Source organism: Falco biarmicus, chromosome 12 (assembly GCF_023638135.1).
Source record: "Falco biarmicus isolate bFalBia1 chromosome 12, bFalBia1.pri, whole genome shotgun sequence".
NCBI lineage: Eukaryota > Metazoa > Chordata > Aves > Falconiformes > Falconidae > Falco > Falco biarmicus.
The window spans coordinates 27,687,131-27,954,231 of record NC_079299.1 but is presented as its reverse complement, the minus strand read 5'-3'; the positions used below and the strand labels follow the sequence as shown (position 1 = coordinate 27,954,231).

The 267,101-nt window shown below is 40.0% G+C and overlaps 2 protein-coding genes across 8 annotated transcripts; both read left to right on the top strand.

Annotated features, from left to right (window-relative positions):
- The first annotated feature begins 40,118 nt into the window (after nt 1–40,118).
- On the top strand, nt 40,119–249,071 carry PLCB4 (phospholipase C beta 4). Of its 7 annotated transcripts, XM_056357318.1 has the most exons (42): nt 40,120–40,536; nt 60,644–60,697; nt 115,752–115,819; nt 143,084–143,302; nt 147,973–148,087; nt 155,181–155,281; nt 159,421–159,501; nt 159,805–159,864; nt 161,075–161,218; nt 169,745–169,824; nt 170,366–170,419; nt 175,833–175,914; nt 177,013–177,113; nt 177,704–177,761; nt 182,337–182,445; nt 185,971–186,181; nt 186,816–186,909; nt 187,756–187,835; nt 188,294–188,378; nt 190,974–191,064; nt 191,957–192,052; nt 193,553–193,653; nt 195,344–195,379; nt 198,039–198,180; nt 198,821–198,905; nt 199,122–199,246; nt 201,233–201,284; nt 203,589–203,691; nt 205,479–205,643; nt 208,448–208,652; nt 213,037–213,125; nt 213,573–213,723; nt 216,480–216,529; nt 216,651–216,716; nt 224,360–224,475; nt 228,921–228,996; nt 235,170–235,345; nt 239,948–240,049; nt 241,794–241,851; nt 242,255–242,341; nt 244,448–244,484; nt 247,272–249,071. In XM_056357318.1, exons 6-42 carry the CDS (start codon nt 155,198–155,200, stop codon nt 247,358–247,360), a joined length of 3,621 nt encoding a protein of 1,206 aa, XP_056213293.1. In that variant the 5' UTR covers nt 40,120–40,536; nt 60,644–60,697; nt 115,752–115,819; nt 143,084–143,302; nt 147,973–148,087; nt 155,181–155,197; the 3' UTR covers nt 247,361–249,071. The 7 variants fall into 7 exon arrangements, with proteins under 7 accessions (XP_056213298.1, XP_056213293.1, XP_056213297.1 ...); XM_056357322.1 differs by lacking the exon at nt 115,752–115,819; XM_056357320.1 differs by lacking the exon at nt 147,973–148,087.
- A 2,199-nt stretch (nt 249,072–251,270) lies between these two features.
- LAMP5 (lysosomal associated membrane protein family member 5) lies at nt 251,271–265,089 on the top strand. Its single transcript, XM_056357620.1, has 7 exons — nt 251,271–251,390; nt 252,968–253,064; nt 253,305–253,477; nt 253,671–253,802; nt 253,887–253,992; nt 255,401–255,589; nt 262,126–265,089. Exons 2-7 carry the CDS (start codon nt 253,025–253,027, stop codon nt 262,302–262,304), a joined length of 819 nt encoding a protein of 272 aa, XP_056213595.1. The 5' UTR covers nt 251,271–251,390; nt 252,968–253,024; the 3' UTR covers nt 262,305–265,089.
- Nucleotides 265,090–267,101: the final 2,012 nt, after the last annotated feature.

Genomic DNA, 267,101 nt, shown 5'->3' with positions numbered 1-267,101 from the left:
TTTTAATTTACAATGTAAAAAATCATCTCTGGGAGAAGAGATAAGCTGGTATATTAATCCAGTGTACTAAGGGATATACCTATTAAAATAAATACTCTCCAAGGCAGCTAAAGTCAAATTATTCACTAGAAATGGTGTGGGGAAATGGGGTCTGATGAGGGGGATGGACACGGCACGGGGTAAAAGCAGGCAAGGAAGGGAGGAACAGAGTTTGAAGCCGAGCCCATGAATTTGACAGAGAGGAGTAAGGCTAGGAGAGAAACAGGCAGGGAGAAGCAAAGCAAAGAAAAATGGGTCCATTTCCTTCCCAGAGGAGGGGCAGCAGGGTGTGAAATCAGGAGCGAGGTTTGCCAAGGTCCCAGTGTGACCTGCCCATCATGTAGCGACGGAGGTGAGGGGAGGCAGGCGGGACCACAGGGCAGGGAGGCAGAGCAGTGGCAAGAATTTCAGGGGGACGAGGGGGAGACCGTGACAGCGAGCACTGAGGGAAAAGCCAGGAGGCCATGGGAAGGATTGGGAAACAACCCTCAACTCCCGCGGGGCTCAGCGAGGCCGGATTCTCACAGCCGACTGATCAGATGACCTCAGCACTTGTTGTACTTGGGCCACAGGAGACTGACTTGGCTGCTGAGGAGAGAGGGTGACAGGCTGGGATGTGCCGAAGAACTATTTGGAGGCCAGCAAAGGAGGAAGATGGTGTCGCAGAGGCCAGGCAGTGGGACCAGAGCTGCTGTGCAGAGGAAGCCCACTGGGTTGCTGAAGCTTCAAGTGGATTCTGCAAGTGCTCCTGGTGATGGCTGGAAGAAGGCCAGTCCCACCACAGCAGCAGAATTCTGCTACCACTAGCTGGGGAAGGTGACCAAAGACTTCATTTTGCCCTCAAAGTGAATGTATTTCAAAGTATTTCACTTCTGACGTCAGGCATCGAGGAGCCAGGTGGTTTCTGGCTGTGGTAGTGTTACTTAATGTGAAAGCAGCTAAGTCCTTTCCTGGATTTGGCCCTAATCATACACAGAAGACACCTGAATGCCAAGTGAGACCAGGGTGTGAATGCCGTTTCCCATGGAGTAGCAACGACGCTGACCTCCCTTCCCACCGCTGCTCATACATGGAGCTTCCCTAACTATGCACAGCAGGATTCACTTGTCCATCATCAGACCTAGTTACTCCTCAGAGTGATGGCCCTGCCCTTACTATTGTCCTCTTGAAAGGCTGGGTAGGAAAGGGGGGAGTCCCCGTGCGGTGGAGGAAGACCTACTTAGCAAAAGGGCCAGTGCAGGAAATTAAAGCCACACGCAAAAAGCAGCAGGTGATGGTCACTAGTGACGTTAAGGAAGCCAACTGCAGAAACACCTTGTGGCATTAAAAAGGGTTCTCTGAAGAGAGGCTACCCGTTAGCGTGCACTGGTAGGAAGAAAGGTTCGGGGTTGTGCTGCTTTCCACAGTGTATTTCCCTTTTTCTAAGTGGGTGGGTTTAGAGGCTCAGTTCATAGGTTCCTCAGGCTCAGTGTCATGGAGGTAACATGATAGGAAGGAGGATCTGAGGGGAAAAAACTGAAGAAATGAAAAATCCAAGTGTTCAGCTTTCAGACAGTAAAGGAGAAAATATTGGAGGTAACACATAGCTTCTGTATATCTGATATTATTTTAAAAAGCTGGGTTTTGTGGAATGATGGGCGGTAAAACATGGTGAGGGGACTGTGGTAAGGGGTGCCAGTCATTTTGGCTGGATCCAAACCCGAGCAGGTAGAAGGGCTTTAAGTAGCAAGGGAAGAGCCAAGCTCTAATTAAGAACAAATTTAAGCCAACTTGACAGTGAAGAGAAGAAATCTAAAACCTGCTGCTGTATCAATGGAGGAAGCCTGGCTAATGAGCAGGAGAGACTGGCAACTTCCATTGCTGAGAACTGTAATGTAGTTAGTGTTACCAAGCTGCAGTGGGGTAACTGGCCTGTTCAAATAAGTGATCACAGCCTATGTAATGGGGATCAAATAATTTAAAAAGAAAAAATGGGAAAGTAGTAAATTGAACTTTGTTCCGTTCTTGGGTAAGATGAAGTTTAGTTGGTAAATGTCATTGCATTTATCGAATCTACCAATAGCAGGGGCTGCGAGCAGGGCAGGTGACTTGCCTTCAGCTGGAAAGGAGGTTACAGGTGTGAAATAATCTGTCCAGGTTTTGTACTGGCATTTTCAGCAAGGTGCAGAGAAAAGCTGGCTCTGTAAACTGCCCAGGCTCTAGACTGATGGCTGAAAGTTGGGCTTCAAAGAGAAAAAAAACACTGGAGGCTGGTGGAAAGGCATAACGCCAGCTGGAAGCTGGAGGCAAGAGTTAGAGACAGAGCACAATCTTTATTTTCTTCCTTTCTGCAATAGCATACCAGAGGCGATTAATTGTAAGTACCAACAGAGAAAGCGGGTAATGCACTGCACAGGATAGTGCCACATCATGTTACTTGTGCCATGCGGTCAGTGTGGATACAGCAGAGAGGAGTGCAATGGACAAGCCAAACCAGGCGATCTCACAGCATCTCCTGGCCTTCAGGTCCATGAATCTTATCACAGTGTTCTTCTCTTGGAGTGTTTTCTTTCCCTGGGAGGGCACCTTCACATGTGATCACCCACAAAAAATGGTTATGATTCCCTTTCGAAAGGCACAATAATGTCCTCTCTTAATTGCCAGGGTCAGTAAAGTAACCCTGAGTATGGTCTCTGCAGGTCAGCCATATGGGATGTCTCCCAGAAAACAAGCTGCCTCTAACGGTGTAATTCAGTGAAAGTGTGGCATCCCAGGAGCCCTCAGCAATAAATAAACTCAATCCAAGTGCTCTCACAGCTTACCACCAGCTGAGTGGAGCAGATGAACTCCCTGGCTGGAAGCTAACCCAAGCTATAAAGTCTGCGGTAAGATGCATCTCTGACTCATCTAGTGCAGCCTGTCAGCCTCAGGAAAACAGCTGGAGACAGAGCCCAAGCAAGGAGGAGGAGGCGATGGCCATGGCATGCCACAATTTCCATCCGAGGGTGCAATGAGCTCAGTGAAGAGCTCCGTTTCTTGAGCTTCACTCTCCATCTAGGTGAAAAGCCTCTCCTGATGAGAAGGGACTTCTAGAAGTAGGAAACAGCTGGTATTCCCTTCAGTAAATAAATAACATGCCCTGCTTTTACTTGGCTGCTGCAAAACGCTCCCTCTGATTGTTAAGCCTGAGACAGCAGCCCAACCGTCAGCAGGGCTGTTAGCTGCCATGATTTATGGGCTGGAGGAGACCACAGAGGCCCTCTCACAACACTGCTGCCTTCTGTGCCTCACTCAGAAACCTGCAGGCAGCTGCCAGGCCCAGCTGGAGAGGGAGGGAAGGGGGAAAGATCCTTCCCTGCTCCCCAGGAGATATTTTCCTGCACCTGTGGAAGTGCTGGGTGAGCAACAGAACTGATACTCCGCAGGGCTGGGGATGGTGCAGAGCCGGCACAAATGGCATATGCTGTCCTGTGTCGCCTGGGTTTGTACCACACATGGACTGATGCCATGAAACGCCGCTGTGCCAGGGACACCGGGCAGCGCAGGATCTCTGCTCTCTGCATGCTGCCAAGAAACCCTACACTGCTCCTCTTCCACAGGATCCAACTTAGCCCAGAGCTCTGGAGCCTTCACCAGTGAGTACCTCCTACATCTTGCTGGTATTAGCTCCTTTTATTGTATAAGGTACTAGAAATAACAAGAAAACACACTGGTATTGCCTTGATAGCAACAAAAAAATTGCTCTGCTTTCCCCAAGGAAATCCAGCTTTGGGCGTGCGCTCTGCCTTTGCACTGCAGCTTTCCATGAAAAGCAACTATTTTCTATTGCCATAATTTAAACCCCATATCTGGCTTTACAAATTCCTGTTCCCTCAGCCTGCTGACAGATTGGGGAGCTGTGATAACTTTTCTTGTGTCAAAGTAACTAATGAGAAGGAAATTATCTGGCTCTCTATGGAAATGCTGAAGTTCTCAGCTCCTTGGGGGATGCTGCAGGTCTCTGCCTGCAAACCAATCATGTACCATGATGGCTGCAGACTGGAGGCACCAGCGGTGTCAGACGGGGGACAGGGCATGGGGCAGGCATTTGCCAATGTTACAACAGTGGTAAAAATCTTGGAGTTTAACTGGACCTGCTTCACTATGGGTTAAGGTGAATTTGACACCATTACCATTATCTTGCTTCACAGAGTTAATACAGCTAAATATATTTTTACTTATATTCCAATCACTTAGAAGCACCGAGACAGTTGCAACAAAGTACTATCTGACTATGTATCATGCTACCTTAAAAATAATTGTATGAAAACCAGCACAGGACCTGCGTGTAAAATGAGAAGGAGGTGGTTTTTACACAAACCAATTCCTCTGGCAGGTTCCTGCCCTCCTCCTGGGACACACTTTCATTTCCAAAACCTTTCCTATCTGTTGGTGTTAGCTGACGCTCTGCAGCGGCCTCAGCAGAAACCCAGTCTGGAGGGGCTGAGGGGCAGCCTTGCCATCCCTGGCAAAGGACAGCCTTCAGGCAGGACCAGGCAGATGTGGTAGCCTCTGATCCTGCTCTGCTGACAGGCAGGGAATCACACTTGTGCTCGCTGCCTGGCTTGCTGGTTTGCAGCCCCAGTCCTAAAATGCATGAAAACCGTATGATGTTTGATCTAATATACTTGCAATACCAATGTGCAGTGCACATCCTATTTCTTCCCCATCCACTTGGTTTCTGAGCACTCTGGAGCACTGCCGAAAATAAAGAACCAGCTCTACAGAATAATGATTATAACTTTTTGTTCCAGAAGGTGATTTCTTCAATATTTCTTAAAGAAATATAGAAGATATTTCTTGAGCAGCCTAATTCAATTTACAGTTTATGGGGGACTCAAACTACGTCCAGGTGCACAAAACACCCACCCTTATTCTCTCCTGGGTCTTGTCTCTGTGTCGTACCTGCTACTTCCCCCTCATCAGGACTTTGGCCACCCACAACCACCCCTCTGGTCAGGCACAGGTGTCCCTGTGGCTCTGCCTTGTTTATTCTGGGGTGCAGTGAGACGTCCATGCGGGAACGCAGGAGCCTTGGCCTCTCCACCAGTGCATGCTCACCCACCCATAGGTAGCAGCACCTGAAGAGCATCACTACAGCATCACCTCCACACTTCATGCTTTCACTCCCCTCCTTAGCTCCACAGCAATTAGTGCATAGTGTTGTGAGCTCTTCATGTTACAAATGTCTTTAAGTATCAGAATTTACTAGCCAGGTATTAATAGTGATTTTTAGCCTATCTGGAATATAAAGTGAGAAATCCAACACTGATTTTTAAGAAGAGCCATTTCGTACTTTCACAATAGACGTCAGAAAATTCCATCAATTACTGGGGTCTCTTCAGGGGAACTAATTATTGTGCTACGCATACCTAGTCTGAAAACTTAATAATATTTCCAGATGCTGCCAGAAGTCCTTTGGAGGTCTTACAGCCCACCAGGGAACTGTCTGCTCTGCTTTTTTCCTTTTTTTTTTTTTTTAAATGAACCATCAAATGTTCTGGGAGGGAGCCAAACTGGAAACCCTGCATGAATTCAGGATGGTATTGTTCCTTTCTGGAGGGGACAGAGAGTATTTATTTTATTTTTTAATCTCTGATCATCTTAGAATTGCCTTAGGTCAACTGATTCGTGGTGGCTGTCCATTGCCACACACTCAGGGAACTGCAGATAGATCCCTCTGTCTCCTGTGGGAATTGTCCCAGTTGTAGCAATTAACAGGCAGCTTCTGGGGTGCTTTCATTTTTGGGGGCGGGGAGGTTATCCTAGCATTAGGCAGAAGGCAAATGCCAACAGAGACAAAGCTGTCTTAGTGACTCCTGGCATGAATGCAACCAGATCCTGGGGGAGCACTGGGTACTTTTTGCATTGACTGCCTGGCAAATGCCCAACAGAGCAGCAGGCTCCACACCAGCACAAAAGCGTTTTGGGTGACTGCGATCATATTGGGTAAAGTGTTACCGGACCATTTCCCCTATTTCAGGGCTACAGGTGCCAAGGGCTGTTGCAGTCTATGGCAACGTGTATCAGAATGAAACGGGAGTGGTGCAAGCTCACAGCAGAAAAGGCATCCCGCGGCTCTCTGCAATAGCCAAAGGTGATGTATGGCCCATGAGAAGACAAACCAGAGACATGAAACATGCTCCCATCTTCCTCCATTTTCACGTCCAGATGGCTGCTATGAAACAAGGAGCCTCACATGAAGGATGTGCCTGAGTCTGTCTCAGATGACAAAACCATGCTGGTGGATCATGCTAATCCCTTCATGTCTAGACCCCAAGTCCTCTTGGGTGCATTACTCATCCCTGTGGCTCTCCAAAGAACTAGATTTTCCTTTAGATGTCTGATTTTGCTGAAAGATCTGAGAAGGGCTCAAAGGCATAAATTATTCTTTCCATAGCCTATGATAACATGTGATGCTTAAATTGCCACCAGATCTGCCTCCTTCAGATAGTGGGATAAAAATAAAATTGCGCTCGCCCTGAGCCAAGAGGAGGATCTGATCCAAGCCACATCGTCCTTCAGCAACCCAGCAGCATCGTGGATGCAGATGGTATGAATGCCTGGAGAAATGCAAGTGCTGGAGGACTTGGTATTAGCCACTCAAATTAATTTCTTATAACAGTTCTCAGAACTGGGGCCAGGTTTGTAAGGATGTAAGTCTGTCGGCATGGTGTAAATAGGTGTGTTCACTGTGGGATGATGGACCAGTGGTCTCAAGTAGGGCAGCAGCTGGTTTATTCCTCAGTACTACCACCCACTCAAAAACCAAACTGGGGCATTCATGAAGCCTTATTTAAATAAGGAATTAATTTATATTTGTAATTATAAGAATTATCCCCAGTAATATAACTGGTGCTTATAGCAGTTACTGGTTGCATGCTGCAGCAGAGGTGGGACTGTTACTGAGCTGTTAAATGGAAACTGTTTTCATATGACTCCAGCAGATGATACCTCCAAAAAGACCCAAGAAACTTTGTAACACTTGCAGTAAAATCAGAGTTAGCAACTCTGTATCAGTGAAGGCCACAAAACGACTACAGGGAGCTGTAGGAGACAGGTAATTGATTACAAGCATGCAGTATTTATATAAAAAAAAGGGGGGGGGGGGGGGGGGAAGCATGGAGGATGTTTCTGTACAACCATTTTGGGCTATCTGTCAGGCTAGCACTTCTCACCACATCAGAAATACAGGCAAAATTGTGATCTGCCACCGGTTGCAGCGGGAGTGGGACTCATCTTACAATAAATCACATCAATTTATGGGCAGCTTTCCATGGGAGCCACACTGTGGCTTTGATTGCAGATGAAGCCTATTCAGGCATGCTGACAGCCAGGCACTCATGACTGCAGCGGCTGGATTTGGGCTAAATCTGTACTTTCCCTACAGGAGACTTGTAAGGCAAGAAGCACAGGCATTGATACACCAGTTCAGCACAGGTCTGCCAAGAGGGTCTGCCCTCTTGCTGCCACAAAAGTATTTCTGCTACATGTTGGGGGGGGGGGGGGGGGGGGGGGGGAGAAAAGCAGCATGCTAATTTAGTAATGAAATTGTGTGATTACACCATCCTCTTTATTGTAACTGATGAAAAGGCTGTAATGTGCATTCTTGTGCAAAGTTGTCTGTTCTAGCCAATGTTTTGGCACATTACATTCCTATACAGGCAGCATTTAATTATTAGTCATTCAAAGTGTTTTAAGAGTTGGATTTCCGTGGATTTTAACTGATGGACTGTCACGGATATTAAATACTGAGCCCAGGTTTCAATGTGAAGGTATTGTCAGTGATCTCACACCATTATTTCTGACTGAGGGTGGCTACAGAGATTGACAGCTGGCACCGCACATGTGAGGAACTCTTTCCTTAAGTGTGTATCCATACGAGACAGGCCCTGTGAGTTCACAGTTTTGTATTACTATCCATTACAATAATTGATTCCTAGCCAACATCTTATATTAAAACAAAATGAAAGATTCTGCTTTTCCCATATTCGCTTCTAGAGGTTTGAGATGCACGCTATCATTCTCAAGAGTTTATTGTGGGTGGCCAAGCAGGGCTTCCCATGGACAAGAGATGATACAACTGGAAATGCAGAGAACTCCTCGTTCAACATTAAATGATACCAGTAACATGGGTTGATTTTAATAGGTCTTAGTGTTGGTGAGCCAACGACCAAGTGTCTGTGCCCTGAGACAGTGATTGACCTGAAAAATATATATCCATGTTATCCTGAGATCAGAAGTTTTTGCATTGACAATATTTTGAACTAGTTGTCAAAGCTGAACAACACCAGCTCTAGGAGCTATTGACAACATATGACCATTTCAAAAGAGAAAGATTTTGTACGGCTCATGTATGTGCATTAATATTAAATCCTCTGGAAAATTTCAAAATGTGAGTTTGCAATGGGTCCCCCATGACAGGACATCCCCCATGAGAAAGAACGAGAAGGGAGAACGTAGCTCAGCAAAGCTGACAGTTTAAACATCCCCAGAGAAAAATACAACCATGGAAATTATTTTTGTGTATGTGCCGGGTTTGGGGGAGGACGCTGGCTTTGTTTTGTTAAGCAAATCACCCATGGCACTTCTGCAGAGAAGAAGAAGATTTTAGATAGCAAAATGATGCATCTCACCTGGAATCAGTGGTCTATTGAAACAGCTAGAAGTTACCACTTTTAAAAGATCTCTTTGTGCTGTGTTCAGTCCAGCTGAATGACTTGGGCAGTCAACCCTGGGACTTTAATGTGCATGGATGTACGTTGTGAGGAAGAAAAGAGCCTGGGCTTATCTACAGAGACTTGGAACATTTGGGGCAAGTGTTCCAAATTAAGAATGAAAACATTCCATGATTTACGTCAAAACTATAAAAATAAGCACTTTGCACAGCTCATGCCCTGACTGAAGTCAGCACCCCTTATCCAAAACATGCAAAAATTACTTTTAATTACTCCAGCTCATGACAAATGAAACTCTCCTTGGTGTTCCACAGCTAAGATATCTGTCCTGTCTTGATTTTCCTCTAACTATTCCCAGATGCAAGAGGTGCTATATAAACATTCAAGGCAATGCCATGATAGCCATGGCAGAGGACACAGGAAAGGGGGAAGGGAGAAAGCAAAAGGCATTATTTGTAGCTTTTACTATATTAACATTGTACAATGAGCCTCCCACAAAGCTCCAACTAAGCCTGTGGCCCCAGCGGACTAAGTGCTGCCTTAAAAATATGTGGATAAAAAAGGCAAGTAAGAAAAAAGGGCTCAGTTTCTGTGGGACTGGGGGCCTGTCTCTCCACCCTCGGCAAACTGCACCAAGGTGGTGGAAACAGAGCAGAGAGTTAAAAATGTCATCGACCTGCTGTGATTCCCGACATGCCTCTGTGCTGAGCAGAGCAGCTGTGCTTCAGCAAAAGCATTTTCTCTTCCCAGACCACTATGCAAGGATAACTGCACCAAAATAACAATGCTAATAGCACCGTCCTCTACGAGCAAGATTATAGCACCCTCCTGACAGACAGAAAGTGTGTTGCAGTCCTCTGTGAGGCTTGGATGAAGTCCTCTCTTCCTGGCTCTAAAAACCAACCTAGGGGACAGGTCACCTCTCCCCATGAGGCAAAGTCAGACTTCCCCTGAAGATCCCTGCAGGGGTTAAGCCCTGAGCTGTCCTGTGAGTATGGGAGCTGAGCATGCTCCTTACCAAAACTGTAGCTTTCTGGAGGGCTCCAAAGAAAGCAAATTTGGGAGGCAAGGAGTTAGGGTTTACTAGCAGGTACACATGGGGTTTAAAGAATCAAACTTTGTGAATGCAACTGACACTTTTTGACACCCTAAAACACTGAAGGCACTAGTGACAATGCCATCAACTGAGGTTGGCATCAACACCTGGAAGTCTGGTGTTACAGGTGAAATGATAACATCATTGCAAATGGCTGCTTAAGCACAGCAGAAGCTCTCAGTACAACATCCCCAGTTGTACAATGTGGGCTCAAAAGTGGACACAGAGCTTCATTCCTTACAAGACCTGCTTTAAAAGCAAAATCACAATCTTCTTCCCGAGAGACTTACATACACCTCTTCAACATGATACAGTCGAGCATCTGATTGTCATGCAACAGCAACACTGCAGGACAACCTAAACAAGTGGCAGATCCACACCAAAGCACACCCCCAGCCCAGGATGCCGTTGCTGATGGTGCTGCGGACATGACGCACACCTGTAGAAGTAAAAGCACTGAGATCAGTGTGAACAGGAATACTTAGGTCTCCAAGAACCATAAGGAGCAAGCAGCAGGATGAGGGCAATGGGGAAGGCATGTAGTCTCAGCACATACATCAGTAGGCTGTGAAGAGCCAACACACACATACAGACAGCTTCTGAGACCACCTGGTGCAGGAGACTGGGAATAAGGAGTCAACCCTGATGACAGGGTGGAGGGCTTGACACGACTCAGCTGCAGATGGGTATAAGGCGGCAGCTCCAAGGGCAGAGTGTGGTTACCCTCTCAATAAGGTGTTGTGTTGTTGTGCAATGGTTGTCATTTATCTTCCATGGCACTATAAAAGCTCCTGGACACCAGTATCACACAGATGTGGGTTTTTGGCTGCTTGTAAGTAAGTAAATGAGAGTACAAACAAATGAAATTGTGTTTTGTTTCAAACTGGAATAATCTGCTGGCATGGGGATTTGCTGCAGTAGAATGCAATTTTACTTCCTACAGTTGAGTCTGTTGTGCAATCTGATCTCCTGTGGAAGTGTTTGATAGTGTCATTGTTTTGTAAGTGGAAGAAAGAGATTAAGTATGTCAGTCTGTGCAGTAGTTCAAGCTTCTCTATGCTGCCAGTGAGGATGCCTCCTGCCAGCTGCACTCAGGTTTGCTCCTTAGGTTGAAAACTTTCTCTTTTGCTGCAAAAGCCCCTTCATAAGAAGTGTCAGGTGCAGAGCAAAGTCCTCAAAGGCATTCCCTTGACAAAAGGGAGATGTTGATTGAGCCTGCCTTGAATGCTAGAGTGCAGCACCAATTTGTAGTGTATTGCCTAAGAGAAAAGGCACTTCAGCTGGGAGAATAACTTGCAACAATGAGGCAGGAAACCTCAGCTTTGCAGGATGCTCTTGTCTAACAAAAATGTACCAGTCACAGAGAGTTTCTGGAATACTTGACAGGCATTTCTTCTGGGTGAGGCTCCATAAGGCATGCTTCCCTCGCAAACCATTTGTTTTGCCTTATAAAGGGTTGCCGTTGAACAAATGCTACCAGAATCTGGCAGGGAGTGTGACTGGAGCTTCTCCATCAGCACTTCTGCTGCTTTCCTTCCCTAAGGTGGGAGCAGTGGTAAATAAAAGAAAACTGTGTATATGCCTCTGAAGAATGCTAATGAGGCAATATAAATGAGCAGGGTTGTTTGTGTTTGCCTATTAGATAGTGTTACTACAAAACACTATATACAGATTAGAAGAGAAAGAAAAATAAAAACACCTGAATTGTTGGTGTTAGAGTGGCTGGGTATGCTGGTTCCCAGTATGTTGCTGGATTGGGAAGATAGATTTCTATCACCCAAAGCTGTGCAGAGCAAAGAGCTCTTCTGGTGACCAACCACTCCAGGTGATGCTGCAGACTCCCAAAGGAGAAAAGTGGTGGGAAGGTGTGGTTTGGGTTCCAGCAGGGGGGCCTCCCTGCAGCTGTGTGCTGGGCTGAGCATGTGGCTCTGTTTGCTATTGCAGAGGTGGCTCCAGACTATCCTGCTCCTTCGAGGACTGCTGTGTTTTCATATAAGGTAAGTCTTGGCCTATACAGGGTGTGATACCATTGTTAAACCAAGAAATGCAGCTGCATGCACAAAACCTCTCCCTGAAGTCCTGGCACGGACGTGCACAGCATACATCAGCACACAAGAAACTGCTGCTGATGGCACTTGGGGTAGGAAATCACTGTGGTACCTCCCGCAGTCTGTACTGCTTCATGTGGATGCAGAGTTGAAACTTCAACTCCTGAGCATAGCTAGTGATTCCTGGGATGAGCTACTTTGACTTTTTCGTAAGAAAGGCAGCTCAGGAAAGGGCTATTCATCCCTTCCCCTCAGCTGGGGCTGAGGTCTTCATGCTCATATGAAAAATGAATTCATCTCCTGGGTGAGAGGGCTACCATGAAATAAACATCACATGGATTAGCCAGATAGAAGTAAGAGAAGAAATGATGGTTTTCAGGTGAACAATAACCAGCTATGGTTAAAGAAAAAGCTAGAGAAAGAACTTATTGTATATCTTCTCATTGGCATGTAGTCCTGTTCCTCAGTGAAAGCTGGCATATTGCAGGACAGATGATTTCCCTGACTTTTTTTACAGTGCTTTACACTTCCCCAGGCGTTGTTTCTATATGACTGTAATAGAGCTGTCAAAACAACAGCTTGTGGTAGAGGATGCAATCACACCTCTCAGCTCCATGCTATCCCCACCTCCTGCAGCACCTGCTTCTAATATAAGGCTTGAGGTTGGCCCCAAATCAAGGTGACACTGCCTGCAAGCACAGGACATGTCTCCGTGGTCATTTGTCTGACCTCAGTAGAGCCATGGCCTCGGGTTCCTCCACACTTCTCTTTGCCAAAAGTTTACAAGCCTGGTTCCAACTAAGGCCTCCTTTGCTCCATGACCTGTAGAAGGGCTTTTATACCCAGCGGTCTTGCCCTTCTGCATCCTGCCAGTCCTTCTCAGCATTTTGGCTCTCACCACGCTGTGTAAGCAATGCATGGGGCACAGTCCCAGCCGCAGCTGGCTGAGGGTGTGGGGATTTGACCAGTAAAGACTCTTCCACTGCAATGAGGGTGGAGATGGTCAAGGCCTGGTCCCCATCCACTGCAAAATGGCTGTTGAGTAGGTTATTGCATATACCTCTAGAAGGTATTTGTCTTGGGTTCATCTGGCAAAGCCTGCCTGGAGGGAGGCAGCATCCTGGCGCTGGAGCAGTGACAGCTCTCCCATGCCTTACCCACTCTGGGGCAAGAGTGGTTATTAGAAAGTGTCCAGCCCTGGTAAGTCTGGAAATAATTGTGTAAAGTTGAATGGGTGGCAACATCAGAGGAAAATATTAATGAAGGGACTGGAATCACCATCCATCAATGTCCATTAGTGTTTGCGTGGAGGCATCAGCCTTTTTCTCCCTTCTTTTATCAGATATCTTAAATAACCTACAGGTTCCTGCTTGCAAGGTCAGCATTTCCTTTGCATGTGAGCAGCACCTCTTGCAGACTGAAGCTGTAGACTGCATAGGTCCAATGTATCAGCTCAATCAGATGTTTAAGTATCTCTGCAGGAATGATCACTGTCATTTAATTTGCTGATTAGTGTTGTCATATCTATTTGTAGAATACAGTATAATTTATAGTGAGATCCCTAGAGGATTTTCAGCAAATGCTACAAGTAATTGAATCTGCTGATTTCTAAAGGTCAGGTGAAAACTGAGCATTATTATAACACAGATTGTGTGATGACAACACCAGGTAGCTTTACATTTCAAATGAAAAAAATCCATGTTTACTGATTATTGCTATATACAACCATTGTGGAAGACGAGTGAATAACAAAATCAAGAAGTCTAACTTCTGTTAAACCTGAAGAGAGTTTTCAATCCTGTCAGTAAAAGCAATGTAGTTTTTGAAGTGAAGAAAGGTTAAAGGGACTTGCACTATTATTTTTTAAGCCAAAGCAGGAGGAGAAGGATTTCAGAGACTGGCAATTGGAGAAGTGACAGGAAATTGTTTGGGTTCTTTTATTGAAGAAGTGGCTCACTGATGAACTCTGAGGGTGAGTGCTGCTATTTCCAGTCCTGGCTGCATGTGATATCCCAAGCTGGCATGGCTGCTTCCCGTCTCTATTCCAGCAAACAAGCGGATTTCCCTTATCAGCAAAACTAATTTTGTCTGACTGGCATGTTATAAAAATGAGGTCTTTTAGTTTTGTTTGTTACAGTCTTTGGAGTTCATGTCTGTGGAAATGGGGAGAAACAGAAGGCAAGTGGTTGGGCAAGAGGCAGGAATGATCAGCTTTTGAGGGTACCAGGCTACAACAGCTCACTGAGGAGATGGTTTGCCCAAAGAACAAAACTGATGGAGGATGCCAGTAACACAAAGTTCAAGCTAGGATGCTGGTTTGTCTGCACCAGAAAGTCTGCTTGCTGATAGTAAGTTGAGATTTTGTCACAATAAACCCAAACTTTTTCTTTTTTAAAAGAAAAGTATTTTTTTGTAAACTAGATTCTTGTTATCAAACTTGTCTGGCCTCTTCAGAAAACCTTCCAGCACTCTGGAATAACGGCGTAGAGGAATGAAGCTGGGTTAATTAACATTGATAATATACAACTGTGGGCTGGCTTCAGGGGTGTGGGTTGGCTGATGTAGATAACGTGCAGCTGTGGCTGGTTCTGTGAAGCGGTTGGGCAGCCAAGGAAAAGAGGAGGAAGAAGCAGAGAGAGCGTGCCCTGGGTGAGGGGAGACTAGGATAAGGCAGCAGAGGGACTGGCATGAAGAGTATGTTGGTATGAGATGGTAAAAGACCTTGTTGCAGCTGGCTAGTTTGGAGAGTGCTGCAACATAACACTAAGTTCCATCTGCTTCCCACAAAGTAACTTCTCAGGACAAGGTCAATGGAGATTTAAAAACACAAATAACAACAACAACAAAAAGAAACCAAAAAAAGAACACAGCCCCCCCCCCCCCCCCCCCGAAAAAAAAAAAAAAAGAGCTTGGCATGAACCAAATCACCAAGACAAGGAGTGGGTTGAAGCGATCACTAAATTTTGGAGAATGTGTCTATCCCTATAAGGCTGCTACTAACTCCAGCACCCTGTATGGTGTCTAACAGGCATTTATAAGGCATGCACCACTGACTTCTCCTGGAGCAACTTCTGCCTATTGGTGCTTTGCACAGGGGAAAATTGTTCTGAGTTCATAAAGTCTGTGACCAAAGTGCCTAATAAAAAAGGTAAATGCATATTTACTTGTAAAAGCCCTTCCCCAGAATGGATCAAGCAAGTTATTGTGCTTTTTCACTGCAGAAATATGTGCATGCTGCAAACTTTTTTTTTTTTTGCTGCTCTGTAAATGATCAACCTAGAGCACTGCAGGCTACGTAAGGACTGCATGAGCTGCCAGGACAATGAACTGAAGCTTTAAGTCCACAAAGGCTTAAATACCCACCTTGCTTTACATAGCCTGGTGACAGCAATATGGATGTGCCTAAGGCTGAGTGTGTGCTCCAGTGCTCTGCTGGATCAGGGCCTAAATACACACGCACACCTCAAACAGAGGCATCTGTCAGCAAAAACTTCCTCTCCTCAGGAGGAGGCTTTGCTCACAGCTCCCGCATGGGAGCTGGGGCACATAAATCCCCCAGACTTCGTTGTTCTGCCAGCAAGCAGGAAGCAAGCAGTAAAAACCTGCCAGGTCAGTTAGAAACCAGCTGAGTGACAATGCTGTAAAAAAGCCACCTGAAAATAAACAGTCAAACGATAAAAGACATGAATGGGCTCCCGGGGCAAAGTCAGAAGGCAGCCTGGCACACTTGTGCGCACTGCAATGGCTCTGGGGCTGTGGATGCTCCCTCTTGCTTCCTGCACCTCTCCATGCAAATCCCCGGGCACTGGCAGAGCAGGGTACCCCACCTGCTGTGTTGCACAGGACCTCTGCCACAAGTGGAGGGGGGGCTACTCAGAGCATGGACCCCATGGTACCAACAGCGTGAACCTCTTCTCTCTGTCCCTAGCATCACTCCCCTTAGGGTGATGGCATGTACCAGGTGGTGGCAGGTACCACCAGGCACAAGGATATGCGATGGCCCACGTGTATCAAATGGGGATCTGTTAGGTTATTTTAGTGCTCTCCAGGGAGAAAGCGAGGGCACACAAACACCAATAAATAATTGCTCCCGGTTCTGGGTCTCTTACATAAGGTGACGATTATAGAAACTGCAGTGTACGAGGGGGTGGGAAGGGATGCAAGGATCAGAGTTTTTAAAGGAAAGTAGGTCTGGGTATTTAGGGGGAAAATGGAAATTGCCAGCCTCCCCTAGGGTGTGATAAATTCGAAGAAGAGGGTGCTGTATTGTATTGATGTCTTGGCTGCAGGACAAGGTGTGAAAGTCCTGCAGCGGGAAAGTGCCACTCAAAAAATTTTATATAGATCTTATCTTCAGAGATGAGCTGATGTATGATACCATCAGCTAAGCACAGTACTGGGAATAAATGATTTAATAGCACAAATTGTTTCTGAAGGGAGCTAGATGAATATTGTCCCAAAGTAACCAACTATTCATGTTCCTTGCCAAGCACAAATGAGGCTTGAATTATCACAGACATGTAGAAAGCAATTTTGTAGCCATTGTGGCACTGATGTTGTCTAGTGAAGATTTTTTCGCTATTTACTTTGTTTTCCTTTCTTTTAAGAAAAATAATCACTGAAGGATGCAGGATTAATACTCAGGACACTTTTTAATCCTTATCAGAAAGATGCTGCTTATAAACTAGGTTTAGGCATCTTTAAATCACATATCAGAGAGGGGCTGGGTTTGGACTGCATTAAGACAGGCTGCTGTTTTATTTTATGCGTAATTGTTTAAAGAAAAATAGGGGAGGGTTTCATAGTGTTACGCACCCTCAGTTGAAAACACTAAATGTTATACGTGGTTACTTGCCATCTCCTCCTCCGGTAAATACAGACTGTAACTTGCCAGCTCCCTACACTGCAATTTATTTTCTTATAGCCAGGTTGTGAAAGCTGTGGGAATGAAAGTGATCTGTTGTTCTGTTACACAGGTACCGAACCCCCTGATGTCTCCAGCCTAATTGTAGTGTAACATGTGCATTCATAGAATCAGTGATGAATGTCTGGGGGTAGGTCTTCACTGCATGCTATTTATGATCCGATCAGAGTCATGCACTAAAAAGTAGACATGTTACAACACTGTAATCCTGAGTTACACTTCCTGAGTTGCATTTCTCTCCCTGTTGGGTTTCTAATCACTATATTATAAGCAGCATTGCAACTTCTTTCATAAAATAGGGTTTTGATGCATAGTTGGTAGAAAGTCTCCTTTGGAGAAATTGTTGCAGTAATTTAAGACACTGGATGAAAGAGGGCTGTAGCACAGAGGACTAGATATAGGAAAATAGACAGCTAGTGTGCTGGATGATATGTATGTTGACTGGATGCCATCAGTGCTTCTGTACCATTCATTCCTATTATGTATCTATATTTGGAGTGTACTCTACAGGTAAATTCACTCAAGGACACAATGCCTGCTTTAAGAATCCTGTTCAATCAATGCTTTTGGTACATCACTTTCTTTGGGCCAAGCCTGTTCCCATTGCAATTAGCTGGAACTTATGTTGCAGTTCTCATGCGTAAGCCTTGCTCAGCTAACAGTCTCCCTGACCCCAGTAGGGCTCCTCGCATCCCTAATTTAGGGCTGGAATTTGTCAGTGGGTCAGTACCCACTGGGATGCTGATAAGTAAGACCTGCTCAGTCTATAGACACCTTATTTTTGGTCACCCCAAGGACCACCCCTGATGTGTGTCACCAGTAGGAGCCTCTGACCAGATCCAGAAGATCTGCTGGATTGCCCCAGCTGTGTGACATGCCCCAAACCCTAAGTGTTCAACAAGTCTAAGGGGTGTTCGTGCTCCCAGTGGCACCATACGATGAATGGGAGAGATCAACATTTGTCTATGCAGCATTTTCATGAGGGAGGACTGATAAATGCGAAGCAGAAGCCTATTTGGGGAACAGGTAAAGCTGTACTGATGCAGGTTTCACAGGCTATGGGGTTGTGAGGACCCTGATTTTCTCCTTTCTGTCCTGCAAGGCTGCAAAGGGAAGAGTTAAGGCAGCAAATCCAGATCTTGTTTTGACTTCCTTCATGTGCCTGCTAACAGGTTGTTACGTGAAAATCCTGGTGGGGGTGGGAGGGGCAATGGTGTGTCTGTGGGAGTTTGTGTAAGTTTCTGTGTGTTTAGCAATTGCTTGTGTCTTTGTTTGCTCTTACTCACAAGGCATGTGAATAGAGACCATTGTACATAAGGACACGCAGTAGCACCCAGGTACTCCTTGGATGTAAAGGCACATTTGTGCAGTGGCAGCTGAACTATGGAGATTGTAAAGTAGGTGCCCTGTGAACATTTTAAAGGAAAAAGGAGTATTTTTTATTGAATAAATCAAGGGTTTGTTAGCTAGGCCACATTCTTCCTGCAGGGAATCTGTAGGAAAGTTTTATATTAAATGTTCTCTGATTTTAATGATACTTTTTTAATAGAATACAGAATACTGTGCCAACTAAATCTTGATAGCCCATTACTTTAGCTCAGAAATGCTAATGCAAAGTGTATCTTGTGCTCCATACTTTATGGCAGCTCTTATTTCTTTACTTTTTCCACTATATATTAATGTGGAGTTAGAGGCTTTATCTACACAACTACACAGTCCCTCTCATGCATTTCCAGACACACAATTTAGCAAGAAGAAAGAAAAAATCTTGCTTTGTTCATCAGTGTTATACAGTGTAATTAGGAGAATGAACAGAGATGCCAGAAAGATTTATGACTTGATTTTTTAGAGATGGGAAGGGCAATTAACATGTAGTACTGATTTAATGAGAAACCAGGAATCCTCACATCAGAATAGCATTTTTCTTAACATCCACTTCAGAAATATCACCCTAAATGGAGTGGGTTTTTGAGAAACCTAAGGATAAATAGGAAAAATTTTCAAAATTGCTTTTTTTTTTTCTTTTCCAAAACAGGAAGATTTGCTTAGATAATCTAGAATGCCATAGGATTTGGCACTTGTAGAAAGACCTACCCAATGTTTTAATCCATCCTTCAGAAAACGTACCATAACCTCACTACCCAGAAGCACCACTATTGCTGAAACTATTGCAAAAACTGCTAGATTTCAACAACATTTTTTTTTTAAATCACCTAAGAGCAAAATTTATAGGTACTTGGAAAAAAACCCAGAATACAGCATTTCAATTTCAAATCAACTTTGTAGCTGGTTAGAACTCTCTCTTTCAAAAGTACAATTAAATAGAGTTCTGGCTTTTTAACTATTCCAAATAGAAATGCAACCACTTAGTGACATCTTTTTTAGCTGGGTTTGCGACACTTCTTGAGATTAGTCTTTGGTTTCAGAGGGGTGGCGAGCTGCTCTGCTCCCATCCCTGAGATGCTAAGCCTGAAGTCTAATTATGCTGTTTTCATATTTCCCGGTTGTTCACTGCTTCACTGCTGACAAATTTAGCAAAAAACCTCCAGCTGTGCTGAGACTGTGGAAGCAGTTGAGACTTTGGGTTAGAGCTTGAAGAGCATGCAGTCTCTTATTTTCTACTCTGCCTGGTTCTGAATGGCAGCTACTCAAATTATACACATACTCATTTTTACTCTAGGTTGTTTTTGTGGGGGCTTTCACTTCTAGTAGATGAACTTGGAACAAATAATTTTAAGCTGGTAACTATTTACTCAATGGAATTTTTTTCTTTTTTTCTTGTAAAACTAGCTTCTTCAATGTCACTTCAAATTCAGCATTAGTTAAATTCTGCTGGTTTTCTAGCAAGAATCTACTATTACCTAAATCAGAAAGGCAAAAGACAAATACAATGCAATGTGTGGGACATGCAGATGAATGGCCTGTAATCAAGATTTAAATGCAACTTAGTCCCCACCCTTTCTTGAATTATTTGAAAGAAAGATCTGCACAAAGAATTGGGCTCTTAAAACTCGTTTGAAACCAGTTGCAATGAAAGTCAACTATCTTGTTACAGCTCTGGACCTCTGTGCCTTCAAAAATTAAAACCCCAGTTCCCACTGATTTTTTTAAATTATTTTTTTTTAATACCAATAGCACATTCCCTTGTCAGAAAAGGATTACTTCCTAACAAAACCTTTCTTTTGGTGCAGCTCAGAGGATTTGCCTCTCACTGTGAGATGCTACCTAAGGCCATGACCAGACTGTAGGATCACGTAGCATCTCTCAGCTTCTGATCCAAGTGAACCACTCACTCTCTTCCTTGCATGCATGCCCTACATACCCCTTGCGCAGCCTTGCATCCCAAATCCTGGGGTGCCAGTACCACGGGGAGGCCAACACACACCTCTGCCTCCCAGTTGAGGCACAAATGTAGTGATGTCTGTGTTTTATAGCTACTTTGAAAAGATATAAATAACCACTATCAGCTCCTGGATCAACAGGGCAGCACAGCAGAGTGCTAAGAGACTCATTCATGCTGCCTTGCTGCCAGTTCAGCTCTGTGGACAAATAGGTGTTAAACCGAATTTTAGTCTGCTGGCAACGAACATCTTATTATAATATAGCTCTGCCTGAGGGCTAGGCAAGTTCACGTACCACACGGTTAGTGTGGTTAGTGTGTTCAGGTGAAATTTGGGCTTGTGGATGAGGATTTATGAGAAAGCACACAATTCATGCTTTCTGCTGATTGCCAGCAATACATACATATATCTATGTAGACTGGAGCTCTTTTTCTCCACTATCTGCAAGTACATGTACTACTCTTGCTGGGATAAGCACTAGCCAGAGGATATTTCTGCTTGGAGGGAAAAGTTTGGGGAAGAAAAGAAATACCAGCCCCCCCAAATGTGCTTCATGAAAATGTGCGTACAGCAAATGTACCAGATGCTTGTACCATGAACTGGTGAACCTTCTGCCAGCTCTTGTTTGCCATCACAAGGCTATCAGTTTGAAAGGAAGATAAAAGCAACAAAAGGAAATATTTGTGTCCCTTGCATCAGGCTTATTTTCATCTGCTTGCGTAAATAAGCCAGAGGTGCCGTTACAACTAGCAGAGCCACGCTAATTTCTGTGAGCAGGGCTCTGAGGCTTTCTGTCCTTTATCTGAAAAAAGGCATATTAGCATAAGACACACTAAGTTTATTAGATATTGATACTTTGCGGTGCTCTCCTACTTCTGTCCATTCACCAGAGCTCCCCAGCTCTATTAGTCACCCAGTCACCAACTCCATTTCTCCCCTTGTTCTACAATGTCATACACCCCTACTATCGTGTCTGCTACCTCTCTGGTTTGTAAAGACTCTTGCTTCACCTTCAGATCACTTTTGCAGAATAACTCCTAGCATGGTGCTAGTAAGAAAATCTTTTTACCCATTTAATATGACTACGATCAGTGCAAATGTGGGGCAATCAATGTTCATGGGGAAAGGAAATTTTATATAACATAAAATGTTCCCATCAACACTTCTTTAAAAGTAATTGCTAAAGATGTTGTCGAAGTCGCTTTCTGCACGCATTTGTGGGTTTTTAAATTTTATGTTAAGCTTCTCAACAACACTTTCATCAAAGACTTCGTTAGTGATTACTTCCTTAGAAAGAACTGCCAATATTTTTTATTACTATTTTCTCCTTCAGAATTTTTACACGTGACATTTTATAAATATTTTGCTCTAAAGGGGTCATTCTGGGAGAAAGCAAAAGGGAAGTAACAATGTTAAAACAGTCATGCAAAGATGTGATGTGAGGCATAGCTTGCCTTAATAAATTTTGTTCACTAAGTGAGTAATTTCTGGTCATGGCAATTCTGGTGTATTGACTTCTAGCCCCGCACTTGCCTGGTAAACAAGATCTCATCACAGTTCCTGGCTTGTGTCAGTTAAGTCCATTCCTCCCAGGCAGATCAAATATTTTAATCTCCAGCTCTTGACAGCTTTCACACACAATTGCATGCGACTCAGTACATGAAGAAGCTCAGAGCTGCAGATCTGGGGGTGGGAAGGGGAGAAGCCTAAGGCGCTCTCATCCTCATTACCGCTCATTAGCTGATGGCTCTTTGTCCTAGGCTGTGCCAGCTGTTTGCAGCTGTACAGCTTCTCCCTTTCCACTAGGGCAGTGTCAGCCTGGACTTATGCCTGCATTGCAGTCGCATGAGTGACTGGGCTATGATACAGGGAGGAAGCAGTAAGGCTGGCTGCTGGGAGGTGCTTGGACACAGCAGCAGGGAGTTCAGTGCAGGCTAATGTGTGTTTCAGTACACAAGCTATTGTAAGGCTGGTGCTTGTACCTCCAGCTTACTTTGTGCTCATACATGGACTGTTGTGGTGACATAGTTTTAACCTTTTGCTTCTTCACAACACCCTCCCTGACAGAAGACTTTAAGAATAATTTTCAGATAACAGCAATCAAGCTACTGAGAAACTAAACCCAAAATTTTAAATATGAGTCTGTAGGGGAAGCAAAGTTCTGAAAACAAACTGACTGCCATTGCTCAGCTGCTTGTGGATTTAGATCGCCATCTTTAGGTATTTGCCTTTGCAGGTTACTCACATAGTAACACAAGCTATTAAAAAAACCTCCATGTAACTTCAAAAATAAGAAGCAGCTCATATTTCCCCCAGTTTAGCCCATTAGCCCACTGCTCTTTACCATTCTCGTGGTCAGATATCCTGATGACTATACTTGGCATACTGAAGAAGTGCAGACGTCTCAGCTATAAGAAACAACTATAAGTAACACCTCGTTAAGGGAGCATTGTATATAGTTAAAGTGTGTAAGGACCCAGCAGATGTTGTGCCAAGATTAGGATATAATATTTTTGTGCCTATCTGAGTTCTCCTCCTTGGAGGATTTGTTCTTGAGAGTTGTGTAATACCTTTCCTTTCGCATTGACCTCTGAGATAATGTGCATCAGGAACGTCATATTATCAAGAGAGCCAGGTGGTAGCTTGGGAGTTGGTACAAGGGCACATGAATAATGGCATTATTTCCAATCAGAAAATTGCTAAATTTAAGTCTATTACTGAATCCAACGGAACACTGCACAGTTTGACACCTTATGTAGGGTGTGCATCTACGTAAAATTGTGTTGGTAACAGGAAACAATAAGGTTCAGAGAGAAAGATGAAAAAAAAAAAAATCTCCATGAGTATATGGCTGATGTCTTGATTTCAAAGTGCTTTTTAATTTAAATATCCTTCCCCAACAAAATGGTAAGCCACAACCTGAAAAAAACAAGAAAACATACGGATGGAAAAAAATCTTACCAGGTTGGAGATGGCTTTGCCTTCAGTTGAAACATTTCATGCAGGGCAAGGTAAGCTTCTGACACCTGCTAGCTCCATACACCCATAATAAAAAGGGCTAGACGTTGTGCTTAATTTAAAACTATGCCCAGTGAAGCTATTAGTGTGAATACCAGAATACAGAGCAGTTGTATGCAGTTCAACATACAAGTCCTTAATATAATCCTTAATCACACATGTGTTTAACTGCCAACAGGAGTATTGTCAACAAAGCAAACATCTTTGCTGAGTGGGGCTGGTTTCCTGCTTTCACCATTTGTGTGACTAGATGTGGCATCACTGGATCTGTTGTAAGCAAGCTTGTACGGTTGCTGTCTATGCTTAAGAACACAGAAGTAATAATCTGTACAATTAAGATGGTGCAAACATAATTCTAACATTTCCCAGGAGTATCTGACTTTGCAACATCAGCAGTCCCAGTACAAAGCAGGACTTTATTATTTTCTCTTTTCTTTTATGGTATTACATTTGATTCAGCATTTACAATCAGGAGGTTCTAAAAGTAAAAATGTTAATTCACCACTAGAAAAAAAAAATGGGGCTTTCCTATCCAAAGAGCAGGAAGATGAGCCAAAACTAATAATGTCAGTGGTGATTCCTGTCTCGTGTTTATATGGTCAAAAATGGGAAGCTGTCTGACACTGATAAAAAGAGCTCTTGAAAAGTTGTCATCAAAGGTCTAAATTATTCATTTGAGTGCATGTTCACTAAAGGCATACTAAACAGGAACCAGGCTCTTAAAAGATCAGCTAACAAAACACTGGGTTTGCATGCTTTCTCCTCTTTGTTGATTTTTTTCCCCCAGTGGAGAAAGGAAGAGTGCCAGTTTTTATGCTGCGTTAACTAATTATAGACATTAAAGATGAAAAACACCTATTATTTCATTTAAATCTTCCCCTAGCTATTGTCATAGCTGACAAATCCAGTTCTATTTAAACACAGTTTTACAAACTGCTCTTTCTTTGTACAAGCACGCTTTACAGCAAAAAATACCATAAAATAATCAGCAATGTAACTCCCTTACCTGTCCAGGCCATGTGTCCTTCCAAATTCAAAGGTCATTGCTAGGAGTTGAGAGACGCTCCATGAGTGATGCTTTTATTTACAGTCTGTAGTTTTCTCTTGCTCTCGTCTGCAAGTCCATCTCTATAAGGCTTCTCTCGTAGCGTCTGCAAAACACAACGCATACAGCATGAGCACATGCTGTGTTGGAAAGGCGGAATCACCTGGATTTTGTTAAAAGAGGAGTCGGAGTAGACTCACAGTGATAGAGCATTGCATGTGTGAATGTTTTTATTTCCGTACTTTATACAGTGTGCCGTTATTGGGGAGTGTGTGTGAAAAAAAATAGTATATTTTTCACCACCATGACTGGGGTTTTAGCTCTAAAGGAAAATCATGCAAAAAGGCTAGCAGAAGTCATTCATTGCATGAAGGGTATGGAATAAGCTATTCCACATACTTAATTACACCATCAAGAAAAGGCGCTTCTATGCACTAAAATCAAAAGAGGTTTGACCTCAGTCTTAGATTAGTGATTGGACATAAGCACAAGTCTTTCTAAGTAACTGAGATCACCAATATGTACCCTGTTAAATGTTCTCAGGATACCTATGCCCTAACATGATAACTGCATGCATTTGCAGCTTTCCTGAGAGATCAGGATGAGCTTGCTGTGACAGGACTCAAGAAAGCAAGTAAGGTAATCTCTCAGATTATGGGTCCTTGGAGAACTGAGAATTTAAAACCCTACTGGGAACAGGATGACACTGAGTCTTCCCCAGTTTCCCCTCTTCCTTTTCCAGTCACAGAAGATGAGTTTCTTCGTGAGGGTTAACATCCTAAGACCAGTTCAGACAATAGACTTAAACTGGCAGCTCCCTTAGCCCAGGGAACCATTTTTGCCTTTTAAGAGCTCAATGTGATCTCTTGGATCCATCCACCTTCTCAGATAAGGAAGCATCTGAAGCATCTGACTGCTAGCAGCCTTCAGGACTACAAAGTAGGGAGCATGTGCAGAAGGCTTAAATAAATGCAAACAGGCTGGTCTGCTTTGACAGGGAAAAAAAATCTCTGAAGTAATACTCCTGCACCTGAAGTTCCTGAATATACTTCTTGAATCTATTTACTTGGGCAAGTGCATGGTTGCTTAAGTGATGATGACACATTAAAGCATAATTTTGTCAGTCCTTGACTTTTCAGTACCTAAGAATCCATGATGAATTAATACTGCAGTAGGGGAATATGGCTTCTGCAATTCCTCCTGTATTTCATTATGTTAGCATAACATTAAAAGGAATTATTTTCTGGGGTTGGTTTTGATTTTAGGTGTATTCTCCTGCTCTCATGTAAATGTGAGACAGAATTGAACCTTCAACGGTTAAGAAAGGCAACACCAGGAAAGCTGGTTTCTCACCTATGTCTTATTGCCTGGAGTTCTAAATTAATTATCCCTCTTAAGGGAAAATTGATGTTGAATGGGGAATAAGGCACAGCTGTTGAAACAGGGTATAAATAGGAAAAGGTTTTAGAAGCGAAAAGAAAAAGGCGCACTTTGAGCTAGAAGGGTGCGTAAGGCAGCATTGCTCTTGCATTTAGGCTATTAGGATGAATTCAACAATAATAGAATGGACATACCAAGGGTTGGAGTTTTGGGGCAGGGGATGGGTTCTGTTTGTGTTGCTTTGTATTGGTAATAAAGGTTAGGGGAAGAACCAAAGGTGCACTCTGAGCAAGGAAAGCAGTAAGCCAGGATGTTGGGGGATGCCACAGGACACCCTGGCTCTGCAGCCCGTGGGATGTCTGACACAGTGTATGGGATTTCTGAGAACAATCACAATAATTGCATCCTGTGCACAAGTTCTCTCAAGGTGCAATAAATACTGATGTGCCTACTCTTGTAACATCAGAGCCTGCCTACAGTACTCAGCCTATGTATACAGCAATATCATATGTATAGCAGGTGTGCATTCGCATGCACACTTGATTTCTGATTTCTTACAATGACATCCTTAAAGACAAGAATAAAAGCACACAGACTTTGCAGCAGTGACAGGGTTATTGCTCTACCATATCCAGTATCCCACAGTGTTTCAGAGGGTGTGTTTATGTGTAGGCAGGTAGGAGACAACCTGTCTTTAGGGACAACTTTACCTGCCTTGCAACTGCACAAGAGTTAAGCCCCATTATATTCCATCTAAACATATCTGTGTGTTTAGTCAGACCATTATTTTGATAGTATTCTTGGACAACACTTCTGGCACTGGATTGCTCTTGTTTAAGCTTAGTCAGCGCCAGCCACTTACAAGTCTGCATTGGTTTAACGGAACTGAACTACAGCTGTGTAGACAAACCCTGAGAATTTAGAGCAGTTCAAGCTGTGTTCATGTCTCTTGAGGCACAATGCAGTAGCACCTGGGATATTATTGCGCTTTTTTCATTCTGTGAAAATAATTTTTCTTCTTTCTCCATGTCTCACTAGTCATAGCATCTGAACTAATGCATGAAAAGAGAATCAAAATGTAGGCCAAGTGATTAGACAGACAAGCAATGCTGGATTCTTCAGTTTATGGTTCCCCAGACATTATAAATGGAGAGGGGAGGTCTCACAAACAGTGATTTTTATTTTTTAATTTTTTTTTTTATGTAAAGTGGGGGTGGAGGGAGGAATTTTCTTAAGGCTTAGCCTAGATCTATGAAAACTGCACCACTGAGTTTCATACTAACTTCTGAAGCAAATGGTCAAAGTTTTCAAAAGTGGAAAAGCTCACATTTTTTACATGAGTATCTCCCTTCCTCACCCTCTCCAATAGGTGCTAACGTATTACCCACCTTAAAGAAAGCTTCCTGTTGCTGTTTGGAATCTAAGCAGAACATCAATTAACTACAGTATTAATGAAGCCTGATTACAGGTTTTTCCCTGCCTGTTGTTGTTTTCACCTCCCTTTTCTGCCAATATTTAACTAGGGATTACACATACACACAAATATCTTATCTATTCCTTTTTTCATCAAACACTGATGATTGGAGTTCCCGCTTTTATTACTTTCCTGATAAATATCATTTTAGATTAGAGTGTTAGGAATGGGACAGCTTGACTAGGCTAGGACACAATTTCATACTAGCATTGTCAGTGTTCATTGATGGTGATGATTTAGGATTATTTGTGCTGCAGTTGAATTCTAGATTCAGGGGGTTGCTTCTTGCTTATTGACATAAGGAATAACCCAGAATATGTGAATGAGAAGGATGAGGTTTCCCACCTTACACAGGAGGAGTATCTTAAAACGCTGAATCTGGCACAACTCAGACAAAGCCTTCTTCTGGGGTCAGATACCCAAGTTGTTCCTTTACTCCATAATGTGGCAGTACCACTTTACCTTTCAGTGCCAGGTTGGGAGACTGGGTTTAAACCCCATCACTGCCTGGGGTTCACCACAGTAAATTATACTGAAGCGTGCAGAACCCATTCCTGACTTTGCTGGGACAGTGAATGAGAGCAGCTCTAGGAGCTGGTGCTTATGGCACATTCTTGGGAAGAAGATGCCCAGGGCTGCAGTCTGCACTCAGGCTAGCAGATTTGTACCTCAATACAATCTTGGAGTTGTTCCATCTACTTCAAGCTTTCATTGATCAGCTGCAGCTGAATTATGTTCCTGGCTCTGGAGGTGTAAATCTTGCTGCTTGGCCTCAGGTCTGGCATCTATACAGTAAATTGTCTCCCACATATAATATAATATTGGGATGATCCAGGTTATCTATCCCAATATATAAGTTCCAGCCTGACTAGTATGAATTATCCGTACCATATGTCTCTGGCAGTCTTTCTTCTGCTGAAGGCACAGCACGGTGCCAGCAGATGTATCCAGGTTGATCATTAAAGGCTTTTGGTATGTGAACAGGCTCTGAAGAAAGAAATGAGAGTATTTCTGTTCTAGGTAGGGCACTCCCAAACTTTGTGCATGCATCCAGATTTTTGACTGGAAAACTGCTAAAGCCTGGACAGATGATAGGAGATGTTCATACAGATTTGGACTCCCTGGAAGAGCTGAATGAAGCATGAAGAGGAGCTGAGATGGGGAGGGAAGGAGGCAGAGGAATGTATACCAGTACACAAGGATCTTTGGGTTGTTTCTTTGTCTAGGTCTAGGCCAGCTAAAGGAGGATTGTTGTGTGGGCTAATCCCCAAGCTGGTCTGGCTAAATACCTCTTCTGCTATTGCTCCTGATTTGTGAACTGAAAACCCGTAGTACATCCAAGGGCTTAATGCTGGAAAAGAATGGTTACAGGACTGGAAAAAAAATAGTGTGAGCAGTATTCTTCTGGTTTTGTTTGGGACAGGGGAATCATTCAAGGCTGTAACATCATCAGTGTACAAGAAGTGAAGCAGAGGGCAGAGAAATGGGAAGTGCCTTAGCCCAGGGATGCTGGAGGAGGCTGAAGTCTGATGCAGCGAGACTGCAACACAGGGCACTGAGCTAGGGAGAGCTCACCATGGGCAAGGATATCAACACATCCACTTGCTTCCAGAGAACAAATAAACATGATTGTGATCATCCATGAATACATGTACTTTTTTTTTTTTTTTTTTCCCATGGCATAAAGGCCCTTTGTGTAACTCTTTAATTTAAACCAGTGAAATTGGAGCAACACAAAATTAATTTCTCTGGGTCCTGTTCTGTAAGCATCAATTATAATGTCTAATCTACATGAAGTGCTGCTAAGTTTAGTAACCAGCTCTTTATTATGCAGCACCCAAAAGCATTCAAATATATTCACATTAAGATGTAAGATCATACAAATGTTAATTGTAGAATCATCCAAATGTTAACAGTTGTTTTTTTGCCTCCTAAGGCTATAAACAGCTATTTTGATTATGTTTTCAAAGAGAAATTTCTCAATTGGAGCTCTTCTTGACAATGAGCACAAAACAACGTACTATCAGGAAGTAGAGAAAGTGTGGAGGACTAGCCTTTGTTTATGACGATGACACTGGAAATCAAGATTTGATACTTGCTGAAAGAATTTCACTGGTGTCAGAGGAAGAAGGGATGCACTGCTGTAAACATTTAAATCATTTATGCTCTCAATTAAAATTTACTCAACACCTACAGTTTTTGCCTGAGATACGGCTGGGAAAACAACCCTGAAAACTGCTGTCAACTCCTCCAAGGTCATATATCTTGTCATTTAAAGGAATATTCAATTTAGTTCTATATTTGATATTTTTTGGCCTCTTAACTGTTTTTGGAATAAAATCATGTATTCTTTTGACTTCCTTTTCATTTTGCTCCTGTAGTCCAATGTTTTTCTTCTCTTTACAGCAGATCATTGTGTAGTTTTTGCTTTGGTGTCATACTTTTTTGCCATCTCTTATCTTTACTGTGTCTTCTCTTCGTTTCTTGACATTATTGTTTCTTCTGTGTCCTTCCACTCCTCTTTTTGTGCTGCTATCCTTTCCACGAAAGGTATCTTTTCTGTCATAGCTCACTTGTTAAGTCTCTTTCTTCCTCCACTTTAATTTGTGTTCAATTCTCCTGACTTAATTTTCACATTTAGGTGCCTCAAATGGATCACTCAAATAAACAAAAATAACAAACAAAACCTCCACTGGCCAGAAAAAGACAGCCAGAATTATGAAAAGAGACCATGCCAGTTATGGAAAGCAATAAGAGAAAGGTTGAGCCTGGTATTCAAACTTTCCTGAGGCTGAAAAGAAAGGCAGTTGGATTGGAAATCAGGAGCCATAGCCTGACTGTAGCTGGCTTTTGCCACCTCTGACTGTGAGGTGCTGGATGAATTTGTAGGTTATCTAGCTGCTGCAAGAAAGAGTTATTTTAATTATCTTTTTCTCCACCCTTCCTAATTTTCTGGATAACTTTCTGCTTTGGGCCGAAAGATGGAGAGTGTTTGTCTGTCCCCCTGAGTACTGAGTGCAAGGACTTGCAGTGGACAGAGCCTTCTCCTGCCTCCATGAGCAACAGTCACAAGGTACTAGGGACAGCTGTCCTGACTATAGAGCAGCTTAATTCACTCTGCTTTTTTGCTTTTTAATTAAAGCTAGGGAGGATCATATTTGAACCATCAGATATGAAAATTAATATCGGCATGAAAAATAACATCAGCTTGTCCTTCTGGTTAAGGTAGCATGAAGACATCCCATAAGGAACATCCAGGTTGTGGTTTACTTCTAAAAATGCTACTGCTGGTTCTCACATATCAATATGATATGGATATTCTTGTGATTTTATCTAACAAACAGCAGTGCTGAGAAGCAGTCCACGTTACAGTTTTCTCTAGGCTCTAACTTAGGGGTTAGCCCACCATTCCTGATGCTGGCAGAACTGACACTGATGTTTTCCCTGCACAGTGTGTACTGGAGTGTGTGAAGGGTGCAGGTCTATCTAAGAAAAAAAAAAAAAGGATTTTTTTTGAGATCCATGTATAATCTACAAACCCACTTTTCACTCTGATTTCCTTTTCTTGAAACAGAATTATGCAACATCCATAGACTCATATCAAGAAAGGAATAATACAGTCATGTCAGCAAGGATAAATAGTTAAAAAAAGAAAGGTGTGGACATGGAAGGAATAACCTAATCACTTATTTAAAGTAGTTTTGATTTTCTATGAAGGCAGAGCTCGCACATATTGTAATACATAATGTACAGTGCACCTGGGCTGGTTTCATGCCATATTCCAAAGGAAGTTTTAGGCATTTTATATTAGTGTCTCTTCTTTTTTTTGATGATTTGACCAATAATATATTTAATAGCTCATGGCTGGTGAGGTTGCTTCTGTCTCTTCCTTTGTACCCGAAGTCTGAGACCCTACACCTCGCTTACATCTTGGGAGGCAGGAGAAAAATGGTATTACAAGAAACCACTGTGCAAAGAGAATTCGGAAGAAGTAACGGGTTGTAACAGTATGAATTGTACCTTGGTATAACCACAAACCTCATTCATCATTTGGGAATCGTTTACCTTTCATAGTGGTGAATTATCCCTGCATGAGCTGTGTCTTCATCTATTAGTTAAGACTCATGTGGTAACCTAAAAACTTTAAAATTAAATAAATAACTAAATTACACTTACAGTACTGGAATAGCTGAATTGCAAACAAACAAATGAGCAAAAAAAGACTCCAAAGCTTTCCAGATGGCTGGTTCCCACTGATGTACATTTTTTCTCTGGAGCTTCAAAACATGTTTAAATTATGAAATTTGGTGTGATTACAAGAACTTGGCAAGAACTCATTAAGGTTTTAGTCTGAGGAGTGATACTACAGAGTTAGAGATCTGAAGATGAGCAATCATGGAGTTGTACAGCTGTCCTTATGTGTGCATAACATTGTCAGCATGCATGGGACTATGATTCCCAGGTCCTGACTTTTTCATGTGCCGCACCCCTGCTGCTTCCTTGCGCCAAATACATCCTTGGCAGAGTTGATGAAACTGGTGAAATTGCATCAGTAATTTATTTGACTTCCTTTGCTTAAAACTGCTTGCTTAGCATCCCCTGCATGCTGTCTCCAGCTTCTGCTGAGGCCAGGTGACTTGGTACGTGTCTCCTCTGCTTCTGGCAGTGCTTGGAGAAGTGAGACAGCCAGTGAGTACCTGGCTTTGCTGCTGCAAATCCCTGTGTTCTGCTGGGGCAGACTTACCGCTCCACAGGCTGATCCCTTTCCTTTGCTGGGACAGCAGAACAAGGCAGAAAAGCATGTGGTGGGCTGTCTGGAGTGGGAGACAGCAGTAGTAACAGATGGTGGGAAGGAAAGTGAGGAGGAGTGGAGGATGACAAAAAAGGAAACACAAACAGTATTTTTACTATCTGTTTTGCATATATTCTGAGGCTGGCAATGCAGAGTTTTCAGTTCAAGCGGTGTCTCACACTCCCCATTCAACCCGTGGTCAAGCTGACAAGCAGGAAAAGGTCTTGTACCCCAAGTGCAGGGGAAACACACCCCACTGGGGCAATGGTGGGAATGAAGACTGGAGATGGACCTCTTAGCAGAGTTGTACTTGAGAGAAGTGGGAGCCTTCCTTTGCATCTCTGCTTCTCCTGGCTGCAAATACAAGAGCCTCTCTCCAGCTCCTTCAAGCCCATCCACTCTCAGCTCTTTAGGGCCAGGGGATAATATCCTGTTACACAGCCTGAGGAGAAAGCCGGAGCCTTCTGGTTGCATGACTGATCAAGGCTGCTAGTAAGGCCACCACATTTTTTTCTGATGCAGTTTGTTGTCCATGTGACATTTGAAGGAAGTCCTTTCTTGTCCGGTCTGATGACAGACACTGCTCCCCACTCTGCAGCAAGGGCAGGTTGGTTACACATACCCCAAGATACAGGGTTAAGGGCAGTATGAACACAGAGAAGAGAGGGAGGAAAAAACCAAAAACACAGTGGTGGCCTTTCAGTAAAAAAAGTTACCCCTGGAGCTAGCAAGAACATTACACCATTGTGTGGTGCTGCAGAGAGCCAAACCCTGCTGAACACCAGACAATAGACAGATCACTCTGAATTATTCAGCTGTAGCTTAATTATTCAAGAAGAGGATGTGACAACTATTCATGTCAAAAGGAAGGAGGAGGCAGGAAACTGCAGTTCCCTTGTGCAAGCCTGGTGCATGCAGGATACCCACTGGCTGGCCATACTACAGAAACAACAAAGTCATCCCTCAAAAAGGACCTCCTGTAATCCCCACCTTACTGGTCTCTAGGGAAAGATCTTGCCATTAGCATTGCACTGGTATTGCATTCTTGCCGTCTGAGTAAGTAACCTAACCTGCAGTAAGCACATACATAAGCATTTCAGTGACCAACCTGCTCTCTACCTACCAAAGTATGGTTTGCTGTCTGCTCCTCAGATTTATTGCCAAAAGACAGTTCCTTTGGGGCTCAACCAGCTGCTACCTTATGCATCTGTGGACTCCTGCCATATGTCACTGCCAGTATATAAATTAAAAACAAATGCTGAAAGTAAGGTGAAGAGATAAGTAACAGCACAGCAGGAGGAGATGTGCTTAAGCCTACGCAGTGGACACCGTGTGACTCCTTTCTAATAACTCACTGTCCATCAAGTCACTATCATGTGTAATAACCTGCAGATGGCTCAGCAGTGGGTGGCATTAATATACTCGGGCCCCTCTGGCATACAGGTGCCCTGCACTGTCCTTCCCACTCTCTCTTTTCACCAGCAGACAGCCTTGTGCCTTGTTGCTGCCTGTCAGGTAAAGTGAGCAACACACACTTGCTGTCACACAAAACACATTTGGCTGGCTCCTGGTGGGCTTGCACACCTTCCCCAGGTGGGGAGGAATGACAGGTGGGTACACCTGATGTCACTGACTTTTTGCAATGGTACCAGATTAGAAAATTTGTAAGCAGCAGCAGAATTGAAATATCAAGGATGTTCAGACAGTTTGCTGATGTGATTTTTTGTTTATTTACTATTCTATCCAGAATCATTGCCTGGTTACACACACAGCCACTTTCAAGGGACATCCCTGATGTTGAGGCAGTATGGAAAGCCTCTGGGTACTCCACGTGTACTAGGACTTGCATTGTACAAATGCATGCACAGACTCAGATGACATCTAAATGCTTACTGTGCTTTTGTAAGATCAATGACAGCATACAGCAATTTCTCAGGGAAGTTTTGAGAAAGAGAAAAAAATCCAAGCCATGGAAAAGGAACAAGAGGAAGGTATGTCCACAGGAAGGGTACACAGGGTAATGTTATTAGTTAATTTACTTTTCCTAGAAGATCTGAAGGAAAAGATAAAGAAGCAGATTCAGAAAATGTTTACACAGGACTGGAAGGGATCTTCCACTGCAAGTGCTGTGTCATGTAATCCATGTTAAAAACATAAAAACCACAAGCTGAAGAGTCTCTAGACTTCACTGTTTACATTGAAAGGCCACTGCAAAAACTTGCTGCTAATGTTAGAGAGCATCTTCAGTTTTCCCACTTAAATTTATTGATGGTGAGTTACCCCCATTATTATAAACCAATCACAAGTATTGAGATACTAGGAAGATGGGTGTTGAATAACATCTGATGGTACTGAAAGCAAAGGACAGTCAACCATGAAACTAAGTATCACAGGAAGATGCATGGGTTGGACTGCTTTGTCTTCTTTTAGTGCTGAAGTCTTTCTTTAGGCTGAAAAATCCTAAACTGAAAAATCCTTGCATTTTGCATTAATAATTAAAGAGGAGTACTTCCGAGTGAGCACAGATTTGTTACAGTTGATTAATAAGTTTTTCTTTATGACTTCCAATGAGCAGATTTTATGTAATCTGCTTCTCTTTCTATATATCATTTACAATACTGAATATTGTTGTTTCAGCCATGGTTGTGTTGATGCTTTTAGGATTTACTTGCAGGTAATGCCAAACCCCTTCAGCTCAAAAGTCAATTTGATTTGCACCACTGCAGAGACATATTCAGTAAACTGAGGGGGGAGTACAGGCAGGTTCGAGAACTCAGCAGGCAATCTTAGCCTCATTAGCGCTGTGTAAACACACAGAGGGAGAAACTGGAGGTGAAATGCAATCTCTCATACATGTTAGGGTCAGTGGGGCTTTGCTCCTCTTAAGACAGTAAAATGATCTCTCAAAATTAAGAAAGGAGCCCTAGGGCTACCTTGCACTGCTGCCTCCAGCACATAGTAAAGTCTGCCAGCAACAAATCCTGCCTCTATTCAGGCCACAGTAGATGGAGACAGGGATGCTGATGGACAGAGATCCTTGTCTCACACACATAAAAACTGACTTACTCCTTGTCTGAAAGGCTTAATAGTACTGTGATATTTTTAATACTGACGCCATTATTTTGGAAGGTAAAGATACTGGTACCTTAAAAGACTCAAAAAGTATTATTCAACATTAATTTTAATTTCATGCCATTAAACCAGGTAAAGAAATTCAACCCCTTTCTTCTAATGTCCAAACAGAAAAACACAATCTTGTTAGCAGCACTATTCTGAAAGCTCTGTTTTCCTCCCTGCGTTATCGAGCTTCTGGAGGAACTTCAGCCCCATGCTTCTGTCCTGCTGCATTCACAAAACCTGGAGCAGAAGCCTGAAGATAAACAAATCCCAGTACAACGAGGAGACTATTTAGTATCCTGAATAGATCCACTGTTGCACTTTTTAGTAGTATTATTCACTCTTTTTAATAAAAAAACCCTCAAAAATAATAATTGCAATGTCTGTCATTAATATTATACTGTAGGCAGAGGAAAAACATTCCCTTTGTTCCCAGTCATTCCTATTACGTACATCTTTGTGTGCCTGTAGCTTCCTCAAAAGCCTAGGAAGAAGCTAACAGTCTTTCTGAAAAATTATCATACGTAATTTTATTGTATAATGAATCAAGGATCTGATACTGGAAGAAATTTTGCTTTTAAAGAGAGCTAGTGTTTAATAAGGTTACCTCAGCTTTTTTAAATCAAAGGGCTTGATGGCATATGGGCCCACAACACAGTATCACAGCTGACAGAAATGATTGGGACTATGAATGGTCTGGAACAGGATGGTATTTACAAGTGTGGAAAATAAACATCTTGTGAAAAAAACCTGCAAAAAAGGAAAACTTCAAGAAGAAAATCTCTTTCATTTTGCTGTGTTCTCTCTAACCAAGATACTTGTGTAGCCAAGTATTTTGCAAGCGAGAGCTGGTAGAGACATCTACAGTTAAAATTGCCAAGACTTTCAGTATTTTACCAAAATTTTAACTACCAGACTAAAATATTACAAGTTTTCTGTCTGCCTTAAGGTGTAACAAAATAATCCAGCAATGTTCATGAAAATGGTTATAAAAAAAAAAAGTATTTTTAATCAAAATTATTTGCCCCAGCTATTTTTTTGGAAGTCAATGAGAAATCAATGTACGTCTGCTTCAGTCTGCAATTTGCCTCTTGAGCGACCATTGGATTGCCTTTCACATTAAAGATGTGCAGATTTGGCTGCAATGTAAGACTTGGAAAATCACTGATATAAGTGGGTGCTTTGCTATTGACTTTACTGAGACCAGTATTTTACCCATCAATATCAACTGCAGTACCATTAGTGGCAGATGATAACACATTGAATACAGCCTTTTGGCAGAAGAAGCAACAAAGTCCTCCCTGGGGAGTGTGCAGATCAAAAGCCATGTAGCTACATAAAATGTAAATACAGCACCAAGGCCAGGTTAACAGGCCATATTGTGAGGAACATTAGCTTCAGCACCATCCTAACATAGTTTCCAGTAAGCTCTGAGCACAGGCAGAGCAGTCTGCCCCAAAAGCCTATGCAGATGTACTACTTGTGGCATAGGAAACCATTCTTACGCAATGTGCAGGACAACAGCAGATAAGGACTGAAAAAGACAAAAACTGTCCTCTTAAGCTTGCACATGTTAAGGACTGTGACTGGGAAAAAAATGTCTTTTGTTGCTAGCTCTGAAATGACCTGTGTCACAGCACTGTAATATCTATGTACAAGCAGACCAAAATAAAAGCTGCAAAGGGGGAATTTATTGAAGTATTTTATAACAGTGATTCATTACGCACATTAAGTTTTCCTTTGTATTCCATGCCAATATATTTAAAGAGGAACATCCAGGCTTAGAAATAAAGAAATTAATGGTCTGACCAAGAGGTGCTATAAATTGGTAAGAAGCATTACAGGTGCTAGATCAACACAGACTGTATCAGAGATTGTCTGTGAGCTAACAGTGTAGACCCACAGTTTCAACATTCTCATGAATTTTGCATGTTCAAACTTCAAATACCTACTGTGTTTCTACACCTACTGCATACTTTCAATCACTACACACGCTGATGTCCAAAAGAAATTTTGCCTTACACAACCTGGAAATAAAGCGCTGAGGATAAACTCCTTTGTGATAGTCTGAGACATATGAGTGGGGTTGTGATTGTAAAATGCCATGCACCCTTGTACGAGATAAGAAATAACAGCAAAAGATCATGTTACTTTAGCAAACTTGTAATGTCTTTGGAAAAATAATTTTTAATCTGAATATGCTGCAGATTGAATAGGTTTCTCTGAAGGCAGCTGTGGCTTTTTGCTGACATGATCAGGTGATGTGGCTCTATCTTATCAGAGGCAACCATTTTAAATGCACCAGGTTTCAGCTGGTCACTTCATAGGTAAGGATTTTTCTGTTGTGTTTCCTGGGGCATTTTGTTCTCTACTGACATGAGTTGTGGCACTGTTATTCTTTTCCTAAGCTGCAAGGGTGAAGTTGTGAGCATTTTGATATGTTTATAAAATGATAACTAGTAAGTGTCCTGTATTGACAAGCCACTCTTAATGAAGGAAACACTAATACTTTGCAAGGGAGAAAATGAAACAGTACAGCTGTATCTTGTCCACAGCAAGCCAACCTAAGAACTAGCTGTAAAACTGAAGTTTCTTAGATTCACTCCTAACTCACCCCTAACTGACCAAGTCACACTGACTGCTGAAGTCAAGATGAAATCAGTGGAGAAACAAAGATGAAACAGTCATCATCACTTGCGCTGTGTTTAGAAGTCCAGGTGCGTAAACAGAGCTGTACCACAATGAAACTTGGAATGTAGGAATTAATCTTGATGTGTGGGCCTGACCCTGCCACTTAGGCTGTGTGGGGAGTTTCAGACCCTACGTATGGCCCTATTTTCTATGACCTGAAATATCTTTTGATGTGAAGTCCACTTGCTGTTAAAACAGGCCTTGTCAATACCTCTAACTTTCTTGCAGAGCCATGGACCTGACAACTGTTCCTTTGATGACTGCCCTTCTTTCAATGAACAAGTCAGGTCAGAGAGCTGACATGGGAAAGGCTGTGAAAGAACAAAGAACAGCTCTCTCTAAAGAAACCATACTTCCATTAATTCTGAGGTGCCACCACTTCTCTGCATTTCATGCAGTTATTCAAACATTTCAAGTCCCTACGTTTTGCTAAAACTGTTTTAAAAACCACAATAATGAAAATAGGCCTGAATTTTACCCTGGAATAAAATCCCCTTGCACAGGCAGCCAACCATGACCTATTGTCACGTAGAAGCCATTTGCCGGGGGGAGGGGAAGGAGATAAGAAGTCATAGGAAAAGCCAGACAGTGTTATGGACCAGAGTAACAGTGTGCTTACAGCCACTGCAAGCTCTGGAGGCCTGAACACAAACCACACAGGGATTCCTAGGCAGAGTCCAATATTGTTTGCTAGTGAGTAAGCCATTATGCCTTGCTGGAATTAAAACACTTTTTATGAATACTTTTATAATAATTTTCTTAATTTACATGCAGCCCAATAGCAAAAAGAAAAAAAGAAAAGCAATGAAAAAGACATGGATCATGGAGCACTGCATTTGTGTACCCACAGATGTATCCATTTCATTCATTTAGAAACAAACACTTCTGGAACCACAAACAAAAAGCGCTTCGCTAGCCCCCCCCCGTCCATCTCACTTTAAAGCTGGTGCCCTCCATCTTTAATGGCTATAATTGCTGCTCCTATATCCTGTGTGTTAACTTGATCCCTCTAGCCCTGCCAGCGATACTGGCCTTCATCCAGCTCATGTGCCTCTCACACAGGTTCCTTTGTCATTTCCTTCCCACACCTCCTTGTGCATGATATGCACACCCTGAGCCTTAGCTGCAGCTTTGCTCTCCTTCATGTATTTCTAAAGACCTACCTCTACCACCATACCCATCAGGAATTTCTAATTGACTAGGCATAAGCAAATATGAACATCTGGTTAAAATAACACTTGCCTCAATTACAAAAACCCTTCAGTCTTTAGGTCTGCTGTGCTGACAGGCTGTCCCTGAAATCATGCGTCACCGTTGCTGTTGTTCTTGGTCACCCCTTTGCTTACTTCTCCATGGCAGCTCCGGGAGCACGGTGTTAGGCTCTTGAAGGCAGAATAATTTTTATCGCAACCTGGTATGGCACCTGGCACCAGAGGGTCTCATTCCAAGCTGTTTTTTTCCAGTTTATGGCATAGGATAACATGGTGTAAGCTCTGACCACTGCATTACCAAATCGTTTGTGGCAATGCAACACCCTTATTATGACTGTTTAAGCAAACCTATTATTTTCCTTCACTGCTTCTTCAGCTCACCCTAGATAAGACCTTCAGCTGTAGCTTGCTGCCTCTCCTCACTTCTGAGCACTGCCAGCAGCTCTCGGTGCCAGCGTCCCTTCAGGTGGTCAGGCTGCAGGCCCCAGGGGCCCAGACTCAGTAGCTCGCTAATGAAGTCCAAGACAGCTGCTTGTACCAGAAAAGGGATGGGGAACCTGCTTCTGCTGTGAAACTCAGCACTTTGTTTGTTTGGTTTTGTGGGTGTTTTATGTTTGTTTGCTTGACGGGAGGAGAACACCTCACAGAATCGCAAGGTGGGAAAACTGAGACAAGGCACACGACGCCAGCAGATAAAAGAGCGCAGGGGATGGCGCAGGGCGCCACAGGGGCCATCCCCAGCAGTGGGTTGTAGTCGGTCACAAGCTGTGAGGGGCCTGGCCAGGGAATATTCTGAGGGAATCCTGCGCTTCGGACCGCCTGCATACTTAGCTCAGCTTGCTTGCCCAGCACTGAGCCTCCTCTACAGCTCACAGCAAATAAACCTCGAGGTGTCCAACTGCAATTTTCAGTCACAAACTGCCAGAGCCGGGCAACCCTGCAGCAGCTTCTGGAACACCCCTTTTTCTCTTCAGCACGGTGTTTCCGCGTTGGAGCGAGCAGGCCTGGCGGGAGTCGGGCGCACGCGGGGGATCTCCTTCCCGCCCCTTCAGCCGCCCTTTCAGGAGGTGTAGCAAACACAAGGACGCCGGTGCGGGCATCCCCACAGGAGCGCCGCTCGCGCACCCCCGCGGTGCGCCTGAGTGTATGTGTGCATGCTGCGTGTTGCAGGGAGCGGGGTGCGGCGGGGCGGTGCAGGCGGAGCTCCGCGCCCGCGGCCCCGCCGCCCACTTGCCATGCGCTGCCCGCGGCCCTGCGCGCCGGCGGGAAGCGGGTGCCCGCGTCCGGCGGCGGGAAGCGGGTGCGGCGCGCGCGCCGCGGCCAGCCCGGCCCAGGCGGCGGCGGGGTTCCCCTTTCCCTGCCGCCTTTCGCCGCGCTGCGGGGGCTGAGGCGGGCGCGGCGGCGGCGCTGCCGGGGCGGGGGAGCAGGACGAGGAGGAGGAGGAGGGAAGGGAAGAGAAGAAGAGAAGGGAGGAGGGGAAGGAGGAGCCGTCGCCGCTGTGAGGCGGGCGGGTTGCACACATACACACGCACACACACAGAGGCATAGTGAGCGGAGGAGGAGGAGGAAGGAGGAGGTCGCCGCCTCGGCGGAGCCCCGGCACCCTGCGCAGCGCGGCGGGGCCGGCGGCGGCGCCCGCCCTGCCTCCCGCCCCGGCGGCTGAGGTAAGGCGGCGGTGAGGGGCTGCGCGCGTGGGGCGGCGGCGGCGCGCGCGGCGGCCGTTGGGGGCGACCGTTGGCCGGGGGCCGCCGAGCCTGTCAGCAGCATCGCGTCCTTCACGGCTAGCGGCTCTGCCCGTCTCTCCGCTCCGGGCCGTAACCTTGGGCTCCCCGCGCCGCCCGGGGCAGCCGCCCGGCGGCTCTGGCCTCGGCGCACCGGCCCGCAGCCTGAGGGGAGAGGGGGCGCCGGGCGGGCGCCTGTGGCTGTGGATACGTGTGTGGCATTTCGTGTATGTATATCGGTGTGCGTGTGAGTGTGTGAGTGACTGCCCGTGGAATTACTCCTCTCATTTTCACTGCCAGCTGCGCGGCTCGCTGTAGTTAGTGAGTGTATCCGGATTTTGTCAGTGCTGGGCGGTGTGACAAATGTTTCTGTGTAGTTAAGTATAACTTTTCTCTGGTGGGTTTTTTTTTCGGGTTTTTTTAACATTTTTTTTTCTTGGAGAAAGGAAATCTCATCTTTTGAAGATTTTTTTAATTATTATTTCTTGTTTGCTTTCAGATGTATTGAAAGGTCTTTCTGGCTAAAAGTGCTTGTGTTGTCTTTGTGTGTGGTTAACTTCTGCAAATGTTTTTAAATCACTTACTGGTAATTTTCAAAGCAAGGTGTGAAAAACCATTTTCCATGTTGCCAGAAAAGCTGTGCACAGTATTCGATGCGTGACTTTGAATTATTTGCAGTCAGACACCTGTTACTTAATCCTGTTTATCCTTTCCAGTTAGTTATCCAGCCTGGGTCGTTGTCTTATTTATTTTTTTTTTTAATATCTGAAAATAAACTACAAATATTGTTTCATGCTGATATCTAGTAGAAACCCAGGAATCTAATGCATCTTTGAGGTACATAATGTGTGTTTGTTAAGTAATGTTTTCTCAACTGGAGATGATTTTGGAAAGTTACAGAATAATCTTTATCTCTGGGGGAGTTTATATAATGTTAAAGTGTCCATGGGGGTGCATCTGTAAGAAAGGCAGGCAGTAGGGGCTATATGAAATCCAAGTTTTGCACAGTATAAACCTTCAGTAAAGCGTGCATCGTGTTCTCTTAATATGTAAATACTATTCAGGTTTTCCAAACTTCACTTGATGTTGCACCATGGAATTTTTAGTTTAATAATTGGAGTTAATGAGGTTCCTAGAGAAAAATGTCGCATTTCTGATTCCGCGAGAGGATGGAGCAGATTCTTTCATAACACGTTTGTCTTGATGGTTGTATTCTGTAGTTTACTTGAGCAGTTATAGCAAGCTAGTCATATTGCTTGCTTAAGATTATTTTCTCTAACTTGTGAAAGTGTAATGTCAACAGTATTTGCAAGGGTACGTAATATTGTTATGTAACACAAAATAATTATTGTTGTATAGAGCTGAGCAATTCTGTATTATACAGAGACAGTTTCTAAATGGGAGTTGAGAACAGATTTATTCCTTCTGCTACTGATAACTTTGTAGAGTAATTAAAAATAAATTACAGATTTCAGGGATGAGAATTATCTTCCACAATGTTAATACCGCTGTACCTTCAAATTTTGGTTTTGATTCATCTCTTGATGATATCACTAAAAAACAGGTAGTAATATGAAAGTCAAACCTCTGGTGAAAATGTAACTGCATGTAGCTGTCAAAATAAAATTTTAAGATCTGATTTGATTGCTGCATGTGGATACGTACTTGGTAGAGTAACAATGTCTTTTATTTTATAGGCATGCACCCACGCACTGGAGCTTTGTTCTAAAACAGTATTTTTCTGTCATGAATTTATGCATAACCTACACTCTCTGCTTTTCCTCAGCATGCAGGGAAGAAAGAACCTTAAGGGGAAAGAGAGAAAGACTGAAAAGGGGGAGGAGAGGGAATTCATATGAATTTCCCTTACTGGCAGAGGAAATAGCTCTTTGTTATATATCACCCCAAAATCACTGGTTGTGTTCTGCTTTCACAGTTTCTAAAATAATGGAGAGTTGTTTGGGCTTGATATATGTTGCTGACTTCTGTTGCAGACTTTGGCCATTTGTTGCAGTAATACCTGACTGTGATGATGAACTTGGGGCTATGCTGTGAGTCTTCAAGTGTTAGTTACAGCTTTGTAGAACTGATGGCTTTATTTTCACCAGGTTTACGTATACTGTATTGAAAACTTGCAGGGGTGTAATTTCCTTGCTTAATAAGATGACTGACTTTGTATTTCTTTTTCATTTTTTTTAGCTTGTCATTTTTTGTGTTCTGCTTGTGGTGTTCAGTCGTTTGCATTCCTTTGTGGTTTTAACAGCTCAATTGCTATTCCTTCCTGTTCATAACTTGCTGAAGACTGAAGCCTGAAACTGTTGTTTTAATATTTTCCTTAAAATTGAATTAATCCCTCTTCCAGGGGAAAGGGAGAAAGGGACAGAAGAATACTTACCAGAATTTTAAAAATGAGAGCAAAAACTTAAAGCAGGCATCTTACCTAAGAGAGGCGAGTTATGAAAATCGATACCTCATCGATTTTGGAGAAGGCTGGTTTCCTGTGTGGTTTCAACCATCTGTCCCATTAGATTTGGGGAATTGTTGTAAATTAGTTTAGAAGTGAAATTTTCCAAATCATAAAATCTCTGGTTGGCTGTTACTGGAAATCATTATTAAAGGTTGCATAAGCATTATTTGCAGGATGGCTAATCAGTAGCATGGGCTTAGTTCCATTCTCTAATAAATAGATGCATTGTGCTACTGCAGAAATTGCAAAACGGATGGCTTGAGTTCAGTTACCAATTTTGCAAGATATGTAATATATCCAGTTTTGGGAAGAGTCTTTGGTGTCTGCAGAACTTGCACATACTGGAGATGTTTATGACCCACACTGTTAATGCTTCAGAAGTTTTTGATTATACTGTTGAGGACATCTTAATCTTATCAAAGATGCATGCATAACACTTAAGACATCAAAATTATCTAAGTGCATGCACCAAAGGCGCAGATATTTTATTTGGTGGGATTCTGAGAGCAGGCTTTACGGTTCTCTTGCTCCTGCAGGAAAAGTGTGTGCTGGCTTGACTTTGTTGTGTGATTTTTGGACTTGTGTTTCCAAAGATCTGACCTGTAGAGTGTTTGAATATATGGGGTGGCAATGGTGTAAATACTAAAAATACTGTGCTTTGACATTAACCAGCCGCCTTGTCTTATTTTCTCGCCTTGTGACCACTAAGCTATGAAAATCTGTCTTGTTAGTCCTCACCCATTTTCTTATGGTGGTGGTTTCTGGAAGTTTTGTAAATACGCATAAAGAAGCTTGTGAAACTGCGGAAGACAGATTCCCAGCCATTCTGGAATTAATTAATTAATTATGCCTAGTAGTAACTTCTGTATTATAGGAAGACATGTTGATATATCCAAGTGCCTGAAATAGGGTGCCACAATATGGAAAAGAGTATCAGAACAGCCCTTTTGCAGCTGTCTTCATAGAGCTAATGCTGGGACTCTGTAGTTTTCAGGGCAGGATGCCCCCGAGCGGCTCATGTGAGGCACAGAAATAGATGGTACAGCACAATTGTGGCTCTAGAGGTTCCTCTCCAGCAGACTTCTGGATGATGAGTTGTTGATTTTTCCCTGGTTGTCACTGTTGGGGTCTTGGAAGAAAAACAATGCTTACATCCCCTCCTTTTGAAGACCTACATTGGCTTATATAAGGTAGTGAAGTGCTATGGTTTCTTTTGTCGGTTTGGCTGCACAAGTCATTCTAAGTATCATTCACTGAATGAAGAACTCATTAAAGCTGTAGCTGTGCAACAGCAAAAGAATCTGGATTTTTGGAGAAGAGTGAAACAAAACACACTCCTCCTTTCTACTGAAGAGCCCAGCCCTTGGGCAGACTGCTACAAAGTCATACTGTCCTGTTTGCCTTGGCATGGATAAATCGTATTTGGGAATGGTTGTAATGTTTTATTTTACCTTTGGAGTTCTAAGAAGCACCAGTTATTCTTTCTGTGGGAGGGAACCTGTTCCTGGGAAGCAGTGCAGGTGCCACTGAAAGGTTAGAGTGCCTTGATGTAGTGTATGCTTGTGAAAAGGGAGAACTACAAGGTCTCCAGCTTCTAAGGACACTTGCCTTTTTCATGGTTCAGATTTCTCTGGCAGATGGGACTATTACTTTGATCTCTGTGGCTTCCCATTCTTTTCTGTTGCCAGTTACTGGCGTTGAGCTCAGTCTTGATCCTTTCCCACCAATGGCTGTGGGACAGATGGCATAGATCGTGAAGACCATAGATAAAGCATGGAGAAATCCTGCTTGTCATCCCCTGTATAATGACCAACTTGTTTAATGAGTAGGTCAATCTGTAACCTGACTTTCTGCAATTGAAGCATGCTATTTAATGCTATGCCATAACTAGTAAGTGCTCCTAGTTCCTGATGTTGTGTGTCTCATCTTTCTTTTTACAATAGCAAGCGATCAAAACTGAAGTAGGTGATTGACAACTGTCATACATCTGAAGTTAGGGCCCTGCTTTCCATTTCATGTAGAAGCTATTATCATACCACCATGAAGCCCTACACTTGGGCAGTTAAGGGTCACTTGCTTGACCTTTTCTCAAAATCATAGCTTATTTCTTTAACTATTAGCAATAACTGGGAGCTTTAGGCAAATGAGGTGAGATAGTCTGTTTGGAATGTGGTCTGTTATAAGGTCTGTGGAGTTCTTGAAATTGGTATCACTGAAGTAACGTCACACCTCTGCTCTCTTCTTTCTGAAGAAGCTAGCTCTATTCAGTTGACTTTGAGGCTCTCAAATTGTAACTGTGAGCTAACCTTGCAGTTGGTAATTTCAGAAGACCGTGAGACTATGTGTAACTATAGATTAATCTGAATGCTAGTTTCAAGAGTGATTGTTCAGATTGATCGTTTACTTGAAAACTGTTCATCTAGGCTTGATGTTTGTATTCTGTTTTTATGTGGAATACCATCTGAAAATATGAAGAGAGAAAAAAATCTAGAGATGTCATCCATGTATCAGATAGTTACATGAAAGCATTTTGTATCTGCAGTTGGTCTAGCAGTATGCCACCTGAGAGAGACTAATATACTCAACTTCAGAAATGTTTGGGTGCACTTTGGTAAGGAGGAAATGGGTATGAAAAAGGTATTGAAGAGCAGGCTATTTATTCTTGAAGTTATGGATAGAATTCCTTTTATAACAATTTCTATATTCAACTTGAGCACACACGCTCCTGCAGACTGGAAGCAATCAGTCAGGAGGTTAGTGACTAATAAAGGGGGCAAAAAGAGTAAAGACTTGAAAGGTTAATAAGCGTCTCTTGGATTCCAGTGATGTAGAGTCTCCATGATCCTGTGAACGGTGTGATGCTGTGGAAAATAACAAGTAGTAAGGAAGTTCTATGAGATGTAAGCTGTGGTTTTGAACAAGATAGGTTGGATGAAAGAGCTTCTCATAACAAAATGGTAATCTTTCCTACTTGATCTTTTAGGGTGTTCCAAAACACTATGGGGTTTTCTGTTCCCATTTTCCTCCTTGAAAATATTTTTCTCATGCCTGAAATTGCTATGTCTCTCACGTTTTCTTTCTGGCTTTCCTTCCTAAGCTTGTGGAGGTTCGTTATTGATGTTGTATGTGCTATACTTGTTGCATATATGGATCTTCTCTCGGCTCTTCTTAGCTGAGGCTGTGTTCTGGATCTAGGATGCTTGCCTTTATCTCTAGACATCTGTACTTCTGCTGCAGCTGCTAAAAGGAAACATAGGGAGGAAAGGAACTGACAGCTGTAGTGAGGGCCTGTTTGTTTTGAGATACACAAATTAGGATAAAAGTTCTTTAAAAAAAACAAAACCACCCAAAAAACTGTGAATATTGATACTTTCTTGTAAGTTGCATTTTCTTATGTACACATGATAAGGATGCATTAATTATTACAGAATTCCTCTCAAGAGAGTGGGTGGAAATGGAGGATGAATGCCTCATTGGGAAGTAGGAAATAAGGACAGGGAGTGGTTACTCTGGCTAGGCTAACATAGTCTATTGAACCAAAGAGAATTGGTATAATTTTTTCTATGCAGGACCCTGATCAGGGAAGGAAAAGCATTTTTGAAGAAGGAAGGGGAGAGATGGGGTGAGAGGCTGATGAATTTCTGGTAGGTTAGTTTGCAAAGATGACAGTGAAGCATAACCATTAAAGGAGAGGCTGGTTGGCATGGTGTGGTGATGAGATGTACTCTATTGCTCCTAAACCTTGACTGCAAGGCAGCTGTTGGATGATTATTTTTTTTTTGCCTCCTCCTAGTTCTTGGGGATTAGTGCAGATTAAGTGGGTGCTCTGGTGGATTTGGAGAGCTGTACTGCATGTCTGACATCAGGAAAGAATAGACTGAGTAATTATTGCTTTCTGGTCTTTCAGTCTGTGTTATTTGTGTACCGGTTCCCTAGCAAAATATGCTTAGGAATAATTGTCATACATTAAATGACAAGGGAAGATGGAATGTGATTGCAGGTATATCAGAGCAGATTGCAAATTAGGTGCTGCAGTCTGACATAAGAGCTGTTAGTTGCAGGTTATGTGAATACTTTGGCATCACTGCTGAGCTTGTGATTTTCACATTGGAAATCTCCTGTATTCTTGTATGCTGCAGGTGCAGGGGAGCTCTTGGAAATTCCCCTCAGTGTGTCTGCCATCCCTCACATGATATGCTTATCTGCTTTGATTGGTGAATTCCCATGCTGAAGCAGAAGGTGGGGGTTTCTGGGGGCAGTGGGAAGAGGAGGGGAGAGATGTGACGTGGGAGAATAATTGAGGGCTCAAATAGGGCAGCCTGAGTGGGGAGAAGATTCAGCTGCTGCTTGTTGTCCTGGGGGGGGGGGGGGGGGGGGGGGGGGCGGGGCGGGGGGCGGATACCATATTCTACCAGGCATAGAAGCTGGGTCTGTGAGACCCTGGTAGGCTCTTCTGTAAGGCTAGGAGACGTAGCCCCTAAATAATACATTTATATTTACCCTGGGGAAGGACTGTTGGTCCTGTAATCTACCTGCTGCAGCTGAATGGATACAGTGATTATATTTTTTTTAACACACATGCCCAGCCACACCCCCCTACCCAAATCAAATCTGGTAATATCTAGCAGAGTCTGGCTGGGTTTTTTTGCTGAGACTTTGGTTTTTGGCTGTGACATACATAGTGGGTTTTGTTAACCTGTGACTGTAGCAGATGTCTAGGAAGAGAAATAACTTCTGGGAAGACCTTGGCCCAGGTCCGAACGAAACAGGCAGACCCTTGTCTACTTGGATGCATCCTAGAGCATTATGTAGGCTTGGCCCTGCATGCTTCCCCTCCCCGCCCCTTCCCAAACTGAGAAAGTACTGGAATTGGCATATATGCCTAGCCTGGCCAACAGGTATTGATAAAATAGTCTCCTTTGAGATATCCTAATGAGAGCATAAGGTTAACTAGGAAAAGTCATATAATAATAGTTTGTAGCTGTGTGCCGTTTCGTGTGTGTCTTGGTACAAGAAAATGTGTTATAGTTAAATTAGTCTTTGCATCAGGTAATGAGGTGCTTGCACTGCTTTTATAAGAGTGGTTGCCATGTCTGCCTGTGTTGAATTAGTGAAGACTGACACCTTGGAAGGAGCATATGGTACTTAACTGGACTTCCCCCAAGGAAAGTTAAAGTTGGTGTAGTACTGGTGAACTTGGTAACCTCTGTTGGTACTTTTGTGAATCAAGGTATGGTTCACATGCATGGGAGAGAGTACCCTAAATGTGTCTCTTTCAGCCTTAGCTGTTAATCACCTTTGCACTGCAAAAGACAGCTGATGGTCATTTAGTTTTCTGGATTGAACTGGTAGTAAGGATGTACACATGGTTAGGTGGACAGGAAAAGGAAACAGCAGTATTAGTCTTCTGCATTTTGCATTTATCTCTGGAGAGCTGTGTTATCATTACTGTGGAGAAATGTTGATGGTTTTTCCTATTGCATGTTTTTGGTTGATGGGTATCAAAGGTATAAATCTTAATTTTTGCTAGTCTGGTTGAGTTCATTTAGAAGAGTTCTTACTAATGAAGTTGGAACTGCAGAATTGTGGTCCGTGTGTGGACAGAGGATTCACAGCTCACTTAAACCTTTATCTGGTTGTCCAGATGGCATAAAAACTTAAATCACCATTTCTATGTTGCATCTTCATTTTCAGTGCTGATTCTGTCATGGAATTGCAGCCTCAAAAAAGAAAAAAAAAAAAAGTTGTTTTTTGGCTATGGTGAGAGTCTACCAGTTGTTTTATTCAGGCTTGGTTTCTTAGTTTGGGGATGGAGTTGTTTTTAAAGGTAAATAAATGGTACTCTCCAAGTTTTGTGCAGATCCCGGCATGTTAGTTTCTAAAAGCTTTCCCGTGGTAAACTAAAAAGCCTTGTGTAGCCTAAATGCATTTCCAGATGTGGGGAAATGAAAAGTATATGTTTGCAGTAATTCTTTTCTATAAAAACACATATATCTATTTTGTAAATGCTTCTTATATTTTAAAACATGAGGTGAAAGCAATACATGAGTTACTCTGAATTGGTATGAAGTAGGCTACTTCAAAATAAAAAGTGAGCTTTATTGCTGGAGATATTTTTTTTTAATATAATGATCTTTGTGATATTTCAGTTTTCAAAATTAAACCAACTGAATCAATCTGTCAAGAAATACATGCTCTGATTATATATCTTTGACTTAGTTATGCTCAGTTAAATAAACAGTTCCCTGTAATCTTCACTGATCTCATCCTGGTTTCATTTCTAATTTATCCTTGAAAAGACACTGCTCACCCTAATTTAGTATAACCACCTCCCCTCCCCACAGTAGAAGGGGACTGAAGATGAATATCGTGAAAACAAAGATATAATTGTAGCTCTTGGATGTTAGATATGTTAAAAACATTCGTTGAATTGATCTGAAATTATGTGGAAAGATATATAGGTAATTTCGAATCATCAAATGATTGATAACATGTTTTCCATGATTCAGGTGCTGAGCAATGTGGCAATTTAAGGCTTTTGAAAACTGGAGAACAGATTTTGAAATCAGAGGTAGAAATGGCAGAGGGAATTACATTGCTGGGTTAACCGTTACAGTTTTAAGAAGTTGGCGGCATCCAACCGTAATTTAGTGTCAGGATGTTTGATGTGTATTTTCTTGTAATTTTCATTCTCTCTTTTTTTTTTAATGGAATTGTTTTCTGTAAAGAAAACAATCTTAGTATAACAAAATATGAGAGATTTTTCAAGTCATGTAAAATTACATTAGACTTTTTGTGGGCTTAGTTTTTGATTAATTTTTTTCTGTTCCCTTAATAAAAGCTGATGATGTCTTACCGATTAACCCCTACTTTTAGCAGCATTTAAATACTCTTGAAGACCTTCATGAGTGATTTGAAATTTTAACCAAAACTTGGATCATGAAGGTGTTGCTTCGCCTGGTTCATCTAAAAGATCTATAGAAGTGTTTTTTCAAAGCATTGGAGGTAGTAATTATCAGAGTAAGGTGTCAGTTCTGTTAAGAGATATAAATCTGTATACCTAACAGTTGTGAAATTGTAGACCTATAGTATTTGTTAGGTGAGGTACATCTCTTCCTTAATAAGTAATTGCAAAAGTAATTTAAATGATAATTGTTTTTCTGGTAATACTGCTTAATTTCATAAACCATTACATGGAATCCCTGAGTTACTAAGAAGCCTACTCATCACTTCAATTTAAAAAGCAGGTGCTTCTGTATACATGAAGTACAAATAAATTTCTAGCTGTCCTTTTTTTTTCTCCCTCAGAAGTTGGAGATAAGATAAAACTTCTGTTTTAATTCATGTAAAGAAATTCTTACTTAAAGATGACTGAAAGTGGGTGATTTTTTTTTTCCTGGCACCTCTTCATGCTATCATCACATCAGTTTTAGAAACTGAATAATATTGTCTTAAAGGCCTTGGTAGGGCATAGTTTACTTAGCTGAGTGGTCTTCAGCTGGTAATTAGCACATCTCTTCATAAATGTAACAATTTCAACAAAAGTTGGCTCTTCATCTACAGGAATGTCTATTGACAAGGTATGGGTGTTACAAGCATGTAATAGTCAATTTGAGCTTTGTATTCAACTTGGAATTGCTTTGTGCCTCATCTATGGTGCCTTTTGGAAGGTAGTTGCAATTTATCTGTTCTCTCTTAATGTAATACTATTGTGACTGGGTTTATGCATCTGCAGTTTTTTCAAGGAAGATTCATAGGCCAAAATTGTTTGTGTCTGCTTACTGGTCTATTCCTTTCATTGTCAAAAGGGAAAATAATAATAGAAAAAATTAATGTGTGAGCAGTACATTACTGGAGATGTGACTTGTTCTGCTCTCAGTGCAGCTCATTCTGAGCAAAGCCTGTGAGATGGTGTTTTTTGAAGAACTGGTGAGAAGCAAGGTATAATAAACTTTACTGTTTACTTCCCTCTTGCATCATTCATTCTTGTTTGTGCTTGATATGATAAATAGCTTATGAGTAGCTCTGTGCTGCTAGTGTGGGTTTCCTATTTGGGCCATGTTTTGGCCTTGGAAAAGTTAGAGCAAGTCACTTACTATTTTCCTTCAGGAAGAGACAGGGATTGGAGGGGGCAGTTATTCTGATAGATAACTGAATAGCTTCTTTGTTATTGTTTGTTCTGGTTTTATTTTTTGTGGTTGTTTTTTATTTGTTGGGTTTTTTTTGTTTTTTTGTTTTTTTAAGTTTTGAAATTTGACCTGACAAAGGAAAGGTAATGAGAATCTAAATAGTGTCAGGAGTTACTTGGTGGAGGGTATGCCATCTATGAGAAATAAAACTGACGTGAGTACAGCACGCTGCCACTGTGCAAACCATGCCTTTCAGAGCTTGAGACATGATTAAATAGATCTGTAGGTTTTGCAGGTGAAATACAGTTTTGAAGCCATATGAAATATTTGGCAGTATCCTGTTGGCTATGCATTCAATGGGGCTCCGGTTATTCCTTCCAAAGTGAAGTATATATCCACAAGCTGTCTCAAGATGCAAATGCTTCTGACTGTAGCACTAGGCTGACATGTACTTGCTAAAAATGTTCTTTTTCAGAAAAAAAACAGCCCCCTGGTTTGTGAGATCAGATGTTAGACTGCACTTTTGTGGGATGGAGAGAAATTGCTGGAATTGTAGATGACTATTGAGGCTGATATAATTACTTCAAAATTAATTTTTATCTCAAGTTTCAGCAGTGCAGGGAGTGGCTGTTGGGACCCATTTGATCCTGTAGTTAGGTGTGGTAGTATTGGGTTAAGAGCATGTAACCTTTTACAATGCAGGAGGGATGGGTGCCCAGCCTGAAAGCTTTCTTTGCTTTTTGGTATCAATTTGGCAATTCCACCTTCTAGCCCCGTTCCCCCTCCGCGTATGTTTTGGGCATAGGCATATCTGGCTGTAGTAGACTTTTAAAATGAGATTTCTTTGTTCTAAACCCTGACGAGTTAAATACAGCAAGACACCGCCCCCCTACCTCCCTGTTCTGATTATGGGATTTTTTTTGATACTTACCTTGAATGTCAGATACCTGTCTTTCAATACCCATCTTAAATAATGCCTGACATGAAGGCTCGTTGTCTTGTGAACAGTGAGATACACAACAGCCTTCAGCAGTGCACATCAGAACAATGTGCATACTTCTAGCTTAGCCTTTAAAGTATGCGCTGAAGTACAGCACAATGTAAATGTCAATTCAGGAATGTTAGGTAGGTTTGGTATGATCCCTTAAGGATTCTTTCTTCATGTCCTAAATTGCAAGGTTTCTGGGGCAGGAACTATCCTTGCATTATTTATTTTATGGCATTTATTACAATGCAGCCTGTTTTGTTGTTTGTTTTTTTTTTATCTGATTGCTGCCCATTTGCTGGAACTTCAGATGAGAGAATACACTGCAACACAGCGGTTTTAATTAGAATATAGATATACAGTGCTTTTATGCAAGTTAAAAAGAAATGACATCTATGTTGTTCATTCAACATGCTGCAGTGTCTGAAGATATAAAGCAGCTTTCAGATTTTTTTTTTTTTTATATTGCAGTAGTTGAGACCTTTCTTAGTGTGGTAAGAAGACTTTACCGAAGCTTGCAGCGTATATCTTAGTAATGGAATTCTGGTAAATTACTTCTCGCCCTTGACTTGTGAATCAAAACGTAGCAAATCAGGGGCACGGACATACCATACTAGAACGAACTCCCAGGAGTGCAGCTTAATGTATGGAGCAAGGCATTGCTCATACTGCTTAGATTGACGTGTCATGCAGTATTAGAGGCTATTGTCTTTAATACCTTTGTTAAGGAACAGATCCAGTTTTGATTTATAGTCCAGCAGTAGCAAAGGTTCATTCTTTTCAGGTTTAAAAGTACAGTATGACACAGGATATTTACCAAACAGTGTTTTTGCATATAATCTTTTGACACCAGTCTTCCAGCAAAAATGTAAATGCGCTTCGTAGTGTTATTTCTAGGTATGAGGATTCCCTGTGTAAACCTTTAAGTCAGAGCATAACTCAGGAGTGTCTCCTCCATTTTTTTTGGTTTGTTTTTTTTTTGGCAACTGTATGGAGATAGTCTGAATCAGCAAAGCTTGCTTAAAGGGACGCTCTCAGTCAAAACCTGTACTGAACTGAAGTAGCTGCAGACATCAGGCCTACTGCTGAACATCCCTGTCAGTTTTAAAACAAATTTGTGTGTTGTGCTGTTTGTTTCCACCTTTCTTATATTTTTGTATATTTATATATATTGCCTTATATAAAGGGAACAAAGAAGAAACCCTGAATAAGCTCGACTGCACAGTTTGATGAGAAAGGAAATAGAAGAGACTGGGTAGAAACTGCAGTCTAATAAGCATAGATCTAGAAAGATGCTTCAGCTATGCTAAAAATTATTTGACACTTTGCAATCTTAGAACACTCAGTGATCTAATAGTTGTTCTGGAATCGTTTTTTTAGGTGTTGTACATACTTGTTAAAACTGCTCCTTCCCCCAAAGAATTTGTAACACCAGCAAAGGAGGAGCCTAGAGCTGAACACAATTTTTAGTCTATAGGCAACAGAATGTAAGTGTGAAACAGTTCTAATTAATGTGATAAAAGATCAGCCTAAAAATACAAGCTGCATCTTTGAATAGTTTTCAGTCAGGTGGGACTTCAAAGTTACTGACTTCCCTTGGAAGCGTGCATTTTCACAACCTAGCACAGACTAGTACTGGCTACCATCAGAAGAGATTTGCTCTAATAAAGCCTGCAGCATCAGGCCCAGGATGTTTGCACAGCATGGCTCTGTAAACCTCAGTGCAGATGTGTAATGCTTTGATCTGTTTACTGGACAAATAAAAAAACTAAACCAATGTCTCCCATTTTTTCTTGGGGAGAAACTAGTGGACAGGAAGTCTGGCTCGCCATATCAGATTTTGCCCTAAGAAATTGCATCAGTTCTAAAAAAGAGGCATTGTACTTGCAGCTTAATGTTTCAACTCAGTGTCAAAACGTTATGTCAGAATAATGCAAACCAGTAATGCAAATGATTTTCTTGGGTGGATTTCAACTCCTGTGCTAGTATCTGGTAAAATATATTTACTTTCTTGCATGGAAACATCGTGCTATTTCTGTCACAATAACGCCACTTTCAGCTAGCTGGTTGCAGCCAGATTCAGAGATAGTGATCATAATTGTTTTGAAACATATCTCTCTTTATCAGAGTGTAGATTATTCTTTTATACTCGTATTATTCAGTGACTACATGTTTATGTTGAACTGGGTATGTGTTCGAGGTGGGTAGAAACAAGATAAAGTGCGTTTAAGCCAATTGTAATTTAATTTCTCTGTATATTTTGTTGAGACAAGAAAAGCTGCTGGCGTTTAGGCCTTGCCATGCATTAAGAAGTGATTACCAGTCAAATTCTCCTATGAAATTAAAACAAATCGGAAAGCAAAGTGAGAAAGAGGAAGAGATTTGCATGAATTAAATGTCCGTGGCCTGTGGTGTGCCATCCTCTGTTGCTTTTTCATTGACAGTGTCTGGTTATGTAAACTTCTTTCCACTACTTTCATCTTGAACTTGCAGAAAAGCAGTTGTGTGGTGTAACATCTACTAGTGTAAAAATGGTTGTAAATATACTGCTGCATCTTCACTGTGGAGCCCAGTAGGAAGGAAAGAAGGGATGGAAAAGAGTGTTCTCTAGAAGCACAGATGGCTTGAGCAATTAATAACATTTTGTAAAATAGCTTACACCCCACTGCCCCATCCCCCACCCCCAGCTTAATATGATTGCCAGAAAAGGACTGTATGAAAAAGATGAGTGAATCTATTCGGTACATACCTAATATGATCAGCTGTGTACTCTCCCCTCCCATATGTTATGGGACAAAGAGGCTTGGATAAAATGGCATGCCCATTCTGTGTTGTTTTGCACTGTATCTTGTGTTATAACCAGTATGTAATTATCTCAGTAAATTTTCAAGGGGAAAAGTAATGCTGCTTAATCCCTTTCTCTTGCTATTAAGGAGGATTGGGATAATAAAAAGTGTAGATCAGGACATGCTATGTTGGGGTCTCTGGCCTACATTTCAAAACATGAATGACAGGAAGCAAGCCACCAGTTTCTGGAACATGGGGTATATCCCAAAAAGAATGACTGAGCTGCAGTAGGATTTCTGTGTTGATGCTGAGCTTTCCCTGGAGACCTTAGATGATTGCATCTTATCTTGGTGATTTAAAGTGCTGGTGGCTTGCTGGCCTCAAAGGAGTATGCATTCTCTTCCTGTCTCACCTGCTGCATGTTCCCCAGCGCCCACACTGGCTGCATGTTTGAGTCTAGGATTGTCCCTTCATTTCTGATTTCTTTGGATTAGGGTAGGACACCCCTAAACTTTACTCTTAGTTGGAGTGCAGGTTTTCATGAAAATAATTCATCTCATTGGCCCAAGCAAGAGTAAAAGCATTTAACCATAATGACCTGGATTCTTTGTAGTGCTGTAAATGAAGTCTTGGATTGTTAATGTTTTTCATCAGCAGTGAGTAATTTCATAGATTGAAAACCTCTTAAACTGCAGCATGATAATTTTGGTTCCAGAGAATTACTGTAGGTGACTGTAAAAATACTTTTTTTTTTCCTCCTTCTAAAAATCCCCAAACATACGACAGTCCTAAAACACAGGTGAAACTACCTGCAGAAACTTTAGGATAGTATATAGTTGCTACATTCAAGATACCCTGAAATTCTCTGATTCAAATTGCAGATTGTGTTTCTTAGACCTATTACAGTGATGAGCATTTGTGGTAACTGCTTTATATTGCACAAATGCTGCTATTTATTGCTTGGCTTAAATTATGTGGTTTTATCATAGAAATATAATTTGTTCACTGTAGAAAAAAGTCTGGAAGACTTTATTATTTACAGATTTTTGGACTGTGTACTTGTTGATCAATATGCTTTTCATAAAGTAGAATTTCTGGGCTCCAAATTATTTGGAGTCTCTGTGGATGTAGTCTGGTGGTTTCAGCAATTCAGTGTGCTGAATCTTGCACAGCAAACGCCAAAAAGTACTTTTACTTTTCAGTTTAGCTATACGCGCCCTGATCCTGAGTTGAGAACTCTCTTGACTCATGACTGCACGCCTGGAATGTAGGGCTAGTACTCAAGTGTATGTTGTGTGGCATTAGCATCAGCTTGTATACTTTTTGTTTAGTGAATTTCTGACTTAATTCAGTGAAGCTAAATGCAACAATCCTTAATAAAACCATATGTGGTTTATGAATGTGATTTCCACTGTGGTATTCTTTTGGCAGAAATGGATAAAATGTTATTTGGGTTTTTCTTCCTGTTTCTGAAATTACTGACTAATAGTTGTGTTTAACTGTGTATTTAGCTGCTTCCTTTGTCTGTGTCCATGAATCATACTGTCAAGTTTTTATTTACTTGGGATAGACAGCTATATACCCCCGTAAATCACTGCCATCCAGGTCAGTATCAGTGAAGAAAAGGTGCAGAGCTATCCTGGTAACTGAAGAGGTCACTGATCTTGTGGATTAGTATGTGCAATGTTCCAGAAAGATATGCCAGAGGTTCAAATTATGTAATGCTTTAAGCAGGAAGCTACCAAATTGTACATAGAGTGTGTCACCGGCAACAGACTGATGTCCCTGGCAAGGCTCCACTCCAGGAAGGAGCTGAGGTTTCTCAAGGGCTTCAGATGAGAATGAATGATCTGACGGCGTGCCCTTGCTAGAACAGCTTGCCCCACTGAAGGCAGGAGCTGGCAGTGCACAGCCTCGCTGCTTGCTGTTAGAAGGCAGGGTGCTGACATAACGTTTTGGTAAAAGTGGTTTCCTGTCTACAAGAGTGTACCAGCTGGCATCATCTTATCAAAGACTTAGTGTTAGAGTGAGAGTGGTTTCCCCCCCCCCCAGGATTTTTGGTTTTGTGTGTTGGTTGGTTGTTTTTTTTGCTTTGGGATTTTTTTCCCCCAGATACTGAAAAAAATTTGCAAACGAAGAATGATGTTTTTAGAAACTATATGTCCAGATTGCTGTATAGGAAATATAGGTCTGAAAAATGTTAACAACTTTGTATCTAAAAGTAACTAATAAACAAATAAGCTATGGTTGGTGTTCCTTTTTGGCACAAAGGGAGTGAAAGTTTGGTAGGTAATGACTGATTCAGGATATATTGACAGACTAAATTAACTGTCGTGTTTAAATTAAGATTCTAATGGTCTTTTTTAAGTTGGGTACTTGTACTTCATTTTTAACTAGAATCAGGCAAAAGGTCTTTGTTGGAATTCTAATGTTTCAGTCTCCCAGTGGGTAACTTGAGGAGGTACTCTTCATCCATAGCCAAGTGTCCATAGATGGGAAAGTTACAGACTTCTAGAAGTGTGTTCCTGTCAGGTCGTTCCCCCTGATCATTTCAGAGAATGACAGGTGAAAGAGAAACTTGTATGTTAGATCCCTGTTGATGCAGACTTGTTTTCTGCTTTAAAACATAAATAAATAAATAAATCTCTTGACAAGCCCGGAATCTTGATGAAGGCTGTCCATCCGTTTGAAGGATTATCATGACAGCCTGGGGGTTTTGAAAACTTCAGTCCTTTCCCAGTAGGTTAATAGGGGGTTAAGGCACATGGAGAGAGGGAGAGGCAACCCGTATGGTACATGTAATGTAATTGGAAAGTTCAGGTGACTAGTCAGGAATCAAGTCTTGGCTTACTGAACAGTAGCTAAGAAATCTGTGTTGTGGCCAGTGATGAACATTGGACACTTCAGAATTTGATGCGTCTGCACCTGGTTAAGTGTTGAGTTGCAATTGAGATCCTGTGGTATCCATCCGGTTAGGCGTTCAGGATGTGAGGAACATGAAAATAATGATCCTCTGAACCGCCCCCCAACAGGTATCAAGGTACATAAGACCAGCTTATTCACCTCTTCTTAAAAAAAAAATACTAATTTGTTTATTTTCTTTGGAACAAGAGAGAAATAAAAATTGTAGAGTTTTTCTGTTCTAGCCTTAACACCCAGATGTAGAACAAAAGATAAACCTGAGGCTGCAGCTGCTGTCCATTACCCCATCAGTAGTTACTTACTGTGTATTGCGGATTGCTCAGTGTTTCTGCCTGTGTAACTGAGCCTTGACTCTGGCTCCAGTTGTTTCCCTCAAAGAATTTATAGCCTTACTAAAAGGGCCATTGGAGATTTTGAATGCAAACAAGGTTCTGAAGAAATACTTCACTGGTGAAAAGAAAAACATTTTTGGTATTTGCATAACTAAAAAGAAACTGATTTTTTTTGTTAAATTTATGATATTGTACTTATCTATTTACATGGAACATGAGAAATTTCAGAGTCCAATGGCAGTTTTACCCAGAAAGCTGTAAATGATTAAAACCAGTTAAGAAACATTCTCTTTCTGTTATGTGCATTAGGTGTGGTATGATGCTACTGATTTCAGTGGAGCGGTGCTACATTTTATGCTGATGTAACCGTGTTGAAATTTGACCACAATCTGCAAGCGAACAAAAATATCTAAGGTGTATCTCTCATTTCAGACTAATAGAATAGTTTGTATGCTTGAAAATATTTTTGTAATGTATTTGTTTTTCCATCAGAAGCATGTTTTGAATTGTGAATTTATTTTAGCATTAAGATGGCTTTAGTTGACCCTAGAAATAAGTGTAAGGACACTTGTGTGTGCAGCTGTGAGGTGATGGAGACTCAGGGATACCTTGTAATGTAATTATGAGCTACTGAGGCCAGCCTGAAACTGCACTAGTGAAATGAGACAATATGAGGCATTAAAAAAAAAAAAAAATCAAAGGCACTGCGTAGTCTTTTCTTGGAAGACTGTGCTGTCAATACTTAATGAGAACAAAGTACCTAGCCACCATCCTCTTAGGGCTGCTATTTCTGTTTTGGAAAACTTCTGCTTTAATGGAAGTTCTTGGCAACTTTGGGAGAATTCAACAGAACAGGAAACTATTTTCTTTAAATGCTCTCATTGCTGTAATTGTGATTGCTGTGGTTCTCAGTCCCTGTAGCATACTACTTGAGGTGTTTTATGCACCATGCGTTTTCAAGGCAAACACTAGACCTACAACACACTCTGGCCTCTCTTGGCTGAGACACTTGTTTTCTAGAACCTCTCTATTTCTAATCTTAAGGTGTGTGTGTGGGTGGGGTTTTTTTTTTGTTTTTTTTTTTGTGTGTGTGTGTGTTTCTCTTCTTCTGTACCTCAAAACTCAAAACGGTATCAAGTCAGATTTAATCCTCAGTATGTGCCTAGTGGATGTTCTCAATTTTATGCTTCAATTTATTTTACTTTAAAAGTAAAGATGAAGCTTAATGAAAGAGAAAAACATAGCTTCTGTCCTAATGTGTAGGACCTCTTGATGGAGATTCATTTGAAAGTGCTGCAGTTAATTCCATATTATTTTCAATGCTGAACGCTTGTTTTTTCTTTTAAAACATTCTCTTATATTAATCAATTTCTAATCTAAATTTGGATTTGACTTCATTTTTGAACACTTTTGCCCTTTTATTTCCAGTTTCTTTAACTCTGCTGCTTTGCTTGTTGCGTGGTTGCTGTGCTCGTGTTCAAATTAAGCTCTTCTACAGATGACTTAGATGTAGAAATCAGTTGGTTTTGTGCATTTTTAAAAAGAGGGGGGGAAAAAAGTCAGAACAGCAAAGCAGTTGGTATTATTGATACAGATGTGAGAGCCACAGGATCTGTACCAAGTGCTTCCTCAGAGGAAGCTTGGGAAGAGGTCAGTTTTTTCCTGAAGCACTCAACTTGGCTGCACAGAGTATATCACAGAACATAAAATACCAGAATGTCACAAGGATGCTGCTGTGACTCTGCCCTGATGTCTGGACCTGAGGGAACGGTGTGAATCCCTTTACCCATCTGTGCTGCCCAGAAGCACAGAAGTGTCACATACCCCTGTGCTGCCAACCTCTTCCCCACCCAAGTAGAAGCGGGAAAGACAGAAGTAGACATCAGTGAATTAGTTGATGCTTTAATCCTTCTAAAAGGTTGACAGAAGCAATGGGGGAAGTATGTTTTAGCACTGGTAATGATGACATAATTTACTTCTTACCCAAAGGTGGAATGAGAGAGAGACCAGATTATATACTTCAGTATAAAATACTTTAGTGTTTGTGGTTGGTTTTTTGTTGGTGTGCGGTTTTTTTGTTCCCCCTCTACACCTGATACGTTGCTCTACTTTCGGTCTCTGTTCTATAGGGTTACTTTCTAGGTTTAAATGCTTGGGAGACCAGATACCACATGTTAGTTTCACCTGTAGCTATGATGATTTTACTTGATAATGAACACAGAAAGGAATTTCAAAATAAAGTGAACTTCAAGCAAAACCTCACTGATTCTGCAATATTTATGCTTGCAGTAATGTATATATTCTGATCCATAATGAGAAATAATTTCTGGGGGAAAAAGAGGGTCTTGAAGTAGTTCACCATGGTTTTATTAGGTAATTAAATATTAGTATGCACAATTAAGGCTTTTTTTTCTTCTTCTTCTCTTAGGAAGGCATTGTCTACAATGGAAATTTCTACAGAGTAATTTCTGATTTACAAAAGGTATGTGTTTGCTCTTTGAGCATTTTAATTTGGTTTTCATTTACTAGATTATTTACGCCGGGTTTAAAATATGGTGTAATGTTTCAATGCTGTGCTGTCAACATTAGAAGAATGAGAAATGTATTCTGAAAAAAGCAATGCTTTGGTTTCATGAAAGGAGAAAAGTTATTAGAAATCTAGGTTATAACTCTGCAAAATCAAAGTATGCTGTGCTCTCCTGAAAAACAGGTACCCTGGCTCTTAAGAAAGTGTCTGTGTAAGTATGATGAGTGACGCGCAGATGCATGTATTCTAGGTTTCCAGTGGCCTCATCTTTTTGTAGTAGCCTAACATTCTGGGAAGTATGGGTGAGAAATAAACTGATCTTTTTGCCTGTTTCCTGCCCCCACCCACCCCCCTTTCAGGCCTGACTAAAACTGCAGTGGTAATGTGGAGCCATTCTTAAAACAGCTGCAAAGGCAATTTAAGTGCTCTAGTCTTTATGTGATTCTGGCAGATTCTTCTCACCTCACATTTCTGGAAAACAATTTTATTATGGTGTTTTTTTTTTTAATACTCAGGCTTGGGTCACTTGCACACCAATTTACATTCCCTTCATACATACTCCTAGTGTGAGTGTAGTTTTGTGTATCCCACTGGTATCACAGATTCTTACCCTATTTGTTTCTGCTGTCTGAAAGCTACTTTTCCTCCAAAAGCACCAAAGTGGCACAAAATTCCATTTGCTTTAGCATCCAGGACTTGAGCAGGCTAAAAAGGGTTATAGAGGCAAATGCTTGTTTCTCACTAATCCTGAGACCTCAGTCTTGCCCTGTTGGTCAAACCATTCAGTTGAGCTGGAGTTATTTGCCCATCTTTACTGTGTAACAGCAGAGCACTGCGCGTGCAAGTGGAGTCTAGAATTTCATGCACTATTCTTTCTACTGATTTTTTTGTAAGTGACCATGACAAGATGGTATATTTACATTTGTATATGATCAGCAACAAAAGTGTTGAAGTTCACATCAGAATTCTCGTATAATCAGATTTCTCAGATGAGGATTCCAATTGCAGATAGATCTCCTCAAGGGATCTTCTGCAGGAAAATTTCAGTGCAGAAAGTCATTGCTACCAAAGGGTATGCTTGTGTTGGTCTTCTAGAATTTTAGAATTAGAAGTAATGGTACAGTGGTTGTAGCAGTACTTTTATGTATGTATAACCTTTGTGTTATTAGTCATTAAAGCGTACTTCTGTTTTCCTTGGTTTTCACTTCTTGATTGTTGGTTTATTCCTATGGCGTACACCACGAGGATTTGGGAATTTGTTGCACTGTGACCTGGTGTTCTCTCACAATTGGTTTGTTTATTTGTATCTGATAAAAATAATTCTTGTGTGGGCACAAGTACATGTTTCTAAAATAATTTAAAAAGAAAAAAATTAAACCTATGTTGGCCAGAAATAGTTTTCTTGGAAAGTAGACTTGTGTAAATATTTTCTTAGAGCAAAAGTATGAAAATACAGGTAGTGCTAACTCCTTACCCAGATGTAAGCAAGAGAACTCTTACTAGATTTAGAATGAAGTCACAGCAGGGACAGAACTGCTGGGGTAATTAATACTGTTTTTTAACATTGATAAAGTAAGGGATAGATCAGTTTACTTTGAGTAGCTATTGTATTTGAGCATCATGCACGCTTTCAAAATAAAACTCTGCATAACAGGGGAGAAAACACTATATATGGAGTTAGGTAAAGGAGGTTAGAGTTGTTACTTTTCATTTTCCCTTTCACTCAATTTTAACCATTTAAACATAGCATGCATAAGGATAGCCATAGGTTTTACACACAGTCTTGAAAGTCAGAGACTTCAAAATCTTCCGGAACAAAGGAGAAGAAAATTCCAGAACTTCTGAATTTACATCAGGTAAATATGAAGATAGTTTGTTCAACAACAAGACAAATCTAAAACAAAGAGAGCCCCAGGCAGTCACAATTTGTACAGTCAGTTTTAGGGTCTGTGAGCAGCATACTGTAGTTAATACATTAATACATATTAGTATGTAATAGTTATATTGAGAATGCCTGGGAGAGGTTTTTTGGGTAGCAAGCATACTAAACAATCATATTATTAAAGATAAGTGAGACCATCATGCATTATTGTCTGTTTAATTACAGTGTGATTCTAGACAGTATTTCTTCAGGAGATGAGGTCAGGTGGTGTGTCCTTACAGGTTTATTCTGTTCACCTAGTGGTGGGAGGACAGGGGTGTGCAACAGAGCTGTTGCCTTTATCATAACACATCATTACCTATAGTGATGCGCCTTTTAGGAAAGCATTGTTCATGTTATTGAATACTCAGGAGCTTCAGGAACTTTGACCCCTTTCCTGCTTCTAAAGAGACTGAGCTGAAGAGAGAACTAGCCAAAGAATATTTTTTTTTAATAAATTGTGTTTTCCAACACTTTTGGAAGGACGGATTGTTGAATCCCTGTCGAAGTTTATAATGTTAAGCTGGCTGGGCATAATGTTCACTGGGCATTCCTGACTGGAATAATAATTAAAACAACTTACTGACCATCACGGTTACCTCATTGATTTTATTCATCACCACTTTTTAGCTGTTTTTTATGGAGGTGAAATAAGATACCTGTAGTATTTTTACAGGTTAGAATTGCAAAACTTTTGTACAGTGTCAGATCACCTGGCATGTGTATTTTTGATGAAATTACCTGTGCTCCTGTGCCCCTCTCTCTCTTAGATGGGGAACTAAGAGCAGTATTCACGCCAGCCACATTATTAGCCCCAAGGGGATTCTTCATTATCGCTGTACCTTGCACTCAATAAGAACCAATTATGTGCTGCCTGTGTTAATTCTATTTATGTGATTGTGTACCTTATTGTTAAAAAGGAAGTATTTTTACATGGGCAATACGGGGAAAGGCCTCAGTCTCTAGTTTGGGTACAGCCCAGCCTTGTGGAAAAGTCTACTAATTCTGTCTAGTATTTAGCAGCACACTGGAGCATTCATTGATTGACTCTGTTTATCCTGTAGGCAGGCTATATTTGAATCAGACTGTGGTGAAGGAACACTGATATTTTTCTCAAACTGCTGTTTGACTCCCCCCACCCCCCTACTCTGAAAAAGCTGAAATACCTTCCTGACTGAACAAAGGTGAAGGAAGGGAGAAATGCAAATTAGAGCCATCACCAAAGATAAGCTGAACTGTGAAAGAGTGTACGGGTTCCCACTACTAAAACGCTATCCATTAATGTGGCTTGAAGGTGTTATTGAATAACGGGATCCTCAGCGTGGAGTTTATGAGCACCTAATGGACTACTGGCTAGAATCACTAAAGGAGGGCAGGAATATTAGTAGCTAATGTGTTAGGTATATTAATCTGTGTGTATGGCATACTTTTTTTTTTTCTTTCTTTCTTTTCCTATTTCTGTGTGTTCTGCAGCCTTCATAAAAACAAAACAAAACACTTATCTTCTATAGTTACGTTAAGGATAATATCAGAGTACTGGCAGATTGCTTCAGGGTAGCCGTTCTTATGGCATAGATAGTGAAACAGAGTTGGGAGAGATACTCTTAACTGCGTCATCCTTTCAAAGCATGTAAATTGTGTTTGTCCACCCTGCTGTATGTTCCAGATGGAAACCTGTTCATCAAGGGGTCTGTGTGCTCTGATGGACCCTGGCAGGGTGGGGGCAAAAGGCAGAGCACCTGTGCCTCAAGTCTGATACAGAGTGGGGGTGAAATGATGCAGCTTCGTCTTGTATTCAGGAAGGTCATTAACAGATCACTTAATCATACCATTGTGGAAGTTTTCCCTTCCTTTTTTAATCACAAAATAAAAGACTGGCTATTGACTCTTCTAAAACCTAGGTTCTTAAGAGTGTTGAAGCTTACAGATTGTGTCTGCTATGATAATTATATCTGAAGGGACTACTGGTTTTGCTTTAACAGTTGAGGAAGTGCTTCGTAGATTTGCATGACTATTTTTTTCACATTTCTGGGTCCTCCAAGATAGTGCCATAAAGCCACAGATGACATCTTGTGCTGTGAAAGTACTGCAGGTGCATACACAAGCACTGTTAATATGATGCTGCTCACACCAACATACTTGTAAGAATTATCTACTGTAATTTCTAATGTTACACTGCTTGCTTTACTTGAAAAGACCAAACCTTGATGAACTTGTCTCTATGTAATCTATGTGCTACAAGCACAAAAATTTTGTGCTTGTTTTCCTTATGCCAGTGTGGATCTGCACTAACTCCGTTGTCACAGCTGGTGGGCATATTCATATAAGCACTGACATAAGTGAGGATGGGTTTTAGTCCTCAAGTATTTGCTTCCTGGTTGTGATATGGGGCATGGTAGCTGCTCCCAAAATAGAAGTGACACTTCATATGGGAGAATAAAGAGAAGCTGCCTTCTTGTTAGACCAGTGCAGTTTATTTTGACAATAGCAAACTGACCAAAGAGGTTTTTAGTCCTAGCTTTAGACTGTGTCTCCACTGGATATCTGTTTACTGTCCATGATAAGTACAGCAACTAAGATTATTTTTTTTTTTGGGGGTGGTGGTGGTGGTGGGTATTTTCCACCTGATCTAAATTTTGCTCCATATCATCTATTTTGGCCATCAATCTTACTACTATGTTCTTAATCAGGTCCATTGAATACTACAGCCTGTCAGATTCTTTATACATGTTATCTCTGGTTTCTGGAAATTGAGTTATTTCTGAAAACTGAAAAAAATTCTAACTGAAAAGTTATCTGCTGTTTGTAAGCAACATGCATAGCTTACTTAGGTGGAGTATGCACTGAGTGTCCCTTCAGATGGACAATATTTTCCTTATAAAAGTTCTCTTATTCTTAGCACATTTCTAGGTCAGGAATGCTTAAAATATCTTCCATCATTAAAACTTAAGAGTCAACAGTATAAAACAAAAATAGAGAGGCAAAAGAAAAATAAACGAAGCTTATTGCATCCAGATGAAGCATTGTTTTCAAACATTCTCTGCTGTTTGTGATCCTGTAGTCTTTGTATTTTCCTTTGAAAGACTATTCTGTTAAATTACAGCAAAATCCAGTGATGGGTAGAGCTTGGTGAGAAGGGTGAGCATGGAAGGAGCAGAAAGTATATACTGGTGAAGGTCTCAGACTGAGACACGGTGGTGGTTCAGAGCAGAGGCAGAGCTCTGGAAGCTAAAAAGCTAGTGACAGCAAAAGCCTAGCTTATGGCAGTAGTTACTGTTTCAGTTGTCAGGTTCCCTATAGTTTCATGTACGTTAAAACTGACACTTCTGATAAAGTAGTCCCCAGTCTCACTCCAAACCTCTAATTTCTTGTCCCTGGATGCTTGTTCACACTGAAAGGCTGTGTAAGTAGTGAATGAGTAATCTGGCTGAAAAGTAGACCTGCTAAACAAATTATTATAAGGTTATTTTTAACCTGCAGAAGAGAATTCTCTGGGGGACCTTATTGTGGCCCTTCAATACTTGAAGTGGACTTAAAGATGGGGATACACTTTTTAGTAGGGTTTGTTGTGATAGGACAGGGTTAACTGAAAGAGGGTAGTTTTAGACTAGACATAAGGAAGAAATTTTTCATGATGGAGGTGGTGAAACACTGGTACAGGTTGCCCAAAGAGGTGGTAGATGCCCCATCCTTGGAAATATTCAAGGTCAGGCTGGGCAGGGCCCTGAGAAACCTGATATAGTTGAGATGTGCCTGTTCATTGCAGGGGAATCGGACTAGAGGACCTTTAAAGGTTCTTTCTAACCCAACTGTACTATGATTTTATGATTTTTCTTCAGCTGAATTGTTTTTCATTTGTGCTAGCAGAGCAGAGGTTAGTGAGGAAAGAATGTGTGACTAGTGGAGTTTTGGAGGTGACTCTTGAAGTTTTACCTAACTGCTGCCTCAGACTGTCCCATGGTAGGTCTGTCTTAAACCGTGCCTGAATCTTCAGAAATTCTAATGCAGAAAAAGAGAGGAAACAAATCTTGGCTCCTGTATGTTTTCGTTGTTCATGGTATGAGTTCTCTTGGGCTGAGAGAGATTGATTTGTTTTGCCTGGGTATCTCTTTAAGTGAGTGCCTTGTAAAATGTTCCCTTTAAGATTTATCTGCCACTCTTCAGGAAGGAAAGACTATTTGCTGTATTTTGGAAACGTATGGGAATGTTATATAAGGAACTAAGCTATGGTGTTATTACATGCAAAATTTATATTTCCTAAGTACACAAAGTTAGAATCTTGTTCTTTTAAAATGTGCAAAGACCTGGCCTTGTATGCAAAGGTGGACAATGTCAGAAGAACTGGTCAGAAAATGTGAGACATGGGATGGCAGTTTATATTGTTAGGTCTTGGGAAAATGTGAAGAAGGTGGGAGTTATTGCAAACCATTTAATTCTGTGTAGGCTCAAGTCACTAAAACGTATTGGGTTTTTTGTGGCTTCCCTTCTCCCTCCTCCTTTTTTTTCTTCTGGGTTGCTCTCTTCCTTAGTAGTTAATTAAATTGGCTTCAGGAGGAAACCAGACCACAAGAGTCTGCGCTGACTAACTAGCAGGAGTACGTGTCTCAAAATGGAGGGATTAGGGTAGCAAGGAGTGGAGGAAAATATTCCCTTACTGGTTTCTCAACGTAAACTCACGTGGCATGACTCGGTGTGAGAGCTGAAGGGCAATGGTGGCAGAGGCAGATACAGTGAGTGACATTCCCAGTGTTCCCAAAGCGATTCCTTTGCAGACAGGTCAGTGGGATTTTTGTTACTGACTTAACTGAGGCCAAGCATATGAAAAAGAGAGAAAGGGAGGTGAACAAGTAATCAGAACAATCTGGATGGTATCAGGAGAACTTCAAAATAAATGAAGCAAGATAGAAAAAGTGGGAAATCTAGTAATAAAACTATCAGGTATAGGAAATAGATATGTGGTGGGGAAGAAAGCAAGGTCATGTGCACAGCTGAGTTTGGACAAAATGTTTTTTTCATTTCTGACTCTCCTGTTGAAACTCTCTGCTGAGACCTAGTATTGGTACACCAAGATTATTTGCCTAATATGTCTTTGCTTTTAAACTGATGGTCATCTTAGGCCACATGAACAGTGCATTCATCTTTAGCTCCTACTGTTTTCTGGTGAAGCCAAAAAGAAAATTACTGAATTACTGCCAGAAAATGCATTGTATTTGGAAAGGATTTTTTTTCTTTTTGTGTTTTCAACTTCTCTAAACCCTCTGAAATTTTCCATAGTTTGGGGATGTTTTCTCTAATTATTTTGTGGTCTAGTTTAGAGAAGCAATGCTTGGTTGAGTATTTAAGTAAACAGATTCTAATCAAAGGCAAAACTCCATACCATCCTGTGGCTTTCCCAGAACCCGCTTTTGTTCTAGTGTTCATATCTTATCTGTTGTAATTTTGCTGCTTTTAATGAGTATTGCATTAGAGGACAGAGAGTGTGTGTGTGTATGCAACATAGTTATGGAGTCTGCTCTACTGGCAGCTGTTTACCTAAACAAATCCTTCTTGATCGCAGTACCTGCGAAAACTGGAATTTGGGAAGATGGCATGTGCTGTTCTGCATCAGAATGATCTCTTGCAGGCAATGGCAGTCTCTGTGGCAAATCAAATTTGCATTCAAAACTTCATTTATAATTAGTGTGGTTACGTTGATTTCCCCTTTCTCTGTGTACATCCTCTTAATCTACTAAGAGTAAATTTTCTAAACTCGACAGGTTGTATATGCCAGAAAAGTAAGAAATAGCTCCCAAAAGAGCTGCTGCCAGATCTTTGAATCACATATTATTTGATCTGGAACACAATGTGTAAAAGTTGCTTTGCCAAGTTTTGAAAGTTACAGTATGTGGAGTGATGAAACTGCTGTCTAGTTTGTTTTTTTTTTTCTGTAAAACAAAGGGGAAAGAGAAATATGGAATGTTGTTAATTGCTTAATGACATACATTCTACTCTTCAATTGTTTATATTTAACTGTTGTTTCTTTTCTAAATTGGTAAGACTTGTTAAACATTACAATGAAAAGTAGTGAGTAAATCTACTTAGATTTCATAGCTGCACTTTTTGCTGTTTGATCTGTACCAGACTGAAAATACAAATCGTAAACAAGAGCATTATGAGATCTTTTGCAGTCTGGGTTAGCAGTTGGGAGCGTATCTTTGGAGCTGCTGTAGATATTACTTGTAATTCTTATGGTGATATATAGACTGTTTTTTAAAGATCTGCAGAGTCCTTTTCTCAGACACTTGTGCATGTGGAAGACTTTGACTATACTTGTTTTGCAGTGGATGTTTTCATAAATGGTCTGATGATCAGACTCTTCTCATACAAAGGAAGCAGTCCTTCACTTCCCTCATTAAATCAGGTCTAGATGGTCAGGTGTATATATCCGGTTCCTGGTTGTGAGCAAGAGGGTTGCTCAGTCTGACAAAAAAATCGTTCAGTCATTTTCTTCATGCTGAGCTCTGTTTTAGCCTTGAGAAAGCAACCCCATCTTTGCTTCTTGTGAGAGCTTATGGGAGGAGAAAAGCCAGTTAACCTAGCTATTAAAATATTTGTGGCTTGTATTTGGTTTGAATTCACCTAAGCTGAGCATCTGGCTCTATGAATTCAGTAGGTCCTTTCCAGCAAGATGGTCAGGCATGCCTGGTTCACATTAGTATTTAGTAACTCTGTCCAAGTTATTTCTGAAACTTTCACTTTGAAAACTAAATAAAGGAGGTTTAAAATTTTGCCTAATAAGGTGTGCTTTTACACATGTTGAGTCTTACATGTAGTCCACTAAGGAATTTAATTCCCTCTCTGAAAGGCAGATCAAATATTCTTTAATACTGGACTTATAATGAGGGAAGTTTTTGGTTCAGATTAATTGGAACTTGAGTTTGCTGAATTTGAAGTTGGTACCCATTTTTCCTGTAAAAAAGCAGTTCTGTCTGCCTTAACTCTGAAGGGTCCATATCGGATATTGGCACAGTATTTGTCTGTGGCTGTGTTGGAACTGAGCAAAGTGAAGTCTTTAGACCCAATAAAGTAGTTTTTCCCCCAGCCCCAAGATATAGAAAAATGTTTGGATTTACAAGCCTGTCTACAAGTAATCTAGGTCTGCCTGAAAACCATTTGGCTTTTGTGTGTGCTGCTTTTGTGTAAATGCATTTAATTTTAAGGATGTAGGTAAGCGACTACCAAGATTTTTCTGAAAAACCTAAAAGATAAACTTCTCTAAGTGTGTTTTAAATTATTTGTTTTGGTTTAACTGGGCTTTTTCCTTTACGTGTCTTAATTGAGCAGTTTGTTGCCTGGACTCTAGAACTTTTTTTTTCTTTATAAATTGTATATATACACAATTTGTGAAGCGGGCATTTTACCCTTTTAAAATGCTAAACACTTGAGCCAGTTTCCAGGTGAATATTTTAAAGGAAATCAAAAGCTTTCCTTTCTTCATCATTGATAGATCAGCATGGAGTGTTTTCTATTGTCAAAAAACTTGGAATAAGATTTGTCATTATTAATACTCTTCCATGTTAATCTACAGGTGCTGTGACAATGTAGTAAAAGTATGTTCACTTTAACGTCCATCTCATCTGGAATCATAAATATTTGCGAAGGTTTGCAAATTGGCAAGAGCATAAATGGGAAATCATGCAAATGCCTTTTAAATATAAGGTAATATAGCCAAAGCAACACTGTACAGAATGGCTAATCTGTAAGAGCTGGAGCTTACTCTGTGGTGTGGGAGTACATGATTGTCCCCTGAGTATTCCTTAATAGGGATTCTTTTACTTTCTAGTACGATTCTGCAGCCTACCAACTCTTACCTATTCATCCAGTGGGATCCAGGGAGAGCTTTAAAAAGCCAGGGAGGGCTACCTGTGAAGGGATTGAATTTGCCATACCTCCTGCATTTTCTGGAAGGCTTCCCTGTTTCTGTGTGCTGTGGTTTCACTGCTGTTAACAGATGCTTTGCAAACTAGGTGCCTGAGGCTGGTATTGCTAAAACACGCTCCTACTCTGGCATGCCTCATGCCCACGTACAGACCTGGGCACGCCGGGTAGTTGAGGGTGTATTGGTGGGAAAGCGGTTGTCTTTAACTGTCAAGTTAGTGCAGTTGTGAATTTTGGCAGGCTACACTCACCCTCTCTGTCCCTTCTTTTCTTGGTGCGCATTAGCTCCCAACCTTTGGCAGCATGTTATACAAGACAGCAGGTGACAGAAGATCAGGAAATTATGCTATTGAATCAGCTAGCTGTTGTACTTGTGACCTTGCCAGAATGTACTGGAGTCAGTATTATAAAACCAAAACACATGCTGTTTGACAGTTTATTGCTTATCCTTATATGTGATCTTTTCTGCGCTTACTTTTTTATATACATCATTTTTAAGAATTGTGTCCAGATCACAAGGGGTTTGTTACTGTATTTGAGTATTTTTGCTGGCATTTGATGTGACTTGATATAAACAACATGAATGTGACTCAAGTGGTTAAACATTAAAACAGCTTCCCACATGTGTTGGTTTACTGCCAGGGAAAGGTGAATGTTCAGCATAAGTGCTGTATTTAAACACTAATCAGACATTTATTATTGTTGAATGAATGACCTGACAAGGATGCAGTTGAACTAAAATGTACAGGTTATATTTCATGGAAGTGAAAAGCTTTATTAATATTTGAAGAATGGCTTTAATTAGTCTGATGGTTGGTAGGTGTGTTCATTTTCTCAATGTACATCCGGTATAGCGTTTTTCACCAACTTATAATTGGTAGCTTCCCATAGGAAATAATCATTATTGGTATTATAAAAGCACTTTGTATCTATCACATTTGGGAAATGAAAGTTTTGCAAAGGTCAGAATAAAGTGTGCCCCCAATTATGCTAATAACTCATACCATAAATGATCCACTGAAAGGTTTAATAGCTTGGTAGTCCTCTTTAGATTTTCTTAGAACAGGAAGAATTAATATTACATCTTGACACTTTACAGAAAGGTGAAAAAAGAAATCTTCCTTCTCTTTAGTTACTGAAATTTGTACCTGAATTCTCTTGGTGACTGGAGGATCCTGAAATGTTGGGCAGTTTTTTTGTTTTGGTGGGTTTTTCTTGTGTGTGTGGTGGTGGTGGTTTTTTTTAATAATGCTTTTTAAAAGCATTTTAAAAAGCATGTTGTTCCATTTCACAGTGAAGCCAGTAAGTCAGTACCTTTTTTTTTTTTTTTTTTTTTAGGAGCCCAGGGTTGCAAAAGACACCATGTTTTGACACTTGGAAATGTATGTGTTTTATTTGGACTTTGATGGTATAGTCTAATAGACTTTGATCCTTTTGCTAAAAGACCTTAGTGATGGTCATTTAAAATAACAACCTGTTCAACAAAGTATTAAAAATTATTTTAAAAGCCCAGAAACTAGAATTCTGAAGCAGACTAAATTTTATTTGTGCTTTTTAATTGTCAAATAAAATTTCTCTTGTTTCCTTTGTGGGATTTTGCACATCTGCACCACGCTTCAAAGACTGGAGTAACTAAATCATCCAGAAGTTTCCCAAACATCAAAACAAATTTTCAGGATATAATTACTTCGAATTTATTTGTTACATAAGCGAGAAAATCCAGTATCATGTCCACCAGACAGATTTCCTTTGAACCAGAAGGTCTCTGTTGCTTGAAATAGATCTTTCTCTTAGTAATTTTTGGGTTTTAAACATTAGTAAAAGGTTAGATGGAATAATTTACTCCTGGGACTGATTATCCTAATATACCCACAGTTACTGTGCATCTACTGAGTTGTTAAAGAACCCATTAAGAGGACAGTCAGAAAGCTAACATTTGCTAATGTCTCCAAATTGAATTATAAATGTTTCTGGTAAGCAAAATGTTTGCTGTAGTGTGTCAGTTCCACTTAGATGTTTGTTTGTATCAGGTGTGTCTGTTTCGTAACATCCTTTGAAAAGATAGAAAAGGTAATGAAATAAATAGTTCAGATTTACTCACCTCCCTTTTTTTAAGAGTAGAAACAAACATTTTGTTCTACATGTTTTAGTCTAAAATATTCTCCTTTTTTCAGTGAAGTGATTTGTGTAAGTTTTACTTCAACAGAGGTACAGATGGTTTGTTAGTCTTTTTAGATGAACTGTAAATGAGGGATATTGACGTGTGGAAATTGAAATAGGTGGTGGTTAGAAATTTGCATACACTGATTTTATGAGCTGCATTAGGAAAGCTGCTGGCTTCTGCTTCACTGAAGGTATTGTTTAGCTTCATGCAGCCATTAGGCTTATAAGAAAGACTACTTTCATAAGTCTGTTACAAGAACATTCCTTTATAACAATTTTTCAAAAAGCAGTACTATCAAGGCCCTTCTTATGCAAACATTTCTGTTTTACTTGCATTCTGGTGCAGTTGAACCACTTCTAAATAAAGAGCAGGATGGGAGCAAGCTAGTGGGCTTAAACTTGAGTCTTGATTATGTCTTGCTGTAAATACATTTCTGTTTTAGTATTTCTTAATTTTCTCATTGTCATGCTTAATACTAAGTGCAGAGACCCTTATTCTCTGCTTGCTTTTTATGCGTAAGTTCTCTCCATAGGCAAATTACTCTTCAGCATAAACACCTTGGTTCTCTGAGGCGACATTATGAACTCCAGTCAAGCCAGTCCTGTTTTTACTTAGAAGATTTCTATGCAAATACACATAATACTGTACAGAAGGAATAAAGGCAAATTTCTCAAACTTAGCTGGTGAAATGCATACACATGTGATTCAGTAAAGGATTCTGTTTTCTGTAGCCTACCTACCAACTGGGTTGTACAGTTGAAAACAAATTTTCTAAAACAAATCCTAAGTTTTGAATATCAGGCACACAATGGAGGATAAAGTTAGGGTCCAAAAGTGGGTTTATTTAGCATATGTAATGAAATACGTGGCAGTATTTACAAAGGGAGAGATGTGGCACTCCTTACTCGGGTATTGTTTCATTGAAATTCCAAAATAGTGGGGATTTTATTTCTTAGCTATGTGAACAATTAAATTCTCTGAAATTTTCTGACTGTCCTAATTATTTTTTTTCATGTGAAGCTTGCTAATGCAGGTCTCATCGCTGCTCATTCTGCCAGTGAGTCAGGTATGTCTCTTGATGGTACTTGTGCTTTTAGACCAATGGGGACAAAGTGATCCAGTTTTTCCTTCCTTCCAGGTGCAATTATGGGTCTCAATATAATAAAAATAAAATAATTTAATATCTACAGAGGTTCATATGGCATATTTTCCATTTATTTTAAGTTTGGAAGCTAAAATATCTTAATTGATAATCCCATAAGGTTTATTTTTTCATGAGTTCTCTTTTCTCTCTGAGGTTCTGTATTTTCAGGCTATTGCCACTTCTGTAAATTTAGCTATCAGACTATTGTAATTTAAGGCTGAATCCTTCTCGGAGTTGAAAGGAAAAATCCAATGGTTTTACTGGAGTAGAATCAAATTTAAGGGAAAGAGCCTTGAATAGTCTTTATTTGTTCTAATCCCTGGACAGCTTTCCAGCCAGTACGCTTCATAGGAAATATAGCATTTTGTATCGGTTGAATCACCCCTGATGTGTAAATACAAAGAAGACTTGTTATTCATTGTTTTGCTATATAGCCTGCTAAAATCAGTGGGATCAGATATTCTAGTTGCATTAATGGGCTTTAAAAGAGAAATAGTATAGATTTTTGTTGTGGTGGTCTTGGTGGTATTTTTTAGGTTTTGTTTGGGTTTTTTTTGACCCTTCTCTCTCATCTTTCACTTCAGTTTATTTAATTTGGTTGGCAAAACTGTTGATATGATGGGGTATTTTCACAAAGTGTTGCAGCTCCTGTGGTAGATTGTGTAGCCTGCACAGTTTTTGACAGTGTCAGTGTTTTGGTGGTTGTTCTACAATACTTTGGTGCTAAAAGTATCTCATGGTGTACTGATGTGCTTTTACTCTCATCTTGTACTCCCCTATAAATCTGTCAGCTGATAGCTTCAGCGGAGACATCATGGATCTGAGGTGCAGGAATAGGTCCTTTGTGTTGACTAATTTTTGGATTCTTGTATCGCTTTTTTATGCCATTTTTCCACTGCTTAAGAAGTCTTCAAAAAATGTGCCCTTCTATCTGTCAGAGAGCAGTTAGCACAGTCACGTTAGGATCTCTGCTGATACCATGAAGTATTTTTGCATTTCTGGTATTTCTTGTTGCAGGAACCATCCTGTTTTAAGTATTCTTGCTTTCAGCTTTTCCATTTGCATCCCAGTTGCATTAAGGTATAAAGGAAGCTAGGAAAACAGCATCAGAAGAGTATTCTGATGCAATGATGTGTCAGTCACAGTGATGTTTCTTATTTTTTTTAGGCAGGCAAGAGCTGGTGTTCTCACTGTAATTGTACTGAGCAATTTAAAAAAGTGCAGCGTTTTTATTTTTTGATCAGCAACCTGTTATTAAAAGAAAAAATACAGTACAATAGAACACTGTTTCTGGCAAAAAAAAAAGGGTCAGCTGTTTGGGTGAATTTAAAATGCCAAATTTGTATTTCCATCTCTTAGAAGATATGAAGAAATATACTTTGGATCTTACTCTGAATTTAGTATGGCTGCAGCTGATCTTGCTGTTCTTTTCTCCACATGGTTTGTATGGCAAGAAATATTTGTAGTCAGCTTTTGTTTAACAGAACCCTGGATCTGCCCTGTAACAGGTTTGAAGCTTGTGGAGAATGAGATTTTGTTGCTTTCCATGCATGTGAAGGAAAAAGTTAAGTTCCTTTCCTCTGAGTTCTGTAATGAGCTTGAATACAAAAGCCAAGCAAGTTAGAAGTGTCTGCATGCTGTTGAACTAAGCAAATGATGTGGCCACTTACCCCCCCTCCGCCCCTATTTAGCTGTTTCTGAGATCATATCCAGTGCGAAGAAGTGAATACCATATTTATTTGCTACTGTAGCAACAGATGAAAATCCTGATCTTCTTAAGACGAACAGAAATATTGCTCTCCTAGTTTGGGGTGCCAGGATTTCACCAGCTGTGCCTTTCTTAGACATACTGGCTGCAGAAATTAAAACTAATTAAAAGCAAAATCTAGGTTATCATTCGGCTAGTGCTGCTGGAACTAGTTCTTGGGGAACTAGTTCTTGGCCTTGTCATGGATAATGTGTTTTTCATCACAAATGGATTCTTTTGTCTTTTTTTTTTTACTGACCATGTGGAATCTACTGGTGCTACACAAATGGTTCTTTCTCAGTACATTGCTTTCCTATAGCGTATTTGAAGTGTATGAATTTGCATTCTGTCTGCAGAATTACGGGAAATGTTAAGAACAGCTTCCAGGGCTTCAGTGAATTAAAGTATTGTAGCGGAACTGCGGAATGACGGAGTAGAGGAGCATGTAGCATTGGTTGGAGTTGATGGAGCAGATACGTTGGACCGCAGTAGTCACTGGTTGGAGCTAAATTAAAGGACAGCAAAACACAAAATTTCTTCTGAAGTACAAAGCATCATGTTTGATTCTGGTTTTGTTTCTGAAGAAATAAAAAACTGTCCCACACCCAGAAAAATAACAATGAAACAGGGTCTGTTTGCCTGTGCCAGCTAAATGGTGTGTAAGGGAAACCCGATACAAAGGTCTGCAACATCCAAACCCCCTCGCTTTCTAACCTCACTGAAGTGGGAAGCTAGGTGCAGCTGGGTAAGGAGTCCGATATAATAAAACTCATTAACAGCAGACTGTTATTAAGTAAGGTATTCTTTATTGCAGTGCTGTGGTAGCACTGGGGATAGCTCCACCATAAAAGCTCCCAGAATCTGGCAAATTTTTGGAAAGTATATACCATAAAGTTATACGTATTCACAAGACTTCCAAGAACTCATTTACATGTACATGAGATTTACTGGAACTCAACATATGCAATTGTCTGGTCCACATGCACAGTCATTTTTCCTGGTGGCCTTTGGGTGGTTGTCAGGTTCTTCAGATGAAGGGTTGTAGTCTTCCTCACTATGCCTACTGATTGACCTTTACTTTTGAGCAACCTCAGTTCTGAGATCAATAGACCATATCCGTGGAGGTTATTGTTGCCATTCTCTAGTAACTTTCTTATCCCTGTGGTCCTGTGTATCCCTTCTCAAGATTGTTTACCATGAATTTATGGGAGTGCCTCCATAGTTTACACTCATCCCTTATTTTACAAGTATCCAGAACCTCTTCTGTTCAACTAAGTATCTAAGGTACTTGCAACATCTTCCTTGTGTTCATGGTTTTCACTCTTTGAAACCCATGGATCTCATGACGCTTGTTTTATTTTTGTGCTAATATTAAACACACAAATGGTTTTAACATACAGTGTCAACAGTGGCATATACCATCTTGTATCACTGCTTTAATTATTTTTCTTTCTTTATTCTAGTGATTAATCTCTTAAGAACAACTCAAACCAGAACACATCAAACCTAAAATTGAGAACTTCGTAATTTCTGAGTAGTCTGAAGTCCAGTTTCAGTCCCCCAGGTGAAACCATATATATCTGATTATGACGAGTAAGGGCTAAAAATGAAACTCAAGCATCCTCATTGACAGGAGGAATAAATGCTTGTCTGCAAAGACAGTCTTTATTTATATCATATGAAGAAGGCTGTTAGATGAGGAAAACACTATATATGTATACACTGTATATTAGTTCTCTTTTGTGCACAGCTTCTGCAGGCTTTTGGAGGCAATAATTGAGAACTTTGGAAACAAGAAGGCATAGTCCTGAATACCTGAAAGCAAAAGTATGTGGGAATTGTAAATAAAGATATCTGAGAAGAGCAACAGTGGTGCCCTGTTGGACAAGAGGACTTTTTTCAGAAAAGCAGTGTTAAAGACTATTACGCAGGGAAAGTAAGACCAGTGGTGTTTGTAACTTGCTGAGTGAAAAGGTTAGGGCAAGTGTGAGACAGGTGGTGAAGGTAGAAAGGTAGAAGAGGGCTGTGTGTGATACATGAATCTTTTACTTCACTGGAAGTGAAGGCCAGGTGATTTAGCAGGAGCAGGAATTGTCTTAAAAATGTGAGTGTCTGTTCTTCATTCCCCAGGTGTGTTCTGTGCTGCACTCTGTGCTTGTGACCAGTGATCTCCTTTTCTCAAGTCTACAGGATCACAGATGTGCACCGTGTGCTTTTGTGTGTGCATAAGGGCCCTGGGGATTATTGTGATGCTCTTACTATCTCGTTTGCCCTTCCTTTCTCTTTGCTGACAGATGCAAATGCCAGGTGGAGAATGTCAGCTGTTTCTTCTTTCCTCAGTTTCATCTTCTTTTACAGCAGCAGCGAAGAATAAGATGTGCTTTTTTCACGGAGTCTCCTCAGATCCTGTGGGGCTGAAGGGTAGTTAGTAATCAGAGAAAAAGCTGAAAAGTTATTCCAAATAATCCTTGGCTAATATGCAAGAAAGAGTAGTGCGCGATTAGCTAACAGAAGGAGCTGTGGACAGTCAATTGTTAGCATAAAGGGAGCTTGAATAAGCAACTGTTACCTAGTGTTTCAGTAGTTTCAAGGTATGTATTCTAAAAAGCTTAATCTGGCATCAATTAAAAAAACCCCTCATAATGCAGGTGAAGACAAAAGCCTCTTGGACGCTGGCTGTAAGGCTGCTTGTACAAATCTAGTTTAGACAGAAAAGCAAATTTGTCTGACGTTATAAAAATCAACTTTGTGTCCTGTAAGCTATTTCCTACTTAGTGTATATGGAAAATTCTCGATCGCTGGAAGGTAAGGTCAACATAAACACAGCTCAGTCCCTAATAATTTAATATTGATATCGTGTTTAATTCTGTACTAAACAATAATCAGGGACAATCCTTTTTTGTTTACATAGAGATTTATAAATAATTATATTACCCTTCATTCTTCTAGGTTTTATTAGAAAAGACATTGAAGACAAATGGAACAGTGACAAAACTAATACTAGGTCTTTTGTGGAATGCAACTTCTCTTACTTTGCCAGACTAAAACGTTTTTACATCCTTGTGCTTTTAGGTTGACTCCTCTTGGAAAAGTTGAAAAAGGGTGATACAAAAATTTGATTGGATTTTTTCAGCTGTGCTGATTCAGAACTGCTTGTTATTTTCTGTGAGCTCCATGTATAGTTTTTATTCTATTTTTATTTTTTAATCTTTTCATTAAAAAATAATTTAACTGCTGCTTCTGCTTTCTTTCAGTCATGAAACATCTCTAGAGATGTTATGTCCAGCTTGTTTCTTGGTGGCTCTCTGAATGTGTGTATGTGCTTACCTGCAACTGCAGTTCTAATGTCAATCGAGAATACAGACTTTGGGACTCGTGTAAATTACTAGGCAAAATGCTGGAGCCTCAGGAGCTAAAAACGGGGCACTCTTGTGCAAGTTACTTTAACCTACAGTGTTTGGCGTATTTCCTAGTATGCATAATGCTCACATTGCTGCGTATGTTTCATACACAAGTGTTTGAAGTAATTTTTAAGACAAAGTATTTCTAAGTTCAGGATACCAACTCTATCTTCAAATCCCCTATGGTGCTTCTGGCACAATAGGGACATGTAGCTGTGTATGAATAATTGAATGTCAGCAATTAGAATCATTATTAAAATAGGAAACTACTGTATTTTCTGCTCGTTGTCTTTGTTCTGTCTGTTCCTCCTGTAAGTGATATGCTTGGCTGACAACGTAAAGCTAACTACTTCTTGCTTCCCTTTGGTCTTACCTTTTGTCTCACATGGTAGTTGCATTCCAGAAATGATAATTACCATAGGTAGAAGTATAGTCTGCAGCAAAACCACCACACCCTCTGGCCTTGCAGAATTAGGAATGGCAAAATACTGGTATTCATTGGGTGCAGTGGAGAGATGCTCCACAGGGTGATTGTTCTTCCCCAGCATGCACAGCTGTTGTAGTAGGTGCTGCTGTTGTGCAGCACTGGGAAGGGGCTGGGGTTGCTGCATGGGCTCTGGGTGGGAGATTCAGTCTTTGAGCTGAGAGTGGCAAGGAACTGGGCACCAGATTTGGTGCAGTGCCTTGGTGCTGTGGGAAGGCATAGAGGGACCGTTCTGCCAGGGAAGTTCTTGGGCAGTTCTGAGCAGTGACAGGGATTAAAGCAATACTGCTGTTCTGGATTTCTGCTGCTGTCTCTCCATGGGAGAGGGAGAAGACAGTGGAAGGGCACAAGCCTGCCTGTTTGAGACTGGGTGTTCAGTGGTCCTGCTGTATTCCCCCAACAGCTGCCCAACGGCTTCCCTAAATTTGGATGGATTTTGCCCATAGTGAAAAGGCATAAGCACTGATAACATCCATCCCCAATCCCTGCAGCTGTTTCGAAAACCTTGCAATGGGCAGCTCAGTCTCTAGTGCAGTACGGTTCTGGATTTCCTTCCCCTCCTCCTCTAATGAAGGAGGGATTCACCTTTTCAAATATAGAGCAGTAACCTTCTTCTCCCTCCTCACGCTTCTCTCAATTACCCGGTGTGCACTATATCTAGGAATCTAATTTTAAATTAACTTGTCACCCTACATCCCATCTGTAGGGGTTTACAATTTCAAACCAATTGCCTTTGAGGTGACTTTATATACTGTTCCATTAACATATACATATCAATTCTAGGGCACTTACAGACTACAGAATAAAATCCCCTCTTGAGCAAGACATCTGCAGGGAAAAGCAGTAGTTTGCATTTGATTTGCTGTAGATTGAGAGCTGTGATATGTCAGAACCTAACATTGAGTGGGGCTGTTGAATGACTTAAATAATTGTATTAATACGAGATATTTTAGGGCAGTTTTAGTCTGGATAGCCAAGTGTCAGATGGGCTTTTTCTCATCTTGGTGGTGTTCTGTTATCCAAGGATGTTTTAGTACATTGTAGGAGAGAGTGAAACTGTACTTGCCTGAATTTGTGAATATTTGCAGGACCACTCAAGGTATTGACTTCCCCACAAAAGCATTTTTTACAATAATTTTATTGAAGAAATATGTAAATAAAATGGTGGGAGCTTAGATTGTATTTGAGACTGATAAATTTATTTTATAATTATTTTATAAAAATAGATATTGCTGTTTGTCATACTTACTAGTGACATGCAGAGTGACAGTCTTCTGTGATGCTGCTGTGCTTACACTGTCATGCACGGGAAGGGCACTATTCACACTTTGGACCGCAAGCTGACTGCTGGTCTGAGGCTGCAGTCACTTGGGGCAAGAAGCAGCTTTCTATGGCTGGAAGAGCAATATTTAGTTTTATGGTGTAATGCATAGTTTGTACTTCATTCTTTATCCTGAGGTAAACAGCATTAGTATTGTGGTACAGAAAAGTCACTTTGCTCTGGAAAAGAGTTCTTTCCCTTTCATATCTCTACAGTTGTATTCCTGCCAGCAAAGATGAAATTACTTGGATTTCCATAGGTTGTGATATAGCTGATAGTTTCTTTTAATGCCAAAGAGAACCTCCCTTGCACTTCTGTGACAGAAGAACTGAGACGTGAATAACTTGAATGCTGAAAATCAGTAGATCTCTGATGCATTTAACTTCCAGGCTCCCTTTTGAAGAAAAGGCAAGTTAGTGCTAAACGGTCACTTGGAAACGGCAACCTGGGAGTCAGGAGCAGCAACAAAGGCAAAGAGAAGGTGCGTATGAGGGAAGGCAGGGAAGAAATGAAAGAGTTTGGTAGAGCTGTAGTGCAGAGACAAGGATGGCAACTGTGTGAAATACCTGGATTAGTGAGGGAGTAAATTTTTAAAACAATCATAAGTGCAAGGGCAAGATTTAATAGTTCCATTAATAAAACACACCCTTCCTCCCCAGAACTGACTATTATAAAAGCACTTGCACAGATGCTCATCAAATATTGCACTGAACGTCTGAAAATTCGGCAGACTGTATGTCTCTAATTAGTTTGTGTATCCTGGTTGTATGTTGTATATATAGTACATCTTGTGATGCATAAGAAAAATAAAATTATCTATTGAAATTTTAGATGGTCAGTTGACAGCAATTTAATTGACAGAACCAAAATGCAAGCTGTATATTTGGGTAGCAAGAAGACTGGGGATCATGTACCCTGAAATAGCAATAAGGAGCTGTGTGCCTTGGACTGCAGATAAGCCACTAATTTGAACATAATTTTCAGGAATTTATTATGCAGGCCTTATTGTCAAAGACAGATATGCACAAATGCTGTATCTCTGGTTCAAAGGGAGACAAAAGTACAGTGCAATGGTACATTATTGTCTCTAAAGAGAGTAAAATATTCTCTCCAAAGAGAGAATGTGCCTCTAATGGACGACTCATAGGTTGACAGGCATTCAACCCAACCATGCAATATACCCAGAGGCAAACTTGCAGAATGAAGTCAGGGAGGCTGTTTAGTTCAGTGACAGTGGAATACTTCTCACAGCTGTGCCTTAATAGCTCCCATGTAGACCTGGTGTTATTTTGTGAAGGGGTAAAAAGACAATCAGGTGGTAATGAAAAGGAACATAATACTGGCTGTGGAAATAAAACTGAATCATTTTATGACTCAATTTGAAAAAAGGGAAAGAGAAAAAAAATATTAAGAGGTAAATGCAAGTATTTTTTCAGTGAATTGCTAACTCTTCTTACAATGTGTCACAGCTCTGCATAGTCGCCTATACAAGGGCAGATGGGTGGAGATGCGTTAAAAGTTTGGACCACAGTTCAGCTCTCCTTGTCGCTTCCTACATGACTAGTGTTCTGCAGGCACTAAGGCTTTTTCTGAATATCCTTTTTTAGGCTATTTCTTTGCTTAGGCCTTAAGGAAAGTAAAATCTCTAACGATACAAATGTGCTTCAGATTAATACTGTGTGCATAGTAAAGGCTAGTTGGTGAGATAGAAGTCTTACATTGTTGATGTTTACTTATTTTTAAGTAAATGCATCTATTTGACTGACATTGACTTCTGTGCTATGTGTGTACAATCAAAAATGCCAACTCTTACATGACACAGGTGTCTGTAGTACTTGAACCAAAAAAGACTCCATATGTTGATGCAATTTTTTCAATCTTAATGTCACTCTCTCATAAAAACTCTTTAACATCAAAGCCCATGCTATACATAGGAAAAAAAGAAAGGGTCAAATAAATAAATAATCTTGGTTAGATAACCTGCCCCACCCCCCTACGTAAGACACATAGTGTGTTTTCCTGCTGTACTACAAATGCTTACTTCTACGAGGGAGAACTAAAAATACTTATCTGTAAGTAGTGTCTATCCATATGGATATATAAAATACATGTAACTATAAATAACACTTCATTCAAAATATTTCTAAAATAGAAATATAAACCACCTCTATACTATGTGCAAAGAGATATTTAAAATATATATTATTGATGGAGGGTGTGTTATATATAGTTACATTCATGCGTATGTAGAGGTACCCTTCTAGAATACAAGAAAACGCAATCCGGAGAGGGTGTGGTGTGTGTGTGTCTCACAACAACAAAAAAACCACACACACACACCCCCAAAAAAACCCAACAAAAACCAAAAACCCCACAACAAAAAAACCACACACCCAAAACTGAAAAAAAAACCAAACCAAAAAACAAGCAAACAAAGAAACCCCACCAAACAGAAAATAAGTGGTGGTTCTATTTTAGAACAAAACTAGTTTGAGGAAAATTTCATGAAAATAATTCCAACGTTTATTTTTGGTAGTTTCAAGATGAGGTTCTCCATAGATGCTCAAGGGCTGAGATGAGATCTCAGCTGTGGTTTCTTCTGAATCCTGCCCCTCTGGGACTTGAAAGATCTGCCTGTCCTAGCCTGAATGGGGGCTACTGGAAGCGCTCTGTGGGTGCTGGAGGACACTGAGAAGGTTTGCTTCCATGGAAAGTTGTAAGGCACATGAAAACTGTGCATAAAGGAAGACTTGCTGACATTGACTTATTTCTATGTAACACTTGGATTTTTCAGGAATTGTCACACGTCACTGGAAAAGTGGCATGGTCAGAACGTTGTGTGGTTTCCATTTGGAGTCTCACTGGCTCGTTGGGCTAAATGAGATGTGACCTGGTGAGGGTTTTCCTCAGGTCTGGAACACTGTAAAACCAAGCCAGTAATGTTTCAGACCAAACTGTTGAAACATTTTATTTATCCTCAGGAATATTAGTCCAGTTGTAAGTCACTTTCCAACTGGTAAATTTCAGCTTTCCCCTTGGCTTTTATCAGGTGACCAAAAAATAAATAGTGGTATTTTTTGAATTCTTTCCCCAGTTTGTTTACTTTGTGTGCTAGACAGTGCTGTGTTAATTACAGTTCCACTTTTTCTCTTGAATAGTCAGGTGTGTTCCCATTTCACTTGTGCTGGAGATCCATTGAAAGGTTACTCAATGCTAGGATAGTGATGTTTAAAAAAAATAGGAAAATAGTAAAATGAAGGAAATTGGAGGGAAACTAGGGAGAGCACAACAGAATGAAGTTTCTTGGGTTTGTTTTGTTAACATACCTGCTTTCAGATTGGTAATGTTCTTGTTTCTGATGTTTTGCCCATGTCACTCACAGCTTCATTAAAGCAGTAATGAAAACTTTTATGCTGTGTGTAAATGTAAGACAACTACTCCTTACTGGAATAGCAGTTTGATTGTAAGTTGAAGACTTAATGGGGGGTGTGTGTGTGTGTGAGGTTAATTAAATCGGCTACTAGAAACACAATGTACTGCAATCTTAGTGTGGTGCCTTTTTTGTGTCCTATTTTAAGAGCTTGCAGCTTTTATTTCTTCCTGTTCTTTTCCTCCCTATTCTGTTGGGGTATGAAAATGGGAAAGCAGTTGAAGTGAACTAGGTTTGTCTGTGGATACGTTTTTGGTAGCTAATTGAAACCAAAAGCCCAGAATGGAGGTGTGTTGGCTGGCGGAAATGCAAGAATGTTCACTTACAAGGGTGGGTTTCCCTGATGCTGGAAGATTGCTTGAGTAGGTGTCTGAAATGGCTTAGTGCAAGGAGTGGGTAATGCTGCATTTTCTGCGTGGCTCAAACATGTTCCACCTCTTGGTCTCAACCTAAAATTTCAGACTTCTGCCTGTGTTACAGGTAGGTGATATGATCTGTCTTAGCTTAAGACAAAGTCAGATACACTTACATGTGCCCTAAGTACTGATTTCATTTTTCTCTTTTGTAAGCATAGCTTAAGGCTGTGTACAGAAGAGAAAGCAGGTATGGAAGGGAGGGACGTATTCCAGCACAGGAAGATGTTTTGAGGTATTAGCAGCTACAAAATGGCTTGGTCCTGGTGCTACCATACTGACATCTGTAAGGAATAGCTTATTTTGATTTTTCACTGTTCAAGTGAGATATAGTTCAGGCTTTGGAGGATTATTGTATTTTTCTTTTTGGTGACCTGCAACATATTTTGCTATAAAACTAAAGATTAATCTTGTTTTATTATGTTTTTTATTTCCATATTAGTAGCTTAAGTTTTGGAAAGTGGGACGGCATGGAACTTTGCCAGTGTTAATGAGATAGTGTTCTGTTTTAGTTTGGAAACTTAGCAATCGATGGAAAAAAATTGTTTTGTAAGTATGAATAATGGCAGTTCTGCATTATTTAGATACTGTTTCATACTCTGCAGCTCAAGTGAGTTCTCAAATAATAAAAATATCAGTAGATTTGTGGAGGAAAAATGCTACTTGTAAAAGCATGAAATTGTATGAAAAATGAAAACATAAGTCTCTGAAACATGCTTAATATGTGTTAGACAACCAGATCAAATTTAGCATTATATTTATTTGTTTGCTTGAATTATAATTCTAGATTTGCGTAAGATTCCTTTGTACTAAGTTTTCTCTTAGATGTGTCAGCTCTTTTTACCCTTCTGGAGTAAAAAATACTACCTTTCTGATGGCATGCTAAGTGATTATCCTTTTGGTCTGTTAAATGTGTTTAACATGTACATTGCTATCTCTATCAATTTAGGGTTTGAAAGAGAACAGATATCAAAGTTTGACAGGTATATGTAGCTGTATAGTTTTGCTTCTAAACTCTGAATGTATTGCAGTGCAAATGCTTTATGAATATTCATTAGGGCATTGTTCAAGCTTGCCCAGCCATATTCCTACATGTTTATTTGTAGACTGTAGGGTAAGAATACAGAAAGATCTTTCTCAGTACATCTCTGTTATTAGTGGTGTTACCTCTACTCAAGTTGATGAAATTTTAGTGTTCAGCTTTTCTGAGAGCAGGGTTGTTCGTCCTAGATGTGTTCACAGTAGGTTGTGTTTTTTTAATGTAATAAATAATTAACCTCACTAACAGCAAAACCCAAGGTATTTTATTTTATACAGCAGTTTTAGAATAGGCCTTTAAATGCGTTTTATGCAATTGATGATTTTACAGGGAGAGAATTTGATTTGGTGACTGTTATAACATGTTATTTGTGGGACTGTTTTCATTAATGGCAGTGTGAATAACTCCTTTCCTGAATTTATTTCTGCTTGCTTTTGCTGAATCAGAATCTCAATGTGTGGAAAATTGTAGTCAGTCTCATTTTTGTGGCTTCCATAGGCTTTAAGGAGCCCGTGCTTATGAAAACAGACATAAGTCTTCTGTTAGTCAACGAAGAGCATTTGGGAGGAGGAGTAACGTGTAGCAATTCAACTCACAGTTAAAAGAACAGATGAGAAAGAAGTAGAATAGCTTTTAAAAGGTACGTGTTAAGAGCTTTAGGAAAGGACTACTGCAGAGGATGTGTTGCAGATACCTTTCATTTTCTTTTGCAGGTGTGATTCAGGTCCTATCCCACTTTGTCCTTTATTGTAGGCTTGACTTCCCTGCCCTTGTCCATAGGACAGGCTATTCGTTTGTCATCTTTGGAATGCCCTTGGTGATAGGAACATAACTCAGGGATAGCGTTTGCGCATCTGAGCTCCCTGGGACATGAGCATCTGAAGATTGTCAGCCTTCCCCTGCCTTTACTCCACTGGCTGAGTGTATTTTGCTGCTGTTCTTTAATGTAAAATGTGGTATGTGGTGGATTGTGTTTTTTACCTCTCCATCTTCCTGGAGTGAAGAGATGGTTTGGGGTTGTTTTTTTTGTTGTTTGTTGCTTTTTTTTTTAAACCTAGGTGATTTTTACAATTTAAATCCCACCTTTATATTTTAAAAATTAGCTTAGTTTAAGATGGAAATGTAATGATAATCTGATAACATAGTTTATATCCGTAAGAAATACAAAAGAAAAATGTTGCTGAAACTGAATGCAGTCAGCTTTCTCTGTAATGGCAGTAATGACTGAAGAACTGGCACAATCTTTGCTGAGAAGCTCATGCAACTTCTGACAATAGGCTTTTCCAGAGGCAGAGTGTGTTTTCTGTGGTTTGGGTCATTCAGCTATTTCATTCCAGTGATTAGTGCAGTTTGGTCACTGTTGAGGAAGTTGAGAACTGAGAAAAATATCTTGTTTCACCTTTGTTTTCCTGTGTACAAAAGTGAGGTATTAGGAGAGCAAGCTACACAACTGAATTTTTAGACAACATAGTAAACAAAGCAATCTTGTTCTGTACCTTCACTTAGAATAGTACTTTTAAAAAAAATAAATAAATCAGATAAATCTAAAGTATAGACTAGAATCTCTGCTGCAAATCAGAAGATGTGCTTAAATCATTACTTTCTGCTACCTTCCCCAAAATAGTGAGGAAAAAACAGATACTGTATTTGTCATCCTATTCTGAACTTAGAGTATTTTTTTTTTTTTTTTTTTTTAAGAAAGGTGCTCTTATGGCATGGCTGACTACCAACACAATTATGAAGTTCAGCCTTTGCCAGGTTTTGCTTATGTGCTCTTATATATGGGATGTATTTGTGTTTGCTTGTGAGGAGGAAGCTCTGTGCAATGCCCAGGCAAATTTGCTTTTAGTTAATCACACTGTCCTTGGTGTCAGGACAGCAGCTGTGAAGACAGTATCAGAAGGCATTTTTGAAATACTTTGAGAATCTCAGTACTGTGAAAAGGAAGGTTACTTCAGCTGTTTTGTGCATGTTTAATGGCAGGAATACTTGAGGAAATACTGTGTGACCAGGAAGTAGCATTATGAGAACAGTGTATTGTTCTCTTATTTATTTCTAATACAGTTGCAAGTCCATGGGTGCTCACACTGGTCTGATGTCATACTAAAGTAGCTCACTTCTTAAACCTAAACTGCTTAACAGCTTTTTTAGGGTCAAATCACATACCCATACCTTGATGTAATGCAAAATTACAGCCTTCTTGATTTAAATGAATAATAATAATAAATATGTGCATAGTAAACAATATGTTCTTTAATATCTGTACTCTTTCCCCCCCTTAAAAAAATGTTAGCGTACAGCTTCAGATGACAGTAACTTCAATAAAATTTCTAGTTTTCATCAGACTTGCATCTGTTCCTTCCCTTTTTAATGCTTAGCAGGGAAGTTATTTATTCTATCTGTGCTCTCATATAATTACTTTTTCCTTGTATTCACAGCCTAACAACAGCTGCCAATGTTCTGATCAGTTACAATCATAAAATGTTCCACATGAGTTAATATCTGTAGTTAACTTACGTGGTGATTTTGAAGTAGTTGTAAGGCCTTATACTGTTTGCTGGCTTTGTTTTCATTTGACTTCAGAAATTGTCTTTTCACCTCTACTTATGTTGAGTTTAAGAACAGTGCATCAAGCCAGTAGCGAATATGATTGTAAGCGCTTAAAAAAAGCCCTATTCCTGTACTCTCCTGAGCCTGCTGTGTTTCTCTGCCCACATCTTCATACTGAGTATTTAGAGAAGAGCTGTGACTGATAATGTTTTATATAACATTCTCAAGTATTTTTTGCTACACTGATGAAACTTCATAGTGGATTTGCCTACCAGTAGCATGCATATTTCTGATGATTTTGTGACTTATTACATTGGGGAAATGGAGTGAATTTTCGATAGAATAGGTTAGTTAACATGCATAAAGAAAAACTTCATAACAATTTTTTGGATGCAGAGGAAGTTCAGAAGTTATTTCGTTACATAAAGTAAACTTAGAATGCAGGGGATGTTTCCAGATGTTTAACTGCAAAAGAAATTTGAAGTAGTGCAGTCTAAACTGAGATTTCCGCAATTTTAAAACACAAAGCAACAGGAGCTATGGGAGAGAAATGGGAGGGAAAATGTTTGCAGGAGAAGGTATAAAATTAGATGGGGGATGAGTTAAATGGAAAGTAAGTGTTACATTGCTGTACAGAAGAAAAGCTGCATAAATGACAATTTTTACATGCACAGAGATGTGTAGATATAATATTAGGAGATAAGTTGTCTAGCTCTGAGTAGGATTTATCTTGCCAAGCTTCAGCTGCCTAAAGCTAGGCAACTAAGCTATTGTTTTGGCTCCTTCTAAAGTTGCCGGAGAGAATAAGGCACCTTTGGGGAAATGATTCATCTGTCTTGTTTTAGACAAATATCTGAGGATGATATGACTTGTCTGCTGGAGATGCGTAACATTTTGCATTGATTATAGAGAGAGGTAGACAGATAACTTGGCTTGGGCACACAGCTCTTAGGTTCCTGAGGTATTGGAGAGAGAGTCCAGCTATGTTAAAGTCCCATTCCAGCCTTTCATTTTCTGTGTAAAGTTAACTCTGCAGTTAAGGTGAATTGTAGTTCTTTATTTTTAGTTACCAGATGTACTATTTGTTGTCCAAGGCTTACCCAGAATAATTTTTTTCATTGTGTTATTGTTTTAGTTCAAGTAGTTGCTTTTGTGATTATCATGTGTGCTAAAAAAAATTACTCATTTTGAACTGATGCAGTGTATAATCTGTTACTGAATTTTGTTCAACGTTATATTATCATGTAAATTAACACATTGTGGTTTATATAATTAACAAAGGGAAATAGTAGGCATTTGTTTTAATTTTAGAATAGCTGAAAAAGGCTGTATTTTTTCTCCAAACAAGCAGATAAAACCTTAACTGAAAACTAAACTGAAGGTACGTAGTCAACACAGCTTTGTTCCCTAATGACAGTGTCTGCAGAAGTGTCCATTTCGTCTCTATCCTCACACATAAAAAATAATCTGAAACTATTCACTTGCCTGTGGCCTGCATAAATATTGTAACAATGAAGGGGGAAGAGATCTCTCAGTCATGTTCTTCATAATGGATTAAGAATTTGATGTTACTTCTTTGATGAGAAAGGTCGCGATTACTCACTGTTAAACAGAAAGTCATTCTAAAGGTTACAGAACAACAACCAACTTCCAGCAATGACACAAGAGTCTCTTTGGCCTTTATATAAATTTGTAATTGTGCATTGCTTATTGACCTTTGCAGATGAAATTTTTTTTAAACCTCAAACATTAATACCTTTTTATTATATAAAACTTATATAAATGGAAGGCAGCACATGTTATGGCTGTCAAACACTTTGCTTCCACTGAAGGAAGGTTTCTTTTCAGTCCATCCTGCTAGTCTCCAGGTTGCTGTCAGTTTATTGTGGTGAGTGTGCCAAAGCCTTTCTTTCAGCCTCAGGCTGCTGTAGGCGCTGGGCATGGAGGGCTCGGTTCTGCTCCACTGTGAGTGCTAGGCTGTGTTTAGACTACACAGCACCCTCATTTCCATCCCATCTTCCTCACTCTCCTGTGGCTTGCCCTGCTTTATCTGTCCCGTTTAGGGTGCCACAACAGAACTGGAAACAGAAAAGGGAAGACTCTTGTTTCAGGTCATACCTACTGTTTCTTTTCGTCCCACCCTGCGCCACTGTAAAGAGCCTGGCCCATCTCCTCGATAACACCGTTATAGGTACTAACGGAGCAGCTGTTGGGTGTCTCCTAAAACCGTTCTTTCTCCAGGGCAAAGAAGCTGTGGTCCTGTAGTCTCTTCCCACAGGGCGGTGCTGCAGTCCCTGGCAGTCTCATGGCCTCTACTGGACTTGCTGCAGTTTCTCAATATCTTTCCTAGATTAGGGATCTCAAAACTGGATGCTATTACAGATGTGGTCTAACAAGTGCTGAGTAGAAGGAGATAATCACCTTCCTTGACCTCTTCGCTGTGCCTGGGATGCTATTGATGCTGACTCCTGCTTTGCTTGCTGTTTGCTGACAGGACCCCCAGATCTTTTCTGCAGAGCTGCTGAGCCCACTCACCTCATTGTTTACCCACCTGGTTGTCCACTTCTTGGGACCATAACATCCCAGCTGGGATACAAGGAGTAGGCCAACCTGTTCGTTAGCTAATAAATTTTCCTTTGTTTTCTCATACTAGCATTAAATTAAGATAAGCAGTCTGCCTTGTCTTACAGTGCAACCTCATTCTTGGTTATCCGTTGCTATGTTATAAATGACTGATGTAAACCCAAGTTACAGGGGATTTGCTGATATTCATATAGCCTCCTGATTACTATGAGAATATGATACCTGTGTGTATGTCCTTTCCGTGCCTATATCCACAGCGTGCTGCAAAGCCAGGATCTGGATATTGCAGAGCCTCTCTGCCAAGAACAATTCAAAAGCCTTGCTTCTCAGCAAGCAGCTTAGTCTCAGTGTATGCAGATTGTCATACTTGTCTGCAAGAGCAAAGTGAAATCACTAAGAATCCTTATCAGTTTTGAAGATTCTCACAGGTTTCTGAAAAGCAATTTTAAAATTAGTCTTTCATTCTTTTGTACCTGAGAAGTGGAAAAGCAGTTTGCATATTGATAGTGAGGTATTTAACTATACATGCACATGGCGAGAAATGAATTGCTGATGGTCACAGCTAGCATTTTTAGTTGTATTTTTGTGTTGAAGGCACTGTGCTCATAACCAGAAGGTTGAACTGAAAGTAGTTCACTCTCTCCTGAAATATAATACTGAATCATAAGATCAGCTTATTTTTTTGTGTAACATTCTCATTTGTTTTTTATGAAACTTAAGAGACACTATCAGAAATGGGGTAGTTTCATAAACAGAGCATTCTGTACTGAGGTTTTTAGCTGCAGTGAGCTTGGGGTGAATATTAACTTTCTAATCCACACTATATATCATACTCATCATGTAAATAAGCAGAGTGGTACCTGAATCACATGAGGGATTCACTCTAACAGCTTTAGGCAGGATTCCTTCTGCTGGCCCCACATTTTTTGCTGTGGAGAAACAGTACTTTAAATGTTCAAGTTGCGAAGAGAGTTGAATGAAGAAGTGCAAGTGTGCAGTGCAGAGGTGTAGTGCAGCTGTGGGTGTCTGGATTGAATGATGATGATGTTCTGCTGCAGTCCTGCCTCAAAGGGGAGCAGGGCCTCTTCTGGTGGAGATTGCCTTGATACCTTGAACATCCATACTGGCATAAAGTAGAAGGAAATATCTAGATGAGATTGTCAGATGACATCGTAGCTCAGAACAAAGCCATTGTTTTGTGGAATCAGAGTAAGGAAGGCCTGTATCATTTTCATGTGAAAAATACAGTCCCTAACGTTGATGAGAGGGACTGTGGGAGCAGCCCCACCTCTTTCTCATCTGTTACCAGAAGCCCTTTTTTTTTGGAGGGGAAAGATAGCCCCAAAAGAAAAAAGCTTATTAGACAGCCATTTGTGCCTTCAGCACAGAATTGACTTTCCTGTTACGTTTAGAGCTGTTAGCCCCTTTTTGCTAGAGACTAAAGCATTTTGGGTTCTCTACTTGTATTTACAGATCTTTACGAACTCTTAATTTTTAGGCAAGGGCTTTCTCAGGATTATTAAAAGCTCTTAAAATTTTGTCCAGTGCTTAATACAAGAATATTCCTGTTGGATCTATGGCAGCATTTAGATAAGGAGACTTTACCTGTGTGGAAAAGTCAAATAGGTTCCTTTGTCACAGACAGAGCCTGAAGTTTAATTTAAATAATTCATACAATCGTTTGTATGCAATAGCACCGCTGGTTTTACATATGTAACATAGTCTGGTTTTATTTACTAGGATTGACTGCAAAGGGCCAATAAGTTACAAGTATCTGTTATGGATGATACTAATACTTAAAATAGTGCCTTACAGCTGAGGAAGTTGAAGTCCTTTGCGAGCAATAATTAATTAAACCTCCAAATAGTCCCACGAGATGGCATTATCCCTTCTTTTACAGGCGGGAGAACACAAAGGCTAAGTGTATTGTTCAAGGATAGGTAGCCAGGCATTGTCAGGTCAGAGATTAAAACCCAGACCTCCTTTTTAAAGGGTCATGTTCTGATCCACTTTGTGTTTCTAGGGCTTTGAAATTTGCTGATACTTACTCTGTAAGGCAACTTTTTAATTTCATTTGATCTTTGCTGTATGAGATGATCCTTGGGAAAAACAGGGCATTCCACCAATCTGCTTGTATTGTAAGTCTCCAAAAAGGAGTAAATAATAAATTCTGTCCCTTTACTACTGTCCAGGCTAACTCAAGATGTAAGCACATACTTTTCTTTCAGAAGACAATATTTTATGCTTTTGCATTGGCTGTGGATACTAAGAATAAAATTATAGTTCCATGGTTTTTTCTTGGCGTAACCAGTATGGGCGTGGGTGGGAGTGGGTGTTGCTGATATTAATATAAAGACAGCATTAATGTGGGAAGAAAGGAAGAGAAAGAGTTTGGGATAGTTCAAGAGCTGTTCACGTAAGTGGTGTTTTAAGAAATTTTGCTACTTAAAACTACTACCCATTGTTATATAAAGAGTTTCTCCTGTTTGAGGCTGAATGATGTCAAAGATTTTATCTCAGTTTTGGCATGTGTTATCACACAGCAGCTGAGGCCCTTTGGCTTGTGGATTTTTTCCAAGAGGGAGCACATGTTCCAGTAGGAATTTCAACATTGGCGTGTGTATCCTCTGAGGGTGATGGGGATGTCATGTTGTGTCCGGAAGGCAACCTGGAATGTTGCCTTCATTGAGTTTCTTTGCAAGTCACAGTGAATAAAATAATCTGCTTTCTGTCAAAAGATCTTAGGGGAAGGAAGAACGATTTTTGAGTAACAAAGTGCTGTGTAGTAAACTCATTGACAAAATCCTTTTTTGGTTTGGTGCTTGTTTTAGAAGCGTTTCTAAAAACCTTGTCTATGAATTAGGCTGTGATAGGTTAAAATACACTTCCAGTGTAAAACTCTTCTAACGTAACTGAGTTTGCTGACAGCTTTTAGTTCAGTGCATCTACAAAATCTAAATAATAGCACTTTTGAGAATTCCACTGGGTGTGATGTCAAAGAGGTCATCTGTGTTTTGATTTCATTTGGAAATAGATTTGACAAATTTCCTTAAGCATTTGGCTTTGCCTGTTAAGAAATAACCTGAGGACAAGAGAAGCTGATATTTTCTTTTTTAGTGTAATTTATTACATTTTATGTTACTTTCAGGCACATCAGTTTTTTGCAGAGTCTGTCAATGAGGTGGACTGGAAAACAGCTGTGGTGACAGACTTGACAAAAGCTTTCATATGGCTGTATGCAGTGCCTGAAATTCCACACCAGATGCAGAGTCTTCACCCAGAAATATGTGGAACTACAGCTGATCACAACTTGTTTTCTCTTCAGAAAAAAAAAGATTGGGTGATTAGTATCAGTATGATGATGAACACCCAAAACCCAAATCGCTGAGGGGAATCGGGGTCAGGCAAAATTTCATGTAACCAAATGCATGTTTTCCGTAAAAATCTCAGTTTTGAGTGGAAAACTTTAAAATAGCTCTATTAATAATCTGGGTCAAGTAAGACAAGATGAAGTGAGGAAGAAGCTGTTCGAAGAGGAAATGAATTTGGTTGAGGCTTAGTGCTGGCTGCTGGCTTTCATCAATTTATTACCATTTTGAGGTAGTACTGTCATATTGCTGTTTTGAGGAGTGAAGAAGTAAAAAAAAAAAAAGTGAGTGTCAGAGAAAGAAAGCATGTATGATAAGAAAGAGAGAAAATCAGTGTGTACAATAGTAAAATACTAATGGGACAACAGGGACAGATAATGAGGGAAGAAGGATTTTTCCTGAAAGGTATGACAGTTTGCCGGTAGAAACTGGGATGTAACTCAGATTGCCTGCTCTCCTGTGCAAAATTAAGGCAGGGAGAGTTTGGCAGAGCATTTTCCATGTGTCTGGAAGAGTAAGGTAAATGGCCTGTGTTCACCTTTGCCTTAGTAGGTTTAGTCCCTGCTCTCTATCTTTATTTGTAATACTCCTATCATCAGGTAAATCTCTCCTTATACTGACACAGGTTAAAAAGCTGGGAACAGTAGGAGTTCTTCCATCTGAACCCCTTCCTCTGGAATCACTCTCTTTGCTCAGCTGCAGACTTCCATGCTTCAGTGAATTACCTTCCTCAGGTTTTAGGTCACAGCTTGCTTTCCAGAGAAGGTGGGAGGCAGCATTTCCTTTTGCAGAGCAGAAGTTAATGGAGGTGGGGAGGGAGTGAGAACCTCTGTTGCTGGCTGCTTGGGGAACCTAATGGTCCTAACTGCTTGGCACCTATCCTTGCTCATCTTAGAAGCTAGATGTGGTATCCTTCCTTCTATTTCAAAGCTGGGTTCTCCCTCCTTACGTTCCATGAGCTGATCTATGTTTAGGGAGTCTTGGTAGTACAGAATGAGTACTTCTGCTGGAAACAGTGGAGCTCAGGGAGGAGCTAGCAAAATCTGTACTTGCTTATATATAACCTTGTTGGTAGGAGTTCCCGGAGTTCCCTGCTGTAACTTGCTCAGGAAGTACTGTTCATGTCAGCAGCAGCTTCAGCTTCACAGGTTACATGTACATACGTCATCTGACGTCTGAAATTAGTCAAGTCTCCCGTACGTTCTCTAATTTTCCCACTGTGTTTCCATATCTTCATATTCTTTATCTTCCCCATCCTACTCTGAGATCCTTCTGCTCCAGCTTGAGATATATCCTTCTTTTTGTGCTCTCTACCTCCTTCACCCTCATGCAACACTGTTCTGCGTGTAGCCTAGAATCTTACACCCTTAATCTCAATTTTTGCTGCTGTGGCTGCACATTCCCACAGCCTTGACCGGAGAGTATGGTTCCTGGTTCCAGGCTGGCACAGTGCCTGGAGCAGAGGTAAACCAACTGGTGTCACCGGGTTGCAGCTGCCAACTTCCGTATTTGCATGAGGTTATAGCAAGAGCAGCAGCGACTCTAGATTTTTGCTTATGTGCAGGAACTAGCAGGTGGCAAGAGGCGCTTTGCGACTCCCTATAAAATTTTGTGTATGGAATAGTCAGGAACAGCCTCCATTGCATGTTATCAACATATAACTACAGGGTTTACCTACAGCCTTTACCAAAGCATAGTTTGATAATCTTAAAAAATAACTTTTTCCCTAAACTTGTTTTAAGTGATTAGCAGAACTATCAGATTTCAACCTGATCTTAATCCTCCCTCTCTCCCCACTCCTCCTCATTTTTTTTTCAGTGGGTTTGGTTTTAATGAATGGGTAAAATTATTGAGATGTGTTTCAAATCATTGATGCAAGAACTATCATATTGACCTGACACAGGGCATAGGCAATAGTTCACCCTCCAAAGCTGCTAATGAATGCCCAAGGACACCCTAGGAGTCTTGTAGTGTTACACATGCAATTCATGCCCTGTAAAAGTTAACTGCTTGCAGTGATTCCCCACATAAGAAAAGTTACCCGAGACTCTGGCTTTTGATTGACTGCCTGTTGAATAGCTTTTAGAATTTTTTTCAAAAAATTAAAACTTTTTGAAATTATTTATTATTTTTTCTTCTGTGATACTATACAATAACTAAATCCAAGCATTATCGTTCTTGTATTCCTTCTAAGATGAAGTATCATCAGAATCATAAGCTAATTATTGTATGACTCAGCCTTTAGAAGAGTTAGATTTGTCAAAAGCTCTTAAAACTTCATTCTTCCCTCATAAATATTGGTGAGATTTTGAGAAATTGCCATTCCCATAATTCAGTATCCAACATCTCCTGGTTCAGACAACCAAACTATTGAATGGTGTTGCTGTCATTTCAACAATTGAGTCCTGTAGTTGCTAGAATTCCACAATAGGTATTTAGTTCTCAAGCTATTAACAAGCAATGCCAGGAAATGAAACCAGCCTTCCCTTTTTTGTGGCTTAGAATACTTATTGAAAATAATTTTTTTGCAAAACTTTATGCTTTTTATGTTAAAATTTAATTTTATGTTATGAAAGATATTATCTGTTACATTATAATTATCATAAAGTTATAATATTAAAATGTTATCATAATATATCATATAGAATTATCTCTTATTTTACCTTCTAAAGCCAATGGTTTCTTCATTTGTACACTATTGCTAAAATATATTTTTTGTTAAACAAAACAAGCAGTTTAATAAAAGTTTTTTATATATCTGAAGAAAACAGATTTTTTCCTTTAAGATATGTGTGCATTAGACAATATGCAGAAAGAGTAATGCCTTATTATATGTTCAAAATATGCAGTTTATAAAATCACACATTTTTTTTCAGGCTTATTAAACTACAGCTTAAGTGCTTTGTTTTTTGCCGTGTGATCAGTATAATAGAAATTGTGATAACTTGCATGCAAGATAAGTAACCTGAGTGCAGACAGTCCACTGGATTGTCTGCCTAATTCATATGACCCAGGGGTAGGCATAACTCTGTCTATTAAGATATGTCTGTAAAATGCAATGTACAATTTGAATTAGTTATGAAGACTTGAGGAAAAACCCTGTTAATGCAGTAATTATGACTAAAGAGAAACCACGAAGCTACCATGATGGTTGAAATCCCCTGTAACAACAACAACGAAAACCCCAAACCCCAAAACTATTCACCTATTTCAGGTCCTGTTTTACCAGTGAGTTCCTTCCGTTTCCCCCTGGACTCTTTCATGCTTAGAAAGCAGGAGGAGAGGTTCCTCTCAAGGTGTTGCTACTATAGCTGCTGCTGACACCCTGTTTGCAGAAACATGCATTTGTGCTTCTTGTAGGCACAGTGAGAAATTCTTCTTCTTTCCCTGTCAGTCTCCAAAACTACTTGTGATTTTAGCCTCTGCTAAAATCTGTAGCAAAATGCCAATCTAGTTTAAATAAAACCAGGAATTCAAAAGCCATTGTTTTCCAGCCTGATACTCCTTTTCTTTCTGTTTAATGAAGTGTTTCTTTAGCCGTGGAGAGTTGGACTGAAATGTCAGTGATATCCATTACTAGTGCCAGTATGTTGTTCAGAGGGACTGGTAGCAGCATGAGCTGTATTAATTTCTATGGATGTGTGTGTGTAAAGTTTGTGGAAGACTAGATGGGTTGTTAGTTAATGTGAAGTTTTCTGTTTTTTTCCATTAGTGAAGGGTAGTGTATTTAGATCTCTTTATATGGAAATGAATCCTTGCTCTATTTACAGACATCCAATAAAGATTTATGTTATGAAGAGAAAATTGGGTTCTGAGTAGTCAGCAAGATTTAATTAAAAAACATGATATAAAATTAACACAGCCTATCTTCAGCTTCCTTGCAATCTGAATAGCTATAAACAAGGGGGTCTGGCTGGTTGTGCAAGTGGATTCAGGGAATTAGTGTGTTCTGTGTGTTTCCCAAGTATCGACTGATTTGGTTTGGATTATGTGTCCATACGCTTCTCACAGGATCTTGTTCCCATGCCTGAGAACTATAAGATGGGATTACTTTATTTTTTTTCAACTTGCAGTGCTCTTTGGGGCCAAACACACACTCATATTTGTAGCATTGTGAGGTGTTTTTCTTCAAATTGGGCTTATCTCTTAAGTGCAGCATAAATTGAATCATCTCAACTATTTACAAGGGAAGTATACTGTCTTGAAATGAGTATCATTTGGGGGGGCTGACACTGGCCCTTCTTGATATCGGGGTGGGGTGGTGGTGTCCCAGCTCCAGTTTTCTTTCCATTGGTATGTGAAAACACTGGAGTGACCACAATTTTATTTTTTTTTAGTTTAGGACCAGGTCTTTGCTTTCCCTGTCAGGGTTTTCATTGATGGGACCTGTGTGAGAAATGTTTTAACTCAGTTTTATTATGTACTGAGGGGGCTACTTCCAGCCTTTTATTAGTAGAAACACTGCACATCACGCTTCTTGCAGGGCTAGCAATGCCCTCAAGTTTATTTTCATTCAGGGAGTGTTCTGTTCTTTTTTTTTTTTTTTTTTTTTTCCTGCTGTTGCTGGCTGTACCCACAGTTACAACTTCCAAATACTATTTGCAAGGCTGTTTGGTATTTCTCCCCCCCCCCCCCGAAGCGTTTATTGCTTTGTTCACATTTAAGAGCTATGTGTCATTCTGTTTGACAACTCTTCAGTCTCTGCACGTCACCAAGTGCTCTTTGAATGGTAAATGATGGTTCCAAGTGTAAGACTTTTCAAATTAATGAATAGTGTGAAGCAGCAGAATGATTTCTAATATGAATGAAAGTGTATCTTGTATTGTCAAGGAGTGATTAAATAAGTAGCCTAAAATGTGACCAAATGTGAAAGAAAGGGAAATAGTTTGTTAATGGTCTGTTCCCTGTTCAAAAATGAAACTTACCTGAGCCTAACAAATGACGAATATCTTGCATATTACTATCTAGCAATAGCTAGCTTTGCTAGCTTTACCTCGCTGATAAGCATGGATTACTCATGATTTGCTTTGGTTTAGGAATGTTTAAAGATGGTTGAATATATAATGACAGTGTGAAATTGGTTTTCACATCCACTCTCATCCCCCAAAGCTGAGCTGGCAGTCAATTTCTGTGGTGAGCATCATCTTTTCAGGAAAGTAGTAAACTTTCTTCTCAGATTTGCTGTCACCAGAACCTGCTCTTCTGAAAACCTGTTGGTGAGCACGAAGGTTAGGTGCTGTGTATGTTGATAGCCCCTGAAAGGTGAGCATTTTTGAGGTGTCTGAGTGGATCTGGTTCTAGTTATTGGTATATAGTATGTATTCATCAAATATCCTGTTAAACACTTTGATACAAGTCTGTGCAGGAAGCTAAATACATTTTAGGTAGCAATGAAAAGAATCTGTCATCTTTGGCCATATTTCTGGTTCTTTTTATGGAATAGAGCTTTTATTTTACAACTTTGTCATCTCATCGCCTCACCTCATCCTGTATTACAGCTATCGTAAATGCCTTCAAAATGAATTATTGTGATTTTAAACAAACGAAAGCATGTTTTAGTGTTTGAGTATGATTTGTTGAAGCAGACAGATTGGCAGCAAGAAGTGGAAGTTTTGGACATAAGTTAGAGGAAGCTGGCAGACGATAGGGCTCCATTGAAGAACCAAAAGCTGCAGTAGAGGTAAAAATCCATAGAAAAATGTAAATTGTTTGTTTGCTACTCTTCCATTACATCAGTAAAGATTAAATCAGCTTCAAATGAGGTTTTTATCCATTGTAGTTTTATAGTAGTGGTTTAAGTAATCAGGCAGGGCTGAAAATGAGATTTTAAACCTTTGATACTGTAAGATATTCCAGCCTTCCAGGCACAACATTTAATTATACCAGACAGAGTTTGCTTTCACGTTAATGAACAGTTGTCTGTGTAGACCACATTAAAGAAGAGAGATTCACACAGCTGCCTGAAACTGGAAGGGTACTTTCCATGGAAAAACTTTTCAGTCTCCGTGGGCTCCAGCTCAATCTGTGACTGAAAATCAAAGAAGGAATAAGGTATTTTTGTGAGGGACAGCAGTATGTGATGTGGTGTTTGAGGTGTGACTAGGGATGAGGCTGTGGGAGAGAACAGCTCTGCTGCTGTCTGCCGAGTGCCATTTAGGACCACAGCCTTTTTGTGACCTTTGGCAAATCACATAAGCTGTCTGCACCTTGTCTTCCGTGTAAAGAGAATATGCCTCCTTTGCAGTGTTTTGAGACCTAATTAAGATTTTTCCAAGCAATCCAGAACCTCAGATGAAAGGCACGCACAGAAAGCATTATAATTAACAGGAGCTTACCAGCTAAGCTTTACAGCATTAATAGATTCTTATAAATATAAAACCAAATGCTTTTTTAGAAGCTTTTCACTAAATCCCATCCCTAAAAAGCCTAGTTTGTAGATACAATATTTTAAGACTAGTAAAAAGAAGTGTTTATTTTCTTGTACTGGGATATTCTTCTCTGTGTGTATCAACTCACATGCCTTATTGTGTTAGGGATCTGGAGGTTTGGGAGGGTGTGCATCGCTCTAGGATATACCCACATAAGGGAAAAAATTGATTAGACTGCAGATAGTTTCCCATTTCTCCTATAAACATACGTGCGTGTTAATTATTTTCTGTTTTCCAAAGATTAAAAAAAAAACAACACCAACCCCAACCTATTTAAAAATTGACTTGGCTACCTTTTCTTGTACCTTTTTTCTACATTTGGCATATTTAAGTATTGTTACTACCGGAAGGAGTGATTGGACTGCTGATGACTTTTAGAGCCGTTCTGCTTATTCCATTCCTATGGCACACACAGGAGTGACTGGACCTACGGTAGGGTCAGAAGGGCTGTATGACCTGTACTGGAAGGAAGTTGTGGCTAGCTTGTGTTGTACAAAGAGGCTATTGCCAGTGCATGGTAGTTAAGTTAGAAGAAGAAGAAGAAAAAAAAAAAAAAAAGACAAGTAACACAAGTAGTGGGTGTGGTACACACTATATACACACCCCACAGCACACGCTAATGAATACCAAATGTTTGTGAAAGAGAAGGTGAGCACTTATATACATGCACTTATTTAGTAACAGCACAAGGCCCAGCTGCTGCTGTAGATGAGCATAGAGTTTTATAGATTGGGGCAAATACTTGACGACTGATTATTTTCTGGAATTTCAATTATAAAAATATTACTTACAAAATGGATCTGATCTGCAAATATATTCCGGAAACCTGTAATAGAATTGTGTTTAATGATCTGGGTGGCCTGCTGGGTGGGGCTGTTCTGTATTTGCCTGTAAAACTTGTCACCAGGCATTCTTTCACAGTAGTTTGCTGTCTGGTAGGAAATGTATGTCAAGCAGCATCAATATTATCATTCCTTTTGGCTTGTCTCTGCTTTTAATCACGACTGGAAAACAGTATATATGGTAAGGCACTGAAACCATTTGTTACGATGCTTTTACTGTCTTGTTCAGCTGCAGTACAGCATTCATTTAGTGCTCTCATAGCGTGTCATTTCCGTTTGGAATACAGCACAAGGGAATTCTTATTTCATTTCCTAGAAGAAGATTTTGGCAAAATCAAAAGGGAAGTGACTTATTTTTGCCATGTTTTGGTTGGGTTGGTTTTGATTTTTTTTTTTTTGGTTTGTTTTGTTTTGGTGTTGGTTGATCAGTGCAATGGGAAATAATTGCAGAGACAGCACTGGATAATTGGGTTTCTGGGTTAGGTGGTGTTATGAAGCAACAGGCAGTGATGATCTAGTGTTGTATGATGATGTGATGGTGCAGACACAGTTATTTATTTGCATTATGCTGTGATTTATCACAGTAATTATCACATGAAATACAGGATCTCAGTCCTGAATTTAGCACTTTTCTTGCAGACTTCAGATACTGCTTAGTTTGTCTTGTATGCAGAAGCTGTGCCTTGTTAAAGCACTATTGGCTTGCTTAAAAATCAATAGAGAGATGTGGAAGGAAGAGGACTAGTGTGATAAAATGGCATGTGCTAACAAATAATTTCACAGCTTTGCAGTAAGGGCTAGCTGTGTGCCAGGGTGGCAAATATGATGGATAATGAATACCCTCTGCTGCTGAGGGTCAGCCTCAGCCAAAGCACTGGATCAACTGGTAGAGTTTCTGAGTAAGAGAGGATAAAGGTACAAAAGCACATGGGTTGCAGTTGTGTGCACGGGTGGAAGTACCTGACTTTGGGGAGGCAAAGACTAATTTCCCCTCTTTTTCTACTTACCTTTGTGTTCCACTCAAGTCATTCTGGCATAGCGATTTTATTGTGCCCTGCAGTACAGGGTGAGACAATTCAGTCCTTAGGAGAAGGCATTGGTTTCTCACAGGGAGAAAGACTGATAAAATAGCACTGTCAAAGTTAAGTCCTTGCTGTGGTTATGCTGTGTCTGTCCTGCAGCTAGCTGCGTGAGCACAGCATCAGGAGTTAAATTTGAAGTAGCTTCTGTCTGCCTTGCTTGGGTGTGTGCTAGTAGAGATGCAGCAATGCTAAGAGAGATGCCAGTATCGCTGGCTAAGTGGCTGTATCTGGGTGCTCGTGCCGAGAGGCAGTCCACTGCAGCATCGTGCTGATGGGCCTCACTAATGTTGGCAGGCTGAACACTCGCCAAGCATGTCTGCATGTGCGGCAATCCCACCTCCAGCAGTAGTGCCAGCTGTACCCAGTGTTAGAGGTTGGCAGATTTAACACTGACGTGTTTTCAGGGTTGTTCTTGTGCTATTTGTTTTTCACAGAGAGGTGGTGTATAAAGGGATAGTTAGATTGAGAATATTGTTTGTAAACAAACAAAGCAGCCTTTAAGAATAAATTTGTATAATGGTTCTATAGAGCTTATTTGTGCAATTTAGACTTGTTTGAATAAGAAAAAAAATAAAAATTTAGTTTCTGGTGGGCTTTGATTACTGTAATCAACTGTCACCTGAATTTAAATTGTATTTATTATGATTTTGCCAGTTAATATTGTAATGCTTTTATTTATTTATTTTAGTGGCTAATATAATTGGATGAGTATAAGCCCAAAGGTGAAAGCAGTCATGTTAAGTAAAAACTGATTTATCCACCCTACAACAGGGTATGTACTTTGTATTTTAATGATGTAAAACTGATAGAACTAAGATAAATCAACCTTCCAGTGTAGGTTAGGTCTCACTGATTGGAAAGAGCTATAGTATTTGAGAAATAAAACCAGCAAAGGAATATTTATCTCTTCCCAATAAATATTTTAACTTCTGTGTAGACTCTTTCTTTCTAATGTTTTTCTTGTCAGGTGCTTTTTACATTCTTCAGTATATCTTGAGGTATCTTAAAGGTTACAAATCTCTTTTGAGCACTTCTGCACTAGTATTAACATGCTGTAATTGAAAGCAGAAGAGAGAACTACTAAAATACAGAAAATTTTTACCTTGACAGCAGTTAATGCAAATCCTGTAAAATGTAATGAAATAGCTTTTATGTATTTTAACTTAACCTACAGAACTAGGTGAGTAATGTAGTCTTCCTAAAATAATCAGAATTGTTCAAATACCTATTGAAAAGTTAAGAAACACTGCAAAAATCATTACATAAATGTTAAGAACAGAAACTTTACATGAAAACTATGAAGCAGTGTTGGGAACAGAATCTGGTAAAGCATCCCCACATCAAAATTCGCTGTTCGTCTGGCTGTGTGAATGGGAACAGATATCCTAGTTGTACATAATGTGGAGTTCTGTATGTGAAGAACTTGCATTGTACATTGCCATTTTTGACAGGTGTAGTGAAGGCCATCCCATGTAACCTGTGAATTCAGATAGGCTACATCTGTACGGCTGGCAATGGCTCTAGGCTGAGATCTGCAGCTGAACCTAAACATGTTAGTGATTTAAGCTACCTGTGTGAGGTCTTGTGCTGTAGTTGAAGCCTGCAGTGAGCTAGCTGACTTTCCAGGCAATGAAGCCCTGGATATCAGGTGGGCGATGCTCAGGTATTGCTGAGGTTCACACCTTGCCCTGTGTACAGCGTGGGTGCAGTATCTCTGCAGGCCAGTTGCTATTACTCTGGTGTTTTTGTAGTATGGCATTTGATCAGGGATGTTGCCAGCTGAAAAGCACAGTTGTCTTTTTTTTTTGATGCATAGTGTTTGTCATGCCCTGTTTCTTTTCAACAACAAACTTGTTGTATTGATTAAAAACACTAATCTAGTTCTGCAGGTAATTCCCTTTTCATCTATTTTAAAATACTTTAAATGCATATTTCATCTCACCAGCCATGTAGCTAGAAGAGTCATGCTGACTCCCTCTGTGAATGTTGGTCAATTTATTCATGAAGGCATGCTTTAAGCCAAGAAAATCTGTCTTTAGTGTGTCAAGAATTCCATTTTTTGTATAATTTCCTGTCAGTCCTATTTCCAGTCTTCATCAAGTCAGCTACAATACTGGTGAAAACTTATACTTGATATTCCTGTTTTTGCATGATGAAACAATTATTTAGCCTTTTGTGCCTTTTAATATTTTTTTAAATAAAAAAGTTCTTTAGTAATGACTGGAAAACTAAGGAGCTTGAGCTTATAGCAGATGAATTTTGGCAATATGATGAACCAGGGAGTTGCTAGACAGTGTTCTGCTTCTTTACACAGGCAGACAGTGTATTTCACATCGCAGTTTACATTACAGATTATGTTAAGTAGCATATGGTAACATTCTTTGGATGAAATTCTAGCTCTTCTTAAGTCAGTGACAGAATTCACATTGATTTCAAAATCATACTCACTGTCTGATTCATAATCAAAATTTTTCAAAAAATGGTATTTTTGGAAGAAATTGTAGCCTGCAAAAGCCAGGAATGCAATTTGTTACTGTTCTAAGAGTCTTGTTCACTCTCTGCTTTCCTCTAGATGCCACAAGTGCTGTAAACTGTGTTATACTGGGCAGTTTTAGCATGGCTTGGTAAAAGCTCCCAGAACAGCTCTGAAAAGATCATTGTAGTTCCACAGCTCAGCTGTGGTTTTACAGCTCTCATAATACAACTTTTTAAAACAGTAACAGATACGAATTCATTGGTTTCTTTCTGTATTCTTAATGTATAGCAAATCTAAGAGATAGGAGAGAGATTTGGTTGACTTAAAAAATAATGTGATGCAGTTTCATTTGTGATCCTCAAACCACAAAGTGACTGTATTGTAAATTATTTCATGCCTTTGCTCTAAGCTCATTCCATGCAGCTTTGTAATTAGGTCTGTAAGGGCCAAATGCAGTCCAGATGAAATCACTTGCATTCCACCTGCCTGCACTGAAGCAGACTTTGGACTATACATAATATGTGGGAGTAAGTGATAAGATCACAATGAATAGTCCCTCTGTTGAGTAATGATCATGGGGAATTTTAAGAATGCCGAAAGAAAAGCATCTTTCTTATGGAAGGAATTTATTTGTAGCTTTAGGAGACTTAAGTTGCAAGGAAGTTCTATAGTGACTACGCAAACTATTGACTGTATTTCTGTAAGTAAATTAAAACCTAAAAATATTACTGTCAAGCTGTTTCAAGTGAAGAATTTATCTCATTGAAATTATAGCAAATTTTCTTTGAAAGGTATATAGACAGAAATACTAAAAAAATCATATAAGGGTAAAATATAAAGTTTTGTCCTTGTCTTTTACTTCTGTCTCCTTGTACTTTTTGTCTTTTATCACTCTTTGTTTTGCTTATTGTTCCCTTTTCTGGAGCTCTGCAAAAGATCTTGAATCTTGTTGCATACAAGAGCTCCTCTGAATGCTCCTCTATTTCTAGATCTTGCTTTTATTCAGTTTTCACATAGAATGAATTGACTGATTTTGTTCTCCTTTTTGCAAATAGTTATTTTTTAGCCTTAATATTTTTCCATGACAAGCATTGTTGAAGTGAGTACAATCACATGCTTAAATGTATGCAAGATTAAAAGATCAAGGCTTTTCTGTGTTGCAGTGCAACTTTATACAACTTCCAAGCAGTATTCTAGAAGTCTTAAGTGAAATTGTTGTATAAGGCTTTTGTATTGTCTGTTCAGTGTGTTCTCATCATTTCAATACAAGATACTTTGGACTGTTTTTTTTGTAAGGTGACAGAAGTACTTGCCAGTCTATTATTTTTCTTCCAAATTTTTTTTTAAATTGTTGTATCATCTTACATGTCAACTGCAGTAGTGTTTTTATGATGTTTTCTTCTATATAAAACTTCATGGAATACCATAGTAAACAGCAATCATCCATGGTGGGTTTTGTGGCATTTTACTGGTAACAATTACAAAATGAAACAGGGTTAACATAAAGTCTGAGTAAGACTTAATTTATCCATTGAAATTGATGGGAGCATTTAGGTGATGAATAATAATTCATCACTTTTATAGTGAGCTTAGAATTAAAATCTGAGCCAAAACTGTTATTAAATGAAATGCAAATTTCAACTGTTTACATCATACAGTCCAACCACTTGGATAAAGGTACATGTTTGGTTCTGTAAGTTTGCATATTTCCTTTATAAATTACACTTTTTGTTTCTTTAGTGTTATAAACTATTCATATCTCTACATCAAAATGAAAACATCATCATAGTTTAGTTTTTATTATTGATACTGGAAATGTTTAACTTAATGTTCTTAAGAATGGAACTTTTTTACTCCAGTTGTATATTAAATGTCTGTATGTTTTTATTCAGTTCTAAACAGGACCATTGGATCTTAGATCATGTATATTTGTGTGTGTTCATGAACTCTTACTCTAATAAGAGGCCTCCAGTGCTGAAACAATTACCAATCAAATGATATGAAAATATTCAAAGCTCATTTAGCGTGTATAAGTTCCAAGGGGAACATATTTTAAAATGGGAAACTTCGCAGAAAGTTCAATGAGATCCATGAGTACTGTGTTGTTACAGTTGAATCTTGTACTAGCTGACTTGAAAATATAAATAGGACAGCATTATGTGCACAGTTGTGAATACTATTGGGACCGATGACCCATCAGCCATTGGGCCAGTAGCAAACTTGAGCTGACTGACTTAAGTAGAAGACATACTGTTATGAATAAATCACCGCCACAGTGGTTTCCAGTCTTTCAGAGCCTTCTTCATGTGCATACATCTAGAAGTATAAATACCCAGACTCTCCATTCTGCAGTTCAGAATAGACAACTTTGTTAGAATCTTCAACTTTTTTAAGAAATCAACATGTTGCTTCATTAGAAAGGTCTTGTCACCTTCCAGTGGTGAAGGTTATCAGCAGAAAGACTGCTCTTTTCAAAAAACTCTGCTGGTTGAGGCTTGGCGACATTGTCAGGTGTGCAGATTTTCCCTATTCCCAACCAAGGCATAGGAATTGAAAACAGACTTTGTCATAGTTCATACTTGTTGTGAGGGTTTTTTCCAGGAGCCCTCACATAATACGTTGTGCTGTTTTGCCAGAGGTGACCTGTAATACATGTTTGTTCATCCATGGGGGATGGCAGTGGTGGCAACTACCGTTAACAGACATAGCAAGATCTTCTGGGGGAAAAGAGGTCCTGCCACAGAGCACAAGGGGTGACATTTGAGGTCCACTTCTGAGTGACTCCTATAGACTGACTGTCCAGGCAGCATCAATGCCTCAGCCTTGTGTCAAAAGGAATAATGTTGGCAAGTAAATAACATATGATTCTCTCATGCTTCATCTTGCTGTTCCTAATTAAAATAATACCTCCCCTGATATTTCTGGTTGAAATAGAAATGAATATGTCTTTACTACAGATTCTATTTCAAGAATTTTCAAGAACTGAGTATACACAGTTGAAATCAGTGATCCTACTCGTGTATGTAACCTCGGTGTGTGTCCAGGTGATATACCAGTTTAAGCCACAGTGCATGTGACATGCAGAATTGAACCACCACAACAACACACCATTTTTGAAATGTTTCTGGTAAAAAATAACTCAAATCTGGCCTGTGTAAATAATATGTGGGAAATTAAATTAGTAATTCAATTTAGTCACTTGGAGACAAATCAAAAGCAAGGAGTGAGTAGAAAAATTGAAGATAGTATTCCACTGGAAAAATACAAATAGTTACTGTCACTTCTTTATTATTCACATAAGAAGGAATAGCATTTCTTTCAGGGTTTCTTCTATAAGAAATTCTTGCTTTATTTCCTTAGCAAAACAAGAAATAACACTAAGTAGTATATATATAGAAGTCGTGATAAATTCTTTATTTCAATCATCATGAGCTGAAAATGGATGCTTACAACTCTCCAAAATACTTTATTATACTCCAAACAACTTATGAGAGCCGTTGTATTCTTTTTTCATTCAAATTAGCAATGAAAGAAGGATATGTTGGAGAAAACATTTTATTCTGAGTACGAAGAAAAAGGAAATAAAATAGAAACACTCAATGAAAAATATGCTGCTTATGTTACTGATATTATATAATTTTGCTGTGACTTAATATTGTCACAACCTTTTCATACTGTCAAACTCTGACCTCATGAATTATTTCGCAGCCACACTTTACCCATCATTTTCTGTTTTCAGTTTTAATCCTTAAGAACACAAAGTAAAAGTTTTGGGAATCATCACTTTGTATTTCTGCTTAATTTTTTTCTTTTCAATCCTTCACAGAATTGTGCTACTCAGCACACAGTTCATCAGCAATAACAATTGTAAAAAATTATTCTTTGTATTTTCACTGGTTGCATGCTAGTTAGGGGTTAGCACTTAATTTCTATTCCATGTGTACATTTTTTACCTTTGAGCACAAAATTTGTGTTCATTTGTAAGAAATACCTGTTTGTTTTGCTGCTTCACCACTTCTGTTTGCCTGGCACTCTGGAAAGGATGTCCCTTGAACTCTGCTGGACTTGGGAAGCATGGAAAAGGTCTAAGGACCTTACTACTGGCACCTTCTGAGTGTGGAGAAGGGAGTGCCCAGTCCTGTTGTACTCCCCCCAGCGTTGGCAGATCATTTTGGCACAATGATTTTAGTGTGGCTGCTATGCAGTGGCAGCTTTGTATTGCTCTGGAGTCGTTGGTGAAGGAATTGGTGATGCATCTAGTAACAAACAGTGGGTTTTATCAAGCCAAATGAGGCAGTTACTGCTGTGATCGAAGTTCAAAGTTTTTGGTATTATTTTTTTTTGCTATTTCTCCCTGTTGCTGACACAACCTGTTCTACAGAAGGTTCTGGTTTATTTTCTGCGGCAACTGTGGGCTTCTGTTTGACCATTCTGCAGATCTTTGTAATTGGGGTATATGCTGATATTTTTCTTAAAATGGCCTTGTGGTTTTGGGTACGTTCCTTATTTTACATTTTAAATGTTCTAATGTGAACAGAAGAAATAATGTAAAAGAGCACCTACAGTGCTGCAGGAAAGAGGAGTGATGTGTAACTATCACTTCAAGATAGAATGAGTTCCCACGAGCTCTAAAGACTTGAGGCTACAGAACGAAATTGTTGCTTTGTTACTTTGAGTAAGCATATAGATTTAAAACTTGAGTCTTTTCAAAGAGGGATGTAAGGGATTTTGATGCCAAAAACATATACTGGAACATCCCTAGAATCCAAGGATCTGTGTAAGAGGGGTGTGGCCTTGGGCCCACAGGATTAGTGTTGTGCCTGTCTCTGCAGAAAGTAGCTGTAGGAGAAAGCTGTAAGCATCTCTTAACTGCTGCAGGCTTATGCAATTTAAATTTCTTTAGTGAAGCAGTCATCTTCAGACTGAGTTTGCTCAAATAATACCAGTAGCAGATGGTTGGGCTTTGGAACTCACAGGAACAACTGTGTACATACAGGTGCTTACTGTGTTCAGGTGAGAAGGCTGCATACAGGCAGGTACCCTGAGGCTACAGCCAAAATCAGTGTGATGACACCAAACTAAAAGGAGAGCTTTTCTTTATTCAGGAAGAACCATCTCTCTGTACCCTTTAAATTAATTTCTTTTACCCTGCTTGTAGAACCTCTGCTACAGTTACTGACATCAGTACAAGGATCCCCACTGACAAATGTGAATCCAGGATTTTACACAAGCGTTGTAATCGCAGAGTCATTTAGGTTGGGGAACACCTTTAAAGTCCAAACATTAACCCCCTAGGACTGCCAGGTCCCCCACTAAACTATGTCCCTAAGCAATGGTGGACAGGTCATTGATCACAATACATGTGTACACCAGAATTAACATAAAGATGCCAGAGTCAAAAGAGGAGCAGCAAGTGCAAAGTCTAGCAAATAGTTAAAAGTTTTTAGTTTTCAGTTTTCCATGTATTGCTCTAGATGTGGCATATAACTGCATGCTGATTCTTAAAATTTTGTCATTTTGAATACTTTTCCTCACATCATTTTGGGTGTGATTTTTACTGCTCCTGTTACAATCCTCTGCAGAAGTCAATGTTCCTTACAGTGGTAAAGCAGCTTGAAATCACAGCCTTTAAATCCTTTAAAACGTTAATCCCTAGTTCCAGCATTTTGTGAAATGCCAACTGCTGGTAGTGTGCTGCAATTAAAGCACACATAAGGCAGTGCCGAAGGGGGGGAATTAATATCTGGCCTGCATGAAATAGAAATGTGAGAATGCAGGTACATGTTGCCTTGCCTTGTCCCAACTCAATTTGCTTTTACTGATTACTCAACTATAATTTATTATTCCCTCAGCTGTGTTCATGTATCTGTCAATCCAAACCTTAACCTGTATCAGTGAACTGAGTATAGAAAATAAGAAAAAAGAAGAGGTAAGGTTTGCTTGGGGGGGGTTTTCCTCCTGAAATCATTTTAGTCTCACAAACAGCTGCACAAATGCAGCTGTGGGAATAGGATAGCAGCAAACTGCTGATTAACTTAGTTATGCACAAAGGTGGTAGGAACCTTGTGAAATGTCTTTGCCACTGGGGAATGGTAGCGGTCAGCTTAAGATGGCACCTGATGAAGCAATCTCCTTAAAATAAGTACCAGTGTTCCTGTTCCTTGTGTAACTCATGTATGTCGTTTGGACGGTCTTCAGAGGAAGCTCATATCTGCCCAATGCAGGTGTTTGAACTTGGATGGAACACCCCCACACACACACCCCCCACACCCCCTTTCCTCTTGCTTGCTACGGGGTTTTTAGGAACGACTCTAAAACCATGGCTTCTACTAGGTGCCAAAGTCAGGCAGATTTGATCAACTTGATTTGGCCAGAAATACTTTGTGGTCATAAAAACCTATCAAGACCACTCTTCTTTGGGAAAAGTAAACAGTACTACTGTTCACTCTCCTTCCTGTATCTCCATCCAGTAGCGTTGTTGTGAATGCTGGCCGCCTTTTAATCTTCCAAATGGTCTAGAAGTCCTTGTATTATGGCAGAAATTACTGCTCTGCCTGGAATTCTACTGCAGTGTTTCCAGTCACAGTTTTTTTGCTACAGCAACAATAAAATATTTCAACTTTTAGCATATTGTACAGCTGACTAGCTACACTGGGGACCAGAAAGATTTTGTCTTGTTGGCTTTGGTAGTTGTTAGATCTAAACATTGCTCCATTATTTGTTAGTGTTCTCTTACAGCAAGTGAATGTTTGAGTTTTTAGAAACAAATAGAAAATGTTTGCTATTCCCTCCCTTTTGGGTTATTTTTCCTGGTCATATTCTAGCAGCGCCATTCATGTTTGAGTAGGTTTAGGTGTGTTTCTAGCCCCTTTGTTGTTGTGTATTGATCAAGTCTTCAGGAGCAAGGTCCACTGAGTACAGAGAGAGGTGGAGAGGCTCTGCAGTGGGAAGCAGGACATCCCAGCAGCAGCTGTGCATTTGCTCATCGTGGATTTTTTTCATGGCTTCAGCTTTAGGTTAGAGGTAGACAAGCAGAAGTGAAGCAAGGGTCTGTATATATCTGTTGTCCCTATTATAGCAGTGGTGAAAAGGGATTTATTAACAGTCTGTTGGTGTGGTTGGTAGCTGGGGTGGCAATACATGCTCTCAGGTTGAAGTGGAGACGAATTCTGTACTGTCTGATTCCCTCTATTATTCAGCCTCTATGCTGGAGGAGCAGGGTCTGACAGTTCTTTTGTGTGTTGAACTAGATTGTTAGTGCCATTTGTGTCTTTGCCGTTGTGCTGATTTGAAGAAAAATAGCATGTAAAAGTGTGCATGTAAATAACAAAGGGCTTAACCAACCCTACCATGTTGTAATTTACATCTAGCTATACGTTACTATTAAGTAGCAAATAATTAGTATCTAAGTCAGTAATCTGAAGGGCCCAAGTTCTGTGGTTTCCACTGGGTCTGGAAATTACTTAGTTGAATACTGGCATATATAGTATAATCAGCAGGTTTCAGTATAGTGACTTAAAAATTATATGACCTGATTTAAAGTTCAGCTTCACAAAAATAAGAGAAATTGATTGCTTGATGTACAGCAGGCCAGCAGTGTGATTGTGGACCCATTTATGTAAACACAAACTGAAACTTACCCTGTACTTCAAGTCTGATATTGTTGATAAAATTAATCATCTAATGTATTATCCTGCAGCTATGCACATAATTCCCATTTGACAGTCCATTTGATAGCTTTTTTTAAGTAGGTCCCAGACTGCATTTGGCACCATGTGATAACAGCCAGGCTTCAGTGCCACGTCTTGTGAACTGCTAGTAAATATTGCCAATCAAGTGCTTTATATATAAAATATTTGTTTTTTCATTACCTTGAGAGAAGCAAGATTTGAAGAGGCAGATGGTAACTTTTAGCAGGCTAACTGATGAGACCAGCAAACAAGCTTTTGGACACAGACCCTTTTCCAGGTCTCTAAAAAATAGCTCTGATCATGCCAATTAACTATTTGTGTGTCCTGTCCTCCAAAAAGATTTGTGGCAATGGTGTTTGCAATTCTTTTTTCCTTGAAAAAGGTTGGCTGGAGATTACTTGCGAAGTTGCAGGGTGGGGTTTCCTCATGGAAATAGGGATTAAAGAAGACTTGAAACTTCCCTATTTGGTGCTGCTTCTCACAGGAACAAGTGAACAAAGGTAGAAGCAATTCCTGGTTTTGTGCCTCAGTTTCATATAAGCATAAACTTGCTTCTTTCAGAGAACATTCACAGAAGAATCAGATGTCAGCCTCTGTCCTAGGAGCTGTTGTTAGTTCCCTGACAAATAAATCTGTTTTTATGCTTGATAGGCTCACTGTGTGTTACCTAATACAGGAATCCATTTAATGCAGAACCGGGGTTTGGGTTTTTTTTTTCCTGCTTTACAGAAAAGTTTCAAGTAAAATTCATAGCTCTATCTGGAATTATTAGAGTTGCCCAGCTTTGTCACTGAATCTGGATATGAAGTAAAGCCTGTGTTGAAGTCCATTTATAGACTTTGTTATGGTAATAGTGGTACCAGTTGTCTCCGCAGATCTTTTCATATATCATTGGCATTCATTAGCCCTTACCACAGTGTATTACTTATTCCTTTCCAAAGATCAACAGACTTCTCATAAATAATTCTTTTACTTTTAAGAGAACTCGGAAAATAGTACAAAATTCTCATGTGTGCTTCAGTGAAACAATTTTTAATGGTATTAGCATGTAGTGTAGACTGCAGAGCATGAAGAATGTGAACAACCCCTCAATATGGTTGTTAAATCAGGTCACGTTTGTGTTTGTGTTTACCTAGTGCTTGGCTGATATTGGCACTTGGTTGACAGCAAGCTGGCAGGGATTTAACCTGCATTAGGCATGGGCGATGTTTGCTTATCGAAGGGCAGGAAAAAGAAGTGACATGTCATTTCAGCTCCTTCTGCTAACATGGTATGGCTGTCATATCAAACTCGGCTCTTGTGGATTGTGTTTCATGACTTAATGTGAGGGTAGGGTTTTATGTCTTCATTTTCAGAATTGCTATTTTAACTAGTCCCTTTAAAGCTTATTTTTTCCTCTTATCTCACAGCTCCATCTGCTGTTGGTGCACTTGGTTATATTCGATCTCCATCTTCAGTTTTCTCTTAAACGCATACACAGAGCTAAAAGCTGTTTACACTTTTTGTGTGCTCTTGCTGTTCAGTTCTTCCTTTGTCCTCCTTAGGCTCCCCCAAATTTCTCTTCTACTTCCTTCTTGCCCCTGATTTAAGTGCTGTGAGCACCATCATGACATTGTGACTGATGGTTTTAAGTGTTCCTCTGATCTCTTTGGGTCACAGATTGGAGACTTGCATGAGGGGGTTGCATGCCAGATGCTTAACATTTATTGGGAAAAGCTTCTTATCCGTGCACGCATCTAATTGTTTCCCTAAATTCTTACAATGTCACATTCCTGTTACTGTAACAAACTTGCCTTGATAAATGCAGTCTTCTTTCACCAATTTGAAATGATTCCACAGCTTTTAGCATGCTCTTTTGAAGGTGTCATGGCCCTGATTGCTTCTTCCTCTCCCTGCTGCATTGTACATCAAACATCAACTGCCCTTTTGTAGTTTCAGGGCTCTTCATCATGATTCCCAGTGGCTGTCACCTGTGCTTTGTTTCTCTCAGTAGTAAGAAACGTACTGTCACTCCTGATCATTCCAGGACCTAAGCATTTGTCATTCATTTTTTCTACTCTAAACTCAAGTCCTTTATAGTCTAATTTTTGTGGCCTTTTGCAGCGAAAAATGCCACCATAAAATGTGACAAGCTGCCTTGTTATCCTTCCTCAGGTCCTCATACAGAGGGAGTTCCTCTCTTTACTCTAAACTCACTTTTTGACTCTTGTGTAGAAAGTATTATCTCATTATTTCCAAGGCCTCTCATACCTCTCCAGTTTAGCTATGTGTATCTCTGGCAACTTTTCCCATGAGCTGTTTGGGACACAGAATAACTTTGGTTCGGTTTTGGTACTATGCCAGACAAAACAGCATGTGGCCTGACTGCAGTTCTGAGGTGTTGTGTAGAAATACAGATGATGCTAGCATGCCCTTGCTAAACATTTTAGTTGCAATAACCTGTGGGTGAAACCTGGCCACGTGGCAGGCAGGATACTTAGAAACCTTAGGAATAGCTGTGCAGGAGTATCATTCTCATATTTTGTAAAGCTCATGCTCTGCTCCTGTGTTACTGGAGCTCTTCTGTTATGCATTCTGAAGTGAAATCTTCCCAACTTATGTTGTTCATCTAAGGAAGACATGAAACACAAACAATTAAAATCAGCTAGCATTTATTCTGGGAAGATATAAATGTGGCAGCACTGTTCAGCTGCTCCTTTGTGATGATTATTAATCATTCAGGATGCTTTCTGAATGTTAAAAACTGTTCTGGCATGGTGCAGTGGGGAATGGCTTGCTTCCTCCAGAGCTTCCAACACTACTGGCCACAACTTACCTTTTTCTATGCAAAGTTATATAGCAAAATCTCTCCCATGGAAGATTTAACGGTGACATAACCAAATCCTGTTCTGAATGTTTGTCTTGATACTGTACTTTTGGGGACTGTGGGAGGGGTGTTTTTGCCAACAGTGAGATCTAGCAGATAACACCAGGTTTTATCCTAATCATGTCATTTTATTGCTTCACAGAAGGAAGAGTTTCTCAGCACATCAGTCTAATTAGACCACTGTTTATCCATCCAGTCCAGAACTGCTTTGTAAGTTGCTTGCTCATAAACTAGAAATCAGAGTTGAGTAGAATTTGCAAATGCATTGTTAATGGATTCTCTCCCTCTCTCAATATGTCAGTTTAAACTTTCGATCCACTATTATATGACTCAATCAAGCGTGTGTGTGTGTGTACGTATATATATATGTATAGGTATGTGTCTTGGCTTCACATTTATTATCCTGTAGTTAGTAAAATGAAACTGATCAAGAGTATCAGAGAACAAAGAGGCTGTTACTTTGGCACGTAATTTCTAGTCTTACGTGTTTCACAGCAGTATCAGTGTATAATATTTTAAAATCTCAGCATGCTGCCATCTTTCACTGGTTTTTGTGGAGATGTCAGACTGTGAACCTCATCAGGAGGCAATTTTATTTTTGAAGAACAAAGGAAAACACACACACACTTTTGTATTGTAGTGTAATCGCTGCTGCTGCAGTAGCACATATATTACAGAGACTTGAACAACTTGCTGACATTGGACGGAAGGTCAGGGAGCTGGTGGTGTCACTGAAGTCCTTGTAACCTGATCCAGTAGCCTAAGATAGCCAAGACCCAAACGAGACAGCTTTATTAATTGAGGAGGCAGTTTGGGGAGCAGTGGGGAGTGACTGTTAGTAGTAGTTATTTCCACAACAAGAGCCTGCTTAGTTTGTGAGGGAATAGTCGGCGGTCATGACATGTATATGATCAGCTTGTAAAAAGGAACTTCATGAAGTGGCAGGTAGAAACACAGTTCTGTACAGCAGGGCTACTTAGGCTGCTGTTAGGGTTCCAGAAGCACTCCCAAACTGCAGCTTAACAAAACTGTGATGTAGCTTGTGCACTTGCCTAGCTCTTGGTTCATACTAACCTCAGTAATTGTCATGACAAAACCAAGCCAACAAAAAGATCAGCCGAACGTTCCATCTAGTCCTTGCTCTTTCTAAATGGGAGACATCTTCATGATTTCATTATGAACTGTGTTGCCATGGATGAGTGTCATACAACACTGGCAACAGATGCAACTGTTGAGGTGCAAAGCCTGCAGACTAGTAAGAAAGACTGGATTGCTGTCCTACACTTAGTGCTTTTTTTTTCATGTAAAAAATCCAAGATTTCAAGTCCAAGGGAAAGTAACTATTCATCCAGGCAATTCATTGTGGTGTACCTCAATGTCTTGCTCCTTAATGCATATCTGTGTGTTATGGGAGCCCGTTGCTATGGTCTCTAATTAATCAATTAAATCCTTCTGGAGAAATAAGGACAAAGCTCTAGTGTTAAACTGTGTAACAGTCACTATGGAGTGGCCAGTTTGCTTCAGTTATCTCATGGGCTGGACCAGGGTCACAAGCAACTCTCGGTCACCCAAGTGAATCTCATAGTGGGAAATGGAAAATGTTTCAATCATTTTCTCTGCAATCAGTACTTTGCAGAAATGTCTACACATATGCAGCAGTGAGGGAAAAGGGAGTGCTACCTGGTACTGGCATTACCTGGAATTGCCTTTTTCACCCACAAAATAGGTTTGGTTCCAGGCCAGACAACTGCATTCTCTTATCTCATGTTTCCAGCTCCATATTCTCCATGGATATACCAGAGTATTGCTCTGTTTTAGCTTTTCCATTTGCCATTGTACGTGATTTCAGTGTTAACTGGTAATGCGTAAACTGAATGTTTGTTACAATGAAAGCTTAAATCAGTGATTAGAACAGTTAAAAAATGTTACCATTTTCCTGGAAATACAGCTAGCACTGGGCAGAGCTTACTAATACAAACTTGAGAAATTGTGGGTGGATATTGTATTCCCAAGGGGTGAAATAGTTGACAATAGCATGGCAACTGACAGCAACAGAAGTCTTTCTTGGTACTCATATGGGGCCAAAGAGAATACATGATGTTCAGAAATCAAGGGGATAGTGAAGTAGTTGGCTGTGGTAGAGCAACAATATCCAGGCTGTCCTGGAGTTCTGAAAGTGTTTGTATTGTTCCTGAGCTGCAGTGGTGGTTTGGTGCAGATCAATGCATGTGTGTGTGTGTATCCTAAATTAAAATGTGTCTCCAATTATTTAAACTTCAAAATACCAAAAGTGATTAGGTTACATTTGAACTTACTTTTAATTTAAAGTGCTCTTGATGAAGTATAAATGTTTAAAACAAAACTTCAGCATCAGAGTCCGGTGCTAAACCGCTAAGATTCTGTGAGCCGTGAAGGCTCCTCTTAATCAACTGTGTTTGCATTCTGTAATTAAGCCTTATGATGGCCTTGGTGGCTTTGAATATTTTATTGGGTAGCTTGAAACTTGTTTGAACCTTTCTTGCAGTCAAATAGGTTTTTTGCAGTAATCCTGAAAGTAAAAACCTGCACATGATGTCCTTGAAATAGCAAGTATTAGAGTACTGTGCACAGTGGGTTAGATCTGTTTAGCACAGTAGCTTTGCTGGAAATACTGGGAATGACAGCTCATATTAAATAAGCAGTTTTTTAAAAATACAGTGTGTGTTTAAAACATTTCAGTTGTTGTGTCCAGTGCTGCTTGTATAATAAAATGACAGTGACTTTACAGCAATTAACAAACACCTTCTTTTGATATACCCTTGGCACTTCAGTGTGAGTTGCCTAGCAATGTCAGGCTGCTGATACAGCCAGAGCTTTTGTCTCACAGGGATACCTATGTCACCTTTCTGTCCAATTTTAACTCTTTTGGTCCTCAATCTTTCAGAAACACTTGGAACTTCAGTTGTCTTTGTAATTTCCGCCCCCCCCCCCCCCCCTCCCTGCTGCTTCTGTTTGTTACAGTTAAATTGTTGTAAGACCAGCATGAGATGTTTTATGGTGGTGAGGATGAGTAACAAAAGCAACCAGGACATGTTGTTTGTTACAAAAACTTGAGTAGCCCCTTTGTGAAATTTAACAATAGTTGCTCCGGAAGAAATTACTTGTACTTTCTTGCTGTTTTTCAAGTATGTCATACCTTGATGCTGTCTGCTACAGGCAGTGTTTTGTATTCTGTTTGCTGAGCTGGTGAATTCTGAATGTTTCATAAAAGCCTCATTGGGAGGAGGAACCAAGCAATTTTTCCTTCATGCTAGTAGCAGGGTTATTAAGGCTTCATAACTTCTTACTCTCAGAGGTAGGAGCCAGAGAAAAGGAAGGTGGCCCAGACTTGCAGAATTAGGGGAAAAAAAAACCCCACAAGCAGCAATTTATTGCTCTAGTTCTAATCTAATTTACTGAGTCATTCTTCTGGTTGAAAGGTTTTGTATTCTCATGTTGCACAGTGGTTTCATAGTTTTGAGGCCATTGTAAAAATGAAGGGAGGCCTGGAGGAAAAATTCAGAGATAGGCAGGCGTAGGCAGCAATCCCACTGCTGTCTCTCCTTGGACGTCTGTGCCTGGGTTCCAAGGATGGAATTTTAGTCAGATTTAGCAGGTTAGATTATATAACTGCTAGCTTGGTTTTGTGTTATTTAGAGCTTGTTCTTATGCACTTAAGTTGATTATACAAACTTACGAAAATTTGTTATAAACCAAGAAAACAATTTAACACAAAAATGCTGCTAATGGCTTAAAGTTTATAAGCACCAAACTGCAGAAGAATATTCTGAGAAAAGCATAGTTACATGCTTGGTCTAATCAGGTATGGACCCCTAGGTATCGCCTCGTGGCCACCATTGGTGGTAGAACCTTTGATCAGGCTTTGTATGGTGGTTGTGTTATTGGATGGATACTTCCTTAAGAGTTAAACCCCAGTGTTTGGCTGCTTCTTTTCCAGGCAAAAATCAAAACTGCACGGATGACATTACATTGTTAGCAAGCATAAGGCATAGCGTATGCCAAACTACAAGGAACTCCCAGAGGGAGCAAGAGACATTGCTGTCTAGCACTTGCTTTCCTCTCTTCACATGTTAGACAAGCTCTGTTTGTTGCCATCCTGTTGACTGTATCCCTGTAATCAGTAGTGAGCACAAAGACAGGGGAGTGTATTTGGTTCCTCCACAGTGAGAAAAAGCGAGAGCCTACTGTGCGCCCTAAAGATGCGTACTTGTAAAACTGGCATCATTCAGTCTTTAGGTTTTGACGAATGCACTCTTCTTTCCCCAGCACTTCAGTACTGCGGATGCCACCATGCAGCTGCCTTGTTATTTCTGCTTATTAGCTGGAGAAGGGACAGAATTAGAGAGTGGGTGGCTTTGAACACCTCCATTACTGGCTGAGGGTCCCACCCAGTCCAGCATCTTACTCAAATGTACATCTTCAGTTCTCTTTTCCCTTCCCCTCATAAAAGAGTAGGTATGCAAAGGGCCTGACACTTAGGAGGCATGCAGAGGGCTTGCTGATTATTAACTGAGGCTTGACTGGAGACCAGTGCTAGCAAAGACTATATCCTACTGTTCAGAGACATGGAATCAAGGCCTGTGATCTCAGATTGGCTGCCTACAAAACACAGCAAAGCTCCCATTTAGGGACGTGTTTGTATCCCCTTAAGAATTTAAGTGGACTTCTCTACACAGGCACTGTGGGTCTCTAGTGTTTCACTTAACTTATTAACAAATGAACTTGTAAATTCAACATAGCTGTTAAAGATATCAAGTCAGCTACCAAGTTCAGCCAGTATTGCTTGTGCACATCTGCATGCTGCTGAGGTAAAACAAGCAATCAAACAAAAAACCCCAGACGTGATAGTGTACCTTGGATGTTTCTAGCAATCAGCAGTGTTACTCAAGTTAGTGAGCCTGTTAACAACCCGGTATTAAGGCATTTCTGTTTTACCATATTAGTATATTATTTTAAAAACCCCAACATACAGAGGCCCCCAGGATTTCACTGGGTTTGAAACTGGACAAATACACTACAAAAGAAGTTTTCTGCCCAGAACAGAAGTAAGCTATGATCAGAGAATGGCTTGTAGGAGTCAAAGTTGCAAAGGTCAGACCTCAGGAAGTCAGGTAGTTGGGTTTTTTTCTGGAAACATCTTGAGTGCTTGCAGCTGTAGCTGGAGGTAACTCCTTTTAGGACTGTTGAACATGAATGAAATCAAATATAAGGCTCTATTTATTTTAGTTTTTTTTTCTCTTGCTGTCTTTTGCCTGTCTTTGCTTTTTTGTTGCGTCTCAGAAAAATGTATATGACATTTTATGTTAATTATCCCTGGAAATTTATAACAACGGCTGAGTTACATTCAAGACAGCAAGTTTTAGTGCAGTGTGACACTTCTAACTATGCAAATCTCAGTTTTACAGATCACTTTCTCAATTTTGATCTGCAAGAAGTCTACTTGTTTATATTTATAACATATTATGCATTTGTATATGTGCAGACAGTATATTTTCCTTACCAAAACCATTTGGATACATAGCTTCTTGCCAAGAAAACAGCTTTCCTGACATTTAGCCTACCTATATGTCTCAATCTGTCAGTCTAACACAGCACAAAGCTCATTTGTAGAGGACCTGTTTGCTAAGTAAAAGATCTTTTGAGTAACTGCTTTGAACCGGTGAGGGGGATGTTAGTCACAGAGTGGCTGAGAGGACAAGGAAGAACCACCACCCTACGTGACTGATCTGGTTGCAGTCCACTTAAAATGATCATTTCCCTGATGACCCCCAAAAGTAAATTTTAATCAATATTTTTAGAAATGTCTGTTGGCTTTGCCCTGCTCCCTTGTAAGGGGATACAGTGTTTTTTTAGGAGTTTAGTCTCCTAGCTTTAATCATCTTCTAACATTCAATACAGACATGTCTTTGGGGGCTTTTTTCAAGTCTCCATTTTGCTCTAGAAGTAGGTAATCTTTGAATCTCTGTATCTTAGCCTCACCTGGAAAAACAGTTCACCTTACATATGTTCTGATTATTAGGAATGAAAGCTGTACCCTAGCAGCCGCAGGAATTGTAACTCTTAAGCTGTGCTCACTGGTAAAAATGTACAGCCCAAAAATATGATGTATAAGATCTTTTGCTGGACTACTTTTGAGTTGATCTGGGATGACAGAACCTATTTCAGGCCAACAGTTATTCTATGGTTTCCATGGAGATTAATGATGTCAGAGGAACAACATCTGAGTGCAGTTTTCTGGAAAGCAAGGCTATAATGTTACAGTGAAGTCTTTGCATTTTTGTAAACTTGTAGAATAGTGAAGTACATTTTCTCAGTGGATTGCAGTTTGCTTTTGATTCGTGCTGAACATGAGCTGAAGTAATGCTTTTGCAGTGTGCTGGTTTTCCTGCAGCTTACCTCAGTGCTGCTGTAAGTGAGGATTTCAGTACCATCTCATATACCATCTGTTTCAGCTTTGATTGCTGTTCTCTTTACTTGCATATTTTGTGTATGCTTATATTATCTTATTGAAATATCTGATATCTTCTGTTTGCGCTGAATTGCCTTAAGGGTGATGCCCAGGTTTCCCTGAGAGTCTCTCTGCAATGTGTGAGCATCAAAATTAGAGTAAGTTATAGCTCTGCTCAGTTCTCTGAAGTTTAGGAGCTGCCATGAAGGACAGTAGACATAAGAGTGGAGAAGTGGCTAAGTGAGAAAATGTGAAAGTTAGAGAGGCATAATTTAAACCTTAAAATTTGACCTTTAAGGATTTGAAAACCGTTACCATTACTTCCAGTTTTACAAAGATTAAAATACCGCTCCACTGTGGAGAGGTTACTGACCAAGGAAATAAATTTGTTAGAAGCCGTATTGCCTGTGTACTGTTTTTGCAAAGGGAGGGATTAGGAGATCTGAAGGTGCCTCAATCCCACTGAAATTTTGTAGCTTTTCAGCAATTCCTGAATGAGAAGCAGGCTCTGCAAGCATTGCTGGTTCCATATTACTAGCTAGGGTTTTTTCCTAGTTCCACAGCTGCAGATTTGCTATGCATTATTTGAGAGATTCTTGTAAAGTTAAGTTTATCAAAATGAAAGTCAAGCAGCAGTACTTAAATTTGGGCTATTATTCAGGTTGGAGCAGAAAATGGGGGGCAAAGACTTGTTCAAAATAAGAAGAATGGGGGAGAAAAGGTCTTAAGATTTTATGCTTAAGTTGAATTAAGTTTTATTACTAAGCCACTTGTTGCTTCTGTAACACTGCCTATTGAAAAGTGCTTATGCATACATACATACTGAAGAACAGTCTGAGGAACAGTAATGATGGTAAACAATGTCAACTCTCTGCCTGTTTTTTCTCAGAAGATTCTTAAGCAGAGAACAATCTTTTCTGGAGTACCTACTATGCTTCAGTCTCCATACTTGGTTCTTGTTTCTTAACTATAATAGTAACAAACATCTTTTATGTAGAGGGAAGCACCAGACTATGTAAACTTGCTTTAATAAATTGCACAAATTATCAAAATGTACTCATATTTTAGAGAATTTATTTTTTAGAAAGCAAAGTGGTGAAGCACCTCTGAGCTCAGATCCTTTTATGTGTTAGATCAGCAGAAAACGAATTATTTTTTCCCCCAGGCCAGTTTCTAAATTCCTGAAATGCACAGCTTACACAGCAAGGGAATGGCCTACTCTTGTACAAACCAACTGATTCCTCCTGAAAATCAGGATAAGTTGATACATTCCACATGTTCTATGCCCCAGTTTTTCAAATTGATTATTTTGAAAAGCTAAGTAAGCCTATCTTTATTTTGCAGGAAATGTTTGGTGCCATTAGGCAGCAGTGCTGTTGAAAAGAACAAAGCTGGAACAGCTTTTGATAATGTCCTCTGAGAAATGGCCAATTGCTATACAAGTGATCCGAACAGGACTGTTTGTTCTCACTGGGTGCTGAGCACTTGAAAATTCACACTCTTCACTCATGAGCCTAAAAAGGAGTGAAATTCTTTTGAAGCCTTAAATACTGAGCCATTTTGAAAATCTGTCCCTGTAGGAACATAGGCTATATGACTATTTTACAGTAATGCAGTTTTAAGTGTCCGACCATTACCTGGAGGGCTGAAGCTTTTGTGTATTACTTGACTTAAAAAGGGGGAAATTCTGTTACGGGATTATGCCCTATGAAGCAATACAGTCTATTTGCAGGTCTGGGCTTAGTGGGTTACCAAGTTTTGTGCTTGGATAGCAGGGGTTATCTCAGTGTGGGAAGTGAAGCCTGCATGAAACAGCTACAGGCTGCAGTCTTGTTATTTCCTGCGAGAGATTCAGGTTTAATTAAATGTTCTGTAATCCATAACAGTGTTCAAGCACCACTGTGTTTAAGTGGACAGAGAAAGTGCAGAGTAGAGGAGTTATGGAGAAAGAATATTATTCCGTATGTTTTTAAGCACATTCCTTCATGAGAGTAATTTTTCACATCTACTGAGTCATGTAAATAGTTATGTAATTGATTGACACTTTATATGCAAGTATCCTCCCATCCTTCTAAATTTCTCCCTTCAAACAATGCTTTTTGACTCTGTTCTGTTACTAACGTACCATGTTTGTCAGTGTTTTGGTATGCTGAGTTTACTTGACCAAATACAAAGTTTACTTAACCAAATATAAATTAATGGCCTGACACACAGAGATAGGAATCACTAAGCTTGCAGCAGAGCGTAGCATCTTTTTTTAATATTGCTTTTTATGATATTTTGCTGTAAAAAAAGAACAGCCAGATGTCTCTTTCTACCTCCTTATCTTCTGGCCTCACCCTTTTCTTCAGTTTGCCCATTGTGCCAGCAGTTTTGGCAATGACAGAGCCTTTGGTAGGCACTGACTTTCATACCTCTGCTTGGAGACTGACTGCTAGTGGGAGGCACCAAACCTGTTGGGAACAACTGATTTTGGACAGAAAAAGTAGAAAAGAGGGGCAACCCATTTAGCAAATCATTAATGCTTGTTGTTGTTTTAAAAAACTGTTTTTCCTTTCCCCAAGAAGCAAGTTTATTTTGTATAGTAGCCTCACAAAACTGGTACTGGAAAGGCAGATACATAAAGTACTAAAAAGGAATTTCAGACCACCTGCCTTGAACTGTAGCAGTGTTAGACCTTGGTTGGCAGGAATAAGGAGGGGCTCTGATTCTATAGGAATGAGACCTAGGACTTCTAGTGCTTGATGTCTCATGTGGACGGTCTGTGATATTAGGCTTATTTCAGTTTTTCAGTTTAGAGGCATGAATGTTGTGCCTTCAGGTCCAGCATTTATACATGGAAGTGGCCATTTGTAAGTGCACAGTCTGCAAATAGCTGCATGGCTGACTACTTGTTTACCCTCAGCATGAATGTCTGCATGCAGAGTTTTGCAGGTGCAGCTAACACATTTTTCCCACGCTCTTCAGCCATCTCATCATTTTAGAACAGGGTCTTGTAAGTTGACATCTGATACTCTGAAGTTTTTTTAATCAACTTTACTATGCCAACATAATACTGTTTGTTTGCTGCAGGAGTTTTCACTTTTAGGATCAAGTAATTCAGTTAGTCCAAGATTTGTATATTGCCTACATCGCAAAACATACCAACACCTAAGAAGTTATCAGTTCCTGACATACTCTTAACAAAGAAACATTTTTATTTAAGTATTTTTTGATTTATGTTCTGATGTATTAGCATGAAGAACCCTGATGTGTCTGTATGTTCTTAAGTTTATAAAAATTAGTGTTTTGCTTCTGCATGGGAAAAACCCTGAAGTTAGTAAAAAAAATCACTTTTACAATTTGTTCTATATTAAGAGCCTTGAAGGTGCTCTAACTTATGCAGAATTAAATGGTCTCTGGCTCTTGCAGGTTGTGGTCAAAGTGATACTGAGTCAGTGATGGCTGAGAGAGTTGGGGTGGTTCAACTGGAGAAGCGAAGGCTCCGGGCAGACCCTCTGGCAGCTTCCAGTACCTGAAGGGACCCTCAGGAAAGCTGGAGAGGGGACTTTTGACAAGGGGCATGTAGCGATAGGACAAGGGGTGATGGCTTTAAGCTGAACAAGTGTAGATTTATATTAGATATTAGGAAGAAACTCTTTACTGTGAGAGTGGTGAGGCACTGGCACAGGCTGCCCAGAGAAGCTGTGGCTGCCCCATCCCTGGAGAAGTGTTCAGGGCCAGGTTGGATGGGGCTGGGAGCAGCTGGGGCTGGTGGAAGGTGTCCCTGCCCGTGGCAGGGGGCTGGAACTAGGTGATCTTTAAGGTCCCTTCCAATCCAAACCGTTCTATGATTCTACAAAATACATTCTACACAGAAAACCATCCAAGTTTGACAAAGTTTTAGGCTTTTGTAAGAGTGTTCCTTTTATACTCAGTTTTACACCTAAATTCTCCAGAGATTTTGAATGAGTGAGCAGTGAACATGCTATGGCCTCTCCCTTCTTTCTTTATCCTTGTAGTGCTAATATTGAAGTAGGAAAATGTTAACTCTGTATTTCTGCTGCAGAACTGCAGGTTCTGAGGTGGCATAGGACCTGCAATCAAACTGGAGATTGAACCGGGGTTTGAACTGAATCTTGGTAGGCATTCCTTACGAGAGGAGCCTCTAATGCTCGATTACACAAGTTTGAGTGTTCCTGAGCTATTTAAAAGATGAGAGGGGAGGTGGGGGTGGGCAGAAACTGGAATAAATAGTGGAGTCACAATTTGAAGGACACAATCAATTTGTATTTGGAGAAAGGCGACAAAGGGATGAAGAAAACAGGGTGATAAAGGAGGAAAAATGAGGTAGATGTGAGAGTCTGGAATGGAGGCCAAGTGGCTCAAATAACAGCAGAGGAACTCACCAACTCAGCGAGTCTGTGGAGAGATGGAGGATGTCTGAACAGAGGAGTGAACAATAAGAAGAGGGAGATGTTTCGAGGTGTGTGTGGAAGGTGCAGAGAGGGCACCAGGCATTTATACATACAGACCCTGGAAACAGGAGAGGAGAGCTTCCTTACCTAGTGATGTTTGGTAATAATGGGTGAAAATTAGTTTCCATCAAGTTGCAATTGTGTTTTATCATAGAGGAATACCAGCAGTTAAGCCAGTACATTCTTCTGTGCCTGTGTTATTGGTCCTCTAGAGAATTGCCATCTTCACCCTAGGGACTATGAGATGTTGCTGCAAATGTTGTCAGAAAGATTAGCAGAAGATCAAGGGCAAAAAAAGCTCAAATATAACCTGCATTTAGGTTCAACTTTGCTATTTGTGTTTCAGTCCTAAAAATATGGCTTCAGTGTCCAAAGCTTGTCTGTTTTCTGTTCAGCTATTCTCAGTTAAAGCTACGGGGTAACCTTCATTTCACCTAAAGTGCTGTACTTTATCAGGTTACCTCATGCAGATAATTTGAAACCTTAAAAACAGGTAGAAATAGGTAGCATTTTTTTTTTCCTTCTGCAATGTAAGTTTTTTATTGCTTTAAAATTCATGCATAGACTTCTCTTTTTTTTTTTTTTTTTTTAAGTCTATGGGAAAACAGCAGGGCCACATGAGGGAATTCCATATTTATTTTTGGCACTTAATTTCCATGAAGGAGGAGGATCCTGTTGACGCAGAACACTTCTTTCTTTTTTTTTTTTTTTTTTCCAACTTGCAAATGTTATGGAAGCATTAAAAGTTAGTTCCTTGTCAGGATTCCAAAATAGATGTTTGCATAGTAGATTTGATGTAGTATTTGTGTAACTTTGAAAACAGTTTTCGGGCTGGTGTTTCATAAGCAGGATATGAAGCCATATCATCAGAAAGAGTATTACTTCTCAAATGCATGTTGCATATACAGAATTGATCACCTTATAGACAGATAGTATACCACAGTCTTGAAGGCCATGTGCAGATCATTAGTAGTGTGAAAACAGAGGTGCGTGCAGTTACAACTGTTCTCCTTTTCTATGTAAAATAATAGTTTGTGGCAGCTAAAGTCTCATGCTTAACTTACTATGATTTTACCATTGCAAACCTCAGAAAGAGATGGCCTAAAGCTGGAGAACTAGAGCTTGGGAAGATAAAACATCATATACAGGAAAAGTAATTTTTGTATTTCGAAATAAAACCCTCACCTGCACTATCTGAAAATCTGTAGAGATGTAACTTATTATCACCTGTAGGAAATTACTCCAAAATACTCCTTCTCAAAGAAAATTGACTGAAGAAATGCTTTAACTTCAACCTTCCATTTCTTTTGAAAGAAAATATCAAAGCAACAAATAAACTCTAAGAGGCCCCTTGGATTGCAGGGTTACTTTCTTTTCCAGTTGGTGGCTGTTAGCAAAGTCAATCGAAGTGGTGGTGGGACAGGGAAGGTAGGGTGTGAAAATGCACTATCCTTTTCAATGCAAAACTTTTGGGGGGCAGATCTGTTCTGAGGTGGGTCAGCACAGCCTAGCAAACTCTCAACAGGTACCTAGGACTTTGTAGTTAAAAGACTGTGTGGGAGACTTACACTGTGTTGAGGAGTGATGGAGAACTGAGGATCAGATTTTACCAGGCTTCTAATTTGGTCTCCAGCAGTGCAAGATAGCAGCTGTGCTGCTGAGGCCTAGGCACAGACAGGTGCCTGTACACACTGGTGATCACTTTCTTCCAGCTCTGCTGGTTGGTGTTGGAATGTAAATTGTCCCTGAAAATGAGGTTGTCATGGACAAGCAGTACTTAGTACCTGATAATTCTGAATTATTGGGCTAGGGCTTAATGTTATTTAATAGATAAATAGAGAAGTCTGTGGTATTTCCAAGGGCTACCACAGCATCCATAGAGCCTGTGTGCTGCACTATAGCACCTGAAGCAGTTGTCCTCCTGACTTCAACTTTGACTGCCCTAGTACTTTTCCTGTACTGGAGAAACCAAAGAACAATGCCTGTTTTCCTACAGGGATATTGGAATGAGAGAGTTGGATTCATTCCTTTTCTTGATCTAGCTTTTGCAGCCCATTTAAATGGGAGAGTGATTAGACTCTTTGTGAGGAAATTAGATATTTAGCTGTAAAACTGCAGATGTAGCTATTTTCAGAAATCTACCCACCCATCCTTGTACAGCTAAAAATGGCTTGTCTTGCCTCAGACAGAGGGTTGACAAAATATGCAAGCTAGCTAGCCAGTTGGGCTAGGCTGTCTTGCCCCTTAAAGATTGTACTGCTGGAATTCTTTTAAATACTGTTCTACACAGAGTCCATGCAAATTAGCTAATTACCAGCCTTCCAGACTCTCAGGCTTCCGTGAGTGCTGAATAGTGGAACAGAATGATTTAATTTCTCAAACATACTCTCTTGGCACTTTTGCATGCAGAATATGTTGCTCTAAAGTATCCCTTGATACTAGATCCTTGGCAGCATTCCAAAAGGTGTTCAAGTTAAAAACCATTCAGTGTAATTCAAGGGTTGGTAAACCTAGATTTGTCACCTTCCCTGCGTCATGTAATTTTGCCATCTCTAATGCGGGCTTTCCTCTTCTTTCTCAGAAGTAAAGAGATGATTTTACGTGTTTAAACTATGAATCAGGGAGTATAGCTGGCACTGGTTATGCATGTGATATTCTCTTGGGAGAGTAATTAAACTGAGGTGAAGTGATCATAGGAATATTAATTTATGCAAATTCATTATGCTTAAAAAAAGAGAAGACTATATAGAGTTCTCAGTTAAATTAGTAAATGAGTGTGATTATCTTCCATTGTGATTATCAGTTTTGCATTGTGCTTATTCTAAACTGCGCGCTGCTGTTAGAGACAGTAGTAGTGCACTTTAATTTCCCATTGAAATTCTTGTGAGAGTTTGTATGTAGGGTACAGGAACATTTTGGCTGCGTGTAAATTATTTAAATCTCAAAGTTCTGGGATGTGGCCATACTTAAGCTAACAGGAAAAGGAGTGTGGTCAAGAAGTTCTATTTCTCCTCAGTAGCTTGGTCCAAATCCTAGGAACACTCTCAATATGTGTTAACTTGTTAATTTTACTGCAACTATCAAATAAATCTAAATACAGGCATAAGCACTGGCAACTATTAGCCAGCCAGTTCTATTAATTGAAACATGCTGATGTCATTGAAGATTCCTTCTTCAGCTGCATGCTTTAGCTGTCTAGATGCCATTAAAAAAAAAAACCAACAAACCCCCCCCCCCCCCCAAAACCAAAACATGCCTTAAGCCACAGTCCAGAAGGATTAATGTCTACATGTTATTTATAATAAGCTTTGAGAATCGAGAGGAATGTGTAGGTCAACTAATTATATGTTGTTGGTTGCCTGTCTGTCATCTTACTATAGCGCTTGAATGACCAGAGATATTGCAATTTCAAATTGAGAAAACTGACTTCTTTTTCATTATGTTTAATAGTTAAACAATAGTGTTCTTTCCCTATTAAATATTAAACAAATACACAAGTAAGTAATTGGAGTTCAGAAGATCAGTATATTCTGTGTATTTCTTTGCTTAGCAGATGTTCCCTTGTTGCGTCTTTTAAGAAATGATGAACTAAAGCCCTATTTCAATTTATTTCAACAGCATCAGTCTGGTAAATACCAGCATAAGCAGAATACCACCCTCAAGACACAGAGTAGTTGCTAGGTGAAGCTAACTCTAATATATGTAGTTAACTCTTTGTAAGTATTTTTAAGTCATAGTATTGGCAACATAGTTGGACCTTGCTAATCACGTGTTTGTTTAGTTGGGACGTCTAAAAAAGCTCATGTGTTCTCATTCTTCCTTCATTCCTTGCATCTTTTTAATCCAGGCTGAAGCTGGATTGAAAATTTTAGGTAGTAAATCTCATGCAAATACAATAATTTATTTCAGTGACCTAAACATGATAGTAAATATTGTGTGGAAAAGTGCTTTGGTCCCCAATTTGTTTTTTGTTTTAAACCACTAAAAGCTCCAGTCTGGAACTATGCTATTTTGTTGTAGCCTGTAAAGGATTGTGTTCCTTTTTTTTTTTTTTTTTTTTTTTTTTTTTTCATTCTTATAATAATTAATTTCAAACCAGTTAGACTAAATTTAAAAAGGAAAAGTATGTCATAATTGTGTAAACTGGAAACTTATGTAGCAAAAACATGTACCAGTTTTCTTTCAAACTTGTAATGGTTGATTCTTTAAGCAAAGTATTCCCAGCCAAGTTGCATAAAATGGGATGCTGGCCTTTCAAAATCACTTCTGTCCACTGGCGCAGCACATGCTGATATCTTAGCTGTCACAGCACGTGTGTTTTGTCATTTCTGACAGCCTGCGCATCTCAGTTCCTGATGATAGGCCATACTGGAAATCAGTATTTTTAATTACCATTTGTGTTTGGGTGGGAAAAAAAAAATCATTTAAAGTACTGTGAACTTTCCCAAGTTCTTAAATTAATATCTACTGCTGAGTTTTCAAAGAGCCTGAAGGGAAGGTAGGTACTACTAGGTGTCTTAAGAAATTGAGACAGGTTAATGCAAGTCCAGTAGTAAAGCTAACTATCATGCCTGTCTTGGTATTGGGTTTTTTGGTTTTGTTTTGGATTGGGTTTTTTATTACTAGTCTTCCACATGATTTATGAATAGAAATTACTGGAGTTTTTGTGCTTCCTAAGTTTAGGGTAACAAAATTCTAGGAAAAATTTGTTGGACTACCCAATGTTGGGCACAGTACCTCAGAAGAAGTGTGATCCCTGGACAGGGAGTTTAAAGGAGAGAGACAGTATAATTAGAGTATGAGAAAAGAGGAAAGACTGAGTGAACTAGGATTGTTTAGCCTAGAAACAATAGAGTCTTTTTATTCAGATTGCTAGTTGGATTTTTGATTGCATTCAGTCATCAGTTAGAAAAACTGATAACTTACCTGTGTCCAGTGCTATTTTTTGTCTTTTGACATGAACAATATTTCTGTGTGCTCTGAGATTGCTAAGGGACAATACCTACAGAGTAGCACTAAACATTTGCTAAGCAGCCATGTTCATTGCCTCTTTTCAGTCTTATACATCTACAGCGTGACTTGTGACGAGCAGCACCAAACAGCAATGCAACTATTCAGAAACAGCTTTAGATGGAAACTGAAAAACTTCATTGCTTCAAGAGTTTGTTTCAAATTTGTCACTCAAAAATGTGTGTAGTTGAAAACAAAAAAACCCAGCCATTCACAAAGGGAGGTGGTAGTAGTCATTATCCACAGGATACTATTTTGTAAATACAGTAGCATCTTGGTTTTTTTGTTGAAGTTTCCCTTCCTTAAGCCTTGCCTCGTAACTGGACACCATTGGGTGTCAGTTTTACACTGACTGTACTGATGTCCGTTGCTGTCCCTTGTTGCAAATGTAGTGCATGGAGAGCAAGCGATGACTGCTCACTCTCTCCCAAAATTAATGTTCTTGGTATTTGCCCCTACCTGAGGCCTCTCCGAGACATCCTGTTTGTTACAATTGTGCAGCAAACATTTGACGTATCGTTGGAGGCTCATGCAGTGGCCAGTTTTGGTGCCTCCCCCTGTGCTGTGGGGTAGGTTACAGGTTGCTGGACTTGTCCAGATATCTGTTGTACTTCAGGACAGTGCTGGTGGGATCTGCAGTTCTTTTCTGCACATGCATGGACAGATCTCCTATGGGAATGTTTTGTTTTTTTCTTCCATCAACCATCTGGAGTTCTTGTAGGCAGACTTGGTGAATTGCATCAGACAAGCAAAAATACCTGTGCTTCATGAGCAGTATGGAAGTGTATTTTCAGCATGTCACCTTCCAATTACCTGCCTGCTTGTATCCCAGCAGAGGTCTAGGCTGTGTCTGGGGTTCCAAAGAATCATTCGTTTTTGGATGCCAAGTGTCTGCTAACATGCCAGCACTCTACAACAAAAGCACAGATGTGAAAATTCACTCCAGTATCTTGCCCTGAGTACTTAAAAGCATTATGAGGCTTTGTCTGCTGTGTTTCTCTGCTTTCTGCTGGATGCTTCCAAGTTTCCAATTGATTTATTATTATTATTGTTATTATTTTTACTGTTATTACTGTCGTTATTGTCTTTGTAAGTTGTGACATTATTTTTTTCCATAAAGTGACAACCAGGCAATGAAGCAGATGAACTGCCTGTCCTAAACACTGCGTGGAGTAAGCATGTTGTCATCTGTCTCTCTCATTAGTCATCCCTAACATTAGATCATTTGATCAGTTGAATAACTTTTAGATAGATTACAGTCTGAAAATGATCATGGGAAGATTGATCATTCGTTATCCATGTGTTTTAATTACTTGAGAGGTTTCTGCAAAAAGAGAAGGAAAAAATCCATGTACCATGGTGTCTAAGGTAAAATATATGGAAATCTCTTGAAGTGGGGATTACTTAAACAAGGAAAAACTTTTTCAGGGTAAAGGACAGTGAAGCACGTGAATAGGTTGCTTGCAGAGTTTGTTGCCTTTGGAGCACTAAAGGTGTTTGTGCAACACTTAGTCATATCAATCAAAATGGCATGGGTTTGGCCTTTTCAGGGGCTTGTTAATAGAGTAGATGACTCTTCTGAGTCTCCTTCCATACAAGGGCTTAATGTCTTTTTGGGGTTTTATTTGGGTTTGGGTTTGGAAGGAAAGAGGTATTCTGATGAAAACTTCTTTCTAAATAAACATTCAAAAGATGCACATTTCTGTTGATTTAGTACTGTAGAATTTGGTGGCTTTCTATCTGAAAAATGCACACACCTTTTAAACACATCTTTCATTAAGTTCATGTCATTAATTTAACAAAGATATGTTGAAGTTGTTATACGTTAACATTCAGAGATCTGCAAAACTGCCTGAAATCAGATATTTACTGACTTACTGAGATATATTGTCAATCATTTGTTACAACTAACAGCTGTGTCCCTTTGCCCAAGACTTGCAATCTTCTAAATCCTTTAAAAACAATTAAATTGTGTAGAAAAAATTTTAAACGGTTAACCAATAAAATGAGGCCTTTCAAAACAGTCTCTATGCATTGAATAATGCATATTTTATATAAATATAATCTTTATATATATGTATACACGTTTATATATAAAATGCTAAAATAGGCTGTTAAGGCACAGGCCATTTTGAATGTGGTTGGCAGCACATCAGAAGATAAAACTTTCTGATTACTTTGGACCCTTTAGTTACTAAATGTTGATTTTAGAAAAGTTTACTAATTTTGTAGAGAGAAAGAATTTGAAGTAAAGCTACCCAAAAGCTAAGTTCTTACCTAGTAGCAGAAGCTGTACTTGTTAATTTTTCCAAGCATGTAGACGACAGCAAGGGTTTATGCTGAAAAAAAAAACAGATTAAAGTGAAGCTAGTGTTCATGCTTCATAACTGTAGTTCACCACTAGTCACATCTTTTTACAGTGACACTTTGATATGCTACTATACTTGATGACATCTTCATATTGATTTTAATCTGTCCAATCTATTTGTGTTGTTCCCCACTGTTAAGAGTTCACTGCAAATAGGAATAAAACTTGCTACCTTTAATATGACTGAAGCTGTATTTTCAGGCAATGACCATTCTGGTAAACCACTCACAGTAAGAGTATCTAATAACGATGATTTAATATAGAGGGAATTACAGAACTAGGCCAAAAGTTTAAGTCTTGCTATAAATTACAGATTCCTCTGTGGCATTTAGATTATGAATATGTGGAATGTATCTCAGGAAACTGGTTCTGGATTGAAGCATATTCGAAGCGTGGAATAAGAATGAATGAGAAACCTGCAAGTTAACATGAAAATATTGCAGATCCAACACGATGACATTATGAATTTTACTTGGCTCAGCTATTAGAAATGACAGTATTGCTAGCTATAATTGAAGAGTGCCAAAATGAAGTAGAAGTGGGGTGCTTATTTAATCTTTAACTTGTATAATAGTGGAAATCTGTTAGACATTTCTGTGGGCATAATTCTCAAAATAGAATGGGGTAAATCCCATGATGACAAGAGCCAAAAACATATGCTTTATACTTGGAAAGATCTTCCAGGCTGTCCTGGAAGAATATGGTAGGTACTGTGGCAGTGCGTGACATTCAGAAAGTTGACCTTATGAACAAGTCAAGAAAAATTGTTAGTAAGCATTTGTGACGTTCAGAGCAGTGGACTGGGTGATCCAGGTAGAATTTTGATGCCAGGAAGAAAATGGCAGTGTCCTCAGTGTACCTTTGGTGGAACCAGACTTTCAGAGACCTGGCTGTGCTTTCATGTGGTTTGGATTTCACGCATTACTTGGACCAGATTTGCAATTGTATTTAAACATGTAGTAGTAGTACAAGTAACAATTCACTGTAGTTTAAAGAAGAATGTGAGTTAGCTGAGTCTGAGGTGATTCTGGCCGTTTCACTAAACTTCATCATCATTATTATATCCCCATGCTCCTGTGGAAGTGTAGCCCGTGGTTTGCAAACCTGTAGGTCAAGTAGCTGAATACATTTAAATGAGCAAACTTCTCCCAGCTGGCTACTTGGGTATATATATGTACTTAACTGGAAGCAGAAGTGTAGTGGTTGTGCAGTGTCAGATTAGGTGTTCTGATGAAAATAAACCCTGTGCTATATAAATTAATAACATTGTGCGTGGTGGATGATAACTAAGATTATTCTCTTAGGTAATCTCTGTTTTCTGCCATTCATAGCCTTTTTCTTCGCTGAGAGGGGTCTTTTTGAGGGAAGCTATCTGACCATCTAACGAACAATGCTATATATAGTCAAGTTTATTACTGTACTAGAATTTTATTTTTAAATCCTGAAGGAATGTAAAAAGGAAAATTTCCTTCTACCTCTTAATCTTTTTGTTGTTTATTGTTTTTTTTAAAGGAATATTTGAATGCATATGCAATATGCTGAAATTAAGCTAAAAACATCAAATGGTTCTTAATTTAAGACCATTGATTCCTTCTGCTGTATCTCTGGATCTCTAGGTTCTGTATGCTTTGAGGTAACATTCTATTGTAAATGAATTCAATACACAAAACAGGCAATGCAGTTCAGTGAGACTTGCTAGTAAGGCATAAATTTCATTAAGCAGGTGGGACTGCCCTGGGAGGAAAATCAAAAGTTAAACCAGATCCTCTGGTTCTTCGTCAAGGTATATATCCACTGGGTTTTCAGTCTCTGTGACATTCTACAGCTGTATTTTCTTGTCATACTTCCATTCAGCATCAGAACTCTATGTTAAAAAAATATTTGACTGTATTTACATTGAAACCATGCAAAGACCTTTATAAATGGCTTATAATTAAGAGCTGAGCAAAATTTTCACAGTGAAACCAAATGATACTGGCTAATCTTTATCTGGAAATTTCCCAGGTTAGTGATTCTGGATCCAGCATCCCTCTTTCGTTCTGCTAGATCTATATTGTTGGGTTTTTAGTTGGTTTTCCTTTTTTTTTTTTTTTTTTTTTTTAACCTATAAGCTCTCTTCTGTGAGATTCATTTTACACCTATCTCAAATGTTTGGCAAGCAACTTTTTTTTCTTCCTCCTCTATCAGATGAACAAAATATAATGCCACTGATGCTTCAGATGGCTTGTATCACTTGTGACATGCAAGTGCCTCAGAGTACATTATACTCATGAGAAATATCTGTTACTGCTAGAGCTTCAAACTCTTGATGCAGCCAGAACTGTATGAAACCATGCAAACTAAATTCTCAGAAAGTATCCAAAAGGAATAACTAAAATTTATGTGTGTGTGTTTGCATTCATTTATTTGTCTCTAATCTGAATATTTTGGAGACAATCAGGTCAGATTCCCAAGTTTTATTTGCAACCATGTGGAAGATGCATGCAGTGATTCTTGCTTAATTATGGGCTGTCAAGGGCTTTGGGTGAAGCAGAAAATGTGAAAATTGTGATGAAAAGGAGTCTCTCACACGGGTTATACTGGCTGATCTTCTGCCAGCAGAATGAGCAGGACTTGGATCCCTTGCACTTCTCAGGTGTCCCACTATCGCACTTCTCTGTCCCGTTGTTTGTAATAGGGACACTGGCCTTTTCTCTGAAGTTGACCGAACAGTTTTATTTCTTCTCTGTATGTTGACTGTTAGCACTTGTAATCGTTTACTTATGTCTTTTACAGAATATGAAAAAAAATAGGTTTGACATGCCATTCAAGATGTTTTTGAGATGGGTCACTTGCATCTAGCAAGTGGGTTGCTTACATGGGAACAGGGCAAATGCCTTATGGGGTTGGTTCTCTTGGGTCCTTCCTAAGAGGTGATTTGTAAGCTAACACGGGTCAGAGTCAGTGCGGAAAAATGCGTGCTTCCTCACGGCTGAATTTGCTTTATTTTCCAGAGTTGCAGTTGAAACTTAATCTTTCAACAATGGTTTTATTGAAGTAAACTTTCAGTTTCAGAGGCTAGAGTTCAAACCTGGGGTTTGGGTTTAACCTATGCTTTGCTGAAGTAATCCTACCTTGTAGCGCACCTGCCTGGAGAGGCTCATAGTTGGAAGACCGAAAGCTATTGAAGACCTGCATTTTCACCATCTTGGTTTGTTATTTAGGGGGACAGGTGCTGTTTCTGTGTTGTGAAAATGAGTATTACATCAATACTGCTAGTATGGAATAATGTATGGAGGATTCAGCAACTGCGGGCTGTTATTCTGAACAAAGGCAAGTGTTACTGAAGAGCGAGAATATTACTATAGTCTAAAACAATCTCTGATTGCTTCAAAGATTGCTTTGCGATATTTTAAGGGTTTCAGCCAGCCTGTTTTGAGTGACTGTAAATGTACTGCAAAGCAGCATGCACGCTAGTGTTGCAGCAGAAGGTGTGTTTGCCCTACATACATACCATAACGGGTAGAAATACTTAAGATCCCTGGGCAAGCACTGAATGAGGTGGAAGCAGCCTAGCTGTAGTAATGTGGAGCTCTGTGTGGCTGAGAAGCGGACTAAATTAACCTGCACAGTGAAGTTGCTTCTAGACCCCAGAAAACATGGCACAACACTGCCAGCTCAGAGCTGGCTTGCACATCTACGTGTTATGCTGCACAGCAGAAATGTACCCATTGAAGACTTGAATAAAAAATTCTGTGCTGTTGTAGTCTGAGCTGCTTTTTCGCTGTTACCAGCTTGTGTATCAGGTACATCTGATCTTTGACCAAGGTTACTGCTCAGAGACCACCTAGTTCCAGTTGGAAACATCACTTAATTGATGCCGGAAGATTTTTGTGTGTGAAGAGAATGGTGGATTGAGGCATCACATTCTCCAAGAATCCTCTGTACTCTTGATGTAGGAAGAAAGGGATGTGTCTTAAAGCCCATGTGTGAAAACAAGGAAAAAACCCTTCATTTAAAAAAAAAAAAATCTTGTTTAACATTGACTGAAATTTTAAACATATAGCACAAAATTTTCAAGAATATTTTTATAAATGCGTAAACTGGTCTTATGGCATTTTACCTCTAAAGCAGGTCTGTGGGGACATGTCTTAATTTCAGCCACAGATAGGATTACAGAGTGGGTGGCTTTGCTTTGCAGTGTAGTATTGCTGTTAGACTTTGTGTTCCTCAAGTTAAATTTGTGGCACATGCCAGAGACTACAGTAGTAGTGGTTCAGGCAGCATGTCTGGAACTTTTGTTTATAGTTGTACCTTTTTGTTAGCTTTGGATCTTGTGGCAGTTTTTGTCCTGGCATATATCAACCTGGTTTATATCCTGGTTTCATACTTCTCCTCCAAAACAAAGCCAAAACTTTTAAGAAAGGTAGGTTTGGATAGAAATGATATTACTTTGTGCCTATCAGGACCCAGTCAAAAGGCAAAAGGAGGTCTTATTTCTTTAATTATAACATTACTGTCCCTTACAGAAGCTTGAAAAGAGCAGCCTTTGTTGCCTAGATCTGATAGTTCTGCCACAGTGATGTGTTTGCCTGAGTAACTTATTCCTTCTTATCTTTGTGTGAGTTTGGATTTCCAATAGAAAGTGCGGTTTCTCTGGTTATCACATCCAGTACCTGCATGACCTTATATTCAACCTGATTTTCAATATTACTGTCTTGAACTTTACAATCAAGTGGTTCTTTAACTATAGCTTCAAAAACGAACTAAGAATAAATTTTGCCCGTCTTTGTTCTGCTTAATAGTTCTGCTATCTTTTTTTGTTCACACAGGATTTATTAAAAAGAAAAAAAACAGCTCCTGAAAACATTTCAATTTACTAGCTATGGTAGCTGTAGCTGTGGTTTTGCTTTTTTATGTTACAGTGAGCTAGTTCTTATATGCCTTTGTAAACAGGTTAAGTTTCTACTTAGAGCAGAGTTTGCGGTCTGTTGTAAAATTTACAGAAAGAGCAAACTTGTTTGAAAATTGGTAGATCAGACCAGTAGTTCTGACAAAAGGTATTGCAGAGAATCAATGCTGAGAGAAAGCATACTCACAGCCAACCAGTTTTCAAAATCACAATAGTCTTTCCCAGTGGTGTGTGTGATACCAGCTTGGCTGGCCCAGTTATCACAGTTTGCTGCCACCAAAATTGTTGGTGCTCTCGCTTCTCTCATCTTCTCTCAGCCACATGCTACCAGTCTTTCCTTTATGCTGATTCTGGTCATGACCTGATGCCTGTGTGACCAAGGATACAGCGCACAAAGCTAGCAGAAATTAAGAAGTGAATAGCTTTCCACCACCATACACAGATGAACTGGCTAAGCTGGGATCACTTGGGCTAGCAGGAAATGGATCCATCCAAAAGGAAGACGCGAGGGGTTAGGACTGCTCTTTTCAGTGAGAGGGAGTTGGATTGACTCCTTTTATCGTCCCTGACTACTCCAAAAGGGCTCATGTTTTTTTGCTGGCTTTCTGAACAAGCAGCTGTCTGTTGAATTTTCCCGTTTTGTCTGCAGTTAGGTTACTCTGGTTACCTCTGATAAGTGTCTCCAGCACACACTGGTAACAGTTAACTTGAAAACGGTGGTGTCCACTGCTCTGCCCTTTTACAAATCCTAATAGGTTGTGTGTCTTAATGTGGTTAACCAAGGATACTCTGAGGCAGGCACAGTTCATGCTTTCTTACACACAGATCTTTGTGTGTTAGGTTGTATACTGCAGTGAACAATATTATTAACACTTACCTAGCCCATGCTATCGAGAATTTTTGAGAATACCGTAGAAATGCAACTTTGGAAGGGAAAGCTACAACTATAAAATCTGTTCTTTCTGCTTCTGTGCCAGCCACTTCTGTTTCAGGAGAAGCAGTAGCCTATTCTCTGTGCTGCTTTTGTCTCCTATCCAAAAAACCTTGCCAACAAACTGGTACCTCAGTAAGCACAGCCTGGGTGCCTGCCTTCAGGAGGCTTCTGCCAGCTGCTCATCATAAAAAAAACCCCAAAAACAAACAAACAGGAAAAAAACCCCACCCCCCAAAACAACAACCAAAGTCCCACCTGAAAGCAAAGCAAACCAAACCACTACCCAGAAAACAACTTGCTGACCACTGTCAGTATGACTTGGGAAGGCATGGGGCTTTCCAGAGAAACACCAGCTGGGCCTATTCCCTTTTCCATACATATGCCATTTCACTCAGATGCCCAATAGAACTGCATGTATGGAGCAAAGAAGGAGTTTAATTCAGCAGTGCCAGGATTCTGCAGAGCACCCTCTAACATGCATGGGAACTGTGCAGAAACAAAGATTGCAAGAGTGTGCTGACAAAAAGAAGTATTTATTGATCTAAAACCTATATTAATATTTATTTTAAGAAAACAAGCAAAGAAAAAAAGAAACAAACCCCAAAGTACAACCTTCCTGATGCAAGCTTTCAATTTGTAAAGTGTAACTCACCTATAATGTGTAGTTATACAATAGAATAACCTTCCCTTGTGATGCTGAAAAACCCCATTCTTGTTTTTAACAGAGGGGAGCATTCTGACTTGGAAAAACAGTAATTTAAGGAGACTGGAAACCAGAAGTGCTCAGTGGTGGGGCAGTACTTTGTGAGCAGAAAGATCTGTACAGTAAGATTTTTAATGTGGAAAAGCTGCCATTTTCTTCCCTTGTAACAACCTTCCTGTAGGTATTCCCAAGTCCTTGATTGTTTTCTTGTGGAGTGGTCAGTTCTCTCTTCTTCAGATCCTCTGACTGGCAGTGCACTTTGTGGTTCGATGACAGAGAAGAGTTAGTTAGGGTCTTGGATGAGGATGAAGATAATTTTTCAAAAATTATCCTCAGGATGTTAGGACTGCTCTGGGAATAAATGGGGTGCAGGAAGATGGGAAGTGGAACTTTGATACATAATTTGACAATCCACTGGTGAGCATGCCAGAGCGGTTTCTGTCACATCACATTGTCCGTTAATTCTTTTGGCAAGTTGTATTTCCTATGGGAGTCAGCTACAATGAATGGTGTCCAAAGATAGTGTTTCTTCTTAAGCTTTTTCCATGGTATGCAGCTTAGTTTCCAACATACAAGTTGCACATGCTGACAAGAATCAGATGCACCTGTTCCTTGACCATGACCCACTGCACAGATGCAGATTTATAGAGCCTAAAAATCAGGACTGAAGGGTGTGTACCAGTTAAGCTGGGTAATTTCACTGTCAGGAGATATTTTTACTATAAATTATATGCTTGCATCTATGTTTAGAGTGATTATAATTATGTCAGAAGTTTTGTTATATAAAAATAAGCAGCTGCTAAAGACTAAGGCAGCTAGGAACCACAAAGCATTGAATGCACTGATTCACATGTGGTAACGCTTTTTCTAATGTGCCCATTGGGATTTCTTGCCTAAACTTTACCTTTACTGCCTGCTTCAGCAAAGCATCTTGCTCTATCAATCTTAACAGAGCTTCTTCAGTTATATTTCTGCTTTTCTTACGCACTGGACTGTGAGAGGTGTTCTGTCATCATCTTCTCAATAACATCTGCAATTTGATTATAAGCTCCAGACTTTTCATTACAAAGCAACACTACACAGTATTGTACGTATATACTGTATATATACACAGTATATCTAAATTCTTCATGTTGCATATAAATTAAGTATATGTTATATTTTATAGAAATACATATATTTGTTTTAAAATATATATTTGTCATATTAGGTATATATAAGATACTGTGTATATATATACACACACACATAATATGTATATTCTTCACCTTTTCCCTGGGCTTGTCTCTAAAATCCCAGAAGTTTTATAAAGATACCAGGAATGCATTCGTTGTATGTATGCAGAAAGTGTGATTTGCAGCAGTATAGCACGCACATCATTGTGCTTAGCAAGGAAGGAGCAAAGAGGTTTGCTAGCCAAGGGCAAAGAGCTTTCTTCTTTAAGCTTTCAGTCAAAGAACAGTCTAGACATTTTTATCACATTAAACAGTCTGGAGCATTTAATAGGTATGTGACAGGAAGAAAAGCAGTCTGAACTAGCTGACCAGTTTTCTTATGGGAAAAGCCTTCTGGGCCCAAGTTTTTATTCTTTGTAATGGTAGTTATTATGCTGGAAATGCTTAATGGTGGAATATGAAGCAAAGCTGGCTTTAGACAAGTGAAAATGTTATCCTCACTTTCTGTGGGGTCTGCTGTGCTTCGTGTGTGACACTGCTATTGATTTTGACCGGCACCATACTTGATAAATGCATGTGCCGCTTGTTCCTAAGTTGTAGGAGGCCAGAGTGGATAGTGGTAGCATTGGTATAAGTACCACAGAACACTTCAGTGCATGCAGCCAGTGCAAATGGCAAAACATTTTCTTTCTGTCTGCTAGGGTCCTTTTATCAATTTTTTTGTCTAACAAGTTGCATCTGCTGATTTCTACTGCATCTCATGGATTCCAAACAGACTCCTCTGCCTTTGACCTCCACACTCTTGTCTAGAATCAGTTCTTTCACCTTCCCAGGCATTTTGCCCACACAGCCCTTGGATAGTCTGCAGTACAGGAGAATGCTGAACTCTTGTCTCTGGGAGCCCTGCCATTCCCACTCTGGAGCTGTCACAATAAATAATCCCATGCTCCTGTTGCCTGGAATGCTGGCACTGTTCTTGCCACTTCTTTACCCCACACACATAGACACCAGTGTTTTGTTTTGTTGGTCAGTCTTAATGTATATTGCACCCTGTTCCTTCCTTTCCAGCCTTACTGCAGAAACCCAGCTTCATACTTGGAATAATCTCTAAAAATATCTTCGCTTGTGCTATCCCAAACTGCTTCCATTTCATCCAAATGGTATCCAAACAGCCTACTGTTCTAGCATTGTGAAAATGCTGCCGCCTTCCCTTTTCATTTTAGCTATATGGCCTGCTCGGACACTCCATTATTCTGTTGAAGCTGCATCAGTGTCAGACACCCCATATCTGCTTTCTGTATTTTTTCTGTTCTTAGTTCCCTCCTCCTCATTTCAATTCTTGTGTCTTCTGCACACACCTGTTTAATATTTTTCTCCCCTAATGGTTGTCCAGAATCAAGAATGTCTTCATATTCCAGCATGATGATGTGCATACTCTCACCTTTCTAGGGAGAGAAGAGAAAGCAGTGCTTATCTTCTGTGTGAGCATGTTCCCTTCTGTACCTGTCTCAGTATGAGTGTCCCAGTTCACCCCGGTAGAAGTGGAGGTCCAAGCAGCAGGTGACGGTAAAGAACAGTGATGAAGAGACTTGGAGATGTAACAGCTCCCCCTTTTCTTTCCTGCTGTTCAACATTGAATTGCATCTTAATGTTAGGAATTTAGAGAAAGTAAGTCCTCTGACTCTGGTATCTCCAGCTGGTCCAGAAAAATCTGAATAAACTGAACCTCTCAGCATGCTGTAAAGCCTGTTGTTTATTATGAGATGTCAAATAAGTGTTCAAAATGGGTTGTGTATGCCAGCATGCCATACCAGCAGTCCTGATTGGCAGACTGGCTCTCCTTTTTTGTCTTCATCCTGGACAAATAGGTTACATACCAACACTTTTATTTTTATCCCTTTTGGAACACTGTGTCAAATCATCCATTTGCAGCAATAAAAAAATTGAGATGCCTTTCTTCCAGAAATTTTCTTATATATATTGTGAATAGCTGAACAAGCCAAAATGGATACAGCACAACGATTTGGAGAGGCTGCTGGCTTGCAACACTCTTCCACCCTCTCTTCAATAGCCGACATGCCTGGGTTTGTCCTATTTTTTAGACAGGCCATACGTTAATATTCAGAAAAAAAATTAGTGACATCATTCTCAAGTAATGTAAATAACTGAATACCTCAGTAATGAGTATATTAGCACTTTAAACTGTTTTATCAGATAAACTTACATCAGATGTCTCACACAGTCTCATTTTACCCCAAAGAGACAGTCATCAATTCAATCACGACTGATGTGACAGGAGCCATAGCACAATGTCAAGAGAGTTTTTTTAATATTTGATCGGTAGAAATGTATATGCAGACTGCATGGTTTCTCTGAGACAGGGATTAGTGAAAGAGACTGTGATGCTGTATTTTATGCACCCCCATCTTCTGTTTATGGTTAACTATGAACTTCTCAGCTAAAGAATTGGTACCTTTTTTTAAAAAAAATAAATATCTGTGGTTCCATCACCTGCACAGTGTTTCTTGCTCTGTCTCCATTGCTTTTAGGGCTTCTGAGCAGTGGTACAACAGCCATTTAAAAAGAAATCTGGCTGAAACAAATTTACAAGAAATGCTTACCCTGCCACCTACCTATGATAAGGAAGTAATAATAGTAATTTGAGTTCAGAACTGGTTGCTTTTCCTCTTGAAACTCTAGGAAGTTAAAGCTATAAATAGTTGATAACCTGGTATATCTTAAACATGGCTGTCCATGTTTGGACAACTGTGCTGCTGGAAAGGGGACTTTTAGATTTCCAAATGATAGGCAGCATTTTATTTTTAGCCTTGTCATATATTGTGCTTAGAACTGTGGCAATTTCATCTTCAGCAAAATACATAGTTGTTTATTAGCAAGTTTAATACTGGATGTTATTGGTGATTATATAATGTGTATAACATAACTTTTAACTTTGGGATGTCTTGCTATCAGTGTTTTCAAACTCTCCATGTAGGTAAATAATTAGCATCACTAAGTGTGTAATGAAGACAAGTCTTGCTAGCCTCATTCTTTAGAGGGGAGAAAAAAGGAAAATGGGAAATGGCAAAGTGTCCATTCAGGACTCCAGAGCAGCCTGGCTAAACATCAGCTTTAACCCAGATCCCTTGACTTCCAGTTTGTCCAAAGGGGCTGTGTTTTCCCTGAACAATTGGTGATGAATGTTGTTTCTGCATACAACAGGTAGAACATTTGGGAGTGAGGGAAATAAACAAGTTGAGCCTATACGACAACGTTTAGGCCAGGCAGTTTATAATTACTTTGCCCCCATTTGTTAAACGTCATCCTGATTCATAGATCTGCTTTTTGCTCAGTGATGTTGAAGTGCACACCATGAGCACCACACGTGTTTCTTTGCCTGATACTGTCTGGGAGGAATCAGAGAAAGAGCCTTCATTAAAGACAATCAGTATGTTCTGTTTCTTTATATTTTTTTCTGTGATTTGAACATGAAGTCTTGGCAGAAAAATAAAATGAAACCAACCAACATAAAGCCCTGAGGGAGCTGCTGTCTGCTCCAGCCATGCATTAGCTAGGGCAGGGTATGGCTGCTTTGCTGCTGCTCATACTTGAACTCAAGTTGTATCACAGAACTGAGGAAGGAAGAAAAGCTGCATCTACAAATCTCTGCTACCGAGGACTTGGATTTACTGCAGCTACTGGGGCTGTGTGATCAGAAGGGTGGTGGATAATTTCCATTCCAAACAGCTGATAATGCCGTGCCTGCATTCCCCTACTTCCTAGCTGAGACTTGATTCAGGGCATGAGCCAACATGCGAGTAAGCAGGATAACAGAGGAAGTAAAGGCTGATGGAAACAAGAAAAAAAGGTTATCTGGTGCAAAGAAGGAGTGTACTGATCAACTACAGATACTAGGTCTATGTTTCTTGATTTTCATTCCGTATTATCGTCTCTTGTTTAAAGCAGGGGATGAAAAACCTGCAATCTCTAGGGTGTAAAGTGGGTGCTGAGATGAAATCTGAATGGCATTATGACTTTTAGGATAGAAAAATTTTCTGACCAGTGCCATGGGTTAAATTGCACAATGACAATCTCACGTAAAAGTATGAAAACCCTGTGTGTTTTTATGGTGACTGTAGTTGTAGGCTGTATCCAGGGTATCAAGAAATTTGCAATGAATTTAAACTTTCAGCAAATACCTACTTTTAACATACTCCCAACTTCAAAATACCAAACGCAGCTTTTTGATGATAATGCTGTTTAGACCACTGGAACAATTGCCAAAGATCACCTTAGCTTCGTCTGAAATTTTAAGCCAGCAGTGTGGCTCACTCCTGTTTTTTCAGAAATCATCTAGAAAACCAGTTAGAGTGGAACACTACAATTTATAATGTCACTTTCCTAATTCTAGATTTTGAAGTAACATCTATGTTCCTTACAGCTTATTAGTTTCTAAAATATCTGTGTATTTTGAGCAAACTCGTATTAAGTCATGTCAAAATTTTATTAAAGTTTGAACTAAAGTATGTGACCATAGAAGGGATTATTTTGAACACACAGAGATTTAGAAGTTATTACTAAAATATGATCTTGACCTTTCATTACCTTTTATTAATACAAGGTCTGAGTCTGTGTCATTGTTTGGAAAAAGACAACTGTGTTCTCAGGACCTGGTTAAGGAGCAGCTGACATTTGTAGTTTGTTTTATTTTTGTTTGAGGTACTAGCTTGTGTTATTTCCAAAACTTTTACTTGCACTTTAAAATGAAAGACTGCTGATATTTATCTGGTTTGGTAGTTTGTGTTGCCTTTTCTATGATATTTGTAGTTAATAATTTGGTCTTAGAATTTTGCAGTTGTGTGTCCTAGGATGCCCTAACTCTTGCATTTGTAACAGGAACGATGCTCACTTAAGGTTATTTGGTGTTTATCTGTACTCCACCAGAATTCTTAGGATTTTAATTCCAAACATCTATTTTTGCCTTCCTATCACATTGAAGTACAGGAATCACTTCTGCTTGAGGTCTTTTAGAGTACTAAGCCTTAAAAAGAGTTCTAAATGTCAAACTCGCTCCTGATTTTAATTAAATAATTAATACAAACACTTTGTACATGTGTTCCTAAAAGGGAGACACACTACTCACTGACTTAAAAGATGTGTTATCTGTCAGCTACAGATTAAACAACAGTAGAAATCAAGTACAGAATTTATTGCTCAAAGAGCATATTGAAGAATGGGGTTTTTTAGCAAATCTGACATGTCCCTTTCCTTTAGGGCTCATTGCTATAATTACACAAGGTGTCAGACTTTACAAGACTGCAAAGGAGAATTTGAGCTTCAGTAATTCAGAAAATACTTGAGGTATTTTTAAAATGCTATGTATTTGTGAGTGGTTTTTTTATTGTTATCATTACATGAAGCAGCCTTTGTTTTAACAATTTTCTTTAATCGAAAGCTGTAGAGTGAAGTAATTAAACTTAACAAAAGTCACTGCTGGTTAAATCAGGATACATTGTATACATACATCACATGCTATAGCAATTCAGAAAAGATCTTACACAACTATTACACAAACCATTGCTTTCATCAAAGTCCAGTTTGTTCTGTATTACTACCTGGGAGGAGATGGCTTCCAGGAAATAGGGTGCTTGACTTTATACTAAAAATAAGTCTTGAACATGTCTAACACTTCTGCTTAACTAAAGGTGAAACTGTAGTGCCTTCCACATTTTAGACCACTTTATATATGGTTATTGTGTATTATTGGAATGCGACAAAACAGGGAAAGTTCTAAGTAAAGCATTTTCATCATATGTTCATGTTATGAAATGAAGGTCACTTGACAGGTCAAAAGCAAGAAGTTACCATTACATGGATATTGAATAATACAAGTAAAATAAAATTCTCATTTATTGTCTCTTTTAATGAGTAAGATTGCTAAATTCTCTCTACAATTGACAGTTATGAGCACATCCCCTCCTGAAATCATCCCTTGGGAAGATTTGTTCATTTCCCCTTGCCTGTCTTTTGCCTTTACTGTTACCAAATTGAAAATGTGAACACCAGAACAGAAGAACAATAATAAAAATAACCTATTCGGTAAAGTTTATAGTTTTGTGTGTATGGTTCATTACTTTTTTTAATACTGAAGTTTTTACTAACTTCCAGTTACGATAGCTCTGCACTTTGCTTTACTGTTCAAATCATACTTCTAGGAGTGCATATAGGTGAGCTTCTGCGATTCCTGTAGGAGTTTCCTTGTGGCCTATGAGTAAAAACGTACCTTTTGATTTTAATACTTTGCTGTTGAAATTGCCAAGTTGCTTTTGGTTTTCCAGGCATTTCAAGTGGCACCTATCTAAAGGCTCATTTTGATCAGCAGGTGAAGTTAATAGCATTAGTTTATGATGGTGACACACAAGGACTGATCCCTGTTCTATGAGAAACTATGTGGTGAGTCCAGATGACTTCGGTGATCAATTCAAAAGGGAAAATCTGCTTCAGTGATTTTGTGTTGCTGCTGAGCGTAGAAATAATTAGCCTTTTGGGGACTACAAGTATTTGTTCTGAGGGTAAGACGGGTTAATTATCTTTTTTCTTTTCAGTGGAGTGCTATTCATGACATCGAATTTAAGCTTCTTAATAGAGTGGAAAGAAAGGTCCTTAATTTATGTTCAGATTCTGCTTCGTTGATGAAAGAGGCAACCAGTAGGATTAGCATTTGAGCAGGTGACAAAGATTATTTTGTTGTTACTGATACTGGTTTGTTTTCTATTTTTTGAGGGGAATTTGGTTGTTTCTCCATTAGATATTAGCATTTCTTGTGTTGGATTTTTCTGCTGATTCTGTGTTAGTATTAATCTATTCAAGTTGTCTTTTAACATTATGAGCATAATCAAGACTTTTTATTTTTTCTGTACAATGTAAGAAATTATACAAGAAATAGTATTTTCTTGCATCAAATTTATTGAATGTTTAATGTCTGTTGTATCATATCTATTTCTGAGAATTAATGAACTTTGAAATTATAGTGATTTCCATGGAAGTCCGTTCTCTTAGAGAATTTGGAAATCTTTTTTCTGAAATACTCCTGATGCTACTGTAAAAGTTGTTTTAAGATATTTTTTTTCTGAGGTTTGCGTGTATACGCAGAGTTAAGTTGTTGGTCTGCGCTGTGTAAGCCAAACTGATGTGTACTCCATTTTTTTGCCTTGGTCCCTGTTAGGCAGGCTCCCACAAAGTCAATTAATTTAGGAGTTTGTGAGGGTTTAGACCTGAGTGAATCACCTGACTGAGAAGCTTTCCCTAATGGCTTGATTAAAATATATTTTTAATTGTCAGAACATAGTCTTATACTATTGTCAATGTACCAGAATAAGTTTGTTTACCTACCCAGCATGTCTTGTTAACTATCACTTGTCAGAAAAAGGAATGCCCCCACCCCCCCATCCTCCACCCCCAGCAAAGAAGGATGGGCAGTCATCACTTCTGGCAGATGATGAGAGTTTTAGAATGAGTGAGAAGTCTGGGAAACACTGTAGGTACTGACAAACTAGGAAGGGCTTAGGACAAAAAGAAAAACATCTAAGGAACCTGGGAGGTCATGTTTGAGTCCTATGGTCTGTCCTAGGAATTCTGCTTGCTAGAGATAATTGTTGTCATCAGAGGTGATGACTGAACCACAGTTTGGATCTTAAGGTAGGACTGTCTCGTTTTCAGAGCTATGGCGTAAGCTATTGTTTTCTGCTGTCAGCTGCAGAGACGCTCATTTCTTAGCCTGAAGCAGAGCTCTGCAGTGGGCAGCCTCACTGAACTTGTGTGAAATGCTGAAGAAGTTAGTTAGTTAACTACAGGCTGCTGCTTGTTTTGGTCTAACCTCTTAGCTGCCCCTGCATGCCAATGCATTCCAACAATTCAAACAAAATGGAAAATTAGACAGAATGGAAATTGAGACCGTTACTAGACAATACATGTTCAGGCGCCTGAGCTCTGTTGTATGTCTTTTGTTGCTTCTGGACCTTTTTGGGACAACTGTTTTAAGTTGCTTGTGCTAGCTGTGAGAATAACGTGTTTTAAAATAACCTGGTGAAAAACCACTCATTTTAAGAAAGAAAAGCAAAAAGAAAAAAGAAAAAAAAAAAGGCACAACAAAATTTGACCATGGAAGAGCCTGGAGAGCTGTGAAATCCTGGAGTTGTTTCACAGTATAGTGTGGATACTGCAGAAATCCAGCAGTGTAGCTCTCACCCTTACTTTTTACATAGGACTTACACTGTAGTGGCTTTTGTTTTGTGAATTTTCTTAAAACTTACCCAGAATTTTAAGTTATAGTGTAGAAACCAAAGTTTTGTGTTTAAAAAACACCCTGTCTCTGCATTTTGCATATGGTAAATGCATATGCATACGCATTTACAACAAAATAAATTTGATGCTGAGGACTAAACAGATGAAGATCTGTATTTTCTTCCTGTAAATCTCTAGAAACAATTGTAGTATTTGAATATGAAGGTACTTCAGAGCTTTGTTAGAATAATGAAGGGAGCATTTTTATAAGAATTTCAGTGTTGCGCTGCCTATTTAGCCTTGGACCACTAGTTTCTCATTGTAATCCACAACACTGGAGGTGGATGTTCTGTACTGCAGTGAACTCCATAAAACCCCAGAAGTCTGATGTAGGTCTGGTTGTCTTTTGTTTTGAAGAATCTTGTTTACTAATGAGGAGTGATGCTAAAGGATATAAGTACTTAAAGGGGGGAAAGAGTGGGAAATACATGTGTTATTATTTCTTTTTTAGATTGCTTCCTTGTATCTGTAAGAAAAAATTATATGCCTAGGCAAGATGCTGAACTCAGCATAGCGTTCTGTGGGTACTTCATACTTCACCCTTGAAACCCATGCAGACAGTAACTGGTTCAGTTTTAGGTTTGAAGAGGTAAGTGATGAAATGGCAAACACAGTGTGAAGCCTCCTTGCTTTTCACTCAGCAAATAGCAATTCATTCCAGAGGCAAAAATAATAATTACTAAAAAAAAATAAATTTAAAAAATTACAAGTATTGTTAGTAATATTCAGGCCTAAGTAGACTGCGGAAACTGTGAGTTACTGTGTTTTAGATGGGGGGGATTAGCTCTAAGGAATACTGCTGTCCTTTCCAACAGTGTCTCAACGTTGACAGGATGTTTGTGGGATCCAAGGAGTATCCTATCCATCACGCTAGCCAGCCCTGTGGGTTAGTTTAGAATATCACCTCTTTTCCCAAACATTTGTCTGCTTTGTATTAACAGAATCCTTTCCTCCTCCTGTTCAGCCACACCTTGTCCTTCTGGTCAAAGAATCAAAAAACCCCGGTATTTATAGTCCATCCACCCCCCGTGCCCCAGGTTTAGCTTAGTACAGCTAAGCTTATAAAAGAGGAAGACTTCTGTGTTAAGTAACGCTATTCTGGATATGGTTAATTTTATGTCCTCACTCTTTGGGTACTCCAGGTGAATCAAAAAGTGCCTTTTTTTTTTTTTCTTTTTTTTTTTTGTGCGTGATCTAAATCATGTCTTCAGTAATAAATCAGTGTTGAAAGAAAGGGAGATAGCTCAAAATGCATTCAACCACTATAGCTGAAAGACTTCACCTACTTCTGTGTGGTTATTAATTAAGTCCTGATGTGTATTTTATATGTGTTCTTTCTGCTTTTGTGAACGGTATGTTTTTGGAGGCATTTTTTATGCTTTAAGAACCCTAAATCAGTGAGGAGATTTTCATTCTAATTTTTAAAGGCTGCTTAAAAGTTTCAAAATCAAAATTTTACTGTCTTTAAATTTAGGTCCTAAATCTTATATCTCTCCCAGTTGAATCTTCACATATTTCATTGTTACTAAATTTATTTAGAGGCTTGCTCTTGATTCTTATCATAGTGAGGGTATATGCGTGTATATCTTTGGAACCATACCGTTGTTAGAACATTACGTTTGTTCTGGTTTGGTGGGTGGAGGTTGGTTTTCTTTTTTACTTTCTTTGAACTGCTTAAAAATTGATGAAGATTAACAGAGGTACATGGAGTGACAGGGGAATATTTTTGTATTTTGTTTTGGTGATCTTAAAAGTTAACAGGTTATGGAAGAATGGATTTTTGAGAGGAGTGTAAGAAATGTGAGAGACTGAAAAGAGCTTTTCTAAAGGCAGAGGGAAATTTCTTCACCTTTTGCAGAGCTGCTAAAACATATGGCTTAAAAATATTACTTGTTACAATTCCTCTGATTCCTTGCTACGTGTACTCAAGCCATCTTTCCCTCACACTTCATCTGTGTCAGTTCATCTGTAAACAGTATTGACCTGTGAGCGAGCAGAGCTAGATATTGGTAAGATGGTAAATAACAATGAGCTTGCATCCCTGAGACGGGGCTTGATTGCTTGATAAATTATGAGCAATCAAGCGTGTTTTCTTGCAGTTAAATGCAAGGTTATGCAAATAAGAAGAAAGGCTGTAGTTCTGGTTTGCAGTACAAAGCTGTGCTGGCTACTGCATCCTAGTCCAAGACCCCTGACTTGAGAAAGGTAGCTGGAAAAGTGGAGGGGGCTTACACAAATGTGCATCGCAGCAGAAACTGAAGAGTTTAATCAATGCATTTTATAAACAATGAAGTAAGGACACAACTTGATTGTACTGTGTGAGTACCCAGACAAGGGGAAAGTATCTGCATAGGAGGGATTTTTATAGAGCTCTATTTCTGTGACTCGTTGATGAACTCAGGATAAGTTCAAATTGGTAACAAAAGTGCGTGTTTGTAGTGCTAAGGTAATTAGTTAGTCTTTCTGAAACGTACGGGGTCTGTTCAAGCACTCTTCACATCCAAGACTCAGAGTGCCGGATGCTGGACAGAATGTTATGAAGTGTCTTATACAGGAGCTCAGAGTAGTTGCAGAGCTTGTAGGTTTTAAAATCTCGGGGCGGGGGGGGTGGGTGGTGGGGTTCAGTGTCAATGAAAAAGGGTAAAGGCCAAGTATACAGGCTGGGAACTGTGGAAGAGTTCTTCACAGTCTTAAAAGTGTCATCACATTTCTTATGTCTTAGCAGAAAGTGCATCTGCTTTTCCCAGAAGGACTTCACATGCTGGCAGCTTGTATTTGCTGCATGAACTACCTGTTGTATTTGAAATAACTTTTCTTCTTGGGAACATTCTGATAGTAAAAGTAATTTAAACAGATAAAGGAATGGTCAATATGCCATAAGAATGGAGTGTTTATCACTGCAGGTGTGTATGTTTTAAGTGCCTTTAAATCCAAGGGCTGTCTTTCCAAGACCTTTGAGGATTTGTTGTGTAGTATGGGGTTTTGTTGGTTCTGGTTTCAACTTTGCTGTTAACAAAGCCTGCAAAGTCAGGAAACAGCTTTCTGAAGCTGTATTTCTCTAAATGTAGCTTTGCCCTAAGAACAGGCATTAAGTTTTCAAGGTGGTGTGACTATACTGAGGTACTGTATGGAGTCTGTGAGTGTATATACAAGAGGCCATCGTGCTACTGCAATGGGATGACTGTCCTATTATGAGCTTCCACCGTGGGATGAGGAAAAAGCAGCTCTGTGCTGATCTGAACTGGAAGAGACCCTGAAATAATGCATGTATTTAAAAAAATAATACAAATTCAGTAATTTGGCAGCACAGGGCTGCACAAGGGGCTTTTGGGAAGATTCTAAACGTAGCTGATCACTTCTTGGCCTTAGTTTCTTGTTGCCTATTTTGTTCAAAGCATGTCTTTGTTGGGGGTGTGGGGTGGGGGGACACACGTGGGTATAAAACTGCCGAATTGTGCTTTTGATAGTTATGGAGAATGAATTCTTTTATCTTATTCCTAATAGTTATGGAGAATGAATTCTTTTATCTTATTCCTAAGGCTTTGGAAATATGATACGTATTTTTGATATCCCTGTATCAATGACCAAAAAAGGGCAGGAGATAGAGATAGGTAGCATTAACATGTGTTTTGCCTTTTTTTTTTCTCTCTGTTTTTTTTTTTTTAGTAGTAAGGATATATTTTGGTAGAAATCTCAAAAGTAACTGTTCTGAAAGCCAGTGTTGGACAGAGTCCTTTAATGGTATCTGCTGAGTTATTTTGCTCTTGTTCTTTTTCTTGTTAGAACATTTTTTATATGAATGAAAACAAGACAGGAAGATACTACAAAATTCTTGATTTTTTTTTTTAAACACTTGCATCTGTTCTGAGTTGAAAATTCAGTCAAAGTAGATGTTTCTAAGAACATTGTGGAAGCATTGTTACCTAATTTTTAATATTTTAGTCTGCAATTCATAGTTTTGACATACACAAACACTAGATGGTTTGCATAGCACAGATTACACTGTAATGCTCCCCCTTGAATTTTTATTCTTCTCACTTAGAAAAACTTTGCTTTGGCTGGGTGCTTGCATTGCAATGGAGTAAAAACTGTACTGGTTACACTTAGCCCTGTATTGTGCTGCTAGAGACAGTCAACAGTAGGTGAATGTTGTCAGAGAAGGGCTAGGGCATGTAGACAAAAACAGGGTTAGGTAGTGTGCAAGGTCATATTCTTGTGACCATGTGCTATATTCATCCTCAAATACCGTTTCACATCTTTAAGTCAGTCTTTCCTTGCTGCTGCCAAGTGTATTATTCCCTCTCATGCAAGACTTTCTGGTTCAGTGCATAAAGGAGTAGCCAAGATGCTATGTCTCCTAGATGTCATTAGTAAGCTGGAAGAATGCAGATGCACTTTACTTCAGATAAAATGAACTTCAGTATTTCAGAGTATGTAGTTGGCAAATTTTCTGTTGTAAAGCATTATAACCTAGAAGGCACCAAGGTGTTGGAAAGGAAACTGAATAATTTGATAGTCTTTATTGTAAGGTTTGTGTTATGACTTCTGGATTAGATTCTAAATTAATAGTTTTGTTCACATTATTAAACTTGCAGAAATGCACAATACTACTAGCAAATTTTATTTAATGCTCTATATCCCTAAACAATTTTTTCCCTATGAATTTTTGACCTATATGTTATCCATAAAATACCACTGAAAATACCTGGGACTTTATTTAATATAAATGGATTTTGAAATAAAAAACATAGAGGAAAAATGTGTTTTGCCTGTGTAGTTTATAATTTAGAATGTTAACAAACCCAAAACTTGCTGTTAGGATCTGATGTTTTCCTGCGAAAAAACTGCATTCTTGTATATTAAAGGTTGTGCTATTGTGTGTCATCTAGGGCTGTGTTAAATCCCAGCCTCATTATACTCTAGAAGTGATGTGGCACATATTTAAGCTAAAGCAATGTTACAGTGCAAGTGGTGGGTTTTTTTCCAAATAATTAAGAGCAGCACATATTTTACAAGTATTTTTCATTTTCAAGTTATGAAATAAAAATACTCTTATGAGGAAAACTCTTAATTTGGAAACACACTGTGACTTCTTACTACCTCTGTGTGAAAGGAAAAGCTAGAAGTCACCTATTCTCCTGCTTAGACTTTGAAATACTTTTAAAAGACAGTAATTGAACTCTGCTTTTTTATTCCATTGCAGGTTTTTCTTCTATAATAATGGCAAAGCCTTATGAATTTAACTGGCAGAAGCCAGTTCCCTCTTTTATGCAAGATGGAGCTGTGTTTGATAGATATGAAGAGGTAAGAGGCCAGTTGCATTTCATTTGCTATTCTCTTCTAAATATGTAGGTGTCACAGACTGTTTCATGTTTTGCTTTTGTTGTACACAAATAAACTTTCAAATAACTCCAGAAATGGGGGGGGGGGGGGGGGGGGGGGAAATACCAACATGCTTCATTGCTATACAGATTTTTGTTTTGAAAGAAACAACTTTAAAATATATTTAATCCCTCTGAATTGAAATAAGCCCTGAGGAAGAGAAAGGGAGCTTTGGATCAAAATATCTGTAATGTGCATAAAGCTCTCTTCTTTGCAAATTCAGAAAGCATGTTACTGAATGAAGTTAATCTTTTTAATTTTTGTACATCTATCAAAAGGAGGTAGGGGAATATACCTTTTTTTTTTTTAAAAAAATGTATAAACTGAGGGCATACATGCACAAGGGAAAGTAAGAAAACATATTTATATTTTGATTCAAATACATAATTTGAGATTTGGAGTGGTTTTATCTGCTTTAGAAAATCAACCTGTACTCTATCTGAAATATGATTACTATGATCTCATGTCCAGCTGTGCTTTAATCCAGATTTATTAAAGGAATGGAAACCAGGACATTTTAAACAGCCAAAATAAAGTGCTGAGACCTTTACCTTACACTCAGCGTTGATATGCCAATGAGAATAATGTTATAAAGGTGTATTTTTAATCTTGTTAGGACAGGAAATCTCTTAAATTTGAAGGTATCTCAGTAAATACCTTCAGGGATATTAGTATTTCCTCTTATCTTTTGAAATATGAGTAAAAGGTATTTGTTTTCATGAGGCCTGCCAAGATAGGGGTAGTTGTTTTACACTGTATTTTTAGTTTTGGGGACAGATAAACTAAGATGATACTAGTGGACACAATTCCTTAGAAAGGAGGTTCATAAAACTCTTTTTTTTCAGCAAAGATTGATCCAGAAACTCAGCGTGTAAGGATCCAAGTGAAGAGGGTATGGCCCCATGGTTACTCTCTTGCACCTTAGATGAGCAACAGAGAATGTGCAGATACAGAAAAGAGTTTAAGTGCTTTACATTTTGGTGTGAGATCAAGAATGCTCAGTGAGGCACCTGGGTCCTTGGTGTAGTGATAGGGAGAATGAGACATCTCAAAAAGTAATACTTCTGCACGTGGGTTGGTGTACCCAGCAGGCACCTGTGCGAGACTAGGTAATGCTGGGCAGACGTGGGGTGAGATGGTAGCACTGTAGTCTTGCTCCTTACGGCTGCATTTGCTGCCTTCCAAAACCCTGTAGAAAGGGGGTCCTACTTGCCACCTGTGGAGCAAAATGTTTGTCCATCTATGTCACATTCTCTAGCTGCATTGCTTTCTGTGAGTTTTGCTACCGTTCAGTCCAGATTTGCTATGGTCCAGTTGGAATCCTGGTTTGTCTTCTTGAAGGCAACTGTTCTGAAACATTAAAGGGCTTTCACTTATGTAGCTAACTGTACATTTTATCTGCAATTTTACAGGAATCTTCAAGGGCTGTGAAAAAAACCCAGTGACTCAGAAGTTAAGATCTGTAGCCTATAAACAGCACTTGATGGTGTGGCTGTTTGATACCAGATGTATGATATGCATAAGCTATTATTTGTGTTGTGGTAGTAACTAGATAGCCTACCCTAGAGAGAGACCATTTTTTTTTTAGACATGCTATGCAAACATAGCAAGATCCAATCCCTATACTATAGGGCTTGCAATTTTCAAGAAAAATGTTTCAGATCTAGGCATCAGTTTTCATGGAAATGCTGCACTTAATTCTCTACCCTGACAGAAAGGTCATCTTGGGAAAAGAGAAATGGTAAGTGAACTATGGTTATGCAGCAGGTCAATGCAGGACTGGGGCTCAGAAATCCTGGTACAGGGTCTGGGTGACTGAACAGCTGTCATGTAGCATGAGAGGTCTTTTATGTGCCCACATTTCACTGAGTTGCTAGAAAAATCTGGGTCGTCGTTATGTGGAGCATTGTCTTGATTAATCTTTTGCTTATACAGGAATATCTTAACCAGAAGGATTACAAAATTACGGAAATATATTTTAGGCCAAGCATTATGCATGTTTTGACTGCTGAAAAAGTCTAGAACAGGGTTATCTCAATAATATGGGAAATAAAAGTCGGACATGATGAGGAATCTTCCTGGTCATGTTGCGTCTACGTGGTCTGATGGTAGGTGTGGGGGTTTTTACCGTACAAGATGACAAATTGCAGAAATGGTAATTTGATGAGTAGAGTCAGGGCTGGGGTGGAATATCAACTTGATTTGATGCAGGTGATGAAAAGGTACAGTTTACATAAACACCTTTGTGAAAACAACTTCTTTGGTATATCAAGAACTTTTTGATACATGGGGACAAAATAAATGACAAAATATTGCCTGCCTTTTATTGTGTGAGTAATCTTTCTGTGAAATGCAAGAGACACTCGTTTGGATTGATATCTAGCTGCATTTTTATATGAAACAGGACTCCACGGGCTGTAAAACCAGTAAATGTGATGTGTCTGGCAAGAAGTAGGTTTCATGAGGGACGAGTGCTAGGGTGAAGGCAGGAAAACAGAAGTTATGGTGAAAAAGGCTAGGTAGAGCAGTGCATGCTGAAAACTCATATGTAGTGGTATCAGCTTAGACTTAGCTATAGCAACTATATGCTTTCTGTCTGAGTTCCCGTGCCTGTAACATAAACATACTTGTTTGCTACTTGGATGGAAAACTGCAGTTTGTCAGTCCTTAAAACCTGTAAATCTTGTTAGAGGTTGTAAAATGGAGTCCAGAAGTGGTAGACACCATTCGATAATTAATGCAACCAGGGAAAAGGAGCAATTATCCCAAACACAGCATATCCCTCTTGGCTGTGCCCATCTAGGAGGGTTCAAGGACGTTACCCTGCTGTGGTTGCAGGAACTTGCTTGCCTTCATTCCCAGTGTCAAGTCAGGATAAGACCTGACTGGAATGTGACCATTCCTTAGCTCACCTGATACCCTTGATCCATGGCAGAGGCCAGAAAGGCACCTGTGGCTGCCTCCAGATGTCCTGCATCCCAGGTCAGGCTGGGGGGCTGCCTCAGAGTAACCCAGTGAGAACGAACTGTCCTGGATAGACTCTACTGACTTAGGTATGCCCCAGAGATTGAAAGCAATGGAGTTTGTGCCTGGGTTTGCTACCTAAATTCAAACTATTCTGTATGCAAGACTCTGAAAACAGCTGTGTATATTCATGTGCTTGCTGCCCTTGCTGTATGTACAGGAGATGACATGGCATTTCAGAAAGGTACCTCAGTCTTTAATATAGAGCAAAGTCCTGATGTCTGAAACAGTAAGCAGTGCTGTAGCCTGCACATGTGCTTTTTGGTTTTCAATTAAGAAAGTCAGGAAGTCCTGGATTCATTTTTTTCTTTAAGAATTGATTGATTCTGCACAGCGTTATCTTGCATTTTAGCTTAATTTATGGTGTGTTAATTGAGGCTGGAGGTGTGTGGAGGAAATTTCTTTTTTAATTCAGCTAATCTGATTTTTTGCCTTGTCTAGTCTCTTAGGTATGCAATTCTTTCTTAATTTCTCTACAAATCAATATCTGTCAATCTCTACTTGCCAGATACTCTTGCTACAAAATGCTTGCAGCATGCATACTGTCACAGTCTAACAGAAATATGCTTCCAAAATTCTGAATGTTAAAATGAACTGTGGTCTCATTTGATCCTGAAGGTAGTATTGGCAAATCGTGTATTTTTAGCCTTTATGTAGTTTGGAAGCATTTCATTTTCAGTGTGTTTTTTTGTTTTGTTTTGTTGGTGTGTTTTTTTAAGTTCCATTTCATTAGGGTTTTTGTTAGGTAAGAATCACTGCTTTTATTAAACACAACAAATCTTCATACTTGCAAAGAAGTAGGAAAATATTAATTAAGTGCCTCCCAGTGTCTCAAGTGGCAGCAAAAAGACAATTGTTAAAAATGATCATTTTTTAAAAGCCTGCCTCCCTCATTTCTGATTGCTTTGGGAATAACAAATTCTCCAGGAGAAGGTATTTGGGGAGAAAGGTAGCAGTCTTTTATTTCTGAACAATAAATAAATTTATGACATTTGTCAAACCGACTAAAATAATGGTCTGTATTTTCTTTTATATAGGAATCTTTTGTCTTTGAAAGCAACTGTCTCTTCCAAGTGGATGAATTTGGCTTTTTTCTGAGCTGGAAAAGTGAAGGAAAGGTATAGTACAGTTATGTCAGTAGTATATATTAGATATTCTTGCACTTGGTTTATATTCTGGCTAGTTTTTAAAAATCTAAAATACTGTGTTAATTTATTTACAAAGATAGCCTTAGTCCTATTATTTTAGAACTGACAGAAGTGAAGTATTTAAGAGGGAATTAACTGATATAAAAGGGAAATATACTGTTTAACGTTAATGTAAGTGTTTGCAAATAAGATTAATTGTTTGTTTTGCTGCAGTACCTAATGGAGCCATGTATCAACAGACCTTTGAACTTACACTTTTTTTTGCCGTTTCAGGAAGGACAGGTATTAGAATGCTCCCTGATCAACAGTGTTCGTTTTGGAGCTGTACCAAAGGTACTCTATAGTTTACACTCTTTATTTAAACAAAGAATATTTAAACTGAAGGTGAAATGCAGGATGAAGTTCATTTGTTTAAAACATACCAGCAACACAGCTTTTATTTTGCAATCACAGTCTAAAACTGTAAGGTCTAAAGTCAAGTAATTTGGTGTGATTGCAGTGGGAAGGTTCTGTTATCTGGTCTTTCTGATGTAGTACAGTGCTCAGCTGTCAGGATGCAGTGAAAGATGAACAATAGACATTGAGAACATGTATCAGTTTTCACTTATTTTGTAGCAGTGGGTTGTTATGCTTAGTTTAGTCCATTTTCCATTATCATAAAACATAGTTTTGTTTGCATCCCTCTTTATACAGTTAGATGGTCAGAGAGGGCAGCTGGTCACTATCTGCCATTTTGAAGAATATCAGTAGTACTAGCTAGGAGTTCTGGATAAACCCAAAATTACGGAAATATTGTCAGTGGTATTCTTCAGAAGGAATATGTAGAATTTGCTGAAATGAGTTGTGGGCCTCCCTCCTCCAGGCCTTGGCCTTTACTTTGGAAGATTTGTTGTGAAGCAAGATATCTTTTGACATGTCTGCATTTCCACTTTCATGTGTTAAGTGTTTCTGTGTTGACTGTAGATAACTCTCTTGGGAATTCATAGACTAAAATGTTTCCCTATTAGAGAAGGGGCGTGAGAAGTAGTGGTACAGACAACCCCATGCTTCTTGTGCTGACAAATATACCAATGTGTGTCAGACTTCACCTCTGTCTTTACATAGGTAATTTACTCTTTATGCCCATTAAATATATAGCCCTTGACCTTCAGCAGAGATACCAGCTTGTACGTCATGTCTGGGAAACAGCCAAAAAGTCACACAGATCATAACTCTCAGTAACTATGGGCCTAGCTAGATTGGAATAATTTTTGTAGAGGTTAATACTGTTTCTCTATTTCCAGTCTAAATTTTTAATTTAACTTCCTAAAATGTATTTAGTATACTTCATTTATTCCTGAGTTCTCACAATTGTGTTCCTACTTGTTGCTACATAGTGTATTTAGGGTTTACACACAATAAATCTAAGTGAAAGCATCATTTAAGACGATTGGCAAAGGTTTAAAGGTGCTAATGTATATGGAGATAGAAACACATCTTTACCATAGTGCATTGCATAACAGAAGTATTGCAAATGTAATGAGTTATTTATTCTGTTCAACAGGATCCCAAAATACTAACTGCACTTGAGGCTGTTGGAAAATCAGAAAATGAGTTGGAAGGACGAATAGTTTGTGTTTGCAGTGGCACAGATCTGGTGAACATCAGCTTCACTTTCATGGTAGCGGAAAACACAGAAATAGCCAAGGTATTTCACAATTAAACAGTGCGTGGGAGTTAAAAAAAAAAAAAGCTTCTCAGCAGTACTCGATTGTTTTTCCTTAGTAAGTCAGCCTGCTTGGCTGACTCAAATACCTCCTTATATCTGCTGCCACACTTTACAAAAGGGCAGCAGACATCCATTTGAAGCATTGTGTAATGTGTCTGTGTGCCATGGTGAAAGGAAATAGTGACTTTATCAGTCTCTGTGTGCATGGTGATTTATCAAAAGTAGACACCGAGACCATTAAATATAGCACAGAGCATTCCCTCAGCTGTTCAGTGTCTCTGTGTGAGGCTTGCACAGCAGACCATGTGATGATTATGCAGTGGATCTGTAACACACAGGGATGCTGAAGGGAAGTGCAATTACTTTCATTTTCCTTGTGGGTGGAGCTCAGCCCTCCAAAATTTTGTTTGTTGATAACCTAATAGTATTGTGTGGTTAATATTATTTGAAAAGACAAAAGCAGGAAAGAAAATTGCTATAGTTAAGGGAATTTCAGCGTGCCCAGGTTCTTTGCTGTTTCCTGTTGACATGGAACATTCTTAAGAAAACAATGGTGCTTTTTAACACGTCACCTTTCCTGAGAGCTTAAGATTGCAGTTCACAATGTAAATTCTGTGGCTCCACCAAGGCCTGGTACTCAATCTATCTGCTGTAAACTGTTTGAGAAACTTGATCCCAAGTACTGATAGTATGCTATTAGCTTAGATCCAGAGATTCTACACGTTTTGCTTTTCTGATTGTATGTACTTGCAGTGTATTGTAATCTGTTTTGCCTGTGTGATAAACATGGAATAGTGATCGATTACAAACACCTGCTAAATCCCCTCCTTTAAATCTCCTCTTGAAGAAGTGAGTCTTTGCATGGCATTAAGTAGCCATACATCTACTAACTGCAGTTTAAAATAGGCCTTGATTTAATACATGTCCAAAAGTAAGCCCCCCTTGTGAAATGGCAAAGGTGAGAGCTTGGAGAAAAAGAGGCAATGATTGTAGCTGAAGCAGCCCATGTAAGTGCAAGGGATTTATCTGTATTGATTTCTGCTATCCACCCCTCCCCTCCCCACCCCCGTTTGCCCTGAGGAAGGCGAGCATTACTTGCTGTAGAACTTTTGTCCCTTCCTCAGATAAACCAAGGTCAGGATTGGTTGGCACCTGGTTGGGATACTTTCAAACAACAGAATTTAGTGACAGACCCAAATACAAAAGCCCAGAACCTTTCTACCCATAAGGAGAGCAAAAAGGTATTCTGCTTCCATAGGTAACAATTTACAATTGGAAAAGAAGTAATTGCTACTCACTGAAGGCTGGGTTATAATGGAACTGAGTAACCATGCCAAAGAAGATGAATGCAATTTCCTGACTTCTCCAGGCTACCCATGTAAGGAGTGGTATCAGTGGGAAGTAGATTATGCCAGGCCCGTCTAGGACAGGGTGGCAGAGTGTGGGTGCAGTCCCTCAGGGGTGCCACAACTGTGGCAGGTGGGCATGTGCAGAGCTACTGCCTGCCGTGGGCAGTGATGAACCCTCCCCTCCAGGCAGGGCTCATCGCAGGCTGTCTGCTGTGATCTGTCATCATCTCTGCACTTGGGCAGCTCCATATTCCTCTGCCTCTTGTGGTGATGTGCTCAGCAGGTCCAGCCAAGTCATCGCTGAGCTCCAAGTATAACTGTTCCAACAACAAGAGTATGTTTATTATCGCTCCACTTGTCTCCAAGCGCCAACTCTGGTATTTACATTCTATCTACTTAAATTTTATTGGTGTTTTCAGCTAGGTAATTGGGTTTTGTTTCCACTCTTAAAACAAAACAACCACAAAATAGGGTGTACTGTCTCTGATTGCAAGCAGCTGTCATGGTCCTCTCCTAAAGCAACTCCACTGTGGTAGTAGAGAGTGACTGTAAAAGGTGGAATTTTAAATTTCATGTTTGGAATCCTGATTAAGTCAGGTTATATAAATTACTGTGAGCTAAAATTAAAACATGCGCGCGCGCACACACACACACACACACATTAGATGTGTGATCCTATGTGTATATTTTTCTTTTTTACTTCCCAGATGGACATTCTGTAACCTAGTAATCTGATAATCTGCTTTCTTCAATCTAGGATATTTGAAAAGCCAGTGAGTATTTGGGAGTGAATTTTCTTAGTGCAGAAGTGGTGTAGCACTGATGTAAGGCCTTAGCTCGTGGTATGTAGGCTGCCTACCCAAAGCTGGTATAAGTCCAATAAAGCTGTTGTAGTTCAGCAGCCCAAAATCTGGACTTGTCTGCTTTGCTCATCCACTTTGGCAATGCATTAAGGAATTTAACTTAAAAGATGAATGTAAATCAAGTCAGCTCTTTTTACATTCTTTAATATTACTGCCTATCAGGGTTAAATTTGTCCTGACAGTTGTTCTTTCCCAAATCCAGCTGTGCTCTTGGGAAGGACCATCTCTCCACCTGATAGTTTTTGCCTTTCTGCCAGAAAGTACTGTTCCAACTGCCCTGCTGGCAGAGGACTTCATGTGAACACTCCTAACTCACTTCAAGGAAGGGCTATAGCATTAAGCTCATGTTGGCTGTTTAGTGGCAAGGCTCACAGCAGTGTTTAGGATAACCTGGGTCCAGGAAGTGCTGATGCACACCATTCCTCTGGCAGTAGGTAGGGATGGGAGCAGCCACAGGGGAGATGGGAGACAGGATGAGGAGGAGAGTGGGGTGACCTTTTACACTGCCATAGCTGGATTTGAAATAAGGTATTTTCTACAGCTGTGTTACTGAGACAATGAATCACATCTTGATGGATAACCTGTGAGGCACCAGAATGAATCGCATGTGCCAAAACGTTGTATTACTCATATGCTGACAAACAGCATGAAGGTGAAATGCAAGCTGTATCACACAGCTAGTAATGTTATGGTGTTGAAGAAGACTGCAGTAGAAAGCATTTCATTTTGACATTATTAAACTCAGTTTTTCAGTTGCAATAGTGTTTTTCATTTCAAAATTTCAATTTGGTTAAAATACACCACTGATGGAGCAATTTGTTGCTGTTTCTACAATATGGCTCTTTTTGACTTACAAAAAAGTTCTGTTTCAGATGACCCTAATTTTTTTACCATGAAACAAGATATTAAATATTTGCACAAATCACATTGCTAGGAGGGCAACTAGGAGGTAGCAGAAGATTCCTGCAGGAATATCCCATAGTCACATTACAGAAAAGTTCTGTTTTCCCATAGGTTTGGTTTGTTTTGGTCATCCAAAGCAAAACTTTTTAAGAAACCTGCAGAACATGCTAGAACTCTAGAAGTCTGCTGCTGTTCTCTGTCCTGTTATGTTAATATATGGCTTATGTCTCATAGTCTACGTGATAAACATTTCTAAACTATGACTTGTCTTAAATATATGACCACTGCTTTCATGTTCAGGTAGCCCTATGCCAAGTATGTAATACCATGTTCTCTACAGAAATCTTCATATCCTACCCAGCTTGCAGTTAAGTGTATGTGATTTCAGTGTGCTTGCTTTTCTGCTTTTTCATGGTTTTTTTCACTATGCCACTGTGGAATTATCAGTAAATTGAAAACTTAATCCCTTCAGTTCTCCATAGCCAGGAGGTCAATTTCACTGTGTAAAGCTCCACTATGTTTGTCTCGGTTTGTATACAAAAGCAGCCAAAGTGAGTTTTCCAGCCACTTTCCAAGTAGAACCCTGTAATGGTGGAAGAGTCATTCTGGCATGGAAAGCTTTGCTGAAGAGTGATAGCTGTCTGCACACATCAGGCAACTCCCACTACAGAGTGTTTATGTGAGCCTCAGCTTTCCTGATAAAATACTTGAACGTTGGGATTCCCTTTTATCTTTGTAACAGAATTTTCACAGCAATATCCTGTAAACTTGTGCTGCAGTTGGTCAGTAGGGGATAGGTTTTATGCTGTCACTAGTCTGGTCTCCTTGCTCTTGCTGTCTTTCGTTAGAGGTAATTTTCATACAACAGAAATGGCTTCTGCGACATGTGCGTTAAGGGGGACATCTGCTGGTCACAGCACCGCTGGGTCAGGGCAGAGTACCAGGGAACCCTGCCAGGGCATGTTTGTCTTGGTAAGAGCTGAGAAATGTAGTTCTGTTCTCCGCATATGTCCTGAACCTTCAAGCTACCAAGCCCTTGACTCTGACAGCTGCCCAGTGCTTGGATTAAGTAGTGTGCAACTGTGGAGAGACTGCACTGAAATAGCGAAGGTAAAATCTCAAGAGGTCTGGATGATAGTGACCTTATCTGTAAATAAGCCATGGATGAACTTGTCCAGAATTTCATGAGCTGTAGGTTACAGTGATTTTTAGCCTTTCATGATCTGTACCCTTTTTAACCCTCATAAATGAAACATTGATGGCTAAAAGAGAGCTGAGAGACCAAACTTACCGGTGTGTCCTGCCACTGCTGCATGTGTTTCATTGATGAACCCTAGCTAAAACAAGGTCTCTGAATGCCTCAGAAGCATTTCAGTACTACAGCAAAAGCTAAGAGTACTTCTTCCATCAGTTTTTCTTGTACCTTCTCCTTATAGAGATATTTGACAATGTTGGGTCTTGTTAGAGGAAAAACAACACAATCAGCTTATTCCAGCCTGCAGTGTACTTAGATTTTGGCCTCTTGTGTCAGTCTAATGGTCTGTGTTTAAGGTGTACTACTCTTTATTATTGTTTCTCTATGATAAGATAGCAGGGCCCAGATACCTTTTTTATATGAATCTGGAATAATTCTTGGTATATGGAGAGCCATTCAGGAGTTATATTGACAGATTTAAAGGCACTGAACCCTATTTTGAAAATCAGAAACTATTTAGCACTAGCATCATTAAGAATCAAATCTATCCTGTATTTCTATCAAAAATATTTTGTAGCTCTAGTTTCCGTAAGACCCAAATGAAGTGTTTCCTATCTACGTCATTTCAGAATGTCATTTTGTTACAGGATATTTATTCTTTGGAGAGGCAGTGATTTGGATATGCTGAGCACAAAAGGAGAGAATTGAGGATCTTTATCCCTGTTTACTTACATTGGTTTCCAGGCCTTTCAGCTTCGTCTGTAAAATAAGTACTGTCATAGCATACAAGCAAGGCTGCTGCTGTATTCTTCATAGCATGTAGCTGAGAAAATTCTGAGCTGTTCTTACATCCCTTCCACAAGGTCATCAGACAAGTGTACATGAAATCTGGGAATGGTTTGTTGTCAGGAAAGCATATATTGCCAGCTTGACACTTGTCAGAGTGTTCATGCTCTGGATATTTTGTGAGTATCAATGCACTGGATCACAGTGCCTTGACAGTGATTATGAAGATAGTTGTCATAAAAAAATAATTTGGAGATTATTCTGGCTCAGAAGGACAAAGAGATTGAATGTATTGCATTGGTCCTGTATATTTAACTGTGGGTAAGGAATTTTTTTCATTTTATGACATTTTGCTTCTATATAGTGTGTTCACAGTCCAAAACCATATTTTTTTTCCCTCAACCCTCTTATTTGTAGTTAGTTTGGGCCAGCTGGTAATCATGGGGAATATCTGATGAAAAGCTTCAGAAACTACTTTAGCCCCAAACTGAAGTACAGGCGGCCAGATGCTGCACTGTAGTGCAGCTGTGTGGTGTGGAACAGGGGACATCATGCCAAAGTAAAGATGGTGGACATAGGTGGACAGAGACTCTTAGGTTGCTCCCTTGCTTGATGCCAGCAGAGATGTGATGCTTTTGTGGCTTATCAGTGTTTGGCAGTGGTTCTGTGCTCTGTTCATGTAAGAGAATGCAGTTCCTGGTTTGACATCTCTATCAGGAAAGGGCATTATCATTGAAAAAAGATTAGAGAATCCTCTAAAGTGGGAGTCATCAGGATAACTCCTGCAAAGAAATTATTCGATAGGTGGTTAGTCTATTGAATCTCTCTATATTTGTTTTTCTCCTAGTAGTATTCCTTTTTGGCAGCTGTTCTTGATGTACAGAAGTAACTTCAGAACCAAGTGCTGGGTAACCTTCTAAATGTTAGATTTTGTTATATCTGGTGTAGATGTAATCCATTGCTTTCAAATCAGAATGTATCTCTGGTTTTTTTTCCTGTTGAAATGGTGATGTTGCCAGTACTGCACCAATGCCATTTCTTAGTGGAAAAAAAATGGGAGTTTTGAAGGACTGAAGTTTAATCACAGCATGCATTTTTCATAATTTAGTTTTGCAAGTTCTTTTGTTTGCAGTGCATATGCCATTATGCTGTGTGGGTCAGCGTTGAAAGGTGAAAGGCTGAGGAGCTGTTAAGGGACCACAGGCTAATCCAGGTCATACGAGGATAAATTTTTTAATAGCTATGACAGTGTAAATACAGCAGTAATGTTACATTTTACTGTTTTAAAAAACACCCAACCAACAAACCGAAACAAGCCACACAAAAAAAGTAGGTAGTTGATGAGAGCTGAATTTTGACAGTTCTAGGAGGTTGAAATACATGTAAGGCATTTATCCTGAGATTATCATAAGCAGTATTGCAATGTCATCTTGAGTGAGGGAACATTTGTAGGAAAAGGTAAGTGTTCCCTGAGTCTGTCAGTGGCTTCCAGGTGTATCGGTTCTAATAAATAACATTATCTCTCCCCATGAACCTTGCTTTCTTAAAGTTCCTAGGCAGTACATCCATACTGTGACTGAGTCATCTTATTCATGCAGCTGGAAAAACAGAAGTAGGAGGGCAGACTGTTACTGGTTTATTCTCAAGCACAAAATAATTAAAAATAAATATATAGAAGAATTACAGATTTATATTTTTTTAAAAATAGTTAAATATCAGGAGTCCAGAGGATGGCCACAAAGATGATCAGAGCTGGAGCTTCTCCCCTATGAAGACAGGTTGAGAGAGTTGGGGTGTTTCAGCCTGGAGAAGGGTCCGGGGAGACCTTACAGCAGCTTCCAGTACCTGAAGGGACCCTCAGGAAAGCTGGAGAGGGACTTTTGACAAGGGGCATGTAGCGATAGGACAAGTGGTGACGGCTTTAAGCTGAACAAGTGTAGATTTAGATTAGATATTAGGAAGAAATTCTTTACTGTGAGGGTGGCGAGGCACTGGCACAGGTTGCCCAGAGAAGCTGTCGCTGCCTGTGGCAGGGGGACTCTAACTAGGTGATCTTTAAGGTCCCTTCCAACCCAAACCATTCTATGATTTGATTATTAATAAATGTCTTAATAAATGGTTACTTTTCCTAAAGCAAAATACATTTGAGGTCCATTTTTAAGACTGCCTGATTAACAATTTCTTGTTTTAAAAAGTTTGTGACATGCTTGTAATGAGTCATGAGTACAAGGGTCTGCTGAAGTGTGTTTGTCTGCTGAATTGACACCTTAGACCTTGCTTTAGCCCAAAGGGATTTTCTACCTGAAGTTTACAACATGCCATTTTCCAAAGATGTTAATATTCCTCCTATATAAACGATGATTTTTTTAAATCTGTTTTGCAGATGTACAACACTCATTCATGAAAAGAAAAATATACTCATCTGCATCTATTTATAAGTGTCAAATTCTGGATCCTGCGCAAGTCAGTTCAAGCTACACACACAAATCTGGCCAGAAGCAAGAAGCTTCTTTATTCATAAGGTTAATGTTAAGCAGCGGACCAAATGCTGTCTCAGTTCCACCAGTGTATCTGTTAAGTAATCCTAGCATTACAATGGCGTATTTGAGATTGAACTTGGCTTGTAGTGCTGTCATTTTTTTTCTCTTCCTATAGCTTTATCCTGCCAGGATTCTTGCTGAAATCAGTGAGTGTTCATGTTAGGGCCTAATCCTTAAGCTTCTTCTATATGTTACTGCAAAGTCTAGGTGCAAACTATAATAGAAAAATAGATCCATAAAAAGGAATTACTTCAGTTCTGTAATGGTGCTTTTGGCTGAAAATCTTCCCAATGATTACTGGGATGTTTTGCTTTTTAAGGACGAAAGCAAGAAGGACTTGAATATGTAACGGGATGTTAGATGAGGTTGGTGTCACAGAACAGTTGTGCCTCCCTGTGGTTTGCTCAACCTTATTATTTTGTTTCATTCCTTTTAAAAAAATGGACCAGTTAAAGATGTCATCACATTGTATAATGTTGCTTAGTAATAGCTAATATTGCCAGCTGCAGCTGAAAGGGAGGCATATGTTTATACAGACTATAAATAGAAGGCTTACTAAATCAACCAATGGACCACTTGCCTTTGCTGGCAATAAACTTTTAATATCACCGCTGATGCTACAGGTAGTACTTGGAAGAATGGAAAACAATCACTTTGTTTAGTGGAGGATGAAATAGTAATGGGAAAAATGTGGCTGGACTTTTCTGTGGTCTTACAGGCTGTGAAGTCAGCAGGTTTTTTCCTCAACTCAGGTTATTAATGTTATCCACAGCTGCAAGGAAGAAGAGCCTTCCCCCAAGACAAACTTCTCTATTTTTCCCTCCTTAGTTTTTCCTAATTTGGTGTTTCTGTATTTTCATGTTTTTCAGCGATGGGTAGAAGGGCTTGGATCTATCATACATAACTTTAGAGCTAACAATGTCAGTCCAATGACATGTCTCAAGAAACAGTAAGTTACTTTTTCCTCTTTTTTTCCTTTATTTTACTGTCCTTTTTTCCTTCTTGGAATTAAAAAAAAAATTGTTTTTCATAGTTCAACATTTGCAATCATGAAACAGTGTAATAAAGAAAATAGTGTTAAATTAGTTTAGAGTTTTTCTTTCCTTTTGACCAGAAGAGGACTCGGGTTTGTATCTGGCACCTGCCCAGGAGAAATTACACGAGAATTTATAACTCTTCATTTGCTTTATTGATATTGTATGTTTTAATTATCATCTGGTTTGTTCTTTCATTGTTGCATATGCAGACAAAACCCCATGAGTCTGTCTTGTCTGCACACTTGCGTTAATTGATACACTGATTCTTTTGGGCTGCTTTTTGCTTTTACAGTTCAAGTGCTCTGTCTAAAAGGTTCCAGAAAAATGTTTTTATTACAGAACAATTATTTGTACTCATTTCACAGACATGGCAATAATCTTAAGCTAAATAGAAGTGTCTAGATCCCAATTTTAATAAATAGTATTTTAAAAATATTTCATTCTTAATTTCAGCTGGATGAAGCTGGCCTTTCTAACAAACACAAATGGGAAAATTCCAGTTCGGAGGTAAGCACAACTGGGAGTTCCAATTTTTATCAGGTACTGGTTGTATAATATTAATAAAATTATGTGGATTAATAATAAAATGTAATATAAATTTTATTACCAATACATACATAAAAAAATAAGTACAGAACTAGACATAGCTGAGTTCCTTACCTCCTTGGTAAACTAGGCAGGACTTCTTAATCAGCCTAGTAAGTTTTTCCTTAGTCCATTGTAATGAAGATAGGAGTGCTTGTAATTGTTTTCAAACTCACTTAGAGCTAAAAGCATCAGTTTTCTCAGCTTAAAACTCCTCAAACTCTGGGATGGGTTTTTCAGTTGTAAAACTTCATAAAATACTTACCAAAAGAACCATAAGAGCTTGCAGGCCAGCTAAGTAGAGGACAAAAAGGTACATTTTAAAATGTAGTTCTTTGTAAAAGAGACAGATATAGCTCTGCCAAAAATACTTCTGCTTTTATAGGAATCCCCAGAATAATATTTGGCTTTTTCCACACAGTAAATGAATCATTGTGTGTGTTATTGTCAGTAACAGAAAAGCTAGAATGGTGTGGTTTTTTCTGCACAGCTGTTAACTATTACAGGTTAACTGATTTTCAGTCCTGTCTGGCTAGGCAGTAAATCTCCCCCGCTCCTGCTCTAGAAATTAATTTTTGGTAATACATTGAGCCTCTTTCCTTTTTATGCAGTATTTGAAAACCACACTTTTGGGGCATGCTGTTTTTTCATAAATAGAAGGTAGCAAGAAGAAGGACTTTGTAAGATAAGCCTCAGAGAACATATTTTTTTTCCGATGGTGAAAGGGAGGATTTTGCATCTATAGAATCTGCAAAAAGACAAAGGGCCTGCCATGCTGCCTCCCAGGTTTCCTTAGTTTCATGACTCGAGTGACACCTCGACAGTGTTAAGGCTGTTTCAGTGTATTAATCTTTCAGCTTTCACATGGCCAAGCCCCTGCTTATTTCTCAAACTTGAACTAAACTGCCATAAGGCACCTTCTGTGCCCAAATCCCAAGGGTAATGATGAGGGCACAATACTACAGGGGCAAATTAATTTTCAAGACTCTAGAGCTTTATGCCCGTGCTTGAACATAGAGCTTTATTCCTCAGTATGAATTTATAGCGTGCTAGCTTGTCTGAAACTGCTTCTGCCTTGAAGTATTTTATCTCGCATTTAGTGAGGCATAAATTCTGTCCGTTGTGCTACAGCACACTCATTTGCGTATGCAGATAAGCCCGCATATTGCTGAAGAGAGTCCATTCCACTGCTTCCAGTGTATTAAATCTTCAAATTCAGATTTGCGCTATTTCCAGGTTGACATAAATTGGTCTCTAGCAGCTAAATTTATTGCAAAAGTGGTTTGCTTACTAAATTGTAAGGGATCTAATCTTGCATGCTGTGCTGAATCTTCTTTACATCTGAATGCTCAAAGGAATGCTGTGTTGGTGTGGGTGAAATGTAGCAACTTTTTGGGGGTCATTCGGGAAGCTGAAAGGATGTATCACGTGGTAGGAGAGATGTCAGTGACAGGCTGGAGGAAAGTTGTAGAGGAGGAAGGTGAATGAAGGGGGGGGGGGGGGGGGGGAAATCAGTCTGCTCTGTAGATCTGCATTGGAAAAGAGGGTGAATCAGAGCCCTGAAGGAGGATGGCAAGATCATGAGATTAGCCTGACCTAGCAACAGCTACTTACCATGAAGTGGGAAATGGCCTTCAGGTGTCTCAGCACTGGGCAGCCTGGGATGTGGGGGACTTCATTGCTTTCCTCCTCCTCCTATGAACCCATAGCGTAGAGAAGGACTGTGGAGAGACAAAAGAGGAAACAAGGTAGATGCGTAAGGAGAAGGCTATGTGGGTGAGGAAGGCAAGCCAGGAAGCACTGGCCAATATGGGCAGAACAGCTGTGCTATGCAAGGTACAGCACGTTTCACATTGTTTGCCCAAGCCTCCTCCCAGGAACTCTTAGCACTGGTTTAAACCACGTGCTGTTGTTTCCCCGTCAGCTGACCTCCAGATTGCTGTGGTCAGCCTTTCTCATATACCTGGTTTTCAAACACAGTGTTACCTAGTCAGCCCTACATTGTCAAACCTCCACCTCCTCCTGCTGCTCAGGGACTCCTGTAGCAATAGCTGTAGCTCTGGGGATGCAGATTGGAAGGTAATTCTCTCAGAATACCCAGCAGATCTGTTAAGTTGCAGGAATGTGTATCACAGGATCACCTGTATTTCATTCTTACATAAAAGTGCAGTAAAACACTGAGGAAAAAAACATCTCACCTGGGAAATCAGAGCTCCTTGCATTTCTTTTTAGATTTAAGACAGGTTTTTACAGCTAGCACATGGCCATAGAGAATGATGAGCCTTGAGAAGGTGAAACTCCTTATGCTGTCGGTGGTAAATGGCATAAATAGTCCTGACTCCTTGCTTAGTACAGTTGGGGGTTGCACAGTCATGAAGATTCTTCTCAACTACTTTTGGATTTTAATGTACTCTAGGGCATATATCTATTACTATTAACCTACTATGTTTGGGAGAGAAGAAATTCTGGCAGTAGTGTGAAAACCGTAGGAGAGCAACCAGTTTTACCTTTGGGCTTTCATAAATTTTAGCGGTCTGAGTCTAGAAGTACATCTACAGACCTTACAAGGACAGGGCATTTGGTGAGATATCTTTTATTTTCAGATTTTAACACTTCTGTAAATGATGAATGAAAACGTCAGTGTTTGTTTAAAAACAAACAAACAAACAACCCCCCCAAAAAAACCCCACAAAAAAACCCCTACTTGATTTCTGCAGCTTTCTGTTGGCAGAAAATGGATTTTCTACATATGCATTGCACCTGTTCAGCTAGAGCCTGCTTAGAAATTAGCTTTGCTCAATCTGTGCTTATCCCTTGTATAACTAAATTTCAAAGGATTTAAGTTGATTTGGCTTCTAACCATGAAAATATATAAAAAAAGAAAAAGCTGAACTATGAAAAATGAGGCTTAAATCTGTTTTACAGTAGTTTAATTTGAAATTTCAATTTTTATTAAATATATTTTGTATTGATTACTGCAGAGTGTCTGGAAGAAATCTTTTTTGATACTTAGATGATGGTTGGAAATCATGGTTTTAGGTTATTTCTTGTGCAGTTTAGGCAGTGGTACTTCCAGTTCTAGTGAAACAGATACATTTAGTGGAGTCATGATAAAAGATTGATTTGAACAGTTTGTGTTGGCTTGATTTTTGAAGTAATGGTTGGAAAGTGGTGAAGGTCTGAAGTAACCAAGTAATTTAATCCCTCAATAAGTACAATAGATTCATACCCTTCAGTCCCAGATTTGGGAAATATTTTAAATATTTATGAGGAAGTACATTCACATGTCACCATAAAAAGCCCCAAACCACTGTAGAGCATAAGGAGTAAACACCTGTAGGTGTTTGTCAGCCAGTAACTTGCCTGCATCTGAAGCAGCCAATTTTCTTCCAAGGCATGCAAGGTGAATGTAAATCTGCTAGAATTAAGTCTTTTCTGATAAAGGGAAAAGTCACTTTATTTACAATGTCCTTAGCAAAATGAAAGCGTTATGCAGTATTTTTACAATCTTTTTTGATTCATGCTATCTTTTCTAGACTGCTGCTCTCATTACAAATTACTGCTATGTTTGCCGTCATCTTTGGTGAAATAAAAAATAGTTTGGCATCAAAAATGAGTTCCCTGCAGTGACAGAGTCTTGGCTCACAGTTTCTGATTAATTACTTATGCCAGTATTACACATTTTATATGACACTTATTACTGGGGACCCGTTCATTAGAATTGATGTGGAATTTTTTTACAGAGCTGGAGATAGGTTGTAAATAGTAGAGCTAACATTACAGGTTGTAAATTGTAGAGCTAACATTACTCTGTGTTCTAGAATTAGTAGAAAAATAGACGTCTGAAATTTTTTTAAGAAACAAGTGCCTAAAGTTAAACTCAGTCTGTATTTTAGTGAAAACATCTCAGTACTTATCAGCTTTGGAAAATCAAATAATTTATTTAGTGCCTAAATAGGGATATAGAAATCTAACTGTTTTAAGAACCCAGTAAAAAAAAAGGGGGGGGGGAGGAGGTGAAGCCAAGATTTGTTAAAATTTTATTTTATCATTTAGATATTTCACTTCCTGATCTTGATTTTACTAATATGAAAATATTTACATAGATGGTTTAGAGTGTTTTGGAGAGAAAACCAGCTGTGAATTGCTATGGCAACAAATAACAGTAACAGTTTGTTTCACATCTTTGACCATGTGAAATTATTTAGTATGCATGAGATTAACAAAAAGTCTCAGCAAATGGTTGTCTCACTTGATGGTAAAGAGCAACATATTCTTACTGGGCCACTATAGAGTCTTTCCAGATGTCCAGCTTTTGTTAGCATTAGTAATAGGTACTGGATACAGACTGCAATTTTTCTCTCCAGATTGAGACACCCAAATCAAGAGGGGTTGTGGGACACGTTATTTTAGTTTAAGCAGAAAGGAGGAGAGTTGTTAAGTTTGGATCCATTTCTCCAGAGTTAGAAATCATCCAAACTCCTCTCAAATGGAAATGGAAATAGACCAAATGCTTTCATGTTAATCACACCAAATAGATAAGCTATAATTGGATTTATTTAATTTCAAGTAAAACCAGTTTGTCAGTCATATGCATGGTGAAAATCACCCCTGTTTTGTGGAAGAAAGGGGATGTTAATCAGTTTGGTGGAAATATTTTGGTTGCAACTGAGACCTACCTAAACAAGTTGTGCATAGCATGTCTATCTATCTAGAACAGGGATATTTATAATGGCTTGAATGAGAGAGCATTCAAGGTGGAGAATGAACACTGCAGCTGGTGATGGGGCAGGGAATGAGATTTGGCATGCATCTGGGGGGGCTCCTGCTAGCAGCGGCTGCTTGAAAAGGAAAGAAGGAAGCTGCCATTGGGAATGGTTCATGCCTGTCTTATGGGTGACCTAGGAGACAGGTTAATGCTTGGAAGGGAAGGGACGTCCCCACCACCAGGAATGGCTGGAGACACGAGTCTCCTCACTTGTAGAATCTGCTGCTTTTTAAATACAGTCATTTATCTATGCAGAGAGTTTAAAAGAGCCAACAGAATAATGCTTTGCATGGCTGTGTGTTCCAGTATATTGGGGAAAAAAACCCCTCTTTTTGTTATTTTTGCAGTTCATTATTTTGATGTATTTCCTAATACATAGCTTGCAGGCAGAGCAGTGCTGCTCTGTGAAGCTTAGAGCACTTTTTCAACTGCAGTTACTTGGAGGCTGCTTACGTTCATCAGTTGAAGCCAGAGGAAAATGTTGACAGTAAAAGCAAGAGAGAGAAACGATTGTTTAAAAAGTGACTAACATTTCTTTTTTTTTTTTCTCCACTTTTTTTGTTTTAGCATTACCAGAACCTTTGCATCAGGTAAAACAGAAAAAGTGATCTTTCAGGCACTTAAGGAATTAGGTCTTCCCAGTGGAAAGGTATTTAGTGGTTTTGAACAACTTCTATGTATACTAATGAATTGATGAATCATTCACATTTGTAGCTGTGATCTAAGTCATTTGCATCACATAAAAACATGCCTGTTGTTCATGAATAACTTATTAATCACTGAAGGTTGTTTACTAAAACCAAAATGTAATTAAATCTCTATGACAGTGGTCCTGAAACCTCTTAAATGAGACTTCCCTTCTTCTCTGTATTAGGCTACCTTTTGTTCATTTATATGAAGTACATGAGCACAGAACATGCACGTAACACTTTTTTTTGTTGCATGCTGTCCTCTCAGTTGCCGTTTTTGGACTCCTCCTGGTCTTTGCTCCCTTCCATTGGAGAACCACTGCCCCATTCACAGTGGGAGCCACTGCCAGCAGCCCCGGAGAGGTGACAGCTGGTTACAGTCGCAGCTGCTTTTTTCAGCTTTATTCCCTGTGCAGTCTCCCTTCTCGATTTTGGAGGCTCCAGGCCTTGGTGCTTGGCCCTTGATGAGGGGTAGCCCTGCAGGCTCAGCAGCTTGCTTTCTCCAGCCAGGGAGAGGGGGCTGTAGAAAGATACAAATTCTCAGCTGGAGCAGTACCTGGCACCTGAGATGAAATTTTTCTTCAGTGTTGCACTTCCCATTTTGTTCAGAGGAGGACCTGATACTGAATGTGTTAGCCCTGTGTTCCCTCCCTCACGGAAGTTCTACATGCCCCTGTATGAAAACTGCTTTGCTTTTTAAAACCATTGCACCAAGCCTGGGACTTTTTCTCCATGTTCCTTGGCTTCAATATAAATATCCTGAAGTTTGTACAGGATTTTGGACTTTTGTGGTTTCTTTTAAGCTTCAGAACTAAAATAAAGACTCTTTTCCAGTTCTGTAGAATGAATGTTACTCTAGGGTCAGAATATAAGCATGTTGAACAGATCTATGATAAAGATGAATAAGAACTTTTTTTCAGAAAATACAAAAGAAACTAGATAAACGTATACTAGGTAAAGAGCTAAAACAGTTCTCGGTTGTTTTTTCTGATGCTCTTGGGAAGAAAGCACGTAAGCTCTCCTTTGCTGGATAAATGTACCTTTGCATTTTGTTGCAGAATGATGAAATTGAGCCTGCAGCATTTACTTACGAGAAATTTTATGAGCTCACCCAAAAGATATGTCCCCGAACTGACATAGAGGACCTCTTTAAGAAGATGTAAGTTCGAATGTAATATAATCTTGCTTTAAACTCATTTTGCTTTATTTTTAGTCCATATCTAATAGTTTCAGAAAATTGTAAAGATTATCTAACCTTGATTCCTAGTAGATTCAAGTCTATGTTTTTCCCCTTCCTTTCCTATCAGATTGTTAATGTAAAAGTTCATTCTGTATTTTAAAGCAACTTTTACATGGGTTAGAGGAAGCACCTGGAACTTTTTATTTGCATTGGCTTTACTAACTACTGTAATTTTAACTTGCTCCTTTAGGTGATTAACATAGTATGGGAACTAATGAAATAAGAAAATTGAAATTTTAAAAGTTTCTTCACTCAATTTATTCTCAGCTGGAGGACTTACATGTTGTTTTATGAAGTAAAGTTTGTTAAATTGTAGGAAGTATGGGAGATATACTGTGCTAAGCATAGACAGTTAGTATGCTTTCTGTGACTGTTCATTTTGAGATTATAGAGCTACTTCAGGTAGAAAAGTAGGTGGTTTTAAAAGTATCAACAATGTCAACATGTAAATCATACCTACTGTAGCATCGTATGTGAAAACTTACATTCTCTAATAAATTTCTTTTCAGCAATGGAGACAAAACTGATTATTTAACGGTAGACCAATTAGTGAGCTTTCTAAATGAAGTAAGCTTTTTCATACATTAACTACCATACAAGTCTGTCTGCAGTGGCTTGCTTCTTCCAATCTTTCCATTGCATGAATCATGCCATTATTTGCTATGCTATTGATCTGCTGATCTTTCCATTATGGTAACATCCAGGTGCAAAAATCAGCTCCAACCTTGTATGTTGTGCTTTCTACATGTTGGCTTTGCAGATTGCATCTGTTGATTACTTGCTGTTGTGTTATGTTGTGTGTTATGTGTGTTTTATACATTTTTATACTGTTACATTCAGTGCAGTTTCAACTAAAATACACCCAGTATTTTATTATAAGCAATTACTTTACCTGTAGGCCACAGCTAAACAACACCTGCTAATCTGTTTGAATAATAGAAAAAATGAAGTCGGATTTTATAAACAGTAGTTTGATTCTTTTCAACAGTATTATTTCAATCTATTACAAATATAAGAGCTAAGAGGGTATTTTAAGAGTTTGTATATGATTTTTAAAATCCTATGTGTGTAGAATAAGAGGAAATATTGCTGTATACAGTTGTTGGCAAGAGTCTTTAGTGTTTCTTAAAAACATCATGACTGTGTGAAGTAGTTCAATAAACAGTGCAGGGTTGGGTTTTTTTCTATTCCTAAAGCACAGTAAGGTATAGAAGACTGACTCATTTGGAATTGCAACAATAAATGCACTATGTAGATTTGACAATAACTTGGAAAAAAAATGGAAATATAACATGGATAGCTGCTTTATCACTCTGCATGATCTTTTAGGGACCAGGTGCGTTACCAAAAATCTCTCCATCTAAAATTATCTTACTACTTATAAATCCATTTTACGTATTGTTATATTTATTTGATACTGCTGTATGAAGATTCAAGCAGTAAGTTCCCTATATATCAAATTTAGAATACAATTTTCTTTTTTCAGTAGGGAATGTATGCCTTGCTTTTCACCAAACCTGAATTACATGTAGAAAGAGTAATCAAAAAGAAAAGATAGTGAGAAGATTAATAGCTTCAGGACTAATGGTTACATACTTGGGCCCTTAGTTTGTATCCACACAGCACTCTCTATTAGCAAATTGGAGTACATGCTTAATCTTACTACCGTGAAATGTTCTTTTTTCACAGCTATTTACAAAGTTCAATGTCCAAATGCTTGCAGAACTGGAGTCATAGCTAAAGCATGTAATTTTTGCTTCTGCATTGAAGGAGAAAGGATAATGGGATTTAAATTATAAACTATCCCCTTAAAATACCTCAGCCCCCTAATTCACCTGTAGTGATAGATACACTTCATTGTTTGAAGCACCCAGCCCTGTCCCCCACCTTGAACCATATTAGCTTCTGAATATTTTTCTTAGTGCCAATCCTCATTTTTCAGTAGATTACTATTATCATTATTTGAAAATTGGTCTCTATTGTTTTAGCCGTTCTTTTTACACAATCGGTGTTAGGGACAGTATTGGAGAAAGATGCATCTTGTTGACTACATTGCTACTGACAACACATTTTGTGATTCAAAATCTTGTAGTTGGCCCTTCAGTTGGTGGCCAGTGCTGGGAAAAATTAGTCAAGTGGTTTTATAGAGTAGGCATTAATTCTGATGACTGAAACTAATGCCTTTGGTTCTTTGCTGGAGGTCTTTTGGTCTCCAAATAGTTTAAAGTTTTGGTAATGATTTGAAGGACGCTAAATGACCCAGAATTTCCCTCCTGAAGTGATCATTGCTGTCCCTTTGACAGCTTGCCAACACTGCAATTAGCAGTGGTGGTTAATGCTGGAAAACTTCAAAGGATTATTATCATTATATAGGAGAGGGGAGTTACTTGGCAAAGCAGTTATATTCATGAGAGTCTTTAACTTGAATTATTTTGAATTCAGCAACTTCCTAAGCATGCTGCAGAAGCTCTAAGTATTATGGGTTTGTAAGGGAGCATGAGGATATGTTACTGGGTATGAGGGGAGGGTGAGCCACTTTCCTGGAGTTTTTCCAATTTGACTTTTAAATGCTGCTGGCTGACAGCTGATTTAACTGTGCATCAGTATTAAAGCTTCTGGGAAGTTTTTAGAAATGTAATTATTTTCAGGCACCAAGTATTTTGTCTAGGTCGTCTTCTTTTTAACATCCAATTTGAAAAAAAAATGTAGAAAAGGAACCAAAATCATTACTGTTAAGACTTGCTCTTGCCATTCATTTGCTGTAATAAATTAATAAGCCAAGTAACTCAAAATGGAAATACAGTAGTCTGACCAGGATTCATCCTTTCTTCTGGGAAGGAGGTATGAGGAGATCCTTTTCCATCCCCCTCTCCCGCACTTCCCCTCCTCTTACCCACTTCCTTGCTTTCCCTCCTTCCCTTGTTCTTTGGTTTTCATCTCCATGAAAGGACACCCTTCTTACTACTGCACAGAACAATTTCAAGAGGCGCATTTGGCCCTGGCACATTAAGAACTGCTGTGCATCTCTGTATCCACTCAAAGAGGAGACTAGAGGCCAGGCTGGGAAGGCTAAATGATCTTTCTCTCTTTGCAGAACCATACAGGCATTCGTCCTCCCCATGCTTTTAGATGGGTCACCCTCGTATGGTTAAGAATGTCTATTACAGCATAAGGGCATCCTGTATAAGTAACTAGAACAACCAAATGCAATTTTGGTGGACATACACAATTAGTCCTAGGGCCTGTTGTCTTTATAGGCGAAACTTCATGCTTTTTAGTTTCATCAGCTTTGGTGTTACAACTTTCCTGTGCCAACAAGCTCAGTAGTGCAGAATGTTGCCTCATGAGATACTAGTAAGCAATCTTCCTTTTATTTTTTAAGTAAAACTTCATCAGTTGTCAGTTTTACTTTATTTTTTTAAACTAAGTAAAAATGAAGACACGCTTTTGTTCAAATGGAAAAATGAGTGATAGTCACTGCTACAAGATTAATACTTTAAGAGTAATGTTTTACTCTTAGCTCCTTCTGATAAGTCTGGGACTGTTCTAAAGAGGAGACTTTTTGCTTTATCCCATTTATTTTCTTCTGTTTGCTTGTGACTAACTGTAGAAGAAAGAGAGTGGGGAAGAGCACTTTTCTTGAGTTAAAAGCTTCCCTACTATTTCTTACAATTTTTTGAAGTGGTGTATTGTCACTAATGGTATAAAGCTTGTCATTTGTCATGGTAGACTGTAGTGTTGCATGCCAGTGTTGTGTTGTGCGCTGCTTAGCAAGTTATGTCCTGCATCCATCTGCTCTCATATCATATTTCATCTGAGTTTTACTTAGATATCCAGATAGCTGATCTGTAGTGAATGAAACTGCTGTATTTTAGATGCTGCAGACTGTCAGTAGCATTACTTGAAAGATCCCTCCTTAAATGCATGATTAAATTGGCATTGGTTGTAATTTCTTGGAATTAATTAAGCACATATACCAATGTATTGATTGTAAGAGAAGAGACCAAGTGCTTGTTTTTGATTGGATATTGGGTTTTTTCATGAAAAAAATGTTGAAAAGTTTACACATAAGGAATTACAGCAAATGCTGATAGTGCTGTGCCAAGCCATATCAACACCATCCTGTCCACTCCAAATTATTGATCGCCAATATGGGGGTGGCCTGTTACATTTCTGGATTCTGCTTAAACTAAAGCTTGAAAACTGCACCTACTGGGGTAAAAGTGTTTTCAGTCACATTTATTTCTTTGTTTTATTGCATCTGCTTACATGCCACTACTCCGTTCAATTCTGTTTTTAATTTTCTTTTAATGGAGAATCAGGCACACAGTGTGCAGCTCTAATCCAGCATGGAGGAAAAAAAAAAGTTACATAGCACACTATTAAGTGAAAACTTAAAAACTTCGAGTTTTAGTAGTGTATTAGAAATCACTGCTAAATTGTATCTAAATATTAGATATATTATGAAATCCTCATATTGTAAATTACTGTGAATTGAAGAGATGATACTGTGAAGCTCTTTTAAGTTGTACATATTTCTTCTAAGAACCTGCACTGTTTTTTGAATAGTTAATAATGCAATGTTTCCATGATTCATCAATAATCATCAGTAGATGCATATTTCTAAACTTGGGTTTCAAATTCTGTATTTATAGTATAGCTTTATTTTACTTTTAATTTTTACTTTATCTGTAGATATTGCTGAAGACATGCATTTTTGCAGAGGTGATTACAGTGCCATCAGTCAAGTCTGTCAGTTTACATGACCTGCAAAAAAGATTAGGAAGAGAGAGAAATTGCAAAGGAGAAATTTAGCTATTTATTTTCAACATTTCATTTGCACTTATATGACGTGCAATCATTACTTTCATGAACAGGCAAGAGCAGGACCAGTTATATGAATGCACTGGACTGTGGTTTTTTGAGATCTTTTTATAGTCAAACTGCCTAGGTTTCTTATGAAAGTTAAGATTCGTTTTCTGTCTAAAGCTAAAGTTACTGTTGAATAGTCTGTAAATTTTAGGGCGCTTTTTTTTTTTTAAATGTCCACTTCTTTCTTTCTCATCTGCAGTAATGAAATGCTCTTGGATGATAGCCATGCACTATATTGTTTTGCTGAATTCCATTGTTTTCTAACCTTAGCATCAACGAGATCCTCGCCTCAATGAAATTTTATTTCCCTTTTATGACACAAAAAGAGCCATGCAGATAATTGAGACATATGAGCCAGATGAAGACTTGAAGAGTAAAGGTAAATGTGGGAGGGAATTCAGTGTTCACTGTTTTTTTAGATATTTGGGGAGTTTGTTCCAAAGCATCCAGACTTTTAAAAGGGAGCTTATAGTCCTTGTGATCAGCGGGCAAGCACTTGTGTTGCCACCCAGTAAACTATACCAGGAAACGGATCTGATGAAAAATACCTCCCCCTCAAAATCAGCTTTTCTTTAAAAGGATTGTTTCCCTGATCCAGATTACAGTGTGGCTACAAAGACGGCCACCTTGATACTAAAATAGGAGAGGCTAGGATTGAGTAAATAGGGAACAACACAGAGACCCCTAGCCACAAGGTAACATGCATGTGGCTATGGGTGAGGTCTCAGAGAGGCTGCAAAGAGATACTGTGTAAAAATAAAAATTAAAAAAATTACCAGGTGTGCCATGGGGGGTATACATCCACCTTCTTACAATATCATCTGTATAGTGCTTGAGGGCAGCAGCCTAGCTTAGAATAGTGGTGCGTTGAAAAATGTTTTCTCTGAGCAAGAAGATTGCAGGCAGTGTCTCCAAGCCATTCTTGGGCAGTTTGTGTCCTAAGCTGCTATGGGTGTTGGAGGTGTCAGTAGTTGAACTTAGCTCCCAGTTCTTAGCCGTTCTGTTGAAATAGCTTGGGATCAACTACAGAAATTAAAAATATTGCTATCCCCGCCTGTCCTCCATGCCCTTTTGCTGGAAGTCACTTTCATCATAGCATGAAGAGGAGGAGACTGCGCTTTGCAAAGCCCATAGGCCTTCAGCTCCTAACAGGAATGCACTTCTTCTAGACATTTAGGCTAATGTATCAAGCTAGCACTTGAGAGGCAGAATAGCTTTTACACATCTGCTAGTGCTTCCCCTGCTCCTCCTGAAGGATGTGCAACATCAGAGGCAGACAACAGGAGGAAGCAGTATCTTAAATTGCTTCAGTAAATCCGAGGCAGCTCTCACTTGGTGCTGCGGCCTTGTTGGGTTCCCTGTGTGTCTTTATGTTGCTTTATGATCACAGGAGTTGACACCAGCAATGCGTTCCGCAGCAACACCTTTCACTTTCTTTAGGCCAATGGTTGGGAAGAGTTTATGGGTGTGTTCCTCAGACTACAAACTTAAGGAAACCTTCTGTAGGTGGATGTATAGCTTTCACCATTCCTTATAGTACTTCAGTCGTTTTGACCAGACCGCTAGGGGAAGAGCTTGTACTGTATATGCTACTCCAGATGCTGCATTGTATGCTGGGTTAATAGATTGCTTTTTTATTAGTGTGAAAACATGGACTTTCCAGGCATCACCTGGGAGAGGAGGAGGTATTTCTCTTATCTAGAAGTATTTTGTACATGTTATGAGGATTTTCCACTCACAAGCAGTGTAACTTACTTCTCTTCCTCTCTACATGAAGTAGAATTCTCCAGGTATTAATAATTACTTGATTTTTAGTAAACTCTTCCCTTTTTTTTTTTTTTTCTTAAAAAAGCACTCATCTGTGATTCTTCTTGATGCCAGTGTATTTCACATATCTGCCAAAATAAGGAAGGCATACTAATGTAGCGGCCACCTCCTTAGGGGTGGAAAATGTAAAAACATGTTTTATGAAGGTGGAAATTAATATAGAACTGGAAAACAATGTTCAGTAATTTGCAAAGAAGAGGATTTTGCAGGCACCAGGCTGTAGCAAGGGAATTACATTGGCTTATTATTTTAGTCAATAATTGAATCTTGGCTAATTATTTAGGGTATTTTTTGATTTATATTTCTAACAGGTTCTAAGTAAATTTGGTAAAGCTGCTGCAGGGATAGGGTTATGGAGAGTAACAACAGAAAAACAGCAGTGTCCTCTTACAGTGTTAGTCCATTGGTTGTATTCACAGTGCAATCAGAAAAATGATTTCATACAATGTGTTGAACCTTAGTATGTAAAGATGGCAAGAAATTATCTCACCAGTGGCTATTCTCTGCAGTCTCTTTCCTCTTCTTACATAGAACTTTGCTGCTGAGTAAAATAATTAAACTCGGCACCCTTTTTTGCTAAATTATGTAGATTAAGAAACAAGGCGGCTGCACAAGGCAGTAGCCATAAGCTACTTCAGTAACAGAAGACATAAAGCTGCACAAGTTAATGCTGCGGTTTAGTAACCAGAGTCTGCTCAAGAACACTACAAAAGCAAATTCTTCCACCTGGTCAGTTCATGTCAAACATATGAAGACCAGTCTGTTCAGCACAGAGCTCTGTTAAGTTGCTTAAGTCTCAGCCATTATTTGTCTAGAACACCTGCCCAGCTGTGACTTTTCTACTGCATGATGCATTAGATGCACGGTGATTAATAAAATAAAAGCATTCTTAAAGCTGAAACTTCCATTTTGCCTCCCTTTTCCCCCCTTCTTCCAAAACTCAGTATCAGCTGAGAAGATAAGAATAAGACATTCCACAACATTTCACCTCTGGCTGACACTGAGCACAGAAAATTTAAGCTCCAGTAGAGGATTTTTTCAAAGTTAGGAGCAGAACAAAAAAAGCAAGATTACTGGAGTTACTTGTATAAGAGAAAATGCAGTCTTAAAGAAAATGAAAATAAGAATGCTGCAACCTGTGCTTTAACAATAGCAGAGTGTTAATACATGACTTTAGGAAGAGCAATCTCCAAATTAGTGCCAGATAACCATCTTCTGCAGTGACTCTTTGTGAGTAATCTCTTCTCTCCAACCCCAGATAATTTTTCATTCTCTTGGCCACCTTAAAACTGATATTGTAGTACTGCTTATTCTTACTTTCTTTTCATTAGAATTTGTTCCTTGATATATCATTTTTTTATACTTTATGAAGCATATAATAGCAGAGAAATGAGACAAGTGTTATGCATTCTATCCTCTGAATTACTGTATGTCCTGTGTTCATTGTAGAAAATTACTTGCCGTTCATTATAAAGGAATCAACCTGCATTTCAAACAGTAAACTTGAAGATACCTTAGGTTTTCCTAATGCTTTGCAAATGAAAAAATACAATCGTTTTCAGGTATACCTCCACTTGTTTTTGTCAGTGGAGAACAGTCACTGCACATGCTGCAAGCTGATTAACAGCAATGTGGCAGTCAGGGCAGGACTAAATATAAGAGAGTGGAGAAAAGTACCGTAGAAGACTGGTACATGCAAACCCACAATTTCTGGCTTACAAAGTTCCAGAGCCCCAAATTGTTGGGAGTATTCTGAGGAGATGTCACTACTTACTTGCCGCCTTCACATCCTGTTGATGCCTTAGGTCTACTAGTGGCGAGTGCTGGACATAGGATAGTGAGCTAGGAGGGCACCTGATTTTTCTTCTTTTGTTATCTGGGAACACAGTGGCAGATTTTGCACCAGAGACACAGTTGCTGGTCAGCTTGGAGCACTGGAAGGGGAAAGTTTCTTTTGCTTGCAAAAGCCTATGTAAATATAGCTTTTGTTCTAGGATTCCTGCTCTGTGAGGCAGTTTGATTCCTGCCCGCTATAAATTTCTAGTAGTAATTCCCCATGCTTTCTTCTTCCTTCTAGGAGTCATATCAAGTGATGGGTTTTGCAGATATTTGATGTCAGATGAAAATGCCCCAGTTTTCCTGGACCGTTTGGAATTATATCAAGAGATGGACCATCCTTTGGCTCATTATTTCATCAGTTCCTCTCACAATACGTATTTAACAGGCAGGCAGTTTGGTGGCAAGTCTTCAGTGGAGATGTACAGACAAGTGCTTTTGGCTGGATGCAGGTTGGAAGCAGAAGATAACAGCCTTCAATATTTGTGAATCTAATAGTTTAAACCTACACAATATACCTTGGTGTTGATACATTGCATAATTGAATATATAAATTTATGAATGTGGTAAATGAAAATACACATGTTTAAGATGCCATTTTTCTCTCAAAAAAAATGTTGAAAGGCAGCAGAATGTAGCAATTGATGTCAGGAGAGAGTTTGTGAGAAACAGAACAGAAGTTTGATCTCAGAATGACAACTGAAGAAGTTCAGAGGGCTTTCTGCTTTGTAATTAACAAGTTTATATGTAAATGAGAATCAGATTATGATTTCCTGCTTCATTTCTTGACATACTGGAATGTGTCATAGTTAACTGAGTAAGAGAATAAGTTAGAGTGTTACAGTGCTAAAAACATTATTATTCAGGGGTAAATGTATTGACTCACACGTACTATATTTAGGGTAGTATAACCGAAGTTATAAAAGCAGTCTGAAATTACAGATGTGCAGCTTAAAAGGAATTGTGTAATGCCCAAAACTGCTTTGTAACTTACTGCTCTGAACATCACTGCTCAGAACACATCCCAGATAGCTTGCCTGTACGGAAACACTAAGGAAGCTGACATCGTTTTTCATGGGTCTTTAGGTGTGTTGAGCTGGACTGTTGGGATGGCAAAGGTGAAGACCAGGAACCAATAATAACGCATGGAAAAGCAATGTGTACAGATATTCTTTTCAAGGTAGGTGCCTGACCTCTACACCTGGCAGTAAGCCCCAGCAGAACCCCCGGAGAAGAATCCGTGCAGGATACCTTTCCTTCCTTAGCACCCAGACACTGCTCCCTTGCTACAAACTGACAGATTCCATAGGTGCAGTTTCTTGCCCCTAGATCTTAGGGCTCATTTTTGACTGACGTCATATACCCCTGTGTTAGGTCTGCCTTTCCACAGAAACTGCAGGAAGCAGGCTTCCTTCTTTTACCCCATATTTTCACATCTTGTGGCTCTTTGCACCACAGAATGAATATCTTCTCCACTGTCTGAGAAGTTCCTTACTGTGGAAAAAGCCTGAAGATGCAGGATTTACTTTGGGAATAGAAATTCTTCCGGGCAAGAGAAGATGGCAGCAGTGGTAGTGTTGATGGGTTCTGGGTGAAGCTGCCATCATGCTGCAGGCACAGTGACGCATCTGTTGGGTGCTCAGTCCAGGTTTTAGGGGAACGGAGAAGAATGAGCATGGCTTCACTTGGTGCATTTGAGACTGGGGTCTCTGTTTCTCAAGGTGGGGTGGAGAATAAAAAAATCTTTTCAGTATGATTGTAATTTGATCTGTTCTAATTTGAATCCTATTAGAATCATAGGATCGTTTAGGTTGGAAAAGACCTTTAAGATCACCAAGTCCAACCGTTAGCCCAGCACTGCCAGGTCTGCCAGTAAGCCACAACCCTAAGCGTGACATCTAGGCATCTTTTAAATACTGCCAAGGACGGTGACTCAACCATTTTTCTGGGCAGCCTGTTCCAATGCTTGACAACCATTTCGGTGAAGAAATTTTCCTAATATCCAGTCTATTATTGTATTTTATAGGATGTAATTCAAGCCATTAAGGAAACAGCATTTGTTACATCAGAGTATCCTGTCATTCTTTCATTTGAAAATCACTGCAGGTATACAGTGCACTTTTTTTTTCTTTTTTTTTTATAGTGCAATATATGGCAGAGATGATATAGCTCAAAAATATTAAAAATTGAGTGTACTTGAAAACTGTGTAGGGATATGCAAGTATATTGAATATCACTTGGAAGAGACTATAGTTTAATATACTAGTCAATCTTTGTCTAGCTTAATAATGGCAGTATTTTTATCTGCATTAAAGCTGTGAAATATATTTGGATGTTCCATTAGCTGTGTGGGATTCAGTTAATCTGCTTTTTTGCTCTTATTAATTCATCTATGTCAGATAATAGACTTTTATTGACAAAATAATTACAGTAAAGTTAATACTTCTCATTTGAGAGAAAGTGGGCCGTATATAATTTGGGATGTCTACATTACTTAGTATTCTGTTTTGCTCAGTAATAGTGGTTTCTTTTTTATATTTAAAAATTAACGTGATCTTTTCTAGCAAATATCAACAGTACAAGATGTCAAAGTACTGTGAAGATCTTTTTGGAGATCTCCTGTTGAAGCAGCCTCTAGAAACGCATCCAGTATGTTATATTCTACCAGTTGTTTTTTATATTAGCTGTATTTATAAGAGATGCTAAACTGGGATCGTATCACTTGTAGTGCTGTGTGCTGCCAGTCTTGTTCTTTCAAAAATGACTAGGGCTTTTGGGTGTCTATGCTTTTTGCTACAAACTTGTCCTTATCTGATTTGTTTAATCTGTTTTGTACAGGGCTCTGATGAGCAGCCTGGGGAAATCCATCCCCTTGATGTGTGATGTAATATCAGCACGTACATAAAATACACCACATATATTGTATTTGCAGGTCATACGTAACTCTGAAGTTGTCAGTCACTGTTGAAAACCAGTTAATTATAAATTGCATGGCCTCAGCTGAGGAAACCTCTTCCCAGCCTCACTTGGCATGTTTCATGCTCCAGATCAGGTCCTACAGTCTAGGTGGCCCCCACTACTGCATGAAGAATTAAATTAAGCACAAAGAGTTCCCTGCAGTCTCATTTGGACTATCAAGTGCACTGTAATCTGCACACATTTCTCTCTCCTGCATGGCAGGAGATAATAAAAGACACTCATTCGCAAACACAATATTTGAGACTTTAATAGCTTGTTACCCAGTGCTTGCAGCTACTCCTCCAGGCTTTCCTTACTCTCGTGAGGAATGTGCTTACCGTCTGCCAGCAGCCACCCAAAACCTGCAGATGCTTTTTAGTGCTGAGGGGGACCACAGCAGAGAGGACTCTGCCTTACCTTTCACCTCCTGTCCATGTGACCCTGGCAGAGGGGCTCCCGGCATTATCATCCCTAGAGCTGTGCTTTTCTTGGCTTTCCTTGCGTGTTGTAGGGATGGCAGTGCACAAGGTTTTGTGAATATCAGGTTGCTGCCCTGAAAAGTGCATCCCAGAGAAGTAAATCTGTAGTGTTCCCCTGTAATGTATGTAGCACCTTGCCACATTCCTCACAAATGACAGTTTCCAGTGGCTTTCAGGGAAGCCTAAAATACGGCTGGCCAAAGGCTGCCATGCTGCTACCTCAAGGCCCAGTGTTTAGCCTCAGCTGCCTCTGCTCTGTAGCATGAGACTGAGCCTTCTGCATTTTGTGTCCATCCCTCCTCATGGGTAAATCCAGTCCCTAGCTGCTCACAAAGCAAATGTTGCTGAGATGGCAGGAGGAGCTTGAAACTTGTGTTTTATGAGTCCTTGCTTTCTGGTACCTCAACGAGTCGATGGAGGAGGGTGGACTTAAAAGAGACGTTGTAGTGGCTGAAGCAGATTTGGTTTTAAGCAAAAGCAATTATTTGTCCAAATGAGCATCCAACTGTGCCCTTGCTTGGGGATGCAGACTGTCATCCTGGAAGCCTGGGGATAAATGAGCTCTGCGGCACTGACATCTAGTGGAATCACAACCCAGGTGCTCTCGGGAACAGCTGTTCTTTCTTCATGCGGCACACTGGAACTCCCATGACTGAGCTAGCCTGGTGGTTGTGGAGGTTTGCACCCATTCCTGTGGGATTGGGTTGATTTGTGGGTTTGGGCTTATTTTTTGTTGGTTTTGGGTTTTGGGTGGGGTTGTTTGTGGTTGGTTTTTTTTTTCTTTCTGGGCTGTTTGTCACCTCTGCTGCTTTTATTTGGTTTCAAGTCATGGTGCTTTGTTGTTTTGTTTCTTCATATAACATGCTGCTTCTGCACAGCTCAGAGTTGGATTTAAGAATAAGAATATCTTAAGAATATCTGATTATGTCTTCTAATAATTTTTACTAGTCCTGGAAATATCTTCTACTCCTGTATCATTAGTTCACAGGAAACTACAGTCCGTAGTACCAGCGACTCCCCGCTTAATAGTCTTACCAGCCTGAGGTAGAGAGGGTGCTAATTACCATGCCCAAATCTCTGGTTTTTAACCTCAGTGATGTGATGGGACTTAAATCAGAGGAGTTTGTACTTTTTCTTTTTTCTCAGTAATATTTTATCTCCTTCCCCAAACTGGAACAAATCTTAAAGTAGTACTTCCTGGTGTATGTGAAACTTGCCATTTGCCTTTCACAAATACTGAAGATGTGACCCTGTAGCCCTAGTGGCAGAAATAGTCCTCATTACCTAGCTAAAAACTGGGTAGTTTTCCATTCACCAGTGCCAGCCCATTTCTACTCTGCAACTATGTGTGGGCTGCCGCACTTGCGTTATTGCAGCTTGAAGGGACCATAAAAGGTGACTTATTTAGAGATCAAATGATAATGGGCTAAACTGTGACTTGGACTCTGTGTGAACCACAGGGAGAGAGGGAAAGTAGAAAGTCCTCTAATGAGGAGTTGCAGATTGCTTCTGTGCAGGCAGGAGAGGGAGGGAGACGTTTTGAGCAGTGCAGCTGAGGATGGCATAGGCTGGAGACCAACATGCTGGATTCAGCCAGCAACATTTACCTGAGCACAGCCTTCCTCTGGGATGGTGAAGAAGCAGAAGCAACAATAAAACGGCAGTCACACTGTCTCCCAGGGTTTGGCCTGAGGCGGCACTGCTTCTTCACTGCCCTTTACTATTGCTGTCCTGAAGTCAAGATCCCAGACAGGGACACAGAGGCCAAATAGCTCTTATTAAGCCTATTCTTTAAATTATTTTACAGCTTGATCCAGGTAAAGCCTTACCTTCTCCTAATGACCTCAAAAGAAAGATTCTCATAAAGAATAAAAGGCTCAAACCTGAAGTAGAAAAAAGTAAGTAAGCTTGTCAAGTATTAAATTAAATGAAAGTCTAGATAGATACAAAGATACTTTGTTACTGAAGTTTCTAAATTGCTTGTACTTTAGTGTTGGAAGAATATGAATTCTATGTAAATAACATTTTGTTTGCCCTTGTGTTTCGAATGAGTGCCAGACTCTGGGCATTGATATCAGCGTGTAACATAGACATAGATAGGCCTAGAAATGTAATCCCGGGACTTTTATCAGATTGCTGGTTGAGCTAAAATATAACGCAGATAGAATCTCTTGTAAATTCTGCCTACACTGGTATGTTTGCATTGCTGGGGTTTTCCAGGATAAGCATAAAATGAAATGGAATTTCAAATTGCTGCTTTTGCTGTTGTTGCCAGTTTTGATATTTATCTTCTTTCAATAATAATGTTGCTGTGTTAGTTTCCAGTATGGCTGTAGTGATAAACCCTGGTCCTTCTCAATTCAAAGATAAGCATGCAGACCTTCCACTGACTTCAGTCATACATGACTATGTTCATACTATCTAACTGAAATGCACATGGGAACATAAAATCCAAGCACTTTGCCTCCATTTGCATAGATCAAGCACCAAAGAGATAGGGGTCTATTTATTCTTTGAAGAAGGAATATGCTTGCTTCAAAGGCTTTTTTGTTAACTTCAGTGAGCTTTGGATACAGTCCTTACTGACTGCTTATCAGTTCTAACAACAGCGTATGTCTAATGATGCTCCTATTCTGTAAAATTTTATTGCTAAATGGAAACTTAGAGAACCCATTAAATAAAAGTACGTCTTGGGATCAGAGAACCATTTATGATTGTTCTCATGTATTTCTTTGTGCTACAAACTGTTTCATGTCATGGCTAATTTATTTTTATTTTTCTTATTAACAGAACAGCTTGATGCTCTGAAAAAGATGATGGAGGCTGGGGAAACTACTGCTCCTGTAAATATCCTTGAGGATGATAATGAAGAAGAAATAGAAAGTGGTAAGGATTTTATAGAGAAGGGCTCTCAAACATTGCCTGTGGTAAATCAGTAGGCTGGCATGAGCAGCTAGTATGCCCGTTACCCATATGCCCACGGTCTGTGGCAGCAGCAGTAAGTCTGGGCTCAGTGCAGGACCACTGATCTCCAGCCTTACCATCTCGTCTCAGATACATACCGCAGCTGCTCCTGGCTCTGTGGCAGGCGGTGGTAGGAACGTGAGCTTGGGTGGTAACTTCCACTTAAAGTTCAAAAGTCATGTTGGAGCAGCAACCAAATCAGATTTTCACTGTGTGTGTGTGAGAGAGACAGACTGGGAAGCTATGATCTTTGCTTTGTAAACAGATTTTGTCAGTATTTTTACTACTTGTGTCAACATCAGATTGGATTATTGCATTATACTTTATAAGGATAAAATGAGGGATAGGATTTTTCTTGCCAAACTTTGGGTATCTTCAGTGTAAACTTCTAGCTCAGAGCCAGTGATGTGGAATGTGTTTATGGCCAACAGAGAAAAATAGACATATCTAGGGTACGATTCACCTTGTCTGTTTTAAATGTCCACCTTCAGAAGAGGTGAATCATGCATTACCTGCAAGTGACTGAACCATGGTACTGTCCTGTGACCCATGTCATGCCTCTTGGTCCTCTCCTTGAGTTCCCCCCCACACACACCCCCAACCAGTACAAAGCCACTGCTGTTGCAGTCAGTAGAGGTCCTCATGAAAAGATATTCTTTGTGATGCAAATCTTAGTATCTCTCCTTGCAATGCTAAAAAAGGCTGAAGTACAGTTATTTTTTGGAGAAGCTTCTTGGTATATTTCTTTCGGTGATCAAGGAGCATGGAGGAGATTCTGTTGTTTTCCAGGCTGATTTCCATTGGGATACTTATTTCTAATAGTGTTGTTATTGTGCTGTGTTATTAATTATGTGCTAGACTACCAGGAGGCTCAAATAAATGTTTTCTAAAATTGTTTAAATCCATATGAATAATGTGATTAATGGTTTTGTGTTTGTAAAAGGACTTTTCAGCTTCGAGTACACTAAATTCTAATGGAAAATCACCTTAAACACAAATGAAAATGATTCCCTGTAATAGGGGCACATAAGGAGGCTCTAACAATACACATGAGAAGCCTGAACACCAGCAACTTTTTACATCTTTTTTCAAAGAACTCTGTCTTTATTTCTTGTTATTTCCCCAAGCCTGTTGGGTTGGTAGGTTATTGGTTTCTTTTACACTTCCGCTAAGCAAATTACGGATTCCTTCAAAAATACAGTAAAAATTTCTCTTACTAACCACGTCAGAGCTGTAAGAATCTCAGGCCTTAGCTGTAATTTACTACTGATGCTTGGAAATCTACTACCCTGGATTTTATTTCTTGTTTTTAAAAAATGCCAAACCCAAACCTGTGTATTCAACTGTCATTTGTTTCACCTCTCACAGAGAACCAGCAGTTGCTGTGTTTTTTGCACTGATCTTTTTTTCTTTTCTGTGCAGCTGACCAGGAAGAAGAAGCTCATCCAGAGTACAAATTTGGAAGTGACCTTACTGTTGATGATTACAGTCAAAAAGAAGCTGTTGCCATCAGTGTCAAAAAGGTGGGATTTCTTCTTACATACATTTCTTTGGCAGCTTTCTGTGGTGATGGGTGTAAAAGACATTTGTTTTGTGGAAGCATTGCAGCACATGTTGTCAGAAGAGTCAAACCCAAGATCTTCACCAGATTCCTAAGCTCTAGGTTCACGAGAAGACAAAATTTTGTAGTCAAAAATGTTCTCTGCTTGTTCAGGTAGAACATTTATTGAGGAAACAGAATTGGAGTAAACAAGTGGAGGATTTGAGCAAAAATGCTAATTAAAGGCAGCAAGCAGTTTTCAGTTCCTACCTCTGATCTTTGAGTCTCAGTTGTGGAGCCCTAATATGAGGTGGAATACTGGCTTCCTCGCTCAACAGTGGTTTTTGGCAAGGCTGCATCCTGTGTCTTTGTTACAGGGATTCACTGGGTCGTTAACACTTAGGGTAGAATCTCCTTTCCACCGACAGCAATGAAGGCCAAGTAGGACAATCCTTCTCCAGTGGGGTGGTATGGCAGTGAGGCTGTACCAGAGCGCCAGCTGGCAGACAGGGTAGAAGTCCCCTTTATTCCACTTATATCTGATATAGTACAGTGTATCAGTCTGTGCTCAGTAACTTGAATATTACTTGGCAGTAATTAGATACAGGTTATTGGAATTCAAAAATTAAGCCTGCTCGGACACTGAAGGCATTATTGCTGCTTGCTACAGAAAAAAATCCACATGTGAGTGCGAAGGTACCTTACCAGATCATGCTCCTCTGTCACTCAATTGTTTTGGCCACTTCTCTCCTGTCTTGGCTACCTTTGGATCTTACTCCAGATAGAAGTATAGGTATGAAAATCTTTCACAGCACAGATGGCCCTTCGCAGTATATCTCTAGGAGTGTCACTGAGACATCAGACCGACATTCTTGGTATCTCTTCAAGTCAACATCTTTGCTTCTTCAGAACTTTGATGAATCCTCCCACTGAAGTAGCATTTTAAGTTCTTTGCTTTAGGGCTGGTTTCACTTACTAAGTCAGCTGGTCCTTAACTACCTGAGTGTTTTGGGATTTAGGTTTTTGATGATTTTTTTTCAAAGTAGTCACTCATCCTCAGCATATGTCCTTGGGTAACTTCTCTGCTTCTTTGCTGATCAGTGGCTTGATCTTTATTCTTTAGGAATGTATATTCAGTGCCAAGTCAACATTTATCGGTCTAAGATTCTCAGTAGTGGTAGCTTGTAATTGAAGACAGACAGCAGACTGTCCCATTCCAAATAACATCTTGAGACAGGCCTTTTCCAAATGCGGACATGTAAAGCACAGTTTACCACAGTCAACCTTAAGCTTTCAGAGCCTGGGCAGTTTGCATATATGGATCTGATGATCTTTTGTGTTGCCTGGGTGTGTCATTCTTTCATTCTTTGCTGAAACTTCCTGACCCCAGCTTCTAGTGATAGCACTGGTTTGGGCTTAACTGTCTGGCATCCTCCCTCCTATTCCCATTGCTAGCTATCTTTTGAATTTCCTATCTTGTGTACCCAAATTTGGAAGAAACTGCAAATTTTTGCAAGTGTATGGGACAAATGAGCTACACAGGAAGGTGGAAGAGGGTATACTTTTTGCTAAATGCATTAACGTTTTGAGGATTCTTTTTTTTTTTTTTCCTTACTGTGAGTGTTTCCTATTGCTTTTTCTTTGGGTAATGTATATATATTTTTTTCCCTTAGGCTGTTGAAGATTCTGAGCAAGAAAACAATAAAAAGGTGACACATAGGATGTTATGTAGTTTATTGCTTTATATATAACATACATATTACTTGCCATGCATTCTTAGTGATTTAACAAATTTATGCTCAGTTTCACTGCACCTATAGAATATTTTTGAAAGTGTGTCTACCTCCTTTTGTCCTTTTGGGGTTTCTTCTGCTGTACTTTTATATTTGGGATAGGGCTGTCAGAAGAAGTGGGGACAGACAGTGTATGACTTTTGCCAGCTTAGAAGTGCCTGCTCTTTATCTCAAATGTCATGCACTGGGAAACAGCAGTTCTTTGAATGGTGTTGAAATGTATCATCCCTGCTTCTTTTTTTTTTTTTCCTTCTTCCCTTACCTTGACTGCACTTTGTTTTCCTCTCTCTTTTTCTTCCTTTTGCTTTCCCTTGGACTTCTGCATTTATCTTCTCCCAGGAATCCCTTCTGTAAGACTCTTCCTACCTCCCACTCTCCTCCTCCTCCTCTTCTCTCATTAAAGCTGCTCCTATTCCTAACCACGCTTTGTTTCAGTCTATGTTGTTTTTTTCCATGAGTTCTGCTTCTTTTCTTGAGGGGTGGGGAGGTGTAAATAACAGAGAGAGACCAACTTTCCCCCACTGTTTTCTGTACCCCTGAAAGGATCGTGTGCTGTTGTAACCATTCCTTTCTTTCTGTAGGCTTCTGTAGGCTTTAAGAAACATTCCATCCTTACCCCTTTTTAATTAATAGTTTTAAAGTTGTGGACACTGCAAAAAGTATAGCCCATTTACGCTAAAAAATTATGGGTCTGCAAGTAATTAAGGTAGAATCAATGACCAAGTAGGTTGTCTTAGAACATTTTCTTAGAGCTAGTGTGTCAGTAATATGGTCTGTAGTCTGCAGGGTACTACTGCCTTGGCACTAAGGCATGCATAATCTGCCTTGACTTCCTTTTCACTGTGATTCATTACTTAGACGTTTATGTATCAAGATAGTAAAATATGATTAGCAATTCTAAGCAGTCAGCAAAAGGCATTGTTTTTTAGAAGGTGGGTGGTCAGTTCTTTCTGAATTATTGGCCTTCCAAAAATGAAGACACTGGAAAGGACTAGTTCCTTTCAAGAAATTTGGCCTGAATTTGATCTAAACTCTATTAACAAATATTGACATAGTGACAAAATAAAGGCTTGCGTTCACCTAATAAAGGGATGTACCGTTTGGCATATTTAAGGAACAGATCTGTGAACCCTCAATTGGAGGATTCTGAAGGCAGTTGGATTGAGCCCTGGTGTTGAGCATTAAAATATGGTATCAGTTTGATTTCATGGGCCACTGGAAGTCTAATTCTGTCTAAAATGTACATAAAACAATGTGTACCTGGACTCGTTCTGATAACCTGGCTATTCTATGTGGTCAGGAAATGATGTGCCTTGTGGCTATAATTGTCTTATCGTATCCCATATATTGTTTACTTCACATAGTATTACTTCTTGGAAACATGTCCACACACATTCTTTGTCTACATGCCCATAATGGTGGCAAGTAGTTTCACGTTTCTTTTACTCTCCCATCTCCTGAGTAAATGAGTTGCAGTAGTATAGGTTCTGTGAACTGCATTCTTCTTCTGTGAGAAAGGGCTTTGTGGTGCTTCCTGTTATTGACTGTTTCCTGATACAGTAATGAAGGAGAGCTTTCTGACAAATATTAGTTGCATTCTGAAAATAAAAAGCTGTACTGTAAGAATTTTTGAATATACTTAATGTTTCCTTGCAGAAGTTCACTGTTAGCCTACAGTAGGTTAGATTTTTTGGTACCTGGTTCACTGGTAGGAGAACAAGCAAAAATGTTTGTGGGAAAATGCCATGACAGTAAGCCTTGCTGAGTTTGCTTAGATTGACAGAGATCTTTTCTTTTCCTTTCCTTTCTTTCCATGAAAAGAATGTGTTTCAAAGTGTTTTAGGGAAGGGAGAAAGTTGGACGGGTAGATCCACATAAGAAGCGCTTCCTATTGTGGGTTTCTAGCAGATGAGATACTTGTAGAAAACTTTAGAAGTTCTGTTATAAATGTAATGCATCTTTATGTGAATGATGGATTCAGATTTTTATCAGTTCAAGTGGCTAGGAATATGAGCTTGGTACTGTGTCTCTTGTTGGTCATGTGACATCTCTTTGTCCAGTGAAGGCTGTAATCCTGATATTTCAGTCTGCTTTTATGAGCAAAAATTAGCAATTGAACCTATTCGTGTTTTGATGTTGAGAAAGTTATACTCAGTACCAGCTATGCATTACCCCACAACAGTTGCTATCAGAAAATGTGTATTAAATCACAGTTCTTAGGTATGTGTTTGACAAAGATAGATCATTATCTGCCACCATTGTTCGAGCTGTTGTAGTATTTATCTTCTATCCCAAAGTTACCCTACTAACATCATGTAATATTTAGCCACTACTTAGGAGCTTTTCTGTCATCAGTCCTCTTGCATGCATCCTGTAACATTGATAGTGTTTGGTGCATCTATCAGTAAGAAAATAAATGTTAATTTGTGACATTAAATTTCCACTTTTATTATATTAATTTGCACTTATATTTAACTTCCTGCAGATTTGGGTATTATTTTGTATCACATTTGAAAATTCCAACAACGGTGTTTGCACACACAAATAGTGATTATTCTTTTTAATGTGTTTTCAGGGTTTAGTAACTGTTGAAGATGAACAAGCATGGATGGCATCTTACAAATATGTAGGTGCCACAACCAATATACATCCATATTTATCAACAATGGTCAACTATGCTCAACCTGTAAAATTTCAAGGTTTCGATGTAGCAGAAGGTAACATAAAAGGTTGAATGAAATAAAAGTATTTGTCTGCTTATTCTAGGTAGTTTTTTAATCTCTACATTTCCTGAGTTTAGAAATGGCTTAAGACTTTTATAGTTCCATGACCATCATCAGCATATTTTAGATCTCAGTTTCCTTGAATGTAAAGTTAGCATGTTATTCCATTGGTCATCCACATGGAGTCACTAAATTACTGGGAGAATGTGAAGCTGTTGAGGTTGCTTATATTCCATAGGCCTTTCCAACTAAACTGCTGGGTTTAGTTCACCTTTCTGTACAGTAAGGTGAACGTGATTGTCAATGGTCAGCAGTTAGCTCAGCTTTCATATTGCACACTAGACCATTTATCATGTTGTTTTGCATTATCTAGCCACACAACACAGACTCTCAATAACAGCTTTGTCCTAAACAAAAAAATGAAAGTTTTGTTGATTTCCCAGGAAGTGAAAAAAAAAAGCCAAGTCAGAAACCTTATGAAATTTCTCTTCAGTATAATTTGATTCTATGATTGACAGGTAATGGGGAAACAGACCAGGATTTGCTATATCCTGTTGTTACGTATAGCGCATGATTTTGAAATTTGATTCATCATTGCAGAAATGTTTTTAAATGTCTTGTCTGTTCTTTCTAGAACGTAATATTCATCATAACATGTCCTCCTTCAATGAGTCGGTTGGTCTAGGGTATCTGAAGACCCATGCCATTGAGTTTGTGAAGTATCCTTTTACCTCCTCATACCGCGTCTCTGCTACTGCCACAAATAAACAAGTGTACCTTTCTAGATTTACAGTGTTCCACATCTATAAAGGAAAAGCGAAGGTAGCTCACAGGATGAGAAATAGTAAGATTAACGTAAGAAAATTGAAGATACCAGGATATGACCATACGTTTCTATGATGTTTTTATTTCATTTTCCTTGATGAATTATACAGTTATAATAAACGACAAATGAGTCGGATATACCCAAAGGGAGGCCGAGTGGATTCCAGTAATTACATGCCTCAAATTTTCTGGAACGCTGGCTGCCAGATGGTCTCACTGAACTATCAGACCCCAGGTAGGCAGCAACGACCAGTGAACCTCAATTCTAAAGAATGGCTTGGGTAATAATTCTCAAACAGATGCCATGGATTTGCTTCTGGCATTTTTTGAGGAAACAGGCATATGGCTAAATTATACAGTGGGGTGGAATTACAGAAGCGTAAGACAAGGACCAATAAAAAACCTCACATAGAAGGAGAATTCAGTCCACTTTCATGGAAAAATAATAAGGGTATGTAACCTTTCACATAAATGTTTAGTAACAAAAAGTGTGTAATTACAGGGAAATCACTGTTTTCACAAAACACAGCTTTGGTACAGTTGAATGCACGTCTGCAAAGTAAAGATGGAGGAGTATGCAAATTAAAATGATAAGAAGTAATGACTGTGTGCCAGGTTAATTTCTAGACCAGTTATTGTGAAGTGTTGGAGTCATGTGTTCAGCATCAGAGAATGGGGTCTGACATACCAGCTGAGAGAATAATGCAAGGGAATGTAAATGCCTCTCCACCGTGTAAACTGAGAGGAGATGTACCGTTCCTGTTCAGTGAAAGTATGTGTATAACTCACAGAGCAGGATTTGTTTTGTTTTGTTTTAATTAATTTAGGAATGTCTTCAGTCATATATGTACCAGACCAGTTTTTCCATTTTCTTTCCTTCAGCTGTATTAGTGCTTTTGTGCTTGCTTCCCTAACCCCCACTCCCCAAGCGGTGTCTTTGGTACTGCAGACGCTCCTAATGATCATACCCTGAGTTCTGTCCTGCAAAGCTTTGCACAGACTTCACTAGCTGAGGGAGCAAGAGAAGGCTGTACTCCATGGAATACACTGCTTGTAAAGCACTCCACTAAATCCAATATGGAGACTGGCAGCAGATATGCAGGCTTCACCCTGCTCCGACTGCCTTTGCCCACTGCATGTCAGTCTCAACCCCTTTTTTATTGCAAAATAAGAGTGGTAATTGTATAATTGGAAGTGAGAAGCTTTCCTGTCTTTAGTCTTCTGTGATCCCACTGTGCTGTCAGACTGAAGCATAATTGAGGAAATACAAGTTAAGGCTGCCCAGTAAAGCAAATAATAACTGATACGAGTATATGAGAATCTTGTATTTTGCGTAGCAGAGAACATACAGAAAAGTTTTTGTTCCCTTTTGAAGGTAGAGTCTGTTGGGCAAGAAAATACCCATGTTATCGCTAAACAAGGATGTTGTAGTGTAATTAGAAACCTCCAGGAAAACATTTTAGTTTTTACAAAGTTTGGGAGAGGGTTGGATGGGAGAGGGGGTCATGTGTTTTACTATCTGTATTTATATACAAGTGCTGTAATAATGCACTGAGTAAAACTTGCATGCTTTAAATGTTGAAACTAAGCAATGCTGCTGTGATCTTTGTGGTTTCTTTTTGTGATATTTTATTCAATTAAGCCTGTAGAAAACTAGTGCAATACTCATCTCACCTTCTTTAAAACATCAGAATACAGACAGCTTCATTGGAGTAGTGGTCTATGGTCATTGTAAACAAATACATACTTCTAGGTTGTCTCACCTAGTATGTTTTATGTCTGCCTTAGACTGACATTAATTGCAATTAAAGTGCCTGTATTCCTCTGTTATGCAAAGTGATTCTAGATCGCTAGCAGAAATGGAGACATCCGTACTGTAGATACCAAAAGTTGGATGATGGCAATCCTATCCCAGGCACTTGACATGACCACAGTCTGATGTTCTCTGCCTGCCGGCTGTGTTTGAATTCAGGGAGAGACTGTTTTCTCATCACAGCTTAAAATTCAGCTTGGTTGATAAGCTGTTAATACTGTGAAGAAATCTGAGGTTTTCTTACTGCTTCCTTTTATTTCTTAGATGCGTGTGGTTTATCTGCATTAAATTTAATTTTTATTTAAACTGATTACCCTGGAAAAACAGCCTTATTTTCTTTTCTAAAAAGGATTTTTCACGTTCTGCATTATTTAGAAGGAAACAGTAATTTTTTTTCTCTCTTGACAGATTTAGCAATGCAGTTGAATCAAGGAAAATTTGAATATAATGGATCATGCGGGTGAGTGACATGATTTAAACTGGTATCACAGTGTATCAGAATCCTTTACTATGGTTTTAATAAAATTTTGTCACTATTGATTATGTGTTACAAAACAAAATAGGATGCTAGGTGAAGAGTAGAAATTAGCAGAACTCTGGGAAAATTATCCTCTGCAAGAAGGTATTCTGATGAACATCCTTTTTAATTGTACCCAGTTTTTAAAGATGAGATAGAAGAGGCTTTTTGTGCTAATTATGAAGTTTGTGAATACCATACACAGTTACTCAAATAAATCTTCAGCTTCTGTTCTTAATCTTTCTTTGAAGATATGCCTTAGAATGCGTTTTCATTGCACAGTTCACAGAATTGCCAAATCTACTTGGACAGGTTGAGCCTTAATACATGGGGAATGGTTTTTTAATCAGTGTACTTTAGTTGGAGAGCAGTTTTCACAGAACATACGAAAGTGTTTCATCTCTCTTAAGTTCTTGCTCATGACTTTTGCATGGAAAAGGATGCTCAAGTGATAGACTTTTTTTTCCTCTCCAATGTTGAGTTTATACTTTAATAGGATAGGCTGATCATTAACATCAAGAGAAAGAAGTTTGATGAATTACAGGAAATGACAGTCCAGAAACACATTAAAATCTGTAGACTCATCCTGGGAAGAAACAACTGTTTATTAATGCAAATCTTACTGAGAAAGAAGATCTTGAGTTTGATAAAGCTTGGTAAAATTCCTCATCTGTGGTATGGGCAACATAGTGCTTTGCCACTCCATGCTTTTATTTCAGTTGTGAACTCAACAGATAGAGGCTCTTAGCTTGGATAAAGGTGCAGTCTCTTGTCATTTCAATCAGAATAACAATAGAAGAAAAACAAAGCCTTTTTATGGCAAAGCGTGGTTCCTTTCTTGTTTGACCAAAAAGCCCAGTAAAACAGCACCTACTTACTCTTGCCAAATTCTCTGACAGTCAATCATTATCAATTGAATTCTTTTGATTCTTATGTCAGTTTTCTGGTGTTACAGTAATGCATGGTAATATAGTGGTAATATTTTGTTAGACATTATAAATATGGTGCTGTTTCAGTCACAGAAAACACGCAGAGCAATGAAAAGAAAAAAATAAGTTTCCTTCTATCTGTACTGCTTTCCCGTCCCCGTCCCCCCTCCGATTTACAGTTTTCATGCTGGTGAAACAAGATCAAGTGACTCTAGCATTTTCTATTCCAGCAGGCTGGAAGCAGAAACTAAAGGTTGTTTCTGATAGTTCCCTTCTGCCCATAACCTACTTTAAATTAATAAAACATTATAAAATCGCACACATTTATAATGTAGGAAAAATGAGGAATATTATTTTCCTAAACAGAAGGCATGTTACGAAAAAATGGGAGTAAACATTGACATTCTTTCCGTTGGAATTTTTCCAGCATTTTTTAATTATTTCTGAAGTCTGTCTAGGCCTTTATAACATTGTGTACCAGTGATTCACTAAAGAGACTTATGATGGATAAAAAATAATCTTCTAGCAGCTGTTGTCTGTCAGGGCTGCAGAATTAGCAAGATGACTCCAGTTACATGTTTTCTTCCACCAGTGGAAGAGAACCTCTGTCATGTGTAGCACAGCAGTGATCAACTGCTATTTGATTTTGATGGCAGAATCTTTGGGTTTTGATTCATCAGAGCACGTATCTGCTTCATTGATATGTTGATCCAGTGTATAGTCCTCAGGGATGTATTGTAAGTGTTGTTATGGTAGTACCTTTCATGCTACTATAATTAACAGTCTGTCAGCACTGACATTATCAGCTGTTTCCCCCAAGGTTTTATAACTGAGATGAGAAAATTAGCTTCAAGCTGAAATTTATTGTATGAATCTTGACTCTATGTATAAACTGCTTCATTTTAAAAAAATAAAATCGAATAAGCCCTCTATATTTTTCCAAATAAAGAATTAACACAAATGTGAGAGCATCTAATTTTCATGATATAACTCACTGTATATTTAAAATGTATTATTCAATTATTTTGAAATGTCCTTGATTATATTACATGTATTTTCATCTTGAAATCCGGGGTTGATTTAATCTCTCAGTAGCTGGTAATTCAAAATGAAGATTAACATTTATCTGTATTCCAGACAACTGTAATATTTCCTTTTACTTCCTCACACTTGCAGCTAGAATAATAGTTTGTATTTTACAGTGCTGTAGGAGAATTCACTGTTTAAAGCTGGAACATCCATTTTATTTGTATTTAATACAATTTTAATTTGCACATAAGACTAATACTCTTTTTTTTCTTTTCTTTCTTGAAATAAGGTATCTACTTAAACCAGATTTCATGCGACGACCAGATCGAACATTTGACCCTTTCTCTGAAACTCCTGTAGATGGTGTAATTGCTGCAACATGTTCTGTACAGGTAAAACAGCAACAGACAAACTTCTGTCCTCTTATTGCCTCCAAAAATTACATTTAAATCTCAAAAGAAATAGGGTATCTACAGAAAATGTGTTTGGATTGTGTGGATTTCATCAAAATATTTTCATTGTGGGTTTTTTAGGGTTGGGTTTGTTTTTCGGGGGTTTTTTTGCTAGTTTAGACATCTGTTTACTTCATCTGAGTGGAACATGATAGAATTAGAAATGGTTTGTTATTACACATTATCACTGAATTTTAACCCACCTCATGCTCTTTTTGAATTGCATCAGCCTACAGAAATGAACAAATGAGTGAAGTTCATTTCTGTGAACAGTATGAAATCATACAAACATCACTCGTCACCGCAGAGTGAGGGAGGAATATGGGCACATGTGGACAGGATATTTTCAAAATAAGTAGAGACAACTGGTTCATGTGATGGGAGATCATTACTTTGGAGTTATTTATGAGTAATAAAGTCCAGAAAATGTCTGTTGTAGTTCTAACGCGTGGTTGGGTAATCATGTTTTGGAAGGAGGCTGACAATTGTAAAACCTGTTTTGTGACTTGACACTCTACTCTTTTTGCTTAAATACGCCATGTGCAGCTTAACCAAAGACTTAAGCTATCAGTTACCACTTTCTATTGTGCAGCACGGAAATTGCAAACTCTCTCTGACTAAGGTTTCATTGGGCATTCTAGACATTTACCTAAGTTTCATTTGCACCTCCAGAAGAACAAAAACTTTTTAAAATATTGTTTTTCTTTAATGACAGCACAATCCCTCCAAGAAGGAAGGGGGATCTAGTGCTGAGAACATAGAATTTTTAAGTATCACTAGAGATAGTTCTTCGAGCATATATTTTGCCACTCCTTCTTGTGTGACTAAAACTAGTATAAAATTCCCTATAAATTTTGTTACAAAGGAGTTGAGTGGACCAAACCAATGACGGTACCCCTCAGCCACATAACTTTTCAGATTTGTTATTCGGACTGTTCCCTGGAAGAATGTTAGATCATGAAAAAAAAGGACTTGAAATGAGCTTAGGTCTGTGAAGTCAAGTTTCCATTTTTTCTTCCCTCCTTGGTCATAGTAATGAAAACATTAGCTGTATTTTAAAGTAGTATATCATCTTGATGGAATAAATTTTTCCCTGGAGTAATCATCTGCTGTGGCGAGATTAATCTTGATTTAGAGTAAAATTGCAACAAGTCTCATATACATAACAATATGGAGAAGCTGTGTGGGGGTTTTGTTTGGTTGGTTTTTAAGCGTCCTGCACTTCCCAGACACATAATATGGAGTTAGACTGACATATGATTAGTTTAAAACCTTTACCTAAGTGAAAGAGCAATAGCTTCCTTTCACCTCTTTGTAGTCAAGACATCATATACGACAGTGCTTCCAGACAGAAGGTTTAAAGTTGCAGAGCAGCAGTGCCCAATCTGATTGTGTCATTCAGTGTCTTTCAGTAATACAGTGAACGCATCTGTGAGACATTGGCTAATTGGGCTGCAATCAGCAATTACAACTGTTAATATCATAGCGCAATGAGTGCAATCATTTGAAATTAAGGATATATTTAAGGTCTTATCATAAAAGCTTTTCTGAAGAAGTGTGATTTTAGCAGTAAATATACTTTTTTCATATGATGAAATAAATAGATCTGTTCTGTATAAAGCATTTTTCAGACTGCTGTGAATAAAAAAATATGAATGTTTCCAGTATTCAAAAAATGCTGTGTACTTTGTATTGCTTTTCCTTACTGCTCTGTTTTTATGTTGCAGGTAATATCTGGTCAGTTCTTATCAGACAAAAAAATCGGTACGTATGTAGAAGTGGATATGTATGGTTTACCCACGGACACGATACGTAAAGAATTTCGAACACGCATGGTGATGAACAATGGTCTGAACCCTGTTTACAATGAAGAGTCATTTGTATTTCGAAAGGTAGGATATTCGGAAAGCACAGTCCGTGGTTGCCAGCGCTTTTGCACATGAGTATCCTTGCTCACTTGAGCCACCTCTCCCAGCTTCAGTCTGACTGCTCACATGAATAAGAACTGCTCCCATGAAAAAGGGTTTGTAGGGTTCCTGTTTACTAAAGTAAACAATCTAAAGCTGAAATAAGCTTTCAGGAGGCTGTTTGGTTTTTGGTTTTGGTTTTTTTTTAATTTTCAATTGTTTTATTTTTCTAATGGATAATCTCTGTAGCTGTCACATGATATTTTTTTTGTTGTTGTTGTTTGTTTGGCTTTTCCCTCCCCTTTGCTTCCTCCTCCCACTTGGAGGTAGCCACCTCCTCCGTGGCCATGCCTGTGTTCAAGGTATGCAGTCCGCTCAGAATGAGCCCCCGCTGGTGGACACCATCATTCCTTGGAGATTTCTTCTTCCCTGCCCTGGCAGTGGCTGCTATCTTGCACTGTTCCTTCAGCCCAGAGGGCAGGTGAGATGCTGCATCCAAAGCTAAGGTCAATGTTATTACATGGAAAAGTTGGAAGGGTGCTGTGTTCCTCAGATGTGTTGCCAGCTCCCTCCTTCAGTAGTCCATGTGCCTCATGTACCTTTTTCTTTATTATTTTTTTTTCAATTAACAAAAGTAAAACAAACCTTTTTTTCTTGGTATGGGGGATTTAAAGAGAGATCAGTCGTCTGTGTTCAGTTTTTATCTCTCAGTCTTTATATATATGATACACATATATATATTTATTTTTTTCTGTTGGCTGGAGTTCCATCCAGACTACATGTGTTAGCAGTGCTGTTTGATAACGTCTGTTTTGCTTACACCTGTTTTGTTGTCATGCAGAATTGTTGCTTTTATTCCAAAGTGACAAGACTTTTCCAAGAAGTGATAACACTTCACACTTGGGTATATTACAGACATAATCTGTTTTCTTAACAATATAACCAGTTTTTATTAGAAATGTAGTTAATGCAAGAGGTTTTTCTGGACTCAAATATATTCTCAAACGAATGTGATTTTAAGTGCTTTCCTCTGTATATGAGGAGGCACAGGGAAGATGCTTAGATGTACAATGACAGGCAATCATGCTGCCCATCTGCTGCTTTCTGATTTCTTAAATCAAAAGGCCCATAAACTACAGGGTGCACACAGCTTCAACCTAAAAGGGGGGTGGCGTGGGTGCAGTGGCTGATGCCAGTACTCTTGAGACTTTCTGCTCTACTCTGCAATGAACAATTACATGGTCGCACATTCTCTTGAATAACTTATACTGCAAGTCAGCCAAGAGATTATTTTTATTCATCTCAGGCCCTTATCATATCAGGCTTAGCCACTGTAATCAAAATGTACACTGATGACCAGGTAGATGAGTGGCAGAGACACAGCAGGAAGAATTCCTCTAGTTGGAGGTGTGAGGTGCACAGTGCTAAAATGTCACTAGGGTGAAAATGTCTGCTAGGATACTATAGAACAAATTAATGGAGAGGGAATGATAAACTTAGTCCCCAGTTCTGCTCCCTAGCAAATCTATATGAGGCCATCATGTAATGAAAGATGTACTGATCTATGGCCTGTAGAGGAGAGCTCTTACCTGCCCTGTTTGGCTTACACTGTTCTCCTCAAGCTGATGTTTAATCCTACACGGTTGCTTTCAGGTAATGTGTTTGATTGTTTTTCTGTCATGTTTTCTTGTTTTTATTTTAGTTAAAGTTTCAGTCGTTCTAATCTTAGTTCTGTGTTGTCACTCTGTTGTGTAAGGAGGGGATGGGTATGAGTGCTGGTGGTAACCTGTGCTGGGAGTGCTAAATTATAACCAGGTAGAGTGGGATATCCGTGAATAGCTCAGATGGGTATGGAGACGAAAAGTGTACATTATTTTGTGCCCTCTAAGACTGAAGATGAAAGCTCATGGAGAAAGTCTTAAAGGGAGATAGTAGATGCAGTTTCCTTACATCTTCCCTTTTGTCCCAGAAGTGTTGATGAATAGAGCCAGGTAGGCAAGGAGTGGGAAGACCTTTCCCAGCAGACAACTGAGGCAGGCTGGCAGGGAAGCTGCACCTCTCTGTTAGGCTGTCTTCTCACTGCTCCACGCGCAGAGGCAGCACCTTTGTTCCAGGGAAGGCAGCAGATTTTTTTTGTTACTCTTTTGGTCGGTCCAGATGGGGGCTGACAGATGCAGATAGCTGGCAGCATCCCTGCCCACCATGCATACATACCATGTACCCTTCATGTCGTGAGTCCAGCACGCCCACCTCTGCTGGCAGCATGCCATTCCAGCCGGTCTGTCGCCCTGCCCTGATCTCCGTCTGCTTCTCCCCTTTGCAGAACCCATAGTTCAGCATGCATCCCCATCCGCTTGTGCTTGCGCTCTTTCCATTCTTTATGGCCCTTTTGGATGCATGCCAAATCCCATCTCTCTGTCATAATTCCTCCTGATTCAGCACTACCTACCCTTCGATTGCTGCTGTATCTGTCATTTCCCATGTAGTATTTTCCTGCCTTCTTATCAATGTCACCAGTCTTTGGTAATGAAAAATAGATATGCAAAATATTTAGCTAGTGTAACTGTAAGCTGCAAGATTTGCATGTTCTGAAATGACCCAGTATTTAGGGCGAAAAGAAGCTTTTCTAGGAAAGAGTCATCTTGAAGTGTGCAGTTTGCAGGGAATGACGTTATCTTACAGTGATGATAGTCTGTTTCTGGCATACAAAGTAAATGGTTCAAACATGGGAGGCAAAGAGGGTGCTACTGTATTAGAGTCATTGAATTTCTCATTTTCTGGCTTTCCAGGTTATTCTCCCTGATCTTGCTGTCCTGAGAATAGCAGTGTATGATGACAATAATAAGTTGATTGGTCAGAGGATCCTGCCTCTGGATGGTCTGCAAGCAGGTTACAGGCACATTTCCCTTCGGAACGAGGGCAACAAACCACTCTCTCTTCCAACGGTTTTCTGCAACATTGTGCTTAAAACATACGTGCCTGATGGTTTTGGAGGTGAGAAAAACCTGTGTCTCAGTGTGCTGTAGTTCTTGAGTGCTGGTATGGAAGTACTGAAGTATTGCAGAGTAGACAGCCAGAAGCAGACATGCAATGCTGGAAGATGGGAAGGATTTAGTATTTTAACTCCTTAGAAGCCCTGAATATTCAATTAAGAAATCAGCTTTCGGACCAAATGCCTGCCTCCATGTTCATGATAATGATACATATCTCTTAAATGACAAAATAATATGGAAAATAAGCTAATACTACTTAGCTCAATTTAATTTTTCTCTGTTGACACTTTAGGAAGATTTTGCTTTTGATTTATTTTTTTGAAGTAAGTGTTTTCTGACATATTTGCAAGGTTAACATACTTCAGCTATATTGCTTGGCATATAGGTGGCAACAATTGATGCAGAATCTACATGTGTTTTTTCAAACACACCACTTCTGTATTCTTGGGAATATTGGCATATTGTTAAAAATGGACAGTGAAATAATTTACCACCCAAAACCTTTCTGCATTTTTCTCTCCCAGTTTTACATGTGTTTAGAGCGTTTTAATTATTTTGGGGTTTTCAGGAAAGTCATTTTTCATGTGAGCCATTTCCATGATCAGGTTGGTAGAGCTGTGGTCATTTATACTGAGCGTATAAATCCACAATGTGTATAGGAGCAAACAGCTGAGAATAACCATTACAGCACTTAATTCAGTTTATATGGGTAAGTTCACCCTGAGGGTGTACCTCTGGGAAAAGTTTTCTTCACTGCAGATGAAATTCACTTGTACGTTAAATATTTAAATCATTTAAAACTCTACAATAGGAATTGTGCTAAATGTTAATGCTCTGACTGCAGCAAAATGAAGTTCACCTCAAAGCAGATTGGTGAAACATTATTGATAAAACAATGTGTTGCTCTTTGCAAAAGTGATTTCAAACCTGCTGTCTATGCAGAGAATTACTGTCACTTCTCTGAGTGTCATTTCTGTAGTATGAACTGGAGAAGAAGAAGGCTTACCTAACATGTTAGAGAGTTTATCTTCAAGTTGGTGTTTGCTGGTATTTATCCAGGCTTTTAAAAAAATGAACAGGCATAGAATTCAGTAGCAATATTTGACTGGAAAAGTTTAGCATTTACAGAAATATATGTTGTTTATGCACAAAATCCTGGTTGCTGGCCAGTCGGCTGCAGTTCTCCCACAGGTTTTGGAGTACTACTTTGCCTTTGTGCAGTGTGTTTCGTCTACAGTATTTAACTTCAGGGACTTTGTCTCAAGATAAATGTAAGCTTCTGCTTTAGCTCAAGATTCTCGAGGCAGTAATTGAACCATGTATCTAAGGGACACATTTAAGCATGTACTTTAATTCTTTCCTGAACTCAAGCTTTTGACAGTAAATATTTTCAGTTAAAATACTTTCTAAACATGGGATCGATGTTTTTCTGAATGATACCACACTTTTTCTGAGAGTAGAATTTAAACTTAGCAGAGTTTGATGTGGCTGAAGCTGCTGAGTGTGGAGAAAATACCTTTTTATTTTCTTTTTTAAACTGCGTTTTACAAATTCAGATGTGAAAGACTTGATTTCAAAGAGAATTTGAATGCTAGTTTAGAATTTGCAATTTGTGTGCAGTTCAATACTGGTAGATCTACTACGTAGCCAACATTTCTACACACTGCTTATCTGGTAGAGGTGAGGACATAGTACATTACTACTCATAAAGTAACAGTGTCATTACAGTAGAATGCTACTAGAATGAGAGAATTGTTTGTCATCGTATTAATATGAACTAAATGAGTTCAATTATTAGTTCTCCTCTCCCTTCCCAGATAGTTTTGATGTATCTCATGTATTTTTCTGATTAATACAGAACAGCAGCATGATGAACAACTGGGAAACAACTTTAGACACTCGGGTGGAATCATTAGTATTCTGTTGGCATGTGTTTTTTAATTACTTATCATCTGCAGTGAACCTTTCATTGTTTTATGAGCTATCATTAGGACCTTCATGGCTGTTTTAGCAAACCTGTAGAAAGGTATGGCTCAATTCAATGCCTAACTTCCTTTTTTATTTCTCTTTTTTTTTTCCTGTATGAGTAAGATTTAAAAACTTGCATCACGTAATAACTGGAATGGGTAATGCATTGTAGGCTTTAAAAGATGCATAATTTTATTTTTCATATAGCTTAGTAATTTATTGTGGTTTATTTGCATCAGCTACTCTGTTCCCAATAAAACACAATACTGGTGCAAATTAATGTAAATGAAGCAGCATTCTCCAAAGAGAAGCTTCTATAATAGAAGTCTGTGCGTAAGTAAGCATGGCTACTTCGGTTAATGGTTAGAGTCCTCTGTAATGTATTCTTGCAGTGATTTTTCCTAGTTTTATATTTAATTGTGTTTCCTCTACAAAATGCTTTTCCCCACCCCCACCTTACCTCACTAGGGAGAAAGAAAAACGTAAGCAGAGGACAAATGACAATGTGAGAAACAGTGATGAGTCACGTCCCACTTGTAGAAATGCTGAGCCTTTGGTGATGTGCTTGTATGGTTAGTAATACAATTCACAAAGGTCTCGCTCTCCCAAACACGTTAGTCATTTTTACCTTGAAGCTTGTGATAATCAGGTTCCATTTTCAAAAGACACATCATGTTAGCAGGGTAGTCCTGGATTTTCACTGAGGAGTGCATGCAGGCCAAGGACAAAAAAACATGCTTACTAAATTAGGCAAAGGGGAAACAGACGGTGCTGAGCTACAGGGCCATTGTTAAGGCTGAAAATAAATTCTGCTTGGTTCTTGTGTATATGAAGTAAGTTTCAGAAGACATCGTTGGGTCACAACAGTTATTGGAGACAACCTGTTTGTGTAGATAAACAGAGCTGTTGGGGATAATGCTGTGCATTTTATACAGTTGCTGTCAGAATGGGAGCCCTGCCTGTGCTTTTTGGTTTTTTTCTTGAGAAATGCATCCAGTAACTTCAGAGGGACATTTCATAGAACAACTTAGGTTGGAAGGGAGATTATATGGTCCAGCCCCTGATTTGAACAAGAAGGGTAGCAAGTTTTTTCCAAAAGCTTTTGATGGGATGAATATTTTTACAGACCTGGTCAGTGGACCAGCTCCTCTGTGTTGCGTCATTGTAAGCTCACTTGGAAAATGGCTGAAGAGATGACATGAAACATGGGCAAAACTCAAATGATGATGAAAACTGTGAGTGTCGTAACTGTCATTGCAGAAATAATGGTCTATTATGCTAGTGAGACCATCTAGAATATAAGGGTACAAAAGCATTTATCTTTTACTCATAAGCAGCCAAAAATAGGGCTGTGCAGCATTCTGCAGAGAAACAGCCTCCTAGCAAGTGAAGCGCTGTCCAGGGTCCTCCTAATGGTCAGGGCAAAAAAACAGGTTAATTAAATGACTGACTTTGTAGTGAATGATGAGTCAGTCAGTCTGCAGCAATCAAACTTCCTTTCTTAAGTTAGTGCTCTGACAAGGAAGACTTATTAACTGAGACCAGTGACCCTTTTCTCCATAGCACTCAAAGTTTCGGAGGGATCACCAAAACAGGTCACTGCTGTGGTCTCTGCATGCATTGTTATTGTAGGTACTGAATTTAGTTTAATTTGTAAAATAATTTCTTGCTGTAGAGGGCCTCCTTTGCCATTTTTTAATTCTTTGACTGTTGAAATAAAGCATGGTAAGGGATTGTCTTTGTCTTCCTGTACACTGATGCTTGCACATTCATAACTGCATATGGAAAACAGATTCAATGATCTATATGGTGTCTGGTACTGGGTGGTGCTATAATACCACTAGTGGTGCTGTGTTCACATGTAAGATTCAAATACTGGTCATTATGGTTCAGAGAAAAGCCATTTCACAGCCTATCATGTTCCAAACATGGAGCATCACAAGGCGAGTGAGAATAGATTTCCCCGATTGCTGAAACCCAGCTGAAACTGCTATTTAGCTAGGAAATATAAGAGCATTTTCTACAGTTCTCTGCAGTCCCAAGTCAGTCAACACCCCCTCAAACAGCCAAGAGACAAAGTTGTTAGATCAGGAGATCCCATTCTCATCTCAAATTCTAGTGTCTTCAACTGGGAGTAAGTTAGAGTAACTTTTGTCTGATGGCATGATTGGGTTTTTTCCTAAATAAGGTACCTGGATTAATACCACTCCCTTGATGCATGATGAACTGATTCATGTTCCTAATGTGTTGAAGTGCTGTGGCAATGAGCACTTTCAGTCCTGCCAAGCTCATTATGGAAAGTTGGACTATTATTGCAAGCCAAGGCTCCTGACAACCGGGGTAGAATACAGCTCTTGTAAAAGATTGATTTCCAAATGCCTTTGAAGATCATAAGTTGATTATTTTTTTTCTTACAGATATTGTGGATGCTTTATCAGATCCAAAGAAATTTTTGTCTATCACAGAAAAAAGAGCAGACCAAATGAGAGCTATGGGTATCGAAACTGTAAGTAGAACTTAATGACAAATACAGCCCATTTATGTGCATGCTATGTTCTTTTTTTAAAAGTAAACTGGTCCTTCTCCAAGCAATGTATGTTACCTTCTCATTTCTCATTTTCAAATATAAGCCTCTTTGTCCTGCTCTGAAATACATTGGCTTATGTTAGTTAACATTTAGTAAAATACCATTCGCTAACTGACTTTTTATGGATTGTGTTAACATGTCCCTTAAAAGGAGAAATTTTAAGAAATGAGAAAGGAGCCATATTTTTGTAAGTAGCCATTTAGAATAGGTTACAAATACTGTACTGAGTATATTGTTGTTTGAAAGTATGTTGCAATTTTCATAATTATGTTTAAAGTAAGGAAGTTCAGCAATTTCCCATACCCCAACTTTTATACTACAGGTAAAACAGCAATTAATTTATTAAGATGTGACTGTTTCTTTCAGAGTGATATAGTTGATGTACCAAATGACACTTCAAAGAATGACAGAAAAGGAAAAGCAAATAATGCCAAAGCCAACGTAACGCCTCAGAGTAGCTCTGAACTTCGGCCAAGTACCACTGCAGGCTTTGGCTCTGGGACCGATGCTAAGAAAGGTATACCAGTCATGTGCCACTCCCTCAGGTCTGAAGTGATTTGGGAATCACGGAGAAGTACTCATTACTCAATTATAGTTTGGCAGTTCGATTCATTCTTACCCTTTTAGAAGGTAACTTCTTTTGCCACTGAGAGTGGTCCTTGTCTAATTGCAAATATATCTTTTATATTACTAGAATGGCTGTATAAAGCCAATACAGCTGTATTTTACTAAGTGACCTCTTTGTGTAGCTGTATACCTACTGCCAATAGTAGTGACCCCCAAGACTTGGAGTATTTTACTAAAGACTTACTGGAGGAATGACAATAGGAATGACTATTTTCTCGTACACTCCACAGAAACTCCTCTGCTTTTTTTCTCCCTCCACAAATCCCTTGGCAGAATTGCAGATTTAAGTAATTAAAGGTATTTAGAATTCATTGGATTCCGTAGAGATTTCCCAACAATTAGAAAGGTTTTCAATGTGTGGTTTTACTCTGTATAGTGATTATGGGAAATGGCATGTTTATTGTGAAAAATACCCATATTAAATGTGCTCATTTATAAGTGAATAAGTATTTTTTCCTCGCTATTCACTGTTCAGTCTACAAAATCATCTTCCAGAGTCAAATGGGATTATTTGTTTCTCATATATCATCACAGGAAACGAAGATTAAGTGAAAGAACAAATTTCTACAGCTGAATGAAACACAATAAATATTTCTGTTAACGGGCCACAAGAATTAGAATCTGGTTCACTCTCTCTCATCCACCTTGGCCCAAAGGTATTGATAGGAGTGAGAAGGAGCACTGACTTCTCTTGTTTTTAAACTTAAGCAGACATGGCTGAATACACACATGTGAAGGGATCTCTTAAGAAACAAGATGTTTCTCTGGAGTCACTTTTGGCAATAAAACAGGTTGTCTCTGGCACCTGAATTCTTTCAAAGTTCTTCCCTGGTGTAAAACCCAGATTATTTTTATGCAGGGAGGTGTTCTCATATTTCATGTAACATCACCAAGATGCACAAGTGTTAGTTTTATTGTGCACTAATTAAGCATAAAATTTGCTGGAGCTGGCAACTACTTCCTGGTTGCCATGGAGTCAGACCCAGTGAACAAAGTAAATGAGTCTGTGTTTTAAAATAAAACCCTGAAAAAGTTTGTTTAGAACACAGTGCGCCTGATGTAGCCCTGGTCTTAAACTGAGATTTCAGATGTTACGCACTCTTGTCTGCAACTATTTTTATCCACATTCTAGCATGTTAAAATAGAGCTGTTAATTTTTAGATCTCATGTAAATATCTTTACTTTGTATTACTTTTCTTCATGATCTTTTAAGATCTGAATAATTCTACCTTTGTTAAAATGCACAGCTTGCCTCGCTACTAGAAATTACATATCCAGCAAGATAGGGTGTCTGTGGAGGGCTTTCAAATGCATGAGAATGTCAGGGTTTGCGTTTTTTTTCTCTGACTTTCAGTAAGAGTTAAGTGATTTGTGTGTTTGAAAACTTCAGCCTCTTATCTGTGCCTAAATCTGTTCCAGTCTCATTTACTAGGCTAATGTTAATGCCATGTAATTTAGCAGAATCTTATGCTTCGAAGATAAAAAAATTGTGTTCCCTAAAGAGATGCCTGCCTTCCCTCCCTCTGCATCCCCCCTCCCTCTGCATCCCCCCTCCCTCTGCATCCCCCCTCCCTCTGCATCCCCCCTCCCTCCATTTTTTTTTTCCAGCATGTGAGTATTTTCCAGTTAAATTTAACTTTAAAAGTTAGAAAGCCCTTTTCAAGGCAGGGAAATTCTTACAGTCCACAGACACTGTTAAGAGCAGTTAAGTAAATACATTTGCAGTGTATTTTTGTACAGACAAACAGTTTTGTGTAAAAGCTCAGGCAAAAAGATGCATTGCAGCTTTCATGGCATTATATTCACATTTTTATTAATTACATATAGGATGTGCTCAAGTAGTTTCAAAAAAATCATAGTATGTCACAAAACATTTATTAAAGCATAAACATGAAATGCGATTGGGTTTTGTTTGCACTGTAATTAAGATGATCAAAATACATTTTCATCATTTAAATAGTACTGTTAGTCTTGTATGATAGATTTGCTTGTTGCATTGAATTTTCATTAGAATACCCACTACTTAGGATTTTGTGTTTCTCTTCCATTTTTAACTCTCCTTTAGTCTTGTAGTGTACTGTTGCTCCTTTTCTTGTAGCCTGGTATTAACCAACATGCAAATTTTACCTCCCCTAACATACAGGCTGCAGGTAAATTTTCACTTCTACGATTTTTGCGTTTTAAATGGAGGAGAAGTAACATACCTAAACTTAGTTAACCTTTTATGTAGTCATATAGAACTTTACCCAGGAAGCCTCCCCCTTGAAATGAGTGGTGCCAGAGCAGGCTCCAGCTACGAAGCAAAAATCTGAAGTTCGTGTGCTTCACTTTTAATGTACATAAATGGCTTGCAATGTTTTCAGAAATGGAGCTTTTTCAATTCTTAGATTGCTGTGTTTTGACACTTCAGACCAGAACTGTAAGAGATTAAAATACACTCATTGATTCTTTTCTTTTTTCACAAGGCAATTGATTGAGTGGTGCATTTGAAAAAGAAATTAACTGTATCTTAGCTGTATCTTGATGAACAATTTTCTCATTAACATGTGATTATTTTTTATGTGGGGAAAATATTTAACTGCTAACTTCAATGTAGGTTTCTAGTATGTACGAAGTTTTAGATTAACCGTATAAATACCTTCCTAGGTATAGACCTTATTCCTCAAGTGAAGATAGAAGATTTAAAGCAAATGAAGGTAAGGACTGACACAAGCTTTTCAAGATGTGTTCCTAATTATTTGTTTTACGTAGCCAGGATTTTACCTGGTTAAAGTCAATACAACCACAGAAAAATTGATGCAGCTTCTCTTTTTGTAGGCTTATATAAAGCATTTAAAGAAACAGCAGAAAGAGCTGAATGCCTTAAAGAAGAAACATGCAAAGGTATGATCATTAAGAGCTCTCTGAGCAACACACTAATTGAAAGAAGTTGCAGTGCTCACTAGCACAGACAATTCCTAATTAAATGGTAGGGGAAGACAAAGGAGTAGTTGGACCACTAAGGCAGGCATGTGTGTTTTAAATGTACTGAAATACGCTCCAGTGAGAAAAATTCTCCCTTTCGCAACCCTTTGTATGTGTCCCTGAGTATCGGTGCGCATTTGTTTGACCCATATAAGCACCCAAAGCTCACCTTTTTCAGGTGATGATTTTATCTAGCTCCCTCTTGCATGAGATATTGACAGCAGTTTGGGGAAAAAAAAGGCAGTATCATAATGATGTGAAATGGTGCTGCTTTGAAGACAGGCACTGGAGAAACTGTAAAATTGCCCAAGAGAACTGGAATGTGTTACTGAAAAATGAAATGTCCTATTCCTCCTCACTTATGTGTATGTTAACCACTTTATAGTCAGCTTTTTGCTTGGTACTGTTGGCAGTGATATCCCAAATGCATGCAACGCTATCACAAATATACTTTACATTAGAAAATCACAGCCAGTTTTCTCCTGCCCTTTATCATTAGGAAACCATTACTCTTGTTACAGAAAGAGGCATAAGAACTGAAGAAAGTATCTTAAGTTCTGAATTTTGGCAATACATACAAATCCGTTCTGGGCTTTTGGGGCAGTTACTCCTTTGCTCTCTTTGATTGCAGATTTTATTGCAGATCTGATGTAATGCAGTTGCCTGGGCATTTTGAAGTTACATTTCAGACTCTTTACTGACTCAATGCAAAAGGGAAATGAGTGATTCCATTTTAGTGTTGTGTGCAAAGCCTATGCTAAAGAAAAAGTGTCTGTCATCCACACATCTGGACATGGACAGTTTCTAGACCTTCACAGGGTTGGTCTTTTAAGGGGGCTTCTTATTTTTAAACACTCCTTTCTCATTCATTGGACAACATTCAGCAGTTTGCTCTAGCAGCTTTTTGCAAATGAAAATGGTACCATGGTTACGTAGACAACACTCATACTCAATGACCTATGTCCCTGATATATGTGACCCACAGTAGTGTAAGGATATGTTAGCAAAGACTACGCTTGCTAATGTTAAAAAAAAATGATCCCTCTGTTCAGGCTTGCACTTGCTTCCCCTAATCTGAGGCAAAAATTGCCAGCCACAATCTGGAAATGCTGTGCACTCAGAAGGGTTTTCAGCATTAGCTCCAGCACAGCTATTTTAGGTCTGAGCAAGCCTGTGTTCCTGCTGGTCTTAAATACAGAGCTTAAGTCTGTCCTAACAAGAAGGTGCCTGTCTAGAGCATGCCTTGCTAAGGGCTCCAGTAAGGGCAGCTTCTTGAAATCAGAGAGGAGAGTCTGAGCAGAAAAGTGTGGCCGTAGTAGCTCACAGGTGATCTCAGGGAAGTACTTGGTGTACTCGTCTCTGTTTCTAATGCATTATCAGCTGGGGCTGAGCAGGAGGGCTGTGCAGTTAGTTATCCATGGTCAGCGTGAGGAAGCCTGTGTATTAAGCAGACTGAACTTAAAAGTTTCAGAAATAATTTGCTCTCCTTTAGCCATAGGCACTCCAGCAATCTGGAGGAATAAGTAAACAGGAGGGAATTGTTCATGTTTGAGGAAAGAAAAGTCCAATACTTTTCCATCTAAAGTTGGCCTTGGAAGATGCATTATGGAAAATTAATGCATGCAAGTGTGGGAGAGAGAGCCGGCTGAGAGGAAGGAGCTCTGATATAAGTGGTGTAGGAGCTAATCTGGCAGCCCTAGGCAGAGCTAGCTAAGGAAGACAACAGCAGAGTCCCTTTTACTGACAGCATCCACTCGGTGTAGAGAAGTACTAGCAGTTCCACTGGAATGCTGGCTGGCGGAGGTTGGTTGCTCTGTATGAAAACACATCGGTCTGTTTTGTCAGGGCATAGGACTGTTACATGTACCATGTTTCCAGATTAATACCAAAATTACCTGGTGCCAGGCTTTTTAGAATACAACACACGGTGTATTTTTTTGATGGTATCTTTCTTTTTATTTACTTCTGTTCAGTGTTTCAGCCATTTGGACAGCAGCCGTGATAACACTCTCCTAACATCCCTCTGCATGTTATCACTAATTTGTTTCTCCTAGATGATGTAGCTCCTTACAACTGTAATACCAAGTATACACACACATACAGAGACACATCACACGTTTTTGTTATTAACCTGTTTTTTCAAGAGAAGGATGTTTGGGCAGTTGGAGGTACAACCTTCACTGTACCTTTTTTCACTTTTGTGTAGGAAAAATACTAGTCTAAGTAGGGTAGAGATCATTAGATTGACAGAAAGGTCAGTGTTCTTAGTGTCATCATTACTAGGCAGCCAGTCTGTGACTGATGGAATTAAATTTGCCCATTCCCTGATGAGATTTGCGACTTGCAAAAAAATGCAGAATTTTGGAATTCACAAAGTCTATGAATAGTTGAGATTTCACTCAGGATTGAGAGTCATATAAATGGTATTTACATAATGCTCTGCAAAGGCAGGACAATACTTTTAAGGAAATCCTGAAGGATTTTAAGGGAATAATAGAGCAAATAGAAATTAAAGGCAGGGCAAATGGTAGTGAATACTGGAGAGTGTCAGTATTTCACAGCAAGTTTAGTTTCAGAGTCAGTGTGCAAGTATAGCTTCTCACTTCATAGAATAGTTTGGGTTGGATGGGACCTTTAAAGATCATCTAGTCCAACCCCCTTGCAATGAGCAGGGACATCTGCAACTCAGTCGGGTTGCTCAGAGCCCTGTCCAATTGGACTTTGAGTGGGACATCTACCACCTCTCTGGGAAACATGTGCCAGTGTTTCCACCACCTCATCATATAAAATTTCTTCCTTAGATCTGGTCAGAAGAACCAGTTCAGTTCTGCAACAGAGCTGTTGCCTCTAGTTTTTGAATGAAATTTTCTGCTTAGTTTGTGGCCTGGCTGTGAAGCAAGAGAGAGTTGGAGTGGGGAGAGTGAATATTCTCCAGGCTGGTTGAGTCTGAAAAGGCATGTCTGCATGAGTATGGCTGAGGGTAGCATTGTGCTGCTGTTGGGATTGCTGAAGAACAGGTGATGGCTCTTGTGAGGAAGGAACATGATCCAAACCTAAGCCAAATTACTTGTGTTGTGAACTAGTTTCACCTAACAGGGCATTCTGAATCTGCAATGAGACAGATCACTGGGAGAAAACAGTGTAGGTTTGCCAGAGATGCAAAGAATCTGGGACTTTTTTTTTTTTTAAAAAAAAAAAAAAAAAAAAAAGGTGGAGGGGTGGGGAAGCCAAGGAGTGGGAAGTTAACACAGGTTTCTTTGATGGTACTGTGAGAAATACAGTATTTTTAGGGGGGAAATATGTTGCAAGGATTGTATGTAAATCTTAGTTAACTCCTAGGGCAAATTCTTTGTCATCTGTTGGACAGTGAGCAAAGCTGGTTCTTTAGGCTAGGACAGAAAGAGGAATAAAATAAGTGTCCTTGTCAAGAAATGAATGAGCTTTCTCAAGAATCCTCACATCCACAAAGGGAATTTAGAAAAAAAAAAAAAAAAAAAAAGCTACTTACAAAGAAATGACTATCAGCATTATCTTATTACCTATGATTATTGAGGTGCCACAAGAATCAGTGGGATCTGAGAAGCTGGTACCAGAAAGACTGGGCCCCAGGGATTCTGTCTGCATGACAGATTTCATCATGGTCATGTTCTGTCACTTTAAAGTAAATTAGCAGCTGCTGCAAGGAGTTTGAAACTGCTAGCCCATGTATGGATTGTGTTCTTTTATTTCATCTAAAATACTGCCATTATTTAAGGGACAGTAAGGCAGTAGCAGCAAGATCTTCAAAGTAAACAAGCAACAAATATATTCTATGCTTCATAGGTCTGTTTAAAATCCAAACATATGAAATTACCTTTTTGACACTAGTAGACAGGACTGCCAACAAACAAAACAGTATTTTTGTAGTGGTGCTTATTTTGCAAGCTATCAACCTCGGACACTGTAGTATTCCTTTTGTTAGACTTTTGAAAAACAGTGGGAAATTAATATAGTAGTCACATTTTTAAAAAATTCCATATTACCAATAACATTCTTTTGAATCAGTCTGGTAACTTGTGCTTTTGATGATTTTAAAATAGTATGTCCAGCCACTTCTGCATATTGCAGGAATATTTTTCTTTAAACAATGCATGTATAAAAAAACCTACACTGGGCAGCTTTCGAAGTAAAGTATTTCCTGCCTACATTCCCTGAAGTAACTTTAATCTCCCACTGTGAATATTACTGTGCAACTGCAAAATGGCTGATATATCTGAGTGGTGTCCATTGGTATTTATCTTTTTTTTATCAAGGTAGCTGAGTACCATTTAGGTAAATGATCTGGGGTGGGATCTCAGGTAGATGGGCTATAAAGGCAAGGAGAGGTTGCATATATAAGAGTCTCAGACACTGATTTCATCTGTTAGCAGCCTGCTTCTGTGGGCTCTTACTGAATTTTAGTACTTTGCAGGGATGTCACGTAGGTTTTGTGCTTCTTTGGTTAGACAGAAGAGGAAGGATAGTGAGAGATTATCTTGATATATTCTCTAACAGTCAGCAGTACAAGAGGTGACAGAGGTATACGGTTCTAGCAGTTTCAGACAAGGCAGTGATAGTCACAAGTGACCCCTTAAGGAATGTAATACAGCCATAGACAGTAACCAGAATTGCATAATTACCACTCAAAAATAGAAATCCCAGAATTTATATCGGCACAGAATATATGTATAGTTTTAAATAAAGCCTAGTAAAAAAAGAACATTAAAAAAAAAAATCTCCATTTCACAATGCAAAAGCGACATTAAGTTCTGCAAGATGGATTGTTGATTTGGAACTGATAGTTTCTTTTTCTGGATTTCCTCATTTTTGTATTCTGTAATGAGACTCCTCCAGAGTTCAGTTTTCAGTTGTACACAGGAGTATTTGTGTTGCTTTCAGGAGATACCTAGCAGGAATAACAGTTTCTATCATAGGAACTCCCTTCCTCTTCTCTTCAATAGACTGAGTTGTGATTCCTGCACCCCCGGAACTGCATATGACACTCTTCTTTTTTTCCCATGGATAGTCTTGCTGTGATTAGTCTTTTTCTGACAGTTAGGTGGCCTTTCAGAACCCTGGCTGAACTGTGGCTTCAGTTTCTGATATAATCATTAAATGTAATTTGTGAATATGCTCATGCAAAAGGCATGTGAATTCAAACTGCAAATTCAATGGACTTGAGGAAATCCTGAGAGACCTAGCTGAGGAGGCTTTTATCTGCAAACATTCTGAATCAGTCTAGAACACGTTAACACCTGAAACTTTGCATCTGAAAACAAAATGTACAGAGGGTGTTTTAAGATGCTACAAAGCCACTCGTATTTCTTAGAATCTTGACAGAAGTTTGGGCTGCAGCATCTAGCTGCGATGAATTTTCCTTTGAGCATAGACAGAAAATCAAACTCACATCAGCTAACCCATTTTAGATAGTGTTCCAGGGGCTCAGGGGTATTTAATTGAAGGGACCTCTGGCAGGGAGCTGGCTCCTGGTACTCTTTGTGCCTTGCATGTGGAGGTTTTTAGTAGCCCATCTTCTTCTTCCAGCTGTGGTGGTAATGTGCACAGACAAATGCATGTTCCATGAACTGGGTGGGGAGGAGGACCAGGGAAGGAAATGAGGGGGATGTCATCCACAATATATCTGTTCTGGATACAAGACAGGGTTGTGCATGAGCACTAAGTAGTAGTAGAGGGGAGTCTGCAAAAGATAACAGTGTGTGTGTGACAGAGAGAAGGCTTAAATCATGGCTGTCCTGAGGGAAAAGCAGGGATTCTGGCTCTACATGTTGTGCCTTCCCAGATTATAGACGAGTGCCACACGAGTGGGCAGATGTCTCATGCTTTGCAATGTTTGCGCTTAGTCTTTTATAGCAAGAACTGTATTGTTCTGTTCATCTAGAGGAGAGTGGGTGATTTGAGACATGTTCTCAGTCACTTCACCTGGGGCTGGCTGGTACTGTCAAACTTACATCATTCTTTTCACAGTCCATATTTTTTCCTACCTGGTTAGTCAGTGTAAATACTCCCTGGTGAAGCTGGCATGTTTTAGTATTGATGGAGTCTATTTGTTTCCCCTTAAATCCTCTGTAAAACAGAAAATTCAGTTCCCTTCTCTAAATACAAAATTTGGAAGCTGTACGCTACGTGTTCCCCAGGGAAGTGCTTGGCAGATGTTGGAGTGCTTGGGTACAGCTCAGGGCTAGATTTTTAAGAGCATGACAGCATTTGTATTAATGTTTTGGTAAAATTGAACGTAAAAGTCTTTTAATTACTATTTTTAGAGAAAGAAACAGTGATAAGGCAAACACAGGTGTATAGGAAATAACAACAAAGAGCAGTAGAATAGCAAGGGTAGAATAAATGCAGAATGTGCTATGAAACAAAATAGTGATAAAGTTCTGGAAGAGGCCATGTTAATTAATGCAAGGCTTTTTGCCACAATTAGATAAAATGTGGAACAATTGAATATTAATAAAATAACGTAAATTAACAAACAATGTTTCCTATTGTAATGTAAATTCAATATTTAGTGCTCTCTGTGGTAGTTAAATATTTGCATCGTTATGAGCAGCTGTTCTGGTAAAAGAGAATGTGAAGACAAGTTCAGTAATGAAGTCTACATGTAGGCACTAAGTGTGTTGTTTCTGGTACAGTCTTGTAATGGAGAGGAGCTGTCTGTATGCTAGACCCAAATGTGTAAGATGCATTGGTAATTCATCTTTTCACATAGGAACAGTTTTTTCCTCCCCTTCCATAGATAACCATCTCTGCCACTCCACCGATGTAAGTCACATAACTATAGTAGTAATAGCAGGTTAGCATTGATGTGTAATACACCACAGGTAGCCCTGTATGTCCAGTTTATGAGCATATGCTGTACTGTTTGATGGGGTGGGGGTGGGGGGAAAACAGGGGGCAATGGTTACTTGCAGGTTACATGTGTAGTTGAAAGTTGTATTGCACAGCTTGCTGTCACTTGCAAAGGGAGGTGCTGTGCATCAAGGTGGAGTTTCTTGGTGATAAGATTGCTGCTGTCATTAGGGGTCACGGGCCAGATCTTCAGAATATCAGTTTTTGATAATTTGGGGTTTAGCTAATGTTTGGACTTGGAGCTATTTGATTTGCAGTGGCCAAGGGGCTAGCACTGTATTCTGTACGAGAAACATAGAGGAAAGGGGGGGCTGGGTTGAGTTTTGTTCTCCTCTGCGTTCAGAAACTTTGAACAATATGATCTGAGCTTGTAAAACTGATTTTTTACATTGGACTTAAATGGACATTTATTCAAAAAGATGTTTTTCCCCATCATTCTTTTGTTTTAAGGCATGTGATATCTTTTAAGGTCCACTACAGATTTTCACTTTTCAAACAAAGAAGAAATGTATTAGGGCTTATGGTGGAATATCTGGAACCTTTAATACTAGATGACTAACCAGATCAAATTCCATTGTCAAAGTTATCTGTTCGTACACTGATATTTTTACACTGTAAAAAACCTAAACATTAAAAATCCAGCAACCTAATTGTAAGGTCCTACTGTTTTCCAGGAGCACAGCGCTATGCAGAAGTTGCACTGCACACAAATTGACAAAATAGTGGCACAATATGATAAAGAAAAGGTATCATACGAGAAAATGTTAGAGAAGGCAATCAAGAAGAAGGGGTAAGATACTATTTTAAAATATTTTTTTTTTTTTAGACTTAAAATAGATTTTATGCTTTTCTGGTCTGGAATAAAACATTAATTAAAAGGTCATTCACATGAATGAATTGCAGCTTGAACCAGCATCCTACCTCAAACTGTGTGTGAGCTGCCTGAAGGCTCTAGCAATGGGCCACAAATGTTGTACTGACTTTGCCTTTCTCTAGTCTTCTACTATCAGGGTTTTAAAAGTAAAATGGAAGTTGCCTCAGACTTTTATTTCTGTGGTCTGACCTGCTCTCACCGCGTTCCCCAGGGAATGTCACTGTTGTGCTCAGTGAGAGCAAACTGAAGTCCTCAATAGCTCTCTCTAATGACCAGAAAGTAGCATCCATTTGATTTTGAAGAAGAAGCTGGCTTCTAAATTCTGAACATTTTAGAATAATACAGTTTTGCTGTGCTGTCAAGTTGAAATTTCTTCTTAACAAAAAAACCCTTCAGATCCTCAGCTGGAATAAATCAGTATTACTCCTTTGACTTGAGTAAAGCTGGTTTGGTTTTCACTTGCTGATGGCCTGGGACATTATCTGTGTGAATCTCTCAATTGTCCCAGAAAAGTTCCTGGAAGATACTGGTGAATAATAAAATGTCCCTCTCAGTCCTATTTGGAGTTACGTAGCAGGACCTGTTGTTGCCTTGCTGCTATTGTGTAACCAGGCAGCAGTTTCTCCTCTCCACTTTTCACCCTATGACTGGCATTTTATTGAGACAGCAGTTCATACTATAATACTGTGACTTAAAGCAGGAATTACTTTATTTAGCTCTGTATCAAGCTACGCTAATAGTTAGCCTTAATTTCATATTGTTGTCATCTGGCAACAACAATTGGCAGCCAACTTACTGCATACTGAACATAGATGCCTCTTGGCATTGGATTCTTCCACAAATACTTTTTGGTTTATAAATTACTTGGAATGGCAGTGGCTTTTGAGTGTCCATATTATAAACTTGCAATGGAACAGAAATAGGACTCTCAGCAGTAAACAAGGTAAGGAGAATTCTCCTCACTAAATTATGAAAAGCTCACAAACTCTTTATAAAGCTCACATTGGGTTTTTTTGTCCGAGAAAGGAGAACCGTAAGCACCCACATACTTCTAATCCAAGTAGTTCCTTCCAGATAAATACTACCCCAAACGGCGAGGCAACAACTACAGAACTAATTAATGTGGGTTTGATTCAATTTCCATTGAATATAACACAGCAGAAGGTTATTGGTATAGCTGGATTTATAATTACAGCCAGGGTGTTTACTACAGTGGCAGTGAACTAAGCCCTGGACATTGCACCGTAATTATTGTAGGGGGAGAAAGGCTTCCCCGTTCTCTGATATTTAAGAATTTCATATCAGAAAAGTAACAAACCAGTATTCCTGTTGGCCTGAGAAGAAGCCAGTGCCTCTGCCTGTCTGGACAAAACAGCCAGTGAAGGTCTGTCGGAAAGGTAAAGGTGGTAATGGCTGTCTCTGTGCAGTAAATAGTGGAAAGCACTGGGTAGCAATGCTTTCCAGAGTAACCAAGTATAAAAGCAGTTGATAATTTGATTCTCAGTTTGAGATCACTTCACTGGCTACTTGCAGTGTCTTTTCTTATTTTTTTTATAACACTTCTCACATGGATGTCAAAGCCTTTGTAGCAGTTTTAAATTATCATTTAAAAAAAAAAAAAAGTGGGAAATGACTACTCCAGAAGCTGATCCAATACACAGCCAAATATGGTTCCTCACCATGACTCCATACTTTGCCTGGACTCCAGAGTTCAGTCATCTGATAGCTCTTCCCTGTTACAAGAATAACTATTGGTATCTAATTAACAGCCAAATCAAATCCAGTATCAGCACAGACTTTTTGTGAAAACACTTTTAAATTCTGTATCAAAGTGTTTTAAGGGCTTCCTTCAGGGTCGTGTGTGCAGCCTGGAAAGCCCGTTCAGCAAGGTACTTGGCACATGCTTCTCTTCACCCCGAGTGTGCAGTGTATTTAAGGACATGCTTAAATAAAGTGAACACATTGGTTGAGACTTGAAGACTTCATTGAACTGCAGCGACCTGATGAATCCAGAGTCCTGCGTTCAGTGAGTACAGGACATGCTGCGTTTGCTTGGCTATCATTTTTGAACTTTTACAAGCAATAACATTTGTAAAAGAACATATAAAACGTGTTCTAAAGACATTCATATTGAAATTGTCAGATGCTTCTTGAAAAAATTATTTGATAGGTGTATAGAAGACTTTCTCTTCTGATGTTGTTGTGCAGTTTTTTGTGGTCCATTTCTACCACATGGTGTGACATTTGTCAACTGCATATTGTTCAGCAAAGTAGAAAATTTTTTTTAATCACATGCTAATTCACTGACAGATGGACAGGATTTTGCTCCCTGTGCTATTTCTGTTGTACACTTCAAATGTTTACAAATTTCAGAGAGGCTTATGGGGATATATATGCTCATGTTCTCACTCTGAAAAGGAGTTGAGGGCGTGTAAAGAACCTTCTGCTTTATCAGGACTGTCCATAAATACATGTGCGTATGTGTGTGAGCATGGACATGTGGCATGGGGTATTTGTTCCCAGCTGTGACTCGATGGTTTTAACCATAGACTATGCCACTGCAGTTGGGGACAATTCTCGTTCTGTCCAACCTGTCTGGAAGTTGCCTTGAGATACAATGAAGGCTGCATTTCCAGAGGAGGAGGAATCAGCTGGTGATTTTGATATGTGGGATTCTGGAAAGTCCAGTGATTGAACCAGTTAAACTAATTTGGGATAAAACATGTTTGATTCATTTAAGAAGCAGTCTCTTTCGTAGTGTATGACATATCGTATACGAATTATAGCCAGACTCTGATGGCAGAGGTAATAGTGGTCAGAACCTCTCTCTGTGCCTTTATATTACTTCCAAAGTGTCAAATGAGTGCTAGAAATCTCTACAAAAATGTCCTTGCTAATACTAGAAAATAGATGACTAGATCTTCTGGTGGCCCTTGAGAACACAAGACACATCACACTACTGTTTTCAGTAAGGGCTTTCCTGGTTCTGTTTGATGATAAAATTTGCTGCTAATTTCCATAAGTTTAGCAGTAGTTTGATATTAAAATAGGATTTAAATTTGCTAAGAGTTTCATAAATCTCCTTTTCTAGAGCAAACATGGATTAATTTTACTGCAGTCAAGCAATAACCATTCTGATTAGGGCAAGCTCCAGATGACAAAATGAATGTGGCTCCATCCACTCAGTGGCATTACGACATTCTACATCAGCAGATGATCTGTCACAAAAATATTACAGTAATGTTAAAATAGACTCCTTGCAATATATTGTATTATTCCAGACAAAAAAAACCCAGAAACTTGAAATGTGTGAATTTGTATTCTGTTGTAAAAAAACCCTTCACTGCAAAAAAGGGAACAAGAACATTGGTAAAGGCTGAGCTTGTCAGCCTTCAAAAATGTATTGACTTTGGCGAGACAGTAATTGAAATTCCTGTTGTAGCTGCAATGGAACACTTTTTCTGTACATCCGTCCCACCTAGTGCGCAGCCCAGGTAACGGCTTAGTGAAGGAAAGTCTGTGGGCGAGTGGTAGATGTCATCCATCTGCTAACCCCCAAGGCACATCAGAGGAGCTTAAGCATGGGCCCTCTGCAGGCGTTTTGCCAGCATGATCCTTCAAATCATCCGCTCCTCCAGCACTAAACAAGCTTTGCAACTTGCATTCAACACCATTAACTTCTCAGATGCAAAGGCTGTGCTGTATTCAGCTTGTTGCAGGACTGAGGGCTGTCGTCAAGATTTGTTTCTTCCCAAGTCATAGGAGGCATCTAATGGCTTGGATTCATCCACATGGGTTGGTGTGGTCTGCAAGGGGAATGAGGCCCCTTCTTCGCAACCTGTTCACTTCTGTTTTCTCACAGAGGGGCACTTTCAATAGCCATTCAAATGTAGTATGCCCAAATTGCTCTGTGAGGTGGTTATTCAAACGTCTTAGGTTTCCTTGCCTCAAACTAAAAAAAAAAAAAAAAAAAAAGAGGGCAAAAAATTACTTTTAAAATGGAGTGTAAAATCACAGCAAGGCAGTGAATGTGCATGGAAGTTTTCGGGCAGAAACTGGTTTCTCTTGGCTAGGTATTTTAAGCCTGGAAAAGGAATCAAGTGCCATAAATGGAGATGCCTGACATATCCTCAGCAACAGAATAATTGCTGGGCCAATCTAGAATTAATTGTGTGGTGTTTGAATTGAATGATCATTAATCCAACAATATTTTGTAAGTTGTGAATAAATTGCCGGAAGAAATAATTTCGTTCCAATATGCTGCAGCACTTCAATTTTGATTAACATTTTAATTAGTAAAAGCTGACTGAATGGGAAGATGTTTAACTTGTGGCACACATCTGCAATTTTCCTTTTTTTAGAGGAAGTAATTGTCTTGAATTGAAGAAAGAAACGGAAATTAAAATTCAGACACTAACATCAGATCACAAATCTAAGGTAAGCAAACAGCCAATTTTAACACATGCGACATCTGAAAGATTTTGAGACTCAAGTGGTAGTTAATTTTTTTGGAAACACATGAATGATTTTCAGCAATAATAACATGTTGAAAAGAATGGGAGTAATTGAGTGTCTAAAAGTGTTTCTTAAAAAAATCTTAAAAGCAACGTCAATTTCCTGCCCTTTTAGAATTTTTGAAGAAAGTGCAATATTCACATGCCTCATGAAAACTGGTCATTTGTGTTGGTTCTAGCTAAGCAAAGAGAATATGTGATATATGAAATTTGGATGCTAAGTAATTCCCAAAATAGATACATAAAGAAGTTTCTTTTTCATTTTCCATCATTGTCACCATGGACAACACTTGCTAGTATGTCTCTTAGGGGAGGAGTCGTCCAAGTTGCTCTTGAATCGAGTGACTCTCGTTTCTAATATTTTTCAGTCCGTTACTTATTTGCATTGTTTTCTCCAAGGTGCTGGAGAAGAAAAGTCTTCTGAGACTCAACCTCAGTTCATTTGAAAAAGCTGTTCACCGCCTGCAATTCATGGCTCACACTGAGTTGCTTTTCGAGCTGCTTCCTCTGTACTTCTATACCACTACTATGCTCACTGACTTCCTATTCCCTTTGCAAGTTTTATCTACCACCCGTTAACATGCTTTCAGGTTTCTGAAAGATCTAGACTAGAGGGTGGCAGGTATACTAGAAGGCTCATTCATGTACAAAATGATCTGGAGGGAGAAGAGTACAGGAGACTGACCACGGTACAGCAGTTACTGTAAAAGCTGAAACCTGTGAAAAGAATCAGACAAGTAGAGAAAATACACACAAAAGCAGCCACATCTTTGAGCCTAGAATAAGTTAATTTTATTTTTTTCTTCTCCTAATTGTATACTTTGTTTTTATTATTTTATGTGGAGAAGATCTTGGTTTTCTAAGCAAGGTTTCTTCCTTGTTGCTGCTTACTCAGCCAAAGATGTAGGACAAACCCCAGCAATCAAGCCTAGTGTAGTCTCTCATCTCCCCATCTCCTTCGCCTATGAGAATCTTAGAATGGTTTGGGTTGGAAGGGACCTTAAAGATCATCTAGTGTGCGCTCCCCTGCCACTTCGACTGGACCAGGCTGCTCCCAGCCCCATCCAGCCTGGCCTTGAACGCTGCCAGGGATGGGGCAGCCACAGCTTCTCTGGGCAGCCTGTGCCAGTGCCTCGCCACCCTCACAGTAAGGAAGTTCTGCCTAATATCTAGCCTAAATCTATGCTCTTTTAGTTTAAAACCATTACCCCTTGTCCTGTTACTTCGGGCCCTACTAATATATATTAATACATTATAAATATAAATAAATTATAACTATTATAAGTATTAAATTAAGTATTATATAAAAGTCCAGAACCGTTTTCTTAAAAAAAACCAAATTTATTGACAACTTAAAAAAAAAAAGAAAGAAAGAAAATTTATTCATTAGTGAAATAAACTCTGAGGAGCGTTAGCTCCCAGTCATCCAAACATAAGCTCCAAACGCATTTGAAGTTATATGGTGTAGAAAAATTTTCACTGTGATCCCTGCTTCTCACCTGTGTCACTTACAGTCTGGAGTTAAGAGTTGTGATTTGTACACAAGAGACATCGGAGCATTCATTAATCTTCCAAATCCAATAAATGTGACTCATGTTTTCCCTTTCCACAAATACATTTCTGAGTTCTGCTCCTTTTAAAATCCTGCGTGCAAACTGGTTCCCTTCAGTTTAATCCATACCTGCAATAATGGTTGATTTTTGTCCACTCCCATGTCTGGTTTTAGGATGACATTTTCCAAGGAGCCTTAAATGTAAGCTCCTTTGAAATGCCAAGCTTCTGTGTATTGCATAATTCACAAAGAACTCCTCTGCAAGTCATCTGCTTTGGTGCTTTTCTCTAGGTCAGTGATTTTCAATGTCTTGCTCACCGTGGTTCCACCAGCATTGTCCAGATCATGTGCTGATTTTAGCACTTTCACAGACTGACTTCCTTTTCAATTGCCACGTGTGGGCCCTTGAATTATTCCTGGAGACTGTTCAACGGTTTGCAAGTAACAGGTTGGAAAACAGTGCTTTAGACCCATAGGGAAATTAACTTTTGTCCTAGATGAAGCTATGTGCAATTAAATTAGATTACATTCTGAGACATGAATGCATTACACTGATATAGTGGGAGTTTGATTAATTAACAGTTGTTGAGCATTTCTCAGTATTTGGCCCACTAATTTTGAGATCAGATTGTACCATAATTCAGTTTTAATTACAGCTCATGTCCTCCAGTGCAACTGTGTGTCGCAATGTGCATGTATATCTTCAGTACCAAAGAGACCTTTTCATCTACGGAAGTCTTCCTGTCATGAGGAAACATCCAGCCCAAGTTTGGCATAAGATACTTAAATTAGATCTGAATGTCCCAATGTGTACATCACACACAATTAACCTAGCAGATGCAAATTACTCCCCTGCATTAAAAAAGTAGGTCCCTCTATCAAGCAGGCAGAGGATGAAAAGAAAAAAGGAAAGAGTACTTCAAAGATTATTCCTGCTTGAATTTGATGACTAAACAAACATCTTGAATATATGCTGCGTGAAAGAAAGTTCCTTATCAAGATTTTAATTAGTCTCTTAGGCCCAGTGTAGAAACAGATGAAAGGACAGGATTGCAAACACGGTCTGTAGAACAGGAAAGAGAGAAGATAGCTAATGGTTATTTTTCTTATCCTTTTGGATAGGCAAATCTACCTTACTAGTGAAAAGTAGGACAAGAGCACAGCCCAGTGCAAATGAAATAGTCATTTTAACTATGATGCTAATAAACGGGAGAAAAGCAGGGATGTACACTGAATTTACTACATCGGAACTTTGAAGTGTATCACAGATCTGCAGCAAAATTTGATTTCAGTTGTTTTGATGGTCATGACTTCTAAGGTCTGCTGAATCTGAGCCAAATTGCATGTTTCAAGTCTTCTAACTGGTGTTTGGCAAATCCCTTACATCCTTCTCATCAGGTTATAACTTGCTCTATCTGAAATGAGACTTTCAGCCTGCAGGATGTTTAAGAAATCATCCCTTTCTTTCCCACCCCTAGAGAAAAACATGTTTTACAAGGAGCTGTACCTGCTTCTTAGACTGCATGCTGATTTTGAAATTAGTAGCACACCACTAGCACATCTGTCGATGAACATGGGCAGGTTTTTTTATGATTGTTACTCCCTATCTTCTCAGATTAAATACTTAAAAGTACTGCTGTGCTTAAGTCTCCTTGTAGATTTCTTCTTTGGGAGTTGGAATCAGTGATCCTTATGGGTCCCTTCCAACTCGAGATATTCTATGATTCTTTGGTATGAGCGTACCTGAGACTCAGGATTCTTGCTTTTGTGTTCCTCTGTAGTGTATAACGTTAACTTTTAAAAACAATGATCACATTATTAATTTGCAGCAGGCCCTTGAGTCTGCATTTGTTTGGGCTTTGTAAATGCTTTTTGCAGTTAAGTCACAAAATACTTTCACCATGGCTGCCACTATTTATACATTTATTTGTTTCACTGGTTGGTGAGGTCACAATTCTTTTTACACAAAGGTTGTTTTGCATTTCCTGTACAGCGTAAGGAGGATTTAAATAAAATCAAACTCTTCTTTTTGTTTACTAGAATGCCTGCCTGTCCTTTTACGGCAATGTAAAATGCTCTTATTGTGACTAGGAATCGGATCTAATGGTAATATCCCCTGCACTTTTTAATACTTCAAATTAGTCTGAAACCCAGTCGTAACTGGAAGAATGTATGGAAGAGCTGCACAGCAGCAAGCAGTGGAGGAGGATACTTGGCCAGCTCTGTCACAGTTCCCACTACAATTTTATGGTGTCGGAAGGGTGGCAGAGCCCAGTCAGAGCATTCTCTGCAGGAAGGCAATTTGAATCTCCAGTCTGTGTAAGGGTTGGTCTCTGTGCCAAGATGTGTGGTACACAGGTGTGATGCACTGCTGGCTCTGCCTGCTTCCTGGGTCACATAATAGTACTTGTCTTTTTAAAATAGGAATACTTTCTGACATTCTGACCATAGACGTTGTCTGAGTTTGTGGTCCTTCTGCTGCTGTGATCCCAATTACACGCAGTTACTCAGGACTTTAGATCTACCTGTACCCCAAATCATGGATGAAGCTGACTCCATCAGGAAGCTCTGCATTGAAAATAAATAAATAAGGAGTGGGTTTTCCCACGAACTTCAGCTATGACTTTTATCTCCCCTGAAGTCCACTCTAGGTCTCCCTTGGGGCTGGTAAGCTAAGTGAGGTCACTGTTGAGAGGAGATTCATACAGCCTAACTGAAGTGTCTAGGTTCTTGAGGCCCAGTAGACATCAGAGACATCTCCATTTAGGTGTGATAAATCCTGCCTTGAAACTGCCCAACTTCTCGCATCGGCAACACAAGGAGCTTGGACTAAACTTGGTCCTAACTTAAGTGCCTTAGGTGGGTGCCAGAGGTGAACTGGAGTGTCTGCCCCTCAACCTTTCAAAAACTTCATCTGAAAAATAAGTCTGTCTTCTTACCAACACCAGGCATTTATTTTGACCCATTTTAAAACTGAATCCTCCTGGTTTTCTGGCCTCGAAGGCAGTACTGCCTTAGGAACATCTTATTAAAATAGTACTCCCGCTAACTGCTCTGCATGCTTCAGTGTATTATCACTTCATAGCTGATAGGCTCTGGGTTGGTAGTGCACTTGCCCACACGCACAGAAATGAGCATGGCTCATGTTGCTGGGCATACACTCACTCTTAAACACCCTGATGAATTAGGCCTATATTAGTCGTAGCGATCTCCTGCCTCAAAATGCCTCCGTTGTTTTCTGACAGGGGCAGAAAACTCCAGGTATCTCTGTCAGCTGCTTCTGCCTCCTATGGGATCTGTTTAGATATGGGATCACAATGTAGCTATAGTTAAATGCGAGTCTGGCTTTCGGATACTGATGGTCACCCTGATCTGTTACAAAATTACTCCTTTTTTTCTTGTTCTGTTAGGAGCCCAGCTTTATTGCACAACATGAGCTTTGTGTAGGAGGGCCTTCAGGAGCCGCTCCAGGGCAGAACGGAGACCGGGGCTGTTAAGGTCCCCTCTTCTCTTGCCACCATCAGTATGTGCGGGAGGGTCTGTTCCATGTTGTGCAGAGCCACATATGGGCCCACACCTAAAATACTGGCGTCAGTCATTTACTGAGCAATGTGGGGGCAATTTTTGATTTGAGGAATTAAGGTTTAGCTTTCATAGAGGATGACCCAGATGCTATTAGTTACCATAGTAGCAGTTGAAATTACTACCTGAAAATAGGTTTATTGTGAGGCGTGTTTTGTGTACCATTTATGGAAAAGTAGAATAGCTTGTCAAAATACCCAAAGATAATTATTAAAGGATAATAAAATATATTTTTCTATTAGCTTATTTTCAAAATCATTAAGTGCAATATATTATTACAATAACAACTCTGGTGATTTAGACTTCCTCATATTGTCTCTTGGGAACGTTCCAAAACTTAAATCTCATTATTCTTGTGAGTCTTAAGAGATAAGCAAGAGAAAAATACTTGTCAGATTCCCTGCTGACTTAATGAATATAAAACAAAGATACAGAACCCATCCTCAGATTCAGGTTGTATTGAATACAGGATTTCTCTGTAAACTGACTGTGTTTATAAAACTGTCTCCACAAAATCGAAGACTGTATTTAAGCCCTCAGAGAAATCCCACTCGCTAGGTTTTTTCGATTGTTAATTTCAGTGTTTTTAATACATTTATTTTTTTCTTGGCAACCAAAAATATGAAACCGTTTTATTATGAACTCAGTGTTAGAGAAGGTTTTAAAATAACAGTAGTACAGTCAAGAGCATAAATGCAGCTAATTTATTCAGGGCACTTTAGATAATACAGTCCTAATAGTAGGGGTTGGTTTACATCTGTTTTTGCAATCCATGGTAGTGTCCTCAGTGGCTTTGTTACTCTATGAAGCAAATTCATTTGTGTAATTTCATTTTTCACAGTTTAGCTGCATTCGTTGTAACCTTTTTTATGATTGTCTTTGCAACATCTTCAGCAGCAGTAATAGTTGATTTCCTAGCCTATCTGAGAACCTCTAGCAAAGCTGCTGTTACCTCTCTACAGGTCAAAGAGATTGTGGCACAGCACACGAAAGAGTGGTCTGAGATGATCAATACACACAGTGCCGAAGAGCAAGAAATCCGTGATTTACACTTGAACCAACAGTGTGAACTACTGAAGAAGCTGCTGATTAACGTGCATGAACAACAAACTCAGCAGCTAAAATTTTCACATGACAGGTGAGCAGGGCAGCGCTGCCTGACGATGAGGACTTGGTTTATGTCTGCTTTCTATGTTTTAGTTTCTTGTGTTGATAGCTCCTGTACTGCTGTCAAAGATACTGGGCTGTATGCATGATAGCAGTGAAAGAAGTGATCATACAAGATTTAGATGGATGCAGGAACAGGCTGCTTAGCTGGCTTAGATAATTGGAACTTCATTAGAGGCAGCAGATGCGGTGAAGCAGTGGTAGTTTGCATCAGCTGTGGGTATGCTTAGACTTTACCCAGGAGCTGCCATTCAGAGGCTGGAAATGGAAGTATCAGATATGGAAATACCCTTTGGAGCCGCTAGCAGTTGCGGACTCATATTTATTGCACTAGTAATTATAAGAAAGATCCATGAAAAGTGAGATCATAAAAACAATGGGTAGCAGGATAAACTACATTAGACTGGTACATTATCTTCATGCAATATCCTGTCCTAATCACTGGCAATACAGAAGATATTGCATGACACTATTGTTGCTTTTTTAATTAACCATCCTGCCCATTTGAAATTAAATGAAATTAAATACACATCATACTCTCAGTGTTAAAAATGATAGTAAGTAGAGGAATAATTTTTTAATGCTGTGATCTATTATGCAAAGCAGCCTAAAAGCATATGAATGCAAAATGTGTGTGTACATACATACATATATATTCATACATATATATATTCATAAGTAATTGTCTTCAGCATCTTTCACATAAAAAGTATGTGGGAAAATGAATAAATAAATCACATTTGAAGAGGGAATTGAAATGATTTTTGAAATTCCTGAGTAAAAAAATCGAGCTTATCTTTGCATCAGAGAGAACACATGCTGCGACCTGCAAGCTTTCCATCCAACAGAGAATTGTCCCAGCAAAAGGCTTTTAGTGAGCTCATCTTTATGTTAATCTCTGTGTTAACCCATCTATTCAAGCTGTCCTGCAATACATACCCAGTCAAAACTGAAGTCCAGAAATTGTTAAATTATAATACAAATGCATCATGCAAAAGATAGTAGCCAGAGGAAGGTGCAATACTTGGTAATGTATCTGTAAATCATACCTGGCTGCATCAGCCAAGAGAGATCACATCACTTCTTTTTTTTTTGAGTGTGTCCCGTTTTCTATCCTATTTGAAATTCACTACAATGCTTAGAAGATAATCTACTAATATATAGCCTGGAAAGTAAGGTGTTTTTTTTCTTTTCCATACATATTGCCTTATTCTCTTAACTTGTGAAAGGCTGCCACTGTAGGCAGCTATTATATCTACAGTAGGGCAAAGTTTAAATTTTTTTAAAAGCTTTTTCTCTCATCGTTTTTGTCTTTGGTTTAGAATTTCTGTGTATCTGTTTAAAGAGTCATATATAGTTTCTTGTAACTAGTTCTTGTATTCTTAGTAATGGATCTTGTTCTCTTACTAGAAATGATTTGTGTTTAGTCCATGTATTGTTCTATTTTCAGAGCTACTGAGAACCAGACCTAAAAATCTACATCCTGATAAATACTGAGAACTTTTTTCTTCTCAGCTATCGCAGTAGTTATAACCTTCAAAATTCTTTCTGCTTTATTCATTGTGATTCAGTGTGTTTCTTCTTATTTGGGAATTTTTGTGTAACCCCTAAATGTGCAAAATGGGGACTTTCCTGTTTAAAACAATTTAAGACTGTGTCTGAATCTGTGAATATTTCAGAAGAATTTGGAATGTGAAATATTGAAATGTGAATAATAATTCCCCAAAGAGACTTTACACTTAATAATTGATAAACTTTTTTTTTAATAGAATATATTGTGTGTAGGTATAGATATGCATTTATCTGTATAGATGTATGTAACAGCCAAGAGACGACTCGGGTAACCATAGGGCAAAAAGGATCTGTCTGAGAGCAGCATGGGAGGTGGACCATGCTCTCATCATGCTGTTCTCACCGCTTCCCTGTCTGCGGGCTGAGGTAATGAGTTAGCTATCACAACAGAGGACACGGAGCTAGTGGGAAAGATCAGTAAGTTAAAATGATATAGTTATCTGCTGTAGGGTAGACATTTCCCTCCATGTGCAGTACAAAAAGCAATTACAGTTTGTGCTTTGAGCTCATTTAAAAACAAAGCAAAAGACAGCAGATAGATACTATTAAAAATCTGAAGCTTTATTGAAGTCTGAGGGTGCTGTGCCCCCTGCTTCCCCAGACTGGGTTAGCTTTACTGACTGGGATGTAGTAAGCTTGAAGCATTTCAGAAACTGGGGACATGAAGCTGTTCTTTGCAAGCATTATGTACTCCAGATAAAATAACATGAAAGAGAAAGAAAAATCATTTGTGGTGTTCGGTTTTTTTTTTTTTAAATAGAAGAAGAGATTTCTAGTCATTCAAACAATACTGGTGACATAACATGTTAATGCACTTTAATGGAATCTAAATATATGTATAAATTCCAAAGATAGACTGAGATGCTTAAAGATAAGTATCCCTTTAAAAGGCATGTTTGTATAAATGTCGGAGTCGCAGTCAATGTGACACAGTAGGTGGTCAGCAGTTAAATCTTGCAGTTCATGTGCCAAGTTTTTCAGAATCCTTTTTTTTTTTTTCTTTACCATCCTGGCTTATCTACTACTTCCAGTTAACTGTGGCTACAGGCATCAGCACCACTCGGTGAGCCGGGGGGTGTTCTGCAGGGGCCAGGCAGTTGGGCAGTGGACTGACCTTAGAACTTTGGCCTTGTCTGTAAGAAGTGCTGTTTTAGAAACAAGGAGCAATCCCTACAGTTGTTTCTGGACGATTTTAAAAGGAAGATAATATTTTTCATTTCTTCTGTTAATAATACCTTTTACCCTTGGAAGCAGTGAAAACCCAACACACCCAGCAGGACCCCTCAGCAGTGCACCTCAGAGCTAGGTTATAGCTGGCAAAATAGGGAAACTGGTGCATCTCGATGTGTTGGCTCTTTCAGCCGTATCCATGGCCAGCGCCTCATTCTGAAATCATCGGTGATGCACAGGAGTCCTGTAATCCGCTTAACTTCTTTCACTCTAAAATTATATCTGATGCAAATATGCTAAATCATTTTGAACACCTACACTTTTTTCATATACTTGAGCACAGTAATAAAAAAAAATTATTTCAGTACTGCTCTTAACTTAGTGTGCTTGAAAATTACTTCAAATTCAGTATAGAAAACAAAAGCTTTTATTTGGAGGCAGGACTGATGGAATGAAATGTACTCCCAATGCAAGATTTTTTTAGAACCCAATCTAATTTTTGCTGTGACACCACCACTTCTGAATCTGTATTCAGGAAATGATTCACCTTATGAACTCTTGGAGGAAAAAAAAAAGCACTGCATTTCTTTTGTAAAAATTTTAAACTATGGAAAATTGTAAGTCCTCGTGCTACTTAATGATTAATGTCTTTTAGAGATGAAAGCAAGCTAAAAAAGATTCAACAACAACATTTCATTAAGCGCTCTGTTCTGTGCCACACTCCTGTGCATACAAAATACTTAGAATTTGGGGTTAATTAGTACAATAATTGTTTAGCAGTCTAGTTGCTGTCCAGAAAAAGAGACTAAGGCACTGCCCTGGCTTGCGATGGGTAACTTTTAGACGCTTATGCACTACTGGGGATTTTACAATCCGTTATTTGCTGTCTAATTTCCGTATATAATTCCTGCTTAAATAAGCACTTAAGATCAAGAGCTGCAAGTGCTGGAATGCCAAGCAGGCAGAAAGCAAGAGCTAGCCTTCAGGGACAGCCTTTTGGAGCCTGGCTGGCTTACTCAGAGTGATGAAAAGCTGCCTGCTCACTCACAGTTCATAAGCTGTTTCTGAAGGTCAGCATCTGTGCTGTTACTCCCAACAAAGAATCATGATCTTTTTTTTTTCTTTTTAAAACAGCAGGATATTTATTTACTTATTTTTCTGGTGTTCTACTATACTGGCTGAAACACTGCAGAGGTTTTCTATCTCCAAAGGCAAACCACACGACTCAGGAGATCACCCCTGGAAGGTGATTGCCACCCTCCTGTTAAAGCTATCTGGTTTCACAGAAAAGGCTACAAGGTTCACTGAGCCAGAAGGAGAAACCGAACACAAGTTTGACCATGGTCTGAACTAAAGGGCTCTCTCCAATCCCAAAGTAGAGGTCTTGAAAGGAAATCTGTCAGCTCATACCACAGCTAGCAAATATTATTACTGTTCATATTGCAGTCATGTCCTGAGTGCGGTGCAGGTTTTGTAAATTTTTTGGCAGCTTTGAAAGACAAATTGCATTTTCTAAATGGCTAATAGTAGCTTATACTCAGACAACTCTAATATACTAAGGAGAAAGGAGTTACACACTTCCGTAACATTCGAAATATAAAAATGCTTTAAACTGATCTTTCCGGTTATATTCTCTTGAACAAATGGAGATTTCTGAATGTTTGCTAAAATCGTGTAAAGTCTACCCAAAGGAAGACAATTTTTGTATGTTTTGTTCTTCTCTGTCAATGCTTCAAGGACAAAATTAACCACAGTGTAGAGTAGTGTCAAGAAACCAACCTCAACAACAATTGCATCTTAAGCATTAATGACTTTGTTTGGCTTTGCCTAGGGAAAGCAAGGAAATGCGTGCCAACCAGGCTAAAATATCTATGGAGAACAGCAAAGCCATAAGCCAAGACAAATCTATCAAGAATAAAGCTGAGAGAGAGAGGTAAGTATCAGATCTCGCTTCCTGAGAAGGGAAGAATGCTGTCAAAGGCTGACAGGTGAACTCATGGATTAATTCTATTAAAACCATGCTTGTATGCGTGGAAAGAATGTCTAATGATTGTGCTGAATATATTTTTAGATTACCATTTTGGGGAAAATGTTGCTTTTATCGTATTTATTTTTTTAATAAATGTAATGCCTTAATCGGGGATATAAAAAAGTTCTTTATACTCATCAGCTGTGACTGACTGGTGTAGGTCTAATGACACTATTAAATCAAAACACATCTGTAAGGGTTTTAATGATTTTACTTAAAAGTGCATAATATTGTTTTTGCTGTTGATTTTTAAATTAAATGAGGGCTATGCTGCAAAGGGAACCTGAGGTTTGATTCTAGTTAGAGTTATAATAACTGGAGAAGCAGCATCACTAAAAAACACAGGAGGTGGTGCCAGTGAAAGGCTTTCTCCCTCATCTACTGGTAACACAGAGGAGAGGTGGAACAGAAGAAAGGAGTGCTAAAACTGATGATAGTCAGCAGAGAGGGTGATGGAAGATAGGAATGAAGAAGCAGGAGATGTACTCCACAACAGGACCGGTGTTGCTACTCCACTCCTGCATCTCTCTTCCTTGTTATCTGCTGGCATTGGAGACCTGGCCAGCATCCAGGCTCAGCAAAAAGGGAGCTGCTGCACTTGCAAAAGTGGGTTATTCACAGCACATTTGCGGGTGACAGTCTTAACTGACTTGAGAGACTTGGAGAGACACTTGCCAGTACTAGCTACTGGCACTTTTTGGAGGACTGATCTACATTATAGCTATATTGAGCTTCTTCTATTTATCCTAAAAGTTTCCAAAGAAATAGGTAAAAGTAGTCTATGTGATGGCATCTCATAAACCTTCAGGGTTTGCTCTTCACTTTGGGCCTGCTATCTGGCTCCTTCTTCCCTCTTTTACATTCCCTCCTTGGCACCAGGCTATTTTGGTTAAAAGGCTTGAACTCATACCCACTGATCTAAGTCCCTTGAATGTCACACACTGCTGGCTCATCAGGGAGATGAGTTGTCAGAGCCCTTAGTAATGGCGTGCTTAGTTAATGTAAGACCTCCACTAATGACTGAGATAAATCTATTCCCAGATTGGAAAGCAGGCTGAATGTAGTTCTGGTTTTCAGGCTTTGCAATTAGTCTGGTTGGGCTCTTTGAACTATTTTTGGTATGTTTCATGACAGAAATCTTAGGAAGAGACACTTTGCAGTTAGGTATTTTATGTAGATATTAATTGTATACTTTTGGCTTAAATAACAGCTTTAAGAGCCTTACAGCATTGGTAAGCTGTAACTTTACTTAAGATCATCAGATGATATTTCTGTCACCACTGTTAAGAGATGTAGCATTTTTATGTATCAAAATGAATTAACAGCAGAGTGCAGTAAAGGATGCACAGATTAATTTTTTTTTAAGTTCTGTCCACTACTCTTAAGTAATGGAAAAAGCAAACTTCATTCACAACAGTCTTGTCTTTTTTTTTTTTTTTCCCAAGTCTTTAACCAGACTGTCAATGTATTTGGAAACCTTTAAATATAAAGGTGCATAGCGAGGAGAGTACAATTTGCCATTAGTCCCACGTGGTACAGATAATCAGAAACCTAAATATACCTTATGAGTTTGTAATCCTCTCTCTTGCAGCTTTTGGGTTTCTTTTTTTCATTGGGTGTTCATAGACAACATTTTGCATTTTTTTAGGCGAGTCAGAGAACTGAACAGCAGCAACACAAAAAAGTTCCTGGAAGAGAGAAAAAGGGTAACTATAACCTTGACAAAGTCACTGGACACTATTTCTGGATATTCATTTTTATTTATCTGTGTTGAGAATCCAGCTGTAGTAAACAAACAGATGTTTGTTTTTTGTTCCACATACTTGTAGTGTAAAAGATCTAACATCTATGTAAGAGGAAGATATTTTAAATTTACAAAATTCCTATTAATTGTTCTGTATTTGCTACTTTTCTGTAATATATCTAATGTGTGCTATACGTATATTATATTAATAGCTTTTCTTAAGATTGGGTGATTTAATAGGCCTTGTGAAGTTTTTGCCATCCAAATGGGGCAAGACAGTGCATATATGTGTGTTTCAAGTAAGTTTTTAATTTGCTTGTTAATAATGTGTTAATTTCCCCCCTATTATTTCCCCTTGCTTACAGCTGGCAATGAAGCAGTCAAAGGAAATGGATCAGTTGAAAAAAGTTCAACTTGAGCATTTAGAAGTCTTGGAGAAGCAGAATGAGCAGGTATCTTATTTTAAAGGCTTAAAAGAAAAGCAAGCTAGTGAAAACAGTAACCAGAATCAGGCTGAGTAGTGCGCTTCTGAATGTAAGTCATTACCAAACTTGAGAAAATGACCTTGTTTGTCGACACTCACCTACTCAGGGAGTTAAAATGAAGAGGTGAGGAGACTTAAGTAACAATACAGAACCAGATTTTTTTCAGATAAACATGTGAAAGCTAGACTGAGTAGCCAGAGTCTGTCCTTTCAGCTGTTCAGCCACATTGATACTTGTTAGCTAGATATGACAGTCATAAAAGGCCCAGCCTATCCATTTTAATGATTTCCAAAAAGTATCTCAAGCAAATATGTCCTTTATTTTGGAACTTAATTTCTAGTGCTGATTGAAAAATGGAAGTGGAACATATACAGAGCATCTCTGAACTCTTAAGAGAAAGTTTGAACTGAATTCTAGAGATTTATAGTAGCATGGGGAGTTTTATCTGTATTAGTACACCCTTTCCTAATTAAAATACCTTATTATTTTCTGTTAGTTTATAAGCTTTTTTTTTCTTTTAATTGAAAAACTACTTGGCAAGAAAAGGAAAATTCTAATCTTATTTCTGGTAGAAGCAACAGTATGTTCTGAGCAGTTCCCTTGCCGAAGAGTTGAGCCAGCAGAGCTGTAATAATTGCATGGACTTGCAGTAGTGCACTTACACAAATGTAAACTGCAAGGGGAATATACCCAGCAGTTCAATGAGTGGAGAGCAAAGGGGTGCATTTAATACCCATTACTTTCAAGAGCTATGTACTTACTACTTTGTTTATTAAATGTTCAGAACTTGAACACTCTTGGCAGGCATTACAGTGTGAACTAAAGCCATCTTGCAGAAGGGGAGGGAAGAAAAGAGAACGTGCAGATCGAGCATTTCCACTGTCAGGAGAGAGTCCTACAGCCCCAAAAGCTGCAGCCTGGTTAACCTCTAGGGAGGTGACAGCTTGTAGGGTCACAGGCAGTGGCTACCACCAAGCCCCAGCCACCATGGCTCTATGTTCCTATTGCTCCACCTCCCTTCTGGACCACAACCAAAATTCCTGTTCTGTTTCCTCACTGGGTTTCTGTAGATGCCAGCATGAATGGACCTGTCAGTCAGCCTACTTCTGAGCAGTATCTGCACATAAACAAAAGGCGAGGGAGGCGGGTACCCCGGGGGAGGCAGCTGGGTTGCGGCAGATCTGTAGTGCCACTGTAGAGAGCGTGATGGAGAACTCACTGTAACTGTGCTAGCTGACAAAAAATGATGGGCTTGATCTAGAGATAGATGTCATTAGTGGTTTCTTTCCGTTGGCTTTAGAGGGCTTTGAATCCATTTTTTAAAAACATAAGGACAAGAGGAAATTATTATAGTTGTGCTTTTGACCACTATGTGATAAACATGTTATGTATAAGGGATGGAGGTTGCTGGGAAATACGTGCAAATTTAAAGGAGGCACCTCTTTCAGCAATTGGATACTTCCCTCACCGGGGGTTACGTTTTCCACTGCCGAGAGATGGTAGCAGTCTACACGAGGTTGCTCGTGCTCCCACTTCAGTGCAAAGATGAAATCAGCTTAAACCATCGGTTTAATGGAGTAGGATCATTCACATGCTGGTTATCACTTTTGAGTGGGCATGTGGTGGCCTCCACCACAGGGGTAGCCCTTAACAGCTATTTAATTCACTCTAATTTGATCCATCAGAACATGTATTGTCATACCTGCTGTTTTGACTGCTTTGTTTTAGCCCCAAAAGTGCACCAGTGCAAACCCCCAGCTGGGTCTGGTTTCATTGTTGTATACATTGATGTATGAAAGCTAGTTGGATCAAGATAAAGGTGGTATTCATTTGATGAGAATTTCAAAATGTGATTAAGCAAGAGAAGAAATTTTTTCATACAAATATACAATCTAGAAAAGTAGAATTCTGGGTGGAAACTGCCTTCAGTACAAACTGTTATGAATTTAAATTTGTTTTTGTTTATGTATGTTTTTCTTGCATTAATTTTTCAATCTCACTTCAGTTTTCATTCATTTAATTTGCTTCTTGTTGTATTACTCAATTTTGACATTATTATTTTTGTACAAACAGCTTTTGAAATCCTGTCATGCAGTGTCTCAAACACAAGGTAGGATGGATGTATAATAAGTGAGCTATTATTTCAGTGTGCTTTCCTTCTAAATTAAATCATTATCATTGGAGCCCTCCTCGTAAATGCAACCATTGGGAAGTACCATTGACATAGTGAACACAATGTTAAACTTGTTTGCACACAGATATTTGAGCCTGACACAATATTAACAGTATTTTGTGCTTCAGCATCTCAAATTCAGATGCATATGAACAGTGATGTGCAGAGGAAATATTTAGAGATTAACTTGTATTGTACATTAGCTGTCGTTACTGAAAGATATGCTTAGAGTTCTTAACTGTGTCTGTGAGAAGTGTCTATTGATCTAAGAAAACTATTTTAGTGTTAGCATACATACGATTAACTGCTAATGCTGATAGTCAGACAAAGGGTATCCACATATATTAGTATGGTAACAAAATAAGTAATTCCATGCTAAGAATAGCGAAATACAGAATAGATAGCTAGAAACAGCTTTTTAGTGTCTAAAGAAGGGAGGCTTCCAGCACTTTAAAATACACTTCAAAATCCAACACATTACAAGGTACGGCAATTACATTTACTGTGTGGCTGTGCTGCTGTGGCTTCCTAAATAATCGTCACTCACCAGAAATCTCTGTTAACCCCTGTCTTACCAAGGGAAATAGTTGCATTAGGCTTGAACATCCAGTTGTACAGTATTGCCTGATCTGAATGACTTTCTTGAATTGATAACATCTTGCACCCCTGGGGCTGACAGCACCCGCTTCAGTATTTATTTATAGACATATAATGGGGGGGAGGGAAGCATTAATTAAGCTAGGAAAAAATATTTGTATTCTTCTTTTACTGTCTGTGGTTCTTAGATCTCACTAGAGAACAAGCATCTTGAAAGCAAGAGTCCATTAGCTGCCACTCACTTCATGAATTCACTTTAGCTTCAACACTGCCTTCCAGGAGGCTTGTCTTTGAGTGTTGTGCTTGTGTGTCCACGTCAGAATCCACTGTCTGAACCAGTCTCAGATGAGCAAAAACGGGTATCCTAGTCCTATGCTAATGTGTTCTTTGAAGCCAAGTTCTTGCTGAAATAATTCTGTACACCGTACATTGGCATGCAGAATATTTGTAGGACGCTGTGCCAGTAGTTAAGTTGCAAGCCTAAAACATGAAATGTGTGAGTCACTAAGAAACAACCACAAGGTTTTGTTTTATCTGGAATTTCATTTCACACACAGGCAAAATCCAGCCAACATTTCAGAAGAGGTTGTACATATTGATTTATTTATTATGTTTCCATATTTTCATGTTAAAATTATTTCTTCATTACTTTCAAGCTTTTAACTCATTTAAATGAAGAGCGTTGATTAATTTTTAATCATATTTATGACAGTTGCTTTGCTATTATCATAATTACTTTTTTCCCCAAGATGATGATGATGATTATGAAAGTACAGGGCTGCTAGATTTTTCAAGAAGGCATGTATATCACATCTGCACAAACCCACGTTTACCTTGCAAAATGAATAGCTGTGCATCTCATTACTTTAGACCTACATCTGCCTATTTTTGCATATGCACATAGGTGACTCCTTAAGTAGGAGTTTGCATAGCAAAGTTCCTTGTCTAAGTAACATTTACAGCTTTGGGGGGAACATGTTAAATGAAGTCCAGTAACCATTCTTCCCTGCACAACAGATACAGAGCGGTTACACCAAAGGCAGTACTATCCTGGTTTGCCTGTTCCTAAACCTGTCCTAATCCTTGGGAGCTTGACTGTAAAGATAGATGGGTTAGCTTCCCGTCTGGGTCAACTGAGTCGTTTGGGTTATGGATTTAAATACCTTCCCAGTTTTAGAGACCTCAGAGAAAATAAAGAGATGCTGACTCCCAGTTCCTTTAAACTGCAGAGTTCAAAACCAAAGTGCAACTTCTCATCTGTGACTGAGCCACAGGAGGAGTAAGTGTGTGTGTGTGTGTTCGTGCACCTGTGAGAGAGAGGGAGAGGAAGGGAATTTGAAGTGTTCTCTAAGCAGGGGATTCCCAGGCCAGTTACCATTTATATACATCACTTTAACTCTGCTTGCAGAGCCTGAGGCAACCAGAGTTCATAGCGAGGTCAGGCTTACGTTCATTGCTGTATTTTGCACAATGCATTTGGATACAGCTTCAGGTGGATTTCAGTGTGTGTAATCCCATGGAGCATATAGCAGTAGTCTAAGCCTGAGGTGAAAAACACCACATCTGTAATCATAAAGATCTCCAGGCCTGATGGAGATTATTTAAAAAAAAATATTCTTTAAAAAATTATTACTTAAAAATCTTGCTTACTGCAAGGAAGATATTACACTGATGATTTTTTGTCATTCGTTGTCTTCATGATAAAACTAGTCCAGATCATAGATGAGCTCTCTAAACGTTTCAGGAAGTAACACATTCCAGTACTCACACAACAGCAGTGAAGCATACATTCCCAAAGACATTTTGTGTCAGGAGAAAGTCTCGGATTGGTATCTGCCTAGTTTTCTTCCCCAAAATAGGAGCTTCTGCATTTTACCATATACTTCTTCAGAAAGTTAACCCATGAGTCTTGGAATAGGATCAAAAAATATTGCCCAAGAATTTTTAGACATAAGAATTACATCGGATTTTGAAAACAGAATGACACTTGGGGGGTAAACATAATGTTATTACATATACCTTCAGTGTGTTTTGCCTGTGTTTCACTCAGACACTGTCATATAAAACGTGCTTTATTTTGAACAAAAGGTCTAATGCAATGCTTCATGCGGTTATTTTGGATTGCAGGCAAAGGAGATGCAGCAGATGGTGAAGCTGGAAGCAGAGATGGATCGCAGGCCAGCAACAGTGGTCTAAAGCCTCAACAAGCAAATTGAAGTTGGAGAACACAGCATCCTTAAAATGAGACAAATTTCAAAATAACATTGCTGAGGTTGAAGTGTGGGCTTCTTTTGTTTTGTTTTGCCAGGGGGTGTTTGTTGGTTTTTTTTTTAATATAAGAAGTGTAGCTACGGACCACCAAGTCTTAAGATTTGCATTATTTCTTTTTTAACACTGGGCACTGAATTTCTTTTGTTGGATTTCCATAAGAGTCCCCTTTGTTCAGAAAAACACTAATGAGAAGATGAAGACAGTTTTTTAAACCCAGTCCTGTATTCCTTTCTGTATCTCAACAGGCAGCTTGCCTGCATCAGAATTACACAATCAGAGCCTTGAAACACAACAGATATTTTTAACATCATCTCAAATGGCAACAAAACTGTAGTCATGTTATTTACCATTTGTGTTCTCATGTGTGATATGTTGTGTAGAAACCTCGTGCTGCCAGATGCTGACAAGCAACAACTCATCCGATGCTCAGTACCTGATGTCATTGAGCCCAGTGAACTGGATCTTCTGCTAAGTCACCGTAATAATCAGTATAGTAAGGAGTTGAGTTGGGGCAATTTAAAATGATATATCAAAGTATTTTTCAGGCAGTAGGCAGTTGAAAGTTAACTGTGTATATTCAGAAGTACAATATGTACAAAGTCATCAGCCAACTTCATCAGCTGTAGCAGTAACTTGACAGGGTATTTCTGCAGTCCAATGATGTCATTCACAAGTGCCATATCAACTCTATCATGTCTGAAAGAAGCCGATATCCTGTAAAAGTTACTGCAATGGTTAGCGTGAGGGAAATACAGTGTATCTGTGCCAAAACTGATCAGTGCTCTAAGGATTTACATATTAGGCACTTTAAGAAAAGTTTACATCCTACATTGCTTGTATAGAAATTGCATTTTGATCCTATTGCTGCAGAACCCAGATACAACAGTTCATTGTAACTTAAAGATTGTTTAAATGGCTTTTGGCAAAAAGTTTGTAACTGTGAAAATGTAAAAAGTATTTATACACTTCAGAATCACAACATTGTAGAAAATCACATACTTGTCGCCACGTGATAAAATTAGTAAACAGAAATGCTAAGAGTATGTTTGCATGTGATACAAATGCTACTAAGACTGTAATGCCTACTATATGACCACAGTCATTCTCCTAGCTGGTAAATACTGAATAAATGTATGGCACAGAATATTGTTTGATTAATTACAAAGACTTTTAGCATAACAAGGTCTCTATATATATGTGTGTATATTAATTACATGGGCATTCTTGATACTTGTAGTAAAAGAAAAGTACATAACTAATTTAATTTTACACAGAAGTATTTATGCAGATTTTCAGAATTTCATATCAGGAATAACCTTTTTATGTCCATTAGATATAAGAACAATTTGCTAATGTGATAATTTGCATGTTTTGAGAGCTTGCTGTAGTTATATTGCAAAACAATGCATGTAAGCATTCCGCTTGGAATTTGTCCATGCTGCCAAATCAAAGATGACTGCATGGAAAACTGGTAGTTTAGAACAAATCAGATTCCTGATTTTAATGTACTAAGCACCAATTACTTTGTTGTATATGCTTGTACAAACAAATTCTACATATTCCTATAAACAAAATAAATGAAAAGAGATAATTATGTTCTTGTCAGTCCTGAGATGAAACTTTCAACTTCTCTAATAAAAACCTTAAAAATTCAAAGCCTTTAGTTTTGACTATAGTGAATGGTAGTGCGGTGGTATTATAACTTGCATTACTTGCAGATTTTTAGTAAGTTGTATTTCCTGTAAAAATGTGCATAGTGTTAATATATTGCTATCACAGCTTATTTAGTCAAAGGAGTCTTATTTCTTTTAAGTGATAGAAGAATTGTGCAGCATCGGTCCTCACAGCACTACAGAACTACCAGAGTACAGTGTAGCAGCACTACGCTGAGATGCAGCAACCAGAGTACAATATAGCAGCACTACCCTGAGAATGCAACCAGGACAGAGGTCAGTGAAGTCTTTAGGTGTTTAAGGCAGGATTTAGACAAACTGGTGATACCTATTCAGAATACCCATTCTGATGCCACTTAACCCCTGGAGGCATCTTCTGCTCCTTTCGATCATAATGTTTTAAAGACAGGTTGTGTACTGGGAACAGCTCTCCCTGCTCTCTAAGCATGGTTTGAGTGCTGGAGGGAGCTGGGAGCAGCAGTGTTTTCAGAGCGTGCCGGACAGGATCCGGCACCTCAGACAAGGCAGTGACTTTTTTTTTTAATTAAATTAAAAACATCTAAAACACCGCTGGTGGAGACAGTGCTGTGAGCTGGAATTTTATGCTGTTGCCTACCACAGTGGTTTCTAGCCAGTAGAGATACAGAGGGAACTGGATGGTGAAGCATTGAACATTACTAGTTTTCTTAAGCTTGCTTACAGCCTGGCTGGAAACCACTGCCCTACCTGTTCAAGGAATAACTGGAAATGGAGGACCTGGGTTCAGCTCATGTCCCTCTCTGAGAAAAATCAAACCTGCCTGTCTTAATACCCAGGTGAGTAGCCTATGCATAAGGGAATATGCTGGGTTTGGAAGGCTAGAAAATACTGTCCACAGCCTCCTTTTTGGTCTGTGTTCACTGCTCAGCCAGGAGCAAGACATTTATCAAGTCAGAGAGAAAATGTGCTTCTGTGAAACCACAGAGTGGGTAGGCTCAGCTCCCAGAACTGTTATGTACTTAATCCATTGACGATTTAGCATAAAACGCAGACAGTTGTTTGAAATTAAGTGATTACTTTTGTTAGCAAAGTATTTTGAAATGCTGTTTAAGTAGTATTTGACTCAAAAATTATTTGAAGTTGGGCCGCTAATGTAATGAGGTGAGAATTTCCATTGAGATGAAATCGGCTAATCAATTTGAACATTGATATTGAGTTAAAGCAGTTTAAAATGTCATTCCCTGCCGGGGTGATGGATTCCACTTCAGTGAAATTTCATCGATGGAAGTGGCAGACTTTCCCTCTCTGAATCTCTTCAGATAAATTCAGGGAAGCCGTGACACCCTGCCCTCCAGGCAGCTGGCTAACCTTTTGCTTCCAGTAATTTGGGGATTGGTCATTAACTTAACTGTTTCCAGGTGGGTGTCTGTTAAACCCCTGCCCCAGCTGAGTGCAGTCAGACTGCATTGCCAGATACCCTCCGGGGATGATTTCTTTGCCAGACTCCACATGCTGTCGCCCACGGGCTGCCTGTGAAACCAGTGGCCAGTGGCAGAGACACCCCAGAGCCGCTCGTCGGGAAAACCCGGCTCCCAGGGATGTGCTAGCGCTGGTCCCAGCATTGCAGCCCTGCTGCCGCCGCGCTGAGTGCTCTCTGCGAGGAGGCTGGTAAGAGTTATTGCTGTCTGGTAGCTGGTGGGTAGCATGGAGAATTCAGCCTTCAGAGATACACGGGCAGTGTCCACAGCTGGGAGTAAGGGCAGGTTACAGGTGATCCAATCTGTGACCGTAAACTGACCCCGGTCACAGCATTTCAAGTCGGCTCCCTCAGGTGAGACCCTTCTGCTCTATCCAAGTTTGGGGGCTTTTTTTGGTGTTAGGAAATCCTGGGCCTTTCCTGTTTTTTGCCATGGAGAGCAGGATAAACACGGCTCTGTAGGCTGGAAGTGGGGACTGTCACTGAAGCTGAAGGCTTTTTTGTTGTGATGTGCAGCTGGCAGGTGCCGGGAGAGCACGGTTCTGTGCTGCGGGGCTCGGGGAGCTGGGGGTCAGGCTGGCCCGTGGCTCTAACACAGCTGCTCTCTCCCAGCTGCTCCCAGAGGTACCCTCCTACGCAGGCTCGATGCAGGGGCAGCTGCACAGAATCATAGATTTGTCTGAAGATTTAGAAGCTACCTAGAAACCTCAACAAACCTGGAAATTAAATAGGGGACTAGAGGAAATGGAAGCCAGTTAAATACTGAGCTCATCAGCGAAAGAGACCTGAGGAAGCCAGGCACAAAGATCACCACAGGAATAGTCTGTTGCAGTCAAAGAGCCTCAGGTAAAATTATTTTTTCCCCTTTATATAGTCCCGTGAAACTATTATCCATAGGTTAATCCTGTGTTGTGACTGACACAGGTCTGGCTCTGTTTTGAGGGGCAGGAATGACTATCCTGAAACAGGAAGGAGGAAATGGCTAGAATATGTACGGCAAGCAGAAAGGAATTTCAACAGAATAGTTACAAAAATCAGTTTGTTCCTTCAGTATGTGCTCTTATTTTTAAAGAGCTGTTTCCCAGCAAGAAAACCCCTCTCTGCAGGTGTGCCCTGGCAGAGCAGGGGCAGCTTCCCCGAGGTAGCTGCCCACAATCAGAACTCACCTTGTAGTACCTTGCTCTGCAAAACCCTGGACCGTTTCCTCCAGGCTCCTTTTCCTGAACTAGAGAAGCGAATTGCTAGTGAATCCCCGTAACGGTGCACGCTCCTAATAGCTGCTGTCCCTTTGACTTTTTACGAAAAATACCTGTGGTGTAGGGCTCCTGCTGCCCCTGGGACTAGTGTCTGTACGTTGTCGCTGTTCGGACGTGCTCGTTTGTAGGGGGCCGCGGGCGGCAGCGCCTTGAAGAGCCACACAAGCTCCCGCTGAGGGGCAGAAAAAATATTTTAACGTGGCATCATCGCCTGGCGCAAGGGAAAGGCAAGGCGAGCCGAGCCCCCAGGGGCGCGGGGGGGCTCTGGGGCCAGCGCTGCCGGGCCGTGCCCCGCGCCAGTGCTGCCTGCCCCCGGCCGCGCCGACCCCCGGGGCAGCCCGCAGCGCACCGGGTGGCACCGCGCCGCCTCCCCCCGCAGAGCCCTCTGCCGGCACCCCTGCTCCCGGGGCGGGGGGAACGGGGCCGGCACCCCTCCGCCCGGGGTGAGGGGGGAACGGCCGGCCGCGGTTCTGCAGGGAGCGAAGGGGACTGATTGCCCCGCGGGGGAGGCGGGCGGCAGGCAGCCCCCGGGGCCGGCGGGGAGGGGGTGGCGCTGCGTTACTCGCCCCGCCTTGCAGCCCCGTCACCCCGGGGCGCCCCGCACCCTTGAGCCTGGCAGAGACGAGCCCTGCGCAGCCCCCCCGGCACCCGGGAACGCTCCGCACGGGCACGGCTGTCCGCGGGAGCTGCCGCCGGGCGCGGCACCGAGCGGGAAGGGGGGCAGCGCCCCGGGGAGGGGGACCCGGCCCTGCCCCGCGAAGCACGGCGGGGGGGCGCAGCTAGCCCGGGGTCCCCCGGCTCCCCCCTGCGAGGTCCCCGCTCTCCGCCGGCATCCCCGCGGGGATCCCCGAGAGCCCCTCCGGGGGGGCGGCGGGGACCCCACGCCGGAGGAGGGGAATCCCTGCTCCCCGCCCTGCCTGCGCGTACGCCCCGTCCCTCCGCGGGGGCGCCCCCACCGGCTCTGCCGGCTCCCCCCTCCCCCCCACACCCACACTTCCCCGTCCCTCCTCCCCGCCGCTCCGCAGCACAGTGCTTTTGCAGCCTGTGCAGCTCCTGAGACAGGAGGTGTTTCAGGTTTTTTTTTCCTCCGTTTTCCCGATTTTTTTTAAATTTCTTCATCTTTTTTTGTTCTTCTTTTTTTATTCTCCCCCTTTCTTTTCTCCGGAGCGGACCTATTCGGAGGAGCAGCAGCAGCCGCGGACACGCCGGGGCCGAGCAGGGAGGATGGCTGGGGGGCGCCTCCCGGGGCTGCTCTTCCTTTTGCGTGAGTATCGCGGCGGCGAGTCGCGACATGGAGCCCTATCGCGATGAGGCAGCCCCTGGCTCCGAGACAGACCCGGCGCTGCTAGAGCACCGGTCCTGCTTCGTCGCCACCGGCTGCCCCGTCTCCGCTGCCCGCTCTGTCGCGACAGGGGAGCTTATTCCAGCGGGCTGGGGGCGGGCAGGGGATGTTCAGGTGAGCTGGCAGAGTCTCGGCCGCCGCTCAGCGCATCTCTGCCCGCAGACGCCGCGGCTCGCCTGGCTGCCGAGCAAGAAGTTGAAAATCTCTCCGGGCTCTCCCCAAACCCCGAAAAGGACATTTTCGTGGTGCGGGAAAACCGCACGACGTGTCTCATGGCGGAATTCGCCGCCAAGTTCATCGTTCCCTACGACGTGTGGGCCAGCAACTACGTGGATGTGAGTGGGGCCGGGGGAGCGGCGGGGGGCTCGGGGCTGCAGCACCGCAGCCGCGGGGCCGCGGCAGGACTGGGGCGGGGGGCTCCGCCGGTGCTTTGGGAAGCCCTGTGTGCCCTCCGAGGGTATTCACCCGGGGCTGGGGCTGGGGGCGGGAGCCGGGGCCGCCCGTCTGAGCCCCGCTTCCCGTTTGCAGCTGATCACGGAGCAAGCCGATATCCCGCTGTCGCGGGGTGCCGAGATGAAGGGCAAGTGTGGCACTAACGAGTCGGAGCTGGAGATCTCCTGGCTGGAGCAAGCGTACACCCTCAAACTCTTCTTCCTGAAGGTATGGGGCTCCCCCCCCCCGCGCCCCCGGGGGCTGGGGGTCACGGCGGGGCTGCCGGGGCCCTGACCGGCTCTGTCTCGGCAGGAGGGGCACAACACGTCCCGGGGGCCCGAGGCTTTCTGGAGGCTCAGCCGCATCCAGTTCACCTATGACACTGGCGAGCGCACCTACTTCAAGGATGCTGTCAGTCGTAAGCACCCTGGGGGGACGCGGTTTAAAGGGGATCCCTGGGGTCTGGCCAGCGGGGAACTGGGGGCAGGGGGGGGCGGGCGGGCAGAGACCAGCACCCCCGGGCTACTTACTCACTTAAATGCAGTTTATTGGGGGGGCCAGGTGCCAGTTTTAAACTACATATTATCTTAATCACCGCCGCTGCCATGGGAGGGAGAGCCCAGAGCCCAACCTCTGGCCACTTGCAGGGCTGCAGGTCCCCCCGACAGGGCAGTGGGGCAGGGGTCTACCTGGTCTGGAAAAAAAAAGTCTCATTTCCCGCAGGAGATGTTTTCTAAGGTTAATTTTCTTCTTGCTTCCAATGGTGGTTGAATAGGTGGGGAAAGGAGCTGTTTCCCAAGATAAAGATGAGGCGGACATCAATAGCTGTACCCCTGCATGCCACTGCACCTCAGATCCTTCTCTTTTCTCACTGGGTTTCCTTTCTTTTGGCTTTCATTTTATCTCAGTTTTGCTCAGAAATGAGTTGCCTTGCATTGAACATTGAAATGCTGTCATTTGCAAATTGTTCTTCCTCAAGATTTTCAGACTCCAGCAAATGGGGCGTTAAGAGTTTATGGCATAAGGCACGCTGGACATGGAGCTATTTTTCCCGCTGCTATTTCTACTGTTTGGGTTCCCAAAACACGATAGTGGCAATGCCTCAGCATCCCCTGCAAATGCAAAATGCTGATTGCCTTTCTGTGCTGCTGGAGGGGGAACAAAGGGCTGCAGAAGAGTGGGAGGTGGAAGGCACCCCCCAGTCCACCTCAATGAGCCGTATTCAGCTTTTATTTGTAAAGCAAGCTTGACATGATGGGAAAATATTTTCTTTGAACCTATAGTTGGGTGAAATGATCATGTTGTATTTTCAGGAAAGGTGATACGGCCTGTGTTGCTTTGTAGTGAGGTCCCCAAATTGCATTGCTCCTTCCCACCTGAATTCAGAGTCTAAGTGCAGCCACAGGAATTGCTGTTTCTCAAGTGCAGGGATTATGAGCACAGTCCAAGGATGAAACCTGCATACACACCAATAGAAACCAGTCCTCCGACTGCATGGACTTCAAGTCCTGCGAGATAAGCATAGCTGGCAGAAGCAGAACCAGCTCTCCCCTTTGTGCTGGAAGGACCAAGCGCTCCAGCTGTCCGTTCCTGCTTGCAGACAGCCAACCCGAGTACAGGAACTGCCCTGGTTATGGGAGGGTGTCATGCTGAAAGCATCATCCCTCCCCAGGAGAATATGCTGCTTTAAGAGCAGTGGAGCATGTGGCCACCGCATCGTACACCGCCTGCGTATCCTTGTGTTCCGTTCATTAGCTTTGTCAATAAAGTCACGCTGGTCCCCCAGAGACGGGACCTGACCTCTGCTGTTTCTGCCCCTTGGCCAGCTGGGAAGCACACGGCCAGCTCGCACCGGCTCTCTGCCCTGGTCACCCCGGCTGGGAAGTCCTATGAGTGCCAGGCACAGCAGACCATCTCCCTTGTCTCCAGCGACCACCAGAAGTCTGTGCAGCTCCTGCTGTCGGAAGTGCGCCTCCAGCCCTTTGATATCACTGCGGATTTTGTCTTCAGTGAAGGTAAGGTGCAGGGCGAAGGCATGTCCTGTATCCCTGAGATGTTGACGCTGCTGTGACCTTTGGGGGTATCACAATGTTCTGAAGGAATCTGGGTCCCACCTTTATCAGAGCACCTGCCCTTCCCTCCAGCAGGTCGTCAGTGCTCCCTGCAGTCCCTCAAACCTATTCCCTGCCTCTGTGGTCCCAAAAAAGCCTTTACAGATTCAGCCCAGCTGCTCTTTGGTCAAAACGTGGGCTATTGTTGCATGTACCTTGGCTTCTGTAAGGACTTACCTGGCTAGGTTTTCAGCAAGTGCCAGAACTGCCCAGTCCCTGGGGAGCCCTGCAGGGCTTCAGCAGCCCCTGCACATGCAAGGTGCCTCGGGACAGCTCCAGGGGCTTTTTAGGGCCACTGCACGCCGAGGGAAGCTTGGGGCTGCGGTGGCAGGAGATAATTGCGGTGCGCGTTGCTGGCTTCAGTTTGATTAATGCTTGTTGCAAGGGTGAAGGAAGAGTAACAGGGACTTCAGCGAGGCACCTCGTGTGCCAAACACATGGGACGCTGTTCCTCTCCTTAGGTTTCTTTAACATTAATTGTGGATAAAAGAAAATGGTAATTAACGTGTGCTGTTTGTATCAAAAGGTTGTACTGAAGTCAGCAGCAATGCTGTCGTGGGGCAGAATTCCTGCAGATTTTGCCTTCCTTTAGCCTGAAGAAGCCATGGTGCTCCTCCTCCCCGACTTCCCCCTGCCTTTCCCATCAGGTTGAATGAGGGAGTGTAAACGTGCTCACCTGAATTCGGGCCTTGAGATTAGTCCCCTTTTTATATTGCTATCTTAGCAAATTAACTCCATTATTGTAGTAAGATGCAAATAAGATTTGTAATAGCCAAATCTTTTAATAAGGAGCTAGAAAATAATGGTGTTATTTTCAAGCCTGGCATTAAAAACCTGGGGTTTTATTATTTTGCACATGAGAAATATTTTAGAACGCAATAAAAAGCCACCACTGACTATAGAGCCAAGCATTTAAGCTCACGACTTGTGTTCCTCTAACTGATGTAGTAAATACATGCTATTATGTACACTGGCTCTGGCAAAGCTCTGCGTGGCTGAATTACTCATGGCAAGGCCGGTGTAGTATGGAGGTTTTATTCATGGGCCCAAATAAATCTTTTTTCACTCCCATTCCGCCCACCCCGCTCCTTTAAAGTATAACCACATTTTGCATAGGTTATGTTACAGGGAGAAAAAGGTAGAATTTAATAGTTTCCTATAATTGTTTGTTGGCACATCTTCATCCTCTCCTCCTCCTGTGGATCCAGGCTTCCTGCACTCGGGATTTGGCTGGGCAGACCTTAGAGGCTGAGAGAAACGTATTTAAAATACGCAACTCTGGAGTCAGTTTTAGCTGTTATGTCTCTGTGATACCAAACTCGTCAAGTCCGAGAGCTGACAGTTAAAACGACCAAACTTGAGGTTCGTTGCCAAAGGGAACTACCTGCCTTTTTCATGATACGCTCTTTCATATCAGGCAATAGATTTGTTTCTGGGTTTTTTTTGTTTTTGTTCTTTTTTCCCCCTTTGTTTTTGTAATTTGGGTTGGTTTTTTCTCCAGGACACAAAGAAACCCTGGTTGGTTTAGCAATTTTAAACCCGTGCAGGGAATTTCTCCTCCTGCGGAAAGCACGGTTTCTCTCTTTGTCAAGCTTTCTGGGTTTTTTTTTGTTGTTGCTTTCTTTATTCAAGGACACTTTTTTGTTGTTGTTGAATTCCACAATTTTGTTGAATGACGTTAAATAGCAAAGAGCACCTGGAAAGGATGGTCAGGAATGCCCAAGAGTCATTTATCAGTGACGCTTCCCAGGGCTCTGCTGCTTCTCCCTGTGGCGTGTCCTCAGCACATACATGGCAAAACATGATCCTTTGTGGGGTTTGAGAATCACTGCCAATCTTAAATTAAAGCAATTAGCCTTCTCCTTTTTGGTTCATTAATTTCCCATTACGTAAAATTCCTATTAATTATGAACAAGCTACAGAACATTTAAAAATATTATAGAATAGAGAAAGAGACCTGCTAGAGCAGAAGAATCACTGAGATGCAGGAGGGTCAGGGCCCTTTTGCTGCAAAGAAACTGAGGGAAAGGTTTTGTCATTAGTCCTGACACTGTCCTGTCTGGGATGGATTAAAAATATTTTAGGGAGTAATGGGATTGATTTAATTAATTAATTAATTTATTTATTTTGGAATGCTTAAACTCATGCACTAGAATATATTTTTTTCATTTTTTTAAGATGCTGCTTCCAACTATCACATGTACATATATTTACCTATTTCATTGCAGAAGCAGCAGAACATTTTTTTCATTCAGAGCTTGGGATTTTGTAAATTATTTTTTTTAATGGGGAAAATGTGTGTACATTTTTCAGCTTAAAAGATCAGTAAAAAGAGCTGGATTGAGAGGGTGTGAGGAAGACCTTTAAATTGACAAAAGAACCCCACAGCAATTGTCAGCTCTTGATTTTAATCAAAATAATGCAAAATACTAATACAAAGGGATACAAAGGCTGAGAATTAGGGACCAGGATCTGGGAAGTCTCGTCTCCCTCTGAGCCACCCCAGACAAGGGCCACATTTTCTCAAGGGTCCTTGGCACCCAGTAGCTCCTTTTGCAAGGTATTTGGCCACATTTAAAAAAGCACCTGGACTGGTTTTTGGGTTTTGTTTGTTCGGTTTTTTTAAGCGAATCACTTAAAAATGCCCATCTCAAAATCTGAAGAACTCCATCATACCATGCCAGACACAACTGGGCTGTTTTCCCATCCCTTCGAACAGCCCCTGCGCTGGTCCTCAGGCTTATGGTCGTGACTGTGGGAAGCAACTGCCCCCTTTACCGCGCTGCTATTTGTTCTGCAGAAGGATGCTGAAACAAGAAAATGGGCCTGTTGGGTGGTTTTATAGCCTAGTGCTGAAATTGGACGAGTGCTCACCATAGAAACCGTGGCAGTACGTGAGCCTGGGTGAGCAGGGTGTTGGAGGAAGTGCAGCACAAAGAACAATGAGGAACGTACCTAAATGCCTCCGTTGTATCCGCCCGCAGTCTTTGTTTGGCGGGGCAGGGAGCGGGGCTGCAGGGTGGCACCTCTCCAGCACAGGGGTGATCCTGCCAGGTTCGGGATGCAGCAGAACTCCCGGCATCACCTGAACTTTTCATGTAGTTAAAATTTGCCGGGGATCTTTTTGCTTTCCTCGACTAAGGGGTAATACCCAGCAATCTGGGAAATGCTGAGCTCCCTGTGGAAAATTTGACGGAAAGGGCTGTTTTCCTGCAGAAGGCATTGATTTAAAATAGATAGCAGCTCCCAATGGGATGGTGTTTCCTTTGTCCATGCATCAGCCAGCCCGCCTGCCCGCACTGTGCTTGACTGGCTGAGTATCTGAATTTGTGTCTGCTGCGGACTTCATGCAAGCCCTTCTCCCCTCCTGCTCCCCCTTTGCCTTTCCCTTTGCTGATAGACCAGGAATGATGCCTGTTACCTACCTCCCTGTGGTGTTGTGGACATTGGTGCCTATGCAATGCTTTCAACTCTTGGGGTGAAAAATGCTGTGTTAATGTTAAAGTACGTTGTTATAAATGTGAAAATAGTTTTATATTGTAAAATGATGTGTTTAAACATTAATGTTAAAATACAAAATTCATCCTCTTAGTAGTCAGAATCTGGACAGCCTTAGTTCTGCTGCAGATGTGTTTGTGCTTAGCACTTGCCTGTGCTTCCGTGCTCCGTCCCCCACAGCCCCATTCCCGTTCCTCCTACACTCTCCTAAGAGCCTAGACTTTGGTGATCTGCTCCAAAAGGAGAAAATGAATGTGTCTGTTGAGGAGAAGGTGTTGGTAAGGCGGGAGGTGGCTGCTCTGCCTTTACTACTGGGACAGAGTGCTTTCTGCCCGGGGAGGTGCAGTAGTGTCTGACTGGGGAGAGCAGTGTGGCTGGGGGGTGCTGCTGGAGACTGCGAGCTTTGCTTTACTTGGTTGGTTGTCCCCCGTGTTGTTCCCAACCGCCCCCCCCCCCCCCCCCCTTGGTTTTTTGGTGTGGGATTTTTTTTTTAATCCATTTTTAAAAATGTCAGGATAAAGAACTGTCATCTTTGGCCGATTGCAGGAGTTGACACCTTTTTGAGTTGTGACTCAGACACTCAATTACAGCTAATGGCTTTCTGTGGGCACCAGAGCCTCAGCCCTGTCCTCTGGCGTGTTTTGTGCTCTGCAGCCAGTTTGCTTTGGCAAAAGCTGGGAATTCATATCTTGCAAGCAGGTGCTTTAGAGTTGGGTCAGCCCTCTGCATCGCAACGCTGGTGCTTTTAGCTCTACCTTCTTCGCTGGCTGCAGACCCTCACATTCACCCCATGCTCCTGCAAATGCGGCATCGTTCTTGTTTAAGGAAAGGCACGCAGGCGAGCCTGCCATGTTTGAGCACAGGTGAATGGCCTGGGTTGGGTTCACAGCAGGCTTGTTTCAATTTTCTGTGGGGTTTAAGCTAAACCACTTTCAAAGCAAATATTAGTGCCCGTAGGAAGAGATTGCGGCAGCTGGGCTAAAGCGCTGCTGGCTGGCACGTCGGCACACCCGGGCCCGTCGGGCTGTCTGCAGCCATGTGGTGAGTGCGCAGGAGCTCCCCCGGCACGGAGCTTTGCTGTAGGAGGGGTGCTGCTTTGTACCGCAGTGTGGGTCGGGGGGGTCAGAGCACCCCTGGCCCCATGGCACTACCCCCGTATGTGGCTTTGCTCTGTCAGGTCCGGGGCTGCCACCCTGCCACTGTGTCTCTGCTTTGGCGCTGCAAGTCTTGCCAGGCCTTAGCATCCTTAGCCGGGAAGGATTTCATAAAGCTGTAGAAACACAATTGTGGGAGCTAAATAATAATCAGGATTTTTTTTTTCTCTTTCTCCTTAATAGAAACAAACAAAACCCCTGCATTGCAGCTACTGCTGAATCGCCTGTAACACTCCTGGTGATTAATCACTCCTCTGGTGAAACAGTGAGCAACTAGAACCGAGAAGGGCATTTTTTTGTTAGACTACATTTCACTTTTGCTTTTTTGTTTCACTTCATTTACAGCTTGAAAGGTTTCCTGATGGCATCACTGCAAGCCTGGTGCTGGGAGGAGGTCTGGCTCTGGGAGGCGACAGAGCTCCTGGAGGTGTTGGCACTGCTGGAGATGCATCGGTGCTGTCACCTCCTGCCTGGGCCTGGGGGTCTCTGGGGTTTTCCTGCTCTTTGCCACATGCCGTTAGATTTGCAGAGCATTTGCTGTTGATAGTTATTGCAGGTCTCTGCGTCTTGCAATCAGCTGTCTGGGGAACCCATCTGGATGGTCTTTACCGATGGGAGGAATTAGTGGGTGCCCTTTGTATCTGCCCATCTAACATACAGCCTTTATTTCTATCCATTTATCTATTTCTTATATCTATTTATTTATTTATTTTTAAGTAATTGCTGTTTTCATTACAACTCTAGTACCATCAAGATGATCCAGAGGCCAGAACACTGTTCCTTCTGTACTTCGTAACCTTTTTTTTTTTTCCCCCTAGAGTTGACATTTTTCTTCTTTTTAGTGTGGCAGCCCCATCCAGCAGCATCTGCTCTGCCTGTCCATCAGTACAGATAATCAACAGTCCCAGGGGGGAAAACGTAAATTGTGATCCTGTCATACAGGCCTGCAGTAGACTCTGGAAGTGTGAGGGAGCTGAACCAGGATTACCAGTGTAACGTGTTTCCTAACCTTGGTGGCCTTTGCAAGCTAAATAGAGAAGTGTTTTACCATTGTAGCTGCAGTTCTTATTATTTTCTGTGGTTTATTAGGCTATGACAGGGACTCATAGGCCATAGAGAAAAACACTGGGGAGGCTCATGTTGCTTCTGCTCATCCTTTGCTATATTTGACAAAAACTGTGGGGTGCCAGGGTGCTGTTTGACCACCAACACACAGAGATGCTCTGCCAGTGCTGGTCCATGGGGAGCTCACAGAGAGGGGAGAGGTGCTGCATGTAGAGGGGAAGAATCTTTTAATGCTGAGCAGGGTAAGTGATGGAAGGATTGAAGACTTACTGATGTTGTGGGTTTGTGATACAGTATTTACAGACTTTCTAACTAAATAGACAAAGCAGATCTTCAGCCAGTCGGTGGACTTAGGCTTACGCTCTCCTGCTCCTAACAAGGCCATTGCTGTGCTGTTGTGGCCGAGAGGCCTGAGGAGGAGCTGAGGGCAACAGAAGCATTTTTTCCCACTGCATCAGCTGGTGTGATAGATGTTACCTCTCCCTCCAAACCCGGTGTGGTGACTGTGATTTCACTTCCATCCAAAGCAGCTGATTTTCTCCCTGGGGCTCCGATGGTGGTTGCAGCCTGTCCTTGCTGCTGCAGCTGCTTTTGCTGCGCAGGGACCCCCAGCACGGAGCTGTGACTCTGGGGAGGTCAGTTCACTACTGCAGCGAGAGTTCAGATTTGCAATGGCTTATTCTTGTCTCTCTCCCTCTGTCCTTTGTTTTTGTGTCCCTGCAGAACACAAGTGTCCGGTGGACCAGAGGGAGCAGTTAGAAGAAACCCTGCCACTGATTTTGGGCCTGATACTGGGGCTGGTTATCGTGATAACCCTCTGTGTTTACCATATCCACCACAAGCTGACAGCCAACCAAGTGCAGATTCCTCGCGACAGATCTCAGTACAAACACATGGGATAGGGGACAGGATCAAGAAGCCCATATATTTATCAGGTAGAAAAAAAGCAAAAGCACTTTTTTCTATGGGTGAGGAAAAGTTGTGGGGGGGCAAGAGATGGTATTCACAACACCTAATGGTGGGTGTTTTGTGGAGACACACAAGTTAAGGTTAGGCTTTAATAGAGCTAGTGCAGAGCCATAGCTGTCTTTCTGTAAGAGTGGGAGCATCCGATTCTAGGAGTGTGTCTGTGGCAGTAGGTGGTATGAATACCTTCTTAAGCAGCTGGGCTGATCATCTGGAAACAGAAATGCTTCACATGTCAAAGTTTAACATTGGGGCAAAATTGGCTTTTTTTTTTTTTGGGGGGGGGAGCTTTTTTTCTTTTTTTCCATCTCAAGAGACTCTAACCTCCCCAATGTGCCGCTCTTGCAGCGTTCAGCCCTCTCCGTTCATGTCCGTGCAGGGAGCAGGGCTGGGGGATGGAGCCATTGCACAGACTTCATTAAGGTCCTCTAGTGAAGGGACTCAAAGCACATTCCTGAAGCTTGCACTTATGTTAAGGACAGCATGAAGGCAATACAGGTGTGTTTTGAAAAAAAAATTAGATTAATAATTAAAGGCCAGAACCTCAAGCTGGTATAAATTAGAGCAGATTGCAGCCAGCTGAGGAGCTGACCCCACACTTGAGACTGACTGAAGAAAGTTTGTTTTTGCTTCTTGAGGCACATCTGAAGTAAAATTAAAAAAAAAAAAAGTATTGATAAACAAATTATAAAGTGCCATGCTACTGCAAGTCAACTGAGAAATGCTTCTGGCTGGACATCCTGCACGTATTGTGATTGTGGTTGAGATGTTACATTGCTACCTGCAACTGATATTTTCACAGTGAAAAAAAAATAAAAAAGAAAGCAGAAATGTTAAAGTTACTATGCAGATTATTCAGGTATAATCTAATGTAACAGAAAAAAATATAAGGGAACCCTTGAAATCTATCCTTAAATGTAGACAATTTTTAAAATTAATTAAAACATGTACATATATAATACTTGATTTGCCTTCTTATTTTGAAATGATGTAATGCTTTTTTAAACTCCATGGTATCTAATGGAATTGGTGCAAAAATACATAATCTGGATGGATGTTAAATGTAGGATTTATTCTAGCATGCACATGGTTTGGTGAAAACATGGTGGTGGCTTGGTATTCTGTGATTTATTGGTTATTTCTAATATCGTTCTAATCTCTTGGCTGGTGCTTTCTTACATGTTTGGTGGGCAGTGGTGCGTTTGGCTCCGGCTTTGTCTGGTTCCCACTGAAACCTTTGCCGTTCCTTGGCTCCAGTGTTCCCGCAGCAAGAGTTGGTCCAGAGCTCGTGTTCGTTTAGGGTATGGGAAATACTTTGTGCTTGAACTGATTTGATCCAAACAGGGACTCGTACAGACTCTCCTCTTTCAGCTTAAAACAGGGTAATAAGCATAGTAAGACAGTAATTTCAATGTTGAGAAGTGCAAGAGGAGAAACTTAACTGCTTTTTAACACTGCAGCCTCCTCCAAAATTCATGTGTTTGTTTTTTAAATGAAGGTGGATGCAAGCAAGTCTTCCTTCAGTCCTGTCTTATTCCTGGTCTCATTTCTGTGTCATGCTTGGCTTTTTGTTTTCTCATTTGGATGTAAGAAGCAAAATTATGGCACTAATGATGCTTGTGGCTTTGCCCTTTTCTTTTACAACTCCAGTGAAAAGTGTTCTGGGCGGGCTTCAGGCTGACCCAAGTGCCACTGCCTACAATGAGCTGATTATTTTTTTTAAAAAAAGGTTCTTTTAGAGGCAGCCAGAAAAAACTATAGGTAGCAGGAGGGTGAATAAAAGGATTAAAGGTTCATACTTAATAGAGAGGGGCCGTAGTTATCAGCTTTGTCCTGCCTTGCTCTTGTCTGCCCTCCAGCCAGAAAGGCTCTCCCAGCCAGCTCCCATCAGCCTGCAACATCTGCTCCTGCATTTGACATCACAAAAAAAAAAAAAAAAAAAAGGAAGGAAACAGCGGAACTGCAGATGCCACAGGAGCCCCTCTGTTGTCATTTATCTTCTGAATAGCACATTTTGGCATGGCAGCTGCAGGAGCCATTGGGATGGCACGGTGGTGCGGGTGAGCAGCACTGGGGCAGGACACGGTGGCAGGATGGGGATGGAAATTGCACCCCACTGGAGACACCTCAGACTCACTCCCCACCTGACCGATTCCCTCCCAGGGAGCTGCAAGTCTTTGGTGTCAATAGGAGCAATTTCTGCTGGTTCAGTTGACTATAATTAAGATACAAAAGAGTTGGGGCATTGTCTCTGAAAAATGGGGGGAGAGAAGAACTTTGTGGCTGGAAACAAGGAAGAGGGTCCTGGTTTTCCCCTGTGCCATCTGTTTCTCTAGGAGAGCCCATTAGGGCTTTTTCCCTCCTCCTTTTCACATTCATCAGCACCTATCCCTTTTTTCTTTTCCCTTGAGAAACCTGAATTAGTCGTGTGTCCACTTAGATATGGAAATTTTAAATGGGTGACATATAAGAGATTCTTCCCTTTCACTTGCCTTTAGCAGTAGCTTTACCGAGGTAAGGAAATGCACATTGCAGTGTTTTTATAAGTTTTTGATTTCTGATGCCTCTCCCCTCTCCGGTTTTTAACTCCCTGAAGGGATGGCCGGACCAGTAGTGGACTTGCATGGCTCAGCTGCTTGCCATGAGCCCTGGGTGCGTCCAGCCTCGTACTAAGGCCAGTGCATGGCCACTGGCAGGGGCAGGGTAGGTGCAAAGCCTTTATGCTGCTTCCTCTCCACCTCCTGCTTTTACCTGGTGTGATGGCTCCTCACACAAGCCATTGCTGGCAGTCCCATTTGCGTTATAGGTCCTTGTATCCCACAGAAATCATACTTATTTTGCAGAGTGGCTTTGGAGGCAGGAAGGATTGTCCACGGCCGGTGAGGGTTGACAGATACTTCTCAAAACCAGAGCAGAAGGTGGCAAACCCACCGCTCTGCACCCTTGCAGCATTTCATGGGCTGTGTTTACTTTCTTAGCCTCCCTTGGAAGCTACAGTTCGGGGTTTGCTTGGGGCTGTTTAAAGGCAATAAAACGTGGGACTTGGCTGTGTCACTCTCAGGAGAGGCAGTGGCCAGGGGCTGGAGCTACTGGCCGAATGTTATCTCCAGGCTGTTTTTGGAGCAGTTGGGAATTTGGTGTATCTTGTTCAAGGAAAGCTGTTGGTAGCTTTTAGCCCCTTTCGTGGTGTTGCTTCCCCAACTGCAGAAAGTGAGCAGGATCTGCCTGGTCTAACAAGGAGACGCGCTCGAACATCTACATGTATTTCAGATGAAAAAAATGCTCATTTATGGTTGATTCGGCAAACTAATTTTAATTAAACCTGCAGTGACCTTTTAAGGGCTGTCATAGCAGAGATGCCCAAGGAAAACCTCGTCTTCACCGCTCGCAGGAGACTGTCCTTGACGGATCCCAATGCATGAGCACTAGCCAATGCGCTGAGGTGGTGGCACTGGCCATCTGACGAGAGGACAGCCCCCAAGGCTGGTGCAGCCCTCACAGCCCTGTGCCCATGGACTGTAAGAACTTCTTCAGCTTTTCATGCCAGATGGTGGAGGTTTCCTGTCGGCAGCGCTCAGCAGCACCTTCAGGGTGAAAGTGTCTGTGAGCTATCAGGAACAGAGGTGCGTGAATATAGTAGTTTCTTGATTTTTCTAAATTAAGATAGAAAATGATTTTTTTTGATGGACTGAAATGTTTTTTTTCTCTTTGGGAAGAAAGAAAATAGAAACAATTTTAGCTCAGTGACAGTTTGCATTGTGCTCCAGACTGATGTATCTTGTTTAAAGTTAAGATTTTGAAAGAAACCCCTTTGAATCTTTTAATTCTTTCCATCCTTTTGTTAACACTATTAACTGAATTTGGTCTGAATTTTCCATTTTTGAAAATTTATTTATGAGAGGTTAAAAAAGCCATCCAGCTTTGCTCCTGCCCATCAAACTACAGTGGCATCTTGAGGATGGCAGCACTTTTATTGTGATTTAATTTTATATTTAGCTTTCATTCATTGACGGCTTATTATGAGATAGCTGCAAACCTGGAATGCTTTGCTTTTTAGATGTTTATGAACACTAGTAGAAGGAGTGTAAATATAAGAAACTTATCACCCTACTGAGCTCTATAAGGACCTGTAATAATTAAGCACTTACTAAAGCAGCTCTTAATGACTTACAGAGTACTTACGATTAGAACTTTAATTAGAAATTATCAATGTATTGCTGAGGAGGGGAGTTACATAGCCAGTAAATGCCCTGGCCTCTGGTACTAAAATTACAAGTATTTGTGAATACTTTTAGAGCCGGTGACCTCGGAAGCCATCGTTCCTTAGCGACAGGCAGAACAGATGCATTGGAGTAACTGGCCGTACGCGGGGTCAGCCTCAGCTGGTGCAGCAGCTTAAGACCTTTTCTGGGTGAATGGATGCTCCCAACATCTGGTATCTAAAAAAAAACTAAAAAGAGTGTATGTTTTTGCTGAGATGCCCAACAAGGGCAAGTCTGTGCAACCCACAAAGTGATAGTGATGGAGGAAACGGCTGGTGAATGACAAACGGGTGCTCCAGGACTGGTCCCATCTGGAGGTGGGAAGGTCACAGGGAGGAACAAAATTAGTGTCCAGTGTCAAGGTGTTCACAAAGGCTGATGATATAGATTTGAATGATTATTTCCCTCTGTTTTCCCCTCACTTTGGGATTTATTTTTGTGTGCGCTGTGTTTAGGGGTTTTAGCTCACAG

Excerpts from the sequence above, each read along its gene's own strand:
- PLCB4 (XM_056357317.1), top strand. The coding sequence starts at position 155,198 with ATGGCAAAGCCTTATGAATTTAACTGGCAGAAGCCAGTTCCCTCTTTT. Across the intron at positions 161,219-169,744 it reads AAAACACAGAAATAGCCAAG|CGATGGGTAGAAGGGCTTGG; the intron begins GTATTTCACAAT and ends CATGTTTTTCAG. Across the intron at positions 216,530-216,650 it reads AAGATTTAAAGCAAATGAAG|GCTTATATAAAGCATTTAAA; the intron begins GTAAGGACTGAC and ends CTCTTTTTGTAG.
- LAMP5 (XM_056357620.1), top strand. The coding sequence starts at position 253,025 with ATGGCTGGGGGGCGCCTCCCGGGGCTGCTCTTCCTTTTGC. Across the intron at positions 253,478-253,670 it reads GGGCCAGCAACTACGTGGAT|CTGATCACGGAGCAAGCCGA; the intron begins GTGAGTGGGGCC and ends TCCCGTTTGCAG. Across the intron at positions 253,993-255,400 it reads CTTCAAGGATGCTGTCAGTC|CTGGGAAGCACACGGCCAGC; the intron begins GTAAGCACCCTG and ends CCCCTTGGCCAG.